Below are 247,029 nucleotides of genomic sequence, written 5' to 3'. Positions count from 1 at the left end.
TTATGAAGTTCAGCATTCATAGGACATATCGCGGGCTACCTACCATACATACATATATATATATTTCGTGAATATAAATTCGGGAATCCATATTATTTTACTATCGAGTTTTCACATTCGTATCATATATACGTATGTTCGTAAAATTCTCGTCGTATTCGCATGTTTATTTAAGAAATGTATTTTTATTTTAGTATAGGTATGCAATTGGAAAATATACAGGTAAGTAAAGTATAGCAACTCATTGAACTCAACGTCTAGCTTTGCGTCGACACCAGAGCAAAGAAATGAAAACATAAGTTTAATTAAATATTTAATTTCCTCGAGTGGGGATCGAACCCACTATTTGTTCCATTTACGTATACTTTGTGCCGCTGAAAATGGCCTCAAATATTGTCTTAAAACTTTTTAACAACATTTTGATGAAAAATCTATATTATTAACGTGTTTATAGTGATGGTTGTTCTACGTTATTTACTATTTGCTTAGTAAGGTGAGAGGTTCATGTTTTCATGTGTGGCCACTAAATGGAGTGGTGTTAAAAAAAAAAAAATATTTTAAATTTCCAGCAGTCTCATGTCTAAATATAAAAATACATATAAATAAAATAAATAAATTTTTATCATCATCATATTCACATTGTATCCCACATATAACAGGACAGGCAAAGGAAGCCTAGTGTTAAAACTATCCGCTCCAGAGCTAAGAATTTATTTCATAGATAATATTTCATTTCCTCGAGTGGGAATCGACTTATACTTAATTTATCCGCATTAACTAAGTAATCGCTAAGTTTTTTTTTTAATAAGTTTTCTTCTAACAAATCTTTAGATATAATTTTTAACAACTACCTTAAATAGAGAGCTTTGGAATAGTTGGAAGAGGCCTATGCCGACTGGCATACGGATCCTCAGAAAATATTAACAAGAAATATTATATTAGTAAGATTTACACAAATATTATGTCATTTCTTTAAGTTTGCTTATATGTCAAGAGTGTTATAATATGATGAAAATAAAAGGCTCTATTATTAATATTATGTTTAATAGCTGCATACTACAGGTGGTCCCTAGCATCCATTAGGGTAGCTGGTGTCCATAATTTGCATCCTAGAATGATATCCAAGAACGTGGGAAGGTACTTCGCTGTGTGACAATATGTAACGTAACGCCAAGTAGATTTGATTGTGTGGGAAGTATTAAAAGTTTAAGATGACTGGATGAATGTATAAGGTTCGATTTTCACTCGAAGATATAATAAATAAATCAGCTTTAGCAGGGTAGACAGAGGAAACCTAGTGATAAGATTTTTGATTTTTTGAGGGCTTTTGCCTAGGTGAAAGAGTGAAGACATAAAAATATTAATAAATAATAATTTTATAAAACATTCCCTCGAATGGGAATCGAATCCACAATCACCACTGGCCTAGGTAATATACATATATGTATGCACCTGGCCCGGCCGTCGCATCCATTAGCGTTGATGCCGTTATTAATTTGTATTCAAGAACAATCGCCCGATCTCTAACAAGCAATGTCTTACGTGGATTCGTAACGTGAATTTAATGACATCAAAATATAAATATATGCATAGGAAATCTCTTTAAACAATTGTTTTTTAAGTTCCTCTTGTTTGGGTGGAATAGTACCACTTGTGGCTGTAAACGAAAAGGTCATAGGTTCGGTCCAATCACGATTTCTCTGCTCTAAAATTCTGCCTTAAGTTCTGGAAGCATTCGAATGCGAATTTAACACACCACTTGCCGCAATTACAGTCACACCTTCACCCCCCTTTATCTCCTGCGTTACGACTTCATTTACTTCAAGTTTTAAACTTCAACTTCAAATTTTTAACTTCATTTTTTAAAACCCAATCCCCACCCAGAAATAATTTAATTTACCTTAGCGCAACGTTAATATGTAAGGACGACCAAACATCAGTCTGCATCATCTTGTCATTTTACGACTCTAACTTTTCCGTCGCTCACAAACCGCGTTAAAGTTTTATATATTTAATGAGATCGTAAAAAGTACGGAAGGAAAGCTTTAGAATGGTTAAGTCGGTTATTATTTTTGGCCATGATATTAATACTGGAGATTTCGTGATATGAAAACTTCTAGAACCCTTCAAATTTAGTATTTAATATATTATTGAGGCCATTTGTGGCACGGGAACAAGAGTGTAACTATATAAGGAATTGGTTGTGGATTCGATCCCCACACGAGGAAATGAAATTTTTCATATTTTCTACTATTTTCGTCGTTTGGTAGGCAACAATAACCTATTGTTAAGACCCTAAATTTCCCATTTTTCATCGAATTCTAAAGACAACGTGTATTGTGAGTGGTGGAACTAAACGCCGCACTATGTCTCAACACCAGAGCGAAGAAGTTAAAAGAATATTTTTTTTGCTTCCCCGAGTGGGAACCGAACTCACAAACTATCGTGTTTATAGTCACACTTTGTGTTCCTGAGTTACGACTGGCCTTATTCAATTAAAAGGCAAAAAAGAAGCTGTACGTTTTTTCATGTAGCAGGATAGGCAGAACCGTAGAATGAGACAGAGAGATTAAAAGCATCAAAAGATTAAAATATAAATAATATAAATAAATTTTAGACAAATAAAAGCTAAAACTTATATATAAGTTCTAACAAATAAAGTTTTTACTAGAGAAATCAACAATGCTCGTATCGTGCAATTTGAAGGCTCTGTAATCTGATTTAACTACAAGGTCCACAGCCAGCTTGCATACACGAGTACTAGTCACCTACAATTAGATTATTTGAAAAGTACTATAAAGGTATTCTAGGGAAATAGGAAATGTATTAAAATAATTAAATTGCAATCACTTTAAAGATTTAAATTACTAAAACTAAATTAGCTTCACTCTCCGTTTCTCCGTCGAATTCTGAAGGCAGAAGGAAGAAAGTTCTGAAGGAAGTGGTTGTTATGGTGATTTTTCATGGTGAGTGTTCTGAGGAACTGTTCGACCTGTTACCTGCCGCCGAATTTTCCAACCGCACAGTACGTCACAAACTTAAATATCATCCACACCACCTGGATACGTGGCACTCCACTACTGTGCGGTTTCGTAGAAATTTCCTTCCACGCGCCACCGAACTGTGGAACGGTCTACCCGCGGCAGTGTTTCCAGGTCGATATCGGTACGATATGGGTACCTTCAAAAAGCGCGTCTATCTCCACCTCAAAGGCCGGCAACGCACCTGTAGCTCCTCCGGTGTTGCACGGGGTCGTGGGCGGCGGTGATCATCATCAGGTGACCCGAACGCTTGTTTGCCTTGTCCTTTTTCCATAAAAAAAAAATAAATAAAATAAAAATGTTATTAAAATATTCTAAAATAAGCAGTTAGTTGGTCTCTGGAAATATTTTGAGCCACAAAATCGAATTAACCTTTTAAGCATCGCTTAGAATATTAAAAAAAATATATGTCAAGTTTAAAATTACGAATTGAGGCTTCGATGGCGTAGTGGCATCGGCGTAGAGCTCTGACTGTGTACGTGACGGTTATGGGATACATTTCTACTCAGAGGAATTAATTATTTTTGTTTCATCGCTCTGGCAACAGGACAAAGCACCCTGTTGAGCTTTTACCCAATAATTACGCGGAGACTGAAGAATTGAGTGGTAACACAAGGTTCCCTCTATCCTCCTTCATGCAGGGTACACCGTGAAGCGAAAGAAAAAAATATGAAAAAGTCACCTGAAACACAATCGCAATCTTAAAATTTAATGTAAGTAAAAGATGAGAAAAAAAGAAGAAGCAAGGAAAGAAGGAGGAACATAATTATTATAACAACAAGAAAAAAATGCATTTATTATTTATGTTTAATATTATCGATTAAAAAACCCGCTGTAAATCAATATTAATCAATAGTAAATGTTTAATTTGTAATCATATTATTTTCTTTTTTTTATTAGGTTGGGTTTAATTCTTAGGATTTAGACCAAGGTCTGAGCCCATTTTTTTTATTGTCACCATTTATATCTTTCTTTAGAGAGAAGGTAAAGTAAATTCGAGACAGTGTGTTGAGTGACGGTATATTTATTATTTATATAAAATTAAAACATAACGTTAGTAGAGTATGAAAGGTAATAATAAATAATTACAGTATCAAAAAGTTTATTATTGCAGGTATATACAGTATTACAGTATTTATATAATGGAATTTGTTTACTCTAAATGTACAAAGGTAAAAAAAGGTATAAGATATTTTTTTTATTTTATATGTATTTACAGAATTTACGTAGAATTACTCAATTAATGTGGACAGTGTTGACATTATGGACTCCGTTTCCTATATAATTATTATTGCAGCCACTGCCGCGACAAGGGCGCTTGAATATCTCGCTGATATCGCTGAAAATGTAAAATATATTAATTATATTAATACTTATATTAATCAGTTTCACGCGGTATCCCGCACACAGCAGTGTAGGCGGAGGGAATCTAGGAACCTAGTGTTAAGACAGTTTCCACCATATTCTGGAGGAAATTCATTTCCTCGAGTTGGGAACGAACCGACAACCGTCGCGTTACTGTCACACCCATGTACCGCTGCGCTACGGCGGCCTCTTATATGATTATATATTTTTCTTATATATAAAATACGACTGACCTCTAAATATATAAAAATATTATATATTTAACTAGTGGACCTGAACGCGGCTATGCCCGCTTGAACTATACGAATATTAATTAAATATATTTATGAAATTATTTTCAGTTTTCAATAGAGACATGCGTTAAGCAAGCTCATTTTGGGTGACGTTTTCTAACAACAAACTTTGCAAGTCGTTGCTTAGCAACGACGGTTGTTATTAACATGGCCGAACAAATTGCATGTCAAATTAATAAGTATTTTAATATATTGGTATATATCGAAAATATTACAAATATGAGAAAAAAAAAGTATCCTATGTTCATCCCGAGACCCTCAAGTATTTCTATATGAGTATTTTATCACAATTGAATTAGCGGTTTGGGCCTGATTGCGTAAAAGACAGACAGACATACAGACAGAGTTACTTCCGAATTTATAATATAGGTATGGATACACTCGAGAATTTATTTGGTTGTAATTACAAAAAAAGCCACGTTTTGTCTTATTTACAATCACCAGCCAAGACGGCTTCAGTGTTACATTTGTTTTAAAAAATAATTAAAATATTGACTATAGATATTGAAATCAATAAAGAAAAAAGTTTTTTACTTACAATCCTCCATGGCCTCCGCTGCCACCATATCCACCGTAATTGCAAGTACTGCAACTATAGAGAAAAAACACCAAATATTCATATTATAAAGAAGTGAAGCTTGAATTTCAAATACTCAAAGTTAATAGAACTAATAAAAATAAATCCCGACATTTTCAATAGGTTATTAGATATTTAAATATACGTACTGAGGTTTCGCCTCGACAATTGAAAATAAAAGAATTGCACAGAGAACAAAAATGAAATAATTCTTCATTTTCAACGATCAAGCAACTTCTACTTGCGTGTTAAGAGTGCTATATGAAAACAGAAACGTAAAGTCTGTTTTTATAACGAATAAGAATGAAGGGCAATTTGATAAGAGCTTTCGTATAAAAACCCAGTAAAGTGATAACATGACGAACTTTACTAAGAAAACTTTACTTACGACTAAATAATTACAATTAGGTCTTTCCCTTTTTTCCAGGTACAGTGGAAGATTACCGTTGCGCTGGTTGTAGGTTCGATTCCCAATCGGGAGAATCTATTTATCTGTTCATAATTGACATTGGCATCTTTGAAATTATTTTTAAGTTAAAATAAAATCAACATCACGCTGTATCCCGCACACAGCAGGGTAGGCAGAGGGAACCTAGTGTTAAGACACTCCGTTGCCCACTTTCTGCCGATTTTTGGAGGCTTAGCGTGTTGAGTGACGGAATTGAACGCCGCGCTTTGTCTCGCCACCAGAGCGAAGAAATGGAGGAACAAGGAAGTAATTCAGATGAAACAACAAATAAAAAAGCGGACGAAGCCGCAAGTCATGTCACTAGTATCAAATATATTCTCAATTGATAACTAGTTTAATCTAATTTTTATTACGAGAGCTTAAATTTGATAAATCTATATACTTTTAAAAGTTTTTCTATTGTTTTTCTATATAAGAATTATTTTAGTAAATTCTGTCGATCGGTCTATCTGTGGGAAACTGTTCACTTTTATTTATTGAAGTACATACAAAAACTTTTGTAGAAGCTTTAGTAAACTCGTTAGTTACCCAAATATGGGCTTTGTAATACAATTAATACTTTGACTTAATTGAATTTTGGTATATAGTAACTAAATAACACTAGCTCTTTGTGTTTGTAAATGTCAAAAAGTTGTGAAATTCGTGTGGAAAATTAAAATAAAATCTATTTGTTAGTTCAACTTTAGTGATTGTTAACGATTATGTCGGTTGTGAATTCGATTCTTACTCTAGGACTCTAGGAATTGTTTTCATTTCCTCAGCGCATTGTGAATTGTGAATTCGATTCTTACTCTAGGACTCTAGGAATTGTTTTCATTTCCTTAGTGCAGCGTTAAGTTCCGCAATTTAACGCCCAATGTCTCGGAAATTAGACGGAAATTGGAGAAGTTTTGATACTAGGGTCAAGCTTCATAAATTTTATAACGTAGTTAGTCAGCTAAACGGTATTAAAAAAGGAGCTTAATTCTATATACCTAGTATATGTTTTTTTCAGCTTTAGCTTTACGCTGTATATCGCAAAAAAGAGGGTAAACAAAAGGAACCTAGTGTTAGAAAACTCTACTCCTCACTTTCCACTTAATCTATTATATATATTCATTAGAAAACTGTAACAATTATTTCCTAAGCATGAAAAAAATATAAAGTTTAATAAAAATCCTATAATTTATTAGAAGTTAATATCACTATATGGATTACATTACATAACGATTTAGTTTCCAGCTAATGCGAGATTTACACATAAATTTTTGTGTTATCTACCAATATTTTGTAATAGTTCTATGATTTATAGTGTTCTTTCTGACAGCCGATATAATATTATTTATTAATATTGATTTTAAATTAAAATGTATGTCAAATTTTATCATCAGCTTCACGCTGTATCCCGCACACAGCATGATAAGCAGAGGGAACTTAATGTTAAAACACTCCGTTTCCAATTTTCCGCCGAATTCTGGAGGCAGGTCACGTTACAGTCACACTTGTAAGAAAACATAAGTCATTTGAGGCCGTCCTGGCGCAGCGGCACAAGGGTGTGACTGTAACGCGACGGTTGTGGGTTCGATCCCCACTCGAGGAAGTGAAATATTTATTTACGTTTCATTCATTTCTTCGCTCTGGCGCTAAGGCAAAACGCGGGGTTAAATTTCACCACTCAACACATAATACTTCGAAAACTGGGCTAAAAGTGAGGAACGGACGGCGATAATACTAGGTTCCCTCCACCTTCCTTGCTATATGCGGAGTACACTAAAAAAACCTTCAAAGTCAACATCAAAGAAATCGTGGTACATTAGACGGTCAAGTGAATTCCTTGGAGGCTAAACTTTTAATGATGGGATTTTGTTTCACAACCATTGACCTCCTCGAGGTCGTTGCGTATAAAAAGTCTTTCGAATTAGCGACAGAGATTTCCAGTATTAAGTCGTTGCTTTTATTCCGCTATTCTCTTTATAATTGTTTGTAGGTTTATTCTTTTTTATAACAGTTTAAAATGGCTCGACAAGTTTATTTTGTCATTTAAGCTTTAATTTAAATTCATTTTCCTGTTTTGGTACAGCAACATAGTGCAGCGTTGTGTTCTGTCACTCAAGAGTGAGATGGAGATACTCTTCCATATATTAGATACAAAGTGAAAGTGTTTTAACACCAGATTCCCTCTGCCTACTTTCTCTACTTTGTGAAAATAAAGAAATAGCCTCCATTACATCTGTTTTTAATGCCCTAGAACTATGGTTTAAACTTATATATATTTTTGACAACATATATATACATATATTTTACTATGTTGACAAAACTTAATGACATATGAATTTGTTTTGCATGTTTTATAATATCTAGCGATAGCCCCTTCCCGTTTAATTGAAGGCCAGTCGTGATGCAGGGGCTGAAAGTGTCACTGTAAGCGCGACATGTTGTGAGTTTGATTACAACTCGAGAAAATTAAATATTTTCATTTTCTTTGCTCTGGTGCCGAGGTAAAAGCGCGGCGTTAAGTTCCGCCACTCAACATGCAATGCCTCCAGAATTTGGCGGAGAGTTGGGAACGGAGTATGTTAATACGAGGTTCCCTCTGCCTATCCTGCTGTGTGCGGGATACAGTGTGAAGCTGGTGATAAAATTTGACATACATTTTAATTTAAAATCAATACTAATAAATAATATTATATCGGCTATAAATCATAGAACTATTACAAAATATTGGTAGATAACACAAAAATTTATGTGTAAATCTCACACTAGCTGGAAACTAAATCGTTATGTAATGTAATCCATATAGTGATATAAACTTCTAATAAATTAGAGGATTTTTATTAAGCTTTATATTTTTTACATGCTTAGGAAATAATTGTTACAGTTGTCTAAAGAATATACTAGATTCAGTGGAAAGTGGGGAGTGGAGTGTTTTAACACTAGGTTCCCTTTTGTTTACCCTCCTTTTTGCGAGATACAGCGTGAAGCTATAAAAATAATATACTAGGTATATAGAATTAACCTCCTTTTTAACACCGTTGAGTTGACTAACTACGTTATAAAATTTATGAAGCTTGATCCTAGTATCAAACTTTCTCCAATTTCCGCCTAATTTACAAGACATTGGGCGTAAAATTGCGGAACTCAACACTGCGCCGAAGAAATTAAAACAATTCCTAGAATGAGAATCGAACTCACAACCGACACAATCGTTAACAATCACTAAAGTTGAACCAACAAATAGATTTTATTTTTTATTTTCCACACGAAATTCACAACCTTTTGACATTTACAAACACAAAAAGCTAGTGTTATTTAGGTACTATATACCAAAATTGAATGAAGCCAAAGTATTAATTGTATTACAAAGCCCATATTTGGGTAACTAACGAGTTTACTAAAGCTTCTACAAAAGTTTTTGTATGTACTTCAATAAATAAAAGTGAACAGTTTCGCACAGATAGACGGATCCATAGAATATACCAAAATAGTTTTTATATAGAATATGAACTTTTAAAAATATTTAAATTAATTTAATTTAACCTCTCGTAATAAAAATTAGATTTAGCTAGTTATCAATTGAGAATATATTCGATACTAATGACTCGCGGCTTCGCCCGCTTTTTTATTTGTAGTTTCATCTGAATTACTTCCTTGTTCCTAGACAATATATTTACGTTTATATTTTTTCGCTCTGGTGGCGAGGCAAAGCGCGGTGTTGAGTTCTGCCACTCAACACGCTATGCCCCCAGAATTCGGCTGAAAGTGGGCAACGGAGTGTCTTAACACTAGGTTCCCTCTGTCTACCCTGTCGTGTGCGGGATACAGCGTGAAGCTGATTTTTTTAACTTAAAAATAATTTCAAAGATGCCAATGTCAATTATGGACAGATAAATAGATTCTGCTTCCGATTGGGAATCGAACCTACAACCAGCGCAACGGTAATCTTCCACTGTACCTGGAAAAAAGGGAAAGACCTAATTGTAATTATTTAGTCGTAAGTAAAGTTTTCTTAGTAAAGTTCGCCATGTTATCATTTTCCTGGGTTTTTATACAAAAGCCCTTATCAAATTGCCCTTCATTCTTATTCGTTATAAAAACAGATTTTACGTTTCTGTTTTCATATTACACTCTTAACACGCAAGTAGAAGTTGCTTGATCGTTGAAAATGAAGAATTATTTCATTTTTGTTCTCTGTGCATTTCTTTTATTTTCAATTGTCGAGGCGAAACCTCAGTACGTATATTTAAATATCTAATAACCTATTGAAAACAAATCGAGATTTATTTTTATTAGTTCTATTAGCTATTAGTGACTTTGAACATTTGAAATTCAAACATTTTATGGGGTAACTAATACTGTATTTTTTCATTTCTTCTTTATATTAATATTTGGTATTTTTTCCCTATAGTTGCAATACTTGCAATCATGGCAATGGTGGACATGGTGGCAACGGAGGCCATGGAGGATTGTAAGTAAAAAACTTTTTCCTTTCATTGATTTCAATACGTTTACTAAATATTTTAATTATTTTTGAATATAAATGTAACACTGAAGCCGTCGTAGCTGGTGATTTTAAGTAAGACAAAACGTGGCGTTGAGTTACTTTTTTTGTAATTACAACCAAATAAAGTCTCGTGTGTATTAAATATATAATACTTTTAATATATTTAGAGGTCAGTCGTATTTTATATATAAGAAAAATATATAATCATATAAGAGGCCGCCTTAGCGCAGCGGTACATGGGTGTGACAGTAACGCGACGGTTGTCGGTTCGATCCCAACTCGAGGAAATGAATTTCCTCCAGAATACGGCGGAAACTGTCTTAACACTAGGTTCCGAGATTCCCTCCGCCTACACTGCTGTGTGCGGGATACCGCGTGAAACTGATTAATATAAGTATTAATATAATTAATATATTTTACATTTTCAGCGATATCAGCGAGATATTCAAGCGCCCTTGTCGCGGCAGTGGCTGCAATAATAATTATATAGGAAACGGAGTCCATAATGTCAACAATGTCCACATGTAGGATTAATTAAGTAATTCTACGTAAATTCTACGTAAATTTTACGTAGAATTTACGTAAACTTTACGTAAATTCTACGTAAATCTTACAAATACATATAAAATAAAAAAATATCTTTTACCTTTTTTATCTTTGTATATTTCGAGTGAACAAATTCCATTATATGACTACTGTAATTATATACCTAAAATAATAAACTTTTTGATACTGTAATTATTTATTATTACCTTTCATACTCTACTAACGTTATGTTTTAATTTTATATAAATAATGAATATGCTGTCACTCAACACACTGTCTCGAATTTACTTCATCTTCTCTCTAAAGAAAGATATAATGGGTGACAATAAAAAAATGAGTTCAGACCTTGATTCAATTCCTAAGAACTAAACCCAGATAGAACCCATTTTTGATAACACCCGTGCGCTCTTACAACTATTGGATTTTTATCAGAAAATAATACATTACAAATTAAACATTCTTGCTAACAAAAACCTATAAAATCCAAAATCTATAATTATTTTACATGATGATGCTATCACTATCTTATAAATCAACTAGCGGATGCGCGCAGCTTCGCTTGCTTATTTAGGGGTGAATTATAATAAACCATGAAACATGTGTTCAATGAAATACTTTTATGAGTCTACATTTCAAATTTTATAAAAATCGTTGGCGATTTAAAGATTTTTCCATACAATCTTTCAACCCCTTTATTTGCACCCTTAGGGGGAGAATTCTAAAAAACAATGAAATACGTATTCAATTAAATACTTTAAATCTAAATTTCAATTTTTATAAAAATCAGTGACGATTTAATTTTTTTTCCATACAAACTTTCAATCCCTATTTCACCTCTTTAGGGTTAAAATTTTACAAAATCCCTTCTTAGTGGATGTCCAGATTACGAAAGTAAACATCTGTCCAAATTCCACGTTTCTACGCACAGCAGTTACGGCTGTGCGTGCGTCTTACCTCAGTCAGTGAGGACAAGTCCTTTTACATATATAAATAATATTTTTTTACTATATACCTCTATAACCAATACAATCTAAATTGATTTGCTTGGTTTAATGTCGAGTCAACGCGCGGCTTTGAATGCCACCACTCAACACGCAATGCCTCTAGAATTCGGCGGAAAATTGGAAACGGACCGTTTTAACATTAAGCTCTGCCTATCCTGGTGTGTGCGGGATACAGCGTGAAGCTGATGATAAAATTTGACATACATTAATAATAATAATAATAATAATAATAAAACTCTTTATTGTACACCCAAAAAAGGAATAGTAGAATACAAGAAAAAGAATATGGTACAATAGGCGACCTTATCGCTGAAATAGCGATTTCTTCCAGGTAACCTTGAGGCGTTGGAAATCGCAAAAAAAAAAATAAGTAAATAGTGAGTAGGGTGTGAATAGATATAACAAACAACAACTACAAAGAACTATATAAATAAATAAATAAATAAATAAATAAATAAATAAATAGATAAATAAATAAATAAATAAATAAATAAATAAATAAACCTACACAAAGATAGATACATATATACATAAATAAATACATACATACTTACATACATACATACATATACACTTATAAATTATGTTAACATATGGATACATACTTAGTATAGAAACAAGGGAAAAAATAAATAAAATGAAAATAAAATAAATAATAATAATAATAAATTACATTTATATTAAGTAAGTACGGTTAAAAAGGTTTAGAGGGCTAGAAAGTGTTTTTTTAAGCGTTTTTTAAAGGTAAGGAACGTTTTTGAATTCCTAACAATCAAGGGCAGGGCGTTCCATAACCGACACGCAGTAATTGTAAATGAATCACCATAAAATGACTAGGAATGTTGTGGAATTTTTAGCACCCGACTATAGTCGGATCGCAGACGTCGTGGATGTGAGCGGCCCAAAAATTCAAATCGTTCCTTTAGGTACGGGGGAGAAGTTGGATTGAACAGAATACAGTAAAGAAGATGAAGTATGTGAGTATTCCTACGAAGCCGGACAGGGAGCCACTTGAGCTTTTTTCGGAAGTCGGAAATGTGATCATATTTACGTAGACCAAATATGAATCGTATACACACATTTTGAAGACGCTCAAGCTTATTTAATTGCTCCTCTCTTAGATCAAGATAACAAAGATCAGCATAATCGAGAATCGGTAATAGGAGAGTACTTGCTAATGCAATCTTGGTAGGTATAGGGAGAAAATTGCGTAACCGTTTAAGACATTATAATTTAAATTCAAAATTAATAAATAATATTATATCGGCTGTCAGAAAGAATACTATAAATCATAGAACTATTACAAAATATTGGTAGATAACGCAAAAATTTATGTGTAAATCTCACACTAGTTGGAAACTAAATCGTTATGTAATGTAATCCATATAGTGATATTAACTTCTAATAAATTATAGGATTTTTTATTAAACTTTATATTTTTTTCATGCTTAGGAAATAATTGTTAGAGTTGTCTAAAGAATTTTATGATACAATAAACTAGATTCGGCGGAAAATGGGAAAGGAGAGTGTTTTAACACTAGATTTCCTTTGCTTATCCTGATTTTTGCGAGATACAGCGTTTTTTTAAGCTCCTTTTTATCACCATTGAGTTGACTAACTAATTTATAAAAATTATAATGTTTGATATATCCATTTTTATTCTTTTATCATTATAAAAAATACAGTCGAATTATTAGCCTCCTTTTCTTACAGTAGTCGGTTAAAAAGCTAGCCCTGATGATGGAGCTCGAAGAAAGAAGACGAAACTCTCGAGTGCCTGTTAGAATTTAAGCTCGTTACGTATATAAATTATACGTATATAAAATCAATAATTATACATTATGTTCACACTGTATCCTTAGTATAGCAGAGAAAGAAGAACCCTAAAATCAAACCTTCTCCACTTTCCGTCTAATTTACATTAAATTGCGGAACCCAACGCTGCGCTGAGAAAATGAAAAACAATTCCTAGAACGAGAATCGAACTTACAACCTACATAATCGTTAACAATCACTAAAGTTGAAATAACAAAGATTTTATTTTTTATTTTCCACACGAATTTCACAACTTTTTGACATTTACAAACACAAAGAGCTAGAGTTATTTAGTTACTATATACCAAAATTCAATTAAGCCAAAGTATTAATTGTATTACAAAGCCCATATTTAGGTAACTAACGAGTTTACTAAAGCTTCTACAAAAGTTTTTGTATGTACTTCAATAAATAACAATGAACAGTTTCCCACAGATAGACGGATCGACAGCATTTACTAAAATAATTCTTATATAGAAAAACAATAGAAAAACTTTTAAAAGTATTTAATTTATCCAATTTAAGCTCTCGTAATAAAAAATTGATTTAACTAGTTAGCAATTGAGAATATATTTGATACTAGTGACATGACTCGCGGCTTCGCCCGCTTTTTTATTTGTTGTTTCATCTGAATTACTTCCTTGTTCTTAGACAATATATTTACGTTTATATTTCCATTTCTTCGCTGCCACTCAACACGCAATGCCTCCAGAATTCGGCAGAAAGTGGGCAACGGAGTGTCTTAACACTAGGTTCCCTCTGTCTACCCTGTCGTGTGCGGGATACAGCGTGAAGCTGATTTTTTTAACTTAAAAATAATTTCAAAGATGCCAATGTCAATTATGGACAGATAAATAGATTCTCCCGATTGGGAATCGAACCTACAACCAGCGCAACGGTAATCCTCCACTGCACCTGGAAAAAAGGGAAAGACCTAATTGTAATTATTTAGTCGTAAGTAAAGTTTTCTTAGTAAAGTCCACCGTGTTATCATTTTCCTGGGTTTTTATACAAAAGCTCTTATCAAATTGCCCTTCATTCTTATTCGTTATAAAAACAGATTTTACATTTCTGTTTTCATATTGTTCTCTTAACACGCAAGTAGAAGTTGCTTGATCGTTGAAAATGAAGAATTATTTCATTTTTGTTCTCTGTGCAATTCTTTTATTTTCAATCGTCGAGGCGAAACCTCAGTACGTATATTTAAATATCTAATAACCTATTGAAAATGTCGAGATTTATTTTTATTAGTTCTATTAGCTATTAGAGACTTTGAACATTTGAAATTCAAACATTTTATGGGGTAACTAATACTGTATTTTTTTCATATCTTCTTTATATTAATATTTGGTATTTTTTCCCTATAGTTGCAGTACTTGCAATTATGGTGGACATGGTGGCAGCGGAGGCCATGGAGGATAGTAAGTAAAAAACTTTTTCCTATTATTAATTTCAATACTTATAGTTAATACTTTAATTATTTATTAAAACAAATGTAACACTGAAGCCGTCTTGGCTGGTGATTGTAAATAAGACAAAACGTGACGTTGAGTTACTTTTTTTGTAATTACAACCAAATAAAGTCTCGAGTGTATCCATACCTATATTATAAATTCGAAAGTAACTCTGTCTGTCTGTCTTTTACGCAATCAGGCCCAAACCGCTAATTTAATTGTGATAAAATACTCATATAGAGATACTTGAGGGTGCCGGGATGAACATAGGATACTTTTTTTTCTCATATTTGTAATATTTTCGATATATACCAATATATTAAAATACTTATTAATTTGACATGCAATTTGTTCGGCCATGTTAATAACAACCGTCGTTGCTAAGCAACGACTTGCAAAGTTTGTTGTTAGAAAACGTCACCCAAAATGAGCTTGCTTATCGCATCTCTCTATTGAAAACTGAAAATAATTTCAAAAATATATTTAATAAATATTCGTATAGTTCAAGCGGGCGTAGCCGCGTTCGGGTCCACTAGTTAAATATATAATATTTTTATATATTTAGAGGTCAGTCGTATTTTATATATAAGAAAAATATATAATCATATAAGGCCGCCGTAGCGCAGCGGTACATGGGTGTGACAGTAACGCGACGGTTGTCGGTTCGATCCCAACTCGAGGAAATGAATTTCCTCCAGAACACGGCGGAAACTGTCTTAACACTAGGTTCCGAGATTCCCTCCGCCTACACTGCTGTGTGCGGGATACAGCGTGAAACTGATTAATATAAGTGTTAATATAATTAATATATTTTACATTTTCAGCGATATCAGCGAGATATTTAAGCGCCCTTGTCGCGGCAGTGACTGCAATAATAATTATATAGGAAACGGAGTCCATAATGTCAACACTGTCTACATGTAGGATTAATTAAGTAATTCTACGTAAATTCTGTAAATACATATAAAATAAAAAAATATCTTATACCTTTTTTATCTTTGTATATATTTAGAGTAAACAAATTCCATTATATAACTACTGTAATACTGTTTATACCTAAAATAATAAACTTTTCGATACTATTATTATTTATTATTACCTTTCATACACTACTAACGTTATGTTTTAATTTTATATAAATAATAAATATACCGTCACTCAACACACTGTCTCGAATTTACTTTACCTTCTCTCTAAAGAAAGATATAAAAGGTGACAATAAAAAAATGGGTTCAGACTTGATTCAATTCCTAAAAATTAAACCCAGGTAGAACCCATTTTTTATAACCCCAGTGCGCTCTTATAACTATTGAAATTATGTCAGAAAATAATACGATACAAATTAAACATTTTTGCTAACAAAAAAAACCATAAAATCCCTATGTTATAAATCAATTACACATTACCCCCATACTTCCCTATCTTAAAATCTGTTTAACAAAAAAAAAAGTATTATTAAAATACATTCAGCAATTTCAAAGACGACTGTCCATTATGATATTAAAACCAAATAAATAGATACTCACGATCGGGAATCGATTCTACTACCAGTGCAGCGCTCGCTGTTATGCTACGTTTTTCCACTGTGCCGTGATATATAAAAGAGGGGGTCGTACGTAAGCAAGTTTTAAGATTTCCCCAGGGAAAGACCAAATTAAATCATAAGTAATGTTATCAATACTAAAGCTCTTATCAAATTGACCTTTAGGTATTCTAACGCTATAAAAAGAGATTTTACAGTTCTAATTTCATATTATTCTCCGAACACGCAAGTACAAGTAGCTTAATTCGTTGAAAATGAAGAACTATTACTTTTTTGTTCTCTGTGCATTTTTTTTATTTTCAATTATTGTCGAGGCGAAACCTTAGTAAGTATATTTGAATATCTATTGAAAATATCTTAAAATTTATTTTTGTTATATAAAATTTATTTTTGTTATAAACTTTAAGTATTTAAAATTCAACTATTTTATGGGGTAACTAAGACTTATCTAAATTAATATTTGGTAATTTTTTTCCTATAGTTGCAGTAGTTGCAGCGATTATGAAGATGACGGACAAGAGAGTAGCGGCGGAGACTATGGGGGCAATGGTGGGCAAGGGGGCGGTAATGGTGGACAAGGAGGCGGTAATGGTGGACAAGGAGGTGGTGGCGGTAGACGCGGGGGTGGTAACGGTGGACGTGGGGGCGGCGGAAGCCGTGGAGGAGAGTAAGTAATATTTTTCCTATTATCGCTTTCAATACAAATTAATTAAGTAAATACTTTTATTTTTAAAAACGTGTGTTATACTAAATTCATCATGGCTGGTGACTATAAACAAGATAAGGCGCGGCGTTAAGTTCCGCTACTCAACACGCAGTATCTGGAATATATGTAACATATATTTTTTAACTCGACTAAGTGTGACTAAATAAAACCTCCAAGGTATTAAATAACAATTTACTTAACGTATAATAGTATAAATAATCATACTAAAATTACCAAACAATTTTTCTTTAAGATTCTTTAGAATTATATTTATTAAATAATCGGGCGGGCCCTTAGTAATTTATAACAAAATAGTAAATCTGAACTAAATAAGAATAAATATATTCTATTAATTCAATTAATAACATGGTGCAATTTCATTTCTTCTCTCTGCTGTACAGGCAAAGCGCGGCGTTGAGTTACGCTACTGAAAACGCAATGCTTTAGAATTTGAGAAAAAATGAGGAACGAAATGTCTTAATACTAGGTTCCCTCTGCTTACCCTGCTGTGTGCGGGATACAGCGTGAAGCTGATTAAATATTATTTTTTTTATATTTTCAGCGACTACGACTTTAGTAACATATACAAATACCCGTGCCGCGGCCGGGGCTGCAAAAATAATTATGTAGGAAACGGTCACGATAACACCAACACCGTGTACATGTACGATTAATTATTATTCTTTTGTATATAAAATAAAAATATATTTTATATCTTAATATTTTTTATTATTCTCCAACTCCCATTTTCTATCAACTGTGATTATAAGTCCATTATTAAATATTTTTTATTGTCTAATTACTCTTTATTTGCGGCCTCCACGAGGCTTCGCCCGCTTGTATAACATAGTTATTTATTATTATAGTAAACAAGTGCCATTTTATACAATATTCAAGTATTCTCTCCAATACTCTCCGCAATTTATACACATTATTTTTTTACATACTTTGCCTAGATAATGAATAAAATTCTTAGGGGTTATATAAACTAGCTGTTGTTCTACCGGCAACTTGTTAATTATAATTCTTATCCTAACCCTAGCCATACTTTTATTTTCGAAATGAAGATTTAGCGGTTTTAAAATGCAAATTAGATTATTTTAGGTTTTTTTTTTTGAGTTGATAACAACTATATAATAACACGTCCGTGTTTTTTTGTTCCTGTTTTGTTGCTTATTAAGGTGGCAGTTTTTCTAAATTTGGTTCAAAATTAACTAAGTTAACCTGCTCTTAAGATCCATTAAATCTGGCGTTAGTTCAAGTTTTTGTAAGTACCGATAAAGGTTTAGAAGAGAGAAGTACCGAAAGAGTTCTGTAAGAAAAGGATCAATTCGACTGTATTTTATTTTTATGTCTTACAATAGAGAAGATCGATGAATTTTAGAAATTGTATAAACATTTTGATGGTATGTACATAATTCTTATTCTAATAACAAGTTTTAAAGGTCCTTATAAAAATAAAATAAATCAGTTTCACATAGTTCCAGTTAATTTCATGTTATTTATTGCGTTCATACCGACGATGTAGAAACCAAAGCTTATTGACATAGATATTTGAGTCGCTCTACGAAGCGATGGCGTATTTTTAATAATAAAATATATTTATATGAATAATGGCAGTAATCTTTCCTTATTTGTAGCTTCACGGTGGATTCCGCACGTAGCAGGATAGGCAGAGGGGGTCTAATGTTAAGACACTCCGCTCCACACTATACGCGAAGAAATTAAAATATTAAATATTTTATTTCGTCAAGTAGGAATCGAACCCATGATCAGTCGTGTTTAGAGTCATATGCTTGTGCCCCTCCCAACGACAGGCCTCAGTTATCAATTTAGCCCTAACTAAATTCTGTATTTATATATATATATGTATGTAACCGTAATGGTTGTTTGTGGGTTCGGATCTTACGAATGCTAAATTTACTTTTATAAGAAAAGCGTTTCTTCTTTAAAAGTATAATAGAAATTATAAAAATGCTAAGTTAAAGTCACAATTTGTTAACAAAAAATGTGATTCCTACATATATTTCCAGCGTACAGCAGTATAGGCAGAGTAAAACTAGATAGGTAAGACACTCCAAGCGCCGCTTAATTTTAAAGACGAAGCCGCGAGGAAATGACAAAAATTTATTCCTCCAGGTGAGAATCGAACCCACAATCCTCGCGCTTACATCCAAATCCTGTACCATTGTGTCACAACGGCCATTTTAATGAAAGCTACAATAACAAAATATGTATAAATTTCTTAATAAGCCAATATAGAACCCACAAGTACCAAATCAATGGAACATCGATCCCACAAAGGTTCCTTTGAAACCAGAAACATACATATCTAATAACCCTTATAGAATCAAAAAAGTGGAACTACGACTGAAATATGAATCTGATAAGAGTTATCAAACTAAAGTTGTTTGTATCCGCGGGAGCGTACACGTAAAATGGTAATCCTTCTATAGTCGTTCGTTAAAATATTTTGCTTGACCTCACTCTGTCTCGATTCTTGAACAATGTTTGAGTGGAAAACAAGCATGTGATAGTTTTTATATAGCTTTGTTATGGTATAGATTAAAATCTTATTTGGGATTAAGGTATTTAAATTGTATTGTATTTCTTATTAGCTTTTCCATTTTTTTTATTCTGATCTTAATGGCGCGTCGTCGTATTAGGAATAACTCAAGATCAAGTAACTTTAATTAATGTATTACAGGTGTACTGGTACATGCGCTGTCTTTAACGCCGCTAACCCCGCCGAATGCGTTAAATTTCTTTTTTAGCAGAGCACAGACCTGGAACTTTCCGTGGAATTCTTGAGGCATCGCGTGTTGAATGACGGTGTCGCGTTTTGCCTCGATACCAGAGGAAATGAAAATATTAAATATTTCATTCATCCGAGTGGGACTCGAACCTAAAACCATATAGTTTACTGTGCTGTGCGTCGCCTTGCACCATGATGGATTCAAATTAATTACTTAAATAAAAACTATATTTATAACAGTAACTTGTACTTTATATTTTATTCAAAACTTTCTGTAAACTTCTACTGAATGCAATAGAACCTATTTTTCAACATATGATGTATCGGGGGTGTAACTCAGTGGTAGAGTGTCTGCTTCGCATGCTGAAAGTCCTGGGTTCAAATCCCAGCACCTCCATTTCTAAAGATTTTACTTTGCTTTTATTTTTTTATTTTCAGTAATAAAAAAATATATAAATGTGTATATAGTATTTCTCATTAATGTTTATATTTGTTATTTTTAACAGGTCCAAAGAAGGAGGGGAAGGTTTATTTGTTATAGGTTTTTATTCTTATTAAAAATCATATTACAAACTTAAACAAAAGTAAAAAGTAGAAAATAATATTTTATTTACTTTAAAATTAAGAAAATAAAAAAATATTGAAATTTTATATCTATTTAATGTTTAAAATTTATTATTTTCGTAGTTGGTGCCAATTCTTTTAAAAATTCGATGCATTTAAAAAATTAAAATTATCTATTAGGGTAACTTTTGCATTGGCTAAATGAAAAATGATATGATAGAAAAATCTATAGACACACATAAAAAAATATAGGTTTCTCGCACGTCGAAGGGTAGGCAGCGGGAACATGGAAACCTAATGATAAGATACTTCCGTTCCTCACTTTCCACCGAATTCTGGAGGCATGGCGTGTTAAATGACTAAGCTCGTGACTCGTTACTAGAGGGAGGAAATGAAAATATTAAATACTAACGGCCCGCCCGCGGCTTCGCCTGCGTGAACTAAGTTATTTTCTGTCTCCATGAGTACCTACGTCCTATAAGTGACGTCTATGCATAATTTGAGACTCCTAGAATTTGTAGTAACGAAGTTTCATACAAGCTTTCAACCCCAAAAACAACCGCTTAAAAATTTAATATTGCAAATTCCCGTCTTAGCGAGCACCTACGTCCTATAAATAATCGCCGTGCAAAATTTGAAACTCCTAGCTCTCGTAGTTTTTAAGATTTAGTGATGAGTGAGTGACCATTCGATTTTATACAGATTTCATTTCCCCAGTGGGAATCGAATCCACAAAATATCGCGTTTACTGTATTTGCCCCTGCCACGACTGACCCTAAAAATATAAACCTTCTTCGCTTATATAATTAAAAACAAATAATTTTAAACGATTTTTGACTACGCTACATACATTGCTTTTTTCCTTCCTTCTTTCATTTCCACCATACAATCTTTCAAAGCCGTTTCTGCAAAAGTTTATAAATATAAAATCTTACCAATCAAAAGCCACTAATTACATTTTCATAGCCACCTTCGTATAGAAGTAGAACACAAACATCTAGAACTATTTCTTCGAAGCAATTTCCAAAGGTGGCACTGGTTTAATCGCAATCACGTTGCACGCAACGGGTTGCAATTTTTTTCTTTCTTTTAAGTGTTTAGCATAAACTACACATTCTTATAATCATAGTGAGGTTGAAGAAATTCTTGCAAATAAAAACTTTCTTCATTTTCTTGCATGTTATAATTATTTTGAGTTTAATTTATGATTCTGTAGTGTTTTGTTTTATTTTTTCTTTATTATTTTCATATGGAGTGAATTGTAGAAGTTGATTTGAATTTCTAAAGCACTACTTCTGTACTTTTTATTCATTTTAATGATTGTACTGCATGTAGCAGCATATGTAGAGAGAATCTAGTGTCAAGGCACTCCATCCTTCACTTTCTGGTCGAATTCAAGACATGGTAACAAATTGCAGTGTTAACACCGTTATTTAAGAATGTGACGGAGATTAAAGCATCATTTCGTTATGCTTCTGGACTTGTTGGTGATATATTAACAAAGATAACCCAACAAATATAACTTACAAAAATAAAAATCCAAGTTAAATCAGTTAACTATAACAAACAAGCAGATTTTAAGCCCAACATAACTTAACGTCATTGTTATTTGATCCAATAAATATAAATACAATAACTAAGCTCCATAGTAAAGTATATATACTCGTATATAATATAAGTAAAAACAAAAACTTGGCGTTCTTGCCGTATTGTCAGCGAGCGTGGTATAAATCCATTTACCTATTTGAAAGATTGGCGGGTCGCCAGCGAGGGCACGTTTTCACACATCATTGCCCGAAATCGAGCTTTTACTCAGCTATTGAGTAATTTTCATTGAGACACGCTCAGGCGTGGAATCTGTCTTCTTCATATTGAATACTGATTTAAGTTAACTATTGAGTATTTTTTATAGTTTCTTCTGTGTATAGCATTGTTTACATATGGGACATAGTGTTAAGATATTCCTTTCTCTTCTCGACACCAGAGCGATGAAATGGAAATAAAAATTTAAATAAATATTTCTCCTCGAGTGGGGATCGAACCCACAACCAGTAATGCGCCCTTCACCCTGTATTATATAACTTATATCCATACTTATATTATAAATTCGAAAGTAACTCTGTCTGTCTGTCTGTCCTTTACGCAATCATGGCCAAACCGCTAATTTAATTGTGATAAAATACTCATATAGAAATACTTGAGGGTCTCGGGATGAACATAGGATACTTTTTTTCTCATATTTGTAATATTTTCGATATATAACAATATATTAAAATATTTATTAATTTGACATGCAATTTATTCCGCCATGTTAATAACAACGTTGCTAAGCAACGACTTGCAAAATTTGTTGTTAGAAAACGTCACTCAAGATAAGCTTGCTTAACGCATCTCTCTATTGAAAACTGAAAATAATTTCATAAATATATTTAATAAATATTCGTATAGATCAAGCGGGCGTAGCCGCGTTCGGGTCCACTAGTATATATATAAAAAAATATACACGCCTACCCTCCTGTGGGGGGTGCTGATTTAATTGAATTTATTATCCTTATCTAGTATTGTTGACATATCATCATCATCAGCATCACGTTGAACTCTAATATAAATATATATAAAAATATATAAATAAAACCTATTTTGTTATTTACTGTAATACTAAAATACACTCGTCCTATCATCTCCCTCTCAAAAGCTACACAAAGTTAGCAGAAACGCTGTGAAACTTCAACAAAACAGAGTTCAGAATAATTAAAATTGAGTTAAATTTCAGCAAACGTCATCTGGCTTTAGTAGCCTGTCCCAATTAACTGTTTTCCAATATTAAATGTAGTCTCGTAAACTGAATAGTTTGTCTTATATTAATTATTAATAATATTATATTTTAATTTTTTATAACTTATAATCTTCAACGACAGTTATGGGTTCGATTCCCTTTCGGTGGAATGGATTATTTTTATTTAATCGCTCTGGTTCTTCAAATTAGGTTTACGGACGTTTCTTATATAGCTATCTCTAAAGCACCCGTCGCATTGACGGGCGAATTAGAAACGCATTTTTTTAGCAAGACAAAGCTAAAGCTTGAGTTTCAACTTAAACTGCTAATTTTCATAAAATATAACTAGGAACTACCGCGAAGAACAATTTTTTCGATTAAGACCTTGGATTATCCTTTTAAACTGCACTTAAATATAGCAGCACTGCAGCACTGCTAGAAACAGACAGCCAAAAATCCAATTAATACCACCTCTAGTTTTACTGAATGTTCAAAAAATAGCCTGTCGTACAGCACTGGGACTATAAAGGTGACGGTATTAGATTCGAATCCTCCATTCGGGGGAATGTCTATATAAAGTTTATTTTTATTTCTCCGCTTTCATAGACAAAGCGAGGTATGGAGTTCTGCCATTCATTGTCTCTAAATGTGAATGTGGAATACGAAGTGTTTTAACACTAATTTCCTTCAATTTATCCTACTAACAGAAAATACATAATTATTTTATTTATTTAAAAAAAATTACAAATCGCACATACAAAAGGCAAGACTAATAAATAAAATGACTTACTAAGCCCCATCTTAATTCCATTTTTGCGGAAAAAAGTACCACAAACCAGCAATGTTACTTATCTTCTGTAATTAGAATGTCTAATCCAATAAGGAAGTAATTTTCGGAAACAGGAAAAACGGTACAATCATTATGCTCTTTTATTTTCACTGTACGAACAATTAATATATCTGAGACTGGTGTCTGGAGTATTAAAAGATGTATTGAATTATTTATATAATTATTTGTAATTTCTTCGCTCTCATATCTAGGCAAAACGCGGCGTTCGGTTCCGCCAATCAATACGCAGAGTCACCAGAATTTAGCGAAAAATCGTGCTCAATTTTATGTAGGTTTTCTTGATTTTTCTCTTAAATTTTGCTGATTAGTTTTTATTTAAGTACAAGAAAGTATTTAGGAAATTCAGTATTTTAGGAAATATTAAATTACTTAAAATAAAAAAACATCGTAATTCAAGTTATCAACTAAAAAAAGAAAGAGGGAGAAAGAGAAAGGTATTATACACTACTCGTCTGTGTATGCGACTGTCGCGCCTGCGCACGTCTCATTTAACGGTTTTATTCCACGCATTTTTCTTACGGTTTTACTATCACATTTTTTTCAGTTCGGTCACGCAGCGAAATCGCTATCCCTTCCAAGCCTGCCGTAAGGAACTTCGTTCCAAAAAAAATAGGAAAATTGCTAGCTAAACGAGGAAATCAATATAATTTAATATTTTCATTCCCACAGTGGAAATCGAATCCACAACCGTCGCCCTTATTGTTTCGAGCTTGTGCGTGCCTCGTTGTCCTCAAATTAAACGTACAATTAAACATCAACGGTATCTTTTTAAAAATAAAGGAAAAAAGGCAAAAAAAAAAGAAAAACTCATATAAAATTCGTCGTTTTATTTTAATTAATCGCACATTTTTATCTATATAAACAATGTTACAAATTACAAGAGCTTACAAGTACTTATACTACGCATCATATATACCCTTCAGTCGGACATCTTTTAGGATACATTTACTCGACCTCATAATTTCTCTTTAATTTATTTATTTAGAAACAATTTTCACACTCAATGGTCAATTTTATCTAATCATACAAAATTTTGGCAGTTTTTGTTAGCGAAAGTCCTAAATAGACCAACGGGAATATGTCATAGAAATATAATATTCTAATAAAAAATTCTCAATTGAATTATTTTTAGTTATTTTTATGATTAGAAACAAAATCGACCACAGCAACTATGAGGTACACAATGAATACAATCATATGCATGTATTTGTATAGATAGACATAATGTCACACCCTATATAACATATAAACCACGTAGGAATTACTATTAACATTAAAAAAATTATAATTTATAATATAACACGTGAATTGCTGAATTCTTATATTAATTATTAAAATAGTCGGCAGTGCTTTGGATAATGGCCATATAGTTATATACAGGGTGGATCGAATTCTACAAAATTGTGAATACTTATACCTAAAACTTATATACTACTGTTATTTATTCACATTGAATTATTTTGATCCAGAATTTATATATAACATTATAATGGCCACCATCACTAAGTACGAATAATTGCTCCAATAACACTTATTTTAACAATACTTGTATGGAAATACGGACACGTCGTTTATTATTTTACATACATATTTGTATGGATTTTCAATAATGAAAATCTAATAGAGAAATAGAGACTAGGATAGGCTATAGCTGTTTATACTCTTTATGTAATTAACTTAATATTACTATAGAAATGTTAATGGGTTGCATAGTAATACAATTTAAACATAAAAATGGGAAGCAAGTTCCTTATTTACTATTAAAAAAAGTATTTAGTTCTGGATCTATAATTAGTACTTTAAATAATTATAATTTTAACCGAGGACAATGATGAACTAATGATTGTACACGGTTAGCTGTCCAATTGTTTTTGAATTATCCAGAAACTTCTTATAATTTTAGTTTAAGCATATACTAAAATTTTAAACAAAATGATAATAAAAAAATACAGAACTAATGTATCAGGTCAAAAATTATATTGTCAAAAATTACACAACCACCAGGACTCGCAGAACGTAAATTACAGCACGGTCGACGAGTCTTGGCCGCTCTAAAGTTGGCTGTAGATGAGATTTGATATTATAACTTTTATTAATTTTGATTATTTTCTCTCCTGAAGTGAACAATGCACAAAAGTTCAGAAAACCTAACTTCAAGCTAGCCAAGACGCATTGGCAGTACTGTATTATTAATTTCATTTAAAGACTAATTAGTATTCCTGAGTGCCGTAGCAGGTACAATAAAATTATAAAAAAGAAATAATATTTTACTCGTAACATAATTGGACGTTTCATACATTTTTTATTTAACTCATTAATCTTAATGAAGTCATGAATATAAAAATCATGGAATTCAACAATTAACAATAGCAAACTCCGTACTATCAATTTGAATGTTAGAAATTAAAAATTAACATAATATTACTACTATAGTATAAAAAATAGAAAAAAACGATAATTAGTCATTGTTGTAGTTGAAAATGTCATTCGCATAAACAGCCTTATATTTATAGTAAGAAACATTAAATCACTGGTTATTTAAATATCTTGGATATAGGCGTTATCATCAGTAATATAGCAAATCTACTGATCGTCTAATAGGCTATGATTTTAACTTCACGCCGTATCCTGCAGGCAGCAGGATAGGCAGAGGGAATGTAGTTAAGACTTTTAATTTTCTCCATCAAACGAGGCATTGCGTGTTGAGTGGCGAACTCAACGCCAAACTTTGCCTTGTTATATAAATTATTAATTAATGTATTATCTATTTCAAATTCATAATAACAAATCATTTTGATATTTAGAAGAGGCTATATTTTTTTTAATATTAATTAAATAAATCCACAAAAATGCAAAATAACTTTAAGCTTTTATACTTTTTATAAACATTAGACATAATTAATTAATTTATAGTTCAAATTATAATTTTCATTAGTTTACTGAATATAATAGAACAATTCAATTATGGTAAATAAAGTATAAGTATGGCTTCAGTGCCCGCTCAAAGCTAAATTACATTTATTTAACATTTTCCTAATAGAAGATCAGCAATATTGTTATATTACAGTTATTAAAGTACTAAACCTCTTTTTACCACTGTCTAATAAGTTCCTTATAACTTACTGTACAGATATCAGCGACTTTTTAAAATATACGAATTAAATTTCAAATAAGTTATCAGATACTTAGCAGACAGTAATCAAACAGTCGTCAATTATTCTAAATTACATGTCTAATATTAAATTATTTCTATAAATGACAAATAATCGCAAATAAAAATGTAAGTTAAAAATGTTAAAATGACTGGAAACCTAGAATATGAGATCTATGCTTCGAAAGTATCTTTTATTTTTAATTTATCATATTCTCTTCATAACATTATAGTTAATAATAATAATTAAAGTATTTCTTTTATAAATAAAATCTGTATTTTCTTATATTTATATGTAAGAGTGATGCTTATATGGAATGTATAAATAAGATTTCGTGGCAACGGATTGATATAATTAGTAAAATATATTCTTTTCTCAAATATGAATAAGCTTATTTAGTCAAATATATTGCCGTCCCTCTCTTCTAATTACTATTAGAAAGAGACAGCATTATTAACAGTTAAATAAGTTATCAGGAACTTATCAAAACGTGGCAAAACATATAGTGAGCTTTAAGTGACAGTTAACTATAGTGATGAGATAAGATGAAATTCTTATAATTCTTTGATATGCAGTTTTAAGACACCTTGTATAACTTTATTATAAAAAAGTTAACATACATTAAGTTTAATTAGAAATTTACATATATACATTTTATGTCTATATACGTACGTGAATAAAAATAAAAAAATAAGGACAAAAGTAAATAAATTGGGAACATATTTAGTTAAACATCTTAAAATTAAAGAATATTTTGTAATGGAATGAGTTAAATATAATTAATTGTACACATCATCGACTTAGGCCCGAAATATAAAAAAAATATTTAAAAAAAAACGCTAATAGCAAAAAAAATACTATTAAATTTAAACTAAATCAAAGATAACTGCGGGCGGGATTTTCAACTTATATTTAATTTGTATAAACAATGACCGAGGCCGCAAAAAAAAAGCTTGCAACTTATAATTATTTCTAACAATCGTAATGGCACTCAAAATCTAATATGGAGACAACACGAGGCTAGCATTTTAACAATAAAATAATTTTAAACGTCATTAAGTAAATTAATAAATAAGTTATATAAAAAAATTTTGCTTTTTTATTTTTTTTGATTATTATGTGGGGATGGATGTCTGTTCCTCTTTCAAGCTATAACTACCGAACGGATTTATATGATATTTAGATATAGGCTCCAATTCATGTAAATATTTCGTATAACTTGGCTATAGTATAGCGTATATTTAAGCGGGCGAAGCCGCGCAGGGGACGCTAAGTATATTAATAAATTGATTTTTAATAGTTATAAAATTAAAGAAATAGCTAAATAAAATAGCAGATATATATATTATTATGAGAATAAATTAATTTATTGTTAAAATGCTTTCCTGCACTATATCATGGTAATAAAAATCGCTACACCCATAATACTCAACTAACAATTTTTTTTTAATAATAAATTACAAAAAAATATATAAAAAAATAACTTAAAACTAATTACCGCGTAACTACCTTACTTAAGATTTTTTTACTTAACAATACATACATAGCTATTCATCGATAGTTACGTAAAATATAAAATTACAAGAATTTACGCGTATCTACAACGATACCTAAACGCGATATCAGTCTGTTCCTTAAGTCCGTTAAAATTTAATTCCTAACTTCAATCGGGGACATTTTTCTATTTATTTTTTTTAAACATTTACAAATTGTCCATACATTTTTTTTTAATTCGACTATTTATTTATAAGAAAATGATGGCGTATTTTTATAGTAAAATATATTTATATGAATGATGGCAATTATCTTTCTTTATTTGTAGCTTCACGGTGGATTCCGCACGTAGCAGGATAGGCAGAGGGGGTCTAATGTTAAGACACTCCGCTCCACACTATACGCGAAGAAATTAAAATATTAAATATTTTATTTCGTCAAGTAGGAATCGAACCCATGATCAGTCGTGTTTAGAGTCATATGCTTGTGCCCCTCCCAACGACAGGCCTCAGTTATCAATTTAGGCCTAACTAAATTCTGTATTTATATATATATATATGTATGTAACCGTAATGGTTGTTTGTGGGTTCGGATCTTACGAATGCTAAATTTACTTTTATAAGAAAAGCGTTTCTTCTTGTAAAGTATAACAGAAAATATAAGAATCCTAAGTTAAAGTCATAATTTGTTAACAAAAAATGTGATTCCTACATATCTTTTCATTTATTATTCGACTTAAAGAAGAACAATAACAAAATATATATAAATTTCTTAATAAGCCAATATAGAACCCACAAGTACCAAATCAATGGAACATCGATCCCACAAAGGTTCCTTTGAAACCAGAAACATACATATCTAATAACCCTTATAGAATCAAAAAAGTGGAACTACGACTGAAATATGAACCTGATAAGAGTTATCAAACTAAAGTTGTTTGTATCCGCGGGAGCGTACACGTAAAATGGTAATCCTTCTATAGTCGTTCGTTAAAATATTTTGCTTGACCTCACTCTGTCTCGATTCTTGAACAATGTTTGAGTGGAAAACAAGCATGCGATAGTTTTTGTATAGCTTTGTTATGTTATGGATTAAAATCTTATTTGGGATTTAGGTATTTAAATTGTATTGTATTTCTTCTTAGCTTTTCCATTTTTTTTTATTCTGATCTTAATGGCGCGTCGTCGTATTAGGAATAACTCAAGATCAAGTAACTTTAATTAATGTATTACAGGTGTACTTGTACATGCGCTGTCTTTAACGCCGCTAACCCCGCCAAATGCGTTAAATTTCTTTTTTAGCAGAGCACGGACCTAGAACTTTCCGTGGAATTCTTGAGGCATCGCGTGTTGAGTGACGGTACTCAGTGTCGCGTTTTGCCTCGATACCAGAGATAATGAAAATATTAAATATTTCATTCATCCGAGTGGGACTCGAACCTAAAACCATCTAGTTTACTGTGCTGTGCGTCGCCTTGCACCATGATGGATTCAAATTAATTACTTAAATAAAAACTATATTTATAACAGTAACTTGTACTTTATATTTTATTCAAAACTTTCTGTAAACTTCTACTGAATGCAATAGAACCTATTTTTCAACATATGATTTATCGGGGGTGTAACTCAGTGGTAGAGTGTCTGCTTCGCATGCTGAAAGTCCTGGGTTCAAATCCCAGCACCTCCATTGCTAAAGATTTTACTTTGCTTTTATTTTTTTATTTTTAGTAATAAAAAAATATATAAATGTGTATATAGTATTTCTCATTAATGTTTATATTTGTTATTTTTAACAGGTCCAAAGAAGGAGGGGAAGGTTTATTTGTTATAGGTTTTTATTCTTATTAAAAATCATATTACAAACTTAAACAAAAGTAAAAAGTAGAAAATAATATTTTATTTACTTTAAAATTAAGAAAATAAAAAAATATTGAAATTTTATATCTATTTAATGTTTAAAATTTATTATTTTCGTAGTTGGTGCCAATTCTTTTAAAAATTCGATGCATTTAAAAAATTAAAATTATCTATTAGGGTAACTTTTGCATTGGCTAAATGAAAAATGATATGATAGAAAAATCTATAGACACACATAAAAAAATATAGGTTTCACGCTGTTTCTCGCACGTCGAAGGGTAGGCAGCGGGAACATGGAAACCTAATGATAAGATACTTCCGTTCCTAACTTTCCACCGAATTCTGGAGGCATGGCGTGTTAAATGACTAAGCTCGTGACTCGTTACTAGAGGGAGGAAATGAAAATATTAAATACTAACGGCCCGCCCGCGGCTTCGCCTGCGTGAACTAAGTTATTTTCTGTCTCCATGAGTACCTACGTCCTATAAGTGACGTCTATGCATAATTTGAGACTCCTAGAATTTGTAGTAACGAAGTTTCATACAAGTTTTCAACCCCAAAAACAACCGCTTAAAAATTTAATATTGCAAATTCCCGTCTTAGCGAGCACCTACGTCCTATAAATAATCGCCGTGCAAAATTTGAAACTCCTAGCTCTCGTAGTTTTTAAGATTTAGTGATGAGTGAGTGACCTTTCGATTTTATACAGATTTCATTTCCCCAGTGGGAATCGAATCCACAAAATATCGCGTTTACTGTATTTGCCCCTGCCACGACTGACCCTAAAAATATAAACCTTCTTCGCTTATATAATTAAAAACAAATAACTTTAAACGATTTTTGACTACGCTACATACATTGCTTTTTTCCTTCCTTCTTTCATTTCCACCATACAATCTTTCAAAGCCGTTTCTGCAAAAGTTTATAAATATAAAATCTAACCAATCAAAAGCCACTAATTACATTTTCATAGCCACCTTCATATAGAAGTAGAACACAAACATCTAGAACCATTTCTTCGAAGCAATTTCCAAAGGTGGCACTGGTTTAATCGCAATCACGTTGCACGCAACGGGTTGCAATTTTTTTCTTTCTTTTAAGTGTTTAGCATAAACTACACATTCTTATAATCATAGTGAGGTTGAAGAAATTCTTGCAAATAAAAACTTTCTTCATTTTCTTGCATGTTATAATTATTTTGAGTTTAATTTATGATTCTGTAGTGTTTTGTTTTATTTTTTCTTTATTATTTTCATATGGAGTGAATTGTAGAAGTTGATTTGAATTTCTAAAGCACTACTTCTGTACTTTTTATTCATTTTAATGATTGTACTGCATGTAGCAGCATATGTAGAGAGAATCTAGTGATTTTAAGCCCAACATAACTTAACGTCATTGTTATTTGATCCAATAAATATAAATACAATAACTAAACTCCATAGTAAATTATATATACTCGTATATAATATAAGTAAAAACAAAAACTTGGCGTTCTTGCCGTATTGTCAGCGAGCGTTGTAAAAATCCATTTACCTATTTGAAAGATTGGCGGGTCGCCAGCGGGGGCACGTTTTCACACATCATTGCCCGAAATCGAGCTTTTACTCAGCTATTGAGTAATTTTCATTGAGACACGCTCAGGCGTGGAATCTGTCTTCTTCATATTGAATATTGATTTAAGTTAACTATTTAGTTTTTATAGTTTCTTCTGTGTAAAATTCCACAGCGTATTCTAAGTTTGCCACTTCCAAAATTTAAAGTATTTGTAAAGAAATTCTAACAATTAAACCTTATTACACTGTATAAGAATATTTGGAGGATGAACATGTATGGAATTAATGTCTATTGAATGTAATGCAGGATAGCTGCCAGCTAATGTAATAGCAAAATATACCATTGACTTTTAAAAGAGCAACCGTCGAGTTTCTTGCCGGCTCTTCTCAGCAGAACTGCCTTCCGAACCGGTGCCGGTGGTAGCTTGTTTTGACATGTACTATTCGACGATTCAAAAGTGCTTTTAATAGTTTATTTGAATAGAGAATATTTTGAATTTGAATTTTGTATAGCATTGTTAACATATGGGAAAGATATTCCATTCTCTTCTTCTCGACACTAGAGCGACGAAATGGAAATAAATATAAATTTAAATAAATATTTCATCTTCTCGAGTGAGAATCAAACCCACAACCAGTCACAGTTAATGCCCCGGCGTTCTGTAATATATATAAATATATAAATAAAAAATTATATACGCCTATCCTGGTGTGGGCTGCTGATTTAATTGTATTTATTATTCTTATCTAGAATTGTTGACATATGGAACATAATTAAGACATTCCTTTCCCCACTTTCGCGTGTTTTAAATATAGCGTGTTTAGCTAGAAAATAATAATAATTCGTTCCCAGAATTAGAATCGTATTCACAATCCTCGCGTTCATTCGGACTCTGTGCTATAATATAAATAAATATATATAAAAATATATAAATAAAACCTATTTTGTTATTTACTGCAATACTAAAATACACTCGTCCTATCATCTCCCTCTCAAAACGGTACACAAAGTTAGCAGAAACGCTGTGAAACTTCAACAAAACAGAGTTCAGAATAATTAAAATTGAGTTAAATTTCAGCAAACGTCATCTGGCTTTAGTAGCCTGTCCCAATTAACTGTTTTCCAATATTAAATGCAATCTCGTAAACTGAATAGTTTGTCTTATATTAATTATTAATAATATTATATTTTAATTTTTTATAACTTATAATCTTCAACGACAGTTATGGGTTCGATTCCCTTTCGGTGGAATGGATTATTTTTATTTAATCGCTCTGGTTCTTCAAATTAGGTTTACGGACGTTTCTTATATAACGATCTCTAAAGCACCCGTCGCATTGACGGGTGAATTAGAAACGCAGTTTTTTAGCAAGACAAAGCTAGGGCTTGATTTTCAAGTGAAACTGCTAATTTTTATAAAATATAACTAGGAACCACCGTAAAGAACAATGCTTTCGATTAAGACCTTGGATTATCCTTTTAAACTGCACTGCAGCAACAGACAGACAAAAATCCATTTTATACCACCTCTACTTTTACTAAATGTTTAGAAAATAAGAGTCTGTCGTACAGCACTGGGACTATAAAGGTGACGGTATTAGATTCGAATCCTCCATTCGGGGGAATGTCTATATAAAGTTTATTTTTATTTCTCCGCTTTCATAGACAAAGCGAGGTATGGAGTTCTGCCATTCATTGTCTCTAAATGTGAATGTGGAATACGAAGTGTTTTAACACTAATTTCCTTCAATTTATCCTACTAACCGAAAATACATAATTATTTTATTTATTTAAAAAAAAATACAAATCGCACATACAAAAGGCAAGACAAATAAATAAAATGACTTACTAAGCCCCATCTTAATTCCATTTTTGCGGAAAAAAGTACCACAAACCAGCAATGTTACTTATCTTCTGTAATTAGAATGTCTAATCCAATAAGGAAGTAATTTTCGGAAACAGGAAAAACGGTACAATCATTATGCTCTTTTATTTTCACTGTACGAACAATGAATATGTCTGAGACTGGTGTCTGGAGTATTAAAAGATGTATTGAATTATTTATATAATTATTTGTAATTACTTCGCTCTGATATCGAGGCGTAGTGCGGCGTTGAGTTACGCCAATCAACACGCAGAGCCACCGGAATTTAGCGAAAAATAGGAAAATTGCTAGCTAAACGAGGAAATCAATATAATTTAATATTTTCATTCCCACAGTTGAAATCGAATCCACAACCATCCAAACCCTTATTGTTTCGAGCTTGTGCGTGCCTCTTTGTCCTCAAATTAAACGTACAATTAAAAATCAACGGTATATTTTTAAAATTAAAGGAAAAAAGGTAAAAAAAAAAAAGAAAAACTCATATAAAATTCGTCGTTTTATTTTAATTAATCGCACATTTTTATCTATATAAACAATGTTACAAATTACAAGAGCTTACAAGTACTTATACTACGCATCATATATACCCTTCAGTCGGACATATTTTAGGATACATTTACTCGACCTCATGATTCTTCTTTAATTTATTTATTTAGAAACAATTTTCACACTCAATGGTCAATTTTATCTAATCATACAAAATTTTGGCAGTTTTTGTTAGCGAAAATCCCTAAATAGACCAACGGGAATATGTCATAGAAATATAATATTCTAATAAAAAATTCTCAATTGAATTATATTTTGTTATTTTTATGATTAGAAACAAAATCGACCACAGCAACTATGAGGTACACAATGAATACAATCATATGCATGTATTTGTATATATAGACATAATGTCACACCCTATATAACATATAAACCACGTAGGAATTACTATTAACATTAAAAAAATTATAATTTATAATATAACACGTGAATTGCTGAATTCTTATATTAATTATTAAAATAGTCGGCAGTGCTTTGGATAATGGCCATATAGTTATATACAGGATGGATCGAATTCTACAAAATTGTGAATACTTATATCTAAAACTTATATACTACTGTTATTTATTCACATTGAATTATTTTGATCCAGAATTTATATATAACAAAATAATGGCCACCATCGCTAAGTACGAATAATTGCTCCAATAACACTTATTTTAACAATACTTGTATGGAAATACGGACACGTCGTTTATTATTTTACATACATATTTGTATGGATTTTCAATAATGAAAATCTAATAGAGAAATAGAGACTAGGATAGGCTATAGCTGTTTATACTCTTTATGTAATTAACTTAATATTACTATAGAAATGTTAATGGGTTGCATAGTAATACAATTTAAACATAAAAATGGGAAGCAAGTTCCTTATTTACTATTAAAAAAAGTATTTAGTTCTGGATCTATAATTAGTACTTTAAATAATTATAATTTTAACCGAGGACAATGATGAACTAATGATTGTACACGGTTAGCTGTCCAATTGTTTTTGAATTATCCAGAAACGTCTTATAATTTTAGTTTAAGCATTTACTAAAATTTTAAACAAAATGATAATAAAAAAATACAGAACTAATGTATCAGGTCAAAAATTATATTGTCAAAAATGACACAACCACCAGGACTCGCAGAACGTAAATTACAGTACAGTCGACGAGTCTTGGCCGCTCTAAAGTTAGCTGTAGATGAGATTTGATATTATAACTTTTATTAATTCTGATTATTTTCTCTCCTGAAGTGAACAATGCGCAAAAGTTCAGAAAACCTTCAAGCTAGCCAAGACGCATTGGCAGTACTGTACTATTAATTTCATTTAAAGACTAATTAGTATTCCTGAATGCCGTAGTACAATAAAATTATAAAAAAGAAATAATATTTTATTCGTAACATAATTGGACGTTTCATACATTTTTGTTTAACTCATTACTCTTAATGAAGTCATGAATATAAAAATCATGGAATTCAACAATTAACAATAGCAAACTCCGTACTATCAATTTTCTTGATAGAAATTAAAAATTAACATAATATTACTACTATAGTATAAAAAATAAAAAAAAACGATAAATATTGTAGTCATTGTTGTACAGTTGAAAATGTCATTCGCTTAAACAGCCTTATATTTATAGTAAGAAACATTAATCACTGGTTATTTAAATATCTTGGATATAGGCGTTATCATCAGTAATATAGCATATCTGCTGATCGTCTAATAGGCTATGATTTTAACTTCACGCCGTATCCCGCAGCAGGATAGGCAGAGGGAATGTAGTTAAGACTTTTAAACGAGGTTAAGACTTTTTTTTTCTCCATCAAACGAGGCATTGCGTGTTGAGTGGCGAACTCAACGCCAAACTTTGCCTTGTTATATTAATTATTAATTTATTATTTATTTGACAAATTATTTTGATATTTAATAGAGGCTTTTATAATCATATTAGGTGTATGTTTTTTAAATATTAATTAAATAATTTCACAAAAATGCAAAATAACTTTAAGCTTTTAAACTTTTTATAAACATTAGACACAATTAATTGATTTATGGTTCAAATTATAATTTTCATTAGTTTACTGAATATAATAGAACAATTCAATGATGGTAAATAAAGTATAAGTATGGCCTTAGTCCCCACTCAAAGCTAAATTACATTTATTTAAGCTTTTCCTAATAGAAGATCAGCAATATTGTTATATTACAGTTATTAAAATACTAAAGCTCGTTTTACCACTGTCTAATAAGTTCCTTATAACTTACTTTACAGATATCAGCGACTTTTTAAAATATACGAATTAAATCTCAAATAAGTTATCAGACACTTATCAGACAGTAATCTAACAGTCGTCTATTATTCTAAATTACATGTCTAATATTAAATTATTACTATAAATGACAAATAATTGCAAAAAAATGTAAGTTAAAAATGATAAAATGACTGGAAACCTAGAATATGAGATCTATGCTTCGAAAGTTTCTTTTATTTTTAATTTATCATATTCTCTTCATAACATTATAGTTAATAATAATAATTAAAGTATTTCTTTTATAAATAAAATCTGTATTTTCTTATATTTATATGTAAGAGTGATGCTTGTATGGAATGTATAAATAAGATTTCGTGGCAACGGATTGATATAATTAGTAAAATATATTCTTTTCTCAAATATAAATAAGCTTATTTTGTCAAATATATTGCCGTCCCTCTCTTCTAATTACTATTAGAAAGAGACAGCATTAGTAACAGTTAAATAAGTTATCAGGAACTTATCAGAACGTGGCAAAACATATAGTGAGCTTTAAATGACAGTTAACTATAGTGATGAGATAAGATGAAATTCTTATAATTCTTTGATATGCAGTTTTAAGACACCTTGTATAACTTTATTATAAAAAAGTTAACATACATTAAGTTTAATTAGAAATTTACATATATACATTTTTATGTCTATATACGTACGTGAATAAAAATAAAAAAATAAGGACAAAAGTAAATAAATTGGGAACATATTTAGTTAAACATCTTAAAATTAAAAAATATTTTGTAATGGAATGAGTTAAATATAATTAATTGTACACATCTTCGACTTAGGCCCGAAATATAAAAAAAAATAAAAAAACGCTAATAGCAAAAAAATGCTATTAAATCTAAACTAAATCAAAGACAACTGCGGGCGGGATTTTCACCTTATATTTAATTTGTATAAACAATGACCGAGGCCGCAAAAAAAAAGCTTGCAACTTATAATTATTTCTAACAATCGTAATGGCACTCAAAATCTAATATGGAGACAACACGAGGCTAGCATTTTAACAATAAAATAATTTTATACATCACTAAATTAATAAATAAGTTATATGAAATTTTAAATTTCGTTCTTATATTTTTTTTTAATTGATTTTATTATTTAGTTATTATGTAGGGATGGATGTCTGTTCCTCTTTCAAGCAATAACTACCGAACGGATTAATATGATATTTAGATATTCATGTAAATATTTCGTATAACTTCGCTATAGTATAGCGATAAGTTTAAGCGGGCGAAGCCGCATGGGACGTTAAGTATATTAGTCGATTGATTTTTAATAGGTATAAAAGTAAAATTATACCTAATGATATATATTAAAATGAAAATAAAATTAATTTATTGTTAAAATGCTTTCCTGCACTATATATCATGGTAATTAAAATCGCTACACCCATAATATTCAACTAACAATTTTTTTTAATAATAAATTACAAAAAAATATATAAAAAAATAACTTAAAACTAATTACCGCGTAACTAACTTACTTAAGATTTTTTTACTTAAACATACATACATAGCTATTCATCGATAGTTACGTAAAATATAAAATTACAAGAAATTACGCGTATCTACAACGATACCTAAACGCGATATCAGTCTGTTCCTTAAGTCCGTTAAAATTTTATTCCTAACTTCAATCGGGGACATTTTTCTATTTATTTTCTTTAAACATTTACAAATTGTCCATACATTTTTTTTTAATTCGACGATTTATTTATAAGAAAATGCCGTTTTACATACATTTTTAATAGTAATGACATATTTTTAGCGATTTCAGCGAAAATCGATAGTATAGTGAAAATTAACTGCCACATTACATCATATAATTTTAAACACTACAATAATTAATACATATAATAGCATTTTCACACAAAAAACCTATGGAAAGGATTATATCACAGGCCTTTAACCGGTGGGCCATACCTAAGGCAACACTTGGGCTCGCCAAGTACCTTCATTTGAAACTAAGGCCAGTCATGTCATTGAATTACGAACGTTATGACTATTAAAAATAAGATAGGAATTCCTTTGACGAAGTAAATTTTAAGTTTAAGTTACTAGTATAATAAGTTAATGAAATTGCTAGTTTGCGTCTGAAATATTGTTCATAAATCTTAGTATATAATATAAAGTGTATTTTTTTAAAAGTTTTGTTTCATGTATATATATATATATATATATATATATATACATGAAACAAAATAGTATAGTGTATATATATATATATATATATATATATATATATATACTATCACTTATCAAATAAGATAAGAAACATATTTTTTAAAACGAAAATAAATAGAAGATTTGATTTAAATATTTATTTCCATATTTTTTTAACCTATTCCATACATATAATTAAAAAAATAAGTAAAAATAAATTGACTTCATAAAAAAACTGCCACCAAACTTCCCATTGGAAATTATACAAGAAAATTAACAAAAAAACTTACTTCATCAAAGGAAAACTACATACAATTAAAAATCAATAATCACACTAACACATTTTGGTCTCCAAACCAAATTTACAAGAAAGCATTGCCATACAATATATCAATATATTGTATTACATTGTAATATATCGATATTACTTACATTACTTTAAATGTGGCTAGACAAGCCAGGCGTGGCGCTAGCACCATGACTCCTCGTGTGGCCTGTCGTCGTCCGAGTCGCCGTACATGTCGGCCAGCTTGCGGAACCGAGGGCCGAATGTTGATAGGTAGTTGAATTTGAGATCCTCGTCGTCGGTACCTGGGGAAGTTGTGAAACATTAGGTGGTTTTGATTAATCTGATATCAGGGACACCCGAGGGGGTTTTAGAGATATTTTCTGGACTTGGCTTGGACTATAGCTTTAAAAAGTTAAAAATTTAGCTGAAACAGTCTTGTAAACGTAGAATTTTCGGGGCAAATTTTTTATGTGTAAAATTTCTGGAGTGGGCACCAGACTTCTATGATGGGCATGGAACACCCAATTCCCACTATTATTACGCCCATGGAGACGCCAATTAATGACATTAGTGATTGAACAAAACAAGATGTAACGTGATTTAACGTATAGTACGATTGACAAGTTGTGACCGCCCTGAAATTGGGTTTCCTGAAGTTTTGCGCATTGTTCACTCGGGAAGAAAATAATTAAAAAAAAATCTACTCATATGCATAAACTATTCTTTCATAGTATATTACCATCTTACAATATTTTAAAACAATTCATTCATAATGTACGTATAAACTTTTTTAAATAAATAATATACTAAATGTCATAAGATTCAGTATTTTACCAGCACTTTATACAGGCTGTTCAAAAAACCTTTCCAAGTTAGCATTTAGCAAATCGTAACCCAAATACCGCGATAAGTAGAAATTCAGAGGTTTTAGCCATGCACCGAGTTCAAACCGCATTTCACGTGAGAAATTGAATTTGAATCAAATATCGAGCGTGGAATAGACTACGGTACTAATAATGTACAATTTACGATTTAATTTGCTTTTAGTTTGGTTTTTTTTTAGTTTTACTTATTTTGTTTCAGCTTCACGCTGTATCCCGCACACAGCAGGGTAGGGAGAGGGAACCTAGTGTTAAGACACTCCGTTCCCCTCTGCCTCTTTACGTATTTTTATACTCGTATTTTGCAGTAAGCTGAATGAATTTTAAGTACTTGACTGTTTTTACTTAAATCAATAAATGGAAAACAATATCCCAAAAATCACCAAAGACTTCGACAATTCCAAAAATAAATGCGTATTTTTTTCTATAAGCTTCTAGCACATAACATGGTCGGCAGAGGGAACCTCATTCTGAACGTCGCGATAGGTCTTGTTACCAGGGCGACGAAATGATTCGTTCCCGAAAGTGGAAATCGAACCCACAACTGTTATGTTTACTATCAGATAATGTGCCACTGCGCTTACTTGATGGCAAATTTATTTAATCAATTTTAAAATGCATTTACTAATAGATACCTGCTATATAGATCTAAATCCCGCATAAAGTTGTACGAAAAATGGTAAACCCGGTTTATAGGTTGCCATAACTATCAACATACTATCACAAATAACATAAAAAACAAAAAAAATAGCAGAAAATACATAAAAAACAGCAGAAACGTATGTTTTTATCAAAGAAAGTGTACAAGAAACAATAAAAAATTGATGTTAAACATACAAGAAGTTGAGAAGATCCTTCTATAGCGTTTTATATCACCCTGTTTAGTAGGATCGTTGCTAATTGGCCACTCGTGATAAAAAATACAAGCGTCTAGAATTCACTGGAAAATTCTTAAGTGAATCTCTTAAGAATACGTGCGACGACTTCTAAAGCAGTCTTATTAATAATCCTTAGAAAGTTTCAATATTATTTCAATATTCATTTTTATTTTTATAGCCTGTGTTAAGTTTTTATGAAGGAGCTAAAATTTGGGTACATTTTTTTTTTGTTTTTTTTACAATAATATAACGATGTCGTGCTATAGTTAGGTGGATTCTGACTAAACAGCTTCACGCTGTATCCCGCACACAGCAGGGTAGGCAGAGGTAACCTAGTGTTAAATCACTCCGTTCTCCACTTTCTGCCGAATTCTGGAGGCATAGCATGTTGCGTGTCTGACTAAACGTTAGTTAGTTAAGTAAAAAAATCTTATATTGAAATAAAATATGTATCATTTAGAATTTTTTTGTTCTTATTAAATAAAAATTGACAAATGCTCTATCAATTTGAATAAGTACGAAAATATAAACATTGTTTAATTAAATAACTATTTTAATTATAAAACAAAAACATATTTCTATTAATTGTGTTGATTAAAACTCATTCATTCATTCAGCCATTAAAATGTTACGTTTCACAATATATTGTTACAATTTTACTTTATTCTAATAGAAATTTAATTAGTAATGATGTTTCTGTGTATTTTAAATAATCTATAGATACAAATAAAAAAAAATAAGTGTGTTTGGTAGAAAACGTTAATCTCAGGAACAACTGGTTTGAATTGAAAAAAATCTTTTTGGGTTTGGAAAATCCACTATGCAATATTTGTAGTTACCTTATTTGGGCAATAAGAATGTACAGTACGGTCGACCTTAACTAGGCTAAGGTTTTCTGAACTTTTGCATAAAGAGTAAAAGAAATATATATAAAACCAAATCTTCGAGCCATTTACAGCTACCTTCAGAGCGACGACGACGTTAACCGTACTGTATGTATATGTCATAAACAACTGTCATTCCATTTGACAGGAGCAAAACCACTGGTAAAAGTAATTCTTTTTTCACACTGTATCCTAAAGGAAACTTAATGTTAAGACATTCCGGTCCCCACGTTCCGCTGAATGTTCGAGACAATGCGTGGCGCAAACGCAACTCAACGCCGCGCAAACAAAGAAAGCTACATGTAAAAATATAAAATCTAATAAACTTACAGCTAGCCAACGACGACAGCGATCCGCTTGTATTACCATCGCCCTCGTACGCGTAGTGCCGTACGTCGTCGTACGGGTTTATATCTGGATCTCGGTCTAGCACTGACTTCTTGTCGTCCAGGAACCCGGATAGGTCCGGGGCAGCGCCCACTACTGTTGAAAAGAAATTTAAAATAGTTAAAATTAATTAGATTTAAAGAGGAAAGGAAATGAGTGAGTAGATGTTACATTATTATAAAATAAAAACAAAACGATCTAAATTAGTAAATTAAAATAATTTAGATTGATTAAAAACATTTGTTCTCGCACCTGAAGAATTATATCGGGTAAGTAGCGTGGCATTTAGTAATGTATTTATTAAATAAAAGTAAAATCACATATCAGTAATTTAATTAAACGAGAACTAAAGTAGAAAAATAACTTCGAGATTGGTGATGAATAAATCATGGCAACAAAAAATTCAACTCGATATCTCCGAGTGTTCCTGATATAAGGAATCTTGACAGACAGACGGACGGACAACAAAGTAATTTGATAAGGGTTTATTTTTTCCTTAAAACACACTGAACCCTAAAAATGCGAATAAAGCAAACATGAACCAAAATTAATTAAAAATCAATTTAAATATTTTTTTTAATTCACGTGGAATTTGTTGATTGAGAATTTACAGTACATTTTTAAATACAATGAAATTTACTTTTATACGGATGAACGAATAAATTGCATCAAAATAGTATCTACATTTTTGTCTGTTTAATGTATTTGTTTTCTTTATTACAGGTCATTTATGTTGAGTGGCGGTGCTTAACTTTGTGTTATCAGGGAGAAAAAAATATAATAATTTAAATATATGCAATCATTCCCCAATTTTTTTTTAGTTTCACGCTATATCCCGTAGGCAGCAAGTTAGGTAGAGGGAACTGCTGCTACTGCTGCTGCTCGGGTGCTCAGAGAGTGGTAAGAACGCCCTTAAACACATCACCAAAGCGAGAAAATTATTATATTACATATTTCAAGAGTGGCAATCGAACCCAGAACCGACGCGATTACAATCACACATTTGCGCATTAGCGCCATGCCGGCCTCTCATCATTTTATAATACCTTAAATAACACTGCGTTATATTAATGACATACATATATTGTACCAAGTAATTTTCATTAAAGTTTCCTACAAGCTTTTACATACAGTATGTAAATACAGTTTATTTGTTTGGAAAGCAATATGGATAATTGCATTAAAGAACCAATAAATTTCAAGTATGCATTTCGATTGAGGTTACATCACTTGTTGTCATATCGTCGTATTAATTGAATTGATGGAATAAGCTGTGAATTGACGCATTAATTTTTATGTATTTTTTTTAGCTTCACCCTGTATTCCTCATTTCTTTCTTCCACTTATTTCTTGTTGCCAGAGCGAGAATTGAAAATATAAAATAACATTTTCTCGAATGGACATCGAACCCATAATCGCTGTGTTTACGTTCACATGCTTTCTTACTTAGCCACGAAGGTCTCATGTACCAGCAATATGTACTTTATGAACTTTCACAAAATTTTCACAATCTTTTTTTTCTCACGTTTTTTCTTACTAAAAAGTCATTTACAGTTAAACAGACAGAGAAGTATAAAAGTCCGAAATATATCTTCTTAATTTATAAATTAGTTCTAATGATTTATTTTTTGTTCTAAATTTATGGGGTAAATTGGGGGTTGAAAAATATTTTTTTAAAGATTACAATACAATTTTTACTATCATAATAAATTAATTATTCTATTATTACAATTTTGCCATAACAACCAGAATCTCTTACCTGGTGCATGCATGAACCCTGCATCTGTATCTGGTGGGGGTCCGTCATACATCTGTCTCAACACGTGCAAGTCGTATCCCGCGTCGCCCTCACCGCCGCCCTCGTCTTCATACGCTATTATGTTCTCTCTTATGTCATCTAGTTCTTTCTCCGCCCACGCGTCAGCTCTCTTTCTGTGTACTACCACTGCTAGGAGGAGAACTGGAAGAGAGTTTTGGGTTAGAATTGTTTGCTGTTTTACATTACGCTGTATCCGGCAGCAGGGTAGGCAGAGGGAACCTAACGCCGAATTCTGCAAGCATTGGGTGTTAAGTGGCGAAACTCAACGCCACGCATTGCCTGGACACCACTATCTTAATACAAGGTTCCCTCTGCCTACCCTTATATATCAGATTTTAAAAAAATGCAAGATTAACTTAAAATTGCGACTTTCAAGTAATACTTAAGCTAGCTGGCTAAGCGAGTCTTCATGGCCACGGTAATAATTAAATATTGATAAGGTAGTAAAAAAAATGCTTTCGCTATTATAATAAAAATATATAGTAGTTAAAAAGTTTTTAATATTACATATATTGTATATTTATAATGAATTCGTTATTAATGATATATATTAAAAGTTGTTCATTAATATTAATTAGCGCTTACGGAGGATAAAATAACTGTAATATATAATATCCATAATAAATATTTTTTTAATTATATCAATTAAATCTCATAATGGAAATTATTTTCACATTTATTTTTATATATGTAAATAAGAATATATTGTATTATCTATATTTTAAAAGATAAAAATGGACGTTGGTATTTCTAATTAAACGGTTATCGGAATAAAAACCCAATCTCAACAACCAAAATATTTTTTTACAATTACTTTTATCGCTTTTCTGCTTTATGTCACATATACCTACATTATAATGCGAGAACTCAAATACAATATTTATTTAGCTTAAAAATCCAAGGTCAAATCTATAGATTCACATAATCTATAGGAATATAGATACTATTAATAATACTCACTTATCAAAATAGATGTGCACACAAGTATAGCGACCAGGAAGTTGGTATCGATGCCAAAAGTAACAGCCGTGAAGACGCTCTTCTGACAGCCGGGATCGGCGTTGTGCTCCACTGATGGTCTGCCTAAATTGTACATCTGTGGGGGAAAAACACAAATTAACTTGGAGGCTGTCGTGGCGCAGGTGCGTAAAGTTCGACTGTAAAAGATTGAAATAATTTCATTTCTTCGCTCTGGTGTCGAGGCGAAGCGTGGCGATGAGAGTTCTGCTACTCAACACGCGATGCTTCCAGAATTCGGCGGAATGTGGGAAACAGAAATGTCTCAAGGAACAGTGTCATAACACTTAATCCCCAGTACTACTCTTCTATGTGTGGAATATAGTGTGAGACTAAAAAACTAGTAATTGAGTATATATCTTAAATGTTAAAAAATAATTGATATTCCAAACATAAATCAAACATATCCTCACAATACCCCCAAACTGCCAATACATAAACAAAAATTATTACCCACCAAAAACAGAACTAGGTCAACATATTCTAAAAATCTAGTAAAATCTAGTAAAATTCAAAACAAAGGAGGGTACTTACATAATCGTTGTACGTAAAATTGCTGATACAACCCATAAAGTGTTGATTTGTGGGTACGTGCCGCCAGCCGAACGAGCGCGCGAGGTTCTGCAGGTCCACGCTCGCTCCTCCCAGCTGTAATGGTCCATTTACTGAAAACAAAATGTGATGTTATAAAAGATGGTATAATTTTTGGAAATTGACACCTAAAAGTGAACGTTGTCTTTATTTTTGATTGCTTATTTGTTGACATTTATGTCTGTTTATGTTGTCATATATAATTATATTCCTTTTTTTGTCTTCACGCCTTTTCTGCTTAAAAAGTCGGACAAAATGTAATTTAGAAATAAGTCTTAATATTATAATATATAGAAAAATATTGACGCAGTATTATGTAACTCCATCGACTTCTGGTTTCTTTTTAAAATAGTTTATGTTTTTTAGTTTCACGCTGTGTTTCGCATGTAAAAGAGCAACTACTGACAAAAAGACACTCCGCTCCCCACTTTCCGCCCAATTTTCAAGACATTACGCCGCTTTTTACCTCGACACCAGAGCGAAGAAATAAAAATATTAAATATTTAATTTCCTCGAATGGGAATCGAACCCAGTCGTGTCGTGCTTACAGTCACATTTTGATTCTCCCATTGGCGAAAGTCGACGCCGAATGTGAAAATACTGTAGTGATCTAGTGAGAATCGAATCTACAACTATCGTATTTACAGTCAGACCTTCAGATTCCTTTTGAACAATGAGAGACAAAATCTAAAGTTATGCTTTGTTCTGGTTCTATGCAAATCTGGGTCAAATGTCGGTATGGCCACTGCCAATATAGATTCATGCGGCGTTAAGCCTTCTACGCCAAGATTTTTAATGGATTCAGAATAATTTGTGCTAAGCAGTTTTCTATGTAGGGCTTTTGTCTATCAACATTGTAAATATTGTTGAAAGTAACTAATATATGAGAAATTTAAACCAATTTTAACACATTTATTGTTGCTGCTATATTTAATTAATTATTTTTTTTAGCTTTTTGCGAAGAAAGAAAGAAATAAAAATATTAAATATTTCATTACCTCGAATGGGAATCGAACCCAGTCGTGTCGTGCTCACAATCTCATTTTGAGCCCTCACACCACGGCTGGCATCAAACTCATTAATTAATAACAAAATTAGATATAAAATTACATAAAAATAAAGAATATTTCTTTTATAAAACTTTTAAAATAATGTCAATGGAGAAATTGTAAGCAAATACGTTTAGATACGAGCATCAGTTTCGAGGAAACTTCGAAATTTCGCTGACGGGTGGAGAGCAATTTTTTAAAAACACGTCAGCCATTTTCGCATCGGTCCTTTGTTTTTGTGTCTGACGCTACAGAAAATAAATTCCAATGCGGGTTTTTGTGTTAGATTGGAAATAGATATCATGGTATCATTTTTATTGTTTCATTTGTATTTAATAATTATTTCCATCAATTTCAAATTATTATTTATACTTAATTATATTTTAGGACTAGCCGTCCTGCCTTTTCTTTAATTAGGCACTTTAAATATTGAACCCATAGTAAGTGGCCTCAATCTGTATTTTGCTTCAATTATCGAAATTATGATTAAAATCCAAAAAAAAATAATTAATATTAATATTTTATAAACCATAATATACTATTAGTATACAAAATAATAAACTAACAAGCTAGGACTTACCATTTAAAATTTCCCTAGGTCCAGTAGGGGCCGCGAGACTCATGCAAGTAGACAATTTGCATCTATCCACGAACATTTCTATGGAGCTTCTCATCAAAACAATCTCGATGAGGTGAGGTTTACCATCAGCTACGAACACAACACTGTTGTTCAAGCGTGTGGTTCCCGAGCCGTAGTTCACTAGAAGTATTGGAAAGCCATTCACAAGTTCTAACGACATGAAATCTGTAACAAAATTATATATTATTATTGTATTTTATTATATTTGTAGCGCGTAAAATTTTTATAGGTATATTTTTTATTTTTCGATGTATCCCGCTTATAGAAAGTAAGATTAATATTCATTCAAAATATTTCTTATTAGGTGGAGGAGCACAACGCCGTATTTTGTCGTATTACATCAGAGAAATCAAAATAGCTTCTTCCCTCGAGCGGGAGTCGAACACACAACCATTGCGTCTCATCGCAGACGTCACCACTACGTCATAATGGCCACTAATGAGATATTTGAAGGTGATTCTGTGTTGAATTCACACTCTGGGGAAAGAAAGACGAGGTAAATAAACCACATTCCAACAAAAAGTCTACCTAAGAGAGTAAAGTGTCGTATCACCCAATTGTCAATACTTAACCTACATTATAATATAAACAAAATCTAAAATAAAAAAAAATTAAAAGTTAAAAATCTTTGGGCAATCCAAAAGTAAAAACTTGTATCACTATAAAATTTTTACTACATCCTTTTCATAATGGAACATCAAAATTCAATTTAAATTATTAACGTCAGGAATAACTTTAGAAAAAAATCCCGAACGTGACTAGAATCCAAGAACCAGCAAGAACTTGGTTGTACAAGATATCGAACCAATTACGCTTTGAATTGTTCTCTACAACTTCTACGAGGGTACTTCCTTTCAAGATCGTGTGTTTTACAACTTATTTAAGTTAATTATTATTTGTATTATAAGAAAATGGTTAAATAGTTATCTAATGAAATAGATAAATATTAAATATAAATATAAGAAAATCTTGGCGTAAGTGGAATTTAAAAAATGGCATCGCTATTACAGAGGTTACAGGATCAAATAGTTTTATTTTATACTAGCTTTCTTCTGCAGATTCGCCTGTATGGTTAATTAGCATTAAGCTAGAGTTGTGAAGACATCATGGACCTATATAGGAGGTACTATAATGGGTTACATTGACAACGTCAACGTCAACAGGAATAAGTAAGAAGGAAGGAAAGTGGAGGAAGGAAGTGTATCCCGCCTATGACAGAGAAGGCAGAGAAAACCTAATGTTAAGACACTCCGTACTCTATTTTCCACCAGATGAAACATTGCGTGTTGAGTGGCGGAACCCAACACCGCGGTTTGGCTTGTTACCAAAGCGAAGAAATAAACATATTAATACATAACAATTCATTCTTCAAATGGGAATCGAACCGACGACTGTCGCGTTTATAGAGTCACACAATTGTGCCCCTGCGCCATGACTGGCCTCTAAATACATACAAAATTCAATAACATCCAACTCACCATCAAAACAATGCCCAAAAAATCTATACCCCAAATAATTAAACATAAAGCCATGGCGAGGCAGCCAAGGTTGTTCCAATTTAATTAACACTATTCAAAATTTTCTTAGAACTCGCAAAGTTATTACGGGACCGCAATGTTAATGTGCAAATAACCAGAGTCAACAATCTTGGCTGAAGTTCAAGGATTATAAGGCTTTTAGTGGGTTTTGGCGAGCTTCGGACTTCTATGAAGCAAGTCATTATTAGTACGTAACACCCTGTATCCCACATTTATCCTGCGCACATTTTCACTAAGTATGCAATTATTTTCATGGAACTCTTACAGGGTATTGTAATTTTAGTACCGTATTTAGAAGAATTTGCATAAAATCAACACTTATGTAAAGTTCTCAATTCTGTTGAGTGGCGTAGCTCAAAATAATTAGTTGTGTTCACAGTGGTTATCGAACCCACCTTTGCGTCTACATTCAGACATTGTTCTATGTGCCATGATGGCCTCGAGACCGTTGGTGGCAACAGACAAAGTGAACCTAGGTATCTAGCGTGAAATAAAAATATTAAACATTTAATTCCCCCGAGCTGGCATCGAACCCACAAATATCACGTTTTACAGTCACACTCTTGTTCCCTTGCCCCTTAACAACTATCCTGTACTTCTGTCTGTCCTTTTAGTTAAATACCTTTACACCAAGCAACCAAACTAATCAATACTAAACAAGTAACTTGGCACCTATTAGGTGTATCCAAAACAACATACCAAATCACCTATCATATTATGTTATGCATGTCACGTCAATTGTCTCAATTGTGTAACCCAATATCTGTATAACGAGAATGTCTACACGTTACGTCAACTCCTGAACGCTATTATATCTGAAGGTATTCATTACGGACAAACACACACTCAAATCTAAATTAGGGCAGCATAAATGATGGTTAGGGCAGTCGCGGTGCTGGGGGACCAGGGTGGGTAAACGCGACAGGTTGTCAGTTCGATTTACTCCAGGAAAATAAAATATTTAACACTTCATTTCTTTGCTCTGGTATCGAGGCAAAGCGGTTCGTTAAGTTCCACCATTCAAAACGCAATGCCTCTAGAATTTGGTTGGAAGTGGAGAGCGGAATATCTTATAACTAAGCTTCCTCTGCCTTTCCTGCTGTATGAGGGATATAGCGTGAAAGACAAAAACAAAAAAACGACATTTGAACGAATGTATCCTGAAAATGTAAGTAACCATGTGAATAATAGCCACTTTATCACGCGACAATAACTTCCATAAATCATAAGGCAGCACGGTTGTCAGTCATTACGGAATCATTAAAAAATCATTACAGTTGAGGGAGAGCTTCGGGCGACGAGCTCGGCACCACAATGGTATGGTGAGGTTTTTATACGATTGTGAGTCTGATTAGATCGTCAACTTATTTAATTTTAATGTAGCTAGCATAATAAATTATTGTCGTGTCTACTCAATTTGAACTTGGCTTTGAGGGTGTGGAGACAGATTTTTTCAATAATAATTATTTATTAATATTTTTAATATTTTTTCGCTATGGCACTATGGCTGCCTCTTCTCGACTTCTTCGAGACACCCCTCGAATTATCTTTTTTCGATAATTCCTCCAAAAATACGACGACAAGTAGACAACGGAGTGTGTTAACACTAGGTTTCGTCTGTCTATCCTGCTTTACAGAATATAGCGTGAAGATAATAAAAAAATTGTGTAATACAAGCAGGCGAAGCCGCGAGCGAGTCACTAGTCTTCAATACGTATATTAGGAGCAATTGTAAAATTTCATAGGAAATCATTACTCAAGTTGTTACGCCAATGTACCATGACATGTTTATTGTACGACAATTCAACTTTAGCGTACTTGCAGCCAATTTTACATAAAGACTGTTTCGAATCGCCAATACTTTTATTGTATAAAGGTAATATACAATGGAAGAAAAGATTAGAGTAGTCTGAGCAAAACTGTTTAAACTTTTTCGCTCGTGTTATATAGGGTGTTCTGTATTGTGTGACAAAGCTATTACAGTTCTAAAGAGTTTAAGGCGTCTAGATGTAGGATAATCCGGCTATAATCTCGACTATTTGTGATAGTGCTAGCCGTTGCACACGGTAGGTAATTTTCATAAAATAACATAGTAATGTCTTATTTTATGTTTTGTTTTTGGTATACAATATGTTATATTCTATTATCTTTACGCTATATCCTCCATATGGCAGAGTAGGCAGAGGGAACCTAGTGTTAAGACACTCCGTTCTCAAATTTTCACCGAAATTTCGAATCATTGCGTGTTAAGTGGCAAATTGAGGAATCGAAAATATTAAAACAATTCATTTTCCCGAATGGTCATCAAACCCACGATCTCTCCGTTAACATTCACATGCTGTACCACTACGAAACTAACCTACTCTAAGCCTCGAATCAAAATAAACCCAAACCCCACACAAAACCAGGTTCTCAACACTCGCAAGTGCATTCAACACAAATTAACTGACGTATCTGTTGCGACAAGTGTGTGCAGTCCACTTAACGGTATTGCCAATTTGGCAACGCCAGAAGAAATATTTGCTTCAGCTTTAACCGTGCCAAAGTGCAAGTGTATATTTATCTCAAGATATTTATCGCTGATTTTATGTAGGAAACTGTTTTACAATATGTTTTCTTGTGGTTTTACTGATATTTGGGGTGTTTCTTCTGTTTTGTGTGTGTTTGTGGTTTTGTGTTTTTTGGGGGTTGTGGTCGCCGTGTTAAAGTGGAGTGTTTGAGTGTAAACGGGGTAGTTGTCGGTTCGATTCTCATTCTGGAAAAATATTTATATAAATAAATTATTTTCATTTCTCGTTTTATTGGGCGAAGCAAGAGGTTGAGTTCAGCTATGCAACACAAATATCTCAAATATCTCAAAGGTAGACGGAAAATGGGAAACGGAGTGTATTATAACAACATTCCCTCTACCTACCCTATGTGAAAAATAATTGCTTTTCAGCTTAAAATTAGTTTAATAAAGTCTTACATCAAATTATCAAATTTGGTAATTGTGGATTTCTATGGTATACCGACATTTGTCATCGATTAAAACAAATTTCACTCTAGACAATATTCGATCTCGCTACCATAATTTTTCATAGCTACTAAACCATCGGGTCTACAAATAAATGTTACTAGCTTCATCATAATTAAATAAATTTCCACTAACTAGGTCCCAGCACCTAGCCACGCCACACTATCCATTCTTCAAAGTAAACTAAGGTGTAATGGCCTAGCTTAGATTCCTTTATAAGATAGTATTATTGGATTACTTAAGTCTACCATAAATCATAGGTAGAAATTCAAACATGAAAGGTAACGCCTTCCCCCCCATTTACACCTTTATTAGTTTTGAGGTGACATTAATTATTCATATAAATACAAACATACATACAATGGGTAAATATATTACTAAAAGCCTTAACGTATTGGCCTAGTTCGATAACTTATAATAATATTCTATGAAATAAAGAATGTTTTTATATGAGAAATTTAATTGTAAAGGAAAATGTGACTTAATTACTTGATTTTTTTTCGTCATATTCCGTGTGACGGCGGAGTTTAACGCCGGGTTATTTCTCACTGGAGCGAAAAACTATAATTCATCGACTATATTATTATTCAATTATTCAACTATATTTCATATATTGATTTCTCCAAGTAGGAATCGAACCTGCAATCGTCTAAACCACAAAGTCTATTCCTAGTGTAGGATTAAGTTCTCAGAAAGAAGAAAAAATACTTTGATTAAAGAACTTGAACGAATAAAAATTAACTAAGTAGATAATTTATAAATATTTTTTCTGGAATATCCATTTACTTTTTCTTTTAAAGGACTCGCATCTGTAATGCGGGCAAAACCGAGGTCAAACACTAGTTTCATATATATTTCAGTAACTCTATTTACAGTGGCTACTGTTTCGACAGTATTTGATAGGCGTTAATGGATAACGGATCACTCATTATTCCCAATAATTGTGTGTTAATCTGAACTAGATTAATAAAGTCCAACGTAGTTTGAAATAACTAAACGTAATTATGTTTATCATTTTGTATTGTAATATAAATTACATAATATAAAAAACTTTTTTTTAAATGTGATATAAAATATATCTAGATATAAAAAAACGAATGTTTGTTTGTTTAAAAGCACTGATCTCAGTAACTACTCGTTGGAATTGAAAAGATATTTTGGGTTGGTCAGTCTATTTTTCAAGGACTCGCTGGTGAGAGTTACTTTGGGATTATAGAATGTATCACCACACTCTAGTCCACAAATAAAAGCTACAGTTATATAAAAGCTAGTCAAATAAAAATCAAAGTCAAAAAGTCAAATAGGAATATAGTCAGCTTCACGCTGCATCCCGCACACTGCAGGCAGAGGGAACCTCGTGCTAAAACACTATGTTTCCCACTGTCCGCCAAATCCTGGAGGCATTACGTGTTGAATAGCAGAACTCAACGCCGCGCTTTGCCTCGAAACCAGAGCGAAGAAATGAAAATATAAGTTTAAATAAATATTTCCTTTCCTCGAGTGGAGATCGAACCTACAAGCAGTCGACTTTGCACACTTGGTTCCCCTGCACCACAACTGGCCTCAAGAATCTATATATAGTATTTCTCAAAATTGTCCTTGGTACGTTGAAATATAAGTTGTTATAATAAATCTCACGTACTCACTGATATCATATCGTACATATTCAAATACAAGTTCCCTATTTTTCGCAAATGTATAGATATTGAACGTTTGGTCACGTTGCTACACGTACATATCTCACTGTAGTTCTATAGTAGCACGATATAAGCAGGCCAGAAAAAAGGCTATAGATATTTCAAATATAAACATTTGTAAGCAGGATTCGAACCAACTAGTACTTATGTTTTAAATAGACTGGACTTAGTTTGTAAAGAAGCGGGCTTTGAACTGGTACCTCTTGAAAACTATCCATGACCTCTGTCCACTAAGCTAAAGTTCAAATTTTGATATTGTTTTTTTAAACATGTAAAACCGCAAACGTACAAATTAGTATCGGGAATAAATACAAATATCAAAAAGAAATATAACGTAATATAATAGACCAAATTCGTCCAAAGAATACAATAGAGTAGCCATAGCTTGAAGATAGATAGATAGAATAAAAAACATTAGGTCTAGACTGAAAAAATATGGAAAGACTTTTTATTGATGTACATTTATTAAAGTGAATGTTGGAAGTAATATAGGCTATGAATAACTTATAATAAAAATTAACTTATAATAAAATCGTAATCGTATAAAAGTAAAGTAGCAAAATATAGAATAAAAACGATTTTTTTGGTTTTTTTTGTCTGTTTGTGTGTACGTTTGTTCGCGCTAATGTCACAAATGTACAAAATTGCAGTTTTAACTATCGTATTTCAATCGATTTATATATAAAAATTATATACCATTTTAAAGAATGTTGTATGACAACATTTTTAAAACATTATTTAGGTTTTATTAATTAAAAATTAATAATTTAATTTCTCTATAATATTCATTGAAATTATAATGTTTAAAGTTTAAAACGCTAGACACTAGTTTCATAAGTGGTTTTCGAGATATCTGGAGCAGCAAGCATATTTAGTATGTAATTTACAAAGTTCGATAGGAAGCTTAAGCTCTCGGCTGACTATTCGATCGAGTTCCTATTAACAAATATAATGAACAGAGGCACAAACTGTAAACGGGTAGTGGGTTCGATTCCCATTATATTTTGTACCTACTATAAAAACCATTGAAATTCAGTACTAACCTTGAACATCCAGCAACGGATTGAACTTCAGGGGTCCAACGTAGAATATGAGGCTGTTGCTAGTATGTGAGGTCACTGTGAGAGTAACATGGCCTTCGTGGCACGCTGCAGGTGGAGGGTACATGGCCCAGCCATCCCCGTGGAAACCAATGCTGGTCTGTTCACAATGTGGACCGTTCCAGCCGTCTGGGCATTCGCATTTGTCGGCGAAGGGAGTACCTAGTTAAATATTAATTAGATTAGTTATATATACAAATATATTTTCAATGTTTTGACTGTCTGTCATTGTTGGAATCAACCGTTAAAGATTATCTAAGTATCAAACGACATTTTTCTATTTATCAGCTGCCAGTTGTAACCAGAAGAACCAATTTGGCATTGGCGACCTAGTGCCAAGAGCATTCGTTCTCCATTTTCCGTCAGAATTTGAAAATATTGCTGTTTGAGTGGACGTAACTCAACGCTACAGTTTAGCTAACCTGAGCGAGAAAATGAAATTTATTGGAGTAATAGCTTTATCAATTAGAAATCAAACCCAAAACCATCTATGACATCCCACTGTGCCACAATGACATGACATTTTTTCAGGTCAAAAAAATCAATAAACAACTTCATAATCATCAATCATGATTATAATATAATTACTTTCCACAGAGCACAATGCATTGTACGAGTCTAATAATTTCAATTTCTACGAAATGATTCAATATCGGATGACAGTGAAGTACTCTTAATGAAGCAGATTCAATTGTATGTGGATGCTGTTTGCCATCTGAACATTTATGAATAGAGGACAGAGATACAGTGGTTTTTTTTTTTTCAATTTTTATTATGGCATATGAATGTTATTAATAAATAAGTATTATATTATTAGTTAACATCAATGTCACAAGCGCAACAGGTTATGGGTTCGATTTCCGCCACGTAATCTATATATATATATATATATATATATAAAAGGACTTGTCCTCACTGACTGAGGTAAGACGCACGCACAGCCGTAATCGCTGATGATAGAAACGTGAAATTTGGACAGATGTTTACTTTCGTAATCTGGACATCTACTAACAAGGGATTTTGAAAAATTCTAACCCTAAAGGGGTGGAATGGGGGTTAATAGTTAGTATGGGAAAAAATCTAAATCGGCACCGATTTTTATAAAACTTGAAATTTAAATTTTTAAAAGTATTTAATTGAACACGCATTTCATGGTTTATTCACCCCTAAGGGTCTAAATAACAGGCGAACTAGTTCTTAATAAGAACGAAGTGTATTAACTTTAGGTTTCCTCTGCCTACCTTCTACTCTGGATATATGGTGACGTTAAAAAATATAGCAATGCCAACCGCTATCGTACCGAAGTTAAATCTTTTGTGACTGTGATTTAGGATCCAATTTTATATTGAGGGGAAAAAATGAGACCGCTATGCGCCAGTGGCCCAGAATCTGGCTGTAAAGGCGATGGTTACGGGTATGATTCCCAATCAGGAGAATTAATTGTATTCATTAACTCGCCTTGAGCGTTGAGTTGCATCACTAACCAACGAATATCTCGAATTTAAGGAACATAGTGACATTATACTAAGTAAGTTCTAAGTATATGCGGAACTATAAATATATATGCAAATAATTAATATCCAAAAATAAAATATAAATATAAGGAAAAAGAATAATTATTATGTCATAATTTAGATTCCTTTGATAGATTGATTTAATAGTTCATACAAAAATAGCCCAAGAAATAGGGCGACGAAAATGTGAATTTGTAGGGGAACAAGCTTGGTTGAAAGAACTCTCTACTTTCCCTAAATTCTCTAAATAGTTATTCTACAAATAGTCTTTATTGAAAGACAAAAATTTTAAAATATTACAAACGTGTTCTTTGAAGATATTCTCAGTTATTTTAAGAGTTAGTTAAAAAAAAAAAATTCTTATCTTTAATTATTCGTATTCTTAAACCGATTTATATTATGAAAATATTGTAAATGTAAATATATGATAGGATATCTTTTTTTTAATATCACGCTGTTATCCCGCATTTAGCTTAGACACAGGTACCCATTAAGGCATTTCCGTTCCCCACTTTTCGCCAAATTCTGGAGGCGCGAGCGAGAGAAAGAGCGAGAAAATTAAACTATTAAATATTCCATATCCTCGATATTGCATGGAACCTATAACCAGTCGCACTCTCATACCCCTGTACCACAACCGGCCTCTACCCCACTTCTATACCTAAGACCTAAGAGACTAATAAAACTATTACAGTCTTAAAAATCAAAAATAAACACAGACAAAGCCGCGGGATTTCCTCAGGATCACGTCGACCCAACATTTTCAATTAACGTATTTGGTAGCTAATCGCTAATCCGATAATTGTTTTGTTTAGTTTGATTACAATCGCTTTGTACTAGTTCCGTTGGGTGATGTTAACAAGCTTATACTTTGTCCCAGAAAACTAGTTTACCTGAGTTTTATTTATTAAATTAGGTTCCCGATTGTACTTTGATATGGAGTTACATTAAGATTTCGTATTCGTATTAAAAAAAATCATAATTGGTAATTAACTTAGGATTTTTATTGTTCTTGTCGGAATTGAACCCACAATCATTGTATGCCACTGTGCCAAGAATGCCTCATAAGTTACGAAATACATCACCAAGTCAGTTTACTCACCCAATATATACCAAAATCTAACAAAAAAGCCAAATAAAACTCTTAAATCAACAAACTTACCACCATTCAAGCAGACAAGTGGTTCCTCAACTTGGCAAGTACATTCGGACTCGACACTCGCTGAAACACCAACAAAGCTGGTAGTGTTAGTGTAAACGGAGAGTGGTACGTTGTTCTTCATTAGAACATTTCGACACGAATCCTCGCATTGTTCTTTCTCTATCAGACATTCGTCGATACGCACCATATATATTTTGGCTTGGAGTTCTTCTTCCAACTGAAAAAGATTATAGATATTAGGTATTTGTAGTAAATATGGTATTATATTTTATGTCAATGGTCAATATGGTCGTGTCGTGTAAAACAAGTGACCCGCTCGCGGCTTCGCCCGCGTGAATTTGAATTGATAATTACTATTTTAGTTTTCTAATAATATTATAATTTTAAAAATAAAACCTATACCTATATTGAAAACAAAAAAAAACTGTCGATTCAATAATATTTTTTATGGCAATTTTGTCGAGCAACGTTCTTTAAAATGTTATATCATATTTATTGGCAAACCGATTGTGAAACAAACACTAAATGTTAACAGAAGCTTGCCAAAATACAATATATACAGTTAAATCGATCGAAGCCGATTCTGAGATTAGCCTGAACAAACACACAAACAGACAAAAATTTAAAAAGAAACAGGTTTTGGTTCGTATCATGTTATAAAAAAACCCTTCCCACGAAAGCGCTTCCGTTCTGGATGAGTTGCGTGTTGAGTGGCGAAACTCAACGCCGTTCTTTGCCTCGTTACCGTAGTCGCATATAAAAATAAATACGAGATTTACTTGGTTTATATGTAATAATAACATATAACCGATTTATAGCAAATATTCGGGATTGTGTGGACCCCAATACTTAACAAAATCACAACATTATTTTTCTTTATTTAAATGTCTCCAATCCAAGGAGCTGTTCCGCTTCAATAACACAGATAAGCCACCTTCGGTAAATCGCATTGAAAAGCACTCGGCATTCAATGAAATTAATGAAAAGAAAATCTTTTGTTAGCAACCTTTTTAAATGTATGTAGAAATTACAATTTCTTTATTCTCCACCCAAAAAATATTACTTTCTAAGATTTCATATCGACAAATCAATTTTCTTAGTAGGTTTTGTTAGAGGTTCGCTTCGATTGCTAAATTCATAGGATTTCGGGATAAGACGGAAGGAATGAGAGTTTTACGTTTTACCTCATACATGAATGATATTTTATAACTCCATCTTCCATTACTTTGTATGAACATTCGGTTCCATTTAACATTACGACCCCAGTAATAAAAAAGTATTCGATGGTATATGAGGTCTTTGGAAATTGGAATTTTGTTTATGGAATAAATTGTTTTTTTTTTTAATGAATATACATATGTTACAACTGTCAAAGTGTATTCTTAACGATAATATTCAATACAAGTTATTAATTTTTGTTTTAATTTCTTTCGTTATATATCTATAGGTATATATAAAATCGAAAGGCCACTCACTCATCACGAAATCTCAGAAACTACATGTGCTAGGAATCTCAAATTTTGCATAGGAGTCACTTATAGGACGTAGGTGCTCGCTAAGACGCGAATTTGCAATATTCGACTTCTAAGGGGTTGTTTTTGGGGTTGAAAGTTTGTATGAAACTTCGATACTACAAATACTAGGAGTCCAAAATTTTGCATGGACGTCACTTATAGGACGTAAGTACTCATGGAGACAGAAATTAATAATAACGTAGTTCACGCAGGCGAAGCCGCAGGCGGGCCGCTAGTAATATTATAAAGAAGAGAAGAAACAACTTAGCATTCTTAGTATTTCAGGATGAGGCGCTCAGATCAGTGCCTGGCAGTTGCGATCCTAGTGTAGGTTAAGTGACTTGTAATGCCGTCCTCCACTGTTTAAGCTCCTCTATACTTAATAATATAATATCTAACATTGTTTTTAAGGAGAAAGGAGAGAGAAGAGAGGAAGGAACAACTAAATTGATTATTCCTTTGTTATTGATGCTGGACGTAACCGCAACCAAATATTCTCTATTTCATCCACACGGATAAACTTACGCCCAGCTTCTAGTATGTAATAACTTTTAAAAGCAAATTTTGCTGAAAAACTATGTAGTCACTTCGTAGAATACGAAATCGCTCGCGTTCTTAGCAGACAAGTTTCTCAAATTGAAATAGTTTTATGTGAAGAATTTTGTTACATTTTATTTTAGTTTGGAAAATTATATATTTTCAATATATATATGTACTAGTGGGCCCGGACGCGGCTACGCCCGCGAAAATATAAACCTAAATAATTAAAATAAGTTAAAAAATAATAATAAGTGGAGATTTATTATTAGAAAAAATATCTGAGTAATTGAAATGCACAAACAAAAGAAGTAAAAGTAACTAAAGGAAATTCTTAATATCAGAAAAAGTACCTAAAGTTTGCCGTGCGCGCGTACTCTGCATTTTTCTATATTAAATAATGAATAATTTTTGCGAACAATATTAAATAAAATCCCAATTGTTTAAAATAACGATATTTTAAGTGTATAACATCGGTATAGATAACTGAACTGAGATAAATTAATTATAAGCAGCAAATAATTACATAAAAAATAATAGTAATTCGAAAATATATAAAAATTTACAAAACCATCAAAGTCATCTGCCCGTTCGCGTCGGTCATACTATACCACTCGTAGGCTAGGTCATTTCGAATCAGTGACATCTCCTTAATTATTTATTAGAATGTTATACAGTAAACTATAATTTCCATCTAGATGAAATGCTAAAAGTGACTATTATATTTATTTTCATAAGGATCAATATCAAATTATAGAAATCATCTAACTTTTGTTAATGTATACAAATCTATATCGGCGCGCGCCATGTATGCATTAAGCAAACTCACTTTGGGTGACGTTTTCTTAAAACAACAAACTTTGCAAGCCGTTGCTTAGCAACGCGATTGTTTTTAACATAGTGGAATAAATTGCATGTCAAATTAATTATTTTAATATATTAATATATATCGACAATATTACAAATATAAGAAAAAAAAGTAGCCTATGTTCATCCTGGTACCCTCAAGTATCTCTATATGAGTATTTTATCACAATTAAATTAGCGGTTTGGGCCTGATTGCGTAAAAGACAGACAGACAGACAGACAGACAGACAGACAGACAGACAGACAGACAGACAGTGTTACTTTCGAATTTATAATATAGGTATGGATGGATAGAATGTCATAAAAGAGGATTACTAAGTATTTCTATTTTCTGTCAACAATGTTTATTTTTTTGTTGATGTGTTTGGCTGGCCTAACGAAACTACCTATGGACATGTTTAAAAAGATAAATACTGTAGTTGCATTCCTGGATATTCATAAATAAACAAATTTTAATGTCTTTCCCATGTTGTCTTGAAAATTTTAATTTATGATAATTAATAAAGAAGCAAACGATAGTGACTGTAAATGCGAAAGGTTGTGGATTCGATTCTTAATCGAAATATTAAATATTTAATTTTTAAATTTTCGAAAAGATAATCGATAAGATCGAAATATTAAATTTTAATTTCTCCAAGTAGGAATCGAACCGACAACCATCACAACCACACGCTTTTGCTGCTGTGACTCTACAACCTACACAAATAATTACATATTTGTATTACATTATTAAATAATAATTAATTATTTAATCTTAATCATATAAAATAGTTTTTACATAATTAAATCTATCTTAATTGCACGATATACATATTAATTAAAAGGACATAGATAAGTTTCATATTCATTATATGTATAATGTATATAGAATAGAAAATTCTAGAAGCACTACCAGCTAGTCTCATGTAGCTCCGCTAACGATGTCATTAGAACGTTTTGATTAAGCTAGTGGTGCAATATTAAAAATATAAACAAGTTTTATATATTTAATATTAATGTTTTTTTATTAATTTTGCAATTTTTCACTCGTTTATATATTTCAGCATTGTTCGTTTAGTGGCGGAGCTTAACGCCGTGCTGTTTTGTTAGAGAAATCTAAGTGATTTACTTCATTGTATTTGAGATGTGGTTGAGATGTGGATTGAGCTTCAGGTAATATTAAAAATTGTTATTTATATTTTTTTAGTGCTCCAGCGGTATTTCGTTCATAGCAGGATGGGTCAGGTAGACGGGATCTGTGAATCTATTCTTAAAACACTTCCGTTCTCCATTTTCTCCCGAATTCTGTATTAAAAGCGACAAGCAAAAAGCGAGCTGCACTTTGCCCCCGAGTGGGAATCGAATCCAATACCGTCACGTTTAGAATCACACCTATGTATATCGCGACATTTAAACAAAATTCCTAATTAGGGTAAAATATGGGAGAGCGGAGAGAATTGTCACAAGGTTCTCTTTGCCAACTCCTCTAGAAACAAAGGTTTATATCTATTTAAGCATATTCATTATGAAACAATTTGTCTAGATTATGTAGATTTAATGTGATATAGAGTTAATCCCTGTTATACGTTTCTAAATGTTCTTATAGGTTAAAGGTCTTGAGCCTTTGGAATTAATTCTAACATACCAATAATTCGTCAAGATTAAGCGGGTGCTGTACAAATGTCAATGTCAAAATGACATAAGCGGTATTATGGTGAATATTATCTACAATTTTCAATGGCCTACCAGGAATATGTTTATTCAATAACACAAAATTATTATACTAGAACCAGACGTAGCTTCGCTCGCTTATATTGATTTTTATATAATAGCCAATGGATAATATTTTGAAAAAAAAAAAATTAAAAAAAAAGTATTCTGTCTTTTTAATATCTCTAAATATGTGTACAAAGTTTCATGATAATCGGATTAGTAGATGTGGCGTAACTAACAAACTTAAAGTGACATTTATATTATTAGTATGTTTATTTTTAGAACTGAAGTAATAACTCTTAACTAAAAGTAAACTAACTTTAAAAATAATATCGAATTTATCGATGAGTCTATCATATTTTAGATGTACTTACTATAGTTAACAAAGAAGGTTTTTTACATTATGTTATTTGTATTTAAAAACTATAATAAATGTCCTTATAATGAATAGTTGGTTAATTGGTACAATTGAATTGAAACTGGTCCATAGGATTTCGAACCTGCTATTATATTCATAATCCAGGAAAAAACATAAATGAATCAAATGGATTAATTTTTATTTATGTTTTATATTAAATGAAAACTAAAATTGTATTATTCAGATTTGAAAATATAAAGACAAAATCGAAATTGTCATATCAACTTTAAAAAGCTTAACACAATATGTATCTACTTCTTGCAGAGAAGATAATAAAGTTTACTCTTCTTTGCCCAATTACACCAGAAACAAAAAATCGAACCTACATCCATCCTAAAATATTGAAACCTATTCAAATCTATACCAATATTAGAAAGCCAACGAGTTTGTTTGGTTAACCGCGCTAATCTCAGTAATTACTATATTTTAACAGTTTCAATGTACTACCTGTGGACAGTTACCTCCCACCCTTACGTCATATATGACTCTTGGTTATTTTCAATTCACAATGCAGGCGAAGCCGCAAATTTGAGTAAATTAAACAAAATACATACCTTCTCCTGTATTCCTATCACCATACTATCTAATTTCTCCGCTTCGAAGTACGGAGAGCCATGCGCTGAGAACCGCACGTCCAAAAATGCATCTTTCACTGTCGGCTTGTTGAACACCGTGAAGACATCTACGTTGTCCATAGATTTGTTGTAGAGTTCGGATAGGCGACGGTGTAGTTTGTCCTTTTTACTTGTTCCCTTTGAAAAAGATTGAAATAGTTTAATTTTTATATAATCCCTATAAATTATGACAAATTTTCACTCAATAATTTTTAAGCTTTACATATATAATTGGTAGGCAGAGGGGACCTGTAAACCTCGACTTTAGGATATTCCGTTCCCGTTAAGACACTTTCGTTCCGCATATTCTGCCGAATTCTGAGGCATTACGTGTTGAGTGGCAGGACTTACCGCCGCGCTTTGCCTCGTTACCAGAGCGACAAAATCAAAATATTTCATTTTACCCCAGTCGAAATCGAACCCATAACCGTCACATTTCCAGTCATCCTCTTGGGCCATCGGGCCATGACATTTTTCAGCCAATCAACACACAATATTTCAAAAATAGGGCATGAAGCGTTTTAACACTGATCCCCTCTCAGGGTAGGATACAGTGGGACCCCGGCATCCTGGATTTAGCGGGAACTTCCATACATCATAAACAAAAAGATAAACAATAAATTTATTTACAAACCATGTTAATCTAATTAAATGTATAATTCAAATTTAATCATAGCACCAATGTAGACACGGCGGTGCGGTTGAAAGCCGACAATCGCCCGAGACCAAACTTCCCCTGACCTTGGAATGTTACCCTCAACCTAATATAAACTTTACTAAACTTAGTTCCAGCTTAATATTAAAAGGAAGTTTGTTTGTTCAAATGTTGACCGTGTTTGTATGGGCTTAAAGTTCTTTTGACTTATTTAAGCTTTTAATCTGTTGGCGTTGTGGGGAAGACCAGAAAGTTCTTTGTAGGCAAGATTTTCTGAGTAAATAGGTTTTTTTTGTGGTTTCAGCTGTATTCTGCACATAGCAGGGTAGGCAGAGAGAATTTATTGTTAAGACAATCCGCTTCCCATTTTCCTCCGAGTTCTGGAGCAATACGTGTTGAGTGGCGGAATTCAACGCCGCGCTAACACAAAGTGAAATAACTAAAATAAAAATGTAAATAAATATTTTATTTCCTCGAGTGGGGATCGAACCCACAACCAGTTGATTTTACAGTCACACATTTGTGGCCCTGCGCCACGACTGGCCTTAACATGATATTTATAATAGAACTTTATAGAATTGGATAGTATTATGAAAATAATTTTATTTTTAATTATAATTAATTAATTATGTACACACTTAAGTGTTTACAATTTGATTGTTCAATCAATATGAGAAATGTAGTTATATATGGTAAAACATTTAGTCCTTCTCAAATTTTTAAGTAAAAATCCATATATATCGCTTTTGATCAAAAAAATCTATAAAATATTAATTTAAAATTTAAATTGTAAGCTATTAAAGTCGTGGTATGAAATTTTTCAACTATTCCAGTAGTTCACCAGCTACGTAACGAGGATTATCGACGTTCAATTCACATTGACGCCTAGGGTACTTTTAACATATGTAATATTTTTCGTAATATTATTATTTAAATAAAAAATATATATAGATCTCCCACATTTCAGCGAAGCTTTTTTTTCCACCTTCATGCTATAACCTACATATAGCAGGGTAAGCAGACGCTGCCCACTTTCCGCCAAATATTAGTATGGTTACGAAATTGTTGAATGGTGGAACGAAACTCTCCCGCCCTTCGCCTCCTTACCAGAGCAAGGAAAATAAAAATATTTCATTTCCTCGAGTGGGAATCGATCCTACAACTCCTAACTACCTGCCTACCTACAATTCCTGCGCCTTGCTTCAAATTTAACAACTACATATATAGACATTTCCTAAGAGAGACTATTAAATCTTACTTTGTATTTGCTAAGCTCGGTTATACTACCATTATTTATACAATTCTGTCCCATATAATAGTTTGTATGGGTGTTTAAGAAACAAATGTGTTATCTTGTAATCTCATGGAAATGAGGATAATGAGTACGAAGTTTAAGTAGGTTTAATGGTTTAGCTTAAAATAACATAGATATTAAAAACACTCTATTCTTAGAAACTGGAGAAAGGAGAAAGAAGGCACTAATTTTCATATCATATCCAAGTTGATCCCAAATTACATATATAAAGAAGCTTTTAGATCAGACATGCAGTGACCTAATTTGCTTTAAACATAATATATTTTTAGTACACAAATCGATACGTTTAAAATTTTGAGAGTTCTTAAGCATTTTACAACGAAATCATAATTATGAATAACAGAAGACAAGTTACTTCTTCAATACTGTTTATTATAAAAATATAATATTGTTAATACTATTTACTGAGGCTATACTGGAACTGTAGGACCTGGCTGTAATCACAATGAATGTGGGTTCAATATCACCTTTAGAAAATGACCATTCTTAAAATTCTTCTCATTTGCCTGCTCTGGAAAGACTCTAAATTTGGATGGGTTATCTTAACACTAAATTCTTTACGCCTGTCTCATTACAGGAAAAAGCGTGAAAAGCTTACACATATTGAGATGGCGTACAAAATATAAAATAATATGATTTCTTAGTAATAAAAATATATTTAAAGCTTCCCATATAACTTTAATGATAGAAGTTCGGATTCAGGGAACCACAGTCTTACGAGTATGTCTTTTGAGGCATTGTCGTAGGTGACTTGCTAAACTATCTAAAACTTCCCACAAAGGGGACAAAACCAAAGGGCTTGGAGTCTCTAAGGATTCTTTCTTATGTCTTGAAAATTACAAAAGATGAATATTTATTTATAGTTTAAATTGTTTATGGCAAAATATTTTAATTTAATAGGCAAAGCAAGGTAGTAAAACTAGTTTCATATAATTCAGGTAATATTATTCAGAGCATCTCAAGTAAAAACCTCAAAGGAAACCTCTGGTTTGCGGCTGCACGTGTAAATGCACTTCTAATAAAAATTAAAGTCTACCTTACAGATTTATTCTATTAAATAGTAACTCTGAAAATATAGGGTAAAGAGGTTTCTGGAAGTTATTTTAAGATGTTTATTTTAAGAATTTTGAACCTTACTTTTGCGTTTTAATTAAGTTGATGGTGTAAGAAAATATTCGTCTTTAAAATACAAGAGACTATGTATTTTTTTTAATTTATTATAAATATTAAATTTAGATGTCTCTTTTGTTGGTTGGGTTTCATAATATATTTTTTTATTAATGATTTTAAAAGATATTAGTGACACCAATTCTATTCTAATCTTTTTCTCCCTTCATTCCAAATTACTATTAAAAGTCGCCACATAATTAACATAATTACCTATTTGTTTGAAGTGTTAATTAAACCAAGATAAATTTAACTTTCGTTGAAATCTTATTATAATAAATTAAAGTTAATCAAAATATATATATATCATTGAAAATTATTATGATTTTTATTAGAATTTAATTTTTATAAACAATTTTAATATTTTATTTATATTAAAAAATGCCACCCAGAATATTAACAAACCTTCATGTAGGTCCATGATGGTTTTCAAGTGTTAAAACAGTATAAATTTTACTTTCATTTCGATATTTACAATTTATTAAAAACAAATTTATTAGACTTTCATATATAAAACTGAAATAAAAATATATTGAAACTAAATCCTGTACTTAAATAACCATCATAAATTATCCACTCACATCAGCTTCCGGTATAATAAATTCTTCAGCGGTGATGTTCACGAAGCGGATGGAGCCGGATTTGTCCACCGCTTCTTCGGGTATCTCCTTTATAGTTACGTTGACAGTCGCCTCCACCCAGTGGAACGGCACTAATGGCTCGTTCTCCTCAGTCACCTAATAATTGGAAGAATAATATAAAATATTAGGTATAGATTTTTAGTTTCGCAAATGTCTTAAGAATAAGTAAAAGAATGTGGAAATCGGGAGAGGAGAGATTGTTTTGACATTAAGTTTTCTCCGCTTAATCCATTAAAATGTTCCAAAAATATAGATACTTATAGATATAAGTTTTTTTTATTTATTAACCAAAGTCGCATCAAGCGACTGCATAATTTTCTTTCATTTAATAGCTTAGCTATTCTTTATTTAAGTTTTATTATAATAAGATTAACAAAGATTATATTGGAGGACGAATAAGTTGCAATATTATAAGAAAATATAAAACTTTATTTTATATCCTCTCGCCGTTGCTGGAGGACTCGTTAGTTTGATGTAAATCCAGCATTAAATTCAACGTCATGAACTACGGATTACACGATTTTACTTCAGTTCTCAACTTTGCTTCGCGTTTCAAGATTGATAAATCATAAACTTCGCGTTTCGAAGTTCTTGCGCGAAGCTATTTCAGTTTATAACTCAAAAGGGTTGTGATAAGAAGCGATCAAGAGATGTGTGATATAATGCTAGTAGGTATATACATGAGGCCGTCATGGCGCAGCGGCACAAGGGTGTGACTGTAACGCGACGATTGTGGGTTCGATCCCCACTCGAGTAAGTGAAATGTTTATTTACGTTTATATTTCCATTTCTTCGCTCTGGTGTCGAGGCAAAGCGCGGCGTTGAGTTCTGCCACCCAACGCTTCCAGAATTCGCTAAAAAGTGGGGAACGGAATGTCTTAACACTAAGTTCCCTCTGCCTATCCTGCTGTGTGCGTTGTGTGCACAGTGTAAAGCTGATAATTTTTACGCGACGTAATTTAAGATTTTCTTTCGTATTTTCAAATTTCATTATTTATGTACCAGTACCAGACTACCAGAGCTTAGAATTACGTCTGTGACACGAAATTTTAATTATTATTATAAAGTCTTGCAAGTAGGAAGAGTATCAAAAATATAAAAGACTCATTTGAGTGTTCCCCTCCATGGAAATCTTTAGTAAAATGCGAAAGATTTATGCATTTTGAAGGGAAACCAGAGATGTCGAATTTTAGAGCGCGGACTTTACGCTTTAGCGGATAACAAACGCGATTCAGAAACACATTGAAAATGTATAACGCCATCTAGTTTTCGTATTTGTAAACATGAACATATGGAATTATTCTAAACTTAATTTTCGCTCGACATTATTGACAAGTTAGAGTAGATATAACTTTTAAGAAGATATATTTGAAAATATTACGTACTAAACTAAAATTAATAGAAAAAAAATGTCAATTTTGATTTGAACCCATAATCAACACGTTCATTAATCGTACCCAATGACATTTCAACAGAGAATCTCATAAATAAAAAAAACAATAAACTAAATTAACAATAAATAATTATACAATCAAAACCGAATCAGCAATTCCACTAAATTATATCGCCAACAATTTGTACCGACTTGGAATAGAAATGGGCACGCGCCTAGCTCATAGCTCAGCCGGAGTCGGTCAGGTCACGCGGCGAATGCTTAACATTTAATTATTAACTTCCCCACAACTTCAAACCCCCAGAGAACCGCAAACATAAATAGAACGGGAGCCAACGATTCTTTTCATACTTTATTAATATTTCAACTATAATGAAACCAAAGATAAGTCGGTGCCAAGATTCGGAATCGTATTTTGGATGGTCTTAATGAGAAATGGTTAGATAAAGTTTTAATTGTTATTTTGTTTAAATAAAACTTGGTTTCGTTTAGTTATAAGATAATTTAGCCCAAAATTGTTTAAGCTGATGCTGAATAATCAATAAGTTATTTTTACTCTATTTTTACAAAATATTTGCATAATATACAATTTTAGCAAATATCAGCTATGTTGGTACTTTTTTTTAAACGTATAAACATTTGAAGGTGCGAATTTGAACTCGTGCCTCAGAAAATGTTCGAAATAACACTTAAAAATGTCAAAAATAATAATATTACGCTTATTAAAAATATACTTACATTAAAATGAAGCAAATAAGTTCCATTAGGCGTGCCCTCCTTCATAGTGATCATGCCAGTGTTGCTGTGCACGTCGAAATATGGACTTCTCTGCTCATAAGAAGGCAGCCACATAAATCTTTTATCTGGCAAATCCCAATCATCTGGATCGTTCACGAAGACTCGGCCTATTTCTGTGTCTGGTGCTTCACCCTGTATAAAAATAAAAAATATATAATAATGCTTTCCAATACACTTAGCTAGCTTTACGATAATATGTATTCGTTTTCATGGGCCATTTCAATAAAAAAATTCTATTTCATAATAATAATTAATTATAAAACCACTAATATTTAAAAACTGCTAGCTCTTGTACTATAAAGTAAGAGTGCTTGAAGTTTTTTTTTTGCTTTAATTACTTTGCAGTCTAAACTTTGTCAAGATCGAATTGTCGTTGAGGTTTTTTTTTTAGTTGAACATTTATAGGTCACTATTGATTTTTGTTAGAAAAGTAAATAAAAAATATTTATTATAATTGCTTTTTAATCAGCTATTGCATTCATATTGGAAAAATATAATATTGTATGTAAGCTCAAAAGAAACCATTTTTAATTATGTGTATTAAATTATAATTCTATGAATATTAGATAAAAAAAACTACTTATGAATATAAAATCAAATTTAAAAAATCACTACGATTAGAGTAATATACTCGTATTTAAAAATATAACAAAAAATTAAGCATGATTATATTATATAGTTGTAGAATAAAAAACTAATGATTTATTTAAATGTAAAATAACAGAAAATTAGATAAACTAACTAATATCTAGACAAGCAATGACTAATGTATAAAGAGAAACATATACACAACAGAAGAAAGCAATCAAGTTACGTCAAAAAGTAATTATACCACAAAAAGGGGGTGAATGGAAAGCTATTTCCTAAACGAGTCGTTGCTATAAAGTTCGTTAGGAGTGGGACCTGTCGCATTTGCGGGCAAGTCGTCGCCTCATTAAGTAAGTCGGTTGTACCTTAGCCTAACGTGAGTTGGAAATGGCATATTAATATAGGTTAAATTATGTTTTAATTGGTGCCAAGTTAAATAAAAAATATATTTTGTTATAGTATTGTAATTTTTCATTTGAGTGGGACTTTGTAAAACATGCAGCTTTTATCACTGGATTCGCTCCAGAGGTCAAATGGAGGATCCATTTGACTTTTTCGGAGTACCAAAGTTAACTCTGGTCACAGGTTCCGTTTCTTAGACGACAACATAATTACTATATTTTTAGTTAATTTTCACATACAAATTACTTCGCTTCGTTATATCTTGTATATAACAATGAATAGTAATTCGAACAAATCCTTTAAGGTAGGAATCTCAACTGGAGGCCAAAAAATTGATAATTTGAATGATAATTTCGGAGATATGACTATTAAAAAAAACTATCTATTTTTACCGTAATTAAGAGAAAAAAAGGTAACCTATGTTCATACAAAGACTCTCAAATACCAATATGTGAAATTTTATCACAATCTGCTCAGCGATTTGGCCGTGATTACGTCACAGACAGACAAACAGACAGAGTTACTTTCGAATTTATAATATACGTATGGATAATATTAATGTAATAGAGAAAAATCAGTAGGGTAGGCAGAGGGAACCTAATTTTGAGACACTCCGTTCCCCTTTATATAATTTACATAAAAACTCTGTAATACCTACAGCATTTTCATATTCCTTGTTCTATAAAAGAAGTTAGCGAATGCGGTACAGTGGCCTTGAATTCTTAAATTTACACTACAGTAGAAACGTGGATCGCGTAATAAAATTTGAACAATGGGGGACCCAGCAGCGGAGTGTACTTTGATATTTTTAATACTCATTATGCTATATCATACTTGTTTTAAATAGTAAGTATACGTTGTAATTTTGGTCCTTTGTGTACGAAAGTAGGATATTTTCCGAGTGAAAATATAAAATTCTATAAAAGAATTGCATATAAAGGCTTCGTCGACACATTTGTGGTTGGAAATTGTAATTTTCTGTCTATATTTGTATAGAGATATTCTTTGTGCATGTTTCATGACATTTTAGCCAAAAATCTACTTGTCCAATTTTGATATTTAATTTTTTGCCGAGTTTAAGTCCTTGGGAATGCAACGTTATTAAACTTTTCATTTAATTTTTCACTGATTTTAAAATTGAGTTTTTAATTAGAATCAAGATATTAACATTTTTTTATGGAATATAAATTAGAAGTAATTGCTACAATATCTATTATTAATAATTATAATAAAAAATATAATTCTTTGATATTTGAAATAAATAATAACACTAAATATTTTGATTTCCCAATTTATAATAACTTGAAAATCAAAAAGATATTTCAAAAATAAAAAAGCCAAAACACTAAGTCTTATCCGGCCTTACACGAGGAATGGGGCAGGCAGTAAAAGTGGGGGTACTCCCCCCCAGTAATCCCGGTTTACGCACGCACTAAAACCGCTTTCATTAAACGAAATTAACGTTTAATAGCCGTATATTATAATATAAAATAGTATTTTGTTGTGGTACAGTGGTTTGTTAGCGACTGGTACTGTGGTGGTCGCAGATTCGATTTACCTACATATTTTAAATTGAATCGTTATATAAAATATTGATATTAAAAGACGATTGTCTTTTATAAAATATCTCGAAATTAATTAAATAATTGCGATTCCTTCCTGATATCACTTATTGGGTCAGAAATCAGAATGGAACTGCATTTCTTTCTCCGTAAATAGGTGACCAAATATTATTTTAAATAATTAATTATACTTTTTATAAGAATATTATATTTATTTTAAAATAGCTAGTAATTTTAGCTCAACGCAGTCATTTTCATATTTTTTGTATATTATTATAATTTATATAGGACTCAGTGGTGGTAAACATTCATGTTAATAGCTCCATAATACTCTCTTAATTTGCGGTTGCTACATTGTTGAAAATGTATGTAGGTGCTTCAAACAATTTTCATATCAATGTAAATGTTAGCAAAAATAGGTAGGTATATTTTTTATTATATTTTTTAAATAAGATATTTTTAATAGTTTGTCCTGGAAACGTTTTTTTTCGCTGTGTCCTGTGGGTAGGCAGAGACTAAGGTTAAAACACGTCGCTCCCCACGTTCCACAGAATTCTATAGGCATTGCCTCTATACCAGAGCAGAGAAATCAAAATAATAAATATTACATTTGCTTACGTAGGAGGACATTAAGTCAGTAGGTGTATTAAATCAGCTTTTAATTTAAGTTTAAATGTAGCCTTAAACGAGGCCGTTGCGAAAAATAAATACTATTATAAATACAATAGAAGACTAGCAAAATAAAGCAATAACTATACAATACAATAAAATTAAAAGAAAAATGAATTCTTTATATTTACTAGCGAATGTTTATACACGAATAAATACAAAAGAACATTAGGAAAATAAACAAAAAAATATAATTTCTTAGTTGAAAATAAAAACCTTGAGAATTCTCTGGTACCTAGGAGGTATCGTAAAATCGTTTATAGTTGCTTGTAAAGAGCAATGAATCCGTAACCGCCATTGTTATAGATATTTTCATGTTTTATTCCGACACTTTGTGGCTTTTGAATGTAAATTTTATTTTAATAGTGTCTCGCTTATAAAATGTTAGGGTGTTATCTTGTATTGTGAATGTCTACAATATACCACTCTACGTACTAGATAAAGGAGAAATATTATTAATATAATAATATTATTCCAATATTTATGACCAGTCAGTGAGGCCAGTCATGACGTAATGGCACAAGGGTGTGACTGTAAGCCTGATGGGTTGTGGGTTCGATTCCCACTAGATGAAATTAAATATTTAATATTTACATATCTTCGCTCTAGCTTCGAGACAAAGGCGACGTTGAGTTCGGCCACTTAACACGAAGTGTTTCCAACTTCACTTCAATCACTTCGTCACACACGTTAATAGTCGCTTATTTCTCCACTTTTCGCTGAATTTTTCGACGCATTACGTGTGGAGTGGCAGAACTCACCTCAATAATAGGCTTTTGCCCTTGATGCAAGAGCGGAGAAATGAAAATATTAATAAATAATAATTCATTCCCTCGTATGAATCGAACCCATAACCGTCTCGTTACAGTTACAACTCTGCACCAGGACGGCCTTCTCCTCCATATTATTTATTTTCCACTTGTAAATTATTATTTTATGTTTGTTTAATAAATAATAAAATGACATTTCGATACTTATACAAAGTCATGCGAAACAAAAATAATAATGAACCAAATAGTATGTGAAAGCGTTTTAATTAACTTAATACATATTATTAAAGATCGTTACTGGTTTAATAGCGAGGAATGGGAAATGGAATCACACGAAATTTGATTATAACGAAAATTTTATTTTCAGTCAGTTTACTGCCGATAAATTATTATGTGAATATATTATAAGTAGGAACCTAAAAAATTATTATGCTTATTGATTTTGAAATTTATTATCAGCATCCCTATTTTCCTTAGAATTCTGGAGGCATAAGTGTTGAATGGTGAAACGCCGCCTTTCGCCTCGATACCAGCACGAACGAAGAAGATATGAGAATATCAATTATTTTATTTACTCGAATGGGAATCGAACCTACTATCAGTCGCGTTTACTGCCCTCGAAAATATAAATATCGTTATTATAATATTGAAATTATTGAAAACTAAAACATTTATAGTGTTCGGCCCTTTCCAAATTAAAGATTTTTTTTTATTTCACAATATACGTATATCTAACATGCGTAGTAAGTGAAACAGTATGAAAAAATAAGAAATAATTAACCGTTGCTAAGTACGCTACAATATAGAAATATTTTAACTTAAAACGAAATTCAAAACAAAATTATAAGAAAAATAATTAAAAAACAAAGAAATGAATATAAAACCTAATAATCTAAATGATTCAACAAATGACAGTCTGTCCATCCAGTAGGTACGCCACAAAAATAAGATAAACTGAAGATGATAAGAAAGAAGATAGAAGAAGAAAGAAGATAACAGTCTTCTAAACACAAATTGCCAATATACTCACGTAATATCGCCAGCTGTATATTTCGTTGAAATACGTTTCCGTCTGATAGCGTTGTGGGGAACAATAGATTAAATATTAATAATATACGCGAAAATAATGTATGGGCCATACATTTATGTATGTATGTATGTTTGTTATGAAATTGTTTGATGTTTTGCTCATATTTCTTAGAAGTATTCAAGATTGATGTGACAATTTTGTATACTGGATGGTTATTTTGTATGACCTAATTATGTTATTAGTGGGATTTGTGTTTAAAATTGATTATGAATGTTAGTTAATCTAAATTTAGTCATCATTATCAGCTTCACGCTGTATCCCGTACACAGCAGGCAGAGGGAACCTAGTGTTAATACACTTCGTTCCCCACTTGCCGCTGAATTCTGGAGACTGCGTGTTGAGTGACGGAACACAACGCCGCGGTTCACTTCGACACCAGAGCGAAGAAATGGAAATATAAATTTAACGATCAGCCACGACTGGCCTCAATGTAGTATAAATATCTTCAATGTTTTTAATGTTATTAGTGAAGAAAGTAGAAACAATTTATTGAAATCTATATATATAACTAAATCGTATTATATAATAGAATTCATATTTATTAATTTTTTTTCATAAAAAAATATCCGTAGCGAAGTGAGTGAGACTATCGTTTGGTTACATCCATTATGAACGTATCAATACGTCGAAAGCGTTCACGTCAGAGCCTGTTCCAAAACTGTTTTAATAGATGTTCCTACAAAAAAAGGCTTTTTCATGAAATTCTAATATTATTTTCTATATATAGCTGAAACTGTTGCATATTGGGGAGTTTAATAAGTTTTTTTAATATATATGCTCGTATAGAAAAGGGTTTTTTATATGAAATTCTGATATTATTTTCTATATAAAGCTGAAACTGCTTCATATTAGGGAGTTAAGAAAATTATTTTAAAATAGCCAATACATAAATTATTATTAATATTCTTATAGAAAATAAATATTAAATTAAATACAATTTTCCAAATTCCAATCAACCTACCATTTTACATAAGAAATAAAGCAAAAAAAAACCATAAATACCTTATAATTGTACACAAATATGTCGCTATGTCCAGGCCCCATAGGATTGTCATTCCTGTCGCCGATCACGATGTGCAGTATAGAAACCCCCGTCAGGCGAGGAGTACCGGAATCCGTAATGGCCACCGGTATTTTGTACTCTTTCCGCTGTTCCCGATCGAAGGAAACGAGCGTCGATAATATGTTTCCTGGAAGAAATTGTTTTTTAGAGGAGGTTTTGATGAAGGCTTGTCGATTTGTGATTTGTTGAGATATATAAAATTTATATATCTGTATAAAAATATGTATGTCTAATATGTTTGGCTGTTACAAGCAAAATTGGAAATTTTTTATTGTTTTTTTTTTATATATGTCAGCATTTTATCTTGAAAATATAAAAACACATATAATATAAAAACAATCTTTAGCACGGTAAGCAGAGGAAATCGAATGGTAAAGACACCCGTTCCTATTAAGACACTTCTCCACTTGCCGCCGAATATAGTGTTACCAGAACGAAAAAATGAAAATAGTAATAAATAATGATTCATTTCCCCAATCTGGATTCGAACCCACAACCTATCGCATTATAACCGCATGATTTTGTCATAATTTTGGAATTTTTGGAAATTATTAAGTCTATTTTAATAGTATATTTAATAAGCTATACTTAAACAAACGCTAGTAAAGATTCTAGTACTGTATTAGTTCTATCTACCAATGTTCTTGTATTTACAAAACACAAGAAAATAATACGAAAAAAAAAACATAATCTAAACAACTTCCAAAAATCAGCTAATTTTAATCGACGTTTAAAACAAATCATTAATTAATTAAAACTGTTTAAACGAAATCTGATTAAGAAGATTTTGTTTAAACAACTCCCTCAAAATTCCACCCCTAATAACCCTTTAAATGTTTATACGACCAAAATGAACACGCACGATACCGTTTAAACTTCGCAAGGCTCAAGCGAAGGCCTACTTAAACGAAAAACTTGGATACCCTCATACTTTTCGTACTAAATAATTTCCACAGACACGACTCACAATTATCAACACGCGAAGTTGAATGGGGAAACTGTTGAAATCGAATTGGTACTCCAGAAACAAAGTTACGAATTGGTTACCAGCGCCATTTATTGCATTTTAACTACATTAATTGATTGAAAATTCAATTTTGGTTCCCTAAATTCCGTGGTGGGATTGGAGGAACTGTAGATGCTGTTATTTAAGCCAACTTGTTTGTTCAATTTCGGTGATCTTCAAAGTGTTTGTCCTTTTAGCGTCAAAATATTTTTGATAAATGTTAGCCGCCGTAGCGCAGTGGCACGTCTAATTGTAAATTCGACGGTTGTGGGTTCGATTAATGTTTAGGATTCAATTATTTACATCTCGGCGTTTAGTTCCGCCACTTAACATGCAGTTTCGGGGTTCTTAAAACTAGATTTCCTCTGCCTATCCTATATACAGGATACACTATGAACTAATAGAAAATATAGTTTTTAGAGGTCTTATTGTTAATAATTGCTATAAGCTATTTAATCTTAGCTTTAAACGAACATTTTATGTAAAATACGTTCAAATACGTTCGATTGACGGGTGAATGAATCTTTAGAATATCCGCTCAGACAAATTTCCTTAGAATGTTTTCCATCTCCGCAAGAACGTGAATTACCTAGGTGAATTTAGACTGGTTTCATCCTATCCTACTAATATATATCTTTTCTTTTTTTCTGTGAACTTTCTGTCGAGTGGGGGAACTCAACGCCGCGCTTTTGCCTTGGTGCCAGAGGGGACAGCGCGGTGAGAATTGCAAAAGAGAAGTGTCTTAACGAGAACGGAGTGTTTTAACACAAAGTTCTCTATGCCTACCCTATTATATGCGGGATACAGCCTGAAGCTACAAAAAATCGAGCATAAGCGGGCGAAGCCGCGTTATAAATAATACCAAGTAAATTAACCAACAATTGATAAAAGTTTAAAAAATGAAACATGAAATAAAGCCTATATTATTTTTATTGGTAAATAATAATACTTGAGTTCGGAATGATTGGGCAAAATTCCATTATATAATAAACATTTGAAAAGGCTACAGAGTACAGGTACGTATCAATTGAGCAATTATTTCGTATACAGGATTTATAAAGCTTAATTTGCAATTGCAATAAAAGTTTATTTTTTTCCCATTGATGTTTTTTATGCTTTAGCTTCCTGCACATAGCTGGGTGGGCAGAGGGAACCTGATAACCCAGTGTTACAACGCTCTGTTCCCATTAAGACACTGCCGTTTACCACTACATGCCCAATTCTGGGTGCATTGGATGTAGAGTGGCAACTTAACGCCCCGCTTTGTCTCGACGTCAGAGAAATTTATTTGTAAAAATATTTATAAGTCAAAATTGTTATTATTTTTGCTTCATATTTTCTATCGCCATTGCCTTTACAAACTCGTTAAAATTGGAAAAAAATCTTAATTTAGAATTTTCTTTAAGTAGTCAATATGAGAATGTTATACCTACTCTTATAGAACCACTGACCAATAATAGGCACAGAAAAATCGTGAGAACTAGAACACATGGAAATCTTTTGGGGGTTTTCTGAAAAGATTGGTTTACCTTGTATGTGGAATTTCGATCGGATATCGAAGCTGGCAGATTCGTTGAGTGCAAAGGTGAAAGGGGGGCCGTTTTCCGCTGAATCGTAGTCTTTCGCTGTTAGTATAACCACCTGACTAGGTGCTTCATTTTCGTACCATATTACTGGTTGGGTCTGAAAGAAAAAACATATTATATAGCTATATATACTTTATTTTCTTTATTGTTTGTATGGTTCATTTTGCATATTTGCTTATTTCTCTATAAGCGAAACAGTTTTTTTGGTTGAAAACGCTAATCTCAGGAACTGCTTGTCCGAGTTGATAAAAATATTTTTATATCAGATTGTTCATATATAACGTCTAGGTCTACTATAACTCTTAAGTATATCCATTTGGTCATGCGGACGATGAAGGAGTTTAAAGCTGGTAACATATATTTCTTCTTTTTTAGCTTCACGCTTTATTTCGAATATAGAATGATAGGCAGGGGAACCTAGTGTTAAGACACTTCGCTTTCCACCGATTTTCCGAGGCATTGCATATTAAGTGGATGACGTGCTTTACGTTGTTCGAAAGAAATGAATAAATAAATAATAATTATAGTTGGAGTTGAAAGCACAACCTTCTCGTCGATAACATTAATAATAATAATTTCATATATAATATAACAATAATATAAAAATAATTCGTTTCACAAAATGACGAATCCTGACAGTAAATCCACCAGTTCCCAAAGTAATCCTCCAATTGTCTTTGCTTACAATGGACATTTCATCTATTCGAGTTTGAAACTAACCTGGCTGCAGCGACGCGACGGTTCCTAATCTAATATTGCTATACAATCTATACTATATCATAACAGAGATAAGTCGAAGTTCGAATAACCGTTTATGAAATTACCATTCGTTTACGCTTTCACGCTTAAGCGGTTTTTAGAATTGCTTAGATTGACAATGATAAGAAATTATTATATTTAATCAAAATTTTATGGCCAGTAACGGACGTGTGCAATGGTGTGACTGTATATGGGACTGGTTGTGAGTTCGATTTCTACTCGAAAAAATTAAATGTTTAATATTTTTATTTTCTTGGCTTTGAGTTGCATTACTCAACAAGTAATGCTAGAATTCGGCGAATATAGTAGTGGTCAACGGTAGTGTCTTGTAGGGAACGGAGTGTTAGGTTTTAATTTAAATGTCTTATTTCTTCGAGTGAGGAACGAACCCACAATCAGTCGCGTTTAGAGTCACTCACGTGGCCTCTTTCTTTTTATAATAGTAATCAACTGTCTCCATCTCTTATGATATCTGCATCGTACGTCAAAGGAAGATACAGGTAATGATAATGGCCTGATTTATTATTTAGCTGATAATAGATAAGGTCGTTATGGCGCCGTGGGACAGTGTAGGAATATAACAGCAATTTTTGTAGGTTCGATACCCGGCTCTGTTATGGTAAAAAGCAGTGCATAGAGTGTATTGACACCACGTTCTTTCTGTCTTAGAGGAACAATATATATACTCGAAAGTAGAATAGAATAGAATAGAATAGAAAAAACTTTATTGCACACAAAAATACATATAAAAGAGAAAGAAACAATATATTTTTATAAAATGTATGCAAAGGCGGCCTTATTGCTTCAAGCAATCTCTTCCAGGCAACCCTTGTAAAATAAAGGACTAAAAATAAAGAAGTAATAAAAATTATAAAAATAAATTATTTAATATTTCTATTTATCTTTGTATATACAAACAAATAAATCCCCATTGTAGTGATAATTGAATCAGGTGCAGCCATTTATGTCTACCTACAAATTTATAGTACAAACACAAAAATTATTAATATTTAACGTTTTAAAATTTACAATACTTTCAATCCCTACTACATATTACGGTATGTTTTTACGGAATATTTACAGATGCCGTAACACTGTATATTTACTAATAATAAAATATATGTATTTACATTTAAAAATGCCACGAGTTTATGCGGACTATTTTCATTTTATTGTTTTAACAACCAGCTTTAGTACAAAATGAAATTAAAATGATCCAAAGGATATTCGCGTTTGTAACTAAATGTACTTACGGTTACGTCATTTTTGTTTAAATTGACACAAAATATCGTGAACCGTTGTTCTACGATATTATTATTAGACATTATATGCTTTATTTTGCATATATAGCCATATTTTGTATACAGGGTAGGTGGAGAAAATGTACGACCCGAATTCGAGACCTTTGCTGTTGAGTGGTGGTGGTGCTTAACGCCGTATTTTTTTAACCAAGAGAAATGACACATAAATCACTGCAAGTAGTATTAGTTTCATTCGAGTATATACTTTTTTATTAACCAATTTCAAAGAAAAGAGAGGCTTAATCGATTATGATGTGGTTTTTTGTATTTTTAGGATAAGATTTTGGCTTTAATAGATTTCGAAACGAAAGAGGTTCTTAATTTAACTAGTGGGTAAGTATGTTTGTCCACGATTATTAATATAACACCTACAGTTTATTTACTACTTCTTTAAAAAAGAAATTATTTGAAGCTATAAGTAAGTTATAAATAAGGAAGGTATTATTGTATTTTTGCTAATTGTATTTTTTTGATTATATTAAAAATTCGCACTCAGCAGAGTAGGCAGAGGGAACCTAGTGTTAAGACATTCCATTCTTCACTTTCCGCCGAATTCTAGAGGCATTGCGTGTTAAGTGCGCTTTGCCTCGACACCAGAGCGAAGAAATAAACTAGAAATATTTCCTCGAGTGAGGATCGAACCCACAACCAATCGCGTTGACAGTCACACACTTGTATTCCTGCGTCACGACGGGCCCCATATTTTCTATTTGTTTAGGTAATCCCACAAGCGGACGTCAGATTCCCAGTTCAAATTACACTCGCTTCTTAAATCGTTTAGGAGCAATTGGACTTAATAAATGGTTCTTTAAATTCGAAAAACAAAGGAAAATGCATCGAGAATTGTTTTGTTAGACACATTCTTAGACGTTGTTAGTTCTTTACGTACGGACTGAAGCAAATAGCTTTCGGATATATTTTAAATTATTTTTTTAGCTTCAAAGTCTATTCCGAGTATAGCAGGATAGTCAGAGGAAACCTAGTGATGAGACACTCCGTTCTCCAGTTTTTCCCATTTATTTTTAGACAACTCAACGCTTTGCCTTGGTACGATAAATACAATATTATTATTTTTGTTTAAAGATTTCTCTAATCGAAAATAGCAAAAACTCGCATACTGGCCTTACAGAAATTTATTTAATGAAATTTTGCAAGTTCACCGCTTTTAAAATGTTATTAGAGAAACGTTTGAAATTTTAACACAGAAAAATAACAGCTATTCTTCAAAATTGTAATAGATTGAATAAATTGTTTAAAGTTTGAAAATGCGTCCGACTCTAGCACAAAGATCGAGGATTCAATTCCCATTCGGGAGAAACAATTATATTTATTTCCTTGCTCTGATGACAAAACAAATTACAGTGTTAAATTCCACCAATCAACACGCAAATGTCTCGATAATTTGACGAGAAGTGTCACTGTCTTAACACCAGGTTCCCCCTACGTACAATGGGAAGCTTAAAAATACTTAAAAATAAACTCAATTACCTTTAAATGAACGAGTAAATCGACGAAATATTAGAAGTAAATTACGATAGAACTACCCAGTATATCATACTGGGGCTACGAAATATTACATTAGACACTTGTTCCCTCACTATTCGTACCCTCGTCAAAGGGATTTTTTGATAGACAAGCAATATAGCTGCCCTAATACACCCTGCATCGGGTTTAGATACCCATCAAAATAGTTTCATATATGGTTTTTGTATTGAAAATACTATGACGTGATTGTTAGTAATAAATATATATTTTTTTCTAATGTTCACGCTGTATCCCGCAAGTAGCAGGTTAGACAAGGAGAGTAGCGTTCTGACACTCCGCTCTCCACTTTCTGACGAATTCTGGAAGCATTGTACCTCCCTTCCATTACAATTTCCTTGGTGAAACATATATTCTTAGAAAAAATATATACAAAAATTCTGACTGTAAACCTGACGTTAGTGGGTTCAATCTCCACTAGGAGAAATTAATTATTGTTATTTCTCTAGTATGCAAGACAATGCGCGGAGTTAAGTTCCGTCACCACTAAACTAGATTATGTCTGCCCTGCTATATGCAAGATTGATGTTGAAGCTAGAAATACATAATTATTGTCGTAACAGGTAAATGGGAATAAGTAACTACGAAAACTGTCTATTTTGACATAAAATATGTTCTTTTTTGGATAAGAGCAACAGCGGAAGAACAGTACAAGTTGATAATGGAAAAGTTCAGGTTTCCCAAAGGAGATTTAATGTACGACATATATATTTATTTGAAATAAATATTTTTTTTGTATATCAAACAAAAGCAACCTTTTATTCGTTGGTTATCTAAATATACACAAATATTATATACATTTTCTCATCCTCATCAATAAGGAGTGCATTGTTCTTCGCTTTCCGCCTGAATTCAAGATATTTTGTATTAAGGAGCTCAAGCGCAGAGGAAAATAATAATTGAACATTCTCCTAGGTGAAAATCAAACTCATAACCATAGCTCTAAATTTAAAGACTGTACCACTGCGGCCGCCTATTAACGACAAATGGTTTCGCAATATAAAAAAACTAGCAAAACAAAGCAATTCCCGAAGACAATCGTTTTTAATCAAGATATTCGAGAACATTTGAAATTGAACACGAGACGGTGTTGAATTACAGTTTTACTTTCTATATAGGTGGCTATAAATACGTACTTCTGGCTTTTGTTTTTATTAGAATTCATTCACTCAGATATTAAATGCAATTTGCTGCTATTGGCATGTTTATTTTCAGTTTTGTATAATTATTTATTTTGTGATTGTGAATTCGATTCCCATTTACATATAGCATGAACCTATAGATTTTTTTTTACTTTTACTTTTTAGGGCTTGTAACAGCTTAAATTGAGTGGAGTGGCTGTTATTTTAAAATTTGTGAATATTATTTATCGCACTAAAAAGATTTTACAATTAAAAGCTGTCTCACAGTCAAAAATCGGTCTCAAAAAATATTTAAAAGAACAAATTTCATACCAAAAACAACCCTAAGTAATGAGCATATCCCGAAGGCACGTGAGATTTGAACCCACCTCCCAGAACACTATAAAGTGCCAACATATTAATACTTCAAAATATATTTTTAAATAGCATTTCTGCAAATTATTTTCGTTGCAATCCTTATTTATTTACAAAGCTTGAGCCTCTAATCCTAGATATAAATTCTTTAACAGAAACTTTTATATTAAAGTGTATCTCTACAGAAGTAAAAGTTTCTCAATTAATTCAACGTAATTTCAACGGAATTACAGACTCTAACTGAATAACAACCACTGATAAAGCTAAACTTGAGTATTAGGTTGGAAATATTTATTTAAAAAAACAGGCACATAATAATTATGTAATTTTTGTATGTTTGTACTCTTATTTTTTATTTATGTAAATTTAAACGTTGTTTGCTATGATGCGGAACTTAACGCTACATATTTAGCAGCTCGCCTAAATGTTTATATTATAAAGATTAATATAAATATATACGTGCATGTAGAGCCTATATATACCATTGCTTAAGCCATAATCGCCTGGCAGCGAGTTTAAGTAGTCGAAAACAATCATTTTTATTTCATCTCTAGAATTAGATAGGACAAATTAGTATAGTATCCCAGATTTTATCATTTCTATACGGCATTTCGGCCACATTTCTGCACATTCATATATAAAATGCTATCAAAAAACAGGTAATCGTTATAACATCCACTCAAAACAGATGGTTTACGCAAAAAGGTTTAGTCTTGATGGTACAATTTAAATTCATCGACAGCTATTCCTTTAAAATGGTCTATAAAACTAAAATGGATTCTATAAGGAAATTGCATGTTCGTCCTTTGAAGATTTAAAAGGGGTAATTATTTGTATGAGCTAAAAATAAAATGGTGCAAATCTAAAGCAATAATGGCGTAATGTTTCAGGATTCCGTCTTCAAAGTAACATTTTTTACTGTACATCCGTTCCTTTTTATCAGATAGCTTCCCATTAGACGCATTTCCTAGAGTTTTAGACGAATAGCAGTGGAAATTAGTCGTTTTATTTACTATGTTGCCAATTGAATCAACCAAAAATAAATTAATAAAAACGTAAAAATACTTACATTGGTCAAAAACGGCGCGTTGTCGTTAATATCTGTTAATTCTAAAATCACTTCGGTTGTAGATCTTAAGCTATCAGATCCAAGTCTTCCTCCATGATCAGCTGCCATAATCAGGATCTGCCACCTGGTGAAGCCTGACGGCTGATCTCTGTCCAATGGTTTTGTCAAGCGAAGGCAGCCATCGTTGTCAATTTGCAGAAATTCCTTTTGTTCATGTTTAACTAATGAATATACTATATTTTGTGGTTCATTCCTATCTAAATCTGGATCGTAAGCTTCAACCTGTTAATAAGTATAAAAAAATATATGATTAATTAAGTTTTATGGGGTACAAAGAAAATAGAATGTGAGCTTTTAGTTCGGCAATATTAATAGACTAAAATTTTACTTGCTTCTTTTAATGCTTTTTTATTTTGTAACTAAACATTATTTATTTAGTTATAATATATGGTTAGTTACAATTAATTTTGTTATTAAAATAAAAACAAAATAATCTTTTAAACATATAAAAAAAAATCATTACCTTAACAATACATCCTTCATACAACTTCTCTTCCTCGATAGTCTTCGTATAATTAGCCAAGAAGACAGGTGGGTTATCGTTTAAATTCTCAATTTTTATTAACACTTTTGCATAATCTTCATAAATACCGTCGAAAGCTCTAACATCTAAGCTATAACTAGTTATGTTTTCATAATCCAGTTCATTATTAACACGAATTTCTCCAGTAAAATTACGAATTACGAAGGCGTCGTATGTATTACCGGCTACTATACTGTACGTTACCACGGAAGCTGAAAATAGTCATTTGTTTAGTAAATTGTATTGCTAGTTCCTCTATTGCTGAGGTGAGTTTTCTCGAGAATTATTATACTGCTATGTATTTTAATATAGAACAAACGAAATGAAGTTTGTTTTTAATGTAATAACAAGAGAAAAATAATATAATAAAAAAAATAAAAAAAAAATGAAAATTAATTCCCCTAGCGGGATTCGAACCCACAAACGATGCGTTTACAACCTCTGCGTCAAGACAGCCTGTACACGCAGAAATGAGATATTAAGTTAATACTTAATTTCATCGCAAAAATAATTTTAAATAATAAAAAAGAATTTTTAATTTACATTAAATTTTAATTTACATTAAAAATTTACATATTAATTAAGACAAATTAAATACCTGTATCCGTATCCAGAGCGGTGACTTGCGTGACCAGTTCATTAATATTAGCGTTCTCCGCTATAGATTCCGCGACATACGTGTCTTGGGTGAAATGTGGTGGATTGTCATTCTTATCAGCTATTTCTATCAAAAACACTTGTTGACCAGCGTTATGTTTCCCCGGTATCAAAGCAGATTCAGAATTGTCAGTAGCTATAATTTTAATATTATAGAAACTTCGTTCTTCTCTATCAAATATTTTGAGGGTAGTAATATTTCCCGTAATGCTATCTATGGCGAAGGGGTCAGACGGGTCGCCTAATTCGTAAGTCACTTGATTATTGGCTGAAGTGCCGTCGGCGTCGAAAGCCCGGACCTGCATCACGGGAGTGCCAGGCGGTTCATTCTCTAAAACGCTTCCTGATCTAATTTCACTGAATATAGGAATATTGTCGTTAACATCTTCTATTTCTATTTGAATTATAGTTTCGGCTGCTAATTTGTAATTGTTCTGTAATAAAAGTTAATTATATAATATTAAGCTATTAAATTAACAATATGCTAATAACGTAATTAATATACATTTTTTCCAGTCGTGGCGTGTAACTGTGAACGCGACTGGTCGTGGGTTCGATCCTCAATCGAGGAAATTAAGTATTTAATATTTTTATTTCTCCTTTCTAGTGTCTAGCAAAGCGCAACGTTAAGTTCTTTCTCTCAACATGCAATGCCTCCAGCTTTGGCGGAAAATGGAGAACGGAGTGTCTTAGCTCTAAGTTTCAAACTCCCTTCTGCCCACCCTGCAGTAACGTAAAACTAATTTAAAAAATCTTACCTGTATCCGAACAGTTAGCGTGTAATCAGTAATTTTTTCATAATCTAAATGGTTTCCAAGTTTAATATACGCTGAATCGGCCTCCGGCTCCAATACAAATGTATGCCATTTATTTGTTTGTTCTGTTTGACCCATAACCAATTCGAATTGTAATTTTTTCTCCTCCGGTATATTTGAACTATTTGGGAAAAAAAGTTCTAAATTAACAATTACGAAAACAAATTAAGCCGATGAAAAAAGGTTTGTCGAAAACAATTTCGTTATTATAAAATAAACCAAAATATCCAACTAAAGTAATAAGCTTCTTTAATTTTCTCAAGAAATTATTCAAATTAAATAGAACTCAAAACATTCGTTCCAAATCTTGGAGATTCTTTTAAGCTCTCTTTGATAATGTTTAATTTTGTTAGACTAAATTAAATTCGTATTCGGATACTTACACCGCCCTCACGGTAGCTATCGGTGTGTTGAAGTCCGCGTAATTTTCTTTTAATCTTATCGGCTGGTCGGGCACTTCTATAAAGGACGGGCTTTTCTTGTTAGATTCGACGACTTGGATATCTAAAGTGATTGAACTTTGTTGCGGCGGATCACCCATGTCTTTTACTATCGCACTTAATTTGAATTTGTAGCCTGGTACTTTCTGCAGGAATTTAGAATTAAAATTAGAAAAACAGTGGCTATGTCTACTATATTCCTTTTCGAAAAAAATATTTATAGGTTATTTAGAAATTAACTAATGTTAGAGCTATAATAATATTGTAGACCAACATTGAAAACTTTAATATTTATAGATAAACAAATAAATATAACAATAAAGAAAAATGTGTACTTACATCAATGGTTTTGTTTAAAAATATAACACCATTGTCTGGATCTATATAGAAGTAAGCCTGATCCGGTGAATTAGAATCTAGGCTATAATGTACAATAGAATTGTTTCCATCATCGATATCGGTCGCTGATATTCGCATCACCTCGCGACCACTCGGCAAATCTTGAGGGACCGACTCCGAATACGACTGTATAGAAAGTTAGAAATTACTTTATATCAGTACACACGTCACATTACAAATTATTTAAATACCATTAAAATAAAAGTTAAATATAAAAACAAATTAAAAAAATAATTCATTATAATAAATAACATCTAAAATCACTAAAGATTGTGATAGATGAAATTTTTGCGTATATTTCCTCACAAGGAATCCCTTTACATGATGATGGTATTATAATAATTACCTAAAACATTTTAGCCTTAGAGTTAGCTTATTTAACTTTGACATGTTCTACGCGAAGCATGCCTCAAGCTTAGAGAAAGTTTTTCCAAAATAATTATAATCGTGCAGTGTGATAAAATGCGCTTAGGGGAAAAAGAGAGCAGCCTAGCTAAAGAAAACACACCAACTATAAAAATGTGCAAAATAAGTGAATGTAACACACGAGACATACAAAATGATTACCGATAACGCCCTGAGTGGCGGCTTACGATCCTAAATCATGCAGCAACATGCAAGTAGAGAAATATCTTTTTTTTTTTGTCAAATAAATACAAAAATTTGAGTGTTGCCACAGCTTAAAAATCAATAAATTGATATAAGCGATGGCAACATTCAATTGTTAGTAATATCAACTGTGTTTAATTTATAATAATTTTTGTGTGCGCAACTCTGTTTCTCTTTAAAATTCTCTGTTCTTAGGACAAACCTTCCAAACGTCTCCTCGGAAGACCTTCGAAAAACAGGCAAGTGTTAATAAAGTCTGCGCCACGGTTTGAGGCTAATGAATGAATTTTAAGTTAGTCACAATAAACATTTAAATAAAAAATTGATATGTTACGTTCCATAAGCGTAAGACCTAGAATCGTTAAATGTTATTTTAATAAATTGTCAAAATATTTTTTTAACCGAAATCATGTTAGACGACCATTCTAATTAATGCATGACTCGAATACTTTTAGCTGGTACTAATTTAGGTGGCATAGCTTAGTCCGAAAGAACATACACATAAGACAGCATTTGAAAACAAATACGTGATCGAGCCGTATTTGAATCGAGCGCCTTTTACCTTAACGACTAAAATTTTCCTAAATTCTAAGATTATTTGCAAATACTTACAACTTTGTCGAACACCGGCTGGTTATCATTGATGTCTTCTATAAGGATTTTGATAGTGCACGCGTCGTCCAATTGGGGTTGTCCATTATCGCTGGCTCTCACAGTTATATACGCTTCTTTTTCACGTGACGGCTCGTCATGGTCAAAAATCTGCACAATATTTATTTTTTAGGATAAAAAACTAACTGCAACTTGGACCTACCTGTATTTCCTATTGAACGCTAATTTTAGCCAAAATAAATAGAACAGTTAATAATGTTTTATAATTTCAAAGAATTAATATTAATTAGCCATATTAATTTAAATAAAAAGTAATAATTAATATTGAAATAAACAAAATAATACTGACATCCGCCGTAGTAATTCTTCCTGTCTCTGGATCGACATGAAATCTCTCTTTCTCACCAGGAGTTGATACAAATTTGTACGTAACTGTACCACCCATTTCTGGTGGATCACGATCTTCTGCATGGACCTATTTACATGAAGATAAAATATAAACAAAATTAATTGATATATTCAGTACATTTGAGTTAAGTTAATTACTTATTAGTCAATAAATCATTTATAAATTACACGTTTTTTATCAATAAAAGTCATATTAAAACAACAAATAGCCAGAATATTTACATAATCAACGCTATAACTCACCGTAAACACGTAAGTTCCGACCGGCTGTTCTTCTTTCAACGTCGGCCTATAATTTAGGCACTCGGTGAACAGAGGTTTGTGGTTATCTTTCACGGCTAGCTTCGGTGATGTCGCTGGCGTGAACTGAAACGGTGGTATTGTGTGCCACTACATGAGTATACATCTAAAGCTAAATTAAGCACAATTGTCCAACTGCTCGGCAGCTATGCTGATTGATGAAATTGGACTATAATATCTGTTTAATATAGATATGTTTTAAAATAACGATTTATCAATAAGTTTTAACATTAGGACATGCAAGAAAACATAATTTAAGACATTTATAAAGGAGAAACGGCAAGAAAGTAAGCTAAATATAACATATCTTAAAATTTCTTTGGACTTACACATTATCCTTGTGTTTAAAGTTTAGAAAGTGAATTATTTAAAACAGTGAATGTAAAATGAATGAAACAGTGACGTATAGTGGTATACTCACATACATCCTGGCCAGCTAATTCAATATAGAGACATATCAAGTATAAAATATTATATAATACAGCCAAGTTATTTACGGTATTTCTCCATGCAAAATTCTATAATTCAAAAATTTAAAAAATAAGCAAAAACTTAATTTAAACTCTAAGGGGACAAAGCTTTGTGGGCCAAATTAAGATTGATATGGATGAATGTAAAGATATGATGGATTGGATGAAGTAAGCGTATACTCACGGATGAGTGTAACGGCAGGTACCCATCGAGGTGCCTCGAGTGTCGTAACCTCGTTACGTGGTGTGATGTGTGGTCGCGAACTGAAAGGAAAATATTAACATTAGTATGTAAAAACACTATTATTTAATAATAAAAAATAAGTATTTAAGGAGATATTTCTTGTATTAAAGATTGAATATCTGCTAATGCCTAATAATGTGATTTTAAACGCCCACTCATAGAATTAATTATTATTTATTATTATTAATAGTTACTTTTCTTCGCTCTGGCAACAAGTTAAAAGCCCGGCGTTAAGTTTCGCCACTAAACAAGCAATGCCATAAGAATTTGGCGAAAAGTAGGGAACGGAGTATCTTAAACTGAAGTAAAAAAGTAAAGGTATAACTAAATTCCGAGTTCCAACGATGTAGCTAATGCGACAAACAATCAAGTCTTGAAATGCAACTGTTAACATATTACTGCAGGAGTGATAAAACAAGATAAGGTTAATTTACTTAGGTATTATAATTGTTAACATGGCCTAAATACTAATGAAGTTTTAAAGTCTTTGTAAACGGCTTGGTCTCTTGTCTTAGAGATAAAGTAGCTTTTAACGGATTTAGGAAGTAAAATTGTTTATATTGAAAGTTAGTTCAAATTATAATTGTCTATATTTAAATAGATTTTTGCTAGCACTTTTGAAACGTCAAAATTTAAAATTATTACGGATATTTTTACAAGTATACATATAATAATATAAATTATTAATAAACTAACTATAGATTTAGTTTGTTTTTATTGAGGCTAGTCGTGGAGCAGGGTCACTACTATTTACATTTCTTCGTCAAATTTAATTTTCTCCTCATAATTCGGTGGAAAGTGAGGAATAGAACTGTCTTAATAAGAACGGAGTGTCTTAACACTAGGATTCCAATGATAACAATAGGAATACAGAGTGAATTTAAAATAAAAAACTAAGTAAATATTTTTTATGAACAATGCAAGAAAAGATTTTTCATAGCTAATTTATTCAAATTGTGAAACACTATAGCTAAGTTCAACAAAATGTTTTTTACCCATGGCTGATGGGTCCGTATAACCCGTGAACGATGACTTGCGGCTAAAGTACCAAAAGTACCATAAACTGAGGGTTAAAATGGCACGGTTCATTCACTTTCTGATGTATCGTACAAAACATAGTCAATACACCTAAATAAACAGACCGACCGCTCCTCCATGGAATATTGTTAAGCTCCAAACTTCGGTAACATTTGTTGAGGCATAAAGGCTTACTGGTCGTAAGCAAACGATTAATCTTATATCCAAGACGGAAAGAGTGGATAAAAGTGTTCTATGATTTGGAAATGTTCTTCAATTGGATTTTTGGTTTTCAAATAAGATAGTAAAGTTACAAATAAGAATTGACTTAAATAATAAAAAATAACTTAAAAAAGCAATTGAGGTCGTTGTGATGAAGTGGCCCACGTGCGTGATTGCTGTGAGTTCGATTCAGGATCGGAGGAATCTCTGGTCTAGAAGAATAGATTCCCTCTGCCTACTTTGATACAGGGGAGATACAACGTAAAGTTGCAAAAAAATTATATAAAGAATGAAATTCATAATATACCTACGCTAGTATGAGCACTGGAATTCAAAGTGAAAACGTGATTGATCAGCAAATAATGAGTTAAAGGACTTATGTATCGCTTTCTGCTCATTTACCTTCCACTAACGACCTCTAATCCGTTAACTAACACCTTTGTCAAATTCGATAATATTCGACGACCCTGACTTGACTTAAACGCGTCAAAACATGCCTTTGAATATACTTGATTAATTATTTATATTATGTATCGTATAGAACAAAATAAGATATTAGCTTAGTCTTTAGTACTGAATGATAGTAGAATTGGTAAAATGAATTTGATGGGAAACTCAGAATTAAATATTTATTTAACGAGTTATGTCCGTTTGTTATTTATTGCTAAATTTAAAGAATGTCATGAAAAAACACAAAAACAAAAAAGCTTCCTGCCTTAACTATTTAATCTCCGTATCTATGAAATTCAGTTTTTTCTTATTTTTTCTACTTATCCTAATATATTTCTGAAATATACTCCTAATGTAAAATACAATTACATAAATATATTAATAAGTAATAACATCAAAAAGCTTTTAGAAATTTATCAGGGTAAATAAAATGACGAATAAAATGACGAATGGTAACTCCAACATGATAAATATAGGTTTTTTATTCAGTATACTAGAAAAAATATAGAGAATGTATTAAGAAAAGATTTCTGAAACTACATTTAGCTACTGAATATAGGTAATAATAAAAATATTTTATAAAAAAATATTATATTAAACTTAATAGCTTCACCGAATGTTCCTTCGAATAAAAAAAGGTAGAAAGTTTCGTTTAAATTATCTATAATAAGATAAATATAATTAATTGTTTATAATTCGCACATTTAATAGAGAAAACAGAGAGAACCTCGTATAAGCAACTCTCTATTAAATTTTTTGTTCAACGAGAATCAATCATGGTAATTGTAGGGATAAAAAATAGATAATTTCGTTTCACCAATTCATCTTTTCAAATAAGAATTACGTAACTTTAGCAAATTAAAGCTAAATTTCCTTGTATTGTAGTAAATTAAATGCTTTATAAGGGTGATTTAAATATTTTACAATCCAGTCGTTGTTTCCGGATACCCGGGATTCCTGGAGATAAGACTGATTATAATTATGGTATAAATTGGAAATAGCGGGTGAGTTTCATCTCAAAGGAACAAACGCTTTGATGTTGACTCGCTTAGCAACAATTTTTAAATGGAAGATCAAATACTGCCACATATTTAAGTCATCTAGAGGCCAATCCTGGCGCAGGAGCACAAGGCACGTGTGATGGTAAACGCAACAGATTATGGGTTCGATTCCCGCTCGAGGAAATGATATATTTAATGTTTTCATTCTTACTATCTGGTGTGGAGACAAAGTCGGGTTTTAAATTATGCCATTCAACACACGTACAACACATAGCGTAGTATAACGGAAGTGTCGTAATGGCGACTGAGTGTCTTTACACTAGGTTCCCAGGTTCCCTCTGCCTACTCTGCTACATCAAGGAAAAAAACAGAAACTTAGTATACGAAAAGTGATAAAAGTTTTATGAACGTTTATAAATAATCTATATATATAAAATCGAAAGGTCATTCACTCATCACGGAATCTCAGAAACTACATGTGCTAGGAATCTCAAATTTTGCATAGGAATTACTTATAGGACGTAGGTGCTCGCTAAGACGGGAATTTGCAATATTCGATTTCTAAGGGGTTGTTTTTGTCGAAAGTTTGTATGAAACTTCGTTACTACAAATGCTAGGTCTCAAATTTTGCATAGACGTCACTAGGACGTAGTCATGGAGACAGAAATTAATAATAACATAGTTCACGCGGGTGAAACCGCGAGCAGGTCGCTAGTATAATCTATATACAAGATAAGACGGCAATATAACAAACACTCCAGAGTAATTCCACAGTAAATTGACCTTAAAGTTTCATACCCGTTAAATGTTATCGAAAGTTCACTCAAGGCAATGCTCAAGAGAACAATTTGTAAAGCTATTGTGTACATTAATATACTTGTAATAGAAAACAAACTGAGCTTTGCGAAGTAATATAACTATTTACAGGTGAGTTCTGAGAAGACAGGGTAGAGACAAATGTACACATGTACACATGTACAAATGTGTTTTCTGTTATACTTTACTTAACGAAAATTTCGATTATCATTTTCATAATAATAAGCCACCATTTAGGTTCACGCTGAACCGCACATGGTAAGGTAGGCATAGGGAACCTGGGAACCTAGTGTTAAGATACTCTATTCTCATAAAGACACTTTAGTTCCTTACTTTTCACACAAGTTTGAAGCATTGCGTGTTGAGTGACAGCTGCTTTGCACCAGAGCTTGAAAATGGAAATGTTAAACATTTCAATTCTTCGAGTGGGAATCGAAACTACAACCGTCGCGGTTACAGCCAAATCCTTGTGCTACCGGACCACGACAGCCATTAACCAGTTTATTATATAAGTATAATCTAGTTAAACTTTTTAAAAAAAAATACTTACGAAAAGCAAAAACGTGCAAAACGCCAACATAAAACACCCATATTTATCTATATTCCATAACAAAAGTACATTTACTATCATACATTTCAAACCTATCCCTTACAATATACATATATATGGAATTACAATAACAAACAGACGTATAAAAGTTAAACGTACACCATTCGATGTAAACAAAAATATATCATGTAGATCCGCAATAAGAGATAGATTCGAGCACCTGTATCGGACAAGGCGTTGCGTGTTCCTGACACCGGAACCTAGCTTTTTTCTCAATCCTTTGTAAGGCTTCCTTTGCCGATGGGGAGTGGACGAAGAGGGAGGAGGGAGCTAGGGGGGCTATTGTGTCGGACCAATTTGAATATTCAAGTGTGGCCACGTTCCGTAAACGATGTCGATGGTCGTTCTCGAGATATTTTTTGTTCGATCACCTCTCTAAGCCGCAAGTTAGCGATTAGCTAGAAAATATATTTCTAAGAATTTAAAGCACACCGTATTTAATTGTGACTGTTTCCTAAAATCTACGATCGCTTAAAAAGTATTTAGATACTAATGGCCCATTTGTTCTAGATTTCTTAGCTTTAACGATAACGACGTTATATGTTATTATATGTTCATTATGATTCCCGATAACGGAAAGCATTAAGAAAAATAATATTGATTTTTAACAAAAAAAAAATTCTTCAAATACTAAACTAAAAAGTAGAAATTGAGCTATTTGTTCATTTGTTTGTCGCGCACATACTTGACAAAGATGGCATTGTTAAAATTGGATTCACACGGGAAGCACCAGCTATCAAATAAAAAAAAGAATCATCAAAATCGGTCCAATCAGTCGAAAATTCTGAGAACCTCCCCTTTTCACAGAATTCATTTAATAATAGGCAAAATAAAGAAACGGCTTAGCATGTTTACATTTAATAAAAACCCTGTCCAAAGACTTAAAAACATGTTAATTGAATTTCTGCTCAAAAGCAATATGGCGTTAAGTATAATTAATGGAGTACTTTACTGAAACAGGTCATTTTACATCGACAAGCACTTACCCGTCGTGTTCAGAATAACACCAGTTAACCGTAAATAAAAAGGAACAAAATAAAATAAATATAACAGCTTCACGCAGTATCTCGCATACAGCAGGATAGGCAGAGGGAATGTAGAGTTAAGACACTCAGTTTCCCATTTTCCACCAAATTCTGGAGGCTTCTTGAGCGGTGGATCTCAACGCCGCGCCTTAACTTGACACCAGAGCGAATAAATAGAAATATGAATTTTTAATTTCCTCGAGGATAGAATCAACAACCAGTCGTGTTAAACTCACACCTTGTACCATTGCGCCAGGAATGGCTGTAAAGAACAAAATTATGTATTTATTTTATTTGGCACCTCGATAAAGAGGCAACGAGGTACATCACTAAAATATTTACAAGATAAAGACTACAGAGGTGAGAAGGGACTTGCTCCCATAATCACCGACGTAGATAACAGTCTTAGAAGCGAGTTATGCTCCTGAAACGTCTTTAGATCCAGATCTTACGCAAAGAAAAAGTTTATCTTGAAATGTATAAACAAAGGTGATAACGTAAAAGTACGTTTTTTTAAAGAAAATATATTTAAATATCTCGAGTTCTAGACAAGTAGGCCAAGTATACTTAACTATAATGAAGAATTTCAATTCCGTAAGTATATAAGGCTAATAAAACATTAAATTTCTTTTATTAGTAGAGTGGCCTCTAAGATTGGGGACAAAGCTCTTGAAAATATGTTTTAAAAATTCATATTTCTATTCAGGAGAGACTACTCTTTGCAACTAGATATAGATTTACATCAAGATAATTATTTGGGAATGCTAGCAGAAATAATTAATCTTAGCGATTTAATTATTTCTTTAAAGGTAAATAAAAATATACTGAAGTAGGTTATTTAGGTTAAGGAAGGAAGAAGAAAAGAAGAAGAAGGAAGGTGTTCATTGTGTTTTCCATTTCCTAACCAAATATACTTGTATGTCCAAGAGTGCATATGTAGGTATTAACATAACATTTGTTTTTAGCTTTACTCTGTATCTCGCAGAAGGATCCTAGGAACCTAGTGTTGATACACTCCGTTCCCATTAAACATATTTGTTCCCCACTATCCGACGAATCCTGGAGTCGTTGAGAGTATATCCTCGAGTGAAAATTGAACCCACAACCATTCACATTTGCAGTCACAAGTTTTTACCCGCCACGCCACGACTCACGGAGACTATAATACATTTTATTAAAATATCCATATATATATATATGTATATAAAAAAGATTTAAATGTCTTAATTTCTTCTACTCTTTAATATATTCAGTAAGAAAACATTTTACTCCCTACTTACCCTCGACCGTAAACTAGGATTTACAATTTAAGCAAACAGTACCTCAGAAGTCTAAATTATACTCTAAACACGTTAATTACGGAGTCCCCCTCGCAATTTTCCGCGGGAGTTCCTTGCAAGAGCTATTACAGTGTTGCAATTAAAAATATATTAGGAAAACAAATAGTTTTTCTTGAAAATTTCTGACGTCCACGCTACCTTTGACATTTTCATGTGTTTTTTAGTTAAATATGTGTTCTTGTTAGTAATTACTTAGAATTAATATGTTTATTTATATGAAGTATGGCAATTACAATTTTAATTATTATGAGGCATTTACTTTCGGTATTTTAGGAGTATATTATTTTAAATCTTCCTAAAAGAGTGTTAATAGTAATAAATATTTAGAACGACCATATAAAAAATTTAAACATACCAAAACTAATCAATAAATATATTTAATTCAAAACTGATATTTTTTGCCTTTAAACGTAAACATAGCCTTAGCCTACGGCTTCGCCTGCATAGTCAAATGATATCTTACTAAGAATCGTGATACGTGACATATAGTTGATACTACGTGTATTAATATGACAATTTATTTCAAAAATATCTTTCCATTTCAAACCAGCAGTTCCTGAGATTCCTGCGCTCAACCAACCAAACCCATCAAACAGCTCTATAACACACCTAAGAATGAATGCTCATAATCGTTAAATCGTTAAATATCTCCATATAAATTTACACACGCTTTCGTAATACAAAAAAAAGATATTCTCACAGAACTGATATACTAACAAAATGAACAATAAGCATGCGATACAAATCAAATTTAATGCCGTGTTGAAAGTCACTTATACTACCAACATTATTCTATTTCGATTTGCTGAACCGATTGTTATGAAACATTTATGATTTTAATACTTTTACATAATAAAATTTTTGTAATGGAATGATTTTTTTATAAGCTTTAAGGAGCGAAGTAGACTGGAAGAGCTTATTGTTATAGTTCCAAATTTTCTGTGTGTGGAAGCCCTTTATTCCTCTTTTAAAAATTATTTCCTCGATTAGGAATTGAACTCGTAATCATCGTATTTACAGTGAAAAACTGTACTTACTGCGCCACGGTAGCCTAATTACTGATTAAAAACATTTCTTTTGAAATTTACTCTAATTTTATCATATCTGTGATGACGACAAATGCACATACGATTTTTGGACGTAGCCTACCAAGCCAAAAGACATTTTATAACTATGTAAGAAAAAATCGTAACTTAAGAAGAAATAACTCGAAGAAAGCAAATTTCCTTTGTCAAGATGAATGGGGGAAGGGTTTAAACCTTTATCAGTCTAATTAATTTGTCACAATAAATGGGATTTTCATTGCTTAGAATTTATTGCTGATTTCTATGAAATGTATGACTTGTGAAATTTTGTAGATTTTAGACCTTATTTAGAAGGTTTAACGAAACGCTTTAAATATAGGTTTTTTGAATTTGCATTTTGCGGGTGTTCTTACAATTGGGGGGCGTTTATTTCCGCCTCTTAACACGCAATATCTCGAATTCCGGAGGAAATGGTAGTTAGGTCTACCTATTTCGCTAAATGGGGGATAAAGCGCAAAACTGATTCCGATATAATCTAATTGCTTACATTTTGTTATATAAAACATTCTGGTTATCTATTTACAAGTTTTTATTTAACTTGGCTTGCAAGTTTTCGTGTTAGCTGAACTTATTTAACTTTCTAGTATCCAATTGAGGATTTGATTATCCAATATGGATTACAACTTTAGTTATGATGACAATACAATTACATATAATCAATATTGTTGTATACTAAAATGGCCGCCACAACAAAATGGCGGATTACAATTTTCTACAAACTCATCTAATATGGGTATCCAATAAAAGGGCTTGGTAAAATATTATATACCTACCATAAAAAAATCTAGAAATCTTATTTATAAAAAAAATCTATCATTGCGAGCGTTTATAATAAAGCTATTACCTTTTAAATGTTCAAATGCCAAAATCAATTATCACGAAATATATTTCAATTTTATAGTCGTTGTCGTGATGCAATTTAGATTTGTGTGATTGCACGCGATGAATGCGAGTTTTGGTCACACTCAGAGGCATTTTTTGCATTAGAGGCATCACATTTAAACTTTAGTTAATTTTCATAAATCATGTACAAAATATAAATATCTTAATATTTCTTCATTATTGAAATTTAATACTAAGTTAATAAGATCTATTAAGATCTTATCAATATATTTGAACGTATTTATTATTATCTCATGTTTTTTATAATTATTTAAGAATTTGAAACCCCCTGAATTCATGAAAAAATTGTCATTCATTCATTCATTTGCTCTCTACCAAATATTATGAAATATATTAGCTTCACGCTCTATGTTGTACGTAGCAGGCAGAGGGAACTTGAGAACTTATTGATAAGATACTCCGTTTCCAGTAAGCCACTTGCGTTTTCCACTCTCCGCCGAATTCTTGAGGCATTGGACGTTCAGTAGCGGAACTCTACAGCTCGCTTTGCCTAGTTACCAGAGCGAGAACTCTGGTGTTATCCATAAGTATATTATGTTTGTTTTTATTAGGAACATTACTAAAATTACTGGGACTTTAGAAAAAAAAACACAATAAATCTTAGAGCAAAGTCCTTAACTCCGACAGTTGTAAAATCGACATTTACTCATAAATTACTTATAAAAAAAACCGTATATAATGTCACAAGCATCTAACTAGCGTGAAGCTATAAGATATGACAATGACAATACAAAATTCAAAGAAAGAGTTAAAAGAAAATCTTCTTAATGTTAGTATAGTAAATGATATACTATAGCTAATGTGAGGGCATTTCCCACGTGTACGCCGGTTCGATGCCCATCACTGAACAGGTCACGGACTCCTAGGTATTTTAAACAAGTGAAAGTTTATCATATAGTGTGTTATTATTGAGATCTTTTGGTTTTATACGAAAATTACTATGTGTGGGAATAAATAGAAACAAAAGTCATGAAACACTAAAATAAGCAAAATAAAGATCTTTTTTTAATTTTCTATAAATTATATTAGAAAATATGAATTTTATTAAGAAAATGTATAAAAAAATTTCCAAGAGGCGCAAATTAATTCCCTCTACGTCTCTAAAAGTATTTTAAATCATATTATTTATTAATTTTATGAAATTTTTTAAACAACAAATACCTTTGTTCAAATTATTAAATAACTTTCACTTACTAAAATACAATTTAACTTTCCAAATCAAATTAAACAAACCTAAAACTTAAGCGAATTGGGAATGAGTAGGTACCTAATGGAATTATACTGGAAAATTAAATTTGTACAAATAATAAAATTTATAGACTCTCGTAGCTCATTGGTGACATGTTTATTTGTAGCTTTTATTATTTAAGAGGACATGGGTTCGAATCTGTTTTTGTGAATTTTTGTAGCATAGTTTTTTTAAAATTTGATTTTCGACAATGTCAATGTATTTCCGTATGTAGGTATAATTCCTATAAATGTTAAAAGAGGGTAAAATTATGTATTTAATAGAAGATAAATCTGAAAAACAATTTAACATTTTCATTTATCAATGTAATAGATCCCAAAACAATGATTTTCAAACGGTTAACCGATTTCAATACAGTTTTTACTATTTGTTTTATTACAATCGGTTCACAAATAAAAAAAGTTATATCAATTTAAAGTATTTTGTATTACAAAAGTGAATACTAGCTAAAGGAGTTATAATACCTAATAAATAAATACAAAAATAACTTTTTACAAAAATAAATATTTTCAATTTGGCAAAAATAGAATGACAAACCTACCTAACGAAAAAAAAACATTTAGAAAGTTACAAAATATTGAAAAAAACTACAATTTTTTTCATTTCAGTCTCGTCATAATCGTCTGTAGGCGACGTCACTTGAAAGTAGGAAGCCAACAAAGCGAAGGCGGATCACTTGTTAATTATAATTGTAAATGCTGTTAATACTCTACGTTACTTGTTTAATAGCTTTCAACAGCTCTATAAAAGTTTTTGTGACATTTATTTTGCTGGATTCTAGTGCAGTTTTTCTAGTTTATATTAGGATATAAAAATTGATGTTCCATGCAAAACTGAAACGAGCCAGTGTCTGTATTTAAATACAAATTTACTATAAAAACGACAAATCGAGATTAAAGAGGCATTTTCCTCGAACTGATAAGGTAAAATACGGCGTTGAGTTACGCAACTTAATGCGTAAGTGCAGTATTTGAACTGTGTGCAACTGTAAACGTGGAAGCTTGTGGGTTGGATTCCTAGTCGAAGAAATGTAATATTAAATATGTTAATTCTCGTCACTCTTGTTACACGGCAAAGCGCGGCGTTGAGTTTCGCCACTCAATGCGTTTAGAATGCGTTTAGAATTGGGTGAGAAGTGGGGCACGGAAGTGCCTTAATGCGTACTTAACTCTAGGTTCCTCCAGATTCTTTCTGCCTATTCTGCCTATACAGCGTAAAGTAAAAAAAAACAAGCTATTTACAAACGAGTACATCACTTCTGTAGTCCTCGTCGCAACAAAGATAAATTTGGGGCTGATGATAATGAAAACAAGAGTCACTCGGCGAAACACGAGAATTTCAATTTACACCATTTTAATTAAACTTCTGTAGTAGTACCCACGAGTAGATGCGAATACGTACACTTCCTGTCACGCGAAACTGTACAAGTAGTAATTTTGTAATGAGAGAGGGTATTTCATTTAAAATTTCTTATCGAGGCCAGTCGTGGTGCAAGGGCGCAAGCGTGCAACTGTAGACAGGTTGTGGATTCGATTCTGATTCGAGGATTTGAAATATCTGAAGTTTTCATTTTCCTCGCTCTGGTAATGAAGTAAGAATAGAATTCATTTATTATTTATTTTATAATAGAATAGAATTCATTTAACAAAAAGCTAAGCCACTATAGCTCTAAAGAGTGTTCTTTTAAATTCTTTGTGTCAATATCTAAAACTATTGGTGTTTAATGAAAAAGAGAGTATGCAGATATGTAAAAAAATAAACGAATTAATTAATTAATCAATATAATAATTAATTAAATTTTCTAATAAATGTAATAGTAATAGTAAAAAGAAACCAATGACAAAGCTTAAAGTCATATTAATATTATATCAACACAAACTTTACAATGACATAAGTAATGAGAAAGCGTAAGTTGTCATTAATACTTCCTGTATGGTAGTACAAAGGAAATCGAGTGTATTATTAATACATAAATAAGCTATTAAATATATAATTGTTACAGAAGCCAGTCGTCGTAAACGCGAAAGGTTCTAGGTTCGATTCCTATTTGAGAAAACGAAATATTTAATATTTTCATTTCTTCTCTCTGGCGTCTGGCGCGGGAAGGTGAAGAAATATTAATACTTCCCATACGGAAGTATAAAGGAAATATAATAATAATTAAAGCTATAATATTACAACATAAATATTAATTAATCTAACCTTATTGCAGTAGCCTAGTAATGAATGTGAAACATTGCGTATTAAATAACGATTAAACAGCATGCGGTTGAACTTTATAATGAATGATAGTTTTAAATAATATGTGTAATTGTAGCGCACGTTTGAAGTGAAGGTTTTCACGCTATATCCCGCATAGCACTCAGAGGGAATCTAGTGTTAAGACAGTCAGTTTATCATTTTTTGCCAAATTCTCGAGGAATTGGATTAGCAGAACTAAACGAGAACGTTGCTTCGTTACCAGACCGAGAAAATGAAAATATTAAATATTCCTCTGAGTGGAAATCGAACACACAACCGTTAGTCAGGTTTACAATCTTCATGGTGTGGCCTATGATATTTAAGTTAGATATATTTTTTTGCAAACACCAAAAGTACATTAGCAAAAATAATAAAGTATATATACCTATATTTAATTAATGAATATGTAAAATGGAAATAAAAAGACAAAAAGGCCGTAACTGTAAAAAGACCGTAAATTAATATTAACTAGCCTTATAGCCGTATAAAGTATAGAAGTATATAAATTTCATAATAAATAGACCCTATAAATAGCGTTTGTATTAAATTTTAGGTTAAAGCTAATCTAGGCCTCTAATGGATTCCTTTGAGGCCTATTAAATCCTTCCATGTAAGTATAAATTAGTGGAAAGAGCCACCAGCTTTCTTCATTATGAATAGGGTGATATAATGATTTTGTAACTGAGATAAGTGAACCCTAAAACGGTTCAGGTAATTACTAATTATGTATTCATATGTATAATTTATTTATTATCTGTATCAGATATACTATATGTCACCTGGGCTTTTTATTTTCATCTTTCTTTTTTTTTAGCTTCACGCTGTATCCCGCTTGTTGCAGGGTTGGCGGAGGGAGCCTAGTGATAAGACACAACGCTCAATTTATTGCGTGTTGAGTGGTGGATCTCAACGCCGCCTTTTGCCTCTACACCGAAGCAAAGAAATCAAAAATTAAATATTTCATTTCCTCGAGTAGGAATCAAACCATTTGCGATTACATGCATTTTTGCATTCATTCAATTTATAAAGATTCTACAGATACTAAAATACTTTTTTTTTAACTTTGCAACCTCGTTCTTAAAAACAATATATATCAAATACTAGCCTACCCTACAAAGCCTCGAATTTATTACGTGATTGATAGATAGCAGGTATTTGTTAAACAGACAATAAAAAACTTTATAAAAAGAGAAAAAAATAAAAACCGGACGTTTATTTTGTCTACAAAGAAACTTTCCAAATATTCAATTTCATAAATATAAACCACTCTCACATTTTGTGTCTATAAAAAGTCACCTATTACAGTAAATAGAAAGAAACAAATTGCTTTTCGATAAAAAATATAGGTAATAGCTAATATATTTTTTTATACGTTCATTTTTACATAGCCTCTTCAAAAAAGAACTTTTCATTTGAAAGCACGCAAAATATTTGTTTTACACAGCTCTCTACTATATCTATCTATCTATCTATCTATCTTTTGTAAAATATTCACAAAAAAATTCGCACCCCGTATAAAATAGGGGTGAGAACAAAAAAATCTAGCGTGACAAAATCGTTTGTACTACGGACGAGCTCAGCGTGTTATGAATCTTTCACGTTGCAGGCCGTTTTTACTCGATGGTATAAAATTGGGCATAAAATTCCAGTCACGTCGTTCGGCTGCCAGTATGGAGTCAATCATTGTTTTATTATATACCAGTACCTATCTAGGAGAAACTGGTTAGATAAAGGTTTCTTTGTTAATGTTGAAGAAATATTTGGTTTGTAACGCCATTTTCTGTTTTTATCTTTTACGAATTTTAAGTTATTTTTTCTAATTTTCGCGTTTCCCGCTTATCAGAGTAAACAAAGGAAGTTAGTGTTAAGGCACTCCAATCTCCACTATGCACCCAAAATTGAAATATTAGATGTTAACACTATCGAACTCAACGTCCTTTATTTTTGTCATTAAATAATCTTTTAAATGAGCTTTACGCTGCTTCCCGCATATAGCAGAGTGGGCAAGGGAACCCGCCGAATTTTGCGAGGTATTGCGTGTTGAGTGGTCTCAACGTCGGGCTTTTGCCTTGTTGCTGGAGCAAAGAAATAAATATATAATCGAACTCACACCGTTGCGTTATTGGCGCTCTTGTACCCCTGGGCCATATCATAATCTTTTATTATGAACCATTTCAAATAAAACTTCTTTAATCTCACCAAATAATACAAATTGGTCAAACACAGAGTCCAGGATGGATTCACAGAATCCAGGTTTATTTATGTATATTTCTGGATATGCCTTTTTCATTATGGTCTGGATAATTGCCAATGCCAAGTTTGTGGCGACACAGCTTTAAGCTTTCGTATTAAAAATATATTATTATTATTTGTATGAAAATAAATTCTTATTATAAAATCTTTTATTTTTTATCCTAGTTTTTACTTTTCGGAGACAGCTACTGATATTTATTTGTTAAATGTATGCTAAAGTCTCTAAATTGTGTATTGGTAGAAATTTTGGTTAAGAAAACCAATATTCTTAAATCAGCTTCACGCTGCATCCTGCAAAGGGTAGTGTAGGCAGAATGAACCTAGTGTTAAAACTCTCTGGATGTTGAGCGACTTTATTATATTGTTTCAAGCGGAATTTTAATTTAGCAAGCACTAAAAAGGATTTTATCTAAACTATGACTAAATTGTAAAAATAGTCACATCTAAATTTTTTTATGTGGCCAAAACTTCATAACAAATCTCTTAGTACACTAATGATGCTTTAAAAGCCCAACCTTATTATAATTAGACCGCTTGTCATGTTGTCATACAATGGCGGTCTAATTGTATAAATAAGTATAAATAGAAACAACCCCATTTAAACTTAAATATAGATTAAGTTGAAGTTAACTACTGATGGTACTTATAACTTTCAGTTAAATTAATAAATAATTTAAAAGCGTTTCATACTATTGATTGATAATTAGGGTTCTGTAAGTAAAGGGTAATTCGGTATCCTAATTATCAATCATCTATTATTTATTGAGACTCCACAGTCCGTCCGTCTGTATGTTTGTCTATTGTCACCAGGATGTATATATCTCATAAACTAATGATAGTTAGAGAAATAAAATTTTCACAGAGTATGTATTTATGTCTCTGACAACAAATACTAAAAAACTGAATAAAATAGATATTTAAGGAGGTTTATATAACAATCGTCACAACGATAAAAAAAAAACACATACAATATTGAAATTGTAACAAATAAATAATTTAAATTATTAATTCTCAAAATAACTGTCAGTTTCCATATTTATTATAAATACTTCAGCTTCCCGCTGTATCCCGCACAGATCAGGCTAGGCAGAGGGAAGCTAGTAATCCACTCCGTTACCCATTTTCCGACGATTATTACTTGCTTTTCCTATATATACATAATAATATACTGTATGTCTGTACATAATTACTAACTAGATTGACTATTCTATGATTGTAACACGATCGACTAACGCAAGGAGCCTAGCGAATTTGCCACACTTCTAACAATGACATCGATATAATATGTTCAATTTCAATAATAACTTATTAATGTGACATCATTGAGATATTGAAGCTAAAGCTTAAAGACGGCAGCTGAGCGGAATTCAATAATTAATTAATTATTATAATTCCGCTTAAAATAACATGTTATATATGTTAAGTAGGCAAAGTGATTTTAGTGTTTAGTGACAGAATACTCTTTTGTACACTTATCACCTAAATTTTCCAATTAAAACGCCATATAAAATGTAATTGATTATTTTTGTAATTCAGCGTTCTTTTTTGCAATGCGACGTTGAGTTACGCCAAATAAAACGCTTAAAAAAATAAATAGAAACTTGAGAACGGAGTATCTTAACATTTGGTTCCCGCCACCGTCCCTGAGAAGCGAGAAAAAGCGTGAACCTGCTTTTATTATTATTTTTTTAGTATATAAATATCTCAAAGTGAAATTCAAACCTACAATCATCGCGTGCTGTCAGACACGCCCCTACTACACAATGATGGCATTAATCGTCTTGTATTGACATTCACCTTTGTAATTTGAATATTTAATTATAGCTAACATGGTTATTCTTTATATTAAAAGATTCACATATTTTCTATTTATATAACTTTTAAGTAAAATAATTAAACTTGTATTTATTGATTTTTTACGCTGCTTCACGCAGCTTCACGCTGTATCCCGCATGTAGCAGAGTAGGCAGAGGGAACCTAGTGTTAAGACATTCCTTTCCCCCTTTTCCGTCGAATTCTAGAGGCGTTGCGTGTTGAATGGCGAAATTCAACGCATAAAAATATTAAAGACCAGATGTTGCCTAGACTTACTAGCTATACAATAAAAAAAGTTTCATTCAAATCCGTCCAGTAGTTCCGAAGATTAGCGCGTACAAACAGACAATTTTTTTTGTGTATTTGGGGTCTATTACTGTCCTTATGCCCCCCTTAATTATTATTTTGTAAATATATTCAATGTACAGACACACCATTTTTACTTTTTTATTATATATATAGATTTCATTTCGTCGAGTGGGAATCGAACCCACAATCTATCTCGCTTATAGTCACACGCTTGAGCCCTTACGTCAGAACTGGCCTCTATATACATATTTATTAATGAAATATAATTCCGATTATTTAATTGCCGTAGGCACCAGATGAGAAAGGGAGGAGGGCCCGAAATCTGTTTAAAACATCGACATCCTCCCAATATTTGGTTGTACGGTCAGTACCCACGCGGTAACGAATACAAATACATATTTAAATTTTAAACACTTCATACGTGTTACGAAAGCCAAGTCCGAAACGAGAAATTGTTTTGTATGTATTGTAGTATAGTAATACGATACAGTGTCCGCCGTTATTTGGAAGCTCTGTGGAATATATTATTTAAAAGCGAAAATTCTACCGCAATGATATAGCAATTCTATTTTTTTTTAAAGTTAATATTTCAGTCCATTAACTAGAATTGAGTGTGGAATACAGTTATATGTGCAGGCTGTATGTCGTATATAGCAGGGTAGGCAGAGAAGACCTAGTGTTAAGACATTCCATTCCCCAGCTTTTGTTAAATTTTCGAGACATTGCGTGTGTAGCGAAACTACCACCGTACCAGAGTGAAAAAATGATAATATTAATAAATAATTCCCTTGAGTGTGGATCGAACCTACGACCGTCGCGTTAACGTGACTCAATTGTGGGCCTGTTCCACGACGAAATCCAGCGGGAAATGGTGATTAGAGTGTCTCAACACTAAGCGTCTGCCTACCTGCAGATTAGATATGCACGAGAAGTAGATCAGGTTTTAAGTTTAATTGAACATAATCCTAAAAAATAATAAACCTACCTACTATAATAATTAGTTATAACTTACATCCCATTACAATTTAAAAGAAATCATTAAAATCATAAATAATATTAACTGCCTCTCTTAATGTCCATATAACACGACGAACCATAAATAAGATACGAGGTTGAACGTCGCGTTTCTATTTGAACTAAATGAGTTCGAGTGGAGCCATCTGTCTGCTAACCATGTGCTTCTAACCACACGTGGTTAAAATTATGAATTTGTAATTGTAAAATGGGATTAGAGAGAAAAAATAATTCATCTATAGGTATATATAAAATCGAAAGGTCACTCACTCACTCATCACGAAATCTCAGAAACTACATGTGCTAGGAATCTCAATTTTTGCATAGGAGTTATTTATAGGACGTAGGTGCTCGCTAAGACGGGAATTTGCAATATTCGATTTACATTCGATTCGTCTACAGTCAGACGATGAGCCACTGTGCCATAACAGACAAACAAAAAGCTATTTTTACTGTAATAATTTTATAACATTTTCTTACTGACCACAAAGCTTCAAGGTCTCTATACAATTCTATACAACCTATGGTTAGACATCACTAAGGTATGCGAGTGGAGTCCAAGTGAATGAGTCAGGCTAACAAAACGTGTTTATTACTATCCTTATAGTCCTTTGACTCACTGAGTGGGGGTTAAGAATTTTTGTTGCAAATTATCGATATTCACATTCTAACTTTATTGGTTTGTAACAAAATCCTGCTGACATCAAAAATATTTGGTCGATAAGGACCAGAATATTGGCTTTGTAATTTACTTTTTTCAGTTTACGCTGTATCCCGCATGTAGCCAGGTAGGTAGACGGAGCCTAATACTTGTTAAGACTTCACTCCCCCCTCTCTGCCGAGTTTTGGAGGCATTATGTGTTGAGTGGCGGAACTTAACGCGGCTTGCAGTCCGCTTGTGCCCTTGCGCCACAACCGGCCTGTACAATATTTTTATTCGTATAACGATTATAATTGTGTTTTTTATAATTCTTCCTTTATCCTTTAGATATTTTTCGATTCGTCTGGTACATCAACTTTACAATACAGACTGATCTGACCCCCAAATCCCATTTAGTGGGAGAATCCATAATCTTTGTATAGCCTATAACGAATGTCGTTGACTTATAGAGATAACCACACTACCAGGACAAACCAATACAATAAGCTCTATTGTGTTCTCTATGACATAAGAGAAGTTAATTCTATATAGCTTAATCCGACGAAGATGATGATAAGGCTGTCGTGGTGCAGGGAGGACAAGCGCGACGGTTATGGATTCGATTCCATTTGGGGGAAAGAATTATTATTTGTCAATATTTTCATTTCTTCGCTTTGTTACCAATGGAAAGCTTTGCGTTGAGTTCGACCACTCAACACGTAATGCCTCAAATATTCGGCAGAAAGTGGGAAACGGAGGGTTTTAACGAAGATTAATAAAATAAGAGAACAATATTTTATCTTACTAAAGCATTCATAAAAATATTTAAACAATTACGTAACATTACCGTAGGGCAAAATATAACCGTAAAATGAAAACGTAAAAGTTTCGACTTAACCTTCATAATTTCAATCAAAAATACATTTCTTCTAAGAAAACATCAATTATTATAATTTCTTTTGAGAATAAATCTTCTTCATATACTTAAATATATGTAAAGGTATCCAGATTGAAATGTTTTCACCGAACACCTGTTTACCTGCTGCTTAGAAGCCCTTTTAAATCTGTCGACCTTTTTTTACTTCAGTATTTTTCTCAGCAATTTTAATATGGATTGGCTCAAGTTATTTCTGAGGGCTTATTGTGAAATTAAATATGGTTGTAAAATATAACTGATATAATTTACAATAATAACCTAAAATATAATAACGTAAAAGTTTACGTCATTACAGCCTAGCGTAGCATTATCAAAATATGTCAAGGAAATCTTTGTTAATAACATACAATCGACATTTTAATATTTAACTTGTATTAAACCCTAACACTCTGGAATATCATTTACAAAAAAAATGTTATAAAAGACAAACAAACGACAAATCTTTCATTTCCTCGAGTGGGAATAGAACCCACCACCTGTCGTGTTTACAATTTCGCCAAGCTGCCAAGACTGGCCTCGATACTAATAAGATATAGGTAATAAAGCTTATTATTAATAATAATATACCTCATTATGTCTAATCGACTATTACATCTTATATAATAGGGAACTCCGTTTACATAGAATTATGTCGCTACATACCAAAAGTCAGAAATCGATCCACCTTTGTTTGCAAATGAACGCGATTAAACACTACCGTATACGTTAGTTCTGGGCTTTGTTCGTAACTATCCACGTGGAGAGGCGACAATAGCATGACAGAGATTAGACAGCCGTGGCCTTCTTGGCGTGTGGTCAAGATACAGTATTAGAAAGGTTATTATTATATGAGCATCCAAGTTACGCAAGCCCTTTTAGAGCCATGTACTATGATGATTGATAAGACTAAGGCTTTTTTATCAACTCCAGGCTATATCCCGAATGTAACAGGTTAGGGAGAACGAGCCTGGTGTTAAAACACTCCGTTCCCCACATTCCGCTAAATTCTTGAGGCATTGACTTGCAGGACTTAAAATTTCTTGCCCCGCTAAAGATTTCTTTTTTATTTACGACCAATATATATGGAACTTTATGCTTAAATAAGCCACCACTGATTAATCAACTTTGACATAAAGTTCATAGTTATCGAGATATTAACAAGTAGCCGATTAGTCAACTTAAGTCCTTTTCTGCAATAATGCTAAAGAATCGGGAAATAAATTTCTAAAGCTTTAAAGCCCTTTGATTGATTTAAGGTTTCTGGAGTTCAAAGCAGCCATTGCCATTGAGTTTTCAAGTGGTTTAGGAAAAATATGGTCATTTGAACTTTTAAAGGAATTACTACTTTAACTTCATCACAATATTGTATGTATGAAAATTGAACATTTATAAGATTTAACTAAATATTATTAAGTTAAATTTATCTCCTCATATATGTAGTACCACCAGAGTAAATTATTGACCAGAATGCTTGGACTATATTTTACATACAAAGTAAAATGTAATAATTAATATTTATGTTACGATTCCATAACTATAGTTAATTAGAGTTAATTTGGAACTAATGAGATGTGAGTTCAGCCGTTAAAGTAATCACCGTTATAGCCCCGAACGACGCACCATCGATCATTAACTTGAAGTTTTTCATGCATCACGTGAGACAGAGATTGGATGAGTACTCTATGTCATTAGCTGTGAAAGACAGATCTGTCAAATTTTTATAAGCCATCTGGCTGTAAACGCGATGGTTGTGGGTTCGATTCCCGCTCGGCGAGTAATTTTTTCCATTTCCTCGCTCATCGAGAGCGCAGCGTTAAGTTCCGCTAGTCACTCTCGAGCGTGATACAGAGTAAAGTAAATGAGAATTAATAATTTTAATTTTGTTATTTGGGTTTTGTAAATATATGCTAGGACAAATTAATCAGCTCATTCTATTTGCATTACCGCCTCGTACGATATTACTGCATCAATTAAAAATACGTAATATTATATGCGTAATTTATACAACAAAACGATAATTTTGAAACTGGATATTTTTCAAAATAATGTATTTATTTATATATATCAATATATTTTTTAACTTTTAATAACTCAACTTAAACTCTATTTCAACTGAGTACTAATTGACTTGAATGTAACTTAAAGCTTTCATAGTTTTCCTTAATCCTTAGAAAGTAAAATAAGAAATACTCAATAAATCTCGTCCATTAGAGACATTCCTGTTAGCCGCATCACCGATGACGCACGCTTACCTGCAACAAAATAAACATAATAAAAATGAGATAGATGCCAGTGGGATAAATGATTTTAAACGAGATCAGAATTCTCGAAGCGCTTTTTTCTAAATATTTTTTTGTATTGGATACAGTTATATTTTAGCAATTTGTGATTTAGAAGGAATTATGTAAGTGGTAAATCACTATCTAATTTTATTATCGACACTGTGCGCTGGATGGTGAAAATCGACACCCCAATTATCATATAATTGGGGTGTCGATTTTCACCACCAATTGTATGAAAACTCCTCTAGAATTCTTCTTAAGCATCTTAACACTAGATTCCCAGGTTCCATCTGCCTACTATGCTTTGTGCGAGGTACAGGTGAAGCCCGAAAAATAATTTATGTCAATTTCCTACATTACAATAGTATCTAAAAATAAACGTATTCTAAAAAAATACCTTTACCTAAGAAAAATCCTTCAAAAGAACAATTTCAAAAGAAAATCACAATATTGTTTGTATAAAAAATACTGCTAGTAAATAATCAGGATCACTACAACACAGTACAAATCAAAAAGTCAACATTTATTACATAACTGACAATTTCTCAAATCAAAATAAAAATATTAAGCTGAAATTTTGCACCAACAATTCCGCTTAATCATTTGTATTTACAATATTTTTATGTAAGAATATTTTTCTCGTAAGCAAGAATATGGAAATGTTACTGAATACTGGCATCCGAGGATGGTTTGCATAAATTTAATTAATGATTATCACAAACAAATTGGATTTTAAGGGATAAGTCTCGGATCAATAGCGACAGCGCTATGAACGTCACAGACAACCTTATGCTCAGATTATTATAACATTTCCTGGTTGTTTTATATAAAACAGCAAAACTATTGAGGATTGAGGTTGAGGATTTGGCCAGCTTTAAGTTCAGCTTAAAAGTTCTCCAAATGTTACAGTTAAATTTAAAACCACACGCGAAAAGACTTTAAAAAAAGATAAAAGAATCAAATAAAGCCAACCGGTCCTTCCTAAACACCTGACCGAAAACGACAGGTGTTCGAAACCAATATCGTATACAATCGGGCGATTTCGAGGCAGCATTCGAGCAGATGTCCAAAAACACACCACTTTATCTTCGTTACTGTGCTAGGCTTTTTAGCCAAACTTTTTGTGAACCCACATGGCGAGGCTTTCGTAACAAAGGATGTAAAGATGCTGGGGATTGTTGTTTATTATAAAAGATTTTATGTTATTCAAGTACTCCAAGCGAGCGTAAAGGAAGAAATAGATCTCGGCTAACTACAGTTAAGGAGAACCCCAATTCTGGCTGAAATAGTAAGCAATATTGGAACATTTTATTTTGAAAAGAATTTAGCAGTTTTTTTAATGTATAGCAAAATGGGTATTTTGTAGATTAGGCAGATGTTAAATTTAAAAACGCGATTACGCTTCAAGATATAAAATTGAAAATACCAGTATTCGACATTTTCATTATGATTTCTTATATAATAATAGGTAGTACATGTTTAAAATTATTTATTACTAGCGGACGCGCGCAGCTTCGCTTGCTTATTGCTTAGGGCTGAATTCTAATAAACTTTGAAACACGTGTTCAATAAAATATTTTTAAGAGTCTCAATTTCAAATTTTATAAAAATCAGTGGCGATTTAAAGATTTTTCTATATAAACTTTCAACCCCTTATTTACACCCCTAGGGGATGAATTAAAATAAACCACGAAACTTATGTTCAATGAAATATTTTTAAGAGTCTAAATTAAAAATTTTATAATAATCAGTGGCGTTTTAAAGATTTTTCCATACTAACTTTCAACCCCTTATTTGCACCCTTAAGGGATGAATTAAAATAAACTACGAAACATGTGTTCAATGAAATATTTTTAAGAGGCTAAGTTTCGATTTTTATAAAAATCGGTGGCGATTTAAAGATTTTTCCATACTAACTTCCAACCCCTTATTTGAACCCCTAGAGGGAGAATTCTAGAAAACGATGAAACACGTGTTCAATTAAATACTTTTAAAAATTTAAATTTCAAATTTTATACAAATCGGTGCCCATTTAAATTTTTTTCCATATAAACTTTGAACCCCTATTTCACCCCTTTAGGGTTAAAATTTTTCAAAATCCCTTCTTAGTGGATGTCCAGATTACAAAAGTAAACTTTTGTCCAAAATTTAACGTTTCTACGTTAAGGCTGTGCGTGCGTCTTACCTCAGTCAGTGAGGACAAGTCCTTTTATATATATAGATTATTATCATTATTTTTTCCTGTTATTTAAACAGGTTATTACTTATTATTGTTTAAAAAAACTAACCTAAGCACATTATCACATATCTTTTATTTTAAAACTATGTTATTTAAAAATTTGTATTTTATAGGTACGATATTCACTAAAAAAGATATAAAAAAAAGAAATTCTGAGATATACTCTAGTATGGTCTGTCTAAGCTTACTACTACCAAAATACCGCTTACACAATTTGAATAAAAAATATTATTTTAGATTGCATAATATAATTTTATTCCTTTGCCCCAACAAAAGATATTAGTGAGACGATAAGCTGATATAACAAAGAAATATCTTCAGGAAACATTTACATCAGATAAATCGTGATCGGAAGAGGTTGAAACAAAAAAAAATATAGGAACAGCTGCCCTAAAGTGTTTTAAATATAGTCTTTATATCATACATTTTAAGGACCATATTGGCACGCTAGGGTTATGATAAGGTCATAAGTCAGTAAATGAATCAGCAGTATACGCATCTGTCCTAGTTTTTACGGTCCAGCATCAGTCACTCATAAAAGGTTGAGAAACGTGGACCCTTGACTAATCTTGAGCTTTAATGGAATTTGGAGCACAATATGACATTAAGATACACTTTGTTATATTAGATATTTTTAGAAAAACAAGGTTTTCTGTGAGAACGAGTGTTTTTCTATCTACATAAATATTCTATACAATTAAAATATTTTTAAGGTATAACGTACAAGAAAAATAAAACGAAGTATACCTAAAATAGCAATATCAATAAAATTCGTGACATTTTAAAGTAAAGTAAAGTAATAATTACACAATTTTACTGCTTCTCGCTTGGTAGAGTCAAACAGTATTGATTTCTGCTTACCTTTTAAAATCTTACTTAAAAAGGTCTTTCGAAGCAAAGGACGCGTGTTAAGTTACCTTTTTTAAGACTTCAGTTTTAAAAGTCAAACGAGTCACGTTTCGAAGAAACAGCCCACGAGCGATATCAATTAATTGCTGCCGGTCCAAATGAGGAATGCAAATAAAGTTATATTTGCTCTAAAGTAGGTTAGGTATACGGTGCTAGCACTAGGGTTAGTAATGCATGCATGCATGTATTCAAGTTTTATTTTACCGGTAAGAAAATTATAATGACACTAGTGTTGAGTAACGGAATATACGTAATGGTTATAGGTTCAATTCAAACGCCATTGTTAACTAAGATTGGTGTTGTGTTCCGCCATCCAACAAGCAATATTTTATAAATACATCTTTTGGTGCAAATTGGAGGTGTCTCGGGTGGCGGACCTCAACGCCGCACCACTTTATCATACATTTTCATCACATTTATTCCACTTCACTGTATGTATAATATATGTTTCTTACAATTGAGGAAAACATGATTTCTTTTATTTGGTTACTTTAGTGGTAAATATAGGAGTATCAAAAGAAATATTTGTCAACAGAGCGCTATCTATTCGCGTCATTGCGCCTATTGTTTCCGCCTCATTCGTAATTTATAATATAGAATTATATGATATCATTTTCGTTTGTAATAATTGTAATATTTGTATTGAAAATGTGATGTTATATCCAATTAATGATGAGAATGAAGAGGTTTGTACAATATAATACTAGACAATAAAATTGTGAATAACCGATAAAAGTTTAAAATTAAACAAAAGTAGGTATGATTCGAAAAAATATTTATAAGTCCTTTTATATTTTATTATATTTTTAAACTTATATTTTAATAAAAAATACTAGATTCATATGACAGAAAGAACCAGCATTATAAATTCATTCTTAGAAGAGAATAATTTGAAGAATTTTCTCCACCACCAAATCCTAACTATTATTCGCATTAATATATTCAAATTATTCAAAAACTCCTATAACTAGTTGAAAATATATCGGCCAGAGTTTTAAGTGCGAATAAAAATTCACATCGCATCGTTTGGCATCGCTTATCGTCCAAGCGTTTAAGTTGCTTCTGTAATCTGTTTTTGCTCATTGAACTTTCAATTCCTCCTTCTTGTGTATTCTAGTTTCGCTGTGAATTATATGGGCGAGTAGTTTTTCTTTTTAAACTCGCGAACTTTGCTCTCTGTATTCTTTTTAAAAGCGTTAAGTTTTTCTTTATCTGCAAGTTTCTATAAAGGAAGCGAAATCAAGTGGGTGGGGGGTAAAATTCACATTATTTCAAGAAGCGCTTAAGTTAGACATACAGCTATGGTTTCAGTGGCGTATTTTCTTTAGAGAATATACAAAGAAAAAGTTTGAATTTCTTATAATTCTCTACTATTGAAATGCCTGGAAACTTCAACGTCAGTAATGTGATATATCAGACACCTTTGAAATTCGGTCTTCCGATGAAAATTTATCAAACGGAAGCTTCCCCAACGCCTGTTAAATTTACGGATGATGACACAACATTCCTGAACCCTGACCAAGACGAGATTTGCAACATGTCTCAGGTGAAAGCAAATCAATTTTCAATTTAATTTAACGCCTGATGCGATGGATTCAATTGGCGGCAACACTATTGCACGTTTGTAAATTATCCTAATTTCGAAAACCTAACTGCTCACATTACAAGGTCTCAAAAAAAACTTTGTGTTCTTAACAGTACTTATTAGGAAATTTACTTAAATATGCAGCCAAGATTTGATAAGTTTCGGATGATATTAAGTTTGTTCATTCATTCTGGGCAAACAAATGAGGAAGGAGGAAGCTAGGACAGGTTGTTATAAAATATAAATATATTTTTTTTAATTTATATTATAACGTTATTTTATATATAGGATTGAAGAAAACTATTAAAAATAATAGAAATCTACATAAAAACTGCCCATTCTCAATACCCATTTCATACCTTATCAGCTGTAATATTTAGATAATAAAAGAATATAACTGATCCAAGTCTTCATGAAATGTTGTTTATAGATATTCTAGTTTTATGAGGCACTAAATTTATAATTCTGGACCCGCTGCTGTTTTATGCGTTTACCCCTTTGTTGGAGTTAATTAAACGTTTTTACTTGTACAGGGGTGTCATTCTCTGGTTTATTACAATCCTTGTTGTGTTCGTTCATAGACAAAATTATAAGGTAAATAATAATAGTAAATATAATATTCGCGAGTTTTATATACAAAATTCATAAAAAATAGCGTTTATTGAAGAATGTTTTTCTACGAATAGGCCTTGTATTTCCAAAAAATAAAGAGTTTCATAGAGTAGCTGCATTAGTAAATAATTTTGGCATTAGTCTCATTTCGTTCATTCTATTTCTAGCCTATTTCGAAGACAATGCCATATAGCAGTACAGTTATGTGGCAGTGCTTAACGAAAAACGTGTTATCGTAGCAAGTGGCCAAAACATTTTTTTGATTTATGCCTAGCTAGGAATGGAATTCAAACTAACGACTATTTGTATAGATGATCAGATATTTTTTGATATAATTTTTAATTCTATAATTATATTCATCTCAATTTAACGCCATGTAAATAAACATAGTTTTAAATATTAATTCAAAATATGAAATATTTTTTAAGAAGTATTTTTACTATAATTGATACATTTACATCAATTTCTTTATAATAATAATATTATAAATTTTTCGTTAGGAAACGGGCTCGCTTAATTTACATAAGCTATTACCTAATGTATCAATCAACACGGGTCAGTGAACTCCTTGATAAGGAATCAATAAACTCCGATATCTATTGGTGTTATGCAAATAATTGATATCTTCCTACCATACTTTGTGTAAAGTCTCGGATAGTACTTGTAATAAAATTTTAATATTATTAAATCGGATTTATGTGTTTATAGTTTCATTCATATTTTTAAAAAAGTAATATCATTAATAAGTCGATTATAGAAAATTTTGTAACGAAAATAAGAAACTTTACTCATACTAGTCCAATACTGTTTACTATTAAATTATCTAAATCCAATAACACAGTAATAAAATTAAATATTCTACAAAATATCTTTTCATTATCGAAACCTGAATAACGATATCTTGTTCATATCTTAATGATATTATACATTTATAATTTGCACAAAGAATGGTCTATCATTAACCGTGGGTCATACCAGCTCAATAAATTTTCATACAACCCTCGTCCTTATGTCCACTAACATAAGATATATGGGATAATGAGTTATGGAGGCATACGTAGGCGCCAGTACGATCATTAAGATAAATTAAAACCAGATCACGTATCACTCAGAAGGAGCTCAGATAATGTTTCATTTCTAGGCACACCGTGTTATAATGCAGTGAGTACGTATACTACTTTCATACTGGATTTACTTTACTAGCTATATTGTGTAATACGTATTTGTCTGAGCTGAAATAAAAAATAGTAATTAAATCTTTAACAAATTATTAAATATTTCATGGATTTTAATATATAATTAATAATATTATAAGCAAAATTTGTTGAAATATTAGGCGAAAAATGTACTTTTTTAACGCAAAAAATCTAAATAATTGTACGGATTTAACGGTAAATTTCGGCTTGTATATAGGTTTGAACGGATTTAATGTTTTCACCTACATTTTATTGCTATTTTACAAAATTGACGAAATTCTTCATCTACAACCTCCTCAAAAAACTGTGCTAACAGAAAAATAATTTCCTACTATAACACAATATTCATTTTTATCCATTACTGTGTAGGCCTCTTCCCATAAATTAGTCCAGCACACATTCCCAGTACTAACGACATTAGACTCATCCATACTCATAGGATAGCATGCCATCAACAATCCATGTTTGTTACCTAACGGCATTTCTGCATTTGTGACGAATAAAAACTGCAACGTGAATGCAGCGATGATATCATCAACTTCAAACAACTACCTATATAAAACTTCACAGCTCATTCATTTCTGATTCGAAACTAACCTATTTTGGAGAACATAGAATTTTAGGTAAGCTTTTTGCGAAATAAAAATATGTTTTAGCAAGTCTTTTTGAACCAGCTACAATTAATATTTCAATATTTACAAATATTATTATAAATAGGATGAAGTTAATGAACAAAATTTCTTTTGATATAACGTGCGATTAAAAAATAGACAACCATTGGTTTCTTGTAAATCTTCAGCAATATAAAATTCCCTTGAACCCAATGTTTGGAGCAACGGTGTAATCAGAGAGGAAAGGATAAGGGTCAAATATTTACCTATCGATTTGACACTCTTTTGTAGAGCTAAGAGGTTTGTCCAAATCATATATAGTAAAAATAGGCTTTATTGTAAAGGAATACGAGTCTCAATCAGATCTATAAGGTCTTCATCTAATCAGTTCTTGTAAGGATCCCACGCATCATCAACTGTCTAGATAAATAAATATCTTCTATAAATCAAATTATATTGAACTGTAAAATTTAGAAAGTAATATACGAGTACTTTGAAAATTCTATCCCATCAAAAACATAAATGTAAAAAGAAAGCCAAGTTCTGTAATAAAACGTATGCTTTCAGCGATAAAAGAAGTGAGATGTAAATGTATGCCAAGTTCAATGGTCAGTCCTGAAATTTATTTTTAACAATATAAAATATTTTATAACAACTGAAAATGCCCATTCTTCTTACAACTTGGAGACTTCATTTATGTGTAATATCTGACTTGGCTAGTTTTCATATGAATTTACAATAGAATCTTAATAGAATAGAATAGAATTTGAATACATTCATTAATATCGATGTAAATTAATTTGAAAACTAGCCAAGTCAGATATTACACATAAATGAAGTCTCCAAGTTGTAAGAAGAATGGGCATTTTCAGTTGTTATAAAATATTTTATATTGTTAAAAATAAATTTCAGGACTGACCATTGAACTTGGCATACATTTACATCTCACTTCTTTTATCGCTGAAAGCATACGTTTTATTACAGAACTTGGCTTTCTTTTTACATTTATGTTTTTGATGGGATATCATTACTTTTTGTACAGAAATTATAAGTAGGAAGGTTCATAATGTTATCAAAATCAAAATATTCTTTATTCAATTTGGCCATTACAAGTACTTTTCCTATAGGAAGCTACTATAGCAAGAAACTCAAGAGTTGCTCTTTTTAAAACATAGTTTAGAGTAAGCGCTTCATAGGATATTTCTCTTCGCCGAATAAACCAAGTAGGACACTATTGTGATAATACACTTCTATCTTAATATTGTACAAATCTACTGCAGCCTTTATTTCGGAAGTAGCTCCGTACGTAGTTAAGCAAAGCATGTCTTCTTTAGAAGAGTAAGGATTCCCGTTTCGAGCGCTAGTATAGATACTTAAATCATTCCAGTTACGACATACGTACTCTACTATAGTCTCGCGCAATTTATTAGTTTGTTGTATATCAAAACGTTGTATATCAAGCAATTCTATTGAACGACTCATTGTTCAACATGTCTTGGAAAAAATATAAACAATAAGTTTATTAAGTGCTGACGGTACCAATCTGAATTGATATGATCCCAAGGTTAACTTCGTTCTCTGCCGTTTTCACAAGTGTTCCTAAAACCAGTAAAATCATGAAACCCAGGCCAAAAAAAACCATTAAAATATGAGCGCCTTCGTACAATAAAATGTATCTAATATAATTAGGTATTTACTTTTTTTATTATAGTCAATAATATTATGTTTTATTACTCTTAAGGTGATATTTAATTATATATGAATTTAGATTATATTTATCTATGAATCTCGACTATAGTTTTTATTTTGTTGATTAAATGACAGTTGTCTGATTATAAAGTAATTAATGTATGCTGCGTTTAGAAATCTGATAAATTTATTATTATTTTTTTCTAATTTTATTATTTTGTTGGAATAACTCAACACGCAATGCCTCCAGAGTTCGAAGGAAAGAGGGGAACTGAGTGTCTTAACACTAGGTTCCCTCTGTCTACCCCGCTATGTGTGGGATACACCGTAAAGCGGATTTATTTATTGGAGCGAAGTTCCTTACGGCAGGCTTGGAAGGGATAGGGATTTCGCTGCGTGAACGAACTGAAAAAAATGTGATAGTAAAACCGTAAGAAAAATGCGTGGAATAAAACCGTTAAATGAGACGTGCGCAGGCGCGACAGTCGCATACACAGACGAGTAATGTATAATACCTTTCTCTTTCTCCCTCTTTCTTTTTTTAGTTGATAATTTGAATTACGATGTTTTTTTATTTTAAGTAATTTATTATTTCCTAAAATACTGAATTTTCTAAATACTTTCTTGTACTTAAATAAAAACAAATCAGCAAAATTTAAGAGAAAAATCAAGAAAACCTACATAAAATTGAGCACGACTTTTTTTGCAATTTGTGTCGATTCTACATTAGCCGAAGGACTCGTCGTTCGTCGAACTTCGTTTCTAACTGGTGTCCCACGACACCATATTTTGGTTTTTTTATTATTTTGTTTAAGTAATTTTTAATTTTCTTTTTTTTTCTCTTATTTTTTTATTAACAATTACTTAAAGTTTTACTGTTAATAATTACTTTATAATTACTTCTGTTAAGATAGCTGGTAGGCTGACAATGTTTCAAAATAAAAATCAAATCAGCTTCACTCTGTATCCCGCACACAGAAGAGTAGACAGAGAGAACCTAGTGTTAAAACACTCAGTAACTAGTAACCAGTGACCAGTCAGGTTTTACAGTCACACTTTATGCCCCTGTGCCACGACTGACCTTACAGATAGTATATTATTATTAAATTTTATATATATTTCTATCAATATAATTACTTTTTAAGAGCTTTTATTTAAATTTATTTTTTAATGTATTTTTTTCTGTTTTAGGATTCTGTACCTCGAAAGCAATAAAACAGAACCCTTATAGGACTTAGTACTTAAATATTGTAATAATAATTTGTTATAATAATTTGTTATTTGTTATCATTGTGCCGATAGTGGTTTCGGTTAACGGTTTAATAGCGAAAAGCCTCGACCAACACCTTAAGAGGCTATCGCTTAGCTGTTGGATCAAGAACCGGATACAGAAGGCAGTATTACTTGAGACGGCACGTATTGTGCGGAGGTTCCTCTCTCTGGAGCCCTAGCCACCGATGGCTTGGACCCTTGTCCCGCCCTCGGAAGAGTGGTTTTTTTATATTTTTAAATGTATCTTTTTTATAATAATTTATATTTAAAAATGTAAAAGTGATTCACTAATTTAATAAAAGTTCTTCAGGTATTTAATATCAAATACGTTAATCGACTATGCAAATGCTCTTAGTATAATAAGTACTAAAATGTTTAAATTATCTATATATATAAAAGGACTTGTCCTCACTGACTGAGATAAGACGCACGCACAGCCGTAACCGCTGATGGTAGAAACGTTAAATTTGGACAAAAGTTTACTTTCGTAATCTGGACATCCACTAAGAAGGGATTTCGAAAAATTTTAACCTTAAAGAGATGAAATAGCAGTTCAAAGTTTTTATGGAAAAAAATTTAAATCGGCACCGATTTTTATAAAATTTGAAATTTAGATTTTTAAAGGTATTTAATTGAACACGTGTTTCATCGTTTTCTAGAATTCTCCCCTCTTATTATTCCCCCCCTAGAGAGAACCTTTAGGGGTGCACATATTCATAAATATTCATAAAATTTGAAATTCAGACTCTTAAACGTATATAATTAAACATATGTTGTATGGTTTTCTAGAATTCACCCCCTAAGGGTGCAAATAAGGGGTTGAAAGTTTATATAGAAAATTTTTTAAAACGCCACCGATTATTATAAAATTTGAAATTTAGACTTAAAAATATTTCATTGAACACATGTTTTATGGGTTATTAGAATTCACCCTTAAATAGGCAAGCGAAGCTGCGCGCGTCCGCTAGTAATAAATAATAATGAAGGATGTTAATCCATTTATTATATTTATATATTTTTACGTGAAGCCCTTGAAGTCCACATGATGACAGGCTTTCTCAGGACATAAATTAGAGTCATTTTCAGCTACAAATGGAGACATATCTTATCTTAAAATATACTTGAAAGCATCGTGTTGTTTGAGATGGCTTACGTAAGTAATAGTGAAGTTAGTCTACAAAACAAATAAAATATTTACTAACGTGTGACATAAATAAAAGCAAATATATATAAATAATGCATTGCTCTTATTTTGTTGGCAGGCGCTATGCCTAAAAATCAGTTATCATTAACTTTGATTGCTATGCTTTCATTACAGGTGCTATAAGTAAATGTTCCTAATTGAATCTATTTATTGAAAAATTATAAGAAAATATTTAAAAAAATACTAGTTTCGGATTTTTCCCTTGACATACACCCAATTACTTAACCGGATGCTAAATTTCACCATTCTAGATCATCTGGAACTTGGTTAACATTAAGGTCTATAGGTCAGTCACCCCCCTAAAAATTTATGATTTTTGGACGTCATTATCTAAATAACTGTTTGAGCTGTGTTTATGAAATTTTATGCACGTATACAGGTAGGGGGTCTAAATATTTGAGCCAAATATGACAGCTTTAGGTGGAATAGTTTTTGAGTTACGAATAGGTAAAAAGTGGCTTCAAATGGTTCGTGTAAAATAACACACGGTGCTGCTCGCCAGTTCTGAAACCCAGAAACTTGGCACGCGCTTCCGCGCGTTTTAAATTGTGCAAACCGATATACAAAACAGATTTAGATTTCAACAACGTACACGGTAATAAAACCGCCTACGTACATTTAGAATATGTATTTATTGGAAATAGCAACGTCATAAAAATAAACTGATTTTCCGTATTGTAAGGAAATAATATAAAAAAAATATAGAGAAATATCGTGTACAGGAAAATACATGTACGGATTTCATATTAGATGTACACATTGATGACCTTCTACGAAAGAATTGTTCACTAACCATTTGATAAGGAGTGATATCAAGGAAACTCTTATTAGCTCTCGAGTTAAATGAAAAACGAATAAAAGAAGGGCGGATAAGAAGGCTCCTCAAAAGCTTTGTAAACCGACAACGATGACACTTAACGCAGGCCTTGTCTGACCTTAATCTACATACAGATAATAAAAGGCCACGAAATGCCAGAGGAAAGACATATTAAAAATATGAACTTCAAAGAGCTTTAGACAATTTCTGCAAGCACAACTATTATAACGATAAACTTTTAACGACGTAAATTGATATGAAAATCACAATAAAAATAATAATAAATGGAGACCACAGAGAGACATTGAGATAACAGTTTAGAGTTGACGGTTTCACGAAGACCCTTAAAAGCATTATATATTCAATCCGTGGAATGGAATGAACATAAATCTTGAAAGGTACCCCCGTAAATCAAACTTTTTGCCTCTAAATCTATAATTCAAGAATAGCACGCGTGTTTAAGTACACCTTTATATATTATAGACTTGCTTGTTAAGGAACTATCTTAAAAAGGCGTTGATAATTTAGCTATAATTTATTTTATGTTGATGAAATGGGGAGCGGAGTGTCGTAACACTAGGCTCTCTCTGCCTACCCTGCTACATGCGTGATACAGCATGAAGCTAATATTTTAGCACTATTGACTTTTTTTCGTAGATTGTCGTTCTAATACTATTTTCATATTCACGTAAGCCTCTATTTGATCAATTGAAGTTTGTTTTGACGGATCCCTTATTCATTTAATCAAGTGTAAAACCTTTTGATCCAATTTTGAATTTATATTCCACCAGCTCCATTTCTAAGCCAATGCTCGCGTTATGTTTCTCGAGACGAAAATAAAGAGTCAAGAAATTTATTTACGAAAGAACCTAAAGGTGAAAGGCGACCTTGTTTTTATACGACGATCGACTGTTATACATATTTGTCTATTGCTGCTATCTATTCAATGAATGTATTGACAAGAAATAAATCCATTATAAGTTAATTGAAAATATTTTTTATTAATAAATTAAACAACTTTATAGTTTGCAAAAGTCACGAAGTACGAAGCATTCGCTTTGTAAAATTCTTTCTACAATTGAATGATTTATTTGTGCCGTGGACGGGAACCAGCGTTGGAAGGGTGTATTTTATTTGTCGTAAAGGAATTTACGATTTTCTTTCGCTTCTAGGAGTCAGCCATACCTGCCCATCTCGGACTCGATCTATACAGCCAATAAACCCAATCTTTATATTGTGCGAACGTATTTCTTTTCAGATCTCAGACTTTTAAGGTGTTTTCAATTTCGTCGTGAAAAATAAGTAGAGCTCGTATGATAGAATTTAATAAAGGCAGCGCAATAACACCTTCGGATCTGGCGAAATTGGAAATTAAATATATTGCCTTTAATATGTTATATCTTATTTGCCAATATAAATAGCACAAGCGATAAAATGATAATAATAATAAAATAATCAGCTACACGGTGTACCCCACATATAGCAGCATAAAAGAAGGAATTTAAGACACTCCGTTCCCTTCCACCCGCCGAAATTTTCACGGCATTCCATGTTAAGTGGCAACTCAAAGCCGGACCTTTGCCTTGGTGCCAGAGCAAAAAAAATTAAAAATATAAATTAAAACAATAATTCATTTCTCCGAATGGGGATCGAACCCACACACTAGAACCACGAAACACCTGTACCACGACGGCCTCAAGTGATATAATAAAATATTTTGCTATTTTAAGGAAATATCAGCCGCCTCGCGACTGTGATAGTCGTGTAGTCGTCTGTGAGTGAAACAGGATTGTTTAGTTTGTCTCGTTCGCTGCACTCGCATGACAAATAACTGGCGAAACGGGAAATTTAAATATGTGTGACAGTGGTGACAATTTTGTGGATGTTTTTAGTTCAGTTGTAAACTTTTATTTGTATCTCTTTTGAAAGTAAAAATAGAAAGTTGTAAAAGTGTGATAAATATTTCAAATTGTCTAAATATATTTTTCATACTTTCATTTGGTTTATTTGAAGAAAAGAATTGATTTTTTCCCAATAGCTACGTTTCAATGGTATATTTTAAAAATTAAAAGTTTGTATTAAACGTGTCTCTATCGCACTTATGTAAAAACAATCACTTAAAAATCACACATATTTGTCATGTTTAGTTATTTTCCTTGAATTCAGCTGAGACAATTTGGCAAAGGGACAGCGACCGATGGTAAATAAAAGGTTCAATCTCCACTAGGGGAAAGATTATTCACAATAAGTATTATTTTATTGGTCTAGCTCTGGCAAATAAAAAGTGCGGCGTTAAGTTCCGCCATACAACAAGACAAAAAACACTAGAAACTACACAATAACACTAATGGAGCAAACATGGAATAAATCAATATAATCATATTACCATGCACTTCCTCATTACCATCCGATCCATTACGCCGTAATCAATTAAGTCCACTACTTTGCAGAATGGACCAAAACAACGTTTGACTAATATGCAATATGTTGAGTGGTCAGCACTTTAATAACTCCACCCTTATTTGTATTAGCATAAGGTTGCAAATATGAATGATGTGCTGTCAACTAGACTAATCCGTCATAGGATGAACGGTAGTATTTGGGAAGTTTTCGTCATTAATTACTTAGGGTGTCTTAGATAACTTAGGTTGGATGGTCCTAGATGAGTTTTTGTTAGTGTATAGATATTGTGTTTAAGGATCATTAGTTGGCTAAGTTTTGATTGTTATATATTGATATTTTTTTTATTAAAATATAAAAGAAAACATGTGAGTTAACGATTTCGTAGCACAGCAGAGAGTGCACGTGATAGTGGGTTGGTATATTTTATATAATAATCTTTTTTTACCTAATAATACAAAATTTATTGTGCTAGATGTTGCCACCAAACGCAGTCGGTCCAAAACAGAAGTGAAATGAAAATTGAAATGCATAATAATATAAAATAAAAAATAATTGTTCCAACATCTGATTTACATGTGTCCTTATTGTGTGCTTATTAAAATTACTTTACTGCAGTTAAAACTTATATTTATTTTTGCAGAAATATGACTTCCTTAATTACTAACATCCACTTAACATAACCGCCTAGTGTGCATATAATTTATGTAAATAGTTGAGTTAAAAACAAATATCCAACTGTTACTTGCAGTAAAGAAATTATTCTTTAATTTTAATTGAAGTCAAGTTTATGTTATAACCCGCAGATAAGGCGGAGGGATCTAGAGTTGAGACACTCTGTTTATTTAAATTCCGGCTTAATATTTGCGATATTGTGTACATTCCCTTGAGTGGGGATCGAACTCACAACTATCACATTTAAAATCAACCACTGTTCCAATGTAGCACGGTATATGCCTTTATTGGTTAAATGATCGTAATGAGCAAGATCGTCATATTCAATTACTAAAATAACGTTACTTATTAAAGATCTTACGAGACATCGTTCGATGCAGTTTTATATGGTTAAATATTTTATAGCATATTATTATCTTGAAGTAATGTATACATTAAAATATTTTCATTAAAAACTACTTAAAATATGTTCTTAAGTCATTTAAATATTAGTAAATCTAGCTTTTTAACAAAAAAATAACTTATCTTCTCAAGTCAAAAATATTAAATACAGAATTAAAATAACTATATTATTATAATTGACTAGCGGCCCGCCCGCGGCTTCGCCTGCGTGAACTACGCTATTATTAATTTCTGTCTCTATGAGTACCTACGTCCTATAAGTGACGTCCATGTAAAATTTGAGACTTCTAGCATTTGTAATCACGAAGTTTCATACAAATTATCAACCCCGAAAACAACCCCTTAGGAGTCGAATATTGCAAATTCCCGTCTAAGCGATCATCTACGTCCTATAAATAACCTCAGTGCAAAATTTGAAACTCCTAGCTCTGGTAGGTTCTGTGATTTCGTGATGAGTGAGTGACCTTTCGACTTTATATACAGGGTGTCCCATGAGCCAACGATAAAACGAAACCAGGTGATAGACCAAGTCGTGACAGTTATGAGAAAAATATAAAAAAAAATCTTTGTCATGTATTTTTCATATTATATTGATTTTAAAAAATATCGCAAAAACCGACACCCTGTGATGGTTTTTCAAGTCCCAGGACTACAAATATTACTCTTTGTTCATTTTTTTTTCTGTAATGTAATCATGAGTAACCCTTCTGTGAATTACAGTTTAAGATTTAAACATACCTGCATCAGTTTTCAATAAAATGTGGTGTTTTTGCCAAACATTAAATTCAAAATATTTAGTACACCCAACTTTAACCGACTGTACTATAAAAAAAATGTACTACACTGTTTTTGCAAGTAACTTTAAAAGTTGGCGCATTTAATCTGGATTCCGAAATGATACGACACTTGCTGGATTACTTCTTTGTTGAAGAGAGAAAAATCGAAATACCCGATAATCGAGATGACGTTCAGCTTTTTGGTATCTTTTCCGATACATTCTAGCTGCAGCATTTGCGTTACATAACCATTCTCCATGAATGAAATGCATATTGGCAACGTGTCATAGACCGAGTATATGGCCTGCGAGAGCCCGGATTCGAGCACTGTTCTTATAATTCCTGGACCAGCCCCTAAGTCGGATAAGCGTTGCCTGGGCTAAGTGTTTAGTTTAGGGAGGTCACTGGTGTGGTCTGTGATCGCAGGATACTTTCCAAACTCTTATCCGTCTTATAGAGATCGTGATCGATGACTCCAGACTCGTGCATGACGGATCCAAGGTACCTGAACTTTTCCAACTTAGGGGATGACCCAGGACTTATAAGGACAGTGCTCGAGTCCGGGGTCTTGCAGGCGATATACTCGGTCTTTGACACATTGCCAATATACATTTCATTCATGGAGAATGGTTATGTAACGCAAATGCTGCAGCTAGAATGTATCGGAAAAGATACCAAAAAGCTGAACGTCATCCCGATTATCGTGTATTTCGATTTTTCTCTCTTCAACAAAGAAGTAATCCAGCAAGTGTCGTACCATTTCGGAATCCAGATTAAATGCGCCAACTTTTAAAGTTACTTGCAAAAACAGTGTAGTACTTTTTTTTTATAGTACAGTCGGTTAAAGTTGGGTGTACTAAATATTTTGAATTTAATGTTTGGCTAAAACACCACATTTTATTGAAAACTGATGCAGGTATGTTTAAATCTTAAACTGTAATTCACAGAAGGGTTACTCATGATTACATTACAGAAAAAAAAATGAACAAAGAGTAATATTTGTAGTCCTGGGACTTGAAAAACCATCACAGGGTGTCGGTTTTTGCGATATTTTTTAAAATCAATATAATATGAAAAATACATGACAAAGATTTTTTTTTATATTTTTCTCATAGCTGTCACGACTTGGTCTATCACCTGGTTTCGTTTTATCGTTGGCTCCTGGGACACCCTGTATATAGATTAATTAATAATATAGAAACAATGAAAAACCAACGTTTCTACTCAATTCTGAACGTGTTTCACTAAATGGCAAGCACATAAATTATATTCACAGCTTATAATATAAAATTTGTACCTAAATCTGAATAATCAATTAGGCACTCCAGTACACGCAAATGGCCAAAATATATGAGGGTATTCGTTCCACTGGCCAAACTTTTAATTATCTGTCACGTTACATTTGTTTTTAACACGCATTCACGCTTCTGTAATAATATTTTCCAAGCCCTCTTTTGACAGTAGAGAATAGTATGACTCATCCGTATATCCACTTCCGGTTGATGAGTTTTGAATTTGGTGCTAAGTAATGTTTTTATATTAATTAACCGACTGCTAAAACAGGGAGGTTATCAATTTGATTGTATTTTTTTGATTTAATTAAACGTTTTTGTTTGACATTAATTTTAATGTCAGTATAGTTTTGGGCACAAATTGTGATTATAAAACCGACTGGTAGTGGGTTCGATCCCCACTCGAGGAGATGAAATATTTCTTTAAATTTATATTTCCATTTCTTCGCTCAAGTAAAGCGCGTGATCGAGTTCTGCCAATCAGCACGCAATGCTTCTAGAATTTGGAAGAAAGTGGGGAACGGAGTTTCTTAACACTAGGTTCCCTATCCTTACCCTGCTGTCTGCGGGATACAGCGTCAAGCATATTTTTTTAAATTTTAGTCAAAAACAAAAACCAATTTTAATTCATATAAAAATACATTAAGTAGGTACATTTAGCTATTTCTCCACATTCAAACAAATTCTAATTATGTCGACCTCGTCTAGTTACATAACACCTCTGTAACGAAGTCGGTTAACTTATTTTCAATGTATTACAATATAGAATATTCATTTACATTTACTGTTTGATATATTTCTATTAACCCCACGACCGCTGTATATGTAGATAATGCACATGCACAGGAAGCATTAATATTAATTGAAAAGCATTGTAGATGGTTACTTTATTTTACATCACGATTTTTTGTTATTGTATTATATTGGAAATATATTCATGAAGAGTGCTTAGAAATGCATTAGTTAATTATTTTTTTTACAAACACTATGGAAAATACAAAATGAATTTACATTTATTATGCTGATTTCATTAATTTAGATAATTGTATTAATATTGAATTTATATTAGAATTCAACACAATGTTTGTGGATTCGATTCTAATTGGAGAAAATTTATTATTTTCATTACTCCGCTTTGTAAAGACAAAATTCGACGTTAAGCTCCAATTAACACGGAATGTCTCCAATTAAATCGTAAAACTGAAGACTGAGTGTTTTAACACCGGTTAATATCTGTCTACCCTACTAGGCTAGAAAAATAATTTATAAACCTACATAAAAACCAAAGTAAGTACCCATAAATAAAAACAGAATATTTAATAACTAAACCGAACTGGAGCCCTAAAAGGTTCAATATTTGGTCAAGAGCTTGAGGAACGTGGTTTTTGGATAAATCCACACACGACATTCTTCCATCAATCATAGATTTAAATATAGCCTCGACCGTGATACAGCATAGGCTCTTAAGAAATAAAAAATAAATATAATAAGCACATACGTTTTCTTGATAAAATATTAATTTAGAAAAAAAAAATAGTTAAACGATAAGATTAAATGTTATTTTTGTAAATACCGCTTTTTGAGGAACCTGGTGTTAAGATACTCCGTCTCTACTTTCCGCGAAATTCCTGCGTGTTGAGCGGCGGAACTCAACGCCGCGTTTTCTCTCGTTACCAGAGCAAATAAATAAAAATATTAAATACTTCATTTCCATAACTGGGAATCGAACCCACAACCTGCCGCATTTACAATCCCACGGTCATCCCCTGCCAATTTCAACGACTGTTGCTGTTTTTTTAGTAATATATTTATTTATTTTGTCTTAGTCACAGTTTTATTAACTACTAGCGGCCCGCCCGCGACTTCGCCCACGTAAACTACGTTATTATTAATTTCTGTCTTCATGGGTACCTACGTCCTATAAGTAACTCCTATGCAAAATTTTAGATTCCTAGCACTTGTAGTTTCTGAGATTTCGTGATGAGTGAGTGAGTGACTTTTCGATTTTATATATATAGACAAGTAAATTTCACGAAATACGTGAAATACCTTAACCATATCATGATAAAACATTATACTACAAATATAAACCCAAATAGCTGATAAGGCCGTGAATAAATAAAATGTCTTTAGTAAACATTACTGGTACGGTTACATATTACTTTGAATTTATGTATATTTATCTATTCATAGATAAATATAATAGACAAAATAAGTTACCTAGTCAATTTTTTTGTAGACTAGACTTAAAACTATCTATTTCCATCAATTTTATAGAAAATAGAATGAGAAATGATATTATTAACCTTTGATGAGGTTCCTGTTCAATGAATTTAAGGTCAACTGTAAACGACGGACATGGATTCAATTCTCACTTGGGGAAATTAAATATTAAATATTTTCTTTTCTTGTCCTGTTAACGAGGCAAAAAGCGGATTTAAGTTATGTCACTCAACACATATGCCTCAAAAATTCGGCGGGAAATGAGGAACGGAGTGTATTAGCACTTCGTCTTACAAATTTCTATTTTAATACCCTATAAATTTAAAATTATTATAAAAATTTTGAAAACAAAACAATCTAAATTATAAAACTTGAAACATCTATTTATAGCACAAGCCTTATAATTACAATGACATTTATTTTTAATCCAAAATGATAACTATAAAGAATATAATGAAATATGCCTCATAATGAGAAGGGAGTTTGGATGAGGGTTATGTTTGTAATTATGGTGGCAAAGGGCTTCCTAAAACATTCACCTTTATGTCATTAATTAATGTCACTGGCATCCAACATTCATTCACAAACGAATTTATGTGTATTTACTCGTTAATTATTATTAACAATCTATATAATTAGTGAAGTATTATTAGAATTTTAAAGGAACGAAATTAAAATCTATTATAATATAATATACTAGCGGCCCGCTCGCGGTTTCACCCGCGTGAACTATGTTATTATTAATTTCTGTCTCCATAGCTACGTCCTAGTGACGTCTATGCAAATTTTGAGACTCCTAGCATTTGTAGTAACGAAGTTTCATACAAACTTTCGACCCCAAAAAAAAACCCCTTAGAAGTCGAATATTGCAAATTCCCGTATTAGCGAGCACCTACGTCCTATAAATAACTCCTATGCAAAATTTGAGATTTCTAGCACTTGTAGTTTCGGAGATTTCGTGATGAGTGAGTGACCTTTCGATTTTATATATATAAATTATAGAATATATAATGTGGGAAACGACAATTATGTTTATTCGTATAAATAGTAATAAATAAAGACTTTTGTATTTAAATAATAATACAAAATTAAGGACGAGAGGTCGTCGTGGTGCAAGTATGTGATTGTAAATACAACGATTGTAAGTTCGATCTCCACTCGGGATATCCTTCTTCCTTCGACTTCTTCGCTCAGGCAAAACGCGGCGTTGAGTTACGCCACTTAACACGCCGTGCCTTCAAAATTCGGTGGAAAATAGTGTCATGACACTAGGTACCCTCTGCCCACGCTGCTATATGCGGGATACAGCTAAAGCTTAATTTTAAAACATTTGTACAGTAAAATAAGTAATGATCATTTATAACATTTAACGTCTTTGTACTTCGTGCAGTATCATTTCTCTTTATTTCCATGTGTCTCCCACACGAGTGTGCGTGGGCAGAGCATAATGGTTAATATTTCATTCATTCACTCCACTTTCCTTTATAGATTTGCGTGTTAAGCGTCAGAACCTAACACTGTATTTTTTTCTTGTCTACTTATAATAATATAAAGAAAAAAAATTAAATACATCCCAGCAACTTCCATCAACTTCTTCATTCGAGGGGCAAGCATTCTCATGCTTTTTAATGTGATTTTCCTCTAGTATCTATGATACTGAGTTTTTCAAGGTCTGCTCCGTATATATCTGATTACAGTTAATATATTCCAAAATACAAATATATACCAAATTTAGATTTCGTAGTGTTTCGGAGGGATAAAAAGTTTATCTTAGGGAAAAAAACAAAAAACATTTGTAACTGAAGCCGCGTTGATACTCATCGTATTAGGGGACACCGTTGCAGGGTGTTACATTATTCTTGCTCTAGTGAGTCTAATCTTTAAGTCTTTCGAGGGTAAGTAAGTTAAGTTATTAGTAAAATTATGAAATTTGATAGTAATGACCAAGTTTTCCTCAACAATTCTTTCTCATCTCTCTCTCTCTCTCTCATTCTTAATTTATATTAAGTATCTACGGAAAGTTAGGAGCGTGTGTTAATTGGACTAGAGTGTATTAACATCAGGTTCCCAGGTTCCCTCTGCCTACCTTGCTAGCTCTGAGAGCAAAAACAAATTAAAAATTGTATCAAGGTCATGGTAGAGTATAAAACATGATGCAGACGCATCAGCATGATGTACTGCCTAAAAAATTGGGTGGTAAATGGGTAACGGAGTGTCTCAATACTAGGTTTTCCCTGCATACCCTATTATATACCCTACGGAATACAGTAGAACCCGAAGCAGTAAATTCCAATAATTACCTTTACATCATTCCATCAACATTCCCAAAAGACTAAATCTAGAGCTAGAAGTCAAAAAAGTAAGTTAAAAGACATATTCCAAGAAGCTACAAACATTAATAATAACAGGCAAGTAGGTTTTATGCCGATGTCGTAGAGCACTTAATCTACATAACAGTTTGGGTAATGTCTAGCATGGTGAGGTCGCTGTTATAGCATACAATATATATATATATATAAAATATAGGTATATACGGTATGTATGTTTTGTATGGGATTGTGGGATAGAATCGATTTGTTTTTATTATATTTAAGAAATATGAATATATAAAGTTATATGTTCTTTCTAGGTACCTATTTGGAATATAACATGAAGTTAAATAAATAATCAAAAGCTTATAATTTCGGAAAGATATCTTTACATATTCCACAATAAAAAAACTCCTTCAGTTAATGTGTTACAGTTAAAATTAATCTATTTTTTTCAAACATTAAATCTACACAGATTATTTTCAAACGAGTAACAAAACTAACTTTTCACTAAAATAAACGATTTAACTAACATCAAAAACGAAACAGTCATTTGCAAGCGTAAAATAAAAGTTTTAATATCTATAAAGCTTTGATGAGCTTACAGTGTGTAGTTTATATGGAAGTTTATAATGCTACAAATATTTTTACAACTCCCAACGGCCCCCACTTTCCGTGGCATTTCGTATTGAATAGCGGAGTTCAACGCCGCGTTTTCCCTTGACACCAGAGCGAAGAAATGAAATTTTTTAAATATTTCTAATCCTCGAGTAGGAATCTGTCTGTCTGTCGCGCTTACAGTCACTTTTGGCCGACTGGCCGGCGAAAAGTAGGTGACAGAGTGTTTCAACACTATCCTGCTAGATGCGGGATACAGCGTGAAGCCATACAGTAATATATATGTATATTTTTACAACGGCCACACCGAATTCCGTGGAAGCACGCATTTCGACTATAAATCACGTTCACACTTGGCATGTTGAAGCGTATCTGGGCGTCATTTATGACATATGCAAATGGAATACCGATGTGTTACATATTGATGTGACTGAAATTATTTGGATGTTATAGTACGGTATAAATATTTGTTTGGGGTGATGCTAGTTTGTAGGCTTTTGTTATGGATCTTTGTTTAGCTTCACGCTTTATCGTATAAAGTAGGGAGCAAAAGGGAACCTGGGAACCCAGTGTTAAGTTTGGATTTCAATATTTAATAAATAAAATTCATAGCAGGCCGCCCAATTTTCGAGATATTGTGTGTTGAGTGGCAGAATTTAACGCCGTAAATAAAATGTGATTTGCTTTTATATATTCACAAACATATATATGTTTTAACTGTAATTAATGTTAAAAATACACATACCGAAAATCTTTTTGAACAAACTGTGACAGTAACCACTGTAATTACTGTTTTGTAGCGGAGTGTACTTACAGACTTTTACAATGTATTTACGTACATTTTTCTCTATTAGTTTAAGGGTTTCTAATATTTTTTTATATAAATTTGACAACATAAGTATCAAATAACTTATAAGTTAAAAGAGTGTAAGTAATTAGTTTTTTTTATCAGCGTCACGCGGTCACCCGTTTGAAGAATTCAGAGGTATTGTGTGTTGAGTGGCGAATTCGACGCCGAGACCAGAACGAAGAAATGAAAAACATTAAATATTTTATTTCCTCGAATAGGAATCAAACCCCCAACCTATCATGTTTACAGTCACTTGCAAGTGTGGTTACCATGACACGATTGGCTTAAATAACTATAATAAATAAGTTATTAAGTACTTATAATTATTTTAACTATTTTGCAAAAAGTTTTTTTATCATTTCATTATTGTACACAATAACGCCATACCAAATGGGGCGTATAGCCAAGGGCCAATAACAACTACATTTGGAGCACTTAACGGGAAAGCACTCCACTCCTTCCGATTGATTGCTTTAGTGACAGATGGTCATTTAGACCGCACCATCTAAATAATAGAAGTTAGCTTAGAAAAATATATATATTAAGAATTGTGTTTTTATATAATTATTGGAGAATATAGTATGTTATTTACTTGTTTATATAAATAATTGACTGGGTTCGATTTCCAATTGGGGGAACGATTTTATTTAACATCTTTCAATATCTAATGTAAGTTTGTTTGTTTCGCTTTCACGTTAAAACTACTCAATCGATTATCATAAAACTTTGTAAGCATATTCTTAGAGTATATAAAAATAAGTTAAAGCGAGCAAAGCCGCGTTTGCGTCTCTAGTAAATAATACTGACACGACTTTTTAATGTCATTTACAATAAGATATTTTATTATAACACTAATATAATCTATTTAAAGTTAAGTGAGACCAATTATAACTTGACAGGTAAACTAACTAGTTACTAGTTGGTACGTGTGTGAACGTACTATGTAGGTATATTATACGAGCAAAGACATAATAAATGTGATTTTAATTTTTTTTTCATCAAAATTACAATTAGAAGAAATTAGAATTATTATTTATAAATTTTGCATATGAACAATATTAACTACTCTATATTATATAGAAATAAATAAAATAATTCAAAATGTTTAATTGCGACGCATAAAAAAACAAACAAACATATATCTCCCAAAACGTATGTTACTCACGCATTTTTATTTACCATGCGTTAGTCGAAAAGCAATATCGTATTGAAATTTAGACACGTTTCCACCAAATATCGGACAAGTTCATCTAAATGCGTCACAGCCGCTCTGATATTGGTATATATGCATAAAATAACAATGGAATTTACTTAAAGTACTTCGATAACTGTGTTAAAGAAAGGCTTTTCTTTGTGATAGAAACAAGAAAGATACATAGCTTTTGTACGTTGAACATTTTTTCTTTTATTTCAATGATATCTATACGGCAATTTGTTTCTAATCAGATATTTTTACACATAACTAAACATATCTTTATCTATCTTAAAATTTATTTTTTTCTTTATTTGACATTTGTAGCAATGATTTATATTATTCAATGTTTAAAATTGTTAATTAGGTAAAATTACAATTTCCGCAGGACGCATGTCCAAAAGTTGTTTAGGCTTGGAGGTAACCTTAAGATATAATAATAAAAATAAGCGACAAAAAAAAATTATTCCCAACTTTTTAATCAACCAAAAATATCAATAAAATCAAAACAAATTCAACCATTCATATTTCATAAAAAGCAATCCTAAAACGAATCCTAAAGTGTATGACATAAACATTTTTGCAACTCCTATGAATATCCGTACCGGCCCATACAGATAAGCTCTGGCACACATTACACCCTGTTCCAATTACGGGTTTGATGCGATACGTCACATTTATGCTTCCACCGTACATTCTTCTAATATACGACGAATATAGTCGATTTGCCATTTGGGAATGAAAAAATATTTAAATTTGTGTGTGTACTCTACCTACGCAGATTTTATTTACATATCTTTTTTTTAGGTTCCCGCTGTACACACGGCAGGGTAGGTAGAGGGTTCCCCACTTTTCCTACCTTTTACGTATTTGCGTATATTTCTCTCTATTAGTAAAAGGGTTTCTAGTATTTTTTTATATAAATTCGACAACATAAGTATCAAATAACTCATGAGTTAAAAGAGTAAGTAATTAGTTTTTTTTTTTCAGCTTCACGCTGTCACCCGTATGCCGTATTCTGGAGGCATTACGTGTTGAGTGGCGGGCTTCAAACGCCAGGCTTTGAATCGACACCAGAGCGAAGAAATGAAAAAACTAAATTTAAATTAATATTTCATTTTCTCGAGAGGGGATCGAACTCATAACCAGTCCATCTTACAGTCACACTTTGGGGCACCTGCGCCACGACTGGCCTCATTTTTCTAATATACGACTAATGTCAATTTTACCATTTCGGATGAAAAAATATTTAAATTGTGTATTTATTTACGCAGATTTTATTTACATAGCTATCCATTAAAATGGCTTAGATTGGATCAACATTGGACTGTTGGTATAAATTTTGTATGGAAAACAATGAGGGTTTTATGTTCTTTTTATTGTTTTTGCTTAATTGTATGGTGCTTATTGATTTTGAGTTCCAAATGCTATAATTGTTTAACGATGCTCACGTGATATTTGGAATGATCCTGCATATAGCAGAGTAGAAATAGGAAACCTAGTGTTAAGACACTCCGACCCCCCTCCCCCCACTTTCCGCCTAATTGCATTACCTTGGTACCAGCTATAAAATGATAATATATATAAGTAAATAATAATTTATTCTCCCGAATGGGAATCAAACCTACAACCATCGCGTTTAAAATCGCACGTTTGTGCCTCTACGCCACAACGACCTCTTAATTTATTTTTACATTAATTAAAATCTTTAACAATAATAAAATCCTTTACAAATCTATAATCTATGAAGTTAAAAACATTCAATATCATTACAACCAAGTACATATTCGTATAGGTCGGATACGCAGTTACTCTTCCTAACAAAATAACCCAATTCGAATATATGCAACGAATCTGGGTAAGAGCCTATAAATATTCATAGACACGAAAGAAATGAAAATAGCCCCCGTTTTAAAACGTGTTCAATCCGTATCTAATAGTTTCTACTAAATTAAGCTTGGATTGGATTGCATTTAGGTGTGCAATTTGTGATAACAATATTTTTGTTATCAATTAGTACCTAAATGCAATAACATATTTTTTACGCGTGCACCTACTACGCTGTATCCCGCATAAAACATAGAGGAAATGTAGTGTTTTCCGCTGAAGTTTTGGGGCATTGCGTGTTGAGTGGCGAAACTCAACACCAGGCTTTTACTTTGTTACCTAAGCTTGGAATTGCACTATAAAATAAAGTATTATAGTAAATAAAGCTTAAATAACCTCAAAACAATAAATCTAAAAAACAGACCAGACCACACGGAACGAAATCGTAATTAATTAAATAATACAGCATGAATTAAAATATATGGATTTTAATCCAATTTGAACGGAGATAGCCATAAATCCAAGACCTGGTACCTGTCTGTGACAATCTATTTTATGTACTTTATCTTACCTCTTGGTCAGCCCTCTCTGGAGACGACCCTCCAAAGTGAAACGTATTCTTACAAATATTTGTTCTACAATAAGAAACTTAAATCCATTTGTTGAGTTCAACATAATATTGCTTGCAGTTTATTTGATTTTGTTTCTCTTTTGTTCTTATTATGTTTAATGTGTTTAAAAGTTCTATGCTTTTATTCCCTATTAAATATAATTATATATATATAACTAATACAAGTAAGAAAATATTTAAAAAATCTTATAGTTTAATGGAGATTTTACAATAGTATTCTTTTAAATTTTTTTACAAACTCCAAAACAAAGATCCTGCTTTGTCTTTTTATTTTCATTTATTAAACGTAATATTCTCATTTATTAATTCGTTATTATTAAATCCACCCACAAATAAGAATGCATTTATAACATTTTCTCATAAAATAACCGTATAATTCAAAATGTTTACTAAATAACTGTTTTTCTCTGGGGTTCCGTACATTTGGGGACTTGCAATATTAATATTAGGGAGTAAGTAATAATATTTATTTGTAAGGTTGGGGGTTTTTATTTATAGTTTGCAATTGCTCTTATCGCTCTCCAAGTTGATAGTATCTCTAAATGTTTCATCGCATTTTATTTTTATAGTAAAGTAAATAAATGTATGTTTATTATACTCATTTATATCCATTTATAATAAATTCAGCTTGAATACAATTTATGAGCTGAGTTTTTAAAATAATTAATTTTAATTAAAAAATAGCTAACAAATAGTGATTGTAGCGTAGTACCTAACCTAATCTATGTATGTATATAAATATTATGAATTATTGACTGTAATTTTTTTAACTTCACGCTCACGCTGTATCCCGTAATTACCAGGGTAGGTCTGCCTACCTAGTATCAACACACTCCATTCCTTTAAGATATTTTTATGTTGAGTGGAGGAGCTCAACGCCGCACTTTGCCTCAACACCAGACTGAAAAATGAGTGGGAATCGATCCCCCAACCTGTCGCATTTAGTCACACGCTTGAGGAGCAGGAGCACTGCGCCATGCATGATTAGCCTCAAATTAAACAACTGCAATTACTTTAAATAAAAATCAAATCCACAGTCATTCTTCTTCTTCTTCGTGTCAATGATTGGAGAATTCATATCATATTTTGCCAATATTTAGCCACGTCGACTTCCACAGTCTTTGATGCAATGGATCGTCATATTTAGATACATTTACAATTGCACTACAACGGTTTTTATTGTTACTAGAGAGATGCTACTAAAACTGACACCGGCAGTTTCACTATAAGGAATACTTACGGCAATAAACGATGCAATTTGTATTTGACTTGTATAGCAAGGAATAAATGGACACTTCATTAAATGATTTCAATCTCAAAAGAGCTGTAAGTAATTATTGAGTTCTGTAAGTCAACAATCAACGTCTCGAAAATTATACAAACAGTGGAGAATAGTGTATCAGCACTAGGTTCCCACTCCTACTAAATATTTTTTATCTTCACATTATATAATATTAACTAGAAGAAGAACTAATATCCTATCCTCATCCCACAAAACGACTTCCCTTAAAACTATATTTATTAGAAACCATATTATTTGCTACTTCCACCCATCCCTTGTCCTATCCTTGTCCTACTATCCAGTTGTCCAGACAGTGCCTAATTTCAATTTCACTTCAATGTGACGCCTTAATGAATCGGCTAATTGGGGTCCACTCGGGTCCATTGCAAATAGCCCCAGATAGTCCCTGGGATGAAATTGAATGCTCTAATTAGAAGGTGTAGAGTGACGCGACGACTTGTTAGAAATGCTGCTAAAGGGCTGTAATGAACGATCATGAACATATGCTGTGGGCTGTAAATAAATTTTAGTTGTTTTTTTTTGTTTAGCTTCACGCTGATCCCAGCACATATGAGGGTAGGCAGCGGAACCTGGGAACCTAATATTAAGATATTCCGTTCCCATTGGAAGACATTTCTGATCTCTCCTTTCCGCTAAATTCTAGAGACATTGCGTGTTCAGTCAGCGCAGTGTCTTAATATTAGGCTCCCTCTGTCTACTTTGCTACATGCGGGATACAGCGTGAAACGAAGAGTTTACCCAAGCAGTGCCAATTACAATTAGATATAAAAAATGTTTCTGTGCAATATATACATAGAAATACAATGGGTTACTAGCTAGGCCATAATAATGGAACTACTATAATATTTATAACAGATTACATTCAAAGAAATTTTAATATAAAAACGAAATATGATTTATTTCGATGTTATACGAAACAGGCCCTCCTGAAATAAATTTCCTTTCGATAAAAGTAACGAAACTAATTCGTATAAAGCCCCCGAATAAATACCCATTTGCGAGGACATAAAGGGGAGGTCCCCTAGGAAGTCCTAATCAAATAGTTTCTATTGTATATAAAATATATAACTATACAATACACTCGGCTGGAGGCTACTTTTCACCCCTCTTGTCATCACGGAACCCTCTGAGATAAAGCTAATAAGAATTTTATACGATTGCGTACAACAAAAAGAAAAAGTGAGTGAAGAAATCAGGAATGACATTCTTACTTAGATTCTTAATTATTCTTAAACAAAGAACTTAACTTATATAATAAAGACTTAAAGAATGTTATTAAATATTATTTCATTAATTTCTTAGCTCTGGTAGCAAGGTTGCGTTTTGGGTGGCGGCGTTGAGTTCCGCCACTCGGCATGCAATACCTCTAGAATTTATTTAACTAGGTGCCTAGGTTTTCTTTGCCTACTTCTATGAGCCGGATACAGCGTGAAGCTATAAAAGAAAAAACAGCCACTTGATAGTTGAAACCTAACTTTATCGCGAACACTAAACTTAAAGGGAAGAACACTAACCCCCAGGATTAAAATTTAATTTAAAATCTTAACAAAACGCTTCAAAAACAATAATCCTTATAAACCCAATATGTAAGAATCAATTTCATAGTAAAAATAACAACTGCGTTGCCAATATATTATGATTGCGGTCACGTAGCCCCATAACCGCGGACGAGTAAACTCCGTGGAACCACGTCGTCACTTCTGAGATTGCTCCATCTAGCGGACGCGTTTGAAATCTGAAATGCATCGCAGGAAATGCAGTTTTGAAATTTTTAAATTTTATATAACTCTTGAAAATTCAATTTTGAAGTCAATTACTTTGATTGATTTTGACTTCATCATTCAATAAGTCCATTTCTGTTAGTACTTACTGATGTGAAAGAAATAATTTTCTTTCAGTTCATTTTTATAGTGTGACTTTTAATTAATATTTTAAGCATGAATTTATAGTAAATACGCCCAATCAATTAGTCGAAACGGGATCACTGTATGCCCCAGCCCACACAGTGCAAAATAAACGAAATGTTGATAATGGAATGGATAAGCTATAAATTCGGGGGCAGACACAGGGTTATGCCCCTGCGGTGAGCCGTCCCGTCATTAATCAGCCCCCTCGCGTCAGACTTGACGTATTATGTAATTTTTATCATACATTACATGTAACACGCAATATGTCCCGTGACGTGACATTATGAACCAGCCATGACCTGAACCAAGATTTTCGTTCATTTTGTAAGAATTATTCACCGATTTAAACATCTTTTTCGTTTTTAATTTTCTTCAGATGAATAATAATTCATTCCCCCGAGTGAGGATCAAACCCACACCTTTATGTGTGGGTTTGATGGGGGACCCCTGGGTTACAACGGCCTCATACAGTTTGTCCTTTTATATATCAAAATTTTCTTAGTATATTGTCGTAAAAATGTATTATATTTTGCATTTAACGCTACCTGCTATGCCCGGTCTTGCGTGAAAACGATTACGCATTAAAGAATCCTTGCGGCTATGATCGCACATTTTAGCAAATATGATTTTTATTAAATAAAATTGGGTTCATAATAATTTTTGATACTGAAAGTAAATTTGTATAAAAATAAAACGTTATATTTTAAAGTTAATAAATATTCTGAAGTAATTTCAATAAAACAGTATGTAGATGTATCACATATAAAAAAAATTAAGACGACAAAAATAATTTTGTAATTATTAAACAGAAACAACAATATTTTATAAGCTGTCGTGGTGCAGGGGCATAACACTGTGACTGTAAACACGATGGATCCATATCCATTCGATTCGTTCAATTTAGATCTCCACTAGTGAAAATATATATTTTTTTACTATTTATTAATATTTTCATTTCAAGGCGAAACGCGGCGTTAAGTTCCGCTACTTAACACGCAAAACCTGAAAATTCGGCGGAATGTAAGTGAAGCTGCAAAAAAAGGAATATTTATAATAGATACTATGGTAAATTACTCCTTGTATTTAGATAATCTTTTGCCATCTAAATAAGTATAAGAACTAGAGGTCTAATTGTCCGTATAATCTGGTCGTTTACCTAAATCGCTTAGACACTACAAGCAATGTGTAGGAGCTTGCTATTGCATACTTCCCAGTAAGTGTTATATTTAAGTGTTATAGGCAGAAATAGAAAGTTGTTAGTATAAAAATATACGTAACTAGATAGTGCTTCTTTTTACGTTCACGCTGTATCCCGCAATTAGCAGGATCGACAGAGGGAATGTAGTGTTAAGACAATCCGTTACCCACATTCTGTCGAATTTTTCGAGACATAACGTATGATTTGCGTTAATTTGCGTTTAATTCCGCCACTAAGCATAGTGGCGGAATTAAACGCCGTGCTTTGCATCATACTCGTAAAATCGAACCCACAACCGTTTACAATTGCACGCTTGTGCCCCTTAGCTTCAACGGCCTCTATGTTTAGTTTTGTATAAGAAAAAATATTTGGACTACAAAACTGAAAAACCAAAATTAGTCATTGGATTTAATAGGGAGTCAGAAATGAATTGGCACATTTGGACTCCCCTACTCTCTTTTATAACATAATGAGAATTACCATCACGAGCATATGGCCATGCTAAAGCTTTAAGGGGATTTATGTATGGTATGAATAGAACTAATCTGTAATGTGATTACATTTAGATATTCTAATATATTATAAATAACTATATAATTTTTTAGTTTTATGGTGTATCCCGCAAATAGCCTAGTAGGCATTGGGACCCCGGGATGTTAAGAAACTCTGTCCTCATTAGAAAACTTCCGTTTTTCTCTTTCCGCCGAATTCTCCCCCTGCACAATAAATATAAAATTTTCTCTAGAAATAAATATTACTCACTAAATTAATATGTAAAATATAATGACTTGTAATACGTGGAAAACTATAAAAAATAATAAGAAAAATTTTACATTTTTAAATATAAATTGTTATGAAAAATCCATTTAAAAACACAAAAAAATATATTGTTAGTGTACAGAAAGGAATTACTTATAAGTAATTCAGTTCATATTGTAAGCCCTTTTAGTTACTCTGTGTGTTGCGTGGTGAAAACGAACCGGACCCATGGGAACGTAAGTATTAAATAAATATAAACATTCCCTCAAGTGGGAATTGAACTCACGCTCATAGAGTTCTGTACTATATGTTGTCAAAGAATATTATTTTTATAAGAATTACAGTAATAATGTAGGATCCGTCATTGCGCAGTGGAACGTCTGACTGTAAAATCAATAGTTTTGGGTTCAATAACCACTCTGGATATTTTTTTTTCCTCGCTCTTGTAGAAGGCAATATCGCATGGGCAAAAAGTAGGAAACGGAGTGCTTTAACACTAGGTTCCTTCTGCCTAACATAGTTATATACTGGATATAGCCTGAAGCTAAAAAAAATATATAATACTTTAATACTTTTTCTATTAACTTGCCATAGTATATGATTCATTGAATTGAGAAAAAAAAATGTTCGGTTTCTCAAAACATATGGGACTTTAACAAGTATGAAAAACAAATAAGAAATATGCTTTACAAAATAATGTCATATAAAATATAAATAATCTATCAATTGTAAAATGAATTACATATTTTTATTGTATGAACCCCCCGTGCTGCCAGCAATTGGGAGCAAAATTTAATATAAAAAAAGACCCCCAGGCCTCTTTTCAATGGAGCTGAACAAAATTGGCAACATTCAGCAGTTATTTAATCATATCCTGGGGCTGTAACACCCTGCTGTGTTTGATACTGGCCAATTTGTGTACTGATGTTAGACAAAAATACAACTAGATTTATTCGTATAGATTAAAGGGATAAACGCTAACGAGTTGTATGTAGTTTGGATTTTACATAAATTTTTATGTATCTTTTTAATTATTATAAACTAAATTTTGTTGAAATAAAACAGTTTTTTTTTATTAATTGCGTAATTGTATCTACTTGTTAGAATGGTAAAAAGATATAGTAAATATTCAATTATTTTAATAACGAGGCGAATTTCGGCGTTAAGTTCCGCCACTCAATAGGCAATGCTTCAAAATTCGACGGAAAGTAGGGAGCGGAAGTCTGTTAAGGTAAACGAAGTGCCTTAGGTAGGTAGATTCCCCATCTCGAAGCTATAATACTTCTAATAGAATATTTTCCTGTGGTATTGTTAGAACATATTACAAGTATTTTACTACTGGATTACATTCTAAATTAAAGAACAAACAGATTTAATACTCATATAGTAATTTAAACGCATGAAAATTGTCTAAAATATTAAAAGAAGGAAAGATTTTTAAGTTACGCAAAGCAAAAATACCAGTTTATTACTGTAATCACGCTTTTTAATAATGTGATACTCTACAACTAATTCATATGGAATTTGAATCCATCATATCCCATAACAAAAGTCATGACGATACGGGTAACACAATAAAAAAAAACAATATTCAAACTCATATTTTATTAAACTTATTAAGTTCATTAAGTGCACAAATGAGAATAATAGAAAAGTTTTATGGGGCGGATAATGCCTCAAAGCGATCAGCAATTGCCAATTTTCACACATTTCACTGTGCCATAAATATTAGATGCGCTTAGCCGTATGCCTTAGGGGGTGTTAGAGAATGGACTTAGCTATGCAACCGCTACTTGATAGGGTAAGGCGTGAACTATATACTGTACCCTATTTTAATTATATTTATTAGTTGTTTTTTTTTTATCGTGAATTTTTGGAAATATTTTATCCCGCACACAGCAAGGTGGGCGGAGGGAATCTAGTGTTAACTTTGTTAAGGCACTCCGTTTCCCCTTTAATTTTTTTCAATTATACTAAAAAATATCATGAATATTGTATTGTAATTAATAAAAAAATACAAGTAACTCTAGTTTTAAAAGTTAAATTTAAACTTTTAATTTATAAGTAGGTAAACCTAAATGTTAAAGGAACTGTCATATGTAGAGTACACTATTTTCCACGTTTTTTTTTTATAATACGACATTAGATGTCTAAAAACCAAATTAATGCAATATAAACATATTTAAACCATAAAACCCATGGGATCCCATCCCAATCCCACCCCAATTGTTATCATAAAATTATGATAAAATATTATATTAAAATTACGGAACAATCAACCTGAATGGTTATATCTAAATCCATTTTACATATATATCTTCTAGAAATATCTAAATACATTTCATCTATATATAGAAGGAAAAATACTAATATAAAGTAAATAAAAAAAAACCACTTATCCTCTAAGGGTATTCTATAATTACTGTTATTGTTATACATTAGAAAAATGTACGTAGGCGTGTTAGCCTCGCTGAGATTGATTCACTTTTACTTACTCTGTAATGTAGGTTAGGTATATACTATTTAATTAACCTTATCAGTGGAGTTTTTCTTTCTTAATATTACCTGGAATAGAGAATTTTAATATTAATAAGAGATATATTTGGTATGGATACTATTATTTAAGGAGGGTAAAAGAGGAAAAATGGGGAGCTGAGTGTATTAACATTGGGTTCCCTCTGCGTACCCGGCACCTATATTTATTTATTATTTTTTTTAACATTTCAATTTCTTTAAATATTTATGTAGTAGACAAAGGAAACTTTTAGACACTCCGTACCAAAAGCACCGCCTAATCATCGAGATATTACATGTTCAGTGGCGGAACTGAACGCCGTGTTTTATCTCGTAAGAACATGAACTATCAATTCCTATATATAAATTTTACTCATTTTTAATTCGGTACTGATCAAGAAAGTAGAGCATAGTGATTTATCATTAAATTCTCCGTTTATTCCAACCAAATAGAAATTGCGCGTACAGATATTTCACTTCAACACTATTTAATAGAAAAAGCCTCGTAATTTCTTAAATAGGCCAAGTATTTTTCCGTTTCGTGTTTACATTTCCACAAAACGGTGATAGCTGGTTAGCAGATATCTCAAACGTTCGCAACAGTTCTACTTCGGGAGAGTAGCGCGTATCATCGATGTGCTAATTGTTCTCTTTGAACTGCTGTGTGTTTTACAATGAACTGTATGGTTCTTGTTGCAATACTGGTTTGATTTGTTAATTTAAAGAAAAAAAAACATATAAATTAGCTTCACTTTGTATATATAGCAGGGAAGGATCCTAGTGTTATGACTTTTTCCACTTTCAGCTCCAATCGGAGAAATTGCTTATATCTCGGATCTTAATAAAATTCGAAACTTAAACTCTTAAAAATATTTCATTGAACACATGTTTCGTGGTTTATTTTAATTCATCCCCTAGGGGTGCAAATAAGGGATTGAAAGTTCGTATGGAAAAGCGTCTAAATCGCCATAAATTTTTATAAGATTTGAAATTGAGACTCTTAAAAATATTTCATTGAACACATGTTTCATGGTTTATTAGAACTCACCCCTAAGGGTGGAAATAAGCAGGCGAAGCTGCGGGCGTCCGCTAGTATATTTATATAAGTTCAACACAAAAAAAACAACATTATGCCTATCACCAAACATAGAATAGAAATAATCGTTAGTGCGATATGTTCTGAAATAAGATTTTTTGTACCAATTTAGTACATTTGCATGATCAACACAAAAACTTCTAATGGAAACCGTTCATGCTAATTAGTATGACACATGCCAGGCTGCAACGTAATAGACGTTAAATATACTGTAAGTAATTAATAAAGGATATATTAGCATGGCTATTTTCATAAATTACATCGTTTTATGAGGCCAGTGACTGTAAACGCGAAAGGTTTTGGGTTCGATTCTCGGTCGAGGAAATGAAATATTTGTTATTTTCATTTCTTCGCTCTGAAAAGGCGTTTACCTTACCCAGACTGAACACACAATGCTTTCAGAATTCGGTGAAAAGTAGGGGGCGGAGTGTCTTAACACTAGTTTCCTTCTGCCTACCCTGCTGTGTGCGGGATACAGCGTGAAGCTGGTTTTATTTGATTTTTTAAATATATTTTCATTTCTTTTCTGGCTCTGGAGTCGAGGTAAAGCTCGGCGTTGAGTTCCGCCACTTAACATACAATGCCTCCAGAATTCAGCGAAAGTGAGAAGCGTAGTATCTTAACACTAAGCTTTCTTCTATCAACCTTGCTAAGAACCCTGCACGCGAGATACATCGTGAAGCAAAGAAAAAAAACGTACATATATACTAATATTAATTTGTATTTTAATCACCACATTCGCTAACCACACTCTATATTTGTATATTTAAAAAAAAAAACTGAAAAGAATGGCGTTCCTTTCAGCCTTTGTTCTGAACTGGTGCAATTTCGGCTCCACAAACAATTAACTCGAAACAGATACCAAAGATATGGAGGAGGGTTAAATAGAAAAATACTTCATCTAGATATTTGGCAACGGTATACCATTTTCAAGTATATATACATATAAAAGAGAACAAACGTCGTCGTGTTATGCACTGATTGTTTGTGGGCAACGACAAGAACCTAACGGTGGTGGGACAAAAGCCATGGAAATACAATCTCTCTCAAAGGAATGTAATGGTAGGCGCGTCAACAAATTGTGTTTTGCGGAAGATGACACTGGTTTGTGTGGAAAGTAGTATGGTCTGTTTTTTTAGTATTTTTATTATTATTTCACGGAGAGTACAGGAAGAAGTGAGTGGTTTAACAGAACTATTTGTTATTTTAGGTTCACGCTGTATCAAGCATTAAGACACTTCCGTTTCCCACTTTTCGCCGAATTTTAGAGGCGTTCCTTGATGAGTGGCGGAACTTAACGCCGCGCTTTGCCTCGTTACTACAGTGAAGAAATTAAAATATTGCATAATTCATTTCATCGAGAGGCACGGCACGGCTCACCTACCAATGAAAAAATTTCATCATTTAGCTTATAAAGAAAGAAAAAAAAGTGATTTGATTATAAATAAAACACTAACACATTTACAACCAAATGACAGCAATAGTCCACGAAAATCAGTGAACTGTCTCTACAGCTTAGAGAAAATTGAAAATTTCTTGAAAAGACACAATCGATGTCTTTTATCGTTGCAATTTTCAAAATTATATCGTTGGCTCGTCCTCTGGGGGAGGGCAGCTGTGATTACAGCTCCAGATGTTATGGCACAGTTAACCTAAATCCGAACTTTCGTTTACAAACTATTCTATAAGCGAACAAGGTTGGCGCTGTCGAAATTGTTGTCATGTTTTTGAGTGTAGGGTTAAACTATACCTCATAGTGTAGATATAGCCTTTAAAGATATTAGGATGCTCATATAGATGTATATATATAAAGGTATGAGATATAGGTGAAATTCGCTAACCATTAAAAGATTATAGATCATTTTTAGGGTTCCGTACCTCAAAAGGTAAGGATAAAACCCTTTTAGCATCATTTTGTTTTCCGTCTGTCAATATTTGAGGAATATAAAATATTCAATTATAAGGTCTATGGTCTCTTAAAGCACAGTATTAAGTATTTTTACATCGGTTTTGTTGCATTTTTTATGAAATTCGCTGCGTAATCAAGACCCATAAAATAATTCCCGTGGACTAACAGTTATGAAAGCCATGAAGTGAACTTACAATAGAAATAAAAAAAGCGAAATGTGAATATTTACAGGTATTTCATAGAAAAAAAAACCATTACAAATTTATATATGTAGCTTATATCATAAAAAAGTGCATATCCCTCAAACTTAAGTTTGTTATTTTTTGGCCCACAATTCTAAAATTAGTACGGAACCCTCGGTGAGCATACCGACTCGCACTTACCGGATTCTTATCACACAACTACGAAAGAAAACTTTAGAAATAAGATTTTGTTAAAGCCACATCTTAGAAAAACATAAATCACTAATAACTTTGGCTTGGAGTGTTAGACAGAGTTACTAAGAGATTTAGATAAATATGAAATAAGCTATAGATAACGATAACGCCAGAACATTCCTCATATGATACTGTAGTCACGATATAACGGTCGACAGTCACGACCTTACAATACCCCAAATCTACGTACACTAACGCTAAGCGAGATGGATTTATTTACGCAATTCATTTTAATAAAATGAATTGAGATATATTATGACAAGAAAGAGTTTTTAAGAAATATATTATAACAAACTATAACAACAATAAGAACTATGTCGGATGCAAGTGCCTTGCTATACCAGTTCCTGGGGCGCGACCTCCCGGACGCCCAAGGAAGCGCTGGTTGGATGTCGTGATGCAGGACATGAGAGCCAATGATCTAACCACCGAGGACGCAAAAGACCGTGTAAAGAGTAGGTTGGGTAGGAAGGCAGACACTGGTAGTAGCCGGGATTAATGCCAGGAAGAAGAAGAAGATATAATAACAAACTCTCCTACGTACAAACGTATATAATATAGTATTACAGACGTTAGACATTAAATTGTTAAAATTATGGAAATACTATTCAAATTTAATTATAACTTGAAACACTGAAAGCGGTTTAATTAAGTTGATTCAAAGATGTTACTTATGCCATGTAGGAGACTGAAGATTGTATAAGTACTTGACAGATTCTACTAAATTTTCATATGAGACACTCGAGCAACCATTGCTCGAGTTGCCACTGTTGTTAATAATATGTTTAATCATTTAATAAGAAAAACCAGCCAAGTGCGAGTCGGACACGCACAGTTGTATATAACGATGGCATAAAAATCACCTTTGTTGTATGGGATATCCCTTAAATATTTATTTTATTCTATTTTTTAGTATTTGTTGCTAACGGCAACAGAAATACATCATTTGTGAAAATTTATAGAGTCAAGACACTCGGTTCCTATTAAGACACTTCCGTTCCCCATTTACCACCGAAATCTGGAGGTATTGCGTGTTGAGTGGCTGAATTGAACGTCGCGCTTTGCTTCAACAGCAGAGCAAAGCAATTATGCCTCTGGCTGCCACGACTGGCGTCGATAACATTAATAATGTTCATACTGTAATCTAGAACATCTACCAGTTAGCACTGCTGAAGTTTGTAATAAACCTAGCGGTTTTTAAAGAATCATTTACGCTTCGTAATGAATAAAAAATAGTTTCCAAAGCCTCGAACTTTTATAGTTAGAATTTTCAATTTAAGTAAAGTTGCTCTTTTAAATAACCTCCTTTGAAAGAAGTTTTAGTTTCTTTGAATTCTTATTTTATAGCATTTTGATACCTCTCGATTGGATGTTTAAAACAGTTGCGGCTTTATAATCCATGAAAATAGAAAAATCTAACATAAAATAAATAGTACATTTAGATGTATTATATTTACGGGCCCTCTTGGCGCAGTGGCACAAGCTTGTGTAAACGCGACGGATGTGAGTTCGATTAACACTCGGAATAATGAATTATTATTTATTAATATTTCATTGGTTTGCTCCGGTAATAAAGTAAAACGGGACGTTGAATACCGCCACTTAACACGCAAAGCCAAAAAATCGGCGGAAAGTGGGAAACGTAGTGTATTAACACTAGATTCCCTCTGTCTACCCCTGCTACAAACAGAATACCGCGTGAAACTGAGAAAAAAACACATCCTTATACTACTAGGGACCTAAACGAAGATAATAATTCAGCAAATTATAAAATTTATATTCAAAACGAAATTATGTTCCCGGCGTGAAATAAGCCGATTAAAGTACTTGCTTAATAGCTCCAACAAAAGCCGTCTCCACGCAATATTACGAAGCGCGAACTAAATAAACGTCTTCGAACCGGTTCTCATTGCTATTAATATTATAATTGGGCATTAATGGGAATTTTCAATGGGGGGTGATGTATTAAATCCCCATTCCAACATTCCAAATATAGGTATATTGTTTAATTGAAAAGTAACTTGCTAGTCCCGAATTAAATTTTAAAGGTGAAATGTTGTTAGTTCATTTTCATATTGCTCTCTCAGAGATACTGAATATTCATTTTAGTTAAAAATTAATTTAGTATATACATGGGTCTTTCCATTTTAATATTTATAATGAGAATTTTATATATTTGAAAATATATAGTCAAATTAAACTAAATATCTAGGCGTAGTCGTTCTAATTGATATCTGTTAAATACTGTTTTATTTTTTTGAGATTATTTCTAATATTATAATTTTTGCAATTTCACATATATTTATGACATGTTCAATAATACTATTTGTAGAATTTGGATGCTAATTATACTTGTTTTTTTTTATTTATTTACAAAACTAACATTATACGTTTTTAACAAATTAAAAAAACTATATAATTTCAAACTTTTCCCTTCTTTATTACTAAAGGAAATTATGTCAAATATTATTACAATATTTACATTCAATTTCTTACTTAAAGTAAGCCACTCAGCTTTTACTTAAATTGATGAATGCGGCAAGACGACGTCAACAATCATATAGAGAGAGATATGTCAATACAAACACACTTGGCTGATTTATTCTAATATAGGCGGTAGATAAATCTGATATTGCGAAAGAAAAAGATAGATAAAATACAATTGAATTTATATTGGATGCTGGATTATAGTCTATGCAAATACTAAATAATATTATGTTACCGAAGTAGGCTGGTTATAGTGAGAGTGGGTTAAAGAAAAAAAATATATGTAAATCTAGAAATTCTAGTTTTAATGAAACAATATCTTAAAAGATATTTGACAAAAGATCTTCTCTTTATCGAATATCTAATAAGATATTGTACAATTTGTCTTCACAAATTGAGGAACATGAACATTTGAATGAATGAATGAACATTTACTAAAATATACGAATAGAATACACAAATTTAATTTACACAAAATTAATTTTAATTATTATTTTAAGATTATTCAATAAATCAACTAATAATTTTATATAACCCAAATAGTGAAATATATTAAAACAACTAGTTTTTTTTTGTTAACCAAAAAAGGCATTAGTTATTACAGTCTCAATATTAATACATTATATTAAATTAATTAAACTTATCAACGCGAGAGTAAAAAAACTATACCATAAAAACGATAACTGACAGTTGCCCATAATGAATTGCCTTGTAAAAACTAAAGATATCGTCGATAAAAGCATCAAGCAAATTGACGGAAGGAAAACTAGGCGATCTCGTGGCATTAAGAAATGAATATCTATATGAGTTTATATAAGAATTTCACAATGTAATTAGGTAATATATTAGAAATTTGATATATTTTTATTATAATTAGTATAATAATAGAATATTGTACTAATTAGGTAAAATATCTTTTTGATATTGTAATATTATTATTTTAGCTTTTTAAGACACTCCGTTCCCCAAGCACCGAGTAGGGGAACTTAACATCGCACAAGTATCAATAAAAGTTTCAAACCACCTAAAATACGAAAACGTATCGTCCCCAATGGTGGACCACGAAAATAAATCATATGACCACAATAATATAATGACTATACTGTGACAACGAGGGAGCGCTCGGCTTGGCGAATGTCATACCACCGCCTATAGCTGGAATGATTTATGGATTTGAAACTTGGTAATTGATTGTGAATTCCACTATTGCTAACTGCGAAACACCCTGTATACTTTAAAAGCTGTATATGGTTCTTTTTCAGCGTCACATCGTGTCCTGTACACAGCAGGGTAGGCATAGGAAATATAGTGTTAAGACACTCCATTCTCCATTTTCCACCGAAATCTGAAGGCATTGCCAGTTGAGAGGCAAAACCTGTGCCTGACCTCTGTAGATGTAATCTATAAAATATAGGAAAATTTGGACAATATAGATACTCATATTGGAATATTATGTGATCAGTTTCTTCGTCCGAAAACGACAGCTACTATGATTTATAAGGTAGCCAGAAAATTGATAGCCTCCGCTTGTCCAAGAAAATGCCAAAATATGTCTAACGAAGCAAAACAATAGCTGCCTTTTATTAACAGATATAAATTCATTGGATTATTCCGTTGATTCCACAAGAGTTGAATATTCTATACACATATTCGAGTATCCTTGTAATATATTATTCAATAGTGGCACTTGCGCGGCTTCGCCCGCTTGTCCTACACAATTATTAATTTTCGTAGTCCAATATCATTATAATTAGCTAAAATATGAGCCAATGCGATAAAACACTTATTTTGCTACTAATGTTTTAATAACTTTTTTATTTGAGAACCGATTTAAATTTTAAAAAAGTACACAAAATGCTATAGAAAATTTACTAAAATAAAAAAAATTAAAACTGCTAAATCGGATAAGCCGTTCCTAAGATGACCGTGAACAGACATACAGGCAAACCGACAAAAAAAATTGGATTTTATTACATCAATAAAGGCCCCCAATAACATTTCTTCTTAAATACCTCCCACGAACAGACACCGATCCGTTACGAATTTATTATAAGTACCTATAGATAAATTTGATTACAAATCCAGAAGTAAGTTCAACTTGTGGCTTCCTAGCAGCACAATAAGATTACATTCACAAACTCAATTCAAGCACTATACCCAGTTCCGAGATTGAACTGACATCCCCATGATATATGACTGTGACATTCCATAATTGATTGACGATATCTACTGCGGAGTTCGATTCTCCAGATATGAGGGCCAACGAACCCAGAATATGCATCGTGTGGACGTTTAACGTTTGAGATAGCATTTGTGGTCTTTGAGAGATTCGTTTCACTTAGTTGCGTGAAGATAAGGAACACTGACAGCAAATAGAAGTGCGTCAGCGAAGCTTGAACCGGTTATTTTCTTTTCACGCTGGCTGTTGGCGTGTAGTTTTTTATTTCTGTTTTTTAGTATTTATAAATAAAGTATAATGGAAATAAATCTAACTGTACATAGACGATTGTGGTGCAACTGGGAATGCGTGCCACCTACTGTGCGCAGTGGTAGCCACTTCGAATTCCGCACGCGGAGAGTTAATAGCTGATGTGGAATAAGTGAAGCGAGAGAAGGAGAGAAGAAATCTTTGTCACAACTTTTTTATCTATTGTAAAGAGAACAAAACAATTCTAAGTAAACGACAATTCATTATTAGATACGAAATATTAATTAAATCAAAAGTAACTGACCTAAATGAATGTATAATGAGAACAGAATGGACGTTTATAGTTCAATAAGCTATCAAATTTCTAGAGCATCGAACTGAATAGCAACTTCGAGCGCTAACAAAGTTTCGAAGCCCCATACACCGCTCCCCTATCGAACGTTTATTAAAAACAATATGAAAACTTCCAGAAATCTTGAATATATTTTACTATTTAATAACAAGACTTATAATCGATTTGATAACCTCCTTTTACAAAACTCGGTTAACCAAAATAAATGGGCACACTTATTAAATAATTCAATTTAAACGACTACTTATGGTTAAATATAAAGAAAATTTACGATAACATTAATTTAATTCACGCAACGAGGACTCCACCAGCATAAATGATGTCCCTCAATCATTGTCGTCTTCTAGCTCCAATTATGTTAAATTTTCATATGAGAGAAAGAGAGAGAAGTGAGCGAGGTGAGATTTCATAGGAGAGAAAGAGAGAGAAGTGGGCGAGGTGAAGTTAATAAGGGATAGATATTAAGTGTAGCGTTGAATGACCTCGGTTGAGCGTCTTCGTAGTGTGCTTGTACGCCTTATCTATAGATCTCATGCGCGGGCGCAACCCTTGCTCGAGTTGTTTCTTTGCATTGTCGGACAATGGTATGCAAAATATGATAAGTTGAAATTGTATTATTATTTTATATAGCTCGATAGAGTTTGTAAAGTTTTAATTCTTATTCTTACTTTATTCTTGTTGAACTTTATGCTTTAATTTTATTTCTTTTATAATTAGGATTTGAGTCTCCTCAAGAGAGTTATTAAAAAAACAAGGTTCAATAGGCGTAAAAAGGAAGTGCATAAAAAAGTTATTTACCGAAAGATGCAAGTAATCCGTTCTACTCACAAAAAGTAACCATTTTAAATTAGGTACTCTCCTTTCTTGTTTCAGAATTGTATACAAAAAGTCTATTGAATATAAGTTTTTATAAGTAAATCACAACTGTCGTTTCAAAAGTAAAATTCGAGTATTTTTGTATGAGGTTAAATGAAATGGTTTTTATGATATAAAATAGTTTAAGCCTTCATGGCACAGTTCTACTGTTAACTTGATAGTTGTAGGTTCGATAACCATTCGGGAGTATTCAAAAGTGAAGAAAGCAGACGCCATGACATAGGGTTCCTTCTCCTAGGGTTAGGCTAGGGTTCCTACTGACCCATGTGGGATAGAACGTAAGTCTAAAAATAAAAGGAGATTGGGGGCGGAAAAATAATGCTTAAGAACATTTTTATTTCACAAAATGTACGTAAAGTACACCCCCTACAAATGTGCTGCTATCTAAAAACTGCATTCCCGTAAAGTGGTTTCCGTTCCACTCGTTAAGGAAACTACAAACGTTGGTTTCTGTAAGTTAAATGCAAATGTCTTCATCTCGTTTGATCTTTGTTACGTTGCAGGAAAAATGTATTATTCCTAAATATTTTACCATAGCATTATAAAATTCCAAGACCATATACTATGTAAGTTTTTTTTTTAACTCAGAAGGGATCCGTCGTGGCGCAGAGCGTGCTACAATAAGCGTGACCGGACCTGAGTTCGATTCCCACTCGAGGAAATGTAATATTTAATATTTTAATTATCTCGCTCTGGTGAGTTCGCAAAGCGCGGTATGACTTTCACCACTCAACGTGCAATGCCTCCAGGATTCGGCAGAAAGTAAGGAAATGAAGTGTCTTAATGGGAACGGAGTGTCTTATACTAGGTTCCCAGGTTCCCTCTGCTATGTGCGTAATACAGCGTGAAGCTGAAAAAAGTTTTTCTTATATATTTAACTAGTCACCGCCAGCAAGTTTGTTAACAAAGATTTTACAACGTAAAATTGAAAATCCCAACTTTGCAGTTTCCAGTTGTGCAACAAAAGTACAATCTACTGTAGTAAAATACATATCTAAATTAAAATATTTATTACATATTTATTTATACTTCTTTGAAATACTAGTCTGAAATTGTTCACTTTCCTGCTGCACCTTCACTAAGAAGCATTAAAAATATACTTTTTTTGTTTTGCACCTTCATGTTGTATCTTGTAGGCAGAGGAAACCTAGTATTAATACAGTCCAGTTCACTGGCGGAACTCAACGCCGCACTTTGCTTCGACACCAGACCAATAAATGAAAATATTAAATATTTAATTCTATCAAGTGGGAATGGAATCCACAACCTGTCGCTTTTACATTCACACTTTATGCCTCAAAATATACTTAATTAATTGAAAAAACACGAGCATAGTTCACAGGTTATAACGAGTACGGTGTCGATGACCTCATTACTGGGTTTATGAATGAACCGTTAAACCTGGCCATTAACGGGTACCTCTTAACGTAAGTACTGCTATTTTAGGAGTTAGAGTAACCGACTTTACGGATCTGTGTTACTCGTTCTTCAAGTCCTGTAATTTTTCTTTTAGAATTTTAATCAATGTTGAAGGATTAAAGTTTTTGTATTTCTTTGATGTGCGTGTTTCGTTATTTGCTTTCTTTAACTGAATTATGTTTAATTTGCATATTTATATTTTAGAAGGCGTCGTGGCTCAGAAGCAACCGAGAAGGTTACTGGTTCGGGGGCATAAATTATCTTCATTTTCTTCTTTCATAAGACCTGTCCTGACCTGACCTGTCTACTCTAGGGAACTTAATTTTAAGACACTTCTTTTCCCATTTTCCGGCAAATTCTAAAGGCTAACTGCGGGATATTTATTTTATTATAAAATAAAAGTATGGCGGAGGTAAGTAAGCATACTTACTGTATTGCAAGTAATTTACATATTATAAAATGTATAAATTCTAAGCATTTGTAATGAGAATTGGAAAATGGACGTGAACACACTATTTCACTTTTCTGTATCTGACACTACAAATACAAAGCACACGCGATTGTTTTAAGTTCAAACGTAGCACTGTGGAAGGTTTATATTACTATTATTATTTAGCTTTATAATATATCCCGCACATAGCACAAACCTAGTGTTAAGACACTCCATTCTGCGTATTCCGCCGATTTCTGGAGGCTTTGCGTGTTTAGTTGCGGAACTCAATCCCGCTCTTTGCCACGACACCAGACAGAAGGAAATTAAGGAAGTAAATTAGGAATCGAACCCAAAACCTGTCACGTTTATGCCTCCAAACCACGAATGTTTACATGTATCTATAATATTTGTATCTTTCCAGTCTTGTTCACAAAATGCACCGTAAGCTTTCCAGAGATAACAATAATATTGTGTAACTTAATGAATTCCCTTACCTTTAAACCTTTCGATCTCTCCTTTTATTTATGTATACGAAATTTTCAATTTAATACTAGAAATAATCGTCGAAAATGAACAGTCGTAAATCGTTACAAGATCTAAATCGATGTTATAAATCGCGATGGCTGTTCAAATATTACACCAATTAATTAAAAGGCAAACGGTAAGCTTACTTAGTACAATTAATTTTCCGAATTAAATGTAAGGCAACCGGTGGATTACGCTACTAGAGCCATCTTATAAGGGCCCTTTACTTAAGTAGGGTATAAATCGGCTGTTTTAAATAAAGGTAAAACGTGTACTTGTAACGAGATGCCTCTGAGTCGCTTCGCTGAGCCGCTTTTTTAAGCTATATTTTTTTTTAATTAAAAAGTATCATTGACTTAATATGTTAAAAAAAATATTTCTTTTTCTATTTCTATATGGTAATTTATTGAAATACTAGTGGCTACCGCATGTCTTCGCTCGCTTGTACTACACAATCTATACATTGCGGCCAATTCAATTGTAGCAATATTGCATTTTTTTTATATTGACATAACTTTTTTATTTGTGAACCTATTGTAATAAAACAAACACTTAACGCTAGAAAAGCTTGTCAGAATCCAAATCCGTAAGCCGTTTACGAGATAAGCGTAAACAAATGCACAGACAAATAATCAAAAACTAAAAAATCTTTGTTATGGGTTTTTCATTAATAAAAGCCACCAATTTTTCTAATACGTATTCCATGTATAGACACCAATTTCTTACGATTTCATTATAATTATAGATATAAATGATAAAACATATATATATTAATAGTGTGCCCAAACATGGTAAATTCTTGACCAAAACAAGGCATTATAAAGTAAAAATACTTTGCGTTTCCATCTCCATTTCCAATATTGTAAGTTTCTTAGTAAACGTTTGCTTCCGTTATAGTTCGACAGAAGCTGGGCTGTACGCCAAACTTTGTTGCCTATTTCGCGTTAAATTCTACAATAGTTATTTTGTAATATTAGATATTCTATTTTAACATGTATTGGCCAAATTAGATAAATATGATTGCACCTAAAATACGAGTATATAACAATCGCTGACTACGATAATGTGTCGTTATTATAGATAGTTATAAATATGCTGCGATATTTATGTCAATCGATAAGTTATTTATTTGTTTTGCACTAGAATTGCTGTAATTGTAATATTGGTATTCTAAATATCTGTGAGGATGGGTGTGACTGTAACGCGACGGTTATGGGTTCGATCCCGGGTGACGGTTCATCATACTACAATTGATTAGCGAATTGAAATTACTATGCAGCGGTGAGGCCAGTCGTGGCGTAGGGGCACCACACGTGTGTAAACGCGACAAAGCGCGGCGTTAAGTTTCGCCATTCAATACGCAATGTTTTCAGAATTCGGCGGTAAATAAGGAACGGAGTGTAGGAACACTAGGTTTTGGTTTGGCAGGCATACAATGTGGCTCTGAAAACAATGTGGTCGTGCAATTTTTCCTTGAAATTTAAAACGTTATATTATATGGCAATACAAGTGATATGATATCGATATATCGAATAATAAAACCTCGTACAATATTCTTGGGCTGAGAATTCTTATTAAACATATTTAATAAGTATTTTGGGAACGAGAATAAGAAATTCAATACTTGTATTTATATCTTAAGTGAAATCCATTTAAGCCTACCTATACTTTTACATCCTATATGTAAAAGTCAGCTTCACGCTGTTACTCGCAAAGACTAGAGATAAGAAATGAAAATATAAATTTAAATAAATATTTTTTTTTCTCGTGTGGGGATCGAACCTACAACCAGTCAAGTTTACAGTCACACATTTGTGCTCCTGTGCTATAACTGGCCTAACATATAAGTAATTGAAATATATGTTTATATATATTCGCATTAGTTAAAGGCTTAAGAGATTAAGGAGATATTGATAAGGCTATGATATGATAGGCTTAGATTATTAACACCATATAATACAGACAATATAGTAAATTTTAAATTAACACACATATTATGCAAATATACTAAAATAGAAGAAATTGAAAGTAGGAAAATAATAAGAATAATATAATTTTATTGGATACAAAATACGTTATTTAAATATACCTAACTTTACAGTTTGCTAAAGATGTTAACATTTATGACCGAATCCGCCTGACTTGAAGTAGGTTAAAAAATATAACAGTACCTACTCCAGATTTCAGTTCAAAGAATACAAAGCTTTTTGAACTACTTTTATATATTTTTCACCAGGGCAAACAGAGAACCTAGAAGCGTAATATTCCGATATCTACTTATTATAAAAGATCAAATTAAAGAACCTTTTCCAATCGTACCAGCTAAGAGACTACGACCATAGACAAAATGTCTAGTGCAGGGACCAAGGAAATAGTTGTTTGCAATAATTTGAGTGAGAATTTAACTTACAAATTTCACACATACCTATATAGATTTGTGATGTATGTGAAGTATCAACCTAATTTAAGGCCTTCGTGGCAAGGGGCAAGCATGCTATCAATGCGACGGTTTTAGGTTCGATTCCCAACCGAAAGAATGAAATATTTAATATTTTCATTCCCTCGCTATAGTAACGAACGCAGTAAGGTCACCTACCTACCCAACATGCGGGATACAGCGTAAACCTAAAAACATATAAACATCAATAATTTCCTCACAAATGTTAATAACAACGAATAATTTATTTAAAAAAACCACAACTAAAAGATAGTAGAGCCTATCCAACAAACGTAAGGGCAACATGCAAGCACGTATCCCATATTTCACTGAGATACGCGTCGCGAATCGCACAAGCCTGACTTTTACTGATTAACGCTGTACGAAAGCGAGTTAATGAGACTCGAGATTTCTAGTTTGTGAGATATAGCATGTTAAACTGTCATACACAGTTTAATTCTTTTTGAAATTATCTTCAAATAGAATTTTTAATCTTAATTACGTATATTTATTATTTAAAGTGGTCAGTCCTGGCGCAGGGGCCCCAAGTGTGACGGTAAACGCGAGAGGTTGTGAGTTCGACCACCACTCGAGGAAAATAAATATTTATTTAAAATTAAATTTAAATTTTCATTTCTTCGCTCTGGTGTAATGCCGATCAGTTAAAATTTATATACGTTTTTGTTAAATATTTTTTTAGGCCTACGGTAATCAGCAAATCACATTTTATACCGCGTAATCTTTTTATGTCTAACTGATTTTGAGTTAATTAAGACAAAAACAACATATTAATATTTTTATTGCAATTTAATACTGCAATATAAAAATTTATCATAAGCCAATAAAAATATAAATAACTCACTCTACCAACACAAAATGCTTGCCATAATAAGTTTACTCTACCATAAGAAAGGCCGCGCGTGAACTACGTACAAATTTCGGTAGTTCCTACTACCCTTAGTTCAAACGTGTTGTAATATAGGGGGAAATATATTGCATTTCAGTCCACAGAATAAAGACGGTGAGAATAAACACGGGGTGGGAATTCAATCCCGGGGGAGGGATCCGGTTGAGATCCAGGTATAATGTATAGAGAATAAACTTTGAACGTATGTAGGTGACGTACGTAACGTCTTTGCTTTCTTAAGTGATGTGACATCCTATTATGATATTATGTAAATATTTTTTATTTTTCAGTTATGTTTTGTTAAGGTATCGAATTTATCTTAGTTTTGCATTATAATTTAAAACGGTTCGAAAACCTATTTAAAAATATTACAGAACAGTATATTACAGGTAGCAGGATAGACGAAAGGAAGCGAATTTCAAGACGCTAAGTTTCTCATATCCTTTTTTAGAGGCAGAACCCAGGTCCCACCTTCCAACCACGAATGAAAAAAGTGCACTGCCCCGAGTAGGAATCAAACCTAGTATCGTCACATGGTGCTGCTACACCATGACGGCCTCAAAGTTACACATTATAATGAGAAACGAAAAGCTATCGAGTTACCAAGCTCAGGTAAAACCAAAACAAAGAAAATAACAAACTAAATAATCCAAATCTTCAAAAGCTTTTACTTTACCACCACAAATAATTTTCTTTATTCACAATTTAATCAAAAGGCCTTAGACCCTTACGAGACCTACAAAATTAATAAGCCGATGAAAGACCTCCGTAACTTTACCAACTAACAATGGCTGAAGTATCGGAGTGCGTTAAAACAGTTGGCAGAAGGAATAACAGAGAGTATTTATTTAAGTCGAGGACCAGCGTAGACAATAAATATTTTACTTTTGAGTTTTCCGTACAGTTCCTCGATATCGATGTTTGCGTTGCCCCGCACGATAGATTTCAATTTGTTGTATTTGATTTTCGTTATGTGCTCTCTGTACTGAGAACGGGATATCGTCAACAATTGTTGTTCGAACGCAATAGAAACATCATATTGTAGAATATATTAGGTTACAGGTGGAATATAGATGGATGTGTTGAACTTAACCGTATGTTGCTGATATTAATGTTGTTAGGTGCATAAATGTTAATATTACAGGTACCTATACTTGTTGTGTTTAAATGATAAAATTACTGAAATGTCGCTGTAAATTGTTTTTAAAAAGGTTTGTTTTTATTTAATAATTTATTTGGAACAGTACAGATACCTAAATACATAACCAATCAATTTCATATCCTTTCAAAAGATATCTATTACTTTTTTTCGCTTATGATTTATCCCACATGGCAAGGAAAAAACTTAGTGACAAGACACTCAATCTCCCACTCTATGCAAGAATTCGCAACACTGTGTGTTTAATGGCGGAACTCAACGCCTTGCTTTTTCTTTTACAAGGCAATTCGAACGGGAATCGAAACCACTATCATTACGTTTGTAAAACGCAGTCCTGCTAAATTACGATGTCTACTATCTGATATAACTACTATATTTAGAAAATTCACATAATATTCTTCTTTTACTTTCTTATTAATGCATAGTATGTCGTATTACTTATACTTTCATTATTACATACAATTTTACCGAAGCCTTTTATATTACGTCGTACGTGATACGTTGTTATTTGGGCAATAAGATTTAAAGAAAGCATTTAAATGATAATTTCAATCATTCTTAAAAGTCTCTTTAGTCTTACATAAGTTAAACGTAACATAATATGTACTTTTTATAATAATAGGAAGAATTTTTTTAATAAAAAAAAACTCTCACCTTTTAAAGGTAGGTGTAGTTTAAAAAAAATCTTAAAATGTATATGGCAAGGACGACTATTTACTGTTTCTAAATTCGCCGCTATCTCTCTATTAAAGAAATATATTTTTATGTTATTTTACATGTATGGAATTAATGTCTATTGAATGTAATGCAGGATAGCTGCCAACTAATGTAATAGATTGTACCATTGATTTTGAAAAGAGCAACTGTTGAGTTTCTTGCCGGCTCTTCTCAGCAGAACTGCCTTCCGAACCGGTGGTAGCTTTTTGTTCATATGTTCATTCGACGATTCAAAAGTGCTTATTATAAGTTTATTTGAATAAAGAATATTTTGAATTGAATTTGAATTTGTTATGTTTTTAAGCTTCACGATACATCCCGCATATACAGAGCAGAGCAATTTTAGTGTTTAGACTCTCCGGTCTCGTCGCCGCCCAATTTTTAAAACATTACGTGTTAAATGGTGAAACTCAAGGAGTAACTGAACCCATAACCGCCACGCTCACACCCCAACTGAGTCGCTACGTCACAAAGCGACGGCCCTAATTAAATATTTACATATTTACAAAATAGAAGTTGAAATTTCGTTTCCAAGTAATGCTAGACTTCTATATTAGGCAGGGTTGAATATTTCATAAATCACACGTTATTTCAGTAACCAATCTTTATTTAAATATACACCCAGCGGTAATTTCATAGCTCTTTTAGTGGTATTTAGGTCTTTATATAAACAATAGTATAGAAGTATAATTAAAATGTAATTATTTCCTTTAAGTCGTTTTACGGTAAATATTTCTAGGCAGATGGAAATCTATAGTTTGTATTGGTCGGTTATAGGGGTAGAACCGGGAGTAAGAAACCACATGAGGGAGAGATGCGGGATTCGAACACTACTGTTCCTAATAGAACAGGATAACATTCAGATAACATTTTAGGATAACATTCATTCAACAATGATATAAAAATATTTACAAATAATAGTTTATTTCCCTTTCATAGGAATCGAACCTACTGTAACACGCCTGTACCACTGCATCACGACGGCTTCTATGTAAAAATTCATACCTAAATAAATATTTTTCAATATTTCCTATTTTTGCCTGGCTGCTAAGACGAATCTCCTTCGAATACAAAATCCTTCTATCTAGTTCAATGTCATATGAACATCAAAAGTCGCTTCAAGTTTTACCCAACTTGTATATTTTAAATGAAGTTTCTGGTATAAATGAAGTTGTATCGAAATATTAAAGTTTTAGACAAACTTTTGTTTAGTTCTTCGAACTGAATAAATATTGAATATTTAGGTTACTACGAGACAGTATAAAATTGGCTTTAGCGTATTTAAATCTTTACATACGAAATTATTACTTTCAAAACTTAGTTTGCCACTAACTTTAATAATTTATAAACTATATACATAGAAAATGTCTGAAATACTATGTTTTTACATATTATTTATTTTTATTTTTTTAACTTCATGCTGGGAGACATAGGAGAGTAGGCAAAGGGAACCTGAGAACCTAGTGAAAAGACACGTCTAGTGGCAATGCGTGTGGGCTGGTAAATACCAACGGCGCACTTTTCCTCGTTATTAGCGCGATAAAATGAAAATAAAAATATTTATCCTCGAATGGGAATCGAATCCCCAACCTATCCTTTGCCTTTTGCCTAAGTATAGTATCTCTAGATTAAATAAAAATCTTGTAATATAACTTCACAATCAATCAACAAGGCTGCAACGCCCTCATATTTCCAGTACTTACAATATCATTTTATTTACTGTTGTCGCGCACGAAATTGTGTCATACCTGAAACATAACAATACAAATTTGCAAACAAACATTTGGAAATTAGAGAAATATACGTGTTAAAGACGCTAACAATAGATCTAAATGATAATAGTTTAGGTTTTAGCATAGAAAGCGACGTAATATTAATTTTACTCTATTAATTAGATATAAACATTTGTACTAATTTTACGCAAAAAGCTTGTTTTTAAGCTTTCCGCACAAAGCAGGATAGGCAGAGGGCAAACCTAGTGTTAAGACACTCCGTCCCCATTAAAACACTTTCGTTCCGTACTTTCTGTCGAATTCTCAAGGCATTGCGTGTTGGGTGGCGGACTTTAAGCGAATATACTAACTTTCATATTATTTATTAAGAATTAATAATTTACTTTGCTAATTATATTTTTTTTATAAAGTTATTCTTAACATATGTAGATACAGGAAGATATTATTTTAACATTTAGATATGTTAAGGTTAAGCAGGGTCAAGCTTGTTATGTAATAACTTTAAATTTAAATTCAAAAGCCTGTTTGCTGGCAATACGAATAAAATGATATTAATTGACGAAGCGACGGTAAACGATTTAATGAAGACGGGCGAGACAGCAATATAATTAAACGTCAACTTCCCCGTCCCTGAATCGAATCGAGAATAACAGATTTTTTAACGAAGAAGGCACAATTTGATTTATCTTGTTAAGAAACCCCCGATTAATCTGATTATTACGTCCTCGTTTGAGGACAGTAAACGTGACAGCTTGTGGGTTCAATTCCCACTAGTCTTAACAGTAGGTTCCCTCTGCCTACCCTACTACGTGCGGGATACAGCGTGAAGCTAAAAAAAAAAGAAAATGTAGTAAGTAATTCGTATAGAAAGTTCAGAATGGCCATAACAAAGAACGAACATAGTAATCCATACCTATATTATAAATTCGAAAGTAACTCTGTCTGTCTGTCTGTCTGTCTTTTACGCAATCAGGGCCAAACCGCCAATATAATTGTGATAGAATACTCATATAGAGATACTTGAGGGTCTCGGGATGAACATAGGATACTTTTTTTCTCATGTTTGTAATATTTTCGATATATACCAATATATTAAAATATTTATTAATTTGACATGCAATTTATTCGGCCTTGTTAATACCAACCGACCGTTGCTTAGAAACGTAGTTGCTTAGCAACGATTTGCAAAGTTTGTTGTTAGAAAACGTCATTCAAAATGAGCTTGCTTAACGCATCTCTCTATTGAAAGCTGAAAATATTTTTATAAATATATTTAATAAATATTCGTATAGTTCAAGCGGGCGTAGCCGCATTCGAGTCCACTAGTTTTAATATAAATATTCCTTAACAGAAAAATAAACAAAAGTTCAAAAGAAAGCGTGTTGAGGTATTTAATAATTTACCGCATAAATTAACTTAAGTTACGGTTATAGTGGATGGCTAAAGTAATAAGTACGTACAACATGAAAAGGAACTGGAGACTAAAAGAAATTACAATGATTTACACCAGCGCCCGACGACCTGGAATGGAAGTTCCTCGGTCGTTCAGAACTTGAAACAGATTTCTTAATTCAGAAAAATTTACGACTGTCTAGAGTTATACAGTGTTGTTCCAAAAGATATTAATCAGAATTCTAATATAAAAAGTAACATGAATCCTTCAAAAAAAAATTAAATCTACGAAGTGTCTCGTCTGTAAAGTAAAACCACTTATTAAACTTGGCTAAATCTTTTGAGCAACGTTCTTGATAGCTTAGTTACGCAGAACGTCTCAAAGCGTTTTCAACTGGTCGTAACTTTATTTTGAGGCTCGGTAACTTCTTCTCTATTATAAGTAGGAGGATAATAATTATGGTTTATGAAGATTATATGAAAAAGAAACTTTAGTGTACAAAATATGTCTAAATAATTTAGAGTTTGTACCTACTTTTTATTTTGTTACGTGGTCGTAAAGTTTACAAGTTTTAGTGAAAAAGGTGAAATAAGTTCTATAAGTTTCATTTTATATTTTAACCCACTTTTCGTAGGTAAATAAATTTCATTTGTAAACATTAATTTCCAAAATATTCTGTTGATGGTAAACGTATTCAAATAGATGTTCCACCAACCTAAGTAAATGAAATTTCGGTGAAGAGCGCAAGCACGTCTATGGGGGGCATTGGGGGCGTCTGCATAATACGAGGCAAATGTGGAATACGAAATTTACCAAAACTTTCCGAGGGCCCTTTATTGAAAGCGCCCCGACGATGTTTGACGGCGGCCCAAATTGGTTACATAAGGTCTCACGTCTTCGCAATTTACCAACAAAAGTAGAAATTTGATTACGCAGTGATTTATCCTTATTAGAATTCATAGAGAATGGAGTGATCTAAATGCAAATAGGTGTAAACAAACGTAGCATAATTCTAGTGTATGCAGTTCATAATGAAACATGAACTGCTGGTTATTTGTATCGAATTAATTCCAGCAATTTACTGTAACACGTTGAATGTTTAGCTATTGTTTTAAATTAAACATGGGGCGAACATTTGTTGATATTATCTTCAAATCATATAAGAGGATTGTGTACATTATTAAATTACTAGGTGATTGAAATATGTACACTTTAGTTAATAATATTGGATTTATTTGTAGTTGATGAAAAAAAATGAAACGGTATAATAAAAAAATTGGAAGGAAAAAGAAGCAAATCGTAGAAAACGTATAAAAAATTGAACGTAGCGGGACCTGAACCCGCGTCCAGGACGGTTTTGAGGAGGCGTTGATTTACTTACAGCTTTGATCCATTTTTTAAATTATTTTTGTTTCCTTTAAAAATTTTCAAAACAAAGATTGATTTTTTGACGTAGCCACTCGTAAAACTTCAATTTATTTCTAAGCATAGTATGTAGTATAAAATATAAATAGAAAAAAAATAATCTAGGTACATTTTAAAATTCAAATCAAATTTTTGATGATGGAAAATAGATGACGGCCTTTATACGGGAACCAATTATTTTTTTGCACGAATGCTTTTCCCATTACAGTTGGTTGATTCTGATGGCGGTTTGTTTTTATCTCACATTACTTGTATAATTTTGTTTGTCATAACATTTGCCTATATTATGTAAATATGCAGAGGGAACTTAGAGTCAAAACACTCCGTTCTCTAATTTGTGATTTTTCTTACGCTAATCATAATAATTCATATACCAGTACATATTTTATCTTTTATCAAATAAACTTCCAATGCTATTCCTTCCTTTTTAACGTTGAAGTTTTTCTGAGCCAACCTCAACATTTTTAATTTATATATATTCAACTCACATTTATTTTATTTTTTTATTCGCTTGTTAATTTAAGGACAAGGATCAAGAAATCTTGATTTCATACTATAATTTCGTATTAATATGTCTCTTACTCTATTCTTACAAGTATTAATATTGATTAATATTATCAGTCTTAGTAATATCAAATCTTAATATTAAAATTTATAATAATTTATGTTACTTTTCAAATGAAAAGCAGTAAAACATATAAAACAATAAAATAATTATCATTTGTCAAGTCCCAAATAATAGTTTTCGCTTACTTTGTTCTGAGACTAATAAGCAATAACTTTCAAGCATAAAATTGGCGATAGTTTTAGTTCCAAGACGTAGTTCACGATAATATCGCGAACAAGTAAAGTAAATTTATACAATCGTAAATATTTCTAATAAAATGAAGAACTAACTAATCTTTTTGTTCGTGATGAAATTAGCCACAACGCATAAATAAACTTTTAATGGCCCATTATTGTTGCTTTAAATCTTGGAAAGAATAACGTAAATTTACAGTTTATCGCAGAAACCTGAGATTTAGTGAGCGTATCGAAAATAAATAAAGGAAGATAGTAAATTATTTCAGCTTCACGCTGTATCCCGCACGCAGCAGCCAGAGGGAACCTAAAGTCATTCCGTTCTCAATTTTCCGCCGAAGAAATAAAAATATTAATTATTTCATTTCCACGAGTGGGAACCGAATCCACATACTGTCACGGTTACGGTCCAGCGCTTGTGTTCCTTCACCAGGACTGGCCTAGTAAATATAATATAGCTAAACAAGTGCCCCAAAATGAACATATGCGTAATTATAGCATGTCAAAAACAGGGAAAAACTCGCAGGGATTGGGGCGTCTACACACTGTCCGAAAATCAACAAAGGACTATATTCAACGTTTTAATTTAGAGAAGAATATCATTATTTACGTAATAAGTAGAAAGGAGAGATTAGACAATTAGGTTGAGAACATATTTTGTAAAATTCTGTAGCCATTGGAAAAATTTTAAGTTTTTATTTCCATACTAATATTAAACCCATTTAAAGAATCCCGAGTAATCCATGTAGGTTTAACAAACAAATTTAAATTTTAAACTTAAACCGCAAAACATCAAATCCGTTCCACCTGTCACATCATTTTATTATTAAACACATGCTATTTTAATATATGCACATACATATGTTAAATTATTATCATAATAAAAAAATAGGAAATAATATGAAAGTACCCTCATAATAAATTAGCTAACAATGTAGCCGTCAAAAATCGGATTTAGTGGGGTGCTCGACACAATCACGCTTCATTAAACTATAACGAAATCTCTGAACCGAACGATTGAGTGACATATTTTGCGGACCCCAATGAACGGGAACTAGGCCTCCCCTAATCCACCCCTTGGTTCCCTGGCGTCAGCTAATAAATGTTGAATACTAATACAAAACGATCTAAATAAACGGAAGAATGACTTTCAATGGTATGCAAATGAAAAGCAGGTGCATCAGATGGGGGTGGACTGAACCTTTCAAATGCAACAATAAAATATAAGCGGAAGAGTACGCAATGAATGTTAATTAAGTAAGTTGTATAGTTGGGGTTAGAATTAATATATTAAATAAGGAAAAGGATAATTATAATTTATTTTTAAAATATATTAAGTACAAAGCATTAAGTTCAAACACTACTTTTAAGTTCAATTTTTTTTGTTATTCCCGTGATGGTTCATCTTAGCAAAATAATAATAAGCGGCAACTATAGAAGCAATCACCAAGATTTTCAATCTCTCCTCCCATATAATGCACGAGATAAATAAAAATAGAGAAATAAATGATATAAGCCTCTTACAATTATTAATGAACCGAAATGGAGCAAGTCAATATACATTACTGATACTCACTTTAATATGATACTTAATTAAGATTAATTTTTAAACATGTACTTTGATTGATGTCGACTTTATTAAATTAATCAATTCATACGGCACTGTAACTTCCAAATTGTTCCTCCACTAGTTCAGAATTTAGTATGAACCAACTAAGTCTATGTTCGGTCAAGTTAATCAGTCTCCAGTTTCGGAGTTAACACCAGTGGGAATTCAACATGGGACCACGCGATAGGGTTCAATTTAACAACCACCGGTCTCTGGTGGACGGCGACAAAATGTTAATTGCTGCCATTGAAAGTGGCAACTTAGATCGCCGTGCCCAAAACGTTCTAAGCGCAATCTCTATTCCTGTTAAAATATCACTTATTAGTTTATAATTTAAGATATATTTTGGCTTAAACATAAATAAATTTTATTTACAAACCTAATATTAAAATCTCTGGAGTGAAACCGAAAATCTTTTTAAGATATTTGAAACTAGCAATCTTCCTGATTATTCGTTTTCTAGTTAAAAAGCAAATTTAAATTTCAAATTCAAAATATTCTATTATTATAAGCACTTTTGAATCGTCGAATGAACATATGAACAAAAAGCTACCACCGGTTCGGAAGGCAGTTCTGCTGAGAGGAGCCGGCAAGAAACTCAACAGTTGCTCTTTTCAAAGTCAATGGTACAATTTATTACATTAGCTGGCAGCTAGCTATCCTGCAAGACATTAATTCCATACAAATGTTATAACAATATTAAAAATGTTTTAGAATATAAAGAAATTTGCTTGCGTCGACTAAAAATGTGTGTCACTCAGTTGAGTAATACGATTAAGAATTCCAATGCATGACACAATTTTTTTCTACCTACTTATTGCTTACAAGCTACCATTTTGAGTATTACTAATATCATTTGAAATAAAATGAAATTTATTGTATAAAAAAAATTGAATAAGTATTTATTACATTTTTGAACCATAAACCAAAAGAGCGAATGTTACGAAAGTAATTTTAACGCCAGTAATAACTCTATTATAGAATTTCTGTAATTATTATCACTTTTCAAAATTATTGAAATATCGAAAGTGGCATAAGAGAGTGCAAGTATTTACGAATAAAAACATATTTAATAGTCCTTTTTAATATATCTTAATATGAACAATAAAATAATTAAGGCTTATATTAAGAAAAAAATATATATACACTGTGAGTTTTCTATCTATTTATAAGAAATATATTTTAGCAACAATCTAACGATTACTAATGCCTTGAAGCCCACTGAAAACATCATGAAGGAGACGTTTCATATAAATTTAAACTGATCACTTCACCTCCATTTCCAGATGAACCAGACGACTATATATAGAATATGTGTCTATTTAGCGAGGTTTACGCTAAGCCTAATTAGCTTTAACAAACCCAGCCTGTTTGTAGAGCGTCGTGTTAACACGCTGCGATCATTGGCGGGACGGCGCGATTACCACGTCTGCGTGACGGCTATGGGACTTTATTGAATTTTATGTGGAATGTGTACAGTGAATGCGTTTTGTGTGTTTTTTATGTGTTGAGATTGAAATAGTTTAATATGAAAAGGAACGCAATAGATCTTATATGTTCTGTCAGTTTTATTTATTTATCTGTTTATTGGTTGAGGCCATTGGGGTTGTGGGATCGATTCTCCCTCGAAGAAATGAAATATTTAATATATTCATTTTTTTCGCCGTGGTAACGTGGCAAAGCCCCACTTAACACACAATTCTACTAAATTCCTTGCGAAAATTGGGAGGAGTGTTATAACAATAGGTTCCTTTTGCCTACCATGCTACATATGGGATACAGTGTGAAGCAAAAAAAATAAATATATAGAAAAGCATTAGGTACGTCAACTTATACCTTCAAATCTTATCCCAGTTTAAAGAAGCCAACGAAATCTAGCGAGAGCACGCTCGAGTTCAGAAACACGTAGCGCACCCATAATATTTATTTATATGTTAAACTTTTGCATCTCACGTTTTATCCACGGATATAAGGCAACTTGCAAGGGTTCAATGAATATATTACGCGATGCAGGTTGATAGTTAGAGCGCGAGTTAGCATTCACGACGCGCCCTGGCAACCTTAATCAGGTTAGACTCGATAAAAAGGTATATTCGACAAGTTTAGGTTTATATATATAGCAACCTTATGGCTTAATATTTGCTAAATATGATTGTATATATGGCCAGTTGTGGGTTTGATTACCACTTGAGGTAATGAAATATTCAATATTTTCATTTCTTCGGTCTAGTATCTAGGCATAGCGCGACGCAATGCTTCCAGAATTCGACGGAAAGTAGGGAGTGGAGTGCTTTAACACTACTGCACACTGCTTTACAGCGTAAAGCTGAGAAAATATATCGTACATAAATTTTAACAGCATATTTTTCAAAATCTGTTAAAATTTAAATTAATTTCTTATTTTTAATTGGCTTTTTCGTATACTATAAATAAAATTATAATTTAAAAATCTCATCAAATTATACTGTCTTAAGTAATTCACTGAAAATTTATAAGATTACCTCGCCTTAAGCTACCTCAGATGATTTGTGAGGTGGGGCTCCGGAGTTTAATATTCCGAAACGACACGCTGTCGGTTTAGCGGTGCCAACGTGTCACTTGAATTACCTCCCATACCTGGTTGATAAGGAGCACTCGAAGTTATATAGCTATATAAATGTTAAATCTTATAGTTGTATGGTTGATAAGCAAATATGTAAAGATAGAGAAGAAGAAGGTAGATAATAAATAACAATACAATTTGAGGCGTTTTTTTATAATTTATGGCGCTGGAGCACAAGAGCGAGGCTATAAACGTGACAGATTGTGGGTTCGATTCCCAATTCGTGAAATCAAATGTTTTTATATTTTTATTTCCTAACTTTTGTAACGCGGCAATGTGTTCTGCCACTCAATAATGCTTCTAGAATCCAGCGGAAAGTGGGACACAGGGTTTCCAGGTTCCCTTCCCCCTACAACCCTGCTATGACCTGGATATATCGTGTACCTAAAAAAATATAATATAGCAATAGATGGTATAAACATAACTAAACTTACTATAACTAAACAGCAGTAACCCCACCTAAGTAGTACATACGAGTTTTAAACAGAAAACTATCGAATAAGCACCATTCTTAGATAACCATTAGACCCATTTTATCCAAAAGCAAACACCGGATTGAGTTACAGCGAGCGTATGCAGCGAGGATCGCGGACCGTGAGTGGGGCTCAATCCTGGACTCGATATCGACTCAATGGAGCAATTCGTTCCATTCGAATCGGTCCTCGACGCGACGAATGCCGATCCTGATAGGCAGCCTTGATTCGCCGCTTAAAATCGGCTAAATATTTTTTTTGGAGTTACGTGACTAGAATTTTTTTAAAGTAAAATGTAAAAGGAAGCCGTTTTTATTTTCACCCTATATCCTGCATGTAGCAGGATAGGCAGAGGGAACACAGTGTTAAGACACTTCGCTTACCGCTTTCTGCCGAATTCTGAGGGCATTGCGTGTTTAGTGGCGGAACTCAACGACGCGCTTTGCATCAACACCAGAGCAAAGAAATAAACAATTAAACGTTATAATTCCTCAAGTGGGAATCGAATTCACAACCTAACGCATTTACTGTGCCACGACTGATTTCAAAGGAAACTCTGGCCAAAAGGAAGCATTATGTAAATACTTCCTTCTTTAATGTTATTTCGTCGATTACTTCCATTTCCCTATATACGTACATACATACATACATATCTCTTCATATATGTATGATTGATGACGTGGGCCCTTCACGTGGTTGCTTATCCATTGTAAATGTAGATATGTCGTGGGAAGACGATCGTATTATTTCATCATTTGCATATGAGAAGATTGTTATCAATAAATTTCGCCTGTATTATTTGTATAATACGAACTCATAGTTATTTTACATTTACATTAGGTTTGATAATTTTATAATATCCTATCGAACTATGCATCAGTGAAATAAATTACTGCTAAAAAAGAAATACGTAGAAAAAGGGGCTCGTCCATGCCCACCTCAGAATAGAAAGTCTACTCCAGAAATAGCGCCCAAATGAGGGGGTAACCCCCCAGAAAATATCTTCTAGACACGCTCATAGAAGACTGTATAAAGTAACTACAATGTTTCGTACAAAACTCGTACAAAGGGTTAAATCACAGCCTTGGTGCCAAGTTAATAAACAACTTCACAGTGCAAATTACTCTTGCAGATGTATAAAACCGTGCAAAATACGATGTCGTGAAACTGGAATATGGACGTACGATTCAATCGGGGTGTGCAAGCTGAACAAAACTCGTCCGAACGCTTATTGGATTGTTCTCAGATCGTGGTCGATGGAATTTACAATCGCGTCCAGGCCAGAATCATCTTTGGATATTAACTCTATTTCTCTATTCTTGGCTATTGGAATTGTAAATGATTTCTTTTATTCCTTTTTCTTTTCTTTTTCTTAATTAAGTTTTAGTTTTTGTAAAGTGTGAAGTAAGCTTTGATGGTCACTAAATAGCTTGCCTCTATGAGGGCTAGTAGGGTCCTCTTATAAGGAACATAATGTTAACACACTCCGTTTCCCACTTTTCACCGAGTTTTTCGAGGCACAGCGAGGAAATGAATATATTATTAAGCAACAATTCTATTCCGAAGTGGGAATCGAACTCGCAATCGTATTGTGTTCCTGCGCCACCACGGTCGCAATTCCATTTATCTTATTTTATTAGAAATATTTCCTAGACAAAAATCTGTACCTATATCACAAACCCTAGTAAATCTAAGTAAATTAATTATATTTGAAAAATAATGAACCCGGCTAATTGAAAAGTTACTTCCTCTAATATTTTGCCAACAGCCTTTTGTCTTCTTAATGGCCCATTTTCCAGTAATCTCTACTTTATTACCCCATTAGCATCTTTTCCAAAGCCTAATCTATAAAATATCTTTAAACGGTCAGTCTAAAGAGTATTAATATAACTATGGATATGTGGTTTGCTTTGATTTATATAGTAACTAGTGGACCCGAACGCGGCTACGCCCGCTTGGACTATACGAATATTTATTAAATATATTTATGAAATTATTTTCAGTTTTCAATAGAGACATGCGTTAAGCAAGCTCATTTTGGGTGACGTTTTCTAACAACGAACTTTGCAAATCGTTGCTTAGCAACGGTCGCATAGCGACGGTTGTTATTAACACTGCGGAATAAATTGCATGTCAAATTAATAAGTATTTTAATTTATTGGTATAAATCGAAAATATTACAAATATGAGAAAAAAAGTATCCTATGTTCATCCCGGGACCCTCAAGTATCTCTATATGAGTATTTTATCACAATTGAATTAGCGGTTTGGTCCTGATAGTGTAAAAGACAGAGAGACAGACAGTTACTTTCGACTTTATAATATAGGTATGGATTCTATGAATTCTATCCCATCAAAAACATAAATGTAAAATGAAAGCCAAGTTCAGTAATAAAACATATGCTTTCAGCGATAAAAGAAGTGAGATGTAAATGTATGCCAAGTTCAATGGTCAGTCCTGAAATTAATTTTAACAATATAAAATATTTTATAACAACTGAAAATGTCCATTCTTCTTACAACTTGGAGACTTTATTTATGTGTAATATCTGACTTGGCCAGTTTTCATATAAATTTACAATAGAATCTGAATAGAATAGAATTTGAATACATTTATTTATATCGATGTAAATTTTAACCCTCACATTACAGTCACACCCTTGTGCCTCTGCGCTACGACGACCTCTAAAATTTAAAAATTGACCAACTAAAATTTAAAATTTTAAAATTAATCGTTTCAAATATGAAAATAATTGTATGAGAATATAACACTTATTTCACCAGCAACTTGAGGAATTGAGGTAATTGTAAGTAAAACTCCGCGGCAAATTATACTCGGCAAGAAGTATGGTGCCGTCATAGCCGAGGAATTATTCCTATACAAATCGCGGTGCGCGGAAATACAAGGATCCAAAGGAATTATGTTTCTGGAACAGCTAAATTAATAAGAAATTCTATTTAGAAGATAATCTTTTGAAAATTTTAGCTGTAAAAATAAAAAACATGGACAATTAAAGCTTAACTAAACCTAAAATAGCAATAACACGTCGTAAATTACTACAATATTTACAAATTAATGAAAATGACATCGCGGTTTTACAAATATAGCAAATATATTGGTAATTAGATTGTTCGACATTTTAAACACCATATTTAAGTTATATTTAATTAAATTATGAGGTTTCCCGCAACAATGCTAGAAGTTACATTATAATATTAAACATTTGGTAAAGCCAGTTGTGGCTCAGGGGCTTAAACGTCCGACTGTGAATGACAGGTTTCAGGTTCCATTCTCATTAGAGGAAACTTTGGAGAAGGCTTTAAAATTTGATGGAAAGTAGTGAACAGCAATCATCATGATCATCATCATCATCATCAGTCTGATCATCATCCTCGTCCACTGCCGGACATAGGCATACGACATGCGGGATACAGCGTGAACCTAAAAAAAGTGTTAAAAATTAATATTAGCTTATACAACGAAGTTCTAGAAGTTTTAATTCCACACAGACCAGTAGCATTTGTTACTCACACCCTACATATTGTATGTGGTTGAATAATAGTCCACAACACACTTGGGGATGGATTTCATTATGCCTTTATGTTGAGAGGAGTATTTCTTGCGGTACGGTTTTTATTGCTATTCTTTTGATTCGTTTTAAAATTGACGAAGGAAACCCTTTTATGGGGGATCTATTATAGGAAAATACTTAACCTATTTATAGATTATTGTTTGATTGTTTTTATTTCGTCTATGGTTATAGAATGGTGGCTAAAGCAGGAAATGTTTGTCATAAGGAATCTATGTCTATATTAATTTTATAAATAGTTTGTTTAGTTGAATGCGGTGATCTCAGGAACTACTGGTTCCAATAGAAAACTTCTTTTCATGTCTAATTATCCATGAAGGCTATATTAAATATTTCGATATATACTATAGTTATTACATACGGTTAATTATATTTTAATATGTTATGTATTATACTCATCTCACTAAAGACTAAGATTGCGAAGCCACAAGTAAAAGCAATTTTTACCATAAACTTTTTTTAAAATTAAAAGCAATATTACCATCACGCTGTATCCCGCACATAGCAGTATAAGCTGAGGGAACCTGAGAACCTAATATTAAGACACTTCCAACCCCCACTTTCCCCCCAAAAAAAAACAACATAAAAATAAAAAAAAAGCAACGATGACTGTCGTGAAAAATTCCTTGCACAATACTCTATTATGTTCTAAGTAAGCTACAATAGGTCAGTACGGAATGTTATCAAAGTTGAAGTGAACATCATAAATTACCTGTAAACGTTTATACCTATGGAGGGTTTTGAATGAAACAGCATAAAATATGTTGCTAGTCACTGGTGGAAGCATTAGTCATTTGAACGGGCGACGTCGTGTTCAATGGGTCAGTGCATGTTGCTTGTGGGAGATGTTTTGTTTTTATAATAATACTTTTTTACAGCTTCACGCTCTATCCCGCACACAGCAGGTTAGATAAAGGGACTCCGTGTTAAGACTTAATTTACGAGTGTTACTATTGCTGAATACGGCATACAGCGTGAACTAAAAAAGATTCATTTCATTTTCCTCTCTGTAATTATCGAGTTATTTTGGTTTTCATATTTTTAGATTTATTTCTAACATCTCGATTTAAACAGGTTTATTGTACCTATGTATATTAATTTTGTGTTAATAATATTTTATTGTAAAGCACTAAATTACCAAGGCTATAAACAATTGATAGGAATTGTGAAATATTTCAAAACTCATTTCTTGAGAAGTACACAGCTAGGTATTACGAATGCTTCTATCTAATGTCCACATTCTAAAACAACCAAAACACAAAGTCACACCAGCATAATTTTTCGACCTACCCTCTTAAATATTCGAAAGCAGATATGAAGATATCTTATTCCTTAAAGAAAATCCTAGCAAAATAGCCTCGAGATACTTGGCTTGCACATCCATCGCACATAAATTAGTCTCGAAGCCGGCTTTTTGGTTTATTTTGCCGTTCTCGTGACACTTCTGACAAAGGAATTTTGAATAAAACTCAACTTGTACAGGGTAGAGACGATTGTGCAAATGAGTAATACAAACCTGTTTTAATACACTGATTCAGAGCTCGTTGGCTCCACTCTCGCGTGTAAAATTGTTTCTTTGTTGCCAAAAGGGAAACGTCCAATATGATGACGATATTGAAGTTGATTTAATTTTGCGTAAAAACCATTTAAAGTGAACGTTTCGTATTTTATTCGACCTTATTCAATTTCCGTCAATCAAAAATAAACGTAAGGAACAATCTGTACACTTATTATGATACTTCTTTTTTCTTCACGCTTGTATCTCACAGGGTAGGAAGAGGGAGCCTGGTGTTAAGACACTCTGCTTCCCACTTTCCGCCGAATTTTAATGGCATTGCATGTTAAGTGGCGGAACTCAACGCCGCGCGTAACTCAGAGAGTAACGAAAATATAAAATATATAATATCTTTTGGACTCAATTATTGTATATACGAATATTTATTGCTCTGCACTTCAAAAGACCTTAGCCTTTAAAGTGCACAAGTTTGTAATTCACTTCGCTGTTACCTAGAATATAATCTAACTTCTGCTTCCAAAGAAATACTTTTTAATTTACATATCTAAATGGCAATTTCTTCGAAATCAAGCAAGTACTTATTGGGAGTCAATTGCGAAATATGAATGCCTAAATTATAATTTCTTCGTAAGGAAGGAAGAATATTATCAAAGTATTTTGTATAAATGTTTTATGGTTTAATAAAGAAAAAATATTTTATAGATGACGCTATATTCCGCTTATAGTAGGGTAGGTAGAGGGAACCTAGTCTTGATACAATCTATTCCCCACTGTCTATTGCATTTTCGAGACATTTGGTGTTCAATGGCGGAAATCAACGCCGCGCTTTGTCTTGTTAGCGATGAAAAGAAAGTATTAAATAATTCATTTTCCTGAGTTTACCGAACCAACAACCGAAACGTATACAGCCGAAAATATTAAAAATAATTTAATTATAATTTAATATCATACTTTAAAGAAGAATATAAGGTATATTATAATAATAGCTAAGTATATAAAAAATAAAGCCTACTAAAAGGCTGATAGCTTTTACAATCTTCAATATAAGCCGTACATAATTTTCATGGACCATTTCTGGCTACCGCAATACTTCGCCTCATCGGGGTATATCACATAAACCATATTACATAGATATTATATGTGACCGGCAGATCATAAAATGGAACTTATGCGAAAAATATGTAAATTCTAAACTATTATTACTCGAGTGGCCTGGAATATTATTTGCCTCTGTATTTTTATACTAATAAGCTAAAATCTAAATCAGCTTCACGCTGTATCACTCACACAGCGAGGCAGAGGGAACCTAGTGTTAAGACACTCCGTTCCCCATTTTCGCTGGATTCTGGAGCGAAACTTTCTCGACACCAGAGCGAAGAAATAAAAATATAAATTTAAATAAATATTTCATTTCCTCGAGTGGGGATCGAACCTACAATCAGTTGGCTTTACATTCACACAGTTAGACCTGTGCCTGGCCTGACCTAGACTGGCCTTAAGTCATTGTTACCAATAAAATAAATGCCTAATAATAAAAAAATATTTAGGTTACTTTAGATAAAATTATAACATTCATCTAAAAGAGGAAAGTTATTCATTCATACATTCTCATTCAAATGAAGATAACTGAAAGATGAAAATATTAATGTATTTACAAAGAGTTCTATAATGGTGAATGTTTAGCTTGTAAATTATAATATATTACATTATTTAATGTAAACAAAGACTGGAAAAATAATATGCTATTAAATAAAAGGTATATTTAAAGTTATGTTAAGGTTTATTTTATAAAGTCGACGTGAACTAAAACATAAACTGAAGAAATGAAAATATTGCCACTCTTCTTCCTTCTTCTAATTACGCAGTGCCTCTAGAATTTGGCGACAAGTGAGGAACACTAGTGTCTTAATGGGAACGAAGAGCCTGAACACTAGGTTCCCAAGCTCCTTCTGCCTACCCTGCTATTCGGGATACAGTGTGAAGCTAAAAAAAAAATATTAATACAAAATGTAAAAACATTGGTTCTCCCACAAAATGTAAATAAAGTTTGAAATTGGCGAAGCAGATTCCCAGATAGTTAGAAACTAACATTATCATATAGACTAGGACATCATGAAACCCGCAAACTAGGTAAGTGCGAGTGCGTAAACTGCGAACACTCATCGATTACGATCCGCACGTTAAAACGGGAAGTAACTTTCCATGTCGACAATTTAGATGCTATTAACTTATATAAAAGTTAAGGAACGTTTTTACGTTGGGCTCACTTATTTTCTATTGACTGAAGGCGAAAGTATACAGGTTACTATGGCACATTGAAATATTATCTAAACTAATATAATCAATGTTTGTAGTGCAAGTTTGAATCCCAGGTAAGTTTGTATTTAATATTATATTTGTGGATCTGAGGAGAAAGAACACCCTAGCAATAAAATAAGTTAAGTAGTTATTTACTTACTATAATTTAAGATATTCACACATTTATTTTCATAGAAATTATTTTCAGAGTGTATCTACACTATATGTAGTCACTACCCACCTACAATTGCCTTCAAGTTCTAATAATCATATTGTGAACGACTATTGCGTGTAATCGTCTTTAATAGCCTAATTAGAGATAGATAGAGTAAATAATATCTCTAATTATACACCTAGTAAAAAAATAATTAAAGACGCTTTTTAATAAGATTTATATATTTTTTTTGCAATAAAACCTTCATTTTGTTTATTTTTCGTATACTAATATTGAAGAATACCACTATAATTCTCCCTAGGAAAAACTGACAAAATTTTAATTTTTTTTTCATATTAGACTGCAAAAATAAATGATATCCCAACACTTATACATAGGTTATGTGCCATTTTTTAAAGATTACTATTATAAATATAGATATTTATTATATACTTACAAGAAATAACAAACGATATACAAAAAACCAAACCAACACCGTCTACAGAGTTAACGGTAGCGATTGTGAATCATAGAATAAGGAAAACGGTGTCACACTTTATGAGATTACGGTGTCTTTATCGATTTTTACAAGGACAGGATTTTATTCAATTATTAAATATTTTAATTTTAAAACTATTACATAATAATATTTTAGATTAAATACAAAAAAGGCATGATAATAATAACTGTCATAAACAATAAAAAAATTAAAACAAGTGAATTATTAACTTATTCTTTTCTACATAGGAAATGCAAAGAAAACATAAGGTCAAGACACTATTTTCTGCTCTGTCCAAATTATGGGCATGGCTTGTCGTTTAACTTCATATCTTGTCCAAGACGCAAACGAGAATTTTTTTAATAATTTTAATATAACTATATCCCGAGACCTAACCCGGGTGTAAATCGAACCTACAACGACGTACAATAGAATTAAGATTACAAAATACAAATTTACTTAATATATATATATATATATATATATATATATATTATATATATAACTAAAAATGAACGTCTAAACTTAATAAAAAGAATTCAACGACGATATATAACCTCATCTAGATCACTAAAGAATGTCGTGCCTTATGTCACTGGGCACTGGTCACTGGACACTCGCCCGAGGTTGCGCGGTCGTTGACCCCTCTGACCGGCGCCCGCGCAGATCATATTTAACTCGTTAATTCTACTTTGCTAGCTCTTGGTCTAGTAATGTTTTTAAATATATAGATAATGTGTATGTTTAACTTATAATATGGGTTATAGAAGATTTTTTAACGTTTCCGTGATTACGTTTTACTTGACATTTAAAGAAAAAAGTTATAATAAAAGTTGAATTGTTTAATTTTCATATATCCTTTGTCCCACTGAACTACATTTAGCCTCAAAAGTTGTGAAGTATAAATACTATACATAGAATTTACGAAACGTGTTATTTAAACCTAACGGAACTCTAGATTGCGTTTATTGGAGAATGATCATGTTTCCAAGGGGACGCGAGTTCGAGTCCTACTGTGTACAAATCTCTATACGTTCTGTCCTTACCGGATCCCTGGTATATGCGGGATACAGCGTGAAGCTGTCTAGTCTGTCTAGTCTAAATGGGAAACCAATAACAAAGGGTGCCAAGTCAACCTATGCTATTCATAATTAATAGTGTAACTACGCCAACACGGATATGATAAATAACGTTATTTTCATTCATTGTTTGTCACGCGTAACTGAACACGATTCAGGTAATTATATAAAACCTGTTTTATTGCAAACTATTGCGCTATAACAGGTTATCATTGATGATTTAACTGTTATTTTTATATGAAAAAATATTATCGACGAACTATTTTGCATTTGTTTGAAGATAGAAAAAAGGAAACTGGATTTTTAGCATTTATTTGCATATCTTTTTCAGAATACTTTTTGGCTTTTTATTTTAGAATTGAACTGGTATTTGCAACTGTTATGGGATGGTAGAGACGTTTTTTTTGGAGACAAATACACAGTAACAGTAGAATACGAACGTTATTTTTATACAGAATTCGTATAACAATCGGGCGACAAATGTGGACACAATTCAAGACATAAAAATATTTTTATTGTTAATTTATATTTTTAATAAACATAACAAAAAGGAAATTAACATATTATTAATTATTATTATTTAAAACAGTATTAGAGGATTCCATAACTTAAATATCCATAATAATTAATTTTAAAAATTTACAATTTTGGTACGCAAGGGCGAAGTAGACTTTTAAAATTAGAGGACCAGCCAGCTCCCTTCGTTATATGTTTAAAAATTGTAATAGTTTAATAGAATGATAATAGGACTCCTTTAAAAAATACCATCATAAGACCTCCCGTAATAAAATACAATATATTTTTACTTATCACAAATAATTTTATATTCGACTTTCCTGCCAATTAAATATAATATATATTGTCTGGTGAAACTTATCGCCATGTTTTGTCGCCATTAGGCCGAGAAATTGTCTACATTTTAAGTATTCACCCTAGTGAAATTTGAATCCACAGCTATAGACGAGTATTATTACATAGCGTCCTAAATTAACTCGAAGAAAGCCTATATCTATTAAAATAGTATCTTCATTTTCCGCTCTGAAAATACTATTGACGGCGTTCAGTTCCGCCGCATTTTAGATCGAATTGGACGAAGAGTAAACCTCTCTGCCTTCTCTTACATGCAAAAAAAGCTTGAAGCTAAGCATTGAATAACAAATGCAAGTAACTAAGGAAACCTATATAAATGTAAGACGTACCACATAACTTAAGAAAATGAAAAATATTTTAAAAATTCAGTGCAACTATAACAAATATATATATAGTGGAAAACTAGTGGAAAACAGCGATCAGTGTTTCAAAGTTATGAACGCTCAACAAATGCACTTAAAATGTCTGTTGTCTGTTAAATTTATGATAAATATTTTATTTTCTAGTACCTTTGAGCATTATAATGTTATTTAAATAATATAATAAATATAAATTATTTATAATTATTGACATTTAGGCCGTTGTGACGCATTGGAATAACGTTTGACTATATGATGGTTGTGGGTTCGGGAGTACGAATTGTTTGAAATAAAGCGCGATATTGAATTCACACGTAAGTCGCCCGGAAAGTGGCGAACGAATTCGTCTTCTATAGATATACGGAACAAATCATTAAGCTAAAATAAGTAACATAAAAATATTTTAAACTAAATAAAGTTTTCTTATATAAAAAGAATCTAAAAATCAAGACATCGTAATGGCAACGAGACAGTGCAGACAGAGAGAAAATGCTTTTAAAGTTCTGTCAATAAAATTCTTTATTAAAGCTTAATAGGTGTTATAAAATCTAGTTTAAGCTTAAACTAGCTTAAGTGAACATAAATATATACTTTATTTTATTATTACGAACCACGGTAAATGTTTTAAATGTTACTCTTCTATATTATAGGCCAGTCGTGGTTCAGGGACACGAGCGTACGACTGTAAAAGCGACAGGTTTTGGGTTCGATGCCGATTCGTGGAAGTGCAATATTTAATACATTCATTTACAGGTAGCTAGGCAAAGCGCAGAATTGAGAATGGAGAATCCTATATCAATAGGTTCGCAGGTTCATTTCACAGGGTCAAAATCGTTCTATTTTAGTGGATTTCTTTACCAGGCATGTAGGTGGTTTATTACTATTCAAAAACTTTATTTCTATTAATGTATATTAAATAAATGAAACATTAACATTAATTAAACAAAATGCCATCTAAAGAAGAAATTAAAGCAAAAACCACGGTACAGATATATGTATGTATATATATTTTTATACATTTCTGTTCAATTAATTTAAATAACATGTCACAGGCTCAAATTGAATTTTCGAATACTGACTACTTTACTAAAGACAGTTTAAAAGCCTTTATTTGTGTATACTGTAGAAGTACAACGTACCAGGTCTGGTAAATTCGAGACGAAAACGTGATGAATTACACGGCTTCAGTGACGTGACGTTTCGGACAAATAATCCTTTAGCATAGTAGCACTGTGGACTTATACTGTATTTAAAGTGATTAAACTTTATGTGGCACTATTTTCTTGATATAGAGTTTATATATGAAAATTCACAGAAGTCGTCATGGTCTGTCAACGCGACGGTTGTGAGTTCGATTTTCACTCGGGGAAATGGATTGTAATTTATTTATATTTTCGTTTCTTCGGCGGAGAGTGAGACAGTGTGTTAATGTGATGTTTTCTCTGCCTACTCTCACGAAAAAAATATTTAAATTATTGTCATTTCTTCATTATGTTGAGAAAGTGAATGACGTAAGAAAAATACTTATTAAGAAAACCTACAAAAATTGAACGTAGACGAAATTGATATACGTTTTCTTAATAACTATATTTCTTACTTAAGTGTAGAATAACACATTAAAAAAGTTAAAAATACAACTTGAATTTTCGTATATTCGTTTTTCATAAATAAAGCTAATTTTCAAATAGGGCCTTTGAAACCTGGCATCTAAAGGTCAAACGTGTAACATTTGAGTACAAAATGATTTGCTAATAACTTTCTATTTTAAGGAACTTTACATACAAAATAACATTTTGTGTGGGTATATATTTTTAATGAAAAATAAAAGTTATAAGAATTTTGGATACTTCAATTTAACTTTATAATGATACATTTTTTTAACCAAATGTTTAAAAGAAGTGTTTTTTTGTGACGTTACTTTAGTTCATTACAGACATTGCATACACGGACAGACATACGGTCTTCTCATATTTGAGAAATATCTTAATTTTATTATAAAGCTCTAAATTTTTATTTTAAAGCTGATTTCTTAAATTTTAAAAGTAAATGCTTAAAGAGCTTTAAACCTAAACATTTTCTATTCTTATCGACATACCTTCCATAAAAAGGACTGCTCCGAGAAACCAGTTTCGCAATGCACGACTTGCTATTGTCTTGTTATTAGGGTATTAAATGATAAGCTTAATAATAATTTTATAGGTAAGTAAATATTAAAGGTAACTTAGTATTAAAGGTAGTAAGGACTAGTATATTATTAATTTTCTGAATCATTTTTAAAGAAAAAGAAAGAATTGAAAGTACAATTTCTATTTTTTCAACAAACTCAGTTTCAGTAATAAGGCAAAAAAATACTTATTATATTACTCTCTACTTATTATAGATATTTACTTTAGTTTTAGGTATATTTCAACCATTTCTCTTTTTTTTATTCCGTTAAAAAGGATCGTGGAAAATAGACAAGACCAAATATATCCAAGTTTGTCTAAAAGATGGCAAAATTTTTATAACTGTTTAAAGAAATTAGTACTCTCATCTTAGAAGTACTTTAAGTAATCCAGATCTATTTGTTTAATACGTAGAACTCTTGAAGAAAGTGCTTTATTTAGAAAAAAAATTGATAAAAATATTTTTATAAGCTATAGCTATATAATACCTATCTATATTTTAGTTAATAGTTGCCATTTTCTACTTTAAGGCGTTTAAACCGGTATTAGGTAACGTGATCCTAATCCCTGCTTTAACCTTTTATTATTTAATCAATTACAGCCAGTAACAGGATTTTAGTGAACTTAATTTATTTATACTCGGAAGATAATATTTTCTTTTAAAAATGTATTTATTTTTATTGTTTTAAGTAATATTTATATTGTACTTACGGTTTATAAGAATAAATATTTTTAGCTTCAAATATACACAGTGAAAACTCGTTCTGTCAACGTACCTGAAACAGATAATAGATTTATTAAATACAGGAAAAACTTTAAAAATATAATTATTCTTTTAACTAAAAAAGTTACAATATTTCAGTAAAGACTGAATAGACTATTTTTTTTTCCTATAAGCTATATCCCGTACATAGTACGTGAGGCAGAAGGAACCTAGCGTTAAAACACTCTGTTCTCCACTATTCAAATTTTCGAGGCTTTGTCTGTTGTGTGGCAGAACACAACGCCGATCTGTGTCCTCTAACTAAAGCGATGAAAATAAAAATATTAATAAATAATAATTTTCCCCGAGTGGCATCCAATTGACAACCATCACGTGTGCCACTGTGCCCCGACGGCCTCTATAGCCTCAGCTTTAATAGTATACTAGATTTCTTCTTATATTAAAACAGAGTGATCTTATAAGGGTTTTGTTTTTCTTTAAAAAGTACGGAACCCTAAAAACAAGTAAATCATGAGGATTGTAAGTAAACGGAACGTCTGTTCGACAAATACAATTCTATTTGTTAAATATGCATAGCACAACCACTACTTCAATGTCCTTAAAGTGTAAGTTGTTAAATCTCTTACTTTCCTTTCTATATTTAAAACGCGCAGAGCGCGTAGCCAAGTGTTTTTACAAACAAAACTGGCGAGCAGCACCGTGTGTTATTTTACACGAACCATTTGAAGCCACTTTTTACCTATTCGTAACTCAAAAACTATTCCACCTAAACCTGTCATATTTGGTTCAAATATTTAGACCCCCTACCTGTATACGTGCATTAAATTTCATAAACACAGCTCAAACAGTTATTTAGATAATGACGTCCAAAAATCGTAAATTTTTAGGGGGGTGACTGACCTATAGACCTTAATGTTAAGCAAGTTCCAGATGCCCTAGAATGGTGAAATTTAGCATCCGGTTAAGTAATTGGGTGTATGTCAAGAGAAAAATCCGAAACTAGTATTTTTTTAATATTTTCTTATAATTTTTCAATAAATAGATTCAATTAGGAACATTTACTGCCTGTAAAGAAATCATAGCAATCAAAGTTCATGATAATTGACTTTTAGGCTTAGCGCCTGACAAAAAAATAAGAGCAATGCATTATTTATATATGTTGCTTTAATTTATGTCACGCGTTAGAAAATATTTTATTTGTTATGGAGACTAACTTCACTATTACTTACGTAAGCCATCTAAAACAACACGATGCTTTCAAGTATATTTTATAATATAAGATAAGATATGTCTCCTTTTGTAGCTGAAAATGACCCTAATTTATGTCCTGACAAAGCCTGCCATCATGTGGACTTCAAGGGCTTCACGTAAAAATATAAAAATATAATAAATGGATTAACATCCTTCATTATTATTTATTATATTTTAAACATATGTTTAGTACTTATTATACTAAGAGTATTTGCATAGTCGATTAACGTATTTGATATTAAATTATTATTACAATATTTAAGTACTAAGTCTTATATAAGATCCTATAGGGGTTCTATTTTATTGCTTTCGAGGTACGGAAACCTAAAACAGAATAAAAATACACTAAAAAATAAATAAAAAAAACATCAATTATATTGATAAAAATATATGTATTTAAAATTTAATAATAATATACTATCTGTAAGGTCAGTCGTGGCACAGGGGCACAAAGTGTGACTGTAAAACCGACTGGTTGTGAGTTCGATTCCCACTCGAGGAGATGAAATATTTATTTCAACTTATATTTCCATTTCTTCGCTCTGGTGTCGAGGCAAGGCGCGGCATTGAGTTCCGCCACTCAACACGCAATGCCTCCAGAATTCGATGGAAAGTGGAGATACTGAGTGTCTTAATACTAGGTTCTCTAGACAGAGAGATAGATAGATAGATAGACTCTGCTGTGTGCGGGATACAGCGTGAAGCTGGTTTGATTTTTAATTTCATATATTGTCAGCCTACCAGCTATCTTAACAGAAGTAATTATAAAGTAATTATTAACAGTAAAAATTTAAGTAATTGTTAATAAAAAAAATTAGAGAAAAAAAGAGAAAATTAAAAATTACTTAAACAAAATAATAAAAAATAAATAAATCCGCTTTACGATGTATCCCACACATAGCGGGGTAGACAGAGGGTACCTAGTGTTAAGACACTCAGTTCCCCTCTTTCCATCGAACTCTGGAGACATTGCGTGTTGAGTTATTTCAACAAAATAATAAAATTAGAAAAAAAAAATAATAAATATATCAGATTTCTAAACGCAGCATACATTAATTACTTTCTAATCTGACAACTGTCATTTAATCAACAAAATAAAAACTATAGTCGAGATTCATAGATAAATATAATCTATTTTCATATATAATTAAACTAGCGGACGCGCGCGGCTTCGCTTGCGTATTTAGGGGGAATTCTAATAACCCACGAAACATGTGTTCAATGAAATATTTTTAAGAGTCTAAATTCAAAATTTTATAAAAATGGGTGGCGGTTTAAAGATTTTTCCATACAAACTTTCAACCCCTTATTTGCACCCTTAGAGGAAGAATTCTAGAAAACCATGAAACACGTGTTCAATTAAATACTTTTAAAAATCTAAATTTCAAATTTTATAAAAATTGGTGCCGATTAAAAAAAAATTCTATACAAACTTTCAGCCCCTTATTTGCACCCCTTTAGGGTTAAAATTTTTAAAAATCCCTTCTTAGTGGATGTCCAGATTACGAAAGTAAACATCTGTTCAAATTTCACATTTCTACCATTAGCGGTTACGGCTGTGCGTGCGTCTTACCTCAGTCAGTGAGGACAAGTCCTTTTATATATATATAGATATCGTCTTAAGAGTAATAAAACATAATATTATTGACCATAATAAAAAAGTAAATACCTAATTATATTAGATATATTTTATTGTACGAAAGCCGCTCATATTTTAATAGTTTTTTTGGCCTGGGTTTCATGATTTTACTGGTTTTAGGAACACTTGTGAAAACGGCAGAGAACGAAGTCGACCTTGGGAATGATCCCAGATTGATATGAATCAATTCAGATTGGTACCGTCAGCACTTAATAAACTTATTGTTTATATTTTTTCCAAGACATGTTGAACAATGAGTCGTTCAATAGAATTGTTTGTGGTTGAAACAAGAACTTACGCCGAATTGTTCCAATGCCTCCCGATGGGAGCTGTCTCTTCCATACTATTGCATATTCTTTGTTTGAGCGTATTGATATACAACAAACTAATAAATTGCGCGAGACTACAGTAGAGTATCTACACTAGCGCTCGAAACGGGAATCCTTACTCTTCTAAAGAAGACATGCTTTGCTTAACTACATACGGAGCTACTTCCGAGATAAAGGCTGCAGTAGATTTGTACAATATTAAGATAGAAGTGTATTATCGCAATGGTGTCCTACTTGGTTTATTCGGCGAACAGAAATGTCCTATGAAGCGCTTACTCTAAACTATGTTTTAAAAAGGGCAACTCTTGAGTTTTCTTGCCGTAGTAGCTTCCTATAGGAAAAGTACTTGTAATGGGCAAATTGAATAAAGAATATTTTGATTTTGATTACATTATGAACCTTCCTACTTATAATTTCTGTACAAAAAGTAATGATATCCCATCAAAAACATAAATGTAAAATGAAAGCCAAGTTCTGTAATAAAACGTATGCTTTCAGCGATAAAAGAAGTGAGATGTAAATGTATGCCAAGTTCAATGGTCAGTCCTGAAATTTATTTTTAACAATATAAAATATTTTATAACAACTGAAAATGCCCATTCTTCTTACAACTTGGAGACTTTATTTATGTGTAATATCTGACTTGGCTAGTTTTCAAATTAATTTACATCGATATAAATGAATGTATTCAAATTCTATTCTATTCAGATTCTATTGTGAAAACTAGCCAAGTCACATATTACACATAAATAAAGTCTCCAAGTTGTAAGAAGAATGGGCATTTTCAGTTGTAATAAAATATTTTATATTGTTAAAAATAAATTTCAGGACTGACCATTGAACTTGGCATACATTTACATCTCACTTCTTTTATCGCTGAAAGCATACGTTTTATTACAGAACTTGGCTTTCATTTTACATTTATGTTTTTGATGGGATACTTTTAACTTGAAACTTTGAATAAACTAATGCTTCCATGTTAGTTTTAAAGGTAAGTTGTTAATGGAACGAGAATCATATTGGATGGATGGATGGATATATGAAAAAATATTTAAATAACTCCTTAACCAGAATCCTAAGTTTAAAATTAAATTAATAAATTAATTTTTAACAAAAACAAAAATCGATTTCTAACAACGAACTAAACAGTTAAAAATAATTTTACAAAGATTTTATAATTTTGAAGTCGGTGTCAAGCAAATTATCCAAATCGGTTCACCCAGTCAAAAGTTATGAGGTAACAAACAAAAAAAAATAATAATAATAAAAAACATACAGTCGAATTGATAACCTACTTTTCTTACAGAAGTCGGTTAAAAACTATAATTAATATGCTATAATTAATATTAATTATAGCTATAATTAATATTAAATATATATACAGCAGAGTAGGCCGAAACAATCTAGTGTTAAGATACTCCGTTCCCTATATTCTGCTGAATTCTGAAAGCGTGTTGAGTAGCAGAACTCAACGCCGCGTTTTACCTCGAAACCGATGCGAAAATAAGTAAATTTAAATAGTATTAATTAACACTTGCGTCTAAAATTATCAATTTCTAAGAACAACAGGAAACATAAACGGAAATAAGTAACCATATCGCCAATTAAAACTCAAATAATTCGTTCTCAAAAGATCCATGAAAGTAAACAGAAGTTGTACATATTAACATACATACGCAAAACTCGTTATTACTACAAGCGATTACAACCTTTATTGTGTTCGTTTAAAAGTCAATATCGCAAAAAAGTTTTGTAATTATGGTAATATCTAATGGTAATTCGATTATGAGATCAGTTGTGCCCCCAATAACGATAACGGGATTGTTCTAAGCCGTCGTGAATGAGGGTTTTGTGCTTAAATCTGTTGTTTTTCAAAGTCCTCTCTTTAAACAAGCATACCAAATTGGTGGTGGTACCAATATATTATACCACCAATAAATTTTCGCCAAGAGATTCCAAGCAAGATGGTACTGGGTTCTGTAAACTATCTCTGTGCTAGACTAAATCGTATCTATAATTGTTTAATTGATCAATTAGATATTTTCAGCAATTAAAATGGTTATTTTTATTTATTTTGGTCAAAGTGGCAGAATTGCATTTTTTTATGCAATTATAAACGCGACTCGATGAAATTAAATATTTATAATTTTCATTTCGTCGCTCTGTTTAGTACCGCCACTCAACATGCAATACTTCCAGAATTCGGCTCCAGAATTCAGAAAAAGGGGTACGGATCGTACCACTAGGTTCCCAGGTTCCATTCCTAATGAAACGTAGCCACAGCAAGCCAAACGGTTAGCTGGATATTAAACTCGTGTACTATACGAGTAAACAGCCCAAAGGGAATGTTCTATTATGCATAAGGAAGTTACATTCGAATCAAATTGTAAGCTGCTTATACCAGCTTTAAATGAAATTACTAAGAAATAATCTCGAATTATTTTGTGTTTTGTAATGATTAAATTACTAAAATCCCATGTTAGTTTGAAATTTATATTACGAAATGGTATAAAGGTTCGATTCCCACGAGGACATAAAATATTTAATACTTTGATAACTTCGATTCGAGTTCTGCCACTCAACACACGATGCCTCCAGAATTCAGTGGAAAGTGGAGAACAGAATTGTCTTAATGAGGAAGGAGTGTCTTGACACTAGATTCCGAAATTCCTTCTACTACACTGATATGTGCGGAATACAGTATGTTTTTTTAATATAATATTTTAATGAAATAATTATATCGAAATACGTTCACAAGAGACAACAAGAAAAAGTTTCTAAAAAACAAAAAAATCTTACGAAACAATTCCTAAGATAGCCAATTTAAAGATCGGTCGTGATGAATCACTAACCACATCATGACTCACCCAGACCACTGAGTCACCGTAGGCTAGCGGCATCTCTTTCACCCTTACCATACAAAACCTAAGCTAAAAGAAGGAAACACAAATTATAACGAGACGTGCTGAGATTGATCTTAAGAAGTAGGTCGATTTATATTCATTCTATTTCCAGACCTTTTTAATTTACTATGCATTAAACATTTCTTTGATGTACCACGTGTATGTAGATCATTTGCTATGATGAAATAAAGTCATAAGGTATAAATATGTATATAATTATAATGTATATTTAGTATATGAGGCCATTCGTGGCACAAATGTGATAGGTCGTGGGTTCAATTCCCGTGAGACTAATTGAGATATTTAATATTTTCAGTTCCTCACTCTGGAAACTTCACTTCACTGGAGACTACCGTCACTGAACATGCAATGCCTCCAGAATTCGCTGAAACGTGGCGAACAAGAGTGTTTTATTACGGGGGAACGGATTATCTGACACAAGGTTCCCAGGTTCACTCTGCTTACTCTGCTCTATGCGGGATATAACGAGAAGCTATAAAAATATTATATTCCTTCTATAAAAATACTTTCATATGCTAAAGCAGTGGAAGGTTTCCATGTAAAATTAAATCGGCGTGCACTTTGTTAGTTTAATAGTAACTATTTAACAGAATGAAATTAATTATAATAAATATTTACTGAAGCGCTTTTTGCTTTTAATTAATGGTCAACATTGTTAATAAACTTTATTTTTAATATAGAAGTAAATACATATATAACATTTATATCTATAGTTATCCATTATATATGTTCAATTATCCAATTAATGGTGAGAGCCTCAGTAATTAAAAAATACGTAGAATTTATTATGTATTTTCATTACAAATTTAACAGTAAAAACGAGAAGGTAAATCATTTGACAAATGATTCGGGAAACTGATTTAATGTCGAAAATTCTACGAAATTTTAATATACATATATTATAATAATACAGCCTTACGTTATATCCTAAATATAGCAGAGTATACCTACAGAGGGAATATAGCTATAAGACAGTCCATTCGCCACTTTAACTTTTACGTGAGTGGCGGAACTAAACGCCGCGTTTGGCCTTGTTACCAGAGCGATGAAAAGCCTCATGCTGATATAATAATATAAAATACCTATATATAAATATCTATGGAGTCAAAATTGTCGTGATCGACCCAATACTATTATTAGGATGTTATGGCCGCGCATTACAAGGGTCCAAACTGAATTATTTACCGAGATGGCCGACACGTGACGCTCGGAAATGTCTCAAATTGACACACGATTTAGTTATCTACGTAACGTAAGTTGATAATAATATTTGATTTTTTATGGCTGTTTTTTTTTTTAACTTAGGTAACGAGGCAAAGGGCGGCTCTGAGTACAGCCACTCAACACGTAACGGCTTCAGTATTCGACAGAAAGTAAGAAACGAAAGTGTTTAATAGGAACAGTGTTTTAACACTAGGTTCCCAGGTTCTCTACATACGTTATTTTGCGCGGGATACAGCGTGAAACGAAAAAAAATAAAATAAAATTATACATTTAATTCAAATCACTATATTTTACATTTGAATCAACCACAATAGAATTTACTCGGACACCTAGTTAGTTAAGCTTTCGAGAAAGCGCTACGACGGCGAAATTTTCATTAAAATTATTACACAAAAAACAATTTTCTGATTATAATAAAATTGGAATAAAGAAGTGTTTATTCACTTTGGTTCGTTTTATTCTGAATTGGGGTTATTAAATAGAAAATGGAAAATAAGCAAGAATTGATGAGTGTAATATTTTTAGCTTACACAAGATTGTTATAAAAAATTAAAAGGTTCAAGAAACCCTTCAAGAATTTTTAGGTCTACAGTAGATTAATATTGACAAATGGATGTTTTGAACCCTTTATTATAATTTTATATTTTTTACTATTCTTTTACACTTTTTTAAAATATAATAATACTGATTGTTGGAATTAAATGTTATATACTTCCTTTTGGTACCTTATATACTGTTTCTCTAAGCCTTCCCTAGTGCTTTGTTAGTTAAGTAAATAGTGCTAACATTAAAAACAATAGAAAAATACCGGCTACAATGTAGCGTACTCGTTTCTGTTGCAATACATTTTTACGGACAATATTTCAAAGCAATTTTATTGAAAATTGGTACACAACCTATGCAACGTTTTCAACACCGATAAATTTTACATGTAAATTCTATACCAAGCAAGCTAAAGTAGCATAATAACCCTGATTCATAGATATGCTAAATTTCCATATTAGTTCCATATTTTCTTTTTGCGGGATACACCCGTACACAGAAGGACAGACAGAGGAAACCTAGTGTTGAGACACTCCGTTCCATGTTATTCGGAGCCAAAACTATTCCTTATATTTGAAGTTGCCAAAGTACGTTGAAAATTATATCCGATATAAATTTTATTGGATTCGAGTCGATTGGTCGTAGAGCTAGCATTACTTGGACGACGAGATCTTTCATAACTACGAGTATATCTATGGATATTTTTGTTAGAGCAATTTCTTTCGTCACGTTTCAATATGTTGAGAAATAAGGCTGTTAATCTGTATAGTATATGGGAGTTTGTTCCATTTTTATGGGTAACAAAAATAATATTATTCCAGTACAAAAGTGACTAGATAGTAAAGTTTTATGAAATTGTTCACGGACTAACCTATTTTTCATATAAATCATGTAACATTTTATGAGATATTGAGCTCCTAACAACATAAAATATCCTTTTAACATATGAAAAACAGAACTTTACGACTTAACATTTTTTTTCATCTTCACGCTGTCTTCTGCATAGAACAGGATCGGCAGAGAAAACCTAGTGTTAAAACACTCCGTTCCTCACATTTCCACAATTTTGGAGACATTGCGTGTGGAGTAGATGTACTAAACGTCGCGCTTTTACCTTGAAAGAAATGAACATATTAATAAATAAAAATTCCGTCCCTCTAATGAGAATCGAATCCATAATCATTGTATCACTGTCACACACTTACACCGTACGCCACTACAGCCCCAGATGATTTAACATAAAATCGATAAAAACAATTTATATGAAGATACGGTACTAAGTACGGCAGACTTACAAACAGCAGTTGCCAAAAACAAAGATGAAGGGAAATTTGGAACAAACAAACAAACAAACAATGAAAGTTGTTTCTTATTTCATACAAAAACAAAGTTTCCCCTCGACCGTTATATAATAAGCCGCCTTGTTGAGTTAATTGTATAATTACTCATCCAACAAGCAAGGTGAAGACGATGCTAGACATTCTAATGAAATGAACGGAAAAATATACTGAAGTTTTACTTGAAAATTAAGTGGATAGAAGGGTTTTGTTATTTAATTTACTGTATGTTAATTGTTTAATAAAATATTTATAAGAAAAATAAGCAAAAAAAGTGCATGAACTTGAAAATCGTTAGTAATTAAACTGTGAAAGTATTTAAAATTAAATATGTCTCAAAATAAAGGGGCACAATCGTGTAACTTGAGGTTGGTTCGATTTCCACTAGAAGGAATTTATTATTATTTCCTAATATTTTCATTTTTTCGCTCTCACACCAAATGCCTCAAAAATTAGGCGGAAAATGGGGAAGGGAGTGTCTCAACACCACTAACCCTACTTATCCTGATAAATACGCGGGATACAGCGAGAAAAAGGCGAGAATTAATAACATCTACATCTCCTTAAACCATTCTATCAGATCAGCTCATAGTAATTGCCAACAACATAAAACCACTACATACTCGTATGCATATAAAAATCAACGTCAACAAAAAAAAATAACCAATTAGAACCATAACAGAAAAATGTAAAAATAAATTTATGTTCCACCATAAATAATTTTAGATTTGTGGGAGCCATAACGTATAAAAACTTTTGTACCGACCCTTGACCTCGCTTAGCAGTTAAGAACCTGGTAGAATGGAAAAATATAAAAATACCGATAGAAAAAAAAAGTAAGAGCTTTTAACCTCTCGTGTTGATATCGCGCTCGAGAGAAAAAATCGACAAAAAATACTGAAGCAAAAAAGACAACATTATTTAACTGAATGTAGAAAAAATCGTGACAATTTTATACTTTAGTTAAAATGACGTATATTTAATTATTATAGTTAATGGAAATGATGTAGAAGTTCAACTATTATTAATTTTAATTCACATGATTGAAATAAAACAATGTCTGTAATAAATGCTCTATTTAAAATTATAATATTTATTCTCTTTATCTCTCTCTCTGAGCCCTCTTTATATTTATTTATTTATTTATTTATTTACACTTTATTGTGCACAATTACATATTAAGAAGAAAAAGAAGAGTATAAAAACGACAAAAATATAACAATTGACACACAAAAGGCGGCCTTATCGCTAATCAGCGATTTCTACCAGACAACCTTTGGGTTAGGAAATCTGTGATAAAATAGAGTGGGTGGTGTAAATAAACTTACATGTCATAGTAAATTCTAATACATAAACATAATACATATATATTTGAAAAAAAATACATACCATTATAATATACTAATTATAATAGGGTGAGTAAAGTAAACCTAGTGATAAGATACTCCATTCTCCATTTTCGGAACTGAACGCCGCAATCATTCATATTTTCAAATAACTTATATAACATTAGATATCATAACAACTAAATTACCTATTTATTTGAAAAATATATATCACTTTTATAAATACAAACCTAGGTAAGAGTATAAAAAGTATGAAACGTATGATATTGTCATAATAATTAAATAACCTCGCTAAAACAGTACGCTTCCTGTTAAATACAGTTATATCGCAGTCGACTTTCGACCCTGTTCTTGATTCACGAGCTCGGAACATTTTCAATTAATATAAGAACCGTTACTCAGCCCTTAAAACGTTATTTGTAAAGGTAACTTTGTTATATTACGTAAATTATTTTATTTTATTAATTAGAAGAGAATATTATTAGAAAAAAAAAGTAAAATCTTTTTTATAAGTATATTTCAACGAAGATATTCCTTTTTTTTAGTTTTCCATTTCTCCTTTTCCCCCAAATCTTTGCCTCTCTATGACTGGCATAAATATTCTTATTAAATCTTGTATTGTACATTTTATAATAAAATAAACATCTATTTGTATTTGCAATTTGCAAGTGGTCCAGAACTCGGTAGAAAATGGGGAACAGAGTAGACACTCCGTTCCTAACATTAGGTTCCCCTACTGACCCTGCTGTGTGTGGGATACTAGAGCTGAGAAAAAATACAAATAAATATTACATACATACAAATATTATTTTAAAATAAAAATGTTTCGCATATAGCCCATAAACAAACTGTAGTCAATCTAAATTAAAAAAAAAAATACAGTACACTACGATTTAATAAGTGAGTTAAGTCTCATTGACCTACATTACCTATTTCACTATATCTGCATTGTACTCGGGTGCATTTCATCGGAGCGTAAAAACATGTGCAATTAGTTAGTTTGTAATTTTCAAAATATTTTAATTTGGCTGCGGTGATTAATATTGTATAAATAATTATTATAGAAACACACAGGCACAGGCGTATGTAGACGAAATAGGTTGTGGATTCGATTTCCTCACGAAGAAATTAAACATTTACTATTTTTAGCTTTTCGCTCTGGCGTCGAGGCAAAACGCGGCATAAGGTTCTGCTACTCAACAAGCAATACCTCCACAATTCAGCGAACAGCTGAGTGTCATGACACTAGTCTCTCTCTGCCTACGCTGTTACATGCTGGATATAATATGAAGGCGACAATTTACTTTGACTGTATCACGTAAACTTTACGTTTACACTTTTATTATTATTATTTAACGTTATTTAACGTAACGTATACACTTTTATATTAATTTCGATCGTATGTGCAAATATTAAATAAATTTATTTATACGAGTTATTTTTCTCAGCAACCAACTCAGAATTCAACTTAGAACTAAACTTCAACTTCTTCTTAGAAATAAACTTTAGCAAATATTATAACAAATACTGGAATACTGTCAAAATAAAAAGAACAAAATGTATTTATTTCGTAACTTAAATCAGCATTCTTCTATTGAATTGCGATAGTTCCCAACAATTCGAGTGGCCAGGTCATTCCGCATCAAGACTTTATAAAGACAAATAGCTCTTTATTCCTTAGTAGTTACATTAAAACTTCTTCTTGATCCCAGAGTTTCGCTTCGATAACAGATGTTCGATCGAAGAGTTACTAAGAAAAATATGTAGATTTTGGCTATATAAATATCGTGAAAATTTGTGTTGTTTTTTGTAGATCTTACGTTGGTTGTATCAACAGACCAATCTATTGTTAAAATCGTCGATAACGTCATTGATTTCATCAGCAAGTTCAAATATTATGGCAAAAATATCAAGGTCCTCCAAAGAAATGCTTTTTTGTACAGTTTTTACGCGTAATTATAAATTATTAATAAAATATATATGAGGCTGTCGTGGCGTAGCGGCACAAAGGTGTACTGTAACGCGACGGTTGTGGGTTCGATCCCCACTCGAGGAAGTGAAATATTTATTTACGTTTATATTTCCATTTCTTCGCTCTGGTGTTGAGGCAAAGCGCGGCGTTGAATTCCGTCACTCAACGGAATGCCTCCAGAATTCGGCAGAAAATGGGGAACGGAGTATTTTAACACTAGGTTCCCTCTGCAACAATTTATTTGATTTTTTATTTTTATTTAATAAAATTTCCTTTTACCATACATCAAATTCACCATAACTGCCTTTCAAAGTTTTACAATTCAATTTACAATTCCCTTTGCTTATCGCGGCTTAAAATTTACAGTGGTACGTTTATAACCTCACAATACCCAGATTCGAGTACAAAAGTACAATTAAGGTAACACTTAATAAAATCTTGCGTGTTTAAGGACTGTTTCACGCAATGAAATTCCTTCCTTCAACCTCAAAGAAATGATAAACATTTTCAAATTATCTCGAAGGTTAAACAATCTGTATATTAAATTAAAATCTCTATCTTTTGTTATACGAACAGAGTAAATTGTGATACCTTTTATCTTTGTTCTCTGTTTCAAATTAATATTGAAACATTGTTTTGTTTTACCAAAAATACGTATATTATATTTAAGTACAATTGAATTTATTTCATGCTTATTATGCAAACCAGGCCAGGTCAGGCCAGTCATGGCACTAAGGTACAAGTGTAAACGCGACTGTTTGTGGGTTCGATTCCCACTGGAGGAAATTTAATATTTTCATTACTTCGGCAAAGCGCGACGTTGAGTTCATACACTCAACTCGCAATGTCTCCAGAAATCAGCAGAAAGTGGGCAGCGGGCTGTCTTAATACTAAGCTTCCTTAGCCTACCCTGCTTCATGCGGGATACAGCGTGAAGCAAAAATACAAACACTATAAAAAACTCTACGAATCCCTTTATAGAATAAAATAATCTCTCAAACAATGAGCTTTGATAACGAATAACGCTTCTACGTATAAAGTAGAAACAATTGCATAACCACACAGTATTTTAATCACGTAAGTGGCTTTCGAAATCATATTTTACTATGAAAAGGGGTTAAAACTGAAAACGAATGAAAAAGGAACAGAGCTAATGCACAGAATGAAATATTCAGGAAATATTTTTGAATCACGTTAGCCCCCATTTCAGCCCCCCATTCACCATTTATATAGGCAACGCCTTCGCAAATATACCATCAATTTGGTACGGTGGGCTGTCATCGCGGACCGCTAATGGTATTGGGAACATGGGGCTAATTAAGACTTTGCTGTTAATTTATAGGTTGTTTTCTCCTCCTTCAAGCTATAATCAAAACAAATTGTTTCCACTGAAACACGCAATTCGATCAAATGGATTAGATAATACAATTTCGGAGCACGATAAAACGTAGTCTTCGAATTTATTCTATGTGACTTCATTTTGCTTTATATTTAACTCTTTTTTTGGTTCACGCTGTATCCTGCACAGCAGGATAGTAAGAGGGAACCTGGGAACCTACTGTTAAGATTCGGATTCTGGAGACATTGCAAGATGAGTAGTGAAACTAAACAACGAATTCTAAAAGTAAAATATATTAATAATATTTGAATACTTTACAATATAATATCTAAATATTATTAAATATGCATTTTGACGCAGTACTACGTAATGGAATAGTGGGATTAAAATTTTCTCAGCGGCAAAGTATGTAAGTACAAAGAGAATATTATATACAACACACCACAAGCTTTAGCCAGCGAACTCTCAGTGAAGTCGCTTAAGTAGGAACTGGTGAGCTATTCAAATGTGCTAGTCAATATTTGCGGCTGATTTAGTTCAAGCTACCTTTAAGAATGCAAGAGGGTAGAAAACTAGCGTGAAATTATACAGAAAAATTTAATATGAACCGTACAGTATGTTTGTGTTGGACGAATTCGAAATGGAAGTGGGGTATATAAAGTTGTTTAAGCTTTTTTGTTTTAAACTAGTTACCCGCTCGCAGCTTCGCTCGCTGTAATGACACAATTATTTATTTGGTATTGTTAATTAATTTCGTGTTTTAAACAAAATTATCATTTGATCACTCATCACGCAATGCCCCCTATACAATACAATAAGTAACTGTATTAACCCAGCCAGTGCAGTTACAAAATTACATGACGTTATTAGGTGGACTTCATTACCTCGAGTACCTACATCTTAAGCCAGACAGGCTATCTAAGGTATCTAAGGTATCGTGCCCGCCCGATTGAGTTACCGCCTGTAATAAGTGGTCGATAATTTTAGAACATGGAGGCAGGAGGATGTTCACAGCCTTCCATCATAAAACCGCTATGTAGGAAAGTTCGAGACTCGTGTTTCGTTTTGTAATTTCACACAATTTTTAATGAGGTTATTGTGATGAAGAAGAACTTCCCTTGATTTATTTTAAAAATAGTTCTATTCATTTTACACATAATGGCGCAGTGGTACAAGCGTGTCTCTGTTGTTGGTTCGATTCCCATTCGAGGAAATGAAATATTTAATATTTCGGTTTCTTCACTCTGGTGTCTGGTAGCGCGGTGTTGAGTTATCACTCAACACGTAACGCCTCCAGAATTCGACGGAAAATGAGGAGCGGAGTGTTTCAACACTTGGCTCCCAGCCTACCCTGCTACATGCGGAATCACAGCGTGAAGCTAAAAAAAAACATAATGGAAGTAAAAATGAAATACATTTCAGCAGCTTAATTAAAATGCCATTAGCGGTCCGATTTAAGAGGCAATGCTGAATATAAAATAATTTATGTAACTACATATATAATATAATAAAACATCGAGCTTCATGTTGAGCTTAGAATAGGAATTTTTTGGGGAGAAAAGGCAATTTATCATAACTTATGACCTCGCACGTGTAAGGCATAGACAATTTATTTATACCGTAAATTGTTATACATAGCCAGGAAAACGAGAAAGTTAAAAATGAAATGAAGAATATAGAAAAATCAGCAGGATACACCATGATCCTGCACACAGAAAGGAAAGCAGAGAGGGAAACTAGTGTTAAGACACTTTGTTCCACGTTTTTCTCCGAATTTTGGAGGCATTGCTTGTTGAGTGGTGGTGTGGTCTCAATGCTGCGCTTTGCCTCGACACCAGGTCGAAGAAATAAAAATATGAATTTAAATGAATATTCAATTTCCTCGAATGGGGATCGAACCCACAACCAGTCGTGTTTACAGTCACTTGTGTTCCAGTTCCATGACTGGCCTCAATATCAAAGAAGCTAAAAAAAGCAATATAATTATGTTAAAATAATCTATATATATAAAATCGAAAAGTCACTCACTCATCACGAAATCTCAGAAACTACATGTGCTAGGAATCTCAAATTTTGCATAGGAGTTACTTATAGGACGTAGGTGCTCGCTAAGACGGGAATTTGCAATATTCGACTTCTAAGGGGTTGTTTTTGGGGTTGAAAGTATGTATGAAACTTCGTTACTACAAATGCTAGGAGTCTCAAATTTTGCATAGACGTCACTAGGACGTAGCCATGGAGACAGAAATTAATAATAGCATAGTTCACGCGGGTGAAACCGCGAGCGGGCCACTAGTATTAAATAGGCCTAAGCTCGCCAAGTATTAAAGATTAAACATAATATGGTCGATATACAAAAGGCAGGCTGAACTGGTTGAGAGGTGGCCGTGACTGAGATTGTGCAAAGATCGAGAGAATGCAGCTTTGATTAGATCACGCTGGTTCATGAATGTTTTTGCGAATGCAATTTATATATACGGTAGGTTGGTTTCAAATTAAACTTCTATTTTATATAATGTCATAAGAAATAGTTCTTTTTGGTTGTTTCACGCTGTTTCCCGCATACAGCAGGGTAGGCACCGAACCTAGTGTTAAAATATTCCATTCCTCACTTTATGTCAAATTTTCGAAGCACTGTGGGCAACGGCTGCAACGGCCTTAAATGCTAATGGTTTTAAGGGCATAACTCTAGTTATAGTTATATTATATAATAACTTCGTTCGCTCCCATTTTCAGGTAAGTGTAGTTTCGTTTTCAGGTATAGATTTCCCGCCCAATTTAATGGCGGCGCGCCCAGAATTTTTTGCGCACACATTTTACTATTCGGGTCAAGGCAGTAAAAAATGTTTTAGTTTATTAAATTATGACATTTTTTTCTGAATTTAATGTTCTTAAGATATTTTCACGATGTGAGTTGTACTAAATTAAGTCAGCTTACAATTTCTTAATAGCAATTAAAAACTTCACAAAGGTTTCGTCTTCTTAGAAGTCGTTGAATATGTAAACTTTAGTAACGTGTAAATTAGTGTTTAATTTTTCATTCGTGCTAAATAAAAAAATAAAGATTTTGGTCTTAATTGGTACGTCTGTAATTCAAAAGCTGGAAGTCATATGGATTATTTATAGATATTGATGCGTCCAGAAACTTAAATATATAAAAACATATTTTTTTATTAATTTCACGCTGTATTCCAGATAGCAGGGTAGACTGAGGGAACCCTTCTATTAAGGTTCTCCGTTTCCTACTTTTCGTCTAATTTTGTGTAGAGACGCTCAACGCTACACTTTGCCTCGGTAAAAGAGCGACAATTCCTCGAGTGGGAATCGATCCCACAACCTGTCGTGTACCAGTCTCATAGTTGATTTGGCGTATTCTGTAAGACTGATGCTTTCAGAAACTTCACAATATTTTATATCTTTAAAGATTATCTATAAAAATGTCTTCTATACTATAAATATAATTATACTTAATATATACTTAAACTTGCGATTTTCAATCACAAATCACAAAAAGTTTCACCAGTTAAAGTGGAAGTGAACGCAAATCTTACAATGAACGCTATTGTTCTCTTAAACAACCTAAAGGCTCCCTTCACAAACTTACACAAAAACGGGAGACTAATAAAAATAAAACGTATTGTTTTCAACTGGTTTGAACTTCTTGAGCTTAATAAAATAAGTTTTAATACTTTTTTATTATTCTAAATATTATTATTAACTTTGGTTACTTATTTTTATTTTTAGCCTCACGCTAAATTCCGCATGTCGGTAGGCAGAGGTAGTAAAGTGTTAAGACACTCCGTACCCCATTTACTACCGGAAATCGAATCTACAACCTGGTGTACCAATGATGATGATGATGATGATGATGATGATGATGGAATATATGTAGATACAAATATTAATATATATTTTTATATATTTTGTTAAGCCTTATTTTCCAGAACTGCCATTGTATAATTATATTTTGCAAGCCAGGGGTGGTTTATTTAATTTCCTTAAATGACAGTAACATCGCCACAGTACCAACCTTCGTTATTTTAAATGCTGGCATGACATCTTTATTTTTGTTGATGTATATGTAGATTTATTTTAAGCTGTGTCGAGAAATAATTAAGTTAAAAGCCTTTTAAAATATTTAAAATAAATATTCTGTAAAAAGTAATATTAAAAATAATTATATTTTCATACAGAATTGAGTAAATTTGATTTCCAATTAGGATAATTATTTCTAATATATTGAAAATTCCGTTGTTTACGTTGCATTCCGCATGTACGCAGGGACTAACCTAGTGTCAACACACTTCGTTCTCCCCTCCTCATCAGCGGATGACAGAACCCAATACCAACGCGAAGAAAAAATATGAAATTCCCCTACTGGGAACCAACCCCACATTTACAGTCGGACGCTTCCCACTGCACCGAAATAGCCTCAATATAAAACTAATATGTCATAGTCATTCATTTTAGCTGGTGCAATATATTTCTACAATAACCTTCTTTGGGGAAGGTAACGTCCCCCATGCACGTTCACTAACTTCCATTACCTTATCACCAATACATAGCAAATATTGGTGTGCCGCCCCCTTATCTAATAAAACGTGCAAATGTTGTGAACCCCGTTACCGCTACGCCTCATTGGCTCGGCATCGGTAACTGACAATGGGGCCTTTGTTTTGTCTAGGAAATGATTCACTAGAGACTCCTATTACTATTATTTCTTAGATTTTCAACGGGAAATTGTTGATCGTTGCATCCCGTATATAGCAGAGGGAACCTAGTTTAAAGATACTTCGTTTCTCTCTTTCCGCCCAAATAATATGAAATCTTATGTAAATCTAGTTAGGCAGTCGTGGCGCCACTGCGCCTAGACAGCACAGCTGCACAAGCGTGTGACTTTAAGCTCGACAATGTGGGTTCAATTCCCTCTTGAAGAACTTAAATATTTAATTGTTGTTGTTGTTCTTTAATTACGGCGATCCGAGCGTGCCAGTTCAGCACTAATCACTTCGCCAATGTCACGTTGAATGGAAAACACACAAGGGAGAGTGTACGGTAAAAAGACAATATTACGCAACAGTAAATGCACGTTAAAAAGAGATCCAGCTAAGATACTGCCTTCATCTATAAATATTTAATATTTTCATTTCATTTCTTCACTCTGACGTCGAGACAAAGTGTGGCGTTGAGTGACGATACTCAACACGCAGTACTTCAAAAAATTGGCGGAAATAGGGAAAGAGAGTCTTAACACTATGTTTTCTCTGCCTACGCTGAAAGCTATGTATATTTATTTTAATACACTTTTATTTGAAAAAATAAGATAGCAATCAACACAAAAACTCCATGTTTGCACTCGTCCAACTACCTTAACTGAATAAAACACGTCATCCATCTTCGTTTTGAAAGAGAAATAGCGTTTTGGGACACTATTATTTTTATAGAGAGCAAAAAATTGTTCGCTATACTATTACAAACAGCTATACGATAAATTGCTTTATATTGTTAGAAGAAAATAGTGAAATACTTAGTTAAGATGCTGATATTAAATCAAAGTCAATTGATTTTATTCAAAAAATAAAAAATGCTTTATTTTTTGAACATCAAATAATTTACCACCAGTTCACTAAAGTTAATGCCTCAAACCAGAAAATTTACTAAGCGGGAATTTTTTTTTAAGTAAAAATTCAAAACAAACAAAATTGAGGTGAATAGACTAGGCGTGCAGGAGCATAAGCGTGTGTGTGACTGTAAAGGCGACTGGTTGTGGGTTCGATCCGCACTCAAGGAAATGAAATGAAAAACGCGTAGAGTTCATACAACAAGCAATTCCTCCAGAATTCGGCGGAAAGTGGAGAATACAGGAGGAAGCTGAATTATTATTATTATTTTATTTAAGACGCCATGATATGAAACTTCATAGTGTTAGCGCACCCCACGCTGACGTGGTCGCACGACGCAATGCACCATAAAAACTGAAGATAAGCCCGCCTCAGTTTTATCGTCGTACGGCATACGGCAGTTCCATTGACTTGTACGACACGTGGAACTTACAAAATAACTTATATATAAAAAAAAACAACATAAACATTTTTTTCCGTGTACGATTTGGGTATTTATATTTTTGATTGAGACCTTCGGAGGGCGACAGCACAGTGGCTAACAGTAATAGCCACTACCGGATAGTACGGGATAGATAGCCAGGTTATATTCCCACTACGGGAAATGAATTATTTTACATACGAGAAGATTAAACAAAAAAAAATATCTATAGAAACAGGTTACTTTTAATTATTTATTATGTATAAATGCTATAAAAATTATAACAATGTGAATCAATAAACAATGGAAACCGCAAAAAAATACGAATAACCTATTTACACAGGCTTTTTAATTACCTAAACAACTAAAAAATAAAATAGTGAGCACAGTTTCTTTACCTGTTTGTTTATGTATAAAACGTTCACTTTGAACTATTGTTTTCAATTTTAAGCCTTTGGCAGACAAAGAAAGATGATTCAGGCAAAGTAATAAAGCACCGTTTCTATTCGGATGAGTAATAGAGAAATACTAAGAATATACATGAGTGAAGATGACAGTCCTAGCAGAGAGGGAACAAGTGGGTTTGATTATCACTTTATTGATATTGTTATTTCCTCGGTCTGGTAACGAGACATAACGCGGCGTTAAGTTCCGATAGTCAATATGCAATGTCTCCTGAATTCAGTGGAAAGTGGAGAACAGAAGTGTCTCAACAGGAACAGATTGTCTTAACACTAGCTTTCTAGGTTCTCCTAAATCGATCTCGATAAAGATCTACACAGGCAAAGACGAAGAAGATTTCGGGAAAGACAATTTAGTTTTTTAAAAATTATATTAAAACTAAAATCATATTAAAATCAAAGCATATTTCATCACAATAAAAACACCAGCTTATTTCACATTTAATTCAAACGAAACGTGGGAATCAACTATTTGCTTAACAATTACTACAACGGAACGGTGTTAAGATAACATTCACATTAATACAAATAATGGAAATAATGACTCAGTCAAGTACAACGGAAACCAGCCATCATACACTCAACTCACCATACCATAGTAAAGATGTTTACTAGCCGTAAACATAATCAATAAACGTAACTTATGTGACGACCCGACTTTTTACTGGTGCTTACGAAGTAGCCAAATATGGCAGGAAGCGTAAAATTGGGTTATTAAATGCGAAAAGTGACATGCGTGTATACTTCCTGTTAGGAGAGTTTTATTATTGGCAGAGAAAAATATAACGTTTAAGTTAAGTGTTTAAAATATAACGTTTAAGGATAATAATACAGGCTCTTACTTGGATATAAGTGATATTTTGTTGTTCAAGTTATTTATAGATACTGATAGTTTGCCAGAGCAGCTTTTTCTGGAAGAGTAGGCAGAGAGAATCTAGTATTAAAACACTCTGTTCCCCAATTTTTACCACATTTTCAAGATATTGTGTGTAGTCGCGCTCTGTCTTCTAGAGCGGGGAAAATAAAACAATTGGAATTGTAGCAGAGGGTACCTGGAAACCTAGTATTAAAACATTTCCTTTTTCCACTTTTCGCCGAATTGGAGACATTTCGTGTTGAGTGGCGGACCTCAATTCACGCATGTGGCCCTGGGCCATGATGACTTCAATAATAATAAATATTATCTATATATATAAAAGGACTTGTCCTCACTGACTGAGGTAAGACGCACGCACAGCCGTAACCGCTTATGGTAGAAACGTTAAATTTGGACAAAAGTTTACTTTCGTAATCTGGACATCCACTAAGAAGGGATTTTGAAAAATTTTAACCCTAAAGGGGTGAAATAGGGGTTCAAAGTTTGTATGGAAAAAAATTTAAATCGGCACCGATTTTTATAAAATTTGAAATTTATATTTTTAAAAGTATTTAATTGAACACGTGTTTCATCGTTTTCTAGAATATTCCCCCTAAGGGTGCAAAGAAGGGGTTGAAAATTTGTATGGGAAAATTCTTAAATCGCCACCGATTTTTATAAAATTTGAAATTTAGATTCTTAAAAATATTTCATTGAACACATATTTCGTGGTTTTTTAGAATTCACCCCTAAATACGCAAGCGAAGCTGCGCGCGTCCGCTAGTAATAAGATATAACGACCAATAAATAAAATATTATAACTCAAGAATAATACGTTTTTTTTTTAACTTTATCTAGTGTCTGTAAGGCGAGGATCTGAGTCAAGTTCAGCCGTTCAATATACGAGTATAATAACGGAAGCAGGAAGGATGGTGGAAAGTAGTCATTTGCCAGCATTTATATATTGGTAGGTCATTTTTTTTATAAATTTCTACTAATACTTGTTCGAAAATATAGTTTTTATTTTTTATTGAAACTTGAAAAAAAAATTATATAATTGACGTAAAATTTTAGTTGTTATTGTTAGTTGATGTGTAGTTAAATAAATTATAAGCAAAAAATCATTTTTAGAAAAAGCTTTTATTTAAACGCTTTAAAAAGGAGAAAATAAAATTTGTCTTTTAAATTTTAACTATCAACTCATAACCTCATTGTACACAATTTATATGATCATAAAAGCTTGTCGCGCGATTTACTTGTGTAAATTAACTAGTACTAATTTAATTATGTAAAATCTGCTAAGTTTCAATTTTTAAAGTTTCAATTTAATTAAATACCGATTAACGCGACAAGCTTTTATGATCATATAAATTGTGTACAATGAGGTTATGAGTTGATAGTTAAAATTTAAAAGACAAATTTTATTTTCTCCTTTTTAAAGCGTTTAAATAAAAGCTTTTTCTAAAAATGATTTTTTGCTTATAATTTATTTTTTACTTTTTAGTTACCACTGGCTAGGTTTCTCACACTAGAGACATGTACCACGATTCCTCTTCTATGGTTAGGGATGCTGTTGGCGACACTAGACCCTTCCCGATTATAGTGGGGGTTCACCAGGGCTTTCTTATTCAATGTAGTGCAGCCTCCATAGCTGATGATGTATGCCGACGACATAGCACTCATTGACGAGAACCGACTGACGCTGGAGCGTAAAGTAAACCTCTGGAAGGGTACGCTTGAGACCGGTGGTCTTAAACTAAATGTGTCGAAGACCGAGTACATGGCCTGCGGGAGCCCGGACTCGAGCACGATCCTTATAGGTCCTGAGCCAGCCGTTAAGTCAGAAAAGTTCAGGTACCTTGGATCCGTTATGCACGAGTCCGGAGGCATCGATCACGATGTCCATGGCCGGATAAGTGCTGCCTGGGCCAAATGGCGGGAGGTCACTGGTGTGGTCTGTGACCGCAGAAAACTGCCAAGCTCAAGGGCCTGATATACAAAAGCATCATACGACCGGTTCTTTTATACGGCAGCGAATGTTGGCCAGCACTATCTCGGCACACTCAGGAGCTTCACGTCACGGAAATGAAGACGCTGAGGTGGATGTGCGGCGTAACGCGGTCTGACCGCATACGCAACACATTCGTTCGAAGTAGTCTTGGGGTCCGTGACGTAGCGGATAAGCTCCAAGAGCGCCGCCTGAGATGGTTTGGCCACATCGGCCACGCCGGTCTAAGAACTAAGTCGGATGCAAGTGCCTTGCTATATCAGTTCCTGGAGTGAGACCTCCTGGATGCCCAAGGAAGCGCTGGTTGGATGTCGTGATGCCGGATATGAGAGCCAATGGTCTGACCACCGAAGACGCTAAAGACCGCGCAAAGTGGAGTAGGTTGAGTAGGAAGGCAGACCCTGGCAATAGCCGGGATGAATGCCAGGAGGAAGAAGGTTTCTCACACTAGATGTCATATAATTTTTTTAATTATTCTCGGCAAGCCCTTTCATTTGATATCCGTATTGCAGATGTGCATAAATAATAACTATTCCGCCATCTTAGATGTTCCCCCATATTGGATTTAGAATGACGTCACATTATTTCCCAAGTTGCTCTCAAGAAGCCCTTTCATTTGATACCCATATTATAGAAGTGCATTAAATATAACTATTCCGCCATCTTGGATGGTCCGCCTTATTAGATTTAGAATGACGTCACATCATTTTTCAAGTTGCTCTTAAGAAGCCCTTTCATTTGATACCCGTAATGTACAAGTGCATCAAAAATAATTATTCTGTGACTTTGGATGGTTCGCCATATTGTATTTAGAATGACGTTACACTATTTTTCCAGTTACTCTCAACAAGCCCTTTCATTTGATAGCCATATTATAGAAGTTCATGAAATATAACTATTCCGCCATCCTGGATGGTCCGCCATATTGTATTTAGAATGAAGTCACAAACCTTATCGTGCATTGTCATCCAAACCAATCGTGTATACAACATTTCAGCTCAATCGTACGAACATACCTTTCATTATATGAAAGCACAAAAAACTTGAATCGTGTCGATTCTATTGGATTTCAAGTGATGTCACATTATTTTTCTAATAGTTCTCGGCAAGATCTTTCATTTGATACCCATATTGCAGAAGTGCGTAAATAATAACTATTCCGCCATCTTAGATGTTCCGCCATATTGGATTTAGAATAACGTCACATTATTTTTAGAGTTACGGTCAACGACCCATTTCATTTAATATCTATATTGTAGAAGTAGACCAAATAGATACTCGGCTATCTTCAATATCCTCCTTATGGGATTTAGAGTGACAACACATTATTTTTCGAGTTGCTCTCAACGAGTCCTTTCATTTGATACCCATATTGTAGAAGTACATTAAAAATAACAATTCCGCCATCTTGCCTGGTCCGCCATATTACATTTAGAATGACGTCACATATTTTATCGTGCATTGTCATCCAAAGTAAACGTGTATACAAAATTTCAGCGCAATCGGTTGACGATATCTACTTCAAAATTGAGCTCTAAGATTTCACCCGAACCCACATACATACATTGCAAGTTAAATAAAAGCTTTTAAAATAGAATTGATATCATCACTTCTTTTACTGCGATGAGAAATACATATTTCTTTATAAAAAATAGGAAATCTCTTAAAATCTTGATACAATCTTTAAATAAAATAAAAAAAATGCTTAAACTAACAATAGCCAAAATGAAAGGAAATCTTAACATTTCTAAGTAACAAACAGTAATAATCTGCCACTTTGTATCAAGTGACATTCGCATATGACACATATAACAATAATGCATGTGAAAGTCAGTGTAACGTCAGAATAATGACAAACATTTTCCAACATCATGAATTAAAACCAGTTTGTAAAAACCAGTCTAGAACAAATATATAGTAAATACTAAACGAGAATTTAGATACTAACGAGTGAAACTACGGGTTTGTGATATATAACATGTCGAAGCATATTATATGTATAGAAGATATATATAGAAACATGAATGAACAAAGCGATTTGTTCACACAATGAAAAAATATTGCAAATGACTTGTCCAACCGACCACTCTATGTAACGTCGCAAAATTGAAAAACTTTCGTTGTTCCTTTATATGTATGGGCTATATTTAAAAACATTGGGAAATTCGTCCGATAGTCAACACACAATGGCTTCATTATTCGGGGGGGAATGGAGAACGGAGTATTTTAACACTAGATTCACTAGATTCTAAGCTTAAAAAAATAATAGACGTTAATGCTTAGTAGTTATCGATGATCGACGTAAAATTTGCGTATTGAACAATTTTGTATGGTAATAGCGAAATTAGCTTGTTTACCTTTTTTTTCATTGATTCTAGGTACATCAAATATGTCGAATGATGTTTTTATTGTTTCGAATGTATGAAATTAGTGTTAATACACTCCGTTTCTCACTTCACGCCTATTTCTGGGACATTGCGTATTGAGTTACGGAACTTAACGCCGCATTTTGTCTAAGTGAAAATAATTAAAAAAACACTTTCCGAGTAGAAATTGAATCTGCAACCGTCGCATTCACAACCACACCTCGTGGCGCTGCGTTTCATGTATATAATTTAATACGAAAGTGCATGTATAACTTCTTTAGATAATAAACAACTAAAAAAGAAGAAAAACAATTTAAAAACTTTAAACTCCTTTTACTTAACAAACAGAAAGATTATAATTCAAACGCGTCAAGAAATCAAAGTGTACTTACCAAGTTACTATTCACCAGGAATGGGGGCAACGTCCCACTTTCCGGGTGGAACTGGTTTTCGTTGCTGGGAATAACTCTTACCGCTACTCGTTACCGACGATCTTGCAGTTATTATTTATAGAAACATTTTAATAATTATGTTCCCTAACGGTTCTAGAATAGGCGGGTTACCAATTTAATTGGACAAAGTTCTTATGTAAATTGTCAAAGGTATAAATAAAATACACTTTATTAAAGCATTTTATGCTAAAAATAATATTGATACATATTTTCATGGGTAGGTTTTCTTTCTAAAACATATTAAAAAAGAGTATGACTGTAAACGTGGCAGGCCGTGGGTTCGATTCCCACTCGAACAAAAGAAATATTTAACATTAAAATTTTTTCTTGATGACTAACCGTCCGTCACTCAACACGAAATGCGACCAGAATTCGATGCAAAATGGGAAACTGAGTGTATTAACACTAGACCCTCCCTCTTTCTACCCTAGTATGTGCGGGATACAACGTGACGCCAAGCACGCAAAAAGATAATTATACCAAAGGACATCTTACAAAAGATTGACGACATTAGATAACGCGATAGAGATATGGCTATGATCACAGCGTAGGTTACTCAGCCAAGAATAATTAAAATGGTTTAAACCAATTAAAATACATTGTACAAAGTTCATTTTAAAGTTTAATTAAAAAAAAAACCTCTGACGTGACTAGCTGACAGTAGAAACGTGTAAAACCAGCGAAATTTTTAGAAATATCTACAAAAATGTTGCAATTACTAAAAAATCTATGAAAAAACTATACTTATTAGAGTAGAAATATAAAAAAAGTACTAATAATACATCTATATATATAAAATCGAAAGGTCACTCACTCGACGTTTTTGGGGTCGAAAGTTTGTATGCAACTTCGTTACTACAAATGCGAGTCTCAAATTTTGCATAGACGTCACTAGGACGTAGTCATGGAGACAGAAATTAATAATAACATAGTTCACGCGGGTAAAACCGCGAGCGGGCCGCTAGTTAGTTATATTTACATGTTACATTAGTTAACGATTCAATGGGTGTATGTGATATAGAAAATGATAAGGCACTAGATCGATATTAGTTTTTATCAAATGGTGTCAGCGGGCAATCGTGGCATTGGGTGTTCATTTTGAGCTACCGTTACGTACTTTACTGTATGACTCATTTGAACTGAGAAATCTAGAATGAAACAGTATCTGCGAACGTTTCTTTATTATTTTAAGAGAGATCTTCTAGTAGGTATTTTAAATTAATTGAGGCCAGTGGCGCATAGGCTCAAGTGTGTGACTGTAAACGGGAATGGTTGTGGGTTCGATCCCTGCTCGAAGAAATTAAATATTTATTTAAATTTATATTTTCATTTCTTCGCTCTGCAGAATTCTTCGGAATGTGAGGAAGGGAGTGTTTTAATACTAGGTTCCTTCTGCCCATCCTGCTGAGTGCGGGATACAGCGTAAAGCTGATTTAATTTTTAAATTATTTTTTACATATACATTTGAAAAAGAAAATGTACTACACAAGTTTAGACTTTAGATGATGATGTACTATTTCTTCACTAACTTAGACTTACATGTACGAGTATATTCGAAATCAGATTTATATGATATGATCTTAAACAATAATGTAACCTGAACATTAAAATTCTTCATAATAATAATAATCATAATGAAAGAATTTCTAATAAAACCTTAAATCAATACCGTCAATACCTTCATTTTCTATATCTTGCCATAGCGACCCAGTTAGAAATTAACAATAGAGATTACGGAACTAAACTTCAACAGTCACTTAGAAAGTTGTTGAGATTGTGTGCTTAAAAACTGCCATGTAACTTTGTCCTATTTCATCCAATTACTCGGGAACTATTGGGGTAGCCGCAATTGTATGTGTATGATACGTGCAAATGTACATTGATAAGAAGACCGTTACTATACGAAGAATTGTGGAAGTAAAATAAGAAAAAAAAATAAAAATAACATCATTCTTGAGCGTAAGGCTTAGATGGTCAGAGCACTTGGGAGGTTTTTCAAGAGGTACAGGTTCAAATCCTGCTACGTTCAAATTTTTATGTGTTTTCTAAAAAGTATTTTTCATTACTAAGCGACGAAAAACACTTCTTCACTTGTCCAAAATCGTCACAATCTTAAAATAGAAACGCAAAAAATACAATACAAAAATATTCATGCTCATCTTAAATTAGTAAAAATCTTCCTTAACCCAAGTAATATTTCAAGTTTACTTCCATAAAACAAAATTATAACGAAGTAAAAAGTATTTCATAATAATATATGACCGGCAGATGGGTGCAATGGTAAAACCTTCCCACAATTTTTCCACATCACTTTTTATGCTTTCTTTATGGGATCGCGTGTCGGCTGTGCTCTTGCTATACTTATTATCAATGGACAAATTGTCTCCATCCGTCACTTAGGGTTTAGCAGTATAGGATTACTTGGACAATTTACGTTGCAAATTATGAAATTCTTTATTTAGAAGCCTGGGTGTGACTGTAACGCGACTGTTGTGAGTTCTATCCCCACTTTACGTTTATATTTCCATTTTTCGCCCTGGTTTCGAGACGCAATTCCTTCAGACTTCGACAAAAAGTGGGGAACGGAGTGTCTTAGCACTAGGTTCCCTCTGCCTACCCTGCTATGTGCGGGATACAACTGTGCGTTCTGGTGTTCTTCAAAAACACAGAGTGCAAATACTTCATATAAAAAGTACGAGAACCCTCCGGAGGGCATGTATGAAGAGGTTGACGGCAGTGGACGAGGCGAAAGAGGTATGGCACCATAGCGTGTGACATTCTCTAGCTATGCCTGTCTACCCGATCAGGGATACCCACTTAGGTGTACAATAAATAGTATTTAAAATTATTATTTTTCGAACTTTTAAAAATATTGTACATTTTGGAATGATGCTCGCCGAGCCGAAACGCGTTGTTCATCTGTATGCGTTAAGCGGCAGGTGGTCGCAGGCGCCGTGCACACTCAAGGGCAAGGGGCCACCCTTCAACCTTTTTTTATATTGATATATTGTATTTACTCATTTGCCGTAAAATTTCGTACCTGACACAAAAATAAATAGTTTTACGAAATATTGCTTTTTTCGAAATATTCTTCAACTATAGATATAGAGAAAAATAAGTTAATTTTCTTCCTCACATAACAGGGTAGGCAAAGGGAATCTAGTGTTATAACACTTTGTTCCACTAGAACATTTCCGTTCTCCACTTTCCGGTGAATCCTTAGGCATTTCGTGAAGAATCAGAGAAGCGAAACTCAATGCTGCAATTACATTGGGATCCGCCTTGAGAGAAGCCAATTGCCAAACTAGTCACGAACAAAGAAACACATCAAGATAAAGTTAAAATCGAAGTTGACACGTTTATTGGAAACATTAAAAATAGAATAACAATGTCCATATCAAATATATTGAAAAGTCAACTTCCATATATTTTATTTGAACGAAAATTGTTAAACAAAACTCGACAGAAAATATTTTATCATTCAGTCTGGGAAATCGTATTACTACAATACATACATATGTGTACTCTCAAGTTAACATAGCTAATGCAACTTCTAAGGCTTCAGAGGCAATAAAAGCGAAAAGTTTCCGACGCCAGTACGATACATACGATCTAGTGCAATGACTCACTTCGATATTGAACAACAAGCTTGCGAAACTTCAAACTGGCCATTTAGAACATTCATTTTGTATGGAATCCAAGGAATTCCAAAAATGAGGTACTTAAAAATTGTGTTTAATACAAAAATGTCATATGCGGCGTTCAGTTTCGCAATTAGAGCCAAAAGTAAGGAATGGTTTTCCTTGACATTAGAATTTCTCTGCCTACCCTGCGTGATCCAACTTGAAGGTGAAAAAAAAAAGTAAAAACAAAGGCACTTGTAGCGTTTGGAAGAATCAAAATAGAGCAAAATTCTAGGATGTGGGTTATAAAGTGCCCCTTAGCTAAATAATCCTTGACAGTTGTTAAGATACCTCGAAAGTTTCTTGAGAGGACTCTAATAGAATATCTTTCTACACTCCAGTGGACCGCCAACAACTTGGGTGCTTACTGACATCCTCGCAAAATAATTTCATTTGATTGACAGTTGGGTTGTTATGAGCATATTAAAGTTTATACTATAACTTTACGCTGTTCTGTATGTAAGTGGGTGTGCTTGGGGAACCTAGTCCTAAGAGAGGTGGTTCCCTACTTTCTGCACAATTTTGGAAACATTATGTGTTGTGTGATGGATCTTACCACTGCCCTTTTATCTTGTTACCTGGACGAGGAAATTGAAAATAATTAATATCCTTTAATGGAAATCGAACCCACAACCGTCGCATTTATAGTAAATATTTCCGTTCCCCATGTATTTCAGAAGTGGGCCGCCGACCTTGTCTCTTTTTACTTGAAATTATCTTTAGGTTTTTAACATTGTATAATGTTTAGGCAATATTACTTGATTGTATGAAAAAAATGACGATCAATTATGGCTATTTTCCTGCTCGGAATGTACCTACGGTTTTATTATTACCAAGATAGCGTACAAGTAACACTCGCCACTCCCTCTTTTGTTATCAAAAGATATATTTTGATAAGTTTGCAACGAACATTTGTAGATAATTCTCATAAATATGAAACAAATCTAAATAGAGGTCAAGATCGTACATCCATTTATCTATCAATTTTCAGAATTATATTCAATGGATATATGTACCTAGCTTATAAAATAAGCGAATAAGATTAATGCATAGCAGTATAGGCAGAGGAAACCTAGGAACCTAGTGTTAAGACACACTGTTCCCATTAAGTCAATTCCGTTCCCCACTTTCCACCAAATTCTGGAGGCATGATTGCGTGTCAATTGGCCGAAAATGTAACCAAAAATTAATAAAAATAGTTTTATATAAGTAAATAAATATCATTGCTTTAAGTAATAAAAGTTAACGAGCCAAAACAACAAATGACTATAACAACAACAAGACTAATCTACTCCAGAGAACTTCTGGCCTTATTTAAGTAAGCAAAATGTGCCAGCGTTCCATCAATTACTGCTCTTTCTATCCACTTGACCCAAAATCATGACCTTCGTATCGCGCCTAGGAGATCGCTTTACTTGCCAAAAGAAGTCAAGAACCGTTTCCTTTGAAATGGATAAAAGCAACTCTGTGTTATTCCGTGGCGTAAACGAGCTGATACTGGAACACCTTGACGTGAATACAAATTGATATCTAGCTAATACATTCAACTGCAGTAATAGCCTCATGTAAGAAACACCCGAGTTTGAAATCAAATATTCAAACGTTACAAATATGAGGCCAGTCGTACCGTGTACCGGTACAAAGGGTGGCTGTAAAACCCACTGTTTGTGGGTTCGATACCCAATTGAGGAGATGAAATATTTACTTATTTATTGATGAAATATTTCCATTTCGTCACTTTGCGTCACTCAATATACAATGCCTCCAGAATTCGGCGGAAAGTGGGCAACGGAGTGTCTTAACACTAGGATCCCTCTGCTTTACCTGCTGTGTGCGGCATACAGCGTGAGTCTGATTTTATTTACAAAATATTTATAAGTAGCTGATAACGCAGACAGTTAACGAGTAACTAACTGTGAACAATTTCTTTTAAATAGGGTTGTCAAACCCAGAACTCGTTGTGGCACAGCGGGGTCCCCGCTTTCCGTTATGTTGACAACCCTCGAACTGGCCTATCCTACTTCGAAAACATATAACATTTACGCGGAACATGTGTCAGACATGCGTGAACAAACGCGTGTCGCTGAAAAAACAATCCAAATAAAACATTTTTCGGTGCCATATGCTACTCGATTAGAGACCGTTCAAAAGCTAATAAAGAGATGAGTTACGTTGTCACTTTATGTTCCCCTTTCATTTTTTTTTGTAACTAACCCTGATTGAAATATTACATTTTATGATCCTCAACTTTTAGTATCAAAATGTCTTTTATAATTTTCTTAAGATTAAACCTGATTGCTGATTGTGGTGTAGACCTTCACAACAACTTCCAAATCTTCAATAGATTACCTGCAAAAAATGAAAAAAATAAATACACACGTTAAATATACCAACTTCTACCAGAGCAACTGAACTCTAAAAATTGCATCTTTATATGCAGTTCTAAAAATAACTAGAACCTTCAAATAACAACTTAAACGACATATAAACGGTGTTTTAAACGATTTCTGTAGATATAGGAAAAAAAAATCTTTTAAAGCCTTTCAAAAAGTCAGACTTGGCACCCGAGGCTGATACCTTGAAGCCGAGTATTCTATATCAATTTGCGCATTCGTGCAAAGTATATTTAAGTAAGTCAGCGCCGGTGCGGTCTGAGCTTTTAAATAGCACCATTTATGGGGAATGGGGGTAAGGTATAAAGAATGAATGGAATACTCTGGTTAAGAAAGATCCGTGACCAGAATTTATCTTGGGATTTTAAATAATTAATTCTTTAAGGAAGCTAATTTAATTCGTGGACAGTCAAGGATGGCGCTAATTCATTTGCTTGTTGTGAACATTCTTCTTAAAATATTGTTTTCCAGCTACACGCTGTATCTCGCATAGGTATAGTAGGCCGAGGTAACCTAGTGTTAACACACTCCACTCTCCACTTTCCGAATAGAATGGAGACTAGAACCCTTATAGGTTCTTTCCTGTCTCGTTTTCAGTCACATGCTTGGTGCCCCTGCGTCAGTGTCAGTCTACGAAATATACAATTTTTGCCGTAGCCGTTTGACTACAGTTAAATAATTCAAAGTTTAGAATGATGGAATATACTAAACTTGTCAAATCTTGGGTCAGATTGGCAAATAAAGGTTGATTGGGCATTGTAGCGACCAACAATAAGCAATCATCTGGTTTAGTGCTAATACTGACAGTCACGGACCGCACTTAATTTTACGATGGCCAGCGATGACACTTCACTCTCTCGTCAGTCACGCCCCTAGCGGAAAATATCCATTGTTTTAGGGAGAGTTAAATTTAACTGGGTTTTATTTGGTCTTTTAAAAAAATGAGCAAGTTACTTATCATAGATAGCGTTTTGTAGTTTTTATCATATAAGGGTTGGTACGAAACCTGAATAATTGTTTATAAAATAGGATTTTTTTTATTTTCAAGCTGCATCCCAAAAATAGAGGGGTAGTCCGATGAAACCTAGTGTTAGGAGACTTCGATCCCACTTTATGCTACTTTCTTGAGACAAACAAATAAATAAAAAAAATTGTAATAGTAAATACTATTTAAGAAATAATATCAATTGAGATTTCGCCACATGTAGAGCCAATAGTATTTTTTTTTCAGTGATGAAAATATTGATATTTTTATATTAACCGTTGATTTAAATTGCTTATAAAAGCCTACTTGAATAAGAATATTTTAATTTCAATTTTAAAGTCAGAAAGATTGAAACATACATATTTAATAGGTAACTCTATTTTTAAAACATGAATACATAAATAATCGTAGATTGTTTTCAAAGTGAATAGTTTTTATATATTCATTTTCTCGCTCTGGTAACGAAGTCAACCGTGGCGTTGAGCCCCGCAGTTAGGAACGAAAGCTAGGAACGGTAATGTCTTAATGGGAACGGAATATCTTACTTAACACAAAGTTCCCAGATTCTCTATGCCTATTATCTAAAAAAGCAATAATATTATTAGCGATCTATTATGGAAAAGAATGATCGGAAATCACCGAGAAGAGTTACAACGTGTCTTGAGATAAGATATTCAATTGACGCCGGCTTTTCTACTTTCTCATCCGCAAAATCAACTTTTCCTTTAGCTTCGTCACCATTACTTTTAAGAATAAAAATCGACAGCTAATAAAACTAAAGTCTTCTATAGATATCTTAAATATAAGTTTGACGTTTTTAGAATATTATAGACCTTAATTTCTAAACGTAGGCCTCCAACATAAAGCAGCTACCATCTCATTATTTACCATATCACTAAGATATTTAAGAATATCTTGAATGAGCAAGCACTCTTCGTGTCCGTTGTCCTATGACTTATTTTTATAAATTTCTACAGCAAGCGAACGGAGAAGCTTTTCCCTTGTTTTCCGTCAAAAGTAATAAAAAAAAGAAAAAAATGCATCATATTCTATATTTATTACTCCAACTTGCTCCCAAAATCGTATACAGTATTAATAAAAGTTAGCGAATTCTAAATACTGGGATATGTCCATACTAAAAGGAATTACAAACTTTTTATGACAACTTTTTTTAAACAAAATTTTCACTGGTCTGTTACAAGTTAAATAGTGGTCAAAATTAAAAATTAAACCCATTTATTTTGACAAGAGATATTAAAAATACAACTAATTAGATTTCTCTATTAAAATTGCAAAAACATTTATATTCTCTGTAAGTTTTTAGTAAAATCAATTGCTATTACATTAGTAAACTCAATCTCGACTGTTTATTTTAAAAACGAGCAATGGTACACTTCGTGGAGAACGATGCCCCGGGGAACCTTACGGACGATATTCGCTTAATAGGGATCTATTGTGTTGTCTGTACACGTTTAATTACAAATATTTACCGTTGCGGCGGAGAAAATAGATTAAAGATTCTTTAAATTGCATTTTACTCTCCAATATTGTAAACGACAGCGTTTTAAGAGGTAAACGTTTCCGAGCGCCGATTCTTCTGTTTAATTAAATTTTGGCTGATGCCCTAGAGCAGTAATCCAGATTGGATATTTGTATTTGATAGGAGTTAATTTGAAGTGTCATTTACAGTATCTAGCTTTTAGAACTAAAAGCTTTCCTTTGATATTTCCCAAATGGCTGTATAAAACTATTTTGTTCGAATAAGACGACGAGAATCTTTTGCCAATGGAAGTTTTCAACAGTTCATCACTGTAGTGGGTTTATTACTCACTGTAGTGGGGCCCGAGGGGCACGTTGCCCTATAATTGTAATTGGAATATATAGCCTTAGTCAGTGATAATTACTTTTCTTTGCGAACCGTTCAACATATTCCACTGATTTTATTTAATCAAAATGTACTGATTTGTGAACTTTACAAATTATTAAAGCAACTGTTATTTAATTTAAATGTCCTAACAACAAATTCAATAAATATTCTAATGAATTTTGTGAGTAAAATGAGATTTTCGTTATAAAATATTCAAAGCTTGAAACATTTCGCTGCCGAACTGTCGACTTACTTTTTTGAAAGGTCGCCTGACAGCCTAATATGCGGGGTGACGCGCTTCGGGTCCAAAATATGTACCCCAATTTGTGGGGACGAGATCGAGTTTTAGGCATTAATTTAAACATCATTATTGTATCACAATCAACAAATGCCCACATATTCTATTTGATATATTCCAAGCGTTAAAACAATTTCAAAGTACACAAGTTTGAAAATTCACAAAGTCATTTCATGTTTTATATTTTTCTCTTAACCGATACTCCAGCAGTAAACTGTAATAAGAAGGCGAGTGAACGGGAAAATTTAATAGATTGTAAAGTAATATTTTCAAGCTGTTTCAATAAAGATAATAATGTTGAGGACAAATAGTAGATTTTATCATCACAAAATTATGTTGCAAGCTTATAAGGAATCCGGTATATTTGTTACTTTATCCTGCCAATGGGTGCCATGAGTCTTTCGATATTGTGAAATAAATACCATTTTTATCCTTTTAGATGGAATTTTCAACATGAAATGCGGTATACCGCATGTGGCAGGGTGGGCCGAGGGAACCTAGTATTAAGATACTCCGCTCCCTACTTTCCGACGAATTCTGAAGGCATTGCATGGTGAGTGGCGAAATAATGAAAATATTAAATATTTTATTTCTTCGAGTGTGAACCGAACTCACAACCTGTCGCCACCAGTGCCACGACTGGCCTCAGTTTCAACATGCTCTTAACTTTTACATTTTTGTGTTAATGTAAATTATTGTAAAATATTACTTATAAATATATAATGGACTCCGAGTCTGTCTCTGTGCCATTAAAACGAGAGTGACAAGGATACGATGAAAAAAAAATCTAGCAATATGGTTTTTAAAAAAGTAATACAAAATTATTAACTATACCATGATTATGAAGCTATATGCAATAGCATATAAAGTTTATTTATAGTTCAATATTTGTAAAACAAAATATTTATTGACTCTAATTAAAATGTTGCCATTCCAATTAATAACCTATTTAAATTTGTTTGCTGGTTTTTTTTTAATCATGGAGAGCAATGAACTGTGAAATTATTAAATTTATTAAACTGTGTAAAACTATATTTGAATAGGTATCAAATAAAAAAAGTTACTTTTTAACAATATTTTCCTATCTTCTGTTAATGTTCATGTTTATTACTTGAGTCAATATCCAGAGACCACAAAGGAAGTCTAGTGCTAAGTGAAATGATAATAATATTTAATAAGAAATTCGATGATGTAAAAACAGTAAAGGATAAATATATGATTTTTAAAATGTCTGTCTGTTTGTACACTGATTTTTCTTCTATAGTTAGCTATAGAAAGATTTCTTGTCTATATTTGATTTTAAAGTCTGGCAAACCTGATGTAGACCCATAGTGCTTCAGCTTCACTATAAGTAATAACAATGCACACTTTTTTAATTTTTTTTATTTATATTAAACAAATTAATTAAGAAAGAATTGTTATCATTATCATATTAAATATAAAACCTACCATACCATTATTTTCATTACAACTTTATTAAAAAAAAACAGTTCGAAATCCCAAAAAACGCATTTTGTATGTACTACCAGCAATATAACAAAGGTACTAGGTACACTAGCCCCATACTTACATACTCATTCTCTATCCGTGTGCCAGCTACATACGATTTCCATTAGGTGCCTACTCAGCTTGACAGCGGCTGCCACGATATTGGCATGATCAAATTACCTTTCGTCGATTCTTGACTGTAGCCTAAATATACATTTGTGTGACATTGCATTACTTATATATATAAAATATCTATATCTGTCTATCTTTACTTACAGTAGAAACTCGATTAACCGGACTAATTGCTAACGTTAGTTAGAAAATTCGGATAATCGAAGAGAAAAGCTGGTTTTGTGCATATGTAGCACAAAATTGTTATATGTCTATTAAAAGCATCAAGTACATTCACCATTTATTTTTATCAAGTACAGTTTAAAATACATTTGTATTGAATTTTGCAATACCTATTTCAATTTTATTCTTACGTTGATTGTTGACGAATCGTTAGTTACGACTTCGAATCCTTGAAGAGGTAATTTTTTGTATAAAAAATAACATGGCCTTCGTTTCAGCCTGCCCTTCTGCGGGATATAGCGAGAAGTTGAAATAAATTAATAATAAATAAATAAATAAATTCACTTTTATATGGCTTCCGTAATTATTTATATCTTAATATAATTTACCATATTACTTTCTTAGAAATTCTCAAGCGTTGCAGATAAGGAGTTAGGTCACTAGATATCTTTTGAGTTCACAAAACACAATAACGAGTAAGTACAAATTTAATAATGATTCATCATTCTATTAAAATAATAACGAAGTATTGTTATATTAAGACTTGTTAGCATCATTATTATTTATATTATTTGCTCTATAATAATGATATTTAATGAATAATATAAAAACTTAATTAAAAATCGTTTGCAATATCAATTACTATTGTAATTAAATTGCTTAACCTAGTGGACACCATTATCTATATTAAATTAAACGTGAGGTTCAAATCAAATGCATATATTATTAACATAATAACAATTTATTTAATGTTTTATTTTTAGCTTCCCGCTGTATTCCGCATTTAGCAGGATAGGCAGATGGATCCTAGTGTTAAGACATTCCCCAGTTTCCCCCGAATTTTTTGAGGCATTGTGTGCTGAGTGGCGGAATTCCACTTTTCGTCTTAGTGTCAGAGCGAAGAAATGATAATTTCATTCCCGAGTGAGAATCGAACTCACAACCGTCGCGTACACGCTAGTGCCACGACAGCTTAAACAATAATTAAAACAATTTAATCAATGTAATATTATTATAACTTAAGAATTCTTACGGAACGCGGTCGGCAACCGCGTCGACATTTGTATGACGTCACCGCAATGGCATACAGAAGCCATAGCGCGCGGGCGCATGCGAATGAACTTAAACACAATACACTATACACTGCTAGTATAATTTAAAACCCTTTTAAACTCACGCAAACTAAAAACGCAAGGGAAAGTAAAAAAATAAAGCAACATTAACACGTTTACTACGGAGAGAGAGGTGAGTGAAGGAGAATAAATTAAGGTTAATGAATGACTTCTTGTGTTGGCTAGGGCTTTGTTATTAGTTACAAGAAGTTTTTATAATAATAGTCGACATATTGTAGTTAAAGGTTTAAAAATTCAAAGAAATAATAAGCAAGTGGTTGGGTTAAATTGCGTAAGAGAAGTTTCACACGCATAAATAATATATAGTATGAGCGTCTTTCGTAATAAGTTATTCTGAAGACTTAATATGTTTTAGTTTATTTGTTTAAAGAATTGAGTTTAAAATTTACTTTAAAATGTGTTTGGTGTGCTTTTCTGTTATCTTTTTGATATGATTTTGTGTTACTTTCCTTGTATTGTTATATTTTAACTTGTGTGTGTGACGATAATTCTTAAAAATATATTTTAATATGCTACTGACAATTCTTAGAAAATGCATAAAAATACAGTCCAAATAATAATGGTGCCAGTTGTTTGGTTGTTGTATAAAACAAATGGAAATTATTTTTCTTTCTTTGGTCAGTTTAGTGGAGTATAAAAGGCTAAAACTTATTAAAAAAACCTTTAACTTATAGAAATTAATTAACATAGTTCAATATTCTTTACATTTTACTAGGCAGATCAAGTCCCTAGAAAATCATTATAAAATAATAATAGATTTTTTTAATATATTAAACATACAAAATTTAGAAAAAAATCCAAACATTAAATTGAATAAAATATCTAGGTATATACGTTAAAGCAATTAACCAGATCATTAATGGCGTGCCAGTCGATACAAATCCGATTAAGAAATATAGAACAGGCGTGCATAATTGCATAATGCCTGTATATTGTGAAGCATTATATTTATTGAACCCTGAGGTGCTGTCACAAGGGTGTGACACGGCGGTTGTGGGTTCGAACTCCGCTCGGAGGAATAAAGTATTATTTATTATTATTTTCATTTCTTCACTCTGTAATGCCTCGAAAAATCGGCGATAAGTGGGGAAAGAAGTGTTTAAACACAAGGTTCTCTCTGCCTTCCCTGCTTTCTGCGGGATACAGCGTGAAACTGATTATATTTACTGCAGTACCTGGTAGTTAGTTAAAAACAAGTTTGAGAACCGGTTGTTCTTATATGGCGCAGACGACTTAGAGCGAACGCAAGCCTTAATAGGAACATGTATAGAATAGAATAGGTCTGATGACTTTGATCCTCCAAGTTAAATCAAGTTCGTACTAAGAGAAACTCTTGAGATCGTCTCGATTTATAAACTTTTACTGCAAATTAACATGGTGAAATTTTACGGCTGTTTTAATTTTCGTGGGAGTTATTTTTGTAATGTGGGAGTGGTATTTGTAGTAATAGATATTTTACCCCACATAGTAGAATAGTAGTGGTTAGCATTTCTTTGTGTCGGGAGATACACAGTAAGGATAAAACTATATGATTATTATTTACTTAAGTAATCGTTAAAACTCATACCTAACGTTAGGAATAAAATAATGTATGCAATTTGAGCTTCATAGAAGTTATACTGTGCGAATAATAATCACGAAGTATTATTATTATAAGAATTATTTATTATTATTTTATACAAAAGGAAAATATTTAATATTTTTCTTGTATTTACCTATGAATCATTTGTTTTTGATATTACGAAGGCAGTCTCTTAAAACTATTTTTGCGATTACTTTTTTAATACGTCACGTTAATATACATATATTTTACACTAAAAATCACAAAATTATTTAAATAATTGATAATAATAATAAATAAAATTTAATTGGAAATTAATAGAGATATATATAATTTAAATTCGATAATGAGTACTTTAATTAAAAACTGTGATGTAATCATTAACACTAAATTACATTTTACACTAAAAGTTATTAAATTGATCTCAACTGTGAAATCTTTACAAATATTATATGCCAAAAAAAACAAACCTTCCAAATTACAAAACTAACATTAGAACCAGACACTATAATATCAAACTGAATTGTTTTTAAAGGACTAGGCTAGGTTAGATCCTAAAAGGATAATACTTATTTGGGATGAGTAGCTAGCTGCCTCAGGCAAAAAACCTAATGTCACGTTCACCTTTATAAATTGAAAGTATAAGTAGAAATATGGCACTGACTTACGGTTACGTGTAGATAATAAATTTAAATAAATTAAAAATAATCAAAATTATATTTAATTTAGGCCTTAATTGAAATTATTTTAATCTGGTTGTCACAAATCAAAGAAATTCGTATCACGTGTATTATAACGGTTTTGGTTAGTCATTGCTTGAAAACCTTTACTTTTTGTCGTAATAAAATAAAACTTTAACATTATTATAATTTTATACTATGTACACATTCTGTCTATACTTTGTTTTGCGTCAATATAAAGGCATAGCAAAAGCCGGCGTTAAGCTTCGTCATTCAACACGCAAATGCCTCGGAGAACGCAGTGAACGCTTAACACTTATTTCACAGGTTATTTTTGCCTACTCTACCATGTGCAGGATATAGCGTGAAGCTCCAAAAAAAAACGTCAATATGAACCATCATTGCACATTACAATACAAAAAAACCAACAAGCCCCTTCCTACCTGACATTACAAATATTTTACCTGTTTTAAATGTATTAATAAATAATGCGTAAAGCTCACTCATTTAAAATTTCCCATGTAAAACAGGTTACAATAAAAAGGCAAATATATATAGGTAGGTAAGTGCCAAATTTAGGTGAGATGGGTTGTACGTTACTTTAAAGTAATTTTAACCCAGTACCAAATTGAAAACGTGTTCGCATTTATTATCTGTATTTATTATCCCGCCTTTTTTGGTCGAATGTCTTATAGAAATAGTAAAATAATTTAAGCATTTTTTTTAAATATACTGGACTAAACAAGAAATATGACGAATATGTGGTTTATCTTGTAGTACCGTTGTATATAATTATTTACACAATTCTTTGTTCCGACGAATATAAAACTAAAATGAACACTTATTATAAAGTAAACAAGTAAACTAGGTATGAGGTAAGTAATTATTTACTATTTAGCTGTCAGAGTTAATTATCTAAATAAATTCCAGATTGTTATAATAATAATATTAATTATGCTTATATAATGTACGCGCTCAGCGCTTGCTTCTTTCTATTTAAGTACTTCTATATATAAAACAGTGATAGCATATCAATCGTATCGCCACCTATAATAAATTGACGATAAATGAATCACATTCTTCCAAGTATGATGTCACGTCTATAAGTGAATGGTTGAAAAATTTCTATTTTCCAAGAAGCTAACAATAGGCGAAAGAACAAAGCGCAAGCCCAGGCTCGCTGCGCGGGCACATCCACAGGCCACAGGTAAGAAAGTCGCTACCTACCTTTAGTATACTGCGCTGACGCCACCGACAGCACCAACGCGGCTAGGACCACCTTCTCGGCCCGTCGAAACATTGTTCCAAATTGTATTTACTATTATTTTACGTCACCGCAGTAAAAACTGGTCACAGGTGAACAAACACTCTCGTATCCACACAAATCACGAACACTAGCACAGAATACAAACGCACATCCATTTGAAAAATGTTCGTTTATCCGATAAAGGTAACCGCTTCGCACGACTCGTGGGACGAGCGTGCAGGTAAAACGAGTAAGCCTATTAAGTTACATTGACTTAAAACTACTTGTGTAGCGTGACACTAGATATCTAGACACGTTTTAAGCGTGACGGTCGCGTTAGTTTTGCACTGATGTTAGTTTAAAAACTTTACATTATTTCGTAAAAGAATTTCGAAGTTAGTAGAGCTACCGGGCGTGACACGACACGACCGCCCGACGCAGCGTCCGCGGCAGACTGGCGTGAAGTGAGCGAACAATCAACAAGTTGCGGTCGGGCAGGCGGGCCGCGGCCGGAGCATGCGCCATCTGCTCCTATATTCATAGCCTACGCCACAAGGAGCAATCTTGACTCGTCGCGCCCCCCGCGCCCGGAGAAACTTTGAAACCGGCTTTTTTTCGCGCAAAAACAAGAAGACGGGATCGTTCCTGAGTTAGACCGACGAACCCGGTTTGTGTCTAGATTCTGATTTAAAATAACTTTACAGAAATAGTCACGTAGGCCAATAATTATTCATTATTGCCAGATAGGTATAGGGCCATATTTTGTTACTAGAGATAATAAATTATTCTTAAATTTCATTAAAATAAATACAATCGTTGATAACATAGTTAAATTTTGTACTTATTTAATACTAGCTTTTAAAGTTAAGAGCTATTAAACTAAATATAAATATGTACGAATGGGATATAATCTCTTCTATAATTTAATATGTAAAGGTTAGGTAAGTCAACTAAAAATATACAAATATATCTAATTTTAAAAGCTATTTTACCTCTGTATGTATGTATCCCGCATATTGCAAGGTAAGCCGAGAGGTGGAGGCCCTAATGTCAAGACACTCCGCTCTCAGTCAGTTCAGTGGCACCATATATATGAACACAGACATGCGTACATATATATTTAATTTATATAAGATTTCGCTGAAATTTTTGTTTACTTGTTTACAATTGTTATTGCAAACATGCTTTCCCTTTTAACCTTTCTTCCGTATCCTCGATAATTGACATTTTATCGTCTTCGTACTAGCACTTTATGTGGGTACTTATTTTATAGCCTTCTCAGTAAAGTTGACCTTTCGACATTAAGGAAACCACAGGAATTAAACTTGAAAAATAGTTAAACAGCTTGTCTGTACTTCCTAAACTAAAGTTAAAGAATATGTCTGGCTGAAAGGGGTAATCTCAGGAAGGGGTTGGAATTTAAAAGCTCTTATTGTGTTGGATTGTAGTCTTTTATCGAAAAAGACTATATTAAATTACGTTTTTTAATACTACGTAATACATTTATTGCTATTGTGACACATTTAGAATAATTAGGTTTATTTCGACCTCATTTAACTATCATTTAGGTAGGTTTTAATCTACATAGGTATATGGTGGAAATGTTTATAAGTATTGATTAATTATAAGTTTTGATTATTTTTTTAAACGCTTTTCTTATGTAAGAGATATTGCTTGTAATGTGGCAAGACTTTCTCCAACTATATCGGAAATATATAAATAATGTTTTATATTTATTAGACACATAAAGTAACAATGAAATACAGTTCTTATTATAGTAATTTAATTTTTAATTTACCATATAATTACTTAATACGATAATATAAAAAAATTACACTTACAAACCGATTAAAAGTAAAAATAAAAAACTATTTATTTCCTCCTTAATTAAGAATTTTCAGATTTCTCGTCATCTTCCTGCCCTTCTTCATCATCTATACCTCAGAAAAAAACAATTAATTATTTGTGATATTGCGAATAACTTTACAAAGTATATTATTATATGTATAAAGCATGATTATTACAATAAAATTTACTTTGGACCAAAAAAAAAATTCCAATAAATTAATAAATTGCTTTTTAAGAAACAACTTAACGGAAAAATCGTAGAACGATATATAACAACTTTCTATAAACATAACTATATAAAATACTAGCGGCCCGCTCGCGGTTTCACCCACGTGAACTATGTTATTATTAATTTCTGTCTCCATTGCTACGTCCTAGTGACGTCTATGCAAAATTTGAGACTTCTAGCATTTGTAGTAACGAAGTTTCATACAAACTTTCGACCCCAAAAACAACCCCTTAGAAGTCGAATATTGTAAATTCCCGTCTTAGCGAGCACCTACGTCCTATAAATAACTCCTATGCAAAATTTGAGACTTCTAGCACTTGTAGTTTCTGAGATTTCGTGATGAGTGAGTGACCTTTCGATTTTATATATATAGATAATATTAAATTGTAACCTCTTCAACGAACGTACAACAACTTCTATATATAATAAATCAATGTCGGTACCTCCTTCGCAAATCGCCTCATCTAACGGATAAACATCTAGCCTCTTCACTTTGAGGTACGCGAAGGCCTCCAGATCGTTTAGGTTCATCTGATAAAAAGGGGAATCTTCGTTGAAGGAGCCGACTTCCACTCTATCCACTGAATCGACGGGTTGAGTTACTGATGTTGGTGACTGAAATACGAAATCAAATTTTTAAATTATTCATATACATATATATTTATCGTTAATAGAATTGTAGTATGAATGGTAATTAGTAAGTTGAAGGTTATGGGTTCGATTTTCATATTGATATTTGGGTTATTATAGACCATTTTTGTATGGGACGTTTTAGCATTCCAATTCAAATTCAAATTCAAAATATTCTTTATTTAAATAGACTGTTATAAGCACTTTTGAATCGTCGAATGAACATATGAACAAAAAGCTACCACCGGTTCGGAAGGCAGTTCTGCTGAGAAGAGCCGGCAAGAAACTCAACAGTTGCTCTTTTCAAAGTCAATGATACAATTTATTATATTACCAATGTCACTTTTTGAAAAATTTTCAGCTCTTATCTCTCTCTTAGCTCTTATTATTAAAACAAAATTAAAATATAATAGTAGTATTTCCACAGAGTATCTAGCATTAGAACATTTAAAGTTAAATAAGTAAATATTTTGTAGAAAAATAAAATATTAAATTATTTACCTCATAAGATATACCATCTAAAGTCCCAGCGTCCCACGGATACAAGGGTATCTCACTCTCCTCCAGCCAACCTGTGTTCGTGCACAGCTCAAACCTGGACACTCCCAAGAACCAGTCAGGAGATGGCTTCATAGCTATAACTAGTGAGAATAGATGATGTTTCCTATCAACTCTGAACAAGGAGTGCGAAGGTTCCGACATGTAAGGATGTTCACGACGTTTGCCTCTTATAAGCGTCCTTGTCCCAGTGTCTGACATCTAAAAATAGGTGGTTAGAGGATTATTGGTAGTTAATTTAATTTTTACGGAAAACTAAGTGTCTTGTCACTAAAAACAGAGTCCCTGATATTTAAAATAAAGAGGTTAATATAATAATTTCTGCTGAATGGAAAGAAGGAAATTAATATAATACTGTTTGTCATTTGTCAATGATGATATTATTCATCATCATCATCATCATCATCAGCAGCCTGTCCTCGTCCACTGCTGGACATAGGCCTCTCCAAGGATGATATTATTATAATTTTGAATTCAGATGATCCTTCGCGGGAGCCAAATTTATCTATGTACATAATAGTTATGCATTTACATAACGATTTATGTTATTAGCAACGTACGTAATTAATTATTTTAGATTGTTAATAATTTGAATAATTAATATTAAATAAATTGGTAAATTAATAATAGTAAAGTGAATTTAGCAACTTTGTAAGTTTTAATCATAGTATTTTAAATATAAGTAAATATATGTATGTATTTAAACTACTTATACAAAATATGTGTATTTTAATAGTATTTATTCTTAGCGCTTCTCCTTTTACAAATGGTTCTACCTTAGCTAAGAAAATAAATAAATAAATCAGCTTCACGCTGTATCCCGCACACAAAAGGTTAGGCAGAGGGAACTTAGTGTTTAGCCACTCCGTTCCAATAAATAATAAGTCAAATCTAAAATAAAATCAAAATTCCTTACTGCATTAATGATATCTCTTTCAATTAGTGAGATATCAGCTTCCTCTGCTAACAACTTTAAGCCTTCACTGGCTCTCACGTCTGGTTGCCATAGGATATATTTATAGGTGTGGGAGGCACCAACTAAGTGGCTATACCCATTATTATCAGGTTTAGTGGGATACTTTCTAGGGTGAGTCATTCTTGACCAATGACCTTTGAAGATTACCTGAAAAATGAGTTAGGTGTGTGGCATCTGAAGATTATTATATTATAAGAAAGAAATGTCTACATTTTAAATATTTAGGTTGAGATCTAAATATATATACAAATGGTATAGTACTACTAAAAATTTAATTCTGCAAATGTTTATGTAAAATTTTACATAAATAATATATTTATTTGTGTAATATTTAATTATATTATATGATAGAATTCTTAATATAATGATGCTATACAGGGTGGAAGAGGCAGCGCTTCTTTTATTGAAACTGCATATAGGGTAATATATTTCAAACCCACACCTAAGAAATTAATCAAGGTACCTCAACAGTTTGGACGTAGGATTTTTTTTTCATTTCACGATTTTTATCCATACCTGTATTTCGTGTGTCGCACACATACGTGTGCGACGTTTCCGATTTGACAGGTAAGTGTGTGCGTGCCTATGTTATACTTTACAAATGATGTTTTATTTTAAAACGATAATTTTATTATTTATTTTGTTTGAAAAATAACTTTTTCATTTTTGGGAATTATTTTTTTTCCGAATTATATTAGGCTTTTATAGAGTAGTTAAAACTGTGGTTTCATTTAAAGTGGTGCTGACAATTCCACCCTGTATGTGAACATTTGATAAATAATTGACATAGGTTTTATTAGTTTTTCCCTACATAAATTGCAGGATTGAGACATTAGAAATTTGTCAAACTAAATGCAATCCTTTTAACTGCAAAGTAATTCAATATAAAATATTTTAGTCTTACCTCATATTGAGCTTCGCTACATAAATTGCAAGTACTATTTGGAGGATACGGAGGACTGTCCAACGGCTTTTTGGTATCTTTCTCCAGGACTATAGTTAATTTATCTTCTATGTACCAAACTTCAGAGTTTTCAGCTACCATAGCGCGTAGTCGTATTTTTTGTGCTTTACCATTTTGCTTAGGAGACACCCAATGTATCTAGAGGTAAAAACTACTTTATAAATAAATTAAAAATTTACCCCGCATACTAAGAAAGAGTTAAAAAACGTGTATTTATTAATAAATACCTAACCAATAAATGAATTTCAATAGACAGACATCTCCTTCGGAGTCACAGACGATTGGGGGTTCGATTCCCACTCGAAGAAATGAAATATTGAATTTTAATTTCTTCGCTCAGGTGTTGAGGCAAAGCGCGGCGTTGAGTACCGCCATTCAACACGCAATGCCTCCAGAATCCAGTTGAAAATGGAGAACGACGATTTACACTAGATTCCCTCTGCTTACCCTGCTGTGAGCGGAATACAGCGTGAACCTATAATAATAACAAATGAATTTGAATAGACGACCATCGCTATCACATCCAAACACGTTACAACTAGGACACGACGACGTAATACAAATCTTATTTATGAAACATAGGTAGCAAGATGAGCGAGCGTCTGCTAGCTTACGAGCATGCACTACAATACCCTTTTCATCTTGAGATATAAGGTGCTAAATCTCAAACGTTGAACATCTCCTTTGACTGGAGAGCTCTAATCTTGTGCGAAATAATTCTAGAATATCTACGACAAATTTGTTTAATTATTCATAAATATAGCTATTTAGATAAACAGAATAATTTCTATGTATTTGTGGGTTTAAATCTTATTCGGTTCAAAGGTTAACCAAACTATTTATAATGGCAAAGACGTTTGTGATACTTAAAATACTTATTAAAAATGATTTTATAATAACGAATATTAAAAAAATAATTATATTTTTCTTTTAAAACCAGATTTTTATTGTTTTTCTATTGCAAAAAATATTATAATGAAATTAGAAAAGCTCCAATCACCAAGCCATGCGACAGAGTTAGTGAAACATGAGAGATTTAAAACTCATTATAAACTTGTCGCTCTAAGTCAGCTTTGATTCCTTTTTAAAAAGCTTTAATACTTTCCTCTTAATAGAAAAAGATAGAAAGAAATGTGAGGAAATTTATCTTTAATTAACTAAAGACATTTTAAAATATTGATAATAGTTCCTGATTTATAATTCATTAATAATTTGCTAAAAGCTAGAAGAAGATTAACAAGAAATATAAACCAGTTCCTGGACCTTGCTATTATAAAAAAAAGGGTTTTTAGGTTCTTAGATTTAATATTTTCAGAATAAATAAATAATATTATAATATTCTTCCTTCCTGATAAACTTTTTTAACCAGTTTTTAAATTTGAAAATATATTTTTTGTGTTGAAAATACAAGACAGGCTCCTTTCTTATATTAGCCTTCACCTGCAATAGCTAAGGAGGATGTGAGCCTATATCTTAATGTTAATGATTTCGATGTATCATGTAACCCATTGGACCTGAAGTCAGAGCTATCTCGGACATGTCTCATGTGTCATATGTGGTTTAATTTTTTGCATTCCATGGAGGCCAAGCTGGGGGTAAAAACTAGCATTTAATTAAAATCTTTTACTTATTTGCACAAAGAAAATTCATTCCACGAGAACCATGAGGAAAGTTGTTTAATTAACTAATACTTTACCTCAACACGATATTTTTCAGAATTATCAGTATTCTCTACGGAGTTGTAGCAGCGTTCGCTGTACCTCGCGTGGCGGTTTGTTTCCAAAGTCTTAAGATATCCCACGTCTATAGATCTGTGTTCGAACTCGTCTGTGCTGTTGTCTACGGCTGGATCCTCAACCGTTATCATGAACCATCTGAATGGGCGGGCGACGTTTGATGTTATAATTACTGTGTTGAAACAATGCAATTAGCTTCATGCTGTATGTGCATGCTCCGATTTCATTAGGACACTTCAATTCCAAACTTTCTGTTGAATTTTGAAGGCATTACGTGTTGAGTGGCGGAACTCAACTAGCGCTTTGCTGGTACCATAGCAAAGGAAATGAAAATAATAATAAATAATAATAATAATCGCCTGAATGGGAACTGAACCCACTTTATTATTATATAGAAATAATAATAAATGCACACACTAAAATATATAATAATAATAGCGCGAACAAGTAAAATTGGTCTTACAAACGTAGGTCTGATCGGGTCTATAGATATTCTTATCCTCCACTTTCGAGTCAATGACCATTTTAAAAATGCCTTTATTTTCGCTCGGCGTCATCACTGTGGCTAGGGGTGGCGTTTGGTCACATTTTCCTGGTTGGCCCAACGTTACTGATAGCGTTGATAACAATGTTAACAGTATTGTGTACCTTGAAGAAAATATTATTACGTAGAGGTGGTGCCTCGGTCTGCAAGGCAGATCCAGGGGAATTAATTAGTTTTATTTTTTTATTATCAGAGTAATGCGTATAATAATAATGCACAACATTGGGTTCCGCCACTCTTTTTTAAAAAATTGGGCGAACTGTGGAATACCTACTAAGGAATAAAGTAATCCTGTAAACGTTTAGTTCTATTCTTTTGATGTACGGAACCCCTGAATTGAATAAATGGTAACGATTTTTGTGCTAAAAAAAAAAACAATTTCAATGCAGTTAAAATTATAATTTAAGAGGATGACCTCTGTGAAGACAAACGAAAAATGAAGCTTATTAAAAATTGGTTATTTTTGAACAACGCTAGGTTCTTGCAATTCAAATGAAAGGCTTGCAAATATGAATATTTAATGCCAACAATCTTCGATCAACCAACAATCGAAAAATAAATTCTATTGAAAAAAGTTTTCAATACAATTTATTTTAATTATTTCCTGTTTAAGATACATAAACTTAAACATTTTAAAATGGAAATAACATTATAATGTTAACAGTTAAACTAGAAAGGTAATAAAAATAAATTTCCACTTTGTAGAACTAAGCACAAATAACATAGCGCTAAATCGTTTGTTTTTGCGAATAAAATCTGATCAAATTTGCTGTAACTCTCATATGGTAGTGTTTATCCTAGGCAGAGAGACTCTAGTGTTACGATATTCCGTTCCTAACTTTCCGCCGCATTTTTAAAATTATTATTATAATAACAATAATTTGTAAGAATTACTCTTGTCCTTTCTATAATCGTGTAATTGTTCTACCACACTGTAAAACAAGTTAAGATTTGCGCCGAATCCAATCCGAGTTTAAATAATATTACAACTATTAAATATTAATAAATAAGAAATTATTGCCTTTTATGTAATTAATTTCTACTAATAGACAAGAAAAAGGATTAATATTTTATTTTAATTAAACACAGTCAGTTCAACGAAATATAGATCAGTCGCCCCTGATAAAATATTAAGAGCAAAGTTGCAAACCGGCGTTTTGCTGGTGAGGATAATTCATGATAAATAATCAAATTAATGCTGGCAAGGCCCATCCGTTGTTCCTGTTCTAGATTTCTAATTAGGATACGAACGTGGAGGCTATAAAATTAAATAAGTTCTACAGTCTCTGTAAATGTTAGTTAGTGCTAGCAGGTATTCTCAGTTTAAAGTGTTATTGTAGATATTTTGGTAGATATAATCTCATATGATATCTATGTATTAAGAAAAATCTAGGATAAAATTAGTTGCTGATAAATTTTGATAAGGATTTTTGAAGTTTATTTATCTAATTAGTAATATTATAACTGGTACTTACATTGTAAATAAACAACAGGTTTATTCGATTATATTTCAACTTCTATAATAACACTAATAGAAAAAGCTGACTGTACACAAAAAAATATACACCACTTATTACAGAATCGTTAAGGAAAAAGGAAATGGTGATTCAAATTGAATATTGAATCTATTAGGTTAACCTAGCGTCAACTAACAGTGTACGTCTAATGCGAAGGAACGACCGTTTGGAAGCACGCCAACAGATTTTGCTCCAGAAAAGATTTAGACACGTTTCATATTTTCGGTAAACTTTGAGTCAGTTGAATTATTATTTACATTTGTGATCCTTTAAAATTAATTTATTAAAAAAAATATATAATTAATTTGACTTAAAACTCATACTGGAACATGTATAATTGGAACATGATGATTATATGCAGGTTCAAAATCTACTCACTTATTAAGAAGGCAGAAACGAAGAAAGAATACATAAAGAAAAAATAATGTTACAACACAATTAACTTATATCAAGTTGTTTTTTTATAAAATTTCTTTTTCCATCTATTTTTTATATAGCAACACGCTGCATCCCGCACATAGTAGGCTAGATGGAGGGAATCTCGGAAACTATTAACACAGTTATTAACAATAAGTTTTCAGATCCCAGAATTATGAAGAAAGAGGATTGCGAGTTGAGTGGCGTAACTAAACCTCGATAACAACAAAATTGAATCTACAATAAAAATAAAACTATAAAATACAACCAGGATTTCAACCCTTGTAAACAGATGTTTCTACAACTGATTACAATTTCAGATGGAGACTGGAGTGCAAACGTGTTCCATTAAATATTCATCCTTGCAATTATACTATTGCTAATGTCTTCTCGAAGTTAATATCGGTTGGATATTATATTCTCTATTACGTACGTATGTATGTATGTATGTATGTTTATTATTTAGACGGCTATATGAGCTTACTTAGTATCTTAGAAACTTTCAAATGTATAGATATATTAAGATAGATTCAAATATCTATTTTATATGAAGTTATTCGGGCCAGTCGTTGCACATGGTCAAAAGTGATAGGTTTGACTTTTAATATGATAGGCTGTAGGTTCGTTTCCCAGAAGGAAGGAGGAAATAGAATATTTAATATATTCGTTTTTTTGCTATGGTAACGAGGTAAAATGCGGCAATTAGACGGAAGTGGGGAACGGAAGTATCTTAATGGGTCCGGAGTGTCTTAACACTAGGTTCCCTTTGCGTACGCTTCTATGTACGAGATACAGAGTGGAGCTAAAAAAATCAAGTTTTGTACAATATATGTGTATATATATGTGAATTGTGATACGAACAATACTAAAATAAATCTTCAATAGATTAGAAGTATGGGAGTTTCTAATTTATATTCGTACCTCATGAAACATAGAAGAGACGATTACAGTAACCTAAACTAGTCCAGCAATAAACTGATCGCTTACAAAACTCCAAAGCGATGTCGTTTATTCCAACAAAAAAAAAGGATTTCCATACAACACTTTTACCCATTCAGAAAAGAAGCTTAAGTTTATTTTTAGTTCTTCCTTTGACTATTCAAAGATACCATTTTACGTACAAATTTCATATATTGAAGCGTTATTCTTTATTTTATTTTAGAAATGACTACGCATATGTACGTTTCATAACGAATTGATGTATTCCGATTCATTTGATAGGTAATTACATTGACGTATACATTTATTAGGGTGGATAATGGGGGGATGTTTTGATATTATTTATTAAAATACCACCCTCTTTTTATTTCGTGGAATAAATACTATATTTATGACGTACGATTTAGAAGTAACGTGTCCTTTCTTATGTATTACATTGATAGAAAGTCCTAACTAAAACTTTCATATTTTATTCATAGTTGAACGTATTGATTGACATTTCACGTCAATCTTACATTTTTTTTTATTAATAGCGGGCCCCGCGCGGCTTCGTCTGCTTAAATTATATAAATATTTATTTATATATATTTTTTATTGCACAAAACAAAACATACAGAAATATAAAATGTAAAGATTAGTTGACACTGGTGGGATTATTTCTAAAAGAATTCTCATAAAAATAAGATAAGGGTGTGCATATCACAGCGTAGATTCCCAATCCAGGGAACCTTTTAGGCTGAGCTTGAAATTGAGGAACTTTAATTTTATTGTACTTAAACGAAATAGTTCTAGTTCAACTTTGTATCCTATTTCCTGAATAAATCACGTATCAAATTTTATTACGATATATCGAGCCATTGACGCGTGAAATGTGTAACAGAGGTCAACAAGAATGTTATAGTAAATGTGAGGTAAAATGCTATACTTTAATATACATGTACATGTGCTACTAACATACAAATAATAATTAATCAGCTTCACGCTGTATCCCGCACACGGCAGAGTTGGCAGAGGAAACATAGTGTTAAGACACTCCGTTCCCCACTTTCCGTCGAAACACGGCACGGCACGGCGTGTTGAGTAACGGAAGTTACGCTTTGCCAGACACCAGAGCGAAGAAATGAAAATATAAATTTAAATAAATGTTTAATTTCCTCGACTAGGAATCGTACCCACAATCCATCTTTACAGTCACGGCTGGCCTTTTGTACCTATATAATGAAAACAGATTTTCTTATATTATTTAAAAACCATGTCAGATGACAAAATGTCCTTTGTGATAATGAAAACTTAAACCAAATTAAAACAACCATATATATATGTAGGCACCCATTTTTTTATGTTTATTTGTATTGTAGAGGCAACATTGACAACACAAATATAATATTAGTAAATGGACCTTATCACTTTACATTATTTAAGCCCAAACAAAAAACAGAACTCCCTCGAAAAAAATAAAACAAAAATGACACAATCATTACAAAAATTTGTTTCGAATCAAATGAATCTATTCAGATGCGACCGATGAATAAACATAAGTGGCCTGCGGCGCACGACGCGGCCTGTTCAACCCAAATAAACACGTGCCCGGAACCATCTCTAATTATTCATATGTCTGTATATATTAACATTATTTGGATTTAATGGATTAGGATTATATTTATTTTATTTGACAGTAGCTACCAGTAGTATCTTTAAATCGTAATCGTAAGTTGTCCGAGCGTGCCAGTTCAGCACTAATCACTTCGCCAATGTCACGTTGAATGGAAAACACACAAAGGAAAAAAGGGACAATATTACGCAATAGGAGAATGCACGTTAAAAACAGATCCAGCTAAGATACCGAATTAAAACTTGAGTCAAAGTTATAATAGCAACAGTGTTGCCATATTATTATATATTATTGCACTATACCATCGATTCTCAAGCATTTTGTTTTAAGCTTTATGTAATTTTTCAATTTTTTTAATAATAATGAATAATAAAATAATAGAAAAAAAAATAGCTTTTTTCTACTAGTAAGTAGACAAACAAACTTGCTTATTATTATCATCAACCTTTTAGCCTTATCTATTGTTTCATTAGCTGTAAAATTTGGAAATCGTTGAAAGTTTACGGTTTATTTTCTAAAGTAACTTTGAGAATCACTGCACTGAACTATAGAGTTAAACTGCATATCAACTCTTACGTGCCACAGGAAACATATTAGTAGTCAGCAGGAATTTCGATCTAACGTCAATTGTATCGTCACGTCGATGGTTGAGGATATTTCGAAGACTGGAAATTCTAACGTCTGTCCTGATCGAAAACTTATTTAATTAAATTAACAGATGAATCGATTCAAGTTCACTTATATATTATTACAGAAAAAAAAATGATAAAGGAAATTTAAAATTTATAAATAATAATCATAATTTTAATGAAAAAGAAAGAAAGAATGATAAATATATTGAGGTTTGAGTAAAAAGTCATTTATTTTTTTAAACTTAATGTGGAGATATCATTTTATTTTAATTTTTTTAGTAGGCTTAGAAAATGATATGGTTAGTAATTGATATAGAATGATTACAATTTCAAATAAGAACATACTTATGCCCATATTTTATCATATTTTAAGTATTATAATTAATGAAAACATAATATCTGTTCAAATGAATTAATTAGTTACAACAACCGCACCGATTGTCTGTTGATTAATACGAAAAATGTATTATTTCACGTGAATTTTTATTATAATACTATACTGTAAAATTATCGACAAACCACAAATAAATGAGCAACGAATGTATAATTTTACTAAATGCTGGCAACACCACTCGATTTGCAATTGAAAATACCGTTTTACCACAGACCATGAATATGTAATGATTGTTAAACCAAAATTGATGTTTTGTAAAAAAATATAGATAAAATAGCATTACTTTTTCTTTTGTTACAGTAATTATTAATTTATGTCAATATTTAAAAAAAATGCAGATAAATATATGTGAGATGAATTTAGTAAAGAAGTAAATAGTTTACGTATGTAACTCATAATCTAGTTTAGTAATATTTATTTTAATATACTGGATATAGTTTAATTTCTATAAAATTAACATGTTGTAAAATTTTACAATTCTCTCCTACACTCCTCAAGAAGAGTACATGCCTGTGTTGTTTGTTAGTCACTCGGTAATGAAACACTTTATTTACGTACTTAAGAAGATAAGAAGGTTGAAGCTTTTTTCTGTTAGAGTAACATATTTTTTGTAGCTTCACTCGTATGTATTCTGCATGTAGCAGGGTAGGCAGAGAGAGCCTAGTGTTAAGCCCTCATCCTCGGCCGGATTCTGCAGGTATTGGGTGTTCAGTGGCGGAGAGCCGCTGTTTGCCTCAACACCACGGCGAAGAAATGAAGAAATGAATGACATCAAATATTTCATTCTCTCCGGGGGAATCCAACCCACAACCTGTCTCGTATGTGCCCTCGCGCCATGACTGGCCCCTATATATTTTCAAATCTAAAAAACATTTTTCTATCTTTTTTATTTTGGCCGTTTTCCTTTAAATGTGAATCTCTAAACTACTTATAGGTGTACTTGGCGTAATGATGAATACTTTAAAAAGGCTTTATTTCGCTAAAACACATTTGACCCAGAAGCCGAGTAGAAAAGGATGCACACGAGCTTCTATGTATGAAAGTCCCATGTTTTTATATCATACAATACTAGAATAGCAAAGCGGAGCTGAAATATTGCATTTACATTTGCGCATTATAAAAATATTTCATATAATTCCGTGGAAATTAAAAAGTTTTCGTATCTACTATAGAGAAGACCGCTGAAATATGGCTTTAAGTATGGGGCATGTATTAAACTACGAGTCTAAATGCCTTTTAGCCTATTTTATCATTAAATTTTAATCTCTACAAAACTGGGAATAGGTAGTAATTCAGGATGAACTATATAATTACGCGAATATTTTAAAACATTATTCATAAATGAATACCTGGATGGCGTTCTCCCGTGAGTGCTATACACATTTAGTTTATAATTTTCAGTTAATTTAAGGATTTTTAGCAACGTAAGCCAGATATGTTGAAGCTACTTGACTCTATTAGATGAAATGTTTATTTATGCAGGAATACGTACCGGGTACCATCCGATCCAAGAAAAAGTGTAAATGTTGCTTTGTTAATAAATATATTTTAATTTTTTCAATTGGCCATGAGGTTTTGCTTGCTTCTATTTTATCCAACACTGGGGTTCTTACTAGGTTGCGGCTTCGCCTGCTTGTACACACTAGAATATGTTTTCTCATTTCAATTACTTTCGTGATCTAATAACGTTATCATTTTAAAGACAAAATCCATATTAACATATGCCAATACCGTTAAATGCTTATTGCATAGCTATATTGTCGCATTGACATGACTTTTTATTTATAAGCCGATTGAAATAAAACAAGTATTTAATATTAAGGAACATGTGCCAAAATAAAATAGATACACAAAACTAAATTTAAATCAGTTAAGCCATTTCTTAGATCAGCGTGAACCAACAGACAAAAACTTTATAAATAATTTATATATTCTTTATTGCACATGTATAAATAGTAAGAAAACAGTTAAAAAGATATGTTTACAATGGCGGACTTATTTCTGAAAGAAATCTCTTCCAGCCAACCTATGGAAGTGGATGAGTGCCAAACAGCGGAATAACAACACAGTGCAACACAGAAAAAAAAAAATATCAGAAAAATATATATATTAACTAACACATTATAAACATAATACATGATACAATATACTGTTAAATCGACTATACATACATATACATACATATGTAATACATACATAATATATACCCATACATACATACATATATACATATATATAATATATACTAGAAACACTGAATAAAGCTATGTCTAATTACTTTCACTTTTGAGCAAATGTTTTTTAAGTTGGGATTTAAATGAATTTAGGGAATGGCTTTTCTGAATAGGATTGGGAAGTTGGTCCCAAAGGGATGCGGCATATACAGTAAAGGATTTTTGAAGGAATTTGGTATTGCTCTTCGGTACGTCCAACATCGGAATGACATACGAACGCCTAGAGCGTGAGGGACAGGGAAGCAGATTAAAGCGGGAGCGCAGGTAAACAGGATAATTCATGTAATTCAGGATTTTAAAAAGGAATATAAGGATGTGCATATCACGGCGAAGGCGAATTGGGAGCCAATTAAGCTGAGCTCGAAATTGGGAGACATGGTCATTCTTACGTCAACAGAGTTGAAAGCACTGCTGAAATCCAGCAGAACCATGACAATGAGTCTGGTATTGAGTAGTAGTCCATGGCACACCGAATATCCTCCGTAATGTTCAGCAGTACTCCCACTGTGCTGTGAGAAGGGCGGAAGCCGGACTGAAAAGGACATAAAAGTTTATTGGATGAGAGGAAAGAGTAAAATTGGTTGTTGACTAAGGATTCAAGAACTTTAGAAAGAACAGGAAGGATAGATATAGGACGGTAATCAGTGACATTGGAAGCGTTAGAGATTTTAGGAAGTGGGATGACAATAGCGCTCTTCCACTGTGAAGGAAAGACATTGCGAGACAGTGAAAAGTTAAAAATGTTTTGGTATAACATTAATAATATTAAAGCTGGATCACTACGGTTCTATATCAGGTGTAGAAGTCTTCAAAATCAAATACAAGCAAGCTCAGACCTAATGGCTGTATAACATTATATTATATTTATATAACAACATTTCTTTTTGTTCGTTTTATATTCTTATGTATGAACAAAAACGTTTTAATTTAACGATTGCTTCTCGCAATTCACTATCGGACGTAAACAAAAGGAAATAAAATTTGTTTTTCATTAAAGATTTAAAACATATAATTACATTGAGTCCGTCATGATGCAGCACAGCATTTGTCATGAAAGGGACGATTCTGGTTTCGATTTCTCCATGGGGGATGATTCATTTTCATTTCCCCACTCTGGTAACAAGACAAAAAGCAGCATTGAATTATACAAGTCGCAATGCTTCCAGAATTCAGCAGAAAGTGGGAAACGGAAGTATCTTAAAGGGGACAGAATTTCTTAACACTAGGTTCCCAGGTTCCCTCTGTCTATTCTGAAATGTCCATGATGCAGCGTAAAGCTAAAAAATATATGTGAGGCATTAGATCCAACCACACCTTTCCACAATTCGTAGGAAACAGTACAAAGAAAGATATTATAATAATTTAACAAGTAGTTTTACTAAGCTATAGCAATTTTATTAAGATTATAACATCAAGAAATTTATTCAGCAAAGGTAAAAGGTAAATAAAAGAATTCATTATACCTTTTTATACGGTGTAAGACATCTTTACAGATGTTATTACAGATTATTTCTACTTCCACAATAAGATCGCTATGACAACAGCAGGTATTCGCTTTGGCCTCGTTTGTTAATATTTATGAGATTAAAATATGTTATTTATGGAACGTAGAAATTATTATTATTGAATGTTGAATTGAATTATTGACTAAATATATTTGCTTAAGGCTACCATGGCGCAGTCGGGTAGCTGAATTTTCGCTTCGCGCGCTTTTTAAAAAAAAATGCTTTTAATTTTTTCCAATCTGCATATTTTTCGATATAAAATGGAAAATATCTCACAGTTTTAAAATCTTTACAAATATCTTGTTGATAGTTAAAGAGAAGCTTTTTATTCTTACCCAATATATATACGACGCCGTCGTGATGGTCTTATATTCGATTTCCTCTCGTGTGAATTAAATATTGAATATTTTTATTTGCTCGCACTGGTAATAAAGTAAATCATTTGCAGCGTTAAGTTCCACCAATCAACTCAAAAGTGGGGCAAAAAATGTCTTAACACTAGGTTCCCAGTTTCTTCTGCCTAACCTACAATGTGCAGGAAACAGGGTGAAGTAAAAAAATAATACATATTAGTACTATTATTTATACAATTTCTACATTATGGATTGCAACAAAATAACCAAGGCAACTTACAATCACGTCATAACCACATACATTTAAATCTCCAATCTCTTTTTTTAGCCTCACGCTGTAACCCTCATGTAGGGTTCCCCAATCCCCGGAATTGAAGTCACAACAGCTTCTACAATCTCAACTTTTGTCATTAAGAATCATCTTAATAATAACCTACTCGTACATTTTCAATTTCTTCTAAAACATATAAAAAATGCACCTTAAGTACTCCGACAACGTGACACAAAATAGCCCGTCATCAATTCCACTCTATATTGAACTCCTGGTTTCCTCTTCCCTCTTAATTTCCTCTTACTGGTTTCAAATAAAAATAGAAAACTATGGAAGCTTTCACATTTCCTTGATATCTGGCGCAGGTGTGTTTATAAGTGCTCCTCACATAGACTGGCATCCAAACTAAAAGTTAATTGACTCACTTATAAGGTAGAGCTAAGTTTTGACTTTCAAGAACTTTATAAACGGAAAATGTGAAGGGAAATGTATGGGATGGTTCTAGCTGATGTGTTCTTAATTAGAAAAGAATTTGTAATTAATGTTGAAATTTTATGACCTGATCATATATTTATGTTTTTTTATAGATATTGCAAACTGAGCGAATGCACAGAACTGAACACGATTGACTATATTTTTTGCACCCTAGGGAGAGAATCCAATAAAGTGTGTACAGCGGATTTTTGTGGATTTTTTTGCTAAAGTCGTCTAATTATGGAATGGAATTGAAATAGTAGTAATGAAAATACTTCTAAAGTTAAGTCATTGAGACCAAAGTCGATAGTAGTTTTCGTCAATATGACATCATTATTATAACTTTACATAATTATACTGGTAGAGATATTATTACAGTAACACTTCTCATTTGTCATCAAAAAATAGCAAAATCAAAAAAATATAAAAGATCATAAAATTTTAAGTATGCCTTAAATCGACCTTAGACTATTTAGATTTGTTTGTTCTTAAGCATTTCATACAGTACTCAACGGGAAACGAACAATAAATAAAAATGACTTGTTTGGTCCGCAAAAAATAGTTTGACACTTATATAGAAACTTCCCGATAAATTTATTTAAAATTTTTAATTGGACGATCTCTATTTTTTCAGTTACTGTTATTATTTTCCGGTCAACATGAAAACACCCTCTTTGAGATTGCGGTCTTCACAATAGTCTGTTGCTCTGTTGACCGTTTGAGGGTCGATTTAATTTTATTTTGTGCAAACAGGTTGACTTGAAGGTTTTCCTATTTCCTTTATTCCATATGTGCTGTTTTAACTTACCTATACTTTTCTGTATTTAATATCCTATGAAAGCAATATACTCGTATTGGGTAATGTATTGTATATTTTTTTTACCTACCCATTAAAACTTCAAATCCTATATACCAGTAGCTCTAATTCTGTTTTTCTTATATCTCATATCGCTCATTCGAGACAACAGTTCCGAACTTGCATTTTTTCAAAATAGAATTAAAAGGAAAAGTCCGAAAAGGGAAATTTTTAAGGTATTTCATAGAAAAACATGATTAAAAAGTTATATTTGCAGTTCTCTCCACACAAAATCAGTGT

General features: G+C 32.4%; 2 protein-coding genes and 3 non-coding genes across 10 annotated transcripts; 2 read left to right on the top strand and 3 right to left on the bottom strand.

Annotated features, from left to right (window-relative positions):
- The first annotated feature begins 20,373 nt into the window (after window positions 1-20,373).
- Window positions 20,374-20,445, top strand: TRNAA-CGC (transfer RNA alanine (anticodon CGC)). Its single transcript has one exon. It is a non-coding gene; the product is annotated as a tRNA-Ala (tRNA).
- Window positions 20,446-30,498: 10,053 nt separating this feature from the next.
- Window positions 30,499-30,570, top strand: TRNAA-CGC (transfer RNA alanine (anticodon CGC)). The gene has a single exon. It is a non-coding gene; the product is annotated as a tRNA-Ala (tRNA).
- Window positions 30,571-39,275: 8,705 nt separating this feature from the next.
- On the bottom strand, window positions 39,276-228,568 carry shg (DE-cadherin). 5 transcript variants are annotated; one of them, XM_085190182.1, is made up of 27 exons: window positions 228,082-228,568; window positions 89,654-89,733; window positions 88,943-89,065; window positions 88,641-88,766; window positions 88,292-88,441; window positions 87,882-87,905; window positions 87,638-87,667; window positions 87,011-87,196; window positions 86,615-86,817; window positions 86,175-86,352; window positions 85,358-85,850; window positions 84,700-84,971; window positions 84,177-84,458; window positions 77,953-78,106; window positions 75,357-75,544; window positions 74,295-74,336; window positions 69,214-69,405; window positions 67,023-67,178; window positions 63,245-63,442; window positions 57,663-57,879; window positions 54,930-55,148; window positions 47,576-47,800; window positions 45,890-46,020; window positions 45,299-45,434; window positions 44,279-44,479; window positions 42,463-42,615; window positions 39,276-39,791 (listed from the first exon to the last, which is right to left on the bottom strand). In XM_085190182.1, the coding sequence occupies exons 1-27, from the start codon at window positions 228,152-228,154 to the stop codon at window positions 39,670-39,672; spliced, it is 4,554 nt and encodes a 1,517-aa protein (XP_085046308.1). In that variant the 5' UTR covers window positions 228,155-228,568; the 3' UTR covers window positions 39,276-39,669. The 5 variants fall into 5 exon arrangements, with proteins under 5 accessions (XP_085046308.1, XP_085046304.1, XP_085046306.1 ...); XM_085190178.1 differs by lacking the exon at window positions 87,638-87,667; XM_085190180.1 differs by lacking the exons at window positions 74,295-74,336; window positions 87,638-87,667.
- On the bottom strand, window positions 68,148-68,264 carry LOC146536347 (U5 spliceosomal RNA). The gene has a single exon (XR_014878278.1). It is a non-coding gene; the product is annotated as a U5 spliceosomal RNA (small nuclear RNA).
- Window positions 228,569-229,880: 1,312 nt separating the features above from the next.
- On the bottom strand, window positions 229,881-237,259 carry LOC146536345 (spondin-2-like). Of its 2 annotated transcripts, none has more exons than XM_085190449.1 (8): window positions 237,061-237,259; window positions 235,505-235,689; window positions 235,002-235,213; window positions 233,246-233,443; window positions 232,282-232,488; window positions 231,309-231,566; window positions 230,621-230,792; window positions 229,881-230,034 (listed from the first exon to the last, which is right to left on the bottom strand). In XM_085190449.1, coding segments are annotated over exons 1-8 (1,281 nt in total). In that variant the 5' UTR covers window positions 237,063-237,259; the 3' UTR covers window positions 229,881-229,987. The 2 variants fall into 2 exon arrangements, with proteins under 2 accessions (XP_085046575.1, XP_085046574.1); XM_085190448.1 differs by having other exon boundaries at window positions 229,894-230,040.
- Window positions 237,260-247,029: the final 9,770 nt, after the last annotated feature.

This window comes from Heliconius melpomene, chromosome 9 (assembly GCF_056956725.1).
Source record: "Heliconius melpomene rosina isolate 202511_hmr_F chromosome 9, ASM5695672v1, whole genome shotgun sequence".
Taxonomy (NCBI): Eukaryota; Metazoa; Arthropoda; class Insecta; order Lepidoptera; family Nymphalidae; genus Heliconius; species Heliconius melpomene.
This window is presented reverse-complemented; position numbering and strand designations above follow the sequence as displayed.

Bases quoted from the DNA above. Each gene is read 5' to 3' on its own strand.
- shg (XM_085190182.1), bottom strand. From the start codon at position 228,154: ATGTTTCGACGGGCCGAGAAGGTGGTCCTAGCCGCGTTGGTGCTGTCG. The intron at 87,668-87,881 runs GTTTGTCCTAAG...TGCATGATTTAG, and splicing joins TCCGAGGAGACGTTTGGAAG to GATCGTAAGCCGCCACTCAG. The intron at 75,545-77,952 runs GTAAACCAATCT...AATTTCTTCCAG, and splicing joins ATCGAAATTCCACATACAAG to GAAACATATTATCGACGCTC.
- LOC146536345 (XM_085190448.1), bottom strand. The intron at 230,793-231,308 runs GTAAATAATTTA...TTCGTATTTCAG, and splicing joins TAGATGGTATATCTTATGAG to TCACCAACATCAGTAACTCA. The intron at 230,041-230,620 runs GTACCGACATTG...TTTTTTTCTGAG, and splicing joins TGAGGCGATTTGCGAAGGAG to GTATAGATGATGAAGAAGGG.